The sequence below is a fragment of the Danio rerio genome, chromosome 11 (assembly GCF_052040795.2).
Source record: "Danio rerio strain M-AB ecotype USA chromosome 11, GRCz13ab, whole genome shotgun sequence".
In the NCBI taxonomy this organism is placed as follows: Eukaryota; Metazoa; Chordata; class Actinopteri; order Cypriniformes; family Danionidae; genus Danio; species Danio rerio.
In genome coordinates this window covers 37,755,492-38,043,849 of record NC_141031.1, presented here as the reverse complement: position 1 = coordinate 38,043,849, position 288,358 = coordinate 37,755,492, and the positions used below count along the sequence as shown (strand labels likewise).

General features: G+C 35.7%; 4 protein-coding genes and 6 long non-coding RNA genes across 17 annotated transcripts; 3 read left to right on the top strand and 7 right to left on the bottom strand.

Moving 5' to 3' along the window:
* Nucleotides 1-6,989: 6,989 nt before the first annotated feature.
* On the bottom strand, nucleotides 6,990-13,624 carry LOC148679637 (uncharacterized). The gene is made up of 4 exons (XM_088651137.1): nucleotides 12,087-13,624; nucleotides 9,695-12,025; nucleotides 7,853-9,307; nucleotides 6,990-7,755 (listed from the first exon to the last, which is right to left on the bottom strand). The coding sequence occupies exons 1-2, from the start codon at nucleotides 12,094-12,096 to the stop codon at nucleotides 10,836-10,838; spliced, it is 1,200 nt and encodes a 399-aa protein (XP_088507263.1). The 5' UTR covers nucleotides 12,097-13,624; the 3' UTR covers nucleotides 6,990-7,755; nucleotides 7,853-9,307; nucleotides 9,695-10,835.
* LOC147841847 (uncharacterized) lies at nucleotides 10,621-18,255 on the bottom strand. Its single transcript, XM_087272935.2, has 6 exons — nucleotides 17,573-18,255; nucleotides 15,957-16,881; nucleotides 14,406-15,543; nucleotides 12,436-13,396; nucleotides 11,871-12,147; nucleotides 10,621-11,365 (listed from the first exon to the last, which is right to left on the bottom strand). Coding segments are annotated over exons 2-3 (960 nt in total). The 5' UTR covers nucleotides 15,958-16,881; nucleotides 17,573-18,255; the 3' UTR covers nucleotides 10,621-11,365; nucleotides 11,871-12,147; nucleotides 12,436-13,396; nucleotides 14,406-14,584.
* Nucleotides 18,256-99,184: 80,929 nt separating this feature from the next.
* inka1a (inka box actin regulator 1a) lies at nucleotides 99,185-107,753 on the bottom strand. 5 transcript variants are annotated; one of them, XM_087272807.1, is made up of 5 exons: nucleotides 107,455-107,753; nucleotides 106,149-106,345; nucleotides 105,157-105,428; nucleotides 104,965-105,018; nucleotides 99,185-100,909 (listed from the first exon to the last, which is right to left on the bottom strand). In XM_087272807.1, the coding sequence occupies exons 3-5, from the start codon at nucleotides 105,313-105,315 to the stop codon at nucleotides 99,986-99,988; spliced, it is 1,137 nt and encodes a 378-aa protein (XP_087128933.1). In that variant the 5' UTR covers nucleotides 105,316-105,428; nucleotides 106,149-106,345; nucleotides 107,455-107,753; the 3' UTR covers nucleotides 99,185-99,985.
* A 3,325-nt stretch (nucleotides 107,754-111,078) lies between these two features.
* Nucleotides 111,079-115,210, top strand: LOC147841846 (uncharacterized). The gene is made up of 2 exons (XR_015502848.1): nucleotides 111,079-114,134; nucleotides 114,452-115,210. It is a non-coding gene; the product is annotated as an uncharacterized LOC147841846 (long non-coding RNA).
* gnai2a (guanine nucleotide binding protein (G protein), alpha inhibiting activity polypeptide 2a) lies at nucleotides 114,501-242,875 on the bottom strand. Its single transcript, NM_001001818.2, is given in 9 exon segments — nucleotides 114,501-115,468; nucleotides 118,449-118,666; nucleotides 122,008-122,161; nucleotides 122,699-122,828; nucleotides 127,694-127,822; nucleotides 140,388-140,548; nucleotides 149,847-149,988; nucleotides 153,930-153,972; nucleotides 242,234-242,875. Coding segments are annotated over 8 exon segments (1,068 nt in total). The 5' UTR covers nucleotides 242,352-242,875; the 3' UTR covers nucleotides 114,501-115,468; nucleotides 118,449-118,475.
* Nucleotides 168,072-173,649, top strand: LOC147841845 (uncharacterized). The gene is made up of 3 exons (XR_015502844.1): nucleotides 168,072-169,681; nucleotides 171,505-172,269; nucleotides 173,071-173,649. It is a non-coding gene; the product is annotated as an uncharacterized LOC147841845 (long non-coding RNA).
* Nucleotides 221,061-222,834, bottom strand: LOC147841844 (uncharacterized). The gene is made up of 3 exons (XR_015502831.1): nucleotides 222,707-222,834; nucleotides 222,519-222,595; nucleotides 221,061-221,197 (listed from the first exon to the last, which is right to left on the bottom strand). It is a non-coding gene; the product is annotated as an uncharacterized LOC147841844 (long non-coding RNA).
* On the bottom strand, nucleotides 222,975-225,715 carry LOC147841843 (uncharacterized). Its single transcript, XR_015502836.2, has 3 exons — nucleotides 225,667-225,715; nucleotides 224,372-224,405; nucleotides 222,975-223,004 (listed from the first exon to the last, which is right to left on the bottom strand). It is a non-coding gene; the product is annotated as an uncharacterized LOC147841843 (long non-coding RNA).
* LOC141376643 (uncharacterized) lies at nucleotides 226,017-230,387 on the top strand. 4 transcript variants are annotated; one of them, XR_015502843.1, is made up of 3 exons: nucleotides 226,017-226,515; nucleotides 226,793-227,306; nucleotides 228,884-230,387. It is a non-coding gene; the product is annotated as an uncharacterized LOC141376643 (long non-coding RNA). The 4 variants fall into 4 exon arrangements; XR_015502841.1 differs by having other exon boundaries at nucleotides 226,765-227,579; nucleotides 227,917-230,262; XR_015502840.1 differs by having other exon boundaries at nucleotides 226,793-227,579; nucleotides 227,885-229,653.
* A 32,938-nt stretch (nucleotides 242,876-275,813) lies between the features above and the next one.
* Nucleotides 275,814-278,175, bottom strand: LOC147841842 (uncharacterized). Its single transcript, XR_015502832.1, has 5 exons — nucleotides 278,050-278,175; nucleotides 277,685-277,740; nucleotides 277,095-277,154; nucleotides 276,191-276,305; nucleotides 275,814-275,926 (listed from the first exon to the last, which is right to left on the bottom strand). It is a non-coding gene; the product is annotated as an uncharacterized LOC147841842 (long non-coding RNA).
* Between the last annotated feature and the right edge of the window lie 10,183 nt (nucleotides 278,176-288,358).

Here is a 288,358-nt window from a genome sequence, read left to right as displayed (position 1 = left end):
ATTCACTGATGTTGATCCTGGACCATCAAGAGAAAAATTCACTGATGTTGATATTGGACCATCAAGAGTAAAATTCACTGATGTTGATCCTGGACCATCAAGAGTCAAATCCACCGATGTTGATCCTGGACCATCAAGAGTAATATTCACTAATGTTGATCCTGGACCATCAAGACTCAAATTCACTGATGTTGATCCTGGACCATCAAGAGTAAAAATCACTGATGTTGATCCTGGACCATCAAGAGTAAAATTCATTGATGTTGATCCTGGACCATCAAGAGTAAAATTCACCGATGTTGATCCTGGACCATCAAGAGTAAAATTCACCGATGTTGATCCTGGACCATCAAGAGTAAAATTCACTAATGTTGATCCTGGACCATCAAGAGTAAAATTCACTGATGTTGATCCTGGACCATCAAGAGTAAAATTCACTGATGTTGATCCTGGACCATCAAGAGTAAAAATCACTGATGTTGATCCTGGACCATGAAGAGTAAAATTCACTGATGTTGATCCTGGACCATTAAGAGTAAAATTCACTGATGTTGATCCTGGACCATCAAGAGTAAAATTTCCTGATGTTGATCCTGGACCATTAGGAGTAAAATTCACTGATGTTGATCCTGGACCATTAAGGGTAAAATTTACTGATGTTGATCCTGGACCATCAAGATTCAAATTCACTGATGTTGATCCCGGACAATTAGGAGTAAAATTCACTGATGTTGATCCTGGACCATCAAGATTCAAATTTACTGATGTTGATCCTGGACCATCAAGATTTAAATTCACTGATGTTGATCCTGGACCATCAAGATTCAAATTTACTGATGTTGATCCTGGACCATCAAGAGTAAAATTCACTGATGTTGATCCTGGACCATCAAGATTCAAATTCACTGATGTTGATCCCGGACCATTAGGAGTAAAATTCACTGATGTTGATCCTGGACCATCAAGATTCAAATTTACTGATGTTGATCCTGGACCATCAAGATTTAAATTCACTGATATTGATCCTGGACCATCAAGAATCAAATTTACTGATGTTGATCCTGGACCATCAAGATTTAAATTCACTGATGTTGATCCTGGACCATCAAGAATTAAATTCACCGATGTTGATCCTGGACCATCAATAATAAAATTCAATGATGTTGATCCTGGACCATCAAGAGTAAAATCCACCGATGTTGATCCTGGACCATCAAGAGTAAAAATCACTGATGCTGATCCTGGACCATCAAGAGTAAAAATTACTGATGTTGATCCTGGACCATCAAGAGTAAAACCCACTGATGTTGATCCTGGACCATCAAGAGTAAAATTCACTGATGTTGATCCTGGACCATCAAGAGTAAAATTCACTGATGTTGATCCTTGACCATCAAGAGTAAAATTCACTGATGTTGATCCTGGACCATCAAGAGTAAAATTCACTGATGTTGATCCTGGACCATCAAGAGTAAAATTCACTGATGTTGATCCTGGACCACCAAGAGTAAAATTTACTGATGTTGATCCTTGACCATCAAGAGTAAAATTCACTGATGTTGATCTTGGACCATCAAGAGTAAAATTTACTGATGTTGATCCTGGACCATTAGGAGTAAAATTCACTGATGTTGATCCTGGACCATCAAGATTCAAATTTACTGATGTTGATCCTGGACCATCAAAAATAAAATTCACCGATGTTGATCCTGGACCATCAAGATTCAAATTCACTAATGTTGATCCTGGACCAAGTTCAAAGATGTTGACCCTGGACCATCAAGAGTAAAATTCACTGATGTTGATCCTGGACCATCAAGAGTAAAATTCACTGATGTTGATCCTGGACCATTAGGAGAAAAATTCACTGATGTTGATCCTGGACCATTAAGGGTAAAATGTACTGATGTTGATCCTGGACCATCAAGAGTAAAATTCACTGATGTTGATCCTGGACCATCAAGATTCAAATTCACTGATGTTGATCCTGGACCATCAAGATTCAAATTTACTTATGTTGATCCTGGACCATCAAGAGTAAAATCCACCGATGTTGATCCTGGACCATCAAGAGTAAAAATCACTGATGCTGATCCTGGACCATCAAGAGTAAAAATCACTGATGTTGATCCTGGACCATCAAGAGTAAAATCCACCGATGTTGATCCTGGACCATCAAGAGTAAAATTCACTGATGTTGATCCTGGACCATCAAGAGTAAAATTTACTGATGTTGATCCTGGACCATCAAGAGTAAAATTTACTGATGTTGATCCTGGACCATCAAGAGTAAAATTCACGGATGTTGATCCTGGACCATCAAGAGTAAAATCAAGTGTGCCGCAAGCCTACGTTCGAGTGAAGGTTTCGGCCGTTAGATCGCCCCCTGGGGGCTGGCTGCAGTACAAGTCATAAAGCCCGCCTCCTCCGTGTTAATGAAGGAGACTTGAGCCCAAATAAAAAAAAATATTACACTTGCAATAAAATGTCCCGAAAGATAGTCGTGGTCGATTAAGGCACTGGTTATTGTGCTGAAATAGGTGCAGATCTTCATTTATGTAAACAGTTTGTTTTTAGCAGTAATTTAATGCTGGGCGTGTCATCGTGATTGTTAGCTGTGATTGACAGTTTCTCAAAGCGCGGCGTCTGAGCTTCGGCAGGAGACTGAAGTAGACTGAAATGTTATTATTCGATTTCTGTGTTATTTTACCATGACAAAATGAGTTCAGCAGTAAACTATAGTTTCTGACATACATGATCCTGGTGGAACACTGTTTATTCGCTAAGTTCAGGGCTTTTTTCGGGCTTTATTAGTTTGCTGATACACGCCTAGCCACCCAAATAGCAAAACACAGTTCCGGCTAGATTCTCGCCTGCCGGAGACTTATCTCTTAGAGCTCAGACTGACTAATGTTACCTCTGCTGGACCTACTCCGGATGCCTGGACTCACTGCCCGATTCCAGTCCGAGTCAATCGAGCCAGATGCGGCGGCCGAGCGAGCCGGTGCTGCCGCATGCGAGCCGGAATCAGCCCGCGACGCCGCGAGTAAGTTATGCGCTGCAGCCCGGAGCTGGCGCGATTAAATATATAAAACCCTCATATTTGTTAACGTTATTACATCCATTTGTGTTGATATGACAGCAAACGCATGCTGAGAAGTTCGGGGGGCGTAGTTGATTTTACATAAAGCGTTTGATTGGAAGCTCGACTCTGCTCATTTTCGCGGCTCCTCCTCTGGCTCCATCAGACAATCCTTCTGCGCATGTCTGGCTCCAATTTCAGCAGTCTTTTGCGACAGTTTGTGCCCGTCAAGCAGGCGTTTTGCCCTCAAGGCGTTCAATGGGAAAAAGGGCTGTCGCGTCGTCCATATTTTTTACAGTCATTGAGTAAAATTTACTGATGTTGATCCTGGACCATTAGGAGTAAAATTCACTGATGTTGATCCTGGACCATCAAGATTCAAATTTACTGATGTTGATCCTGGACCATCAAGAGTCAAATCCACCGATGTTGATCCTGGACCATCAAGAGTAAAATTCACGGATGTTGATCCTGGACCATCAAGAGTAAAATTTACTGATGTTGATCCTGGACCATTAGGAGTAAAATTCACTGATGTTGATCCTGGACCATCAAGATTCAAATTTACTGATGTTGATCCTGGACCATCAAGATTCAAATTCACTAATGTTGATCCTGGACCATCAAGAGTAAAATTCACTGATGTTGATCCTGGACCATCAAGAGTCAAATCCACCGATGTTGATCCTGGACCATCAAGAGTAATATTCACTAATGTTGATCCTGGACCATCAAGACTCAAATTCACTGATGTTGATCCTGGACCATCAAGAGTAAAAATCACTGATGTTGATCCTGGACCATCAAGAGTAAAATTCACCGATGTTGATCCTGGACCATCAAGAGTAAAATTCACTGATGTTGATCCTGGACCATCAAGAGTAAAATTCACCGATGTTGATCCTGGACCATCAAGAGTAAAATTCACTGATGTTGATCCTGGACCATCAAGAGTAAAATTCACCGATGTTGATCCTGGACCATCAAGAGTAAAATTCACTAATGTTGATCCTGGACCATCAAGAGTAAAATTCACTGATGTTGATCCTGGACCATCAAGATTCAAATTCACTGATGTTGATCCCGGACCATTAGCAGTAAAATTCACTGATGTTGATCCTGGACCATCAAGATTCAAATTTACTGATGTTGATCCTGGACCATCAAGATTTAAATTCACTGATATTGATCCTGGACCATCAAGAATCAAATTTACTGATGTTGATCCTGGACCATCAAGATTTAAATTCACTGATGTTGATCCTGGACCATCAAGATTTAAATTCACCGATGTTGATCCTGGACCATCAATAATAAAATTCAATGATGTTGATCCTGGACCATCAAGAGTAAAATCCACCGATGTTGATCCTGGACCATCAAGAGTAAAAATCACTGATGCTGATCCTGGACCATCAAGAGTAAAAATTACTGATGTTGATCCTGGACCATCAAGAGTAAAACCCACTGATGTTGATCCTGGACCATCAAGAGTAAAATTCACTGATGTTGATCCTGGACCATCAAGAGTAAAATTCACTGATGTTGATCCTTGACCATCAAGAGTAAAATTCACTGATGTTGATCCTGGACCATCAAGAGTAAAATTCACTGATGTTGATCCTGGACCATCAAGAGTAAAATTCACTGATGTTGATCCTGGACCACCAAGAGTAAAATTTACTGATGTTGATCCTTGACCATCAAGAGTAAAATTCACTGATGTTGATCTTGGACCATCAAGAGTAAAATTTACTGATGTTGATCCTGGACCATTAGGAGTAAAATTCACTGATGTTGATCCTGGACCATCAAGATTCAAATTTACTGATGTTGATCCTGGACCATCAAAAATAAAATTCACCGATGTTGATCCTGGACCATCAAGATTCAAATTCACTAATGTTGATCCTGGACCAAGTTCAAAGATGTTGACCCTGGACCATCAAGAGTAAAATTCACTGATGTTGATCCTGGACCATCAAGAGTAAAATTCACTGATGTTGATCCTGGACCATTAGGAGAAAAATTCACTGATGTTGATCCTGGACCATTAAGGGTAAAATGTACTGATGTTGATCCTGGACCATCAAGAGTAAAATTCACTGATGTTGATCCTGGACCATCAAGATTCAAATTCACTGATGTTGATCCTGGACCATCAAGATTCAAATTTACTTATGTTGATCCTGGACCATCAAGAGTAAAATCCACCGATGTTGATCCTGGACCATCAAGAGTAAAAATCACTGATGCTGATCCTGGACCATCAAGAGTAAAAATCACTGATGTTGATCCTGGACCATCAAGAGTAAAATCCACCGATGTTGATCCTTGACCATCAAGAGTAAAATTCACTGATGTTGATCCTGGACCATCAAGAGTAAAATTCACTGATGTTGATCCTGGACCATCAAGAGTAAAATTTACTGATGTTGATCCTGGACCATCAAGAGTAAAATTCACGGATGTTGATCCTGGACCATCAAGAGTAAAATTTACTGATGTTGATCCTGGACCATTAGGAGTAAAATTCACTGATGTTGATCCTGGACCATCAAGATTCAAATTTACTGATGTTGATCCTGGACCATCAAGAGTCAAATCCACCGATGTTGATCCTGGACCATCAAGAGTAAAATTCACGGATGTTGATCCTGGACCATCAAGAGTAAAATTTACTGATGTTGATCCTGGACCATTAGGAGTAAAATTCACTGATGTTGATCCTGGACCATCAAGATTCAAATTTACTGATGTTGATCCTGGACCATCAAGATTCAAATTCACTAATGTTGATCCTGGACCATCAAGAGTAAAATTCACTGATGTTGATCCTGGACCATCAAGAGTCAAATCCACCGATGTTGATCCTGGACCATCAAGAGTAATATTCACTAATGTTGATCCTGGACCATCAAGACTCAAATTCACTGATGTTGATCCTGGACCATCAAGAGTAAAAATCACTGATGTTGATCCTGGACCATCAAGAGTAAAATTCACCGATGTTGATCCTGGACCATCAAGAGTAAAATTCACCGATGTTGATCCTGGACCATCAAGAGTAAAATTCACTGATGTTGATCCTGGACCATCAAGAGTAAAATTCACCGATGTTGATCCTGGACCATCAAGAGTAAAATTCACTGATGTTGATCCTGGACCATCAAGAGTAAAATTCACCGATGTTGATCCTGGACCATCAAGAGTAAAATTCACTGATGTTGATCCTGGACCATCAAGAGTAAAATTCACCGATGTTGATCCTGGACCATCAAGAGTAAAATTCACTAATGTTGATCCTGGACCATCAAGAGTAAAATTCACTGATGTTGATCCGGGACCATCAAGAGTAAAATTCACTGATGTTGATCCTGGACTATTAAGAGTAAAATTCACTGATGTTGATCCTGGACCATCAAGAGTAAAATTTACTGATGTTGATCCTGGACCATTAGGAGTAAAATTCACTGATGTTGATCCTGGACCATTAAGGGTAAAATGTACTGATGTTGATCCTGGACCATCAAGAGTAAAATTCACTGATGTTGATCCTGGACCATCAATAGTAAAATTCACTGATGTTGATCCTGGACCATCAAGATTCAAATTTACTGATGTTGATCCTGGACCATCAAGATTTAAATTCACTGATGTTGATCCTGGACCATCAAGATTCAAATTTACTGATGTTGATCCTGGACCATCAAGAGTAAAATCCACCAATGTTGATCCTGGACCATCAAGAGTAAAAATCACTGATGCTGATCCTGGACCATCAAGAGTAAAATCCACCGATGTTGATCCTGGACCATCAAGAGTAAAATCCACCGATGTTGATCCTGGACCATCAAGATTCAAATTTATTGATGTTGATCCTGGACCATCAATAATAAAATTCACCGATGTTGATCCTGGACCATCAAGATTCAAATTCACTGATGTTGATCCTGGACCATCAAGATTCAAATTTACTGATGTTGATCCTGGACCATCAAGATTTAAATTCACTGATGTTGATCCTGGACCATCAAGATTCAAATTTACTGATGTTGATCCTGGACCATCAAGATTTAAATTCACTGATGTTGATCCTGGACCATCAAGATTCAAATTCACAGATGTTGATCCTGGACCATAAATAATAAAATTCAATGATGTTGATCCTGGACCATCAAGAGTAAAATCCACCGATGTTGATCCTGGACCATCAAGAGGAAAAATCAATGATGCTGATGCTGGACCATCAAGAGTAAAAATCACTGATGTTGATCCTGGACCATCAAGAGTAAAATCCACCGATGTTGATCCTGGACCATCAAGAGTAAAAATCACTGATGCTGATCCTGGACCATCAAGAGTAAAAATCACTGATGTTGATCCTGGACCATCAAGAGTAAAATCCATCGATGTTGATCCTGGACCATCAAGAGTAAAATTCACTGATGTTGATCCTGGACCATCAAGAGTAAAATTCACTGATGTTGATCCTGGACCATCAAGAGTAAAATTTACTGATGTTGATCCTGGACCATCAAGAGTAAAATTCACTGATGTTGATCCTGGACCATCAAGAGTAAAATTTACTGATGTTGATCCTGGACCATTAGGAGTAAAATTCACTGATGTTGATCCTGGACCATCAAGATTCAAATTTACTGATGTTGATCCTGGAACATCAATAATAAAATTCACCGATGTTGATCCTGGACCATCAAGATTCAAATTCACTAATGTTGATCCTGGACCAAGTTCAAAGATGTTGACCCTGGACCATCAAGAGTAAAATTCACTGATGTTGATCCTGGACCATCAAGATTCAAATTCACTGATGTTGATCCGGGAGCGTTAGGAGTAAAATTCACTGATGTTGATCCTGGACCATCAAGATTCAAATTTACTGATGTTGATCCTGTACCATCAAGATATAAATTCACTGATGTGGATCCTGGACCATCAAGATTTAAATTCACTGATGTTGATCCTAGACCATCAAGAGTAAAATCCACCGATGTTGATCCTGGACCATCAAGAGTAAAAATCACTGATGTTGATCCTGGACCATCAAGACTAAAAATCACTGATGTTGATCCTGGACCATCAAGAGTAAAATACACCGATGTTGATCCTGGACCATCAAGAGTAAAATTCACTTATGTTGATCCTGGACCATCAAGTGTAAAATTTACTGATGTTGATCCTGGACCATCAAGAGTAAAATTTACTGATGTTGATCCTGGACCATCAATAGTAAAATTCACTGATGTTGATCCTGGACCATCAAGATTCAAATTTACTGATGTTGATCCTGGACCATCAATAATAAAATTCACCGATGTTGATCCTGGACCATCAAGATTCAAATTCACTAATGTTGATCCTGTACCAAGTTCAAAGATGTTGACCCTGGACCATCAAGAGTAAAATTCACTGATGTTGATCCTGGACCATCAAGAGTAAAATTCACTGATGTTGATCCTGGACCATTATGAGTAAAATTCACTGATGTTGATCCTGGACCATCAAGATTCAAATTTACTGATGTTGATCCTGGACCATGAAGAGTAAAATTCACTGATGTTGATCCTGGACCATTAAGAGTAAAATTCACTGATGTTGATCCTGGACCATCAAGAGTAAAATTTACTGATGTTGATCCTGGACCATTAGGAGTAAAATTCACTGATGTTGATCCTGGACCATCAAGAGTAAAATTCACTGATGTTGATCCTGGACCATCAAGATTCAAATTCACTGATGTTGATCCCGGACCATTAGGAGTAAAATTCACTGATGTTGATCCTGGACCATCAAGATTCAAATTTACTGATGTTGATCCTGGACCATCAAGATTTAAATTCACTGATGTTGATCCTGGACCATCAAGATTCAAATTTACTGATGTTGATCCTGGACCATCAAGAGTAAAATTCACTTATGTTGATCCTGGACCATCAAGAGTAAAATTCACTTATGTTGATCCTGGACCATCAAGTGTAAAATTTACTGATGTTGATCCTGGACCATCAAGAGTAAAATTCACTGATGTTGATCCTGAACCATCAAGAGTAAAATTTACTGATGTTGATCCTGGACCATCAATAGTAAAATTCACTGATGTTGATCCTGGACCATCAAGATTCAAATTTACTGATGTTGATCCTGGACCATCAATAATAAAATTCACCGATGTTGATCCTGGACCATCAAGATTCAAATTCACTAATGTTGATCCTGTACCAAGTTCAAAGATGTTGACCCTGGACCATCAAGAGTAAAATTCACTGATGTTGATCCTGGACCATCAAGAGTAAAATTCACTGATGTTGATCCTGGACCATCAAGAGTAAAATCAACCGATGTTGATCCTGGACCATTATGAGTAAAATTCACTGATGTTGATCCTGGACCACCAAGATGCAAATTTACTGATGTTGATCCTGGACCATGAAGAGTAAAATTCACTGATGTTGATCCTGGACCATTAAGAGTAAAATTCACTGATGTTGATCCTGGACCATCAAGAGTAAAATTTACTGATGTTGATCCTGGACCATTAGGAGTAAAATTCACTGATGTTGATCCTGGACCATCAAGATTCAAAGTCACTGATGTTGATCCCGGACCATTAGGAGTAAAATTCACTGATGTTGATCCTGGACCATCAAGAGTAAAATTCACTGATGTTGATCTTGGACCATCAAGAGTAAAATTTACTGATGTTGATCCTGGACCATTAGAAGTAAAATTCACTGATGTTGATCCTGGACCATCAAGAGTAAAATTCACTGATGTTGATCCTGGACCATCAAGAGTAAAATTTACTGATGTTGATCCTGGACCATCAAGAGTAAAATTCACTGATGTTGATCTTGGACCATCAAGAGTAAAATTTACTGATGTTGATCCTGGACCATTAGAAGTAAAATTCATCGATGTTGATCCTGGACCATCAAGATTCAAATTCACTAATGTTGATCCTGGACCAAGTTCAAAGATGTTGACCCTGGACCATCAAGAGTAAAATTCACTGATGTTGATCCTGGACCATCAAGAGTAAAATTCACTGATGTTGATCCTGGACCATTAGGAGAAAAATTCACTGATGTTGATCCTGGACCATCAAGATTCAAATTTACTGATGTTGATCCTGGACCATCAAGAGTAAAATTCACTGATGTTGATCCTGGACCATCAAGATTCAAATTCACTGATGTTGATCCTGGACCATCAAGATTCAAATTTACTGATGTTGATCCTGGACCATCAAGATTTAAATTCACTGATGTTGATCCAGGACCATCAAGATTCAAATTTACTTATGTTGATCCTGGACCATCAAGATTTAAAATCACTGATGTTGATCCTGGACCATCAAGATTTAAATTCACTGATTTTGATCCTGGACCATCAAGATTTAAATTCACAGATGTTGATCCTGGACCATCAATAATAAAATTCAATGATGTTGATCCAGGAACATCAAGAGTAAAATCCACCGATGTTGATCCTGGACCATCAAGAGTAAAAATCACTGATGCTGATCCTGGACCATCAAGAGTGAAATTCACTGATGTTGATCCTGGACCATCAAGAGTAAAATTCACTGATGTTGATCCTAGATCATCAAGAGTAAAATTTACTGATGTTGATCCTGGACCATTAGGAGTAAAATTCACTGATGTTGATCCTGGACCATCAAGATTCAAATTTACTGATGTTGATCCTGGACCATCAAGATTCAAATTCACTAATGTTGATCCTGGATCAAGTTCAATGATGTTGACCCTGGACCATCAAGAGTAAAATTCACTGATGTTGATCCTGGACCATCAAGAGTAAAATTCACTGATGTTGATCCTGGACCATCAAGAGTAAAATTCACTGATGTTGATCCTGGACCATCAAGAGTAAAATTCACTGATGTTGATCCTGGACCATCAAGAGTCAAATCCACCGATGTTGATCCTGGACCTTCAAGAGTAATATTCACTAATGTTGATCCTGGACCATCAAGACTCAAATTCACTGATGTTGATCCTGGACCATCAAGAGTAAAAATCACTGATGTTGATCCTGGACCATCAAGAGTAAAATTCACCGATGTTGATCCTGGACCATCAAGAGTAAAATTCACTGATGTTGATCCTGGACCATCAAGAGTAAAATTCACCGATGTTGATCCTGGACCATCAAGAGTAAAATTCACTAATGTTGATCCTGGACCATCAAGAGTAAAATTCACTGATGTTGATCCTGGACCATCAAGAGTAAAATTCACTGATGTTAATCCTGGACCATCAAGAGTAAAAATCACTGATGTTGATCCTGGACCATGAAGAGTAAAATTCACTGATGTTGATCCTGGACCATTAAGAGTAAAATTCACTGATGTTGATCCTGGACCATCAAGGTTCAAATACACTGATGTTGATCCCGGACCATTAGGAGTAAAATTCACTGATGTTGATCCTGGACTATCAAGATTCAAATTTACTGATGTTGATCCTGGACCATCAAGATTTAAATTCACTGATGTTGATCCTGGACCATCAAGATTCAATTTTACTGATGTTGATCCTGGACCATCAAGATTTAAATTCACTGATGTTGATCCTGGACCATCAAGATTTAAATTCACCGATGTTGATCCTGGACCATCAATAATAAAATTCAATGATGTTGATCCTGGACCATCAAGAGTAAAATCCACCGATGTTGATCCTGGACCATCAAGAGTAAAAATCACTGATGCTGATCCTGGACCATCAAGAGTAAAATCCACTGATGTTGATCCTGGACCATCAAGAGTAAAATTCACTGATGTTGATCCTGGACCATCAAGAGTAAAATTCACTGATGTTGATCCTGGACCATCAAGAGTAAAATTTACTGATGTTGATCCTGGACCATCAAGAGTAAAATTCACTGATGTTGATCCTGGACCATCAAGATTCAAATTCACTAATGTTGATCCTGGACCAAGTTCAAAGATGTTGACCCTGGACCATCAAGAGTAAAATTCACTGATGTTGATCCTGGACCATCAAGAGTAAAATTCACTGATGTTGATCCTGGACCATTAGGAGAAAAATTCACTGATATTGATCCTGGACCATTAAGGGTAAAATGTATTGATGTTGATCCTGGACCATCAAGATTCAAATTCACTGATGTTGATCCTGGACCATCAAGATTCAAATTTACTGATGTTGATCCTGGACCATCAAGATTTAAATTCACTGATGTTGATCCAGGACCATCAAGATTCAAATTTACTGATGTTGATCCTGGACCATCAAGATTTAAATCACTGATGTTGATCCTGGACCATCAAGATTTAAATTCACAGATGTTGATCCTGGACCATCAATAATAAAATTCAATGATGTTGATCCTGGACCATCAAGAGTAAAATCCACCGATGTTGATCCTGGACCATCAAGAGTAAAAATCACTGATGCTGATCCTGGACCATCAAGAGTAAAAATCACTGATGCTGATCCTGGACCATCAAGAGTAAAAATCACTGATGTTGATCCTGGACCATCAAGAGTAAAATTCACTGATGTTGATCCTGGACCATCAAGATTCAAATTCACTAATGTTGATCCTGGATCAAGTTCAAAGATGTTGATCCTGGACCATCAAGAGTAAAATTCACTGATGTTGATCCTGGACCATCAAGAGTCAAATCCACCGATGTTGATCCTGGACCATCAAGAGTAAAATTCACTAATGTTGATCCTGGACCATCAAGAGTAAAAACCACTGATGTTGATCCTGGACCATCAAGAGTAAAATTCACCGATGTTGATCCTGGACCATCAAGAGTAAAATTCACTGATGTTGATCCTGGACCATCAAGAGTAAAATTCACCGATGTTGATCCTGGACCATCAAGAGTAAAATTCACTAATGTTGATCCTGGACCATCAAGAGTAAAATTCACTGATGTTGATCCTGGACCATCAAGAGTAAAATTCACTGATGTTGATATTGGACCATCAAGAGTAAAATTCACTGATGTTGATCCTGGACCATCAAGAGTAAAATTTACTGATGTTGATCCTGGACCATCAAGAGTAAAAATCACTGATGTTGATCCTGGACCATCAAGAGTAAAATTCACTGATGTTGATCCTGGACCATTAAGAGTAAAATTCACTGATGTTGATCCTGGACCATCAAGAGTAAAATTTACTGATGTTGATCCTGGACCATTAGGAGTAAAATTCACTGATGTTGATCCTGGACCATTAAGGGTAAAATGTACTGATGTTGATCCTGGACCATCAAGAGTAAAATTCACTGATGTTGATCCTGGACCATCAATATTCAAATTCACTGATGTTGATCCTGGACCATTAGGAGTAAAATTCACTGATGTTGATCCTGGACCTTCAAGATTTAAATTCACTGATGTTGATCCTGGACCATCAATATTCAAATTCACTGATGTTGATCCTGGACCATTAGGAGTAAAATTCACTGATGTTGATCCTGGACCATCAAGATTTAAATTCACTGATGTTGATCCTGGACCATCAAGATTCAAATTTACTGATGTTGATCCTAGCCCATCAAGATTTAAATTCACTGATGTTGATCCTGGACCATCAAGATTCAAATTTACTGATGTTGATCCTGGACCATCAAGATTTAAATTCACTGATGTTGATCCTGGACCATCAAGATTCAAATTTACTGATGTTGATTCTGGACCATCAAGATTTAAATTGACCAATGTTGATCCTGGACCATCAATAATAAAATTAAATGATGTTGATCCTGGACCATCAAGAGTAAAATCCACCGATGTTGATCCTGGACCATCAAGAGTAAAATTCACTGATGTTGATCCTGGACCATCAAGAGTAAAATTTACTGATGTTGATCCTGGACCATCAAGAGTAAAATCAACCGATGTTGATCCTGGACCATTATGAGTAAAATTCACTGATGTTGATCCTGGACCATCAAGATTCAAATTTACTGATGTTGATTCTGGACCATCAATAATAAAATCCACCGATGTTGATCCTAGACCATCAAGAGTAAAAATCACTGATGTTGATCCTGGACCATCAAGACTAAAAATCACTGATGTTGATACTGGACCATCAAGAAAAAAATCCACCGATGTTGATCCTGGACCATCAAGAGTAAAATTAGCTTATGTTGATCCTGGACCATCAAGAGTAAAATCAACCGATGTTGATCCTGGACCATTATGAGTAAAATTCACTGATGTTGATCCTGGACCATCAAGATTCAAATTTACTGATGTTGATTCTGGACAATCAAGAGTAAAATTCACTGATGTTGATCCTGGACCATCAAGAGTAAAATTCACTGATGTTGATCCTGGACCATAAGGAGTAAAATTCACTGATGTTGATCCTGGACCATCAAGATTCAAATTTACTGATGTTGATTCTGGACCATCAATAATAAAATTCACAGATGTTGATCCTGGACCATCAAGATTCAAATTCACTAATGTTGATCCTGGACCAAGTTCAAAGATGTTGACCCTGGACCATCAAGAGTAAAATTCACTGATTTTGATCCTGGACCATCAAGAGTAAAATTCACTGATGTTGATCCTGGACCATCAAGAGTAAAATTTAGTGATGTTGATCCTGGACCATCAAGAGTAAAATTCACTGATGTTGATCCTGGACCATCAAGAGTAAAAATCACTGATGTTGATCCTGGACCATCAAGAGTAAAATTAACTGATGTTGATCCTGGACCATTAAGAGTAAAATCCACTGATGTTGATCCTGGACCATCAAGAGTAAAATTCACTGATGTTGATCCTGGACCATTAGGAGTAAAATTCACTGATGTTGATCCTGGACCATTAAGGGTAAAATGTACTGATGTTGATCCTGGACCATCAAGAGTAAAATTCACTGATGTTGATCCTGGACCATCAAGATTCAAATTCACTGATGTTGATCCTGGACCATTAGGAGTAAAATTCACTGATGTTGATCCTGGACCATCAAGATTCAAATTTACTGATGTTGATCCTGGACCATCAAAATTTAAATTCACTGATGTTGATCCTGGACCATCAAGATTGAAATTCACTGATGTTGATCCTGGACCATCAATAATAAAATTCAATGTTGATCCTGGACCATCAAGAGTAAAATCCACCGATGTTGATCCTGGACCATCAAGAGTAAAAATCACTGATGCTAATCCTGGACCATCAAGAGTAAAAATCACTGATGTTGATCCTGGAACATCAAGAGTAAAATCCACCGATGTTGATCCTGGACCATCAAGAGTAAAATTCACTGATGTTGATCCTGGACCATCAAGAGTAAAATTCACTGATGTTGATCCTGGACCATCAAGAGTAAAATTTACTGATGTTGATCCTTGACCATCAAGAGTAAAACTTACTGATGTTGATCCTGGACCATTAGGAGTAAAATTCACTGATGTTGATCCTGGACCATCAAGATTCAAATTTACTTATGTTGATCCTGGACCAAGTTCAAAGATGTTGACCCTGGACCATCAAGAGTAAAATTCACTGATGTTGATCCTGGACCATCAAGAGTAAAATTCACTGATGTTGATCCTGGACCATCAAGATTCAAATTCACAAATGTTGATCCTGGACCAAGTTCAAAGATGTTGACCCTGGACCATCAAGAGTAAAATTCACTGATGTTGATCCTGGACCATCAAGAGTAAAATTCACTGATGTTGATCCTGGACCATTAGGAGAAAAATTCACTGATGTTGATCCTGGACCATTAAGGGTAAAATGTACTGACGTTGATCCTGGACCATCAAGAGTAAAATTCACTGATGTTGATCCTGGACCATCAAGATTAAAATTCACTGATGTTGATCCTGGACCATCAAGATTCAAATTTACTGATGTTGATCCTGGACCATCAAGATTCAAATTTACTGATGTTGATCCTGGACCATCAAGATTTAAATTCACAGATGTTGATCCTGGACCACCAAGATTTAAATTCACTGATGTTGATCCTGGACCATCAAGATTCAAATTTACTGATGTTGTTCCTGGACCATCAAGATTTAAATTCACTGATGTTGATCCTGGACCATCAAGATTTAAATTCACTGATTTTGATCCTGGACCATCAAGATTTAAATTCAGAGATGTTGATCCTGGACCATCAATAATAAAATTCAATGATGTTGATCCTGGACCATCAAGAGTAAAATCCACCGATGTTGATCCTGGACCATCAAGAGGAAAAATCACTGATGCTGATCCTGGACCATCAAGAGTAAAAATCACTGATGTTGATCCTGGACCATCAAGAGTAAAATCCACCGATGTTGATCCTGGATCATCAAGAGTAAAATTCACTTATGTTGATCCTGGACCATCAAGAGTAAAGTTCACTGATGTTGATCCTGGACCATCAAGAGTAAAATTTACTGATGTTGATCCTGGACAATCAAGAGTAAAATTCACTGATGTTGATCCTGGACCATCAAGATTTAAAATCACTGATGTTGATCCTGGACCATCAAGAGTAAAATTCACGGATGTTGATCCTGGACCATTAGGAGTAAAATTCACTGATGTTGATCCTGGACCATCAAGATTCAAATTCACTAATGTTGATCCTGGACCAAGTTCAAAGATGTTGACCCTGGACCATCAAGAGTAAAATTCACTGATGTTGACCCTGGACCATCAAGAGTAAAAATCAGTGATGTTGATCCTGGACCATCAAGAGTAAAATCCACCGATGTTGATCCTGGACCATCAAGAGTAAAATTCACTGATGTTGATCCTGGACCATCAAGATTCAAATTCAATGATGTTGATCCTGGACCATCAAGAGTAAAAATCACTGATGTTGATCCTGGACCATCAAGATTCAAATTCACTAATGTTGATCCTGGACCAAGTTCAATGATGTTGACCCTGGACCATCAAGAGTAAAATCCACCGATGTTGATCATAGACCATCAAGAGTAAAATTCACTGATGTTGATCCTGGACCATCAAGAGTAAAATTTACTGATGTTGATCCTGGACCATCAAGAGTAAAATTCACTGATGTTGATCCTGGACCATCAAGAGTAAAACTTATTGATGTTGATCCTGGACCATTAGGAGTAAAATTCACTGATGTTGATCCGGGACCATCAAGATTCAAATTTACTTATGTTGATCCTGGACCAAGTTCAAAGATGTTGACCCTGGACCATCAAGAGTAAAATTCACTGATGTTGATCCTGGACCATCAAGAGTAAAATTCACTGATGTTGATCCTGGACCATCAAGATTCAAATTCACAAATGTTGATCCTGGACCAAGTTCAAAGATGTTGACCCTGGACCATCAAGAGTAAAATTCACTGATGTTGATCCTGGACCATCAAGAGTAAAATTCACTGATGTTGATCCTGGACCATTAGGAGAAAAATTCACTGATGTTGATCCTGGACCATTAAGGGTAAAATGTACTGACGTTGATCCTGGACCATCAAGAGTAAAATTCACTGATGTTGATCCTGGACCATCAAGATTAAAATTCACTGATGTTGATCCTGGACCATCAAGATTCAAATTTACTGATGTTGATCCTGGACCATCAAGATTCAAATTTACTGATGTTGATCCTGGACCATCAAGATTTAAATTCACAGATGTTGATCCTGGACCACCAAGATTTAAATTCACTGATGTTGATCCTGGACCATCAAGATTCAAATTTACTGATGTTGTTCCTGGACCATCAAGATTTAAATTCACTGATGTTGATCCTGGACCATCAAGATTTAAATTCACTGATTTTGATCCTGGACCATCAAGATTTAAATTCAGAGATGTTGATCCTGGACCATCAATAATAAAATTCAATGATGTTGATCCTGGACCATCAAGAGTAAAATCCACCGATGTTGATCCTGGACCATCAAGAGGAAAAATCACTGATGCTGATCCTGGACCATCAAGAGTAAAAATCACTGATGTTGATCCTGGACCATCAAGAGTAAAATCCACCGATGTTGATCCTGGATCATCAAGAGTAAAATTCACTTATGTTGATCCTGGACCATCAAGAGTAAAGTTCACTGATGTTGATCCTGGACCATCAAGAGTAAAATTTACTGATGTTGATCCTGGACAATCAAGAGTAAAATTCACTGATGTTGATCCTGGACCATCAAGATTTAAAATCACTGATGTTGATCCTGGACCATCAAGAGTAAAATTCACGGATGTTGATCCTGGACCATTAGGAGTAAAATTCACTGATGTTGATCCTGGACCATCAAGATTCAAATTCACTAATGTTGATCCTGGACCAAGTTCAAAGATGTTGACCCTGGACCATCAAGAGTAAAATTCACTGATGTTGACCCTGGACCATCAAGAGTAAAAATCAGTGATGTTGATCCTGGACCATCAAGAGTAAAATCCACCGATGTTGATCCTGGACCATCAAGAGTAAAATTCACTGATGTTGATCCTGGACCATCAAGATTCAAATTCAATGATGTTGATCCTGGACCATCAAGAGTAAAAATCACTGATGTTGATCCTGGACCATCAAGATTCAAATTCACTAATGTTGATCCTGGACCAAGTTCAATGATGTTGACCCTGGACCATCAAGAGTAAAATCCACCGATGTTGATCATAGACCATCAAGAGTAAAATTCACTGATGTTGATCCTGGACCATCAAGAGTAAAATTTACTGATGTTGATCCTGGACCATCAAGAGTAAAATTCACTGATGTTGATCCTGGACCATCAAGAGTAAAACTTATTGATGTTGATCCTGGACCATTAGGAGTAAAATTCACTGATGTTGATCCGGGACCATCAAGATTCAAATTTACTTATGTTGATCCTGGACCAAGTTCAAAGATGTTGACCCTGGACCATCAAGAGTAAAATTCACTGATGTTGATCCTGGACCATCAAGAGTAAAATTCACTGATGTTGATCCTGGACCATCAAGATTCAAATTCACAAATGTTGATCCTGGACCAAGTTCAAAGATGTTGACCCTGGACCATCAAGAGTAAAATTCACTGATGTTGATCCTGGACCATCAAGAGTAAAATTCACTGATGTTGATCCTGGACCATTAGGAGAAAAATTCACTGATGTTGATCCTGGACCATTAAGGGTAAAATGTACTGACGTTGATCCTGGACCATCAAGAGTAAAATTCACTGATGTTGATCCTGGACCATCAAGATTAAAATTCACTGATGTTGATCCTGGACCATCAAGATTCAAATTTACTGATGTTGATCCTGGACCATCAAGATTCAAATTTACTGATGTTGATCCTGGACCATCAAGATTTAAATTCACAGATGTTGATCCTAGACCACCAAGATTTAAATTCACTGATGTTGATCCTGGACCATCAAGATTCAAATTTACTGATGTTGTTCCTGGACCATCAAGATTTAAATTCACTGATGTTGATCCTGGACCATCAAGATTTAAATTCACTGATTTTGATCCTGGACCATCAAGATTTAAATTCAGAGATGTTGATCCTGGACCATCAATAATAAAATTCAATGATGTTGATCCTGGACCATCAAGAGTAAAATCCACCGATGTTGATCCTGGACCATCAAGAGGAAAAATCACTGATGCTGATCCTGGACCATCAAGAGTAAAAATCACTGATGTTGATCCTGGACCATCAAGAGTAAAATCCACCGATGTTGATCCTAAATCATCAAGAGTAAAATTCACTTATGTTGATCCTGGACCATCAAGAGTAAAGTTCACTGATGTTGATCCTGGACCATCAAGAGTAAAATTTACTGATGTTGATCCTGGACAATCAAGAGTAAAATTCACTGATGTTGATCCTGGACCATCAAGATTCAAATTTACTGATGTTGATCCTGGACCATCAAGATTTAAAATCACTGATGTTGATCCCGGACCATCAAGAGTAAAATTCACGGATGTTGATCCTGGACCATTAGGAGTAAAATTCACTGATGTTGATCCTGGACCATCAAGATTCAAATTCACTAATGTTGATCCTGGACCAAGTTCAAAGATGTTGACCCTGGACCATCAAGAGTAAAATTCACTGATGTTGACCCTGGACCATCAAGAGTAAAAATCAGTGATGTTGATCCTGGACCATCAAGAGTAAAATCCACCGATGTTGATCCTGGACCATCAAGAGTAAAATTCACTGATGTTGATCCTGGACCATCAAGATTCAAATTCAATGATGTTGATCCTGGACCATCAAGAGTAAAAATCACTGATGTTGATCCTGGACCATCAAGATTCAAATTCACTAATGTTGATCCTGGACCAAGTTCAATGATGTTGACCCTGGACCATCAAGAGTAAAATCCACCGATGTTGATCATAGACCATCAAGAGTAAAATTTACTGATGTTGATCCTGGACCATCAAGAGTAAAATTCACTGATGTTGATCCTGGATCATCAAGAGTAAAATCTACCGATGTTGATCCTGGACCATCAAGAGTAAAATTCACCGATGTTGATTCTGGACCATCAAGAGTAAAATTCACTGATGTTGATCCTGGACCATTAGGATTAAAATTAACTGATGTTGATCCTGGACCATCAAGAGTAAAATTCACTGATGTTTATCCAGGACCATCAAGAGTGAAATTCACTGATGTTGATCCTGGACCATCAAGAGTAAAATCTACCGATGTTGATCCTGGACCATCAAGAGTAAAAATCACTGATGTTGATCTTGGACCATCAAGAGTAAAATTCCCTGATGTTGATCCTGGACCAACAAGAGTAAAAATCACCGATGTTGATCCTGGACCATCAAGTTTAAAATCCACCGATGTTGATCCTGGACCATCAAGATTCAAATTCACTGATGTTGATCCTAGATCATCAAGAATAAAATTCACTGATGTTAACCATGGACCATAAAGAGTAAAATTCACTGATGTTGATCCTGGACCATCAAGATTCAAATTCACTTATGTTGATCCTGGACCATCAAGATTTAAATTCACTGATGTTGATCCTGTACCATCAAGATTAAAATTCACAGATGTTGATCCTGGATCATCAAGATTCAAATTCACTGATGTTGATCCTGGACCATCAAGAATAAAATTCACTTATGTTGATCCTGGATCATCAAGATTAAAATTTACTGATGTTGATCCTGGATCATCAAGGTTTAAATACACTGATGTTGATCCTGGACCATCAAGAGTAAAATTAACTTATGTTGATCCTGGACCATCAAGAGTAAAATTCAGTGAAGTTGATCCTGGACCATCAAGAGTAAAGTTCACTGATGTTGATCCTGGACCATTAAGGTTCAAAATCACTGATGTTTATCCAGGACCATCAAGAGTAAAATTCACTTATGTTGATCCTGGACCATCAATAATAAAATTCACTTATGTTGATCCTGGACCATCAAGAGTAAAATTTACTGATGTTGATCCTGGAACATTAAGAATAAAATTCACTGATGTTGATCCTGGACCATCAAGGGTAAAATTCAATGATGTTGACCCTGGACCATCAAGAGTAAAAATTCACTAATGTTGATCCTGGAACATTAAGAGTAAAATTCACTGATGTTGATCCTGGACCATCAAGGGTAAAATTCAATGATGTTGACCCTGGACCATCAAGAGTAAAATTTACTGATGTTGATCCTGGACCATCAAGAGTAAAATTCACCGATGTTGATCCTGGACCATCAAGAGTAAAAATTACTGATGTTGATCCTGGACTATCAAGAGTAAAATTCACTGATGTCGATCCTGGACCATCAAGAGTAAAAATCACTGATGTTGACCCTGGACCATCATGAGTAAAATTCACTGATGTTGATCCTGGACCATCAAGGGTAAAATTCACTGATGTTGATCCTGGACTATCAAGAGTAAAATTCACCGATGTTGATCCTGGACCATCAAGAGTAAAATTCACTGATGTTGATCCTGGACCATTAAGAGTAAAATGTACTGATGTTGATCCTGGACCATCAAGATTCATATTTACTGATGTTGATCCTGGACCATCAAGAGTAAAATTTACTGATGTTGATCCTGGACCGTCAATAATAAAATTCACTGACGTTGATCCTGGACCATCAAGATTCAAATTCACTAAAGTTGATCCTGGACCAAGTTCAAAGATGTTGACCCTGGACCATCAAGAGTAAAATTCACTGATGTTGACCCTGGACCATCAAGAGTAAAATTCACTGATGTTGATCCTGGACCATCAAGAGTAAAATCCACCAATGTTGATCCTGGACCATCAAGAGTAAAAATCACTGATGTTGATCCTGGACCATCAAGAGGAAAATCCACCGATGTTGATCCTGGACCATCAAGAGTAAAATCCACCGATGTTGATCCTGGACCATCAAGAGTAAAATTCACTGATGTTGATCCTGGACCATCAAGAGTAAAATCCACCGATGTTGATCCTGGACCATCAATAATAAAAAACACTGATGTTTATCCTGGACCATCAAGATTCAAATATACTAATGTTGATTCTGGACCAAGTTCAAAGATGTTGACCCTGGACCATCAAGAGTAAAATTCACTGATGTTGAACCTGAACCATCAAGAGTAAAATTCACTAATGTTGATCCTGGACCATCAAGAGTAAAATTCACTGATGTTGATCCTTGACCATCAAGAGTAAAATTCACTGATGTTGATTCTGGACCATCAAGAGTAAAATTCACTGATGTTGATCCTGGACCATCAAGAGTAAAATTTACTGATGTTGATCCTGGACCATCAAGAGTAAAATTCACTGATGTCGATCCTGGACCATCAAGAGTAAAAATCACTGATGTTGACCCTGGACCATCATGAGTAAAATTCACTGATGTTGATCCTGGACCATCAAGAGTAAAATTCACTGATGTTGATTCTGGACCATCAAGGGTAAAATTCACTGATGTTGATCCTGGACCATCAAGAGTAAAATTCACCGATGTTGATCCTGGACCATCAAGAGTAAAATTCACTGATGTTGATCCTGGACCATTAAGAGTAAAATGTACTGATGTTGATCCTGGACCATCAAGATTCAAATTCACTGATGTTGATCCTGGACCATCAAGAGTAAAATTCACTGATGTTGATCCTGGACCATCAAGAGTAAAATTCACTGATGTTGATCCTGGACCATCAAGAGTAAAATCCACCAATGTTGATCCTGGACCATCAAGAGTAAAAATCACTGATGTTGATCCTGGACCATCAAGAGGAAAATCCACCGATGTTGATCCTGGACCATCAAGAGTAAAATCCACCGATGTTGATCCTGGACCATCAATAATAAAAAACACTGATGTTGATCCTGGACCATCAAGATTCAAATATACTAATGTTGATCCTGGACCAAGTTCAAAGATGTTGACCCTGGACCATCAAGAGTAAAATTCACTGATGTTGAACCTGGACAATCAATAGTAAAAATCACTGATGTTGATCCAGGACCATCAAGAGTAAAATTCACCGATGTTAATCCTGGACCATCAAGAGTAAAATTCACTGATGTTGATCCTGGACCATCAAGAGTAAAATTCACTGATGTTGATCCTGGACCATCAAGAGTAAAATCCACCAATGTTGATCCTGGACCATCAAGAGTAAAATTCACTGGTGTTGATCCTGGACCATCAAGAGTAAAATCCACCGATGTTGATCCTGGACCATCAATAATAAAAAACACTGATGTTGATCCTGGACCATCAAGAGTAAAATTCACTGATGTTGATTCTGGACCATCAAGAGTAAAATTTACTGATGTTGATCCTGGACCATCAAGAGTAAAGTTCACTGATATTGATCCTGGACCATCAAGAGTAAAAATCACTGATGTTGACCCTGGACCATCAAGAGTAAAATTCACTGATGTTGATCCTGGACCATCAAGAGTAAAATTCACTGATGTTGATTCTGGACCATCAAGGGAAAAATTCACTGATGTTGATCCTGGACCATCAAGGGTAAAATTCACTGATGTTGATCCTGGACCATTAAGAGTAAAATGTACTGATGTTGATCCTGGACCATCAAGATTCAAATTCACTGATGTTGATCCTGGACCATTAGGAGTAAAATTTACTGATGTTGATACTGGACCATCAAGATTCAAATTTACTGATGTTGATCCTGGACCATCAATAATAAAATTCACTGATGTTGATCCTGGACCATCAAGATTCAAATTCACTAAAGTTGATCCTGGACCAAGTTCAAAGATGTTGACCCTGGACCATCAAGAGTAAAATTCACTGATGTTGATCCTGGACCATCAAGATTCAAATTCACTGATGTTGATCCTGGATCATCAAGATTAAAATTCACTGATGTTGACCCTGGACTATCAAGAGTAAAATTCACTGATGTTGATCCTAGCCCATCAAGAGTGAAATTCACTGATGTTGATCCTGGACCATCAAGAGTAAAATCCACTGATGTTGATCCTGGACCATCAAGAGTAAAAACCACTGATGTTGATCCTGGACCATCAAGAGTAAAATTCACTGATGTTGATCCTGTACCAACAAGAGTAAAAATCACCGATGTTGATCCTGGACCATCAAGTTTAAAATCCACCGATGTTGATCCTGTATCATCAAGATACAAATTCACTGATGTTGATCCTGGATCATCAAGATTAAAATTTACTGATGTTGACCCTGGACCATCAAGAGTAAAATTCACTGATGTTGATCCTGGACCATCAAGATTCAAATTCACTGATGTGGATCCTGGACCAGGAAGATTCAAATTCACTAATGTTGATCCTGGACCAAGTTCAATGATGTTGACCCTGGACCATCAAGAGTAAAATCCACCGATGTTGATCATGGACCATCAAGAGTAAAATTTACTGATGTTGATCCTGGACCATCAAGAGTAAAATTCACTGATGTTGATCCTGGACCATCAAGAGTAAAATTCACTGATGTTGATCCTGGACCATCAAGATTTAAATTCACTGATGTTGATCCTGGACCATCAAGAGTAAAATTCACTGATGTTGATCCAGGACCATCAAGAGTAAAATCCACCGATGTTGATCCTGGACCATCAAGATTCAAATTCACTGATGTTGATCCTGGACCATCAAGAATAAAATTCACAGATGTTGATCCTGGACCATCAAGATTCAAATTCACTGATGTTGATCCTGGACCATCAAGAGTAAAATTCACCGATGTTGATCCTGGACCATCAAGATTCAAATTCACTGATGTTGATCCTGGACCATCAAGAATAAAATTCACTGATGTTGATCCTGGATCATCAAGGTTTAAATACACTGATGTTGATCCTGGACCATCAAGAGTTAAATTCCTAGATGTTGATCCTGGACCATCAAGAGTAAAATTCACTGATGTTGATCCTGTACCATCAAGAGTAAAATTCACAGATGTTGATCCTGGACCATCAAGGTTCATAATCAATGATGTTTTTCCTGGACCATCAAGGTTCAAAATCACAGATGTTGATCCAGGACCAACAAGAGTAAAATTCACAGATAATGATCCTGGACCATCAAGATTTAAATTCACTGATGTTGATCCTGTACCATCAAGAGTAAAATTCACAGATGTTGATCCTGGATCATCAAGATTCAAATTCACTGATGTTGATCCTGGACCATCAAGAATAAAATTAAAAGATGTTGATCCTGGACCATCAAGTTTAAACTCCACCGATGTTGATCCTGGACCATCAAGATTCAAATTCACTGATGTTAATCCTGGATCATCAAGATTAAAATTTACTGATGTTGATCCTGGATCATCAAGGTTTAAATACACTGATGTTGATCCTGGACCATCAAGAGTAAAATTCACTTATGTTGATCTTGGACCATCAAGAGTAAAATTCACTTATGTTGATCCTGGACCATCAAAAGTAAAATGCACTTATCTTAATCTTGGACCATCAAGAGTAAAAATCACTGATGTTGATCCTGGACCATCAAAATTAAAATTTACTGATGTTGATCCTGGACCATCAAGATTCAAATTCACTGATGTTGATCCTGGATCATCAAGGTTTAAATACACTGATATTGATCCTGGACCATCAAAAGTAAAATTCACTGATGTTGATCCTGGACCATGAAGATTAAAATTAACAGATGTTGATCCTGGACCATCAAGATTCAAACTCACTGATGTTGATCCTGGACCATCAACAGTAAAATTCACAGATGTTGATCCTGGACCATCAAGATTCAAATTCACTGATGTTGATTCTGGACCATCAAGAGTAAAATTCACTGATGTTGATCCTGGACCATCAAGGTTTAAATACACTGATGTCGATCCTGGACCATCAAGAGTAAAATTCACTTATGTTGATCCTGGACCATCAAGATTAAAATTTACTGATGTTGATCCTGGACCATCAAAAGAAAAATTCACTGATGTTGATCCTGGACCATCAAGATTAAAATTTACTGATGTTGATCCTGGACCATCAAGAATAAAATCCACCGATGTTGATCCTAGACTATCAAGAGTAAAATTCCCAGATGTTGATCCTGGACCATCAAAAGTAAAGTTTACTGATGTTGATCCTGGACCATCAAGAGTAAAAATCACCAATGTTGATCCTGGACCATCAAGAGTAAAATCCACCAATGTTGATCCTGGACCATCGAGAGTAAAAATCACTGATGTTGATCCTGGACCATCAAGAGTAAAATTCACTGATGTTGATCCTGGACCATCAAGATTCAAATACACTGATGTTGATCCTGGACCATCAAGAATAAAATTCACTGATGTTGATCCTGGAGCATCAAGATTCAAATTCCCTGATGTTGATCCTGGATCATCAAGGTTTAAATACACTGATGTTGATCCTGGACCATCAAGAGTAAAATTCACCGATCTTGATCCTGAACCATCAAGAGTAAAATTCACCGATCTTGATCCTGAACCATCAAGAGTCAAATTCACTGATGTAGATCCTGGACCATCAAGTAATATCAATTATTAGATTATCAGTTATTAGAAATGAGATATTAAAACTATTATGTTTAGAAATGTGTTGAGAAAATATTCTCTGTTAAATAGAAATTGGGGGAAAAAATAAACAGGGGGGCTAATAAATCTATATATATATATATATATATATATATATATATATATATATATATATATATATATATATATATATATATATATATATATTCTTTCCTCTGGCCATCTACCTTATGAACAGTTAAATATCCCCCAACTGTGCAATAAATATGTGCAATACTTTCTCGTACGCATTTGTACAAAGCACCGTATAACCTGTATATTTATAACAAATCTGTACATACAATTCAACGTCCAGATTACTTGACTAATTGCTTCTCTGTTTAATGCTTATCATCTTTTTTTCTTATTTATTTTGTGTTGTCACTTGTCACTTTATGTACACTGGAAGCTTCTGTATACAATATATATATATATATATATATATATATATATATATATATATATATATATATATATATATATATATATATCAAAAATGCTGGTGGTGGCTAGCAACTTTAAAATAGTCGGAAAGAGCTAAAGCTATTATATGGCTTCAGGTAACTTGAAATATATAGTGCAAATGTTGGACTATTGGTCACCAAACTTTTCTTTGGGAAAAGCACAACATATCAACAACATATACTCTTTCGAGTTCCACGGAAGAAATAAAAACCTTTTCCAAGTTAGGCCTGATATGAGGGTGAGTAAATGATAACAGAAGCTCAAATATGACTAAAAATTTAATAAATAAAATGGTCACACACACATTTGGTTTTTGTTCCGGAAAAGCACAACATAAACTACTAATCTACTCTTTTGTGTTCCACAGAAGAAATAAATTGGCCTGATATGAGAGTGAGTAAATAATAACAGAAGCTCAGATATAATTCAAATTAAAGTCAATCTGGGCCTCTCACGAACAACAAACCATTTCCCTTAAACGCCAGAGCTGTTTTGTAAGCTAAAGTTCATGGTCAATCACAAGTCCGTGTTTGCTATTAAAAGATATTTCTCATCTGCCATTTCATTAAGTACTTCTAAACGTTCTTTGTGACATGAATTCAACAAGGTAAGGGTTAGGGCTAGGGTTAGGAAGCATCTTTCAGACATTTTAGTCCGTGTTTTGCAGGTTTGTAATTTTCTTTTCTTTTATGTCAAAAACTTTGTATTTTGATTAGCAATCTCAGCATTAAAGTGATGATAAAACATGAGTAAAGGAAGATACGATAAAATTGCTATTTTGTTTAAAAACAGAGGCTCGGTTATTTATTTAGCTATAAAATATGATCATATATTTATAGGTAAAAATATAGAGAGGAAGGTCAAATTTAAGGGAAAATAATAACAAATTCTGGTGGTGGCTGGCAACTTAAAAGAAACAGTGGTGGGGAAAGAGTTAAAGCTATTGAATGGCTTCAGGAAACTTGAAATATAAAGTGTAAAGTTGGACTTTTTGTCACCACATGCTTCATTTTAATTTTGGAAGCAGAACATATCCAACTAATCTACTCTTATGTGTTTCATGGAAGAAAGAAATAATGCTTTCCAAGTTTGGCCTGATATGAGGGTGAGTAAATGATAACAGAAGCTCAGATTTAATTTAAAGCTGAACTGAATGACACAAGGTGAAAGTGTGTTTGACGCTCTGATAAAAATGCTTTGATGAGGATCAGCTCTAGAATCAGTTATCGGTTAAACTTGTCAAAATCTCAGAGCTGCTTGTTGAAGTGATCATGAGGTGGGGAGTAACTCAAGTGGCTGCCGTCACCTCTGGCCCCTGTGGACAATTGTAACCCTTTTCTGTGACCCCTGGTGACCCTTGAACCTGCAGCCGTCGCTTTGACCGACACTCATCTGGGATGAATTACAGCATGTTCAGGCTTTACTTTAAGCCTGTAATAATCAGAGCAGGAAATCTGAGGATAATATCTAAGATAATTTTACAGTCTCTAACGTTTTTCAAATGATGACTGTTTCAAATTATGGCAGGCACTTATTGTTTAGAGAGTGTCTTTTTTTTTTTTTTTTTTTAGTGAAAAATAATTTCAAAGAATATTCCATATCCACAGCAAAAAAAAAATAAAAAAATGAGGGAGAAACATTTGGTTTTATGTTTTTGTTTTATGTTTTTTTGTTAAAAATAATGTTATGCATGATAATTTAATATGACATTAGTATAACAAGAATATGTTGATTATTTTCTCTTTATATTTATATTTGTAATGTTGCTGTGGAAAGAGTTTGCAAAGTAATTGATGATCTGGTGAAAGTGAAATGTTAATTCTGTAACAACGGGGAGTGACACCAACAACAGAAGTTTGGATCCACATGCAGGTTTATTAGAATCGTCAGACAAGCAGTGGTCAATACAGGGGCAACCAGACGTATGAGGGCAATCCAGAGTCAAAGTCAAATTAACAGGCAAATGGTCAGAGGCAGGCATCAAACAGAAATAAATAAATCAGCAAGGCAAGGATCAAAACACGGCAAAGTCAGACAAAGAAAACGTGTTGTAATGTCACTGTGACAGATAACAAGACTCAGCCCTGAGGGTTTCACAGTAAGCTGTTTATATGGGTGTGTAATCAGTACATGAGCAGCATCCACTGTATGTATGCAATCAGTCAGGAATTGGAACTGGTTGTGTGCGTGGAGCATGACTGGTTATGTAGTCCATTTAGAAGCAGATTTGTAGTTCATGTGGATGTGAGTGTTTACCAGCGACCTCTGGTGGTTTGATCGCTGGTAAACATGACAAATTCTTACATTATATGTTCAGTAACTATTTACAATAAGGTTGTATTCGCTAATGTTATTTAGTGTATTTACTAACATAAACAGACAATGAACAGTACCTTGTATAATTTAAAAAATGTAGTTGAGACCTGAATGACTTATTAAAATATGTTCAAGTAACAGTGTTTCCTCTAGGATTTTTTCCAGCTGTGGCAGCAGGCCTTTTACTCAAATCTACCAACTACCTATGGCTTTATTTCAGTGACAAATGGAGAAATGTCGTGAGTGCACTATTACAAGTCGAGATCGCATTTATGTAATACAAGCATGTAAATGTCTTTGCCTGCGCGCCGATTTCCTCTGCTTGTGCATAAAACTTCTTGCGCCCCCTCAAATATATGCTGCTCAAGCGCAGATCTTCTTGTGCGCTCTCAAATAAACACTGCTGAAGTGGGATTTAGTGCATTTATTTAACGAGTATGTCTCCAAGATTTATTAGATTTGCTAGGAATATTTATGAATTTCTCCAATAGACCTACAGAGCGGTATTAATGCGTCCTAAGGTAAAGTGAAACGGCTATTAACTCCTGCAAGATGAAGTCATTGTATGCAGAACACTAGACCTTTATCTATAAATACAGCAAAAATATGGAACCTGTGTTAATTTTAACTGAAAGCTATGTCGCGTTTGCTAGCCTCACGCATCACGCACTGGTCAGTCAGTCAGTCAGCATGTCACCAGGGTTAAACAAATGACGCACAGCCTTACTACGATTACAGAAAAGATTGCGCTGTAATAATTCACTTACCTTTTAATGTGTTTTGGTGCGATTATAACCCGCCAATAAAAAACAACAACAACAATGACTGAATGTTTCGAATGATAAGCTGTAATGTAGCCATGGCAGGATGAATTTTGGTGTGGCGCCCCACCATGAAAGAATGAACGTAGCGAAAACAATGTAACATAAAAGCATTTGGTGTCAGGTTTGAGGACATTAAATTAGGCTTATTTGGTACAATAGCATAATGGATATCCATACAGTATTGTTTGTTAACATATCCTGTGACATTTGCACCTGCAAAAACAGTGCAAGGTTAAACGCAACCCAGGGTTATTATGGACACGTACCCAGGTGTACATTTTTTGGGACAGCAAAATACATAACTGGAGGTACGTCTCCTCATTTTTTGAAAAAAAAAAATGTTTTGTTTTTGCAAATCCACCAGAGGTCGCTGTGTACACTTTTTAAAGATCTCAGATTTCTCTTGCACGTCCTCTTCTAGCATAAATCCACCAGAGGGCGCAATATACACTTCGGCCAACCAGGCCAGCTTGCTGTCGACTGATGCACTCCCTTTCCTAAACCCAAATGATAATGCTTTCTAAAGTAATCTAGAAATAGAAAAGCCATTACGACTACGTGATTTCACAACATTTTCAGGTTGTTTTTTTTTTTTTTCATCTCATTTTATTTTCCTTTTGTTTTACCTGGTTTCTAGAACCGTTTTTCGCTACAGTTAGACGTACCTATGGCTAAATAATTCATGCTCTTCAAAAAATGTTGACAAGGACATGTATCCACAATAAGTCTGTGTTGGTTAAACATGTGTGCATAAACTTTTGGCATTTGTGTGTCTCATTGTTGCAGAAAGGCTTGAATAAACTACAAAAATACATCAAAAACCTTACTTTTAACCTTAGTTTTGACTCTGATTCATTCATGTCTGTCTTTGTCACTGACTGCTGTTTATCTGACATGAAGAAGCAGGAGAAACAAACTCACATTTGGGAATGGTGGGAGGGGAGAACCAGCTCATTTACATTTAAAGGCACAGGAAACAAAAACAGCTACAATTTCCTCTGACCCCAAACATCACATATTCACAAAGACATAATAAATGATCTGATGGGAATTTTAAGCTGAAACCTTACAGACACATTCTGGAGACACCAAAGACTTATCTTATACCTTGTAAAAGGGGTAAAATATGAGCCCTTTAATATTTGATAATATTTAAAAAAAACTGACACCTCGCATTTTCAATAAACTTTACTCATTGTTTATAGTTTAATGGAAGTTACTTCATTCAAAGCATCAAGGGACAAATAGGAAAAAGGTCAATATATGATGGATTTGTGTGCAGGATATGATGAGATGAGCGAGTACTACAGCTCTTATTGGGGTGAAGGAGTGTTTTTGATAGAGAGGAGAGGCAGAGATTATATTAGCTTTCATGTGAAGGTCGTGCTGATAGTGTAATCCTCTCTATTGTGCTCTCATAAAGCAGTCCTGTTTCTGTCTAAAAAACATTCAATATGGATTTTAAGCAATACCGAAGGAAACATATTGTTCAGGAAGAAAAGTATTGTTAGATCTACATATGAAACAAAATTTTTTTTCTGTTACACACAGTGTTAAAAATAACAGTATATCAATAAAATATATATAATAAATAAATATTGTAAAAATATATTAATAAAATTACAAGCACATTATTCATTCATTCATTTTCTTGTCGGCTTATTCCCTTTATTAATCCGGGGTCGCCACAGCGGAATGAACCGCCAACTGCGGGGGAAACAGGAACACCTGGAGGAAACCCACGCAAAGACAGGGAGAACATGCAAACTCCACACAGAAACAGCCGAGTTTCGAACCAGCGACCCAGCGACCTTCTTGCTGTGAGGCGACAGCACTACCTACTGCGCCACTGCCTCGCCACAGGCACATTAAATGACAGTAATTTTCCATCGTTTAATAATAGTATTTATATTATACACAAGATTTTCAGTATTTTCTTGAGCTAGTTTCTTACGCTTTACATAAATATTGTGGAAAGTTATGTAAAAAACACAAAAGTATAAATTTTGAACAGTGCTTTAATTTAATGAATCGGATGTAAGTGCAAAGAATGTTTAAATAATTTTTCAACAATCTGCAAAGCTGAATGAAAAATCAAACATGATAGTCAGATATAGCGGGGAAAATGAGTATTGAACACGTCATCTTGTTTTGTGGTAATAATAATTCTAAAGAAGCTGTTGACATGGGATTAAACCAGATTTTGATAAAAACCCAAACAATACAAAAACAAAAAAATAAAACAAAACAAAAACCTAAAAACTTTGTTGTGTGTAATAACAGAGGACACAAGGAGAAAGTGCTGAACTACTGAAATATGCTTAATACTTTATACCAAAAGCTTTTTTGGTGATGGCAGTTTAAAGATGAATTGCTCAGGTGTGAGTTTTTTACAGACCTCAACAGAGTGTAAAAATCTTGATGGTTCTGTGGGTCTCGTCAAATCTGATCTTTATTTTGTATTTTCTATTGCAGTGGTTCTCAATTTTTTTTCATCAAGTACCACCTCAGAAAAAAATTATCTCTCCAAGTACCACCAAAAAGAGCAGTATTGAAATACAGTAGTATAGTAGGCCCAGTAAAGCAGCTAAAACTCTGCACAGTTAAAAAATGTGGCAAATTACCTCAGAAATATAAGCTATATGTCATATATTGCATACTATATACATCATTTTTGATCAATTTTGAAATATATGTAGCATGTACATGCCATATTTCATTCCTCCGCATACCACTAGAAGGAAGCCCGCGTATCACTAGTGGTACACGTACCACAGTTTGAGAACCACTGTTCTATTGGATTCAAGTCAGGGGATTGTCTGGCCATTCTACAGCTTGATTTTGTTTCTCTGAAAGCATTTGAGAGTTTCCTTGGCTGTTTTAGATCATTAGCTTGCAGAAATGTCCACTCTGGTTTCATCTTCATCATCCTGCTAAGTAGATGTTGGACTGAAGAAGCTAATATTAATTTACAATGAGGAAGGACAGAGAGATGCTGAAGAACTACTGAGAGATTTCAGCTGCTGCCTGGGCTTTCACAGCCTTTCCACACCTCCCTTACCTTTTCCCTTTGTCATTTCATTGTATTACACAGAACTTCATTTGTAAATTAATTAGATTTGTTTTCTTTGCATGAACAGATTTGGTTGCTCTCAACATCTGGTGAAAATTTCAAGTGAATAGCACCTTTAGAAATATGTTTACTGAGGAAAATTGTGACGTGTCCCATACTTATTTTTTCAGCTTCAATACGTTTATGTTGGAAATTTCATTTTGAGGTATAATGTACTTAATGCAGTGCAATAAAATATATATATATATATGAACTTTTACAGTCATCTCAAATTAAATAAGTCAAACTGACTAAAAATGTTGTTAAAAGAGTTAAACATTGCATAACATTTTGTTAACACCGGATTAATTTTTTAAAAATAAGTTACAGTAACATTTGTTGTCACGGCCTTTTGTCATATCATTTTACAGTATGATTTCATTGAAATAAAATAATTACAAAATAAAGCAAATAATCATGCTTCAATGAGTGTGCTAAAGTGCTGGATTTGAATACACATTTTTTTTAAATCACACAACCTTAAATATTAAGTCTCATAAATAGGACTTTAAATGAAAGAAAAAACACCCACTTCTCAGGTCTCAGGTAAGACTTCAATTTAAGGGCCAGATGGGGGTTTGGTCTGCGTCTGCCCCTGTATTCAGTTACCTATAGGCGCTTCCTTTGTGTGAGTCTGGTGTACCTGAGCTACTATACAGATGGCAGAACTGAAGCATAACAAGTGACCATACGTTTCATTTAAAGCTAAATAACCTCACAACAACCGGCAATCTTCTAATGTAACCAATCGGACAGCTAATGCTTGTGCTTCTACATTCAGAGTGAAGTTCAACCCTGCTGACGATGCAAAATGCTGCATTTCACAATCTGTTTACAAAACCCAAAACCTAAAATCTTGGCAACTTGTAAATGGTCATAGCGGTGTGTGTTAGACTAATGAGGCATAGAGAAACAGGGCATTTGGCACCATGCTGGAACACACTAATTAGGTTCTCAGATTACAAGTGAGTTACTGGATCTGCACCAGTGACCTTCGCTAACATGCACACATACAAACATACACGAACATAGGACTTTCTGCTGTTTTTTTGTTGGTCATAAATACACATCCATGCACACTAGTACATATATACACAAGTGGCATCCTGCACATGCATATTTAATGATTAAAAAAAAAAACACAACGCTGCAGCTGCTATTTTATATCTCCAAACACTTTGAGTGCAGGGTGTGTGAGTGTGATGCTGAGATTACACAGCCCTTGGCCCAGAACCACATATGCAGAGGAGTCAGGAGTTTTAGACAGAACTATAGCCATAAAAAAAAATTATATATATATATATATATATATATATATATATATATATATATATATATATATATATATATATATATATATATATATATTTTTTTTTTTATTTATTTAAATATAGCTTATTTATAAATATATAAACAGCCCATTAAATATGTTTGCATATTAAAATATGCATAAATTGCATAAATAAAAATATGCATATTAAAATATGATTCGTATTAAAATTGATTCAGAAACACCTATAATAATAATAATAATAATAATAATAATAATACTATTATTGTCAATCATTAACAATTATCATTAATAAAAACTTATCATTCATTAATAATAATGTAAAATGATTTTACTAACAGTTATTTACTTATAATATAATAAATATAATAAAATATAAAACATAATAAATATAGTATTTGTTTAATTATATAAACACTTATTTATATAAACTATATAACTTATATAATTATATAAACTATAATTGACTGATTAATTTATACATATTTATGTAATATACATAAACACATTAATATTAATATGTATTTTTTTTTTGTGAGGGTCAAATTAAAGCTTTTCATTATTAGTGTTAGAAGACCAGAAATAAACAAAAGAGTGTAAGTCTTAATTAAAAAGTCAGTGCAAATCTGTAGGAGCTAAATATTTTAAAGACTTGTCAACAGACTTAAAGTCAGCATTAAATCAAAATTTACTCTTCTCATTTTTGTGTTTTTTTTTCCCTTCATTTTTTTGTACAAACTAATTTGTCCTCATAATCTTTAATGAGATATCATAGTGATTACCAGCTCGAACACTTTTCTTCACTTGATCACATGGAATGCCTTTAGGGCGGGGCTATCAGGCTTTTAGGGGGAGCTATTGATAGGTTGTTGCTAGATCAGATACGGTTGCGGCCGGAAGTTAAAGAGAATTATTTATATTATTTATTAACTTTCCCATTAATATTTTTTAAACATCTACCCCCACCCCAACCCCAAACCAACTATCACAGTAATGTAAAAACAGTAGTTGTAGTATTATTTATAAATTACCCAATACATTTTATTTTCTTAACATCTACCCCAACCCCAATCTTAAACCCAACCATCACAGCACTGTAAAAATATTTATTACAGCGTCACAAAAATGATGCTATATTGATGTGCGTATCTGCGGCTGTATCCTACTTATCCCTATTGGTCCTTTATGGGAGAACTATCAGAGCTTCAAGGCAGGCTATCAAGCCTGAGCTATCACTCATTTATGGCCAATATATTGGTCCTTTAAGGCGGGTCTATAAGTCCATTGGGGCAGGGCTATCACTCGTTTAGGGCGGAGCTATCAGTCTTTAACGTCTGGACTTTAAGAGTTTAGGGTGAGGCTGCGGCTCAGTTGGCGTTTCTGTGTGGAGTTTGCATGTTCTTCCTGCCTTCGCGCGGGTTTCCTCCGGGTGCTCCGGGTTCACCCACAGTCCAAAGACATGTGGTACAGGTGAATTGGGTAGGCTAAATTGTCCGTAGTGTGTGAGTGTGTGTGAATGTGTGTGTGGATGTTTCCCAGAGATGGGTTATGGCTGGAAGGGGATCCGCTGCGGTAAAACTTGCTGGATAAGTTGCCGGTTCATTTCGCTGTGGCGACCCCAGATCAATAAAGGGACTAAGCTGACAAGAAAATGAATGAATATAAGAACTTAAAGGGTCACGAAACACCAAAACACATTTTTTGAGTTGTTGACAGTTGTTTATGTGTCCCACACTGCTAAAAACACTATTAGGACACCTATATTTCACTAAAAAGTGTAAATTGATTGTTTTTGCGTTATTTCAAGCAAATTCGTACTTCCGGTTTGAAATAAATTTTTTAAGCTGCGTCACGGCCATGACATAATAGCGTTGTATTCCAGCGTGCAGACTGGACATCTGTGCCAGAGTGAGTCTTATTACGTCTTACAGTGTGTTGCATTAATGCATGAGTAAGGCTTGGTTCAAACCAATCAGCGCGCTCTATTGTGCAACTTCATTAATATTCATTACTGTCAGAGTGTAGACGGCAAAGACGCCACGTTGTGTTGGCAAAACAAGCGTGAAGTGTTGCTTTTATAGTTTGCTGCAGTTAAGTTTCGTTTTCATTTTCTCTCTGTGAGAGCTCAGAGTCACGTGTGGATTAACAGTGTACGCCACGCGCGACAACAATAACTTACGTGTCTAAGGAGGATTATTGTTTACCTGAGAGCTGTTCTCATCTGCAAATGCTGAGATCCAGATTCGCTTTAGTCTCCTCTAAATAAAGACGCGGCTCTAGTTGCTGGTGATTGTACTGTCTCTACAGATTTGGTAAGTGAGCGATCAGTGCTCTTTGTTTATTCAGTTCGTATTTTATTCGTATCAAACAAACTATTGCAGCACTAACAGTTACAACCAAATTATAACCTCGTGTTGGATTTTGTGACCGGAATAACACACGCGGCTTTCTGACGCTACCTGCCGTGTGTATCTATTTTTCCGGGAAATGCTGAGTTTTTTTTCTCTCATTCGCCGTGCAGTATCAAACATTGCATGAAAAATACACGCTTAGAGCAGCGCCTCGAATCAAATATCACGTTTGTCGGGAGGGACATTAATGAATTCCCTGAATGAAAGAGCCAAACTGCAGTTAAAGTCCACCATTTAATAATTTGGCAAATAATTCGACTACAGATGTCCATGTAAACACAGTCACATTGTCCGCTGTGGGTGTGTGTTTTGACTCTGAAATTCAGCGCGCCCAAATAGACACTCCCATACCAAGCCTCTTTTCTTCCTCCGACACTCCCCCCTAAACAGAGCTGGACACGCCCACTTTTCTGACTTTTTCCAAAGTAGAAGTGTGAAAACACACTGCTGAAACGAGGGGGTTTCATGGCCCTTTAAGGACGGGACTCAGTCATTTAAGGCAGGGATATTAGTCCGGGTCTCATTTCTGCCCTGCCCTTCAGTGGTTTGAACAAACATAATATGATTCCTTTTGTAAAACAGTAATGATTTATATTATTCCTAAATTTCCCATAAATTGTATTTTATTAACGTTTACCCCCTCCCCAACAGTCACAGTAACATGAAAACAGTAGATGTACCGAGTATTTTTTATGTTATCTATTAAATGACCCAATAAATTAAATTTTTTAACATCTACTCCTACCCTAACCGTAAACACAACAATCAAAGTAATGTAAAATTATTAATTATTGTTACACAATGTCACAAAAATGATGCTATATTGATGTGCGTATCCACAGTTGTATCCTATTTAGACTTAGCCAATTCATTCTTTAGGGCGGGGCTATCAATTCATTTGGGGTGGAGCTATCACTGGTTTATGACAGAGATATAGGTCTTTTAGGGTAGGTCTATCACTCCGTTGGGGCGGGACAATCACTCATTTAGGGTGGAGCTATCTGTATTTTACATCGGGGCTTTAGGAGCCTTAGAACAGGGCTATCAGACATTTAGGGCAGGGCAGTCAGAGCTTCAAGGCAGGCTATCAATCCTTTGGGATGGAGCTATCACTCATTTATGGCAGAGATATCGGTCCTTTAGGGCGGGTCTATCAGTCTGTTGAGGCAGGTCTATCAGTCTGTTGAGGCAGGGCTATCACTCAATTAGGGCGGAGCTATCTGTATTTATATCGGGGCTTTAAGAGCCTTAGGACAGGGCTGTCTGTCATTGAGGGCAGGGCTATCAGAGCTTTGAGGTGGAGCTATAAACCCTTTGGAGTAAGGCAATCACTCATTTACGACGAAGACATCGGTCCTTTAGGGCGGGCCTGTCGTTCGTTGAGGTCAGGTTATTCCTCAGTTAGGGCGGAGCTTGTTTCTGTCCTGCCCTCGATGGGACGCAATGGTTCAAACAAATATGATATGATTCCTTTTGCAAAATTGGGCTACTCGTTCTCATTATAATTAGCCAAATGAAACAATCCTGCACCAGAGTGAGAGGTAAAATCTACATTCAAATCTTCCTACATTTTGTTAGCCATCCTTTCCAATCAGTTGCCAATCCAATCAGTTGCCAAAGGATGAAATCAAGCACCATCCTACATAGTTTTGTCACTTGTCACAGAAATATTTTTCAATTGGATGTACGTCACAATAGGAAAAGAAAGGACATCTTAATCCCGTTTCATGCTGACTTTAAATCCGATTTTCTATTTCTCTTTTTCCCTTTTAAAGATCTGCACCAAAAAGGTAAGTACAATTTAAGTTAGTTTACATTTGTATGTGTATAATGTGTATACAATTCAATAAATATATTTAAATGTGCACACACATACTGATTGAGCCAGAAACCCTTCAATAACATTTCTAACATTTCCTCCTCCAGAGCCTGGCAAACTCTATTGTGTTTGCATCATTGACCGTTTCTATTGACTCACTAATAGCCATCATGCTGGGTTAAAGCATGCAGTCTGAATGTTTACAGGCATGTTAACAGTGCCAGACATATAAAAGAAGCTAATCATGGTGCAGGAGGAGTACTTACTTACTGTTCAGAAATAAAAGAAGAGGCCATCAATCAGGTGTTTGACCTCTTGTTAATAACAGAGAAAAATAATGACAACAAGGCTTTATGTTGAGAACAGTACAACCCATTATTGAAAAGATGTGGTCAAATAATGATGGGCAACTGGGTAATGATGCACAAGCTTAGGGACTGAAACGAGGGAAATTTGATTGTCAATCTAACACAAGCACATGTTTACCTAATGAACAATGGCTCCATTTCAATATAAGACAAGTAGATGAGTTGTTTACTGTATGAGACACTGTGATATCAGACAACAGTAACAGTATAAACAGAGCACAAGCACGAGACATTACTGGACACAATAAAGCGCATGACCTATTATACAGAGGACACTGAGCGACTCATTTAACAAATACCAATGTATACACATTAACAGACCATACACAAAAGCATCATTAGGACTGACAGCTCTAGAACTGAATAAACTTATATTATGCAAAGAGTTAGTTCAGGTTGGTAAGTCATCAACATTTTATCTTATTCATTAATTTTCCTTCAGCTTAGTCCCTTCATTCATCAGTGGTCGCCATAGCGGAATGAACCGCCAACTTATCCAGCAAATGTTTTACACAGTAGATGCCCTTCTAGCAGCAACCGAGCACTGGAAAAACATTCAAACACACTCATTCACACACATACACTACGGACAATTTAGTTTATTCAGTTCACCTATAGCACGTGTCTTTGGACTGTGGGGCATACTGGAGCACCCAGAGGAAACCCATGCCAACGTGAGGAGAACATTCAAACCTCACACAGAAATGCCAACTGGCAAAACCAGGACTTGAACCAGCAATCTTCTTGCTGTGAGGCGACAGGTCTAACCACTGAGCCACCGTATTGCCCCATTTTATCTTCTTTCTTCTTGTTCTTTTTCTTTTTCTTCTTATTATTATTATGCTGGAGGTTTAAGTGTTTTTTTACTGTTTATTACTTTATTGATTTGCTTTTATAATTTTTATTCAAATAATACAATAATAAAATGGGATCAAGTGTATTGGTTTTACATAAAGCTTTTTTTCCCCCACAGTCCAAAGACATGCGGTACAGGTGAATTGGGTAGGCTAAATTGTCTGTAGTGTATGAGTGTGTGTGTGAATGTGTGTGTGGATGTTTCCCTGAGATGGGTTGCTGGAAGGGCATCCGCTGCGTAAAAACTTGCTAGATGAGTTGGCGGTTCATTCCGCTGTAGCGACCCCAGATTAATAAAGGGACTAAGCCGACAAGAAAATGAATGAATATTGTTATATAAATGTAATGTGAGTGTAACAAATAGAGAAAAAACTAGGTGCTGCAATAAAATTGTCTATTGTGAGCTAAATAAATTAGAAAGACAGACAGAATGAAAGACCAACAGAAAGAAAAGTGAAAACAAAAATTAATGTAATTAAATAAGTTTAATAATTTATTAAAAATATAAATAAAAGAAAAGAAAACTAAAAATAAAATAGAAAAGAATATGAAGAAAATTGGTGAAAAATGTTTTTACAAATGCAAAAAAAGTAAACATAAAGCCTTTATTATTTCACATATAACACTAGGGCTGCACAATATATTGTTTCAGCATCGATATCACAATGTGGTCATTCGTAATAGTCACATTGCAGAATATGCAATGTTGAGTTTCTATTATAATTTTTCATTTGCTTGTGTTTTTAAGCCTGTAATTATATAATGACTTTAAAAGCATTCAGGTAAAATAAAATTTTTACCATTTGTGACCCTAAGTATGATTAATTTCATTGATTTATTTTTATTTTTGTCATTCAGTTACTGTATTTGAATTCTGTTAGACTCAGAAGGCGATAACACACTTTATTCCAATTGTATTTTTTTCTTGATTGTATTTATAAATAGTTATGCATGAAAATACTCACAACATGTGCAAATACCGAAATGCTCTGCAAACAGCACAGACCACAACGAAAATGTGTTGGGGGACCCCAAAAAGTTGATATATTGTTTATTAGATTTTATGGAGATGCAATCGATCAAACATTATAAATTCTTTCCTACTACAGATATTAAGTCATCAGGTGAAATTAAATTCATATCACAATATATATCGCAAAATAAAAAAATATTACAAGGTTAGATTTTTCCAATGTCGTGCAGCTCTATATAACCCTGTACAAAAACAGTAGAAACCTTTAATAACTATTAATTAAGCGCAAATATTCACACTGTTGGCAAACAGGAAACAACCTAAATGGCTAAATCTCTTCTGAACCCACATGTGTTGTTGTGGTGTTTGAGCTCGGTTTCTTAGTTTCTTATCTCATAGCTCCTCCAGGAAAACTCCATGCCATCAAACACATCTGCTTTTCCAATCACTATCCTTCCTGCATATTTATCAAATAGGTCTGGAGATCTGGAATGAGCACAACGTTTGGAGTTTCCTGTGAAAGTGGAAACCCCTAAACTCATGTGCAGATATTTGTCTTTAGTTTTCAGATATGCACCTTTCTATGACCTTCACCAGATCCACAAAAAGGACCCGAAAAAGGCTGTGCTGTTCATGCCAGGCCCGTAGTTGGCGATGTCACTTTGTAACAATAAACACTTGCACCTTTCAGCACATGACCCCTAAAATAACAATGCCATTGACTTACAGTACCCTAGAGGTGGTTATAAATATACAAACATTGCACACAACAGCACACACATACACACCTATAGGCCAATATCAACCCAAGCTCATTCTGGAAACGTAGCCCCGCGGACGTTTCTGGAGACCGCGATTTCGCGGCGGGATCCGAAAACGCGGTCGAAATCGAAGATGAGGGCTTTTGCTTTTTTTTTTTTTTCGATCCGGCGGCTATTCGCGCGAGAACAGCGCGGGCGCAAACGCCGCGCGCTCCTCTCGCGGATCCGCGAAAACAAAAAAACGCTCGAATACGTACCTCCCGGGACGTAAATCACGGTCCGCAGAAACGTCCGCGGGGCTACGTTTCCACAATGAGCCCGGGTTGGCCAATATAAACCGCAAGCATATCGACAAGACAAAGATGTTGCAGTTTATAATCCATACAACTTTTTTATAAGTAATTATTAATTTGTTCAATTTTAAGCTTAACCTCACCTAATATGATAGCTGAGCATAATGTTTGAAGCCCATTCTCGGTTTAATTTGGAGACCACAACTATATTTATTGTTAATGTATGTGACTGTGATAAAAATGTTTCAACATTGTGCCGCAAAAAACAATATGCAGCAACTGACATGATTGCGGTGACGTTAATCTAAAGTAATCACCCCAGGGTAACTATCCAATGGAAAAAGTTTTTATTATTGCACATATTATTGCATATGTTTTTTTTTTTAACCTAACTACTATTTTTTTATTTTGCTAATTATGGGTAACATATAGTTATTCTAGTATACTTTCATTTAAAAAAAGTATTTTAGTAAATCACTAAGCGACCTACACGCACTACTGTGCGCCCCTCAAGGGGTCCCGACCTTAACTTTGGGAACTACTGCTGCAGTCCATCATAATCATACCTGTCAACCCTCCCATTTATGCCAGGATTCTTCTGTGTTTTACCATTATATCCCACTATCATCCCAGTCAAATATTTCCCCATATTTCTCCTGTATTTTATTGAAAAGTGTCTCAAAAATCTCAAACGAATTGAAAAAAGGCAAAAGTGGACACTTCTGGATTTGGGTGTGTTTTAAAACAGACTAATACACTTAATAATATGTTAACATGACCGTCCTAAAGTGTTTTATTTGAAACACGAAAAACTTTGTTTCTGCTGATTCTAAAAAGTGACAGCTCTGATATCAAACATAACAGTGGATCAAAATCAGCGATTCACTGCTCTTCACAAAAGAGCTATAGTAAGTTTAATCAGTATTAAACACAGAATTAAAGATTTTATGACTTGATTTAATTTCTGTAGAGGCTATTGAAATTAATAGGCTAAACCTTTATTTTCAATTTCCAAATGTCTGATATGTATTCTGTCATTTAAAGCTAATTTACCTACTTACCCATCTGTGTAATGGTTTCAACTGGGCTTACATACAGTTGAAGTTAGAATTATTAGCCCCCCTGAATTATTAGCACCCCTGTTTATTTTTAATCATGTGGTTTCGGACTCGATCGGAACGGACGTTACCTCCCGATCAGGAGTTAAATATGTGTATGCAGATGCAGACTATCAGGTTTAGTAATAAATCATAATATGTTATGTACTGACGTCATTTATTTCATATGCGTTATGTCGCGGTAGAATACAATGGCGAGGGAGGAAACCGTGAGAAGTTAAAAATGCAAAACTGCGCAATTCACTGCGTGTTTGCTGGACAGTCATTCACTGACACAGTAGAAGCCCCTATTTCCAATAGTATCTGGATGCACACAATGCACTCAAATGGAGTAACGTCACTGTGACGGGTAGGGTTAGGGGTGGGGTTAGGTGAGCCCATTAAAAAGCATTGGATGCAGCCCAGATTGCACTGCACCAGGTCTGCATCCAGACCCCTCTCCCTATTTCACTCTTGTGGAGAAAATGAAAGTAAACTCCATGGCTGCATCCAAAACCGCCCACAACTCAGTAGGTACTGCATTTGAATTTTTATTCACTGTGTTAAATACTGAGTAAACTTACAACAGTTATGTGTCTTCACACAGAAACAGCAACGTGTGCGGCATGACATCCCTTTATTGCAGAGACGATATTAGTTAAATGCCGGCAAATTAGAACATGGAAGCAGCTTAAAGCAGAAAGTGTGAGTATGTCTACAGTCTGGAGGTATTATAAAGTTGATGACGACAACATTTCTATAGAAAACTGAGATGCCTGCTGGGTATTTTAAGTTGAGGTGCTGTTTGGTTTTATATTAGAATTTTTTATATATATATTTACTGTTGCACTAAAGGTCGAAAGTGAAGAATTGATGTTATTTATTACTTGATTGTTCAAGCTACCTCAAAGAAGTGCTCTGTTTGTTAACAGAGTTGTTGAAAGTAAAAATAAAGGGATTTAAATAAAAAAATAAGCAACATCCAGGATCTGTGTCTTCACCCGTCTTTATTGTTTTTTATGTATTACAGAAGTATTGGATCAGGTTTTGATATTGGCAAATACTCAAAATCAAATGGCTCGGACTCGAGGGCAAAAAAAACCTGATCGGGACTTCCCTACTTTATATACAATTAAACTGCTCTGAATGAACAGGGGGGGTTGCGTATTCTGTGTTTTTATATTCCAATGCTGACAGGTATCCCACCATTATGTTTGGCTTGTGAACTAAAGACATCCTACCATCATTTTCAAATGTATCTTTGGGATTCAGATACAAAAGATAAAAAGGTTTCATTTTTGCTGAATGTGTCTTTGTGTGGACGGGGCCTTAAGTCATTTTGGATTAAAGCATCTGCAAATGATTGAATGTAAATGAATAGCTCAAATGCACAAAAAGAAAACTGTCATGCGAATGCCCCCAAGTCTAGTGTCAGGTCAGCTCCACATGTTGCTGACGGGTGTCAGATTTTTCAGGTGACCCGTGAAGGCGGGCGACTGTGGTTTCACCCCAGGCCTCAGCGGCTCTAATGGGGCATCCTGTGGGGAAACTGACCTCAAGAACGCAGGAGAAGCAGTTTTCAGAGCTCCTGCAGCAGACAGGGAGGCTTTGTTGGGGCTTTTGAAAGTGAAGGGCCATTTCCTGCCTTCACAGGAAGAAGTCATATTGAAAACAGATTTGTCGGTGCCTGTGATCCAGACCTCAGTGCTAATCGCTAAAGCGGGATAGAGAGAAGACAGGGGAGGACGGGCAGGTTTTGAAGCTCATCCGCTTCACTTCACTTCAGCTTTTATCTGTTAGATTTAATGATGTCAAAGATTAATAGATGATTGATTATTTGTTGAATGATCCTTTAAATCAATACACCTGACTGATGGTGGATATAGTATGAACATCATACATGTTTTTGAGGAGTTTGTCCTCCCAACAACTACCGCATATATGAAGAAAACATGAAGTGAACACATGAGTTTGTTACAAACTCTCTACTATGCTTAAACAGAACGGAAAATTAGAAAACTACTATGCTGTGTGTTGAGTTTTGTTGTATGTATGTGTTGAGTTGTGTTTTGGGTGTTGTGTGTTGTTGTGTAATGCTGTGCAATTGTGTGTTGAGTTGTGCTTTTGTGGAATGTTGTGTGTTGAGTGTTTTTGTCTGTTGTGTGGTGTGTGTTATGTGGTGCTGTGCATTGTGTTTGTGAAATGGATTAGCATATCATCTAACCCAACTGGTGAATTTAGCTCATGAACATGAAATATATGAATATCACATGCGAGGAACATTAAGACAGATAAAGTGGACGAACCACTTTAATACATCATGGACATTCACAGTCTGCACAATATCCAAAGCATATGTAGGAAGAAAATAGCAAGAAATTAGAGCATTATAACTCAGGTAGCAAAGATTTCTGGCATAAATCAAAACATTATTCAGGCACTGGCATAAAGCATGTGGGCCAAACATGGCCCGGTTTTGGCAGAGGTGGCACCGCCATTTAAGCGGCACACAAGACTTGGGTCAGATGTCAAATGTAGTATGTGGCCCAGATGTTAAAAACGGATATATGGGCTACAAAAGTTTGACCTATCCTCACCCACATTTAAAATACATTAAAATTATTTTTGAGTTAAGAAAAAAAATTCTACCAATCAGCTCGCCTCGAGAAAAAGCACACCCTTAGGCTAACTTAAAGCACAATGTTTCACGGGTTTAGCAATTGCATTGCAGTCGTTACACGCCAACATATCTGGCCCACTTCAGGCCTAGTTATGGGTTATTAACTTGCCTGAGACTTGGCCCAGATATGGTCCATCCCAGCAGACACACAACATCATAAGACGTTAACATTAGGTTAGATTTAGGTTGATAGCATCTGAGGACAGTGCTATTTTGACATCCAATAACGACGTCAAATATTGATATTTGGTTGATTTTAGGTTGTGCTGGCAAGTGACCAAAATTCAACATCGAGCCAACATCTTAAACTAACGCCATATTGACAGCAAATGCTGACAATTATTTGTCAGATATGGCAACCAAAATCCAATGTCTGATAGACTTCATAGTGGTAGCATCCACATAAAGTCAAGCTATAACATCCTTAGACACTGATATTTGGTTGTTTTTAGGTTGCTTTGGAAAGTAACCAAAATGCGACATCTGTCTGACGTTGCACATTGACGTAGGTCTGACAATGGTTTTAAATGCAACATCCCAGGACATTGGGGTACAACATCAATCTGACTGCTTTTAACAATAATTGTCATTCGTATAATTGACATAAATATCATTTATTGCATTTAACAATTAAATTATCTTAATTAATCAATAGTTGATTCCTTTTAGCTTTATTTTGCAGTAAAGAAAAAACTTTTGCTTTGTGTCAGGATGCTAGTGTTTGAACTGGAAGAGACTTATTTAAGTTTGTTGATGTACTCCCAACTGAAATGGAATATTAAGTAGGGGGTGGGGGTTTATTTTTGCATATCATTACCTCATGGTTAAGAATATTGTGGCTGAAGCGTCAAACTGATGTCAGTAGAGAAAGACCACCAGTCCAAATGTAAAGCAAATGGTCAGATTTAATTGACGATTACCAAAACAAACTTTTTTTTTCAGTGGATTAACTTGCACAGATTATTTTTTTCACTTTAAGAATAATAATAATGTGAGCTAGCAAAATAAACATTGTACATTTTGTCTTTAAACGGCGATCTAGCGTGGATTTGTGGAAACTGACATCCCTACTTAGAAAGATCAACTCCATATCTTTCTTCTTCCGTCGGCTCCCGTTTCAGCACAAGGTTTTCAAATATAAACACAAAAGGAGAGTCAAATATGGGAGACGCTGTGCAGGCTGAGTCTCATCAGCTCAGGCAAACGTAAATAATATGGGCAGAATCAGAGAAAGCCTCAGAGGTGGGAGTGAAGCTATGAAAGCCTCCAGTGAACGCAGCCAGCCATCTATTGGGTATATATAAAACTGTCAAAGCAGAGCCAACTGACCCTGGCCTCAACCCAAACATCCCCATCCCGCTGCGCCGGAGGACGCCTCAAACTTCAAGCACCGTAAAAATACAGCTGATTATGTTCAGATGAAGTGTGTGTGTGCGTGTGCGTGTGTGTTTTTCTGTGGTTACATTAGCGGAGGATTGTTATAGTTGTATGCTGACCAGCAGGATCTATGGCTTGACTGTGTAACTGGCGATGAGGATCTGATTTATGATGTGTTATTGGGAATGGGATTTTTGTTTGTGGAGAATGATATTTATTTGGATTGATATTTTGTAATGATTTTTTAGATTTAGATTTGGATGAATGCTTCTAATTGATTCAGATATTTGATAGGTTTTTAACTAGTTGGTATACGCAGTAAAAACAGACAAAAAGAAAACATTAAGAACCATGGTGCTATGAGTAAATCTAATTAATTGAATTAAAATAGATCAAATAAGCAGGAATTGTTGTGCAAACGAAAAATCTCCTCATCCACCACAAGTGTGCAGAATCCACCTGGATGATGCAACGGCAGCCTTATAGCTCCAGACCACACACTAGCTGATTGGTGGAGAGGTGACAGAGTTATGAAGCCAATTATGATATGGAGATGGTTAGGAGGCCATGATGGACAGAGGCTAGTCTTTTACGAAGGACATTCTTGCACTTTTAACGATCACAGAGAGTTTAATGTTTCATCCAAAAGACGACCGTCACTAAGTTTAGAGTCCCCATCAATATACTGGGGTGTTAGGACCCACACGGACCGCAGGTTGAGCGTCCCATGCTGGCCTCACTAACACCCCTTCCGGCAGCAACCTAGCTTTCCCATGTGGTCAGGCTTCAGTGGGTGAGAGTGTTGTGAGAGTTGCAGAGAGCTAGCTGCCTTATTTAATTTTAAATAATTAAAATAAAATAAAAATTATTAAAATAAAAAAAGAAAACTGTATAATACTTTTATACTACTAGGACATAGGATTAAATAAATAAATAAATAGCTAAAGAAAATAAATGAAGAAGTCTAAATAAGTAAAAGAAAAAAGAAAAAGAAGTAAAAAGTGTAATAATTTAATTTAATATATAGGACAAATGGTTAAAATAAACAAATAAATAGTGGTAAAATAGCAAGAGAAAATAAAATAAAACAAAATAAATAATTAAAAGAATAAAATAAAAGTAAAACAATTAAAAGGAAAGCAAACTGTGTGTAGTACTAATTTAATTTAATATAAAGGACTAATAATTTAAATAAATAAAGTGGTTAAATAGCAAGAGAAAATATTAAAATATCTAAATAATTAAAACAATTTAAAGTGAAAAAATTAAAAATAAAACTGTAATAAAAATTGTATTTAATATATAGAACAAATGGTTAAAATAAATAAATAATTTAAAAAAATAAAAATAAATAAAAATAAATAAATAGAGGTAAAATAGCAAGAAAAAAATTAAATATAAAAACATAAATAAATAAGATAAAAAATAAAAGTAAAAAAAATTAAATAGAAGAAAATATATATAAATATAATTTGTAATAAATACAAATAAAAACCAATTCAATCAGCAGCACCAGTCTACCTGCAACCATCTGAATGCAATCCACAAGTGTTCCCTATGGGAGCTGTAAAGGTTGTCATGGAGATGACCTCAGGGGTCAGAGGAAGTGTGCCAGAGCGCCAGACCCCCCACACTGAAGCGAGACCCCAGCCGTCCCATCCACATAACTGCTACGCCTTGTTGATCTTTTCCCTTTTCTAAGAATGCGGCAGGTCTACATGGGAGGCTAGCAGAGATTTCAATGCAAACACAATTTCACTCCTAAAAGAGTGGTGACCAGGGAAGATTTCAGGTCATTCCAGAAGCCTCGCTGGTATTTATAACATCACGAGTATTACAGCATTAAATGTGAACATGTTCTGGGTTAAAATCAACACCATCTTCCTTTCATTGTGTTTCATAAATACTGCATGTTAAAAGGAAAACGTCACCATGCATGAACTAGCAAGTGAATATTAGAGTTATTTTTGAAATCCTCTGCTAGCATGGATGAAAATCACTTCTTTGTTTCTTTTTATAAACAGGATCCACAAAAATACATTGCTGATGTAGTAGATAAAATAGTTTACTTTATGCATCCACCAACTACTATAAAAATTTAATCATAAAAAGGGTAAATGCTTGATATCATTTGAATTGGTATTTTTATTTAAAGGGCACCTATGATGAAAATCCTCCTTTGTAAGCTGTTTGGACAGGACTGTGTGCAGGTATAGTGTGTGCACTGACATATTGGGGTGATATAAAGACAACAAGTTTCTTTTTTTAATTTCTTAATGTTAAAATAGGATCTAAATTCCTCCCATTTTGAGGCCCACTGCAACGCGATGTAGGAGTGCGGTTTCCCTGCCCACCCATTTGATTGACAGCCGCCTATTAACATGTCTCCGTAGAAAAGCGTATAATCATATCAACAAGACAGGATGTGCACAAAGCAACTGGGATTAAAAGATCTGTTCAGCTCTCTGTGATCATCATTCATCATAAAATGTAATCAAGAATGAGTTTTACAAGTTTAACATGTTTTTAAACCAGTGTATATCTGTAATGAGTTACAGCGATTTTGCCGTCTTCATCACCACAGCCGCATATCAGAATAATTATTAAAGAAGACACTTCAATCCCGATTTGTGGACGTTAAATTAGGTTTATTTTGTACATTAACATAACGGATATCCATACAGTATTGGATATTAAACTGAATCCTGTCACATTTGCTGAGCAAAAACAGTGTAAAGTTAAATGTGCATGCTGTGTGTGTGTCTGTGTGTGCGTGAGTGCATGAACTTTGTAACGACAGTGTGTGTAACTCATTGCAACAAGACTTGAATTAACTCTACAACAAATACATCAAATAATCATTGGGAAAGTTCTTACTGCAGTATTTCTCACAAATGTTATGTGAGATCTGCTTCCTTCATGTCTGTCACTGTGCTTATCTGACGCAGCCGAGGCGGAGATTAAGGCACACTCTGACGGGCAAGTGGGAAAGGTGGTTGAGGAGAAATAGCATTAAAGGGGTGAACTTAATTGTTTTATGTTCAATTCACATAAATTTGTTACGTTAACTTAATTGATTTGTGTTGGGATAACGCTGGGACAACAGCGTTTTTTACAGTGTACATGCTAACTTATGAAAAATCAATATGAAAGCAACTAAACAAAGAATGTTTTGATCCACAGAGCTCTGACTCTTTTCAAACATTCAAGTTTTCCATACACTTATTTGTGCAATTCTTGGCTTTTGTTGAACAAATGTTAACAGTTTTAAGGTATCTGGAAAAGCTGAAAGTTGTCCATGGAAAGATTTGTCATCGTTGAATGATTTTTACTGTGGAATCACCCTGCAGTAACTTGCGGAGGTGCAATTACCTTAAATATGACAAATGGGCCAAAATTTATGTTTTAATTTCCTTTCCGAGCCATTCGAAAACACTTTACATAACTGTGACTGTGAAAACATCAAGACGCAGTACACAGTCTTTAAAGGACCTCTGAAGTGTCTTAAAATGGCCAGCTTTGATTGATGTGTGGTGTACTGACACTGAAACATGAAGAAGGCAGGGCATCAAGTGACTTAAAATCATATGAAGATCCAATTGTGTCCTTGTTACAAGACTTCTGGAGCAGAGCAGACTGTGTGTGTTTTACTTTGGCAGTTTGCATGACAATAATGCAAAACAAGACTCCGTTAACACAAATGAAAGCATATTAACTATCTGAATCTTCTATCTTCTATATGGTTCACCATGTGAAAATTCTCTAATATTTATCCATATTGGCAGAATTTAGACTGCAAGTTTTGAATGTCGATGTTTTGCAGCACTTATAGATAACATTAACGACTTATAGAGCATTTACAGGTATATTAAGACTAACATATTAATACTAACAACAAAATAACTTACATGTTGATTTCAGAGGTTTTGTAACGTTGTAAAGATTTCAGAGGTCATGCAACATTTTGACTACTTTCTTTTTCACTATAACCCCAGCACATTAGATGTTCAAGGCTAATATTCTCCTTGTTTATCTATGGAAGTTAACTCCACTCTGTTTGGCCTTTATTGCTGCTGTATTTTGTTTCACCTCCTCAAATTTTCCTCCGGCTCAGAGCCTTTTATTTTCTTTGAGCAGTTTCTTCTGCGCCAGTGCATGTCAGAGCCGGCGGTCTTCAAAGCTTTTTGTTTTCTTGGCGGTGAGGTAAGCCCTTCACTTTACCTGGGCAGGTGCTGGCAGCCAGTGGAGCTTTTCTACAGAGCCAGCAGGTGGGCTGAGGGTGCGCCGTGGCGGGCAGATGTTAGTCTATGGGGAGGCTCTGACTTAAATGAGCAATTTCCACACAAACACAGCAGCCAACGTGTCCCATATAAAAACATAAGGCCTGTGATCAACCACGCAAACACTATCATTTCAAAACTACAACTATCAATAGATTAAAGAAAATATTAAAGTTATTTTTTGGTTAGCTGATCCTTTATATATAAAGCATAAAAAATAATAATATATATAATATGGTATTTATTTCTAGATTATTTAAATTATATTCTTCATACTAAGAGAACACACACATATACACAGTCATTAATTTATTTTTTTTCGGCTTAGTCCCTTATTTATGAGGGGTCGCCACAGTGGAATAGGATTTATGTCGAGCCAGTGTTGTTCCCATACTGATAAACTTGCGGTGACCTGTTATTGTGAGTTTTTTTTCCATTTTATATGGTTCCTTTCACAGCATCAATGTTGTAATGTCATTAAAATGAAATCAGTTATATAGACTTTAGCATTTATTTGGTTGCTCAAGCGTAAAACGAGACAAAAAGCTGTTTACTTAAAAGCAGAATCGGCGGGCTAACGCAGAAGCTCAGTTGAATATACTGGGGTAAAATACATGCTCATATTATAAAGACATGGCGGGGGAAAATGTAATGTAATGCAGTGCTTCTTGTACAATCTGAGACCTACTTTATATCGGATATCACTCAGCCAGTGGAAATCGCTGATTTCTAAAGAAAACAGACCTTAAACATGCTGATTTTGCAATGGCATTCAGTTCAGTGGAACCGCTTAACCCAGGTTACTGGCAAATTAAAAGTCCTATTAGCATAATTCGACATATACCCCATGAACCGCCTACTGCAGCTGCAAACCAGTACTGGAAAACACCCATACACTCTCGCATTCACACTATGGCCAATTTAGTTCATAAAATTTACTTATAGCGCATGTCTTTGGACTGTTGGGGAAACCGGAGCCCCCCTAGGAAACCCATGCCAACACGGGGAGAACATGCAAACTCCACACAGAAACACCAACTGGCACAGCCAGGACTTGAACCAGCAGCCTTCTTGATGTGAGGCCACAGTGCTGCGCCTCTATACTCTATAAATTATAATATTAGGAATATAGTTTAAATTTGTCTATGTTGTGTGCAGTTTATTTGAAAGCATTTAAATTGTAAAATCGTTTTAGTTTTTAAATCATTATAATTTTGTGCATAATTAAAAATTTTGTAATATATTGTTTCCAGTATAATTAAGGAATGTTCAATATAAAATATGTTTTTATTTTTATTTTTAATGAAATATGTTAAATTTTACATCTAGACAATTACAAATAGAACTTTTTGGTAATTTATTAAAAGGTAATTAACTGGACAAATCACTAAACTGTTTGGTCATATATATTTCTTTAGCTACAATACAATACAATACCATGTTTATTTGTATAGTACATTTAACACAACTGCAGTTGACCAAAGTGCTGCACAGAATATAAAAAACAGACACGTCAACTAATCTGTGAACAATATATAAATAGGAACAATAAAACAAACACTGCAAAGGGAGAAGATTTATTAAAATAAAGAACTGTTTAACACAAGTAAAAAAAAAGGAATAATTGTAATTATAATTGGAATAATGTGTAATATTTACATACAATGATTGTATGTAAAAGGATAAAAGAAAAACCTCCTTATAGAGGATTTATTTAGATATTGAAATGGATTTAAATTCATTCATTCATTCATTTTCTTTTCGGCTTAGTCCCTTTATTAATCTGGGGTCGCCACAGCGGAATGAACCGCCAACTTATCCTGCATACGCTTTACGCAGCGAATGCCCTTCCATACACACTCAATTACTTTCATGCACTAGGGACAATTTACCCTACCCAATTGATCTGTACAGTATGTCTTTGGACTGTGGGGGAAACCAGAGCACCCGGAGGAAACCCACGCTAACAAGGGGAGAACATGCAAACTCCACACAGTAACGCCAACTGACCCTGCTAAGGCTCGAACCAGCGACTTTCTTGCTGTGAGGCGACATCACTACCTACTGCGCCACCGTGCGCCTGAATTTAAATAATAGAATCTATTTAATCTAATTATAATTTAATTTTATATACACACACACACACACACACACACACACACACAGAGCTGAAGACAGAATTATTAGCCCCCCCTTTGATTTTTTTTTTCTTTTTTAAATATTTCCCAAATTATGTTTTTCTACTTCTGGAGAAAGTCTTATTTGTTTTATTTTGGCTAGAATAAAAGCAGTTTATAATTTTTTTAAAGCCGTTTTAAGGTCAAAATTATTAGCCCCTTTAAGCTGTATATATTTTTCGATAGTCTACAGAACAAACCATCGTTATACAATAACTTGCCTGATTACCTTACCCTGCCTAGTTAATTTAACTAACCTAGTTAAGCTTTTAAATGTCACTTTAAGCTGTATAGAAATGTCTTGAAAAACATCAAGTAAAATATTATTTACTGTCATCACGGCAAAGATAAAATAACTCAGTTTTTTTAGTTTTGTTGTAAAAACTATTATGTTTAGAAATATGTTGAAAACATCTTCTCTCCGCTAAATTAAAATTAAGTCAGGGGGGGCTAATAATTCAGATTTTAACTGTATATACATAAACCGCCAACTCATCCAACATATGTTTTACAGAGCGAATGCTCTTTTAGTTTATTCAATTCACCTATAGCGAATGTCTTTGGACTGTGGGGGAAACCAGAACACTAAGAGAAAACCCACAGGAGCATGGGCAGAAAATAAAAAGTCCACACAGATATTCCAACTGACCCAGCCAGAAGTAAACCAGCGACCTTCTTGCTGTGAGGCAACAGTGCCAACCACTGAGCCACCGTGTTGTCCATATGTATAATACAGTGTATATGTATTGTACAAACATATATTTAAATATATTTAATATAATAACATATTTCTTTTTTTATATATATATTTTATACATTTTCCTTGAGCATGCATCCTAAAAAGAAACCCTCTGTATTCCAGGCTTTTAATTTTTCTAACAAAAGCTAAAAAACATACTACTGAAACTTCTCGTAAATATTGCAACCCAGATTCATTCTAAAAACGTACCTCTACATACTTTTTTGGAGAGCACCAAATACGTCACAGGAGGTATGTTTTTGCAGTTTTTGTTTTCATGATCCACCAGAGGCTACTGTGTACGCTTTTTGAAATCTTAAATATCTCTTGCGAGTGCCATTTGCGCCTGCTGTTCTCACGTAAATCCACCAGAGGACGCTGTCGACTGACTGACATATCGACAGACCCAACCAATAGTGTTTTCAAAAGCACTGATTTACCCGCTCACCCACTTTCCTAAACCCAACTGACAGTTTTCAAAAGCAATTGAGAAAAAGAAAAGCCCTCGCCTGATTTTTACCACATTTTCAGATTTTACCACATTCTCACCCTGTTATTTACTTGTTTATTTTATTTTTTGGCTTTTATTTTGTCTTACCCGCTTTCTCAAACCATTCTTCGCCGGACTTGAACCCTGTCATTGTGGTCAACTCCTCTCTGCTTCTCAAGTCCACCGACATACATGGTGAGCTACGAGGTAATCTAACTGTTTATGATTAGCTGAGAAAAATGCATTAAATACGTTATTGGTGTTGCAAAAAATGCAGTACAGTATGACTAGCTGCTGTGCTTCGCTGTGCAGTCAATCAGGGGCCGCACCTCTCGGTCCCACACTGAAAATGCATGCGGTTGTGTCACTGAAAACGCCCATGAAATCAAGAAAAGAAAGATCTATTTGAGTGTCACGCACATCCTGGGCTGAAATTACGGGGTGAGTTCACTCGCACTCAATCTGGATGTGCTCAGCGGAGCCGCATCACACCGGGACGCTCTGCAGTTTTGGCAACAGCAGCAGGGCTGTTTCTGTAACAGGCTGCTGGAAGCACAGGCCGCAGTACATCATCCTGCTCCTCAGATTTTGCCTATATTTGTACACCAAGTGATCCAGAGAATAAACAGGCGCTTTGACAGAGTTCAAAGAGGCAATTTCTGTTGGAATGGCTTGTGACAAAGTGTTAAAGCAGGAGGGGGAACAGCTCACAGCATACGAAAACAATCTCTGCTTTCAGTCGCTTGAGTTGGCTACTAATAAGCATAAATGTGAATCTGTAACATTCGTTAAAGACTATCTGCTGACACTTTCCCATTAAAACTGACAGCGGCGCTACAGTAAAACTACAGTTACTGTTGTTTGAATAAAATGAACATGGAAAAAAGACTTAAAGCACAATAAATAGAGTGATCAAATGATAGATTGGTGGGTATAATGACGGACAGAGCAATATAGACAATATACAATAGGGGAAATAAGTATTGAACATGTCGCGTTTTTTGCTGGGAATAATATTTCTAAAGAAGCAGTTGACATGGAATCAAACCAGATTTTGGTAAAAAAAAAAAAAAAAACAACAACTAAACAAAACAATACAAACATAAAAATTAAACATCAGGAGAAAGTCCTGAACTGCTGAAACTTATATTAAAACTTGACATTAAAAGGCTTTTTTTGGTGATGGCAGCTTAAAAACACCTCTCATATGGACAATAAAGTCACATAGATTGCTCAGGTGTGCTTTTTGATTTTAACAGTGTAAAAATCTTGATGGTTCTGTGGGTCTCGTCTATGAAATCTGATCTTTATTTTGTATTTTCTAATGGATTCAAGTCAGGTGATTGGCTGGGGCATTCAACAGCTTGATTTTCTTTCTCTGAAAGCATTTGAGGGCGAGGCAGTGGCGCAGTAGGTAGTGCTGTCGCCTCACAGCAAGGTCGCTGGGTCGCTGGTTCGAACCGTTTCTGGGTGGAGTTTGCATGTTCTCCCTACCTCTCCGGTTTCCCTCACAGTCCAAAGATGTGGTACAGGTGAATTGGGTAGGCTAAATTGTCCATAGTGTGTGTGTGTGTGTGTGTGTGTGTGTGTGTGTGTGTGTGTGTGTGTGTGTGTGTGTGTGTGTGTGTGTGTGTGTGTGTGTGTGTGTGTGTGTGTGTGTGTGTGTGTGTGTGTGTGTGGGTGTGAGTGTGAATGTGTGTGTGAATATTTCCCAGAGATGGGTTGAGGCTGGAAGGGCATCCGCTGTGTAAAAACTTTCAGGATAAGTTGGTGGTTCATTCTGCTGTGGCGACCCTGGATTAATAAAGGGACTAAGCTGACAAGAAAATGAATGAATGAATGAATGAAAGCATTTGAGAGTTTCCTAGGCTGTTTTGGATCATTTTCTTGCTGAAATGTCTACCCTGGATTTATCTTCATCAGCCTGATAATGTAGATGCTGGACTGAAGCAGTGAATATTAATTTACAATGAAGGTTGCTAAAGAACTACTGAGAGATTTCAGCTGCTGTCTGGGCTTTCACTGCCTTTCTAAACCTTCCTTTCTTCATGTGTTCACCACTTTTTTCAGTGTCATTTCATTTTTATTATGTATAACTTCATTTGCAAACCAACTGGTTTTGTTTTCTTTGCATATATGCATTTCTTTGGTTGTTTCCAACACCTGGTGAAAATTTCAAGTCAACAGCTCCTTTAGAAACATGCTTTCTGAGAAAAATGGTGACGTTTTCAATACTTACTTCACCCACTGTAACTGGAATGATAGATAGAATTACGGAATGCTGAAGAGAATGCGCAGTGGCGCAGTGGTAGCACGTTCGCCTCACAGCAAGAAGGTCGCTGGGTTGCTGGTTCGAATCTCGGCTCAGTTGCCGTTTCGGTGTGGAGTTTGCATGTTCACCCATGCCTTTGCGTGGGTGCTCCGGTTTCCCCCACAGTCTTACCACCACATGTGGTACAGGTGAATTGGGTTGGCTAAATTGTCCTTAGTGTATGGGAGTGTGTGTGAATGTGTGTGGATGTTTCCCAGAGATGGGTTGCGGCTGGTAGGGCATCTGCTGCGTAAAAAACTTGCTGGATAAGCTGACAGTTCATTCAGCTGTGGCGACCCCGGATTAATAAAGGGACTAAGCCGACAAGAAAATGAATGAATGAATGAAGCAAGAGAATGATGGTATGAGTGATAAATAAAATGAAAGAACATTTGCCAGAATTAAAAAAAAAACATAAATAAACAAATGGAACAAAGATTAAAATTTCAGGCTGCATTAGAAATTGCATACTAATATACATAATAGTGTGTTAAAAACAGTGTGCGAGACGAGTAGTATGTCAGAACTCACAGTATTGGAAAAACAGTAGGCCAGAAGTGTCAAAAGGACCTACTACTTCTGGTAAGATTCTGAAGTGCGCATCCAATGACACTACTACAATACCCCATGATGCCACACGAGATAATTCTTAAATAAGAGTGAGGCAATGCAACTAATTAATGGATAATGGCAGATGCAGTATGTCTGAATTCAATTCATACTACTCACATTCATACTATACGGAGCATACTTTTCAAGTTGTGTAGTAAATTTTAATTTAAATGTAGTACATGCTCAAATAGGCAACATGGGCTCATTCTGAAAACGTAGACCTATATTTAATTCTAGAGATCACAAATATGTAGACAGAAGTAAGTATTGCTGCATTTCGTCTTTAAAACAAACACTACGAGGCAGTATGATGCCTTTCCTTTCATGCTAACCAGCTGACCGCTTACCTCTGCATTTTTTTGGAAACTGTCGGTTGAGGAAAGTGGCTGAAAAAGGGGAAGATTGAAAATGGAAAAGAATGATTGAAGAATGATTGAGAATGATTGTAGTAAAAACTGAACAATAGAATGATTAATAAATCCATAAAATTAGAGATATGATAAATCAATACTAACATATAGCAAATTTTAGAAAATTGTTAGAAAGTTTTATTACAAAGTTATAATTGCAATATAGGGTCTCATTTTAAGGGAATATACTACTATACTACAGAAAACATGGTATGTGTGTGTGTGTGTGTGTATTGGGCAAGTGGCTGTAATTAAGTGGCCTAAAACCCTGAGAGAGTCAAAATTGAGACCTTTCTTCTGCTTCTCTTTCTTTTCACAACATTCTGATCTAAGGCTCTAATCAAGACATATACATCCACACACACACACACACACACACACACACACACACACACACACACACACACACACACACACACACACACACACACGCACACGCACACGCACACAAACACACACACAGACTACTAAATCCCTCAAATAAAACTAACAGATCTAATTTTGTTAATCCATTTCAAAATATAAAATTCACAATAAAATGAACAACATGAGTGCAAGGGTAGAGATTGAAAGCATGTGAAGATTTCAATCTCTTCTCCTCAGCGGTCTGATTGTTATTTCTATAGTCTAATTGGTGGTTTTTGCTTTGAATGGGTTGTGAGGTTCATGTGGCTGTGTGTGTGTGTGTGTGTGTGTGTGTGTGTGTGTGTGTGTGTGTGTGTGTGTGTGTGTGTGTGTGTGTGTGTGTGTGTGTGTGTGCGTGTTGGACCTCATTATGGGATACTGACAGTCTTGCTGGAGGTCCAGATGGCTGAAAGCAGCTCACTAAACTTCAGAGCCATGCAAATGATCTCCTATAGAGTCAGAACAGGAGACCACATCACACTGCCGGTCTAATCCTGAGATGCGGACGCTCACTTCAGAGCAAAATACACAAACACATCATTATTTCTGCTCGCTTTCAAAGAAACATCTAATGAAGACAAAGGCTTCAAGTGATTTCTGTTTGTATGTGTTTAAAATAAATCTAAAACATCATCTTTGGATGAACATGACCTTTCAAAGATTTGGAAGATTTGTTTTGCATTCTTTCGTAGGGATGCATTAAAGGGTTAGTTCACCCAAAAATGAAAATTAATTTCTCACCCTCATTTCATTTTTAATCTTCAGAACACAGATTAGGATATTTTAGATCAAATCGTAGAGCTCTCATTCTCCATTATGATCCCAAGAAGTTTACATTTAAAAAAAACATTGTCAAAACTTTCAATTTGACTTCAGTTGTTCAACTACAATCATACAAAGCTCCAAGAACAGATTTGTGCACCACAAATCTGTAAATACAACCGTCTGCTAACGTCTTCTGCATCAGGACAGGGTCTGTGGTACTCTAGTCGTGAACATTGTATTAACCGTAGTAAACACGCAGCCTGATCTGATGCAGAAGACATTGGATGAGGATGACAGATTTCTTTGTATTTCCTCTCAAATATCTTCATTTGCATTCTGATAAAAAATGAAGTTCTCTGGCGTGAGGGTGAGTAAATAATAACAGAATTTTCATTTTTGGGTAAACTAACCCTCTAAATTAGAGATGCCCAAACTAGGTTACCAAACATGGTTACCTTTAGCCCACCATCCCTTCTGAAAAGAGAGGGATGTGTCAAATTTGATGTAACCCTTTGTTTGTTTGTTTGTTTGTTTGTTTTATTGTTAAAAGCAAACTAATAATAAATGTTTCAATCAAATGGTGTAAATTAATCTGATCTGTCACTGTCACTGTTCAATCCAATGGAGTTTGATTTTAACATGGCGCTGAGAAAGCAGCTGTCCAATATACTTCCAAAAATTTGATATTCATAAATTAGAATTTATAATTTTGTTTATATACTTATAAAAAAAGATTATATTTATCATCATGAATTTTCACTTATTTTATTACTTATTTATTTGAAGTATTTACTTAATAAATAAATATTTTTATTTATTTACTTCATCAATTAATAAAATAATGTCCTAAACAGCAAATCTGCATGCTCAAATGATTACTGAATGATCATGTGGCTAAAAACTAAAGTGATATTTCTGAAAAATCACATTAATAAATGACATTAAAAACATTTCAATAATTTTGAAAGTCATATTTCACAACATTACTGTTTATATGTTTGATCAGAAACATTTAACTATGATGAGCACAAGAGACTCACGATTTGACTAATTACTTGAAACCTTCCTTCTTTTTTGAAAAAGCATACGTCTGTGTGTACACATACACACTCACATGGAGTAGACAGGGTGGTGTGTGGTCAGGTGTAAGACTTGCACAGTTTAGACGTAACTGGATATGAGGACAGCAGTGGAGGTGGAACACACAAGGGATTTTGGGCAAATTGGTGCGGTGATTGCACTTAACCCAGCAGGGAATAACTGAGGTTTAGCTGGCCAGCTCAGATTTACAGCTCTTCTCTTACTCAAGGTGAACGAGACACAAGAAACAATACTGTCAGCATTACCACCCAGAAAAACAGAGCAACGTCAATAAACATTTAATTTATTTATGTGAGAGTTACTAAAATAATCCAACACATTACACATAAATACAATTTACATAATCACACAAACAAACGCATGAATGCACTTAATAAAGAACATTCTAAAACCTTTTATAAAAAGCTGAGAAAAGGATTACTATATATTAAAATGGATAGTTCACCCAAAAATGAAAGTTACCTCATCATTTACTCTCTCGTGTGGTTTAAAACCTTTTAGAGTTTCTTTTTCTGTTAAACATTAAGATATTTCTGCTGAAAAATGCTGAAAAGTTGCTGGAACCCATTGACTTCCATAATAGGAAAAAATATTATAGACGTTAATAGGTCTCAGCAACCAGCATTCTTCAAAATATCTTGTGTTCCAACTCAAGTTTTGAACAAGGGATCGGTGAGTAAATGATAACAGAGTTTCCATTTTTAGTGAACTATCACTTAAGGTTTTTAAATAATCATAAATCTTTAGATATTCTAGATTTGAGGAGAGAAACAATGCAGTGAAGCGGCTCCTACTCGGTTTACTTATTGAAATGCATCCACCCTGTAATTACCATCTCTTCAGCACAGCCTACACTGACCGTCAGACTAAGCCAAGATTCAAAACAGCTGGTGCTTTTCTGTTCAGTCTGACCCAGCAGACTAGAGGTAAATGCAAAAAAATAAATTAAGATGACATCTGCTGTGTCCCAAAGGGGAGAATCATTATTCAAAAGCAGTTTCTCTGTCTGTCACTGTGTCACAGTTCAATCCAATGGAGTTTGATGTTAGCATGATGCTTAGAAAGCAGCCGTCCGATATAACAAATAAGTCAGTTTTAGATTATATTTATAGTGAAGAATGTTAATGAATTTATTTAATCGTTTTATTAAAGATAAACCATTTTATTGTTTTTATTTTATTTTATTTCATTGTAATAATAGTACAATGCAATTTGTTTGGGAGCTCTCAGAGACCAGCAGCAATAAGAAATACAAGAATGGACAAAAAGCTAAACAAAAAGTGCACTACTCACTCGCTATTCTTCGGCTTAGTCCCTGATTTATCAGATACGGACGCTCACTTCAGAGCAAAATACACAAACACATCATTATTTCTGCTTGCTTTCAAAGAAACATCTGATGAAGACAAATGCGTCAAGTGATTTCTGTTTATTTGTGTTTAAAATAAATCTAAAATATAATCCTTGAATGCAGACGACCTTTCAAAATGTTGAAGTCAGTAAGATTTGTCTTGCATCCTTTTGTAGGGATGCATTAAAGGGTTAGTTCACCCAAATATTTCAATTCTCTTATTAATTACTCACCCTCATTTCATTTTAATCTTCTGAATACAATTTAAGGTATTTTGGATTCAATTCGAGAGCTCTCATCCTCCATAGACAATTATCCACTATTCTTTTGCTTAGTCCCTGATTAATCAGGGCTCGCCACAGTGGAATGTACTGCCAATATGTGCATTAAACTGTAAAAACTAGTTCAGGTTTAAAAGTGTTTATTTTAAATAAAAATGCTGTAATCGAGAGCATTTTTCTATAAACTAACAAAAAAAAAGTGACCAATTGTCATTTTCTGACCAAAATAATGACTAAATTACAAAAAAAATAGGAAAAAAGTTACCACTCATTTATAGAATAAAACATATAATAACATTTTTACTTTAGACCGATAGAAATAAACAGGGATTGACATTAACTTTTTTGATCATCATCAGCCACTTGACTAGTGTCATTACTAACCACTCGCCATTTTCACTACTCACGCTTTTGTTGCTGGAAAAATATATTTTATATGCATAAATCTGACTTTGACATTCTAAAATGACTTGAATTAAATTATGTGTTATGTCCACATGCCTTATCGTTCATTTCACTTTTTGTTTGTGTTATGTATGAGCCTGCAAATGGGTTTTGTCGCATTGCAATTAGTTTATATTTCACATTACTTTTCAGGGCTCAAAATTAAGGATTCAAAACATCTCTGACCACACCAAAAATAAATAAATAATGATTTCTTAGCCACAAATTTTAAATAATGTGTCAAAACAAGCAAAATAGCAGTATACATGTACTTGTTAATTCAACAACAAAACTTTTCTTAAAAAAAAAAAAACACATTTAAAAATGACATTAATAACATATTAAGAACTATTTGGGGGTGGGTGAGGGGGAGGGGGGGGGGGGGGGGCGTCTCCTCACCACAGCCAGTGTGCCACTTGGATGATGCGACGGGCCACAGGACAATGGCGCCAGTGCGCTCACCACACACCAGCTGTTGGTGGAGTGGAGAGATAGTGATAGAGCCAATTCAGTGAATGGGGATGATTGGGAGGCCATGATCGCAAAAGCCGATTGAGGGACTTTGGCCAGTACACCGGGGTTATACCCCTGCTCTTAACGAGAAGTGCCATGGGATTTTTAATGACCACAAAGAGTCAGGACCTCGGTTTAACGTCTCATCCGAAAGACGGCACCCACTGTTTAGTGTTTAGCCTTCAATTTACTGGGGCATTAGGACTCACACAAACCACAGGTTAAGCGCCCCCTGCTGGCCTCTCTAAAACTACTACCAACAGCAACCTAGTTTTCCCATTTGGTCTCCCATCCAGGTACTGGCCAGGCTTAGCCCTGCTTAGCTTTAGTAAGTAACCGGTCTTGGGCTGCAGGATGATATGTCTGTGGCATATCTAAAATATGCACAGTAATCTGTCCTGGCTAAAGATCCCATATCACCAGTTAACTACACATAAAGAGGGAGTCTATCTCATATTAAAGCAGTGTTATTGTAAAAATGTTAATTAAATCATATTATTAAAAATAACTGTAAGCTATAGAAAGCAGGTACGAAACATACAATGTGTGATTATGAAAGGATAATCATGGTTAATGATAGCCCTTTTAATAATCTGTGTAAAGAATAATTAAAGTAAAAGCAGCGACCGTGGCTTCTTACAAAAGATCAGGCACGTGCACAAATGTGGCTCAACTTGTGCAGTGCACATGCCCTTTAAGTCTTGGATTGACAGTGCCCTTCCAAAATGATCTGAAGTGAACTTTTGTCACACCATTTATGTTATGGAGCACATAACCTTAAAACTAACACACTGATACAACATCTAGAAAAATTTATTTGAATTTCTCTAAAAATTTAACAGCAGACTTTCATTCATTCATTTTCCTTCGGCTTAGTCCCTTATTTACAACTATTCCAGCATATGTTTTACGCAACGGATGCCCAACCAACTGCAACTCATCACTGGGAAAACAGCATTTCTTTCATTTCTGGGTAACCTACTGCTACATCAGTATCCTAATAATCTTGTTTAAATTGTTCATAATGCATTCTGGGATTATTTTCTTGACAAAGCAGACTATTGCACCAGCATTGAAAACAAAAACCAATATCACTATTGCTAAAGCTGTATTCGAAATGAAAGATGTATCGTAGGTATTCGTTTCAATGCACATCTCGACCCACCCTACAAAAACCAGACTGGGGGCCCTGTGTTACGCCCCAGGTCAAAGGTCAAAAGTGAGTCCCGTTTCCTGTGGCCTGTAACATCAAAACGTCTTTATTATTCAGATCTGTCATCAGAATGACTAAAAACGGCTCCAATCCGCAGACCGTTAGAGACCATCGTCTACCAGATGTTCATAAAAAGACACAAACAGGAAAAAACGACAACAATCGAGAAAACTCAAAGCAGACACGAGCGATTATTTGTGTGTTGATGTAATGCTGGAATAAATAAAGCACAACGTGACATACATTAACGCCAGAATTGACAAAAAATGTTTTAGCCTTGGCCATCAAAGCCCTTCTGTTCACAGGAGAACATTAAAAAAGACAGGAAAAGAATGGAAAAACAGAGGGAAAATGCTATCCGCATGACCGCAGTTTAAATGCTAATGTGTTTAATGGGAGACAAGAGTGGCTATTTTGTGCACAACATCCTTCTTGCAGCACGTTTAAAGAGCGCTAGCATGGACGGATGCCTTGAGGGCTTGGTTTGGGTAATGCCACTTTGTGTGACTTCTCAGCATGCCACATTAAAGACTTGCTCCTTTTCTTTTAAAGAGACTCTTTTTCATCTTTAATCATGGCCAATGGCTGTCCAGATGCTTCATAAAAATGTGTGTTAGGAAGTGGAGTACAGAGATAACGATCTGCCACTTATTTGATCACGTTGATGAGGGACACTCACGACGATGTTTTGTGCTCATCTCTAGATAACACTGGTGTACAATTCCTATTTTCATCTAATTCTTTATTTCTAAAGCGCTTTTTACAGTGTAGACTGTGTCAAAGCAGCATAGATTAAGTTCTAGTAAGTTGAAACTGCTACAGTCCAGTTTTCACAGTTGAACTTCAGTTTAGTTCAGTGTAAGGTACAGTAAATGTCACTACTGAAAGCCCAAACACTAAATACTGAAGAGAAATTCCCCTGATCTGTTGTTTTGACTTTGTCATTTCATTTTTTTACAGTGTGTACTAGAGCTGCACAATAAATCAAAAAAAGATTGCAATCTCAATTCGAACCCCTAAACGATTTTAATCCAGCATTTCTACAATTCTGCCAATCATATTTTCAAGTTCAGGAGAGAAGCAAAGGCAGCCGCACAAGTCTTTACATTGTTTTACATACATTGTTCAGCATTATGAACACCAATGGTGTTAAAATGGTGTTGAAAGAGTCACATACTGTATTTATAAGGTATAATTTACCCAAAAATGCCATTTCTGACTTCATGTTATGATGTATTCGCGGCCGCGAAATCACACGTGACGTGAGCTGACCGTCAGCTGTTACCACAGAGAGGCGCGCGTCTTTAAATGAAGTCTACTTTAGTGAACAGAACCTGCATAGCCTGATATCTCAAGAAAACTTAAGTACTTCATGTTTTGCGTATTTTACGAATTTGTACGAGTTCAGTTGTAGAAATTGTACCTAACCTCACCCCTAAACCCAACCGTTATTGGGGGATGAACACATCTTAATAAATTTTACGAATTAGATCGTACAAATTCATACGAATTAGCCACTAAATCAAAAAGTTACGAATTGGCGTGAGATTGTGTTGGAATAACAGGCAATAATGTTGTAAATAATATTTAGTTGGTTGCACCGAGCGATCATTTGGGAGCCGCGCGGGAAGTATGAACCCAAAAGCGAGTACATCATTTAAATCACATTATAGAGTTAAGATTACGACAAGCACTTGATATGTTTTTTTTTCTTTCTTAGCAAACACAGAGTGTTGACCATGAGAGTAAATGTTTAACAGTGTCAGTATAACTACTCTATATAATGTTGAATATCATGCAAGAGGGAATTTGATGATGACAAAATGTCTGATTTCACCAGTAGAAAAAAAAGTATCTGATAATGTTGTCAATGACAGATTGCAGGCATATGTCTCAAACATAATAAATATAATTTAACATCAGAATTATGAATATTTGTATTCTGATGTCATCACTTGACTGTGCATTAGTGACCAGGGCCAATAATGTCTGTTCAAATCCACCATTCCAAGTCTTTTCAAAATTTAGCTCTGTAACCAACAGCAGACTTACACATACTATTATTAAAGTTTTTACCGAATGTTTGATTAATAACAATAATAATAGCCTACTCATATTTACCTTTATTTTACATCTACAGAATCGTGGGAATATCGTGATCTTTATTTTAAGCAAAAATATCACGATTCTCATTTTAGCCAGAATCGTGCAGCTCTAGTGTGTACTATAAAGTTTTCTCTCTGGTGAATGTCAAGTGATGTAGTGGTGTTGTCTATTAAGTGTTCATGTGTTCAGGAGGTGTGGTTTTGATTTCCATAATGAGATGTAGGCTTTCAATGCTATCAGGCTAACGTTAGCATTTTCCAAGCTCTCCTATTGCACCTTTACGTAAACTGAATTTTTTATATGATTTATATGAATTTATTTATATGATTTATTTGAAATTTATATGGGCTGAATTCAAACAAACAAATTAAATTTAGTAATGTTCAACTTATTTTGTTTGTTTGAATTCAACCCAGTAGCGACACGGTGGCTTAGTGGTTAACACTGTCGCCTCACAACAAGAAGGTCACAGGTTCGAGTCCCGGCTGGGTCAGCTGGCATTTCTTTGGGGAGTTTGTATGTTCTCCCCATATTCGTGTGGGTTTCACCTACAGTACAAAGACATGCAGTACATGTGAATTGAATAAACTAAATTGGCTGTGATGTATACATGTGAATAAGTATGTATGGATGGCTCCGAGTACTGGGCTGCAGCTGGAAGGGCATCCAGTGTATAAAACCTATGCTGGTTAAGTTGGTGGTTAATATCGCTGTGTTGACTGCTGATGAATAAAGGGACTAAGCCAAACGAAAATGAATAAATGAATTCAGCCCATATAAACTGTTTGCAACCACATTCCTTAAAAAAAAAAGTAAATCTTTTTTTCTTCAGTTCACTTAAAAGGTGCAATAGGAGAGCTTGGAACAGGGGTGTTCAACCCTGTTCCTGTAGATCTACCTTCCTGCAGAGTTTAGCTCCAACTCTGAGCTAACGCAACTAAACCAACAAAATAGGATCTGAAGGAGCACATGGTAATTAAAGACAGGTGGGTTTGATCAAGTTCTGCAGGAAGGTAGATCTCCAGGAACAGGGTTGAGCATCCCTGGCCTGGAAAATGCTACTGTTAGCCTGACAGCATTGAAACAGCATTCAAACCTATCCAAAACATCTAAAACCATGCTATTTTCTGTCTAAACCGCACTCATTAATGTGCAATTTTTTTTTTTTTTTTGCATGAACATGGTGTGTAGAAATGTGCAAAAACATGTGCAATGTGGAAGAAAACAGATTTTCTCTTGATCCTACACCTTCCACAGAATGTTATTAACACATTCAAACTAATTAATTTAGTAATTGCGCTAAAAACATAAAGAGATTTTCAGCCAGCATCACAAAAACCGGTCTGTATAATGGAACATTTTCCTAGAGATGGGTTGCGGCTGAAAGGGCATCCGCTGCGTAAAAACTTTCTGGATAAGTTGGCGGTTCATTCCGCTGTGGCGACCCCGGATTAATAAAGGGACTAAGCCAACAAGAAAATGAATGAATGAATGAATAATGGAACATTTACACAATGTTAAATATGACCACACTTTGAAATAAATATAATTCTGTAATTCTGTTAGGTATTATTTATGGAAAGTTTTTTTTGTTTGCCACTGGATGTAAAATACATTTTTCCGGACAGGCTGTGATTGAAAACAGAACCACAAAATTCACCAAAAAAATCACAATCAATTTGAAATGCCACTTCAATTCAGTTTTACAGCAGTGAAATCAAACGCTCATTCACTTGGCTACTTTATGCCAAAAACAAACTTATGAGTAATGAGTTCAGGTGCTGATATAACCTGAAAACAAACATTTATACTTCTAATGCCTGATTCTTCTCATTTAAACTGAACACATTCCTGAATAAAATTTCAGTTTTTTTATTTGGGTCAGTCCAGCCAAAAAGGTCAATTAAGTCATTAATCAATTACCCTCATGTTATTTCCAAAGTTCAATCTTCTGTAAACACAGAATATGAAAGGAAACATTTAGCAAAATGTTGACGTGGCTCATACATATATTACACTACAAAAAATATAATCAAAAATGTTCTTAGATTGAGTACAAATATATAAACATACTCGAGGTTCATTTAGTGTCTTGTTTTCGGAATAAGAAAATCATGAAAATAAAGCTGGTTTGTGCTTAAAATGCCAGTTATGAAATATATTAAGAAACATATAAGAATATTTTTTCTTGTTTCAAGCACACACTTGAAAATAAGACCTATTATTATTTCACCAGACAGTTTATGAGAAAGAAAATAATACCGTAAATACAAAATAAACACTATAAATAGATATAGATATACAAATCATGCCCTAAAAAATCACGCACTTACACTATTCACCAAACAAGAAATTATTAGGAAAGCATAATTATACAATAAATAAGTGTATAATTCATAAGGTGAAATACAGTACAGTGCTCAGCAGACGAGTACACATATTGAAAATGAGTATTTCTCAGTGAATATATATATTATGCATATATATTGGTGCATTTGAACAAAACTTTAATTGGATATATTTATTAAAATAATATTTTAGTCACCGAACATCTTTAGAGATGGAAAGATCAAACAATAAATTCATGCAAAATAGTGGAAAAACAATTACAACAAAGATAACAATTATAACAAAGACAATGATATATATATAAAATTTTAACAACATTGTATATATATTTTTGTTACTTCTGATTTTCGCTTTTTTTTTATTTGTAAGTTTAATATTTTTCTCTAATATAAAATTAGGCTACTAATTTTTGAACCATTATTTTAAGTCATTTAGATAGATTAGCTCTAGATTTTAGTATATGCACAAATATAATATTGTAAAGCTTCTTATAGAAATTATTAATTTAAATGAGCGATTTGAGAGGGGGGTGTACTCATATGTGTTGAGAACTGTCAGCCTGATCTTATGAAAAAAAACATAAGTATTTTACGTTTTGTCAGTTTAGTCGCTAATTCAGACGAATTAGTACAAGTTCAGTTATATGAAAATGTAAGATTTTAAAAAAGAAGCCATGACACCCAACCCCGCCCCTAAATTATTGTATAATGATGGTTTGTTCTGTAGACTATTGAAAAAAATATATAGCTTAAAGAGGATAATAATTTTGTCCCTAAAATGATGCTTAAAAATTAAAAACTGCTTTTATTCTAGCCAAAATATAACAAATAAGACTTTCTCCAGAAGAAAAAATACTATCAGACATACTGTGAAAATTTCCTTGCTGTTAAACATCATTTGGAAAATATTTAAAAATAAAATTAAAAAATAAAGGGGAGCTAATAATTCTGACTTTAACTGTACATAAGATAACACTAAAATAATAATACCACAATCAATAGGATATAAATAAGTAATTATTAAATTATTAATAAGTATTAAAATATAGGTGTCTGCTTTAATTTTAGAAAAGGACTCAAGATGTTTTGGAACTTTTCTGGGTTGTGTTTAATTGTGAAGTGAATCTTTTTTATTCTAAGAGCAGGTAAAAAAAAATCAAACCCATCCCCGATGGGGAACTCAAGACTTAAAAAGAAAAATACATTATAAAAATGGTTAACATGGACCAAAATACTTGGAATAACTTTTTAGTTCACAGAAAATTACTGATATTACTAAAATATTTACCTGCACTACAGCTCTCAAATTGCACATATTTAAATATGCCACATAAAAAATCCTCCCAGATTTGTTGTCAGCGATGGCATTGTAAGATAATGTAAAAAAGGTCGTTTTGGATACAATAATCTCCTAAAAAAATTAAACCTAAAAATTTAAAATTAAGCGTTAAACAGTGCAGCTCGGGCTTAATCAATAATATAGCAAGAAAGAAACTGAACTGACAACAATTAGACACTACATACACTAAAGTCCATGCATTGCTAAACATATCTGCTGAATGAACAAAAGATTATTAAAAAAGAAGCAAATACACTTGTCCCGTCTTGTTTAAGACACTGTGGAACAAGTATTAACAGGTATGGCCGAATCTTATCAACACCTCCAGCACACACCTGTAATTGTCTATGGCACTGAACAGCCTACCGGTGTCAGCAAATAAATTCAGGCTGATAACAAGTCACGTGAGGTCTTTGAAATCCAGGTTTCTCTCAAAAAGTCGTCTCACTATTGCACAAATCAGCTAGATATGGCTCTGTAGCTTCTTTAATGATTCTTTTTTGCAGTCCAAGTGTTTATAACAACAGTAGCGCAGTATACAAATCAAACCTATCGACTTGTGGAATCAATTATGTCTGAAGCACAAATAGTGCAGGATAAATTATGTCAAAATTGTCATGGTTTAGAGAAAGTTTTTATGGATATTACTTGTGAATAAGAATGAGTAACACATTAATCAAAATGGCAGAGCGACAAATTTCCTAAAATCCAAGCCAAGAATCTATCAGTCAACGTTGCTTTAATCAGCATTTCCTCATGCATTGTTTGACCTGAATGAGATTTCTCAGGAAAGCGAAAGTTACAGTACCACACAGCAGAAACGAAAACATCTCAATTCACTAATTGTGATCTTAAATACACCTTTAAGCAAAACCGAACAACACTTGATGCTTGTAGCTGTTAAACATTAGAAGAAATGCTTTATCACGTGTGCGATTGACAACTTGTGGAACGTGTTATTGGGTTTACTTTTAAATCATAAAAATCAACAACCGCAAAGCGAGATCTGCATACTAGTGGATTCATGTCAGAGGTGAAGATGGTCAACTAACTGCTAGCAAATATTTTGGTTGTTGCCACATCTTAGCTGGAGCAGGATTTCTGTGAAAATTCCCATGCCCTGTTAAACAAACAAATATTTAAAAAAGAAAAACAAAATCAAAGGGGGGCTAATAATTCTGACTTCAACTGTATATATAAAAGATTATAGCGTTCAAAATACCGTCTTATACAATTATTTCTAACATTATGTCTGGTGTTGCATTTAAACATATCACAAGAACTGCTGAAGAAAGTCATCTGAGTAAAGGGCAGAGTGAAGCTCAGGGCAGTGTGTGTGCGTTATCCAGCGGTCAGTTTTGGCTCTCAGCAGGGGCAGTGCAGGGTCAGATCAGTGGTCAGGGTAATTAGGCAGACAGTGGTCAGTCTGTGCTGTCAGATGTTTGGAGCTATTGATGTCGTCTGCCCTACGGCTGCCCACGAGTCAAGTAAAGAGAAGGCCAGCATGGCTATCACTGACTTTTTTTTTAACCCGTCCTGGATCCTAATAAAAGCACCCCAGTGTCTTCACTGCTACAACAAGGGTAAACTCTGGCTTTCATTGAGAAATACTGGTGCAAAGGGCATCAGTATTTTTATGCTAGGGTTTTTATGCTATCAGTATTTTTATGGTAGGTTTTATTTTTATGCAAGGGTATTTCAATTGTCATAAAAACATGACATTTTAAAGATATGCCATGATATTTTTGGACAGAATGGATGTCAATGTAGGGATAGGGATAATACAGTATGTTGACTTCTTGTGAATAAACAGTTGATCACTTCAAGAATTGACAACATGTCTACTAACATGTTCATCACTGTACATTTGTTTTGTAGTCAGATATATTTAAAAAATACAAAGTATGTTGAAATAACAGATAAACAGAGAAATTGGTCTCCAGAAATAGTAACTGACATAGATGTAAAAGTAAAAATGAATCCCTGAGTACGTTTACATGGACACCAATAATCTAATTGTAATACGATTAAGACAATTCTCTGAGTAAGAGAAAGAGTCTACCTTGTAAACAGTAATTTTTGATTAATTTAATCTGATTAAGGTCATAATCGAACTAAACAGAAATTGAATTAAGACATGTGGAGCATTATTATAGTGCAGTATAGACATGTAAACACCTTAATCAAACTATTACCGCTGTGGAGGATTTTCACCACATTCTGTGACAGGATAGTTTATACACACGGCTGTTTAATACTATTCTCTGCACCTACCGAGTCAGTAAACGACCACAGACACCTGCATTGGTATCAAACTCCATTAAAACAATACTTTTCCAGCAGTTCATATTTGCATCTAATATCGAGGAGCATGCATGAAATGTTCCCAAATGAAAGTGAAAGTGCCAAACAGCTAAAGAACAACAAATTACAAACGAAACACCCGAAATTGCACCGGAAATGAAACTTTGGAGGAAACGTGGATAGCGTGGTGACGCAATGACGTTAATCTAATTATGTGATATAGCACTTAAAACGGGATCATTCAAAAAGCAACTCATGTAAATACCTTAAGCATATTATTGTCTTATTCAGATTAAGGCAAATAATTCAAATACTGATATAAATGCTGATATATACTGATAGGACTGATATATAAACGTAGTTAATGATAAATAAGATATAATAAATGCAAGGTTATAGCATTTCAGGCTCTCTAAACTACTTTAGCGTGATTACTATCATATACTAAAAAATACTTAACTTTACACATAAGACAGGCAAAACAAGTACTGTACTTATAATATGCTAAAATATTGTAGCTGACTACAAAATGAATGTTCAGTGATGAACATGTTAGTAGACATGCTGTCAATTCATAAAGCCATCAACTGTTTCTTCACAAGAAGTTTCTGTGCATGTATGTTTCTATTTGAGTGTGCAACTATATGCATTATTTTTAAGATATTGTGCATAATACAGACAAATTTGAAACCATTAAAATAAGTGTACTTTTGCTAATTAATATTCTGATTGCTTTCTGCTTGTTCATTTGAATCAAGTCAGACATATCATTCTCTTTAATTCATACCACCTCAGTAATCACCAAAAGAAAAAACTTGACTGATTTACTGTGTAAAAATATCATGTCATATCAGCTTTCTCTTTTTAATTTAGCCAAGCAACCAGAAACAAAACAAAGCAACCATTAAAATCCCTCAAATCGTAGCAACTGCATGAAAAAAAAAAAGAAATACAGCTGTGAGTTGTGAAGCCATTCACTTTTTTTACTCTGGGAAATGCAACAATATTCATATTGCGACACCTATAGTTAATAGTGGGATTTTCTGTATTCTAATTTTAGAAACGTTTTCCTCCCTTTTTTCACGCATTTCTGGTTCGGCAAGTGAATCCACAACAGTCAATTCCCACGATCCTTTGTGCCCTGTAGCGGCACTGCCACTGTCACTGACACGCTGACTCATCTTAAACGCTCAGTCCGTTACACCGGTAAAATCATGAAAAAGTCATAACGTGACTGCACTCAGGTGTGACATTGCCCTTGTAGACTGCTTTAAGATAACCAGGTTTGTGTGCTAATTATGGGTCTAGAATGTCACATGAGGTCTACATGACAAGAATACACCTTGAAAGGTTGAAGAAAGGATCAATGCAGGTATCTATAGGACTATAGAACACTAAATAAAAGATTAAATCACTTTACAATAATAATGAGATCAAATGGTGCTCTGTTAGATAGTCAAATGATGCACTGTTAGATAAGAGCAACACAAACAAGACAACAACACACATGACTGCCTGAGGAGATTGTGAATGTGTGATTCTCATTCCTTCAATCAGTTTCAACTGGTTTCTTTTTATTGCATTAAGAGACTTTAACAGGGAAATGACCAATGAAAGAAGATTGAATAACAGGGGATTCTTTCATTTTTGCAGTGAGGGCATTTGGAACTGTTATTATTTTAGCTGGGTATTTTACATTAATGATTTTTTGTTGTATTTAATAAACTAGATTTGGAATAGTTCAATATTGATGGGAGTAGTTAAATGTAATGATGCCCATATCATTAATCGGCTCTTACCAAACCTGCTGCTCCTACCGTTTGATTTTCCGTTTGTTCTGACTTAACCAGCAGTACTTGAAATGCTGGCCAATGTGACTCACATCATTTATAACAAAATAATAAGCAATTCAATTTGTGTGAGAAAAACAGCTTTGTGCTATACATGGGATTAAGGTTGGTGAAATTGGGCAATTTTAATACTTTGATGGTCAACAAAGTTTACAATCACAAACAGAAGATTTTTGCTTTGTTCCAAAACCTAGTAAGTGTACTACCTGGACTGCATAACAAGTGTGCTGCCACTACTAAGGCCATTGCTTCTAATATTACTTTTTTGGCCAAATTATAAAAAAAAAGTGAAAAAAACAATCATAAAATGACTAGCTCTAACTTTAATTGTACTAACGACAATTATTAATAGTATTATTAATAATATTCATTAATAAGAGGATTTGAATTTTTGGGTGAATTAACTTTAAAAATAATAACAATTTTTGTTCTCAAGTTGCCTAAGAAGACAAGCTATGTGTGTGTGGTACATGTGTGCAGTTTAATGTTTAACTGAGTTGGCAGGTCAGTTTCTCATGTGTGTGTATTATGGTTTGACAGGCAAGCTTGAGGTGTAGGAGCATGCGCCACACACGCACACTATCTATCCTTCTCACCCTCTAAACTCACAGAGAATAAACATTACAGAACAAATTATTACTCACACACACACACACAGAGAGAGAGAGAGAGAGAGAGAGAGAGATAGAGAGAGGGAGAGAGAGAGAGAGAGAGAGAGAGAGAGAGAGAGAGAGAGAACGTCTAGTTCATTCATTCATTTTCCTTCAGCTTATTCTCTATTTCAGAGGTCGGCACAGCAGAATGAACCGTCAACTATTCCGGCACATGTTTTACGCAATGGATGCCCTTACAGCTGCAAGCTATTTCTGAAGAACACCCATTCTCACTCATTAACACACACTCTCATACACTACAGCCAATTTATTTAATTCACCTATAGTGCATGTCTTTGGACTGTGGGGGAAAACAGAGCACCCAGAGGAAACCCAAGACGACACGAGGGGAACATGCAAACTCCTAACAGAATTGCCAACTGGCCCAGCCAAAACCCGAACCAGCGACCTTCTTGCTGTGAGCCAAGAACGCCAAATTGTCATATTGTAAATACCATGAAATATCCATATTCTCACTCACTCACTACCTTTTTGACTTAGTCCCTAATTTATCAGCGGTCACCACAGTGGAATGAACTGTCAATTACTCTGGCATATGTTTTAGATAGCAGATGTCCTTCCAGCCACAAATCAGAACTACTCATACACTCTTTTATTTACACACTCCGATACAATACAGCCAATTTAGTTTAGTCAATTCACCTATACTGCACATCTTTGGACTGTGGGGGAAATCCAGTCTCTCATGTCTAATTTTCAAAGCACAAATAAAACGAAAAAGAAAAGCATAAATAAATAGCGTAAACCTTTTAAATGCTAAATATGTTAAGTGCAAAAATTCTGGAACTAAAACAGGGATGAATGCTTTGGTTGTGAAAAACAGCATTATCCACAGCAAAGTTATACAGTTAGCACAGCTGCCATGTGACCCTTCACAAGACCCTCTGTTTCTGCATCTCTCTCTCTCTATGCTCCTTCTTCTCTCTGGGCCACGAGACTGCCCGCTGACTTCCTCTTCGGCCACTGCCGCCTGTCCAGACGAGCAGACAGCTCTTATACAAGCGCTATTGAGCTTAACCCAAAGAGAGCATCAATACAGTATTACATCATCGCTCAGGCTTAGGAATGATCTTCCGCTTAATGAGAATGCTCCAGCGATGGTGTTGAGCAAGGGCATAATTCAAACCGTCATTTCTGGTTTGGTGGTAGTATTTTTAAAGCTCAGGCAGCAACAGGCACAAAAAAAAAAAATACTGGTTGTAAATATATATAAGGAGCAAATACAGATGCATGCATATAAGGAGATCATTTAAAGAATGTTTTGGATTCAGTGACCACAGACAATTATGTGTTTTATATTTTTATATATATATATTATCATTTTTATGTTAACCGAGCAAATATCAGTATTTTTTTAGTAAATTCACTTTATAAAAATTATGTTCTTACATCCAGTTTTCTAATTTGTAGCACAAATATCTAAAATTGTTAAATCACAAAGCCTTTGAGACAAGAAGAAAAAAAAAAAAAAAAAAAAAAAATATATATATATATATATATATATATATATATATATATATATATATAAAAATATATATATATATATATATATATACATATATATATATATACATATATATATATATATATATATATATATATATATATATATATATATATATATATATATATATATATATATATATATATACATATATATATATTTTTTTTTTGCTTTTTATTTTTTTTTTTTGCTTTTTCAAATATTTTGCAAATTATGTTTAACAGAGCAAAAACAAATTCACACTATTTACTATAATATTTTTTCTTCTGGAGAAAGTATTTTTTGTTTTATTTTGGCAAGAATAAAACCTGTTTAAAATTATTTTAAGGTCAAAATTATTAGCCCCTTTAAGGATTTTAAATTTTTTTTTGATTGTCAACAGAAAAAAAACATTGTTATAGAATGATTTGCCTAATTACCCTAACTTGCCTAATTAACTTAGTCAAGCCTTCAAATTGCACTTTAAAATTAATACTAGTATCTTGAAAAATATCTAGTAAAATATTATGTACTGTCATCATGGCAAAGATATAATAGAAAAATAATAGAAAGTTACATTTAAAAATACTAGCCAATGGGGTAGATATAAGATTATTTAACTTATGTTCATGGCATTTTAGTGTAAGATACTGTGGACACAACTTGAATATTAAATATCTGCACACATTAGACTTTATAAGGTTTATGCATCCTTCTGTTATGAGCTTCTGTTAGTTTGTTGTTTTTCAATTTAAGCGAAGCAACTCTAAGATGAAGTGAACAATCTTGAGAATGAAAGGTTCCAACCTCTGAAATAAAGCGTGAAAGAGGAGAACTGATCCAGGGAGTTCAAGAATCGTTATTGGTTGGCTAAATTGAAGATCAATACAAATTTGAAAATCTATTTTTTGTAACCCAGTACAATTCTGTACAGTAGGAATGTGGTCTAATGCACACCTTAACCCTCTGGGTTCTGAGGAGATTTTGAGGTCCCTAAGATGTTTGACATGTCCTGACATTTGTGCTTATTTCAGCTACTTATTACATAGTATTGTTCATTCATTCATTTTCATTTAAGCTTAGTCATTTTATTAATCTGGGGTTGCCACAGTAGAATGAACTGCCAACTTATCCAGCATATGGTTTACGCAGCGAAAGTCTTTCCAGCTGCACCCCATCACTGGGAAACACCCATACACACTCATTCATACCCAATTCACCTATAGCACATGTTTTTGGACTTGTGAGGGAAGCCGGAGCACCCAGAGACAACCCACAAAAAAAACGGGGAGAACATGCAAACTCCACACATAAACGCCAACTGACCCAGCTGAGGCTCGAACCAGCGACCTTCTTGCTGTGAGGCGAATGTGCTATCCACTGTGCCACCTAGTATTGTATTTTTTTGTGTTCAGCAGAAACTGTGCTATAATAACATGTGAGAAATATTGATGTACATGCTTGCATTTTTAGATAAAAATATATATTATGCGTGGTTAGTACGTTTTGGAGAAAAAATGTCTCAAATAAGATAAAAAAAAAACACTGAATGGGCCTGACCAAGACTTTTGAGTAAGCAGTCTTGTAGGCTAGAATATTTACTTCACAATTATGTGAAAATTATTCTTCTCTCTCATTCAAAGAACACAATACAATTATTCATAATATGCAAAGTCTATTTTGGGTCAGCATACTGTATGTGTGGGAGTGACAATGGTCATGAATAATTCACACCTGTAAAGACAAAAGACACTCCCCCACCGGCTAATGTTCACCCATCAAAGGCATTGTAAAGCAATGTCCAACTGCAAAAGCTAGCCCAAACTAAATGCATGTCGTATTACTTGCTGTATTATGACCATGTAAACACTATAAGTAAACGATGTGCACATATACAACAAGCACAAAAAAAATATATTTGAAACGGTATAAAACGTGTTTGCAAAACTGGTGTAATAAAATTCTTGTGCATTAATCCAGCATTTAAGTAGTGTAATGACAAAAGCAAATTAAACAGCAATGTAATGTGTGTTTATATAGTGCATTTATCATGTATGGCCATACACCTAAAATGCTTCACAATCATGAGGGGGTCCTCCCCACCCCACCACCAGTGTGCAGCATCTACTTTAATGATGCGACGGCAGCCACAGGACAACGTGCCAAGGCGCTCACCACACACCAGCTATAGGTGGAGTGAAGAGACAGTGATAGAGTCAATTTGGTGGATGGGGATGTTTGGGGGGCCATGATGGGTTAGGGCCAATGAAGGGAATTTGGCCAGGACACCGAGGTTACACCCCTACTCCTTATGACAAGTGCTATGGAATTTTTATAGACCACAGAGAGTCAGGACCTCGATTTAACATCTCATGCAAAAGACAGAGAGATGCAATAGACCAACAAAATAATTACAACACACAGGAAATCCAAGAAGAGTTTAGCTGGGTTTCCATGACCCTCTGCTATTGCACTTTTTGAAGTATTGCGTGAGTAACAAGTAATGGAAACGTCAAATTTAAAATAAAAAGTCCTTTAAAAAGTTTTTACATTCATTTATCAAATAACCAAACATTACTACCCATGTGACCAATCAGTCGTCTCCATTATGTTTGCCTTGTATACAGTGGGTTGCTAGGTTACCAATCCTACAGTCAGACACTCTAATTACTCGATGGAAATTCACTTAATTCATATTTACGATATTTTGTAAGATTTGCTTCATATTAGAATGAAAATCCAGCTCCCGACATACTACCGCAATCTCTCTCAGTCTCTCATTCATGCTGTAACATACTGAGTCAGTCTATTCTCTGCATCTGCACCACTTGCCGTGTCTATTCTACTGTCCGCCGCAGCGTCGCTCCGCATCAGGGTCGAGGCTCTGACCTCAGCTTCCTGTCTCCCAAAAGCCAGTCTTTATGTGGCCACACAGGCTGACATCACGCTCACCACCGGCAGCTTCTCTCTGTTCATCTGCACTTTACACCCCGCAGCCACAGAGCCCAACAGAACCAGCTTTGTGTGTGAGAGAGAGAGACAGACAGTGAGAAATCAAGAGTGTATGTGTGTCCTTATCATTATGAGTCCCATTCCAACTGTAGCAAAGCCAGAAGAACATTGACTCCTCCATTCCAAATCATTTCCTGTGTTTCAGACATCAGCCAGACTCTGAGAGAAAAAAACAGCAACCGTTCCCAAGGCATTGTGGGTCAGTAGAGGTCATGGCCAACATTGGTTGCTCATAAGACCTCTTGATTGTGTTAGATCCAGATGAATATGAATGAATGTGACCATCTAATAGCATATTATGCAAGCCGAAAGCTTAACACGTCAAGCGCTACTTGGTCTGGGTTTAATATGCTTATAATTCCTATGAACGATGAAATGAGATGAAAGATGTTATTAGGCACTTCACAGTTTTACAGGCCTTTCGATCTGTTAGATGTATTTAAAGACAGCTTTGAATGTCATTTTGTTATGTAATGTTTATAATCTGTGTAAACATTGTCACAAGCTCTGGAACTAAATTCAGCAACATTAATGCTGTTGATTTAAAAGAAATATGTTAAAGGGATAGTTCACACAAAAATGAAAATCCTGTCATCATCATTATTATTTTAATCTTCTTTCAAACCTGTTTAAGCTTCTTTTTCTACTTCAATATATCAGCTAAACAGTGCATCTGGAAAGAATCCATAGCGCTTCACTTTTTCCACATTTTTTTATGTTACAGCCTTATTCCAAAATGAATTAAATTAATTTATTTCCTTAAAACTCAAAACACAATACCTCATAATGACAATGTGAAAGAAGAGGTTTTGAAATTGTTGCAAATTTATTAAAAACAGCTGAAAAATCACATGTACAGAATTATTCACAGCCTTTGCCGTGAAGCTCTAAATTGAGCTCAGGTGCATTCTGTTTTCACTAATCATTCTTGAGATGTTTCAGCAGCTTTATTGGAGTTCACCTGCGCTCAATTCAGTTGATTGGAAATTATTTGAGGCATACGCCTGTCTATATAAGGTCCCAGGGTTGACAGTGCATGGCAAAGCACAAACCAAGCATGAAGACAAAGGAATAGTCTTGAGGCACAAGGCTGGGGAAGGTTACAGAAAAATTTCTGCAGCTCCGAAAGTTCCAATGAGCACAGTGGCATCCATCATCCATTAGTGTAAGGAACCACCAGAACTCTTCCTAGAGCTGATTGGCCATCTAAGCAGTGTAAACTGGGGAGAAGGGCCTTAGTCAGAGAGGTGATCAATGACCCAATAGTCACTCTGTCTGAGCTCCAACATTCTTCTGTGGAGAAAGAAGAACCTTATAGAAGGACGACCATCTGTGCAGCAATCCACCAATCAGGCCTGTATGGTGGAGTGGCCAGACGGAAGCCACTCCTTAGTATTGGAATTTGCCAAAAGGCCTCTGAAGGACTCTCAGACCATAAGAAACTAAATTCTCTGGTCTGATGAAACTAAAACTAAACTTTTTGGAGTGAATGTCAGACATTAAGTTTGGAGAAAACCAGACAGCGCTCATCACCAGGCTAACACCATCCCTACATTGAAGCATGGTGGAGGCAGCAGCATGCTGTGGGGATGTTTTTCAGCAGCAGGAACTGGAAGACTAGTCAGGATAAAGGGAAAGATTTATGCAGCAATGTACAGAGACATCCTGAATGAAAACCTGCTTCAGAGTGCTCTTGACCTCAGACTGGGGTGATGGTTCATCTTCCAGCAGGACAATGACCCAAAGCACACTTGCAACTATCAATGGCATGGCTTTACAACATCTCGGTAAATGTTCTTGAGTGGCCCAGCCAGAGCCGAAACCTAAATCCTATTGAACATCTCTGGAGGGATCTAAAAATGGTTGTACACCGTCGCTTACCATCCAGCCTGATAGAGCTTAAGAGGTACTGTTAAGAGGAATGGGCAAAAATTCCCAAAGACAGGTGTGCCAAGCTTGTGGCATTATATTCACAAAGACTTGAGGTTGAAATTGCTGCCAAATGTGCATCAACAAACTGTTGAAAAAGCTGATTCATAGCTATTGAGCTAAGTATACTTTACAGATGCACTGTATGTTTCTATCCAAAGATGCAAATTAGATTTATGTGCAAAACTGGGATATTGCATAAAACATTTGCAAATAAAGGACAGTTTCAATCCAGTGAGGACAAAATTGTCCCTTTGTGATAAACTGGCAGCAAATATCAAAAAAGAAAAATGGAATTGGTTATGGTAGGACAAGCCACTGTGGGGCTTTTTATATAATAACCTGTGCCTCAGAAAACAAAATATAATGAAAATGCGGTGGCTTTGGGAGGTGTAAGACACTCTTTGAGTGCATAGGCACTCAAGACAGTTCTAAAGGTAATACTGAACCACTTTGAAGATGGATTACAAAATGTATGAGCATCTTGGAATTTCTATAATGCATTTTAATGTGATAGAACCTCTTGACTGTGAGTATATTTTTGGGTGAACTATCCCTTAAAGTCATATATTTGAGAAAAAACAACAGTCCAGCCAAAAATGTGAAAGATTCTTTCAGGAATCTAAAGGCGTTTGTTTGGCTGTTCTAAACAAACGTGCATCGTTTTGGCCTGATCTTTATAGAAAAAGCATGGAGGAATGTGGAGTATTCCCTGCATGTGTCCACAGTGGCACCTTTTGCTTATTGTGGCTGTAAAGAGGCATAAACTTTCAAACAAACACAAATCTCACCTCTGACCTGAAGCACATGTGACAGCTCAGTTCTCTATTTCAGAGTTTGCCACAGTGGAATGTACCGGCAACTATTCCAGCATATGTTTTAAGCAGCGAATGCCCTTCCAGCCACAACCCAAAACTGGAAAACACCCATACACGCTCATTCACAAAAACTCATACTCATTCAATTCACTATAGCACTTCTTTGGACTGTGGGGGAGAAAACTCACCTGGCCCAGCCGGGACTCAAACCCGCAACCTTCTTGCTGTGAGGCGACAGCCCTACCCACTGAGCCACCGTGCCACCACAGATATTTTATTCAGATGTTTTCATCAACCCTATGAAAAGCATAAGGTATAAACAGGCAGAAATGTTGAGTTTGTCCACTTTCAAAGGTATTCGAAAACACAGAAACAAGGTACACTCCACACTTAAACCAAAATAGAGAAATTATAGTGAAAATTTAAAATCTCTTGTGATTTGTTTGCTTTCCCACTTGTTCTAAGCTGTGTAACGGTTTGTTCATGTAGTAACACTAGCGCGTCATGCTAAGCATTTTATGTTTAATTTTTTACTTTTTTTTTTTGAATAATTGCAAGATCACATATATAGATCTGGTTAATCTAATGGCTGAAATCAAGATTCTTCCTTACATTTCTGAAAATTATGTTACTTAGAATTACTCAGAATATAGTAAAATAATAAATCTGATACTTACTTCCATTGAAAAGACTTCAAAATTATGTTGTTTGCCATTTTATCTTCTTACACATTACCTGACAAAAGACTTGTCGCCTATATAAAGTTTTAGGAACAAAATATAATAGCTTGACTTTTAGTTGATCATTTGGTATCAGACGTGGCTTAAATGAAAGTCAAAGGCCTCTAGATTACGCTTATTTTACCAAAATAAAATATGATCATGCCTTGATTTTTAATTATTTAATTAGGACAGTAAGGTCTAACTTTACTTAGACAAAAGTGTTGTCATTTAGCAGAAATAATGTCCAGTATAGAATATAAAGTCATGGTGCAGTGGAAAAAGAATTAATATTGTGTATGACTCCCATGAGCTTGGAGGACTGCATCCATACATCTCTGCAATGACTCAAATAACTTATTAATTAAGTCATCTGGAATGGCAAAGAAAACGTTCTCGCAGGACTCCCAGAGTTCACCAAGATTCATTGGATTCATTTTCAATGCCTCCATCATCTTACCCCAGACATGCTCAATAATGTTCATGTCTGGTGACTGGGCTGGCCAATCCTGTAGCACATTGACCTTCTTTGCTTTCAGGAACTTTGGTGTGGAGGTTGAAGTACGAGAAGGAGCGCTTTCCTGCTGAAGAATTTGTCTTCTTCTGTGGTTTGTAATGTAATGGGCAGCACAAATGTCTTGATACCTCAGACTGTTGATGTTGCCGTCCACTCTGCAGATCTTTCCCATACTGAATGTAACCCCAAACCATGACTTTTTCTTTACCAAACTTGACTGATTTCTGTGAGAATCTTGGGTTAATGCGGGTTCCAATAGGTCTTCTGCAGTATTTGTGATGATTGGGATGCAGTTCAACAGATGATTCATGAGAAAAATCTACCTTTTGCCACTTTTCCAAATAGAAGTCCAGTTATGATTTGTTGCTCTTACAACTGGGATACACAACAAGACTTGTGCCAGGTAGTGTAGTGATGTACAAACATTTGACAAGAAACTACCAAACATGTAGTATTGTTCCGGTTTACATTATGCAGTTGTAAAAGTTTAGTTTTTAGATCTAATCAAAAGCAGGCAGGAACATTTATGAATGAATGAAATCCAATAAAACAAGACAAACAAACTGAACAGTGTCCAGAGGTGTGCATTTGTTTCTATCCTACTCTATTTAATTAGATGCGTCTCTGCATCCGAAGGCCAAAGTGCTCCAAGTTTTTCCCTCTTTGTTTCTCCTCTGAACCACAGCACATTCAGATCATGCCTGATACTGATTCAGCGAAGTGACTCCACAAGATTGCCTTTCTGGATTTGTAATGAGGAACACCCTGAAGGCTTCAGCTACACACACACACACACACACACACACACACACACACACACACACACACACACACACACACACACACACACACACACACACACACACACACACACACACACACACACACACACACACACACACACACACACACACACACACACACACACACACATTTCCACAGAAGAGTTGATCTTCTAAATAGCAGAGTTCACTTTCGGATAAGTTAAAGCAAATGCAGTAAGTTACAAAAATGTTTGCTCAAAAACTAACCCTAAAAAAGAAGCGATAGAAAGGAGCTGACTTCTGTTCTAATTCATCATACATCTTATCCAGTGTTATTCATTTTCTGTAAAAACAAAGGGAAAACGCTATCACTTAATTTTTGGCAACGGATGATCATCTGTCTTTACTGTGACACAACAGGAAATATAAGACACTTTATCTGCCTCAGCCACCACAGATAAGACTTTTAGCTTTAGGATTTATCAGTAATCAGTAATCACACATGACTGTATAGTAACTGACATACTGCATTACAAACAATAAATAGTATAGTATAAAACAAGGTACCACCATCAACCACTGTTTTTTTCGCACATATAGTCAACAGATAAGCTTTCCGCAACAAACACAAAGTACTACTTACGTAAGATTAGCAATGAAAGTGGTAGAAAATCTTTATGAAATCTACTTTTCAACCTGAGAAACTCCAAACTTTGTTAGAAAGGTGTATTTCCTGTTAGCTATGCGAGTCTCACAAAAGTCACCTGCACATTTACAGTTCCTAAAAAATGTTTCCGAAAGTAAGGAAACCTTGCGGGTTGCTGTAGAAAGTCAACTTGGGAAAGAAATGTGAATTCTTCATTCTAATTTGGCATTGAGGGCTTAACCCAATAAAGCGCAGCGCATTTAATTTCATTAAGTAAAAATTACTTATTGAGTAGCTGATTAATAGTTTGGGTTTGTTAATGCCCATCAGGCACAAACCAACAAAAGATGTTAATATTAGGTTAGATTTAGGTAGATTTCAGGTGACCAAAATTCAATGTCTAGCCAGCGTCTAAGGAAAAAGTACTTTTGACGGCCTATAACGTGATATTTGGATGTTTTTATGTTGTGTTGAGAAGTGACCAAAATCCAACGTCGAGCTAAGATCTCAAACCAAAGTCATATTGACGTCAAAAACTGACATTTATTCATCGGGTATGGCAACCAAAATCCAAAATCTGCTAGATGTCAAAGTGGTAACATCCACACAACGTCAAGCTGTAACATCATTAGACGTTAATATTTGGTTGATTTTAGGTTGGACATTGATGTCGACCTGACATTTGGTTCTGACATCAACCTGATTTTCATTTACGAACAAAATACAGCGTCCCTACGACATTGGGGTACAACGTCAATCTGATGTCATGTTGATGCCCTGTGCCTGCTGGGTGTAGTCAAATTAAATAAGCGAGAGATTTTCTGCAATGTTTTTAGCTACGGCAAAAACAAATCAATTCCAATACAATAGAGACAATAAGCAATTTTTATTGATCTATTATTTATTTAAAAAAAATTATTATACAACCATTTTTAAGAAGTCTTCCAGATTGAGATTGTGCCCCTCTTTTATGTTTATTCATCTATCTGACATTAGACCTATATCTATCTAGTGCTATCTAACTATATAAGCTCACTGACTTTAATGTTGTAAATAATTCGACATGCTTTGCACAGATACTATAATGTATTATCAAGAGCCACATGGCTTAAACATGTTTGTTTGTTTTTTTGAGCCATTGAACTTTTACCTTCTGGTTGACGCTACAGAGCACTGCTTACCAGAACAGCCCGAAACAGAAGCAGTTTCTTCCCTCAGGAAATCCATCTCATGAATACTTGATGATAATAATTGTGGAACAAACATCACTACTTGCTATACACTTTTTATACACATATACACTTACTAAACATCACACTTTACATGCCAATTTGCACATAACAGCTGCACATCCAACATTGTATATAGTAATATACATGTACATACACTTGTCAATTTGTATATTTGAGTTCACTACTTCTATTTTTAAAATATATTTATTATCTGTTTTTTTTGTCCAGTCTCTGTACTTCTGTTGCACTGTAGAAGCTCTGTCACGAAAACAAATTCCTTGTATGTGTGAACATACCTGGAAATAAAGCTCTTTCTGATTCTGATTTATTTTATGAAACACCAGTGCCACAGTTTCCACTAAAACGTTCTACTGAAGAAGAAAAATATCACATTGGATGGCCTAAAGGACAAAAACAACCAATGCTAATTTTCAAAATGTGAAAAATGAAATTCTCTAAACTATTTATAAAACCAGAGATTGGATGCATAGGCTTATCCTTGACGTTTCAGACGCTTTTAAAGATTTACTCTCCACTAATGTCTTTAACATTGATCATACTCTGACAATTTGGTAAGGCTGATCTGAAACAGCACACCAAACTCTTTTCCGCTCACGATTGCGAATTAAAACAAAGCAACTTTCACACAGTTAACCCCGCAGATCAACCCTGACCCAGATTTACATTCTCAAAGGTAAGAAAAATAAACCACGGATTTCGAGTATTACAACTTCATAGCCGAGTCTGTCTTAGTGTTTAACAATTTATTATTGGCCTGTGAAAGATCATGTTTGGCCAGCGGAGGAAAGCGGCCTGTGACCCTGAGGGCCATGTTTGGCCTTCCTCATGACCATGAGAACTCATGAGCAACACTGCAAAGCCTCTTGGGATTTGCCATCGCTTCATGATTTTTTCCCATGAACTTCAATGCTAGGCTACAGATGTGGCTTCAGATTCAATGGAGAAATGCAGAAAAGCTGCCCTGACATAACACAGACTACATATTGGGACTGTTATTGTAGTAAATGTGATCAGTTAAGGAGTCATACTTTATCTAAATGTCGAAATAAAAAGCCAAGAAGAGTAATTATGGCCTTTTCCAAATCCAGCAAATAAATGTTCTTTTAAGGTAGAACGGGAGGGATTGACCTCAGAGTGACAGCTTTGGTCTTCTTCTTGACTGATTCCTGTTTACCCACAATCCACTCTGTTTACCCAGAGGTCCTGCAGAGGGATGGCCATTCATCACATTCACCTGAGTTTGGAAATTGGCTGATGACTGTGTACAGCGTGGAAAATAAGTATTGAACACGTCATGTTTTTTACCTGAGAATAATGTTTTTAAAGGAGCTGTTGACATGGGATCAAACTAGATTTTGGTAAAACTGCCTATCAAAAAATATATATATAAAAAATAAATAAATAAATAAATAAATAAAATAAATAAAATAAATAAAATAAATAAAATAAATAAATTGTAATGGTTAAAAACAGTGAAATGAGTCAAGGAGAAAGTGCTGAACTACTGAAACATATTTGATACTTGATATGAAAGGCTTTTTTGACGATGGCAGCTTCAAGACACCTCTCATATGGAGAAAGAAGTCACATGCATTGCTCAGGTGTGTGGTTTTTTTAACAGACTTCAACAGAGTGTAAAAATCTTGATGGTTCTGTGGGTCTCGTCTATCAAATCTGATCTTTATTTTGTATTTTCTATTGGATTCAAGTCAGGTGATTGTCTGGGCCATTCTACAGCTTGATTTCATTCTCTGAAAGCATTTGAGAGTTTCCTCAGCTGTGTTTTGGATCATTGTCCTGCTGAAATGTCCACTCTGGTTTCATCTTCATCCTAATAATGTAGATGTTGGACTAAAACAGCTAATATTACATTTACAATAACGAAAGGTAGAGGGTTGCTGAAGAATGACTGAGAGATTTCAGCTGCTGTCTGGGCTTTCTACACCTCCCTTTCTTCATGTGTACAACTTTTTTCCCTGTGTCCTTTCATTTTACTACACATAACATAATTTGTAAAGTAATTAGATTTGTTTTCTTTGCATATATGGATTTATTTAGTTGTTCCCAACAGTCAACAGCACCTTTAGAAATTTGTTTTCTGAGAAAAATGGTGTTCAATACTTATTTTCCTCGCTGTATGAGCGCAAGACTGAAGCAGAATATTGAAAAACAATCAAAATAAAAAATCAACACCAAGCAGGTTAGTTAAAGCTTTCATAATGCTGCCGAATAAAATATTTAGCATCCAAATTGGTCTACAAAAACAAAATAAGCATACAAAATATACTATATTACCCAATACAATACTGAAACAGGCATTTATAACACTGTAAAAATGAACAGTTACCAACACGTGAATAAAACACACAGAGAATGCCTTAAAAACAGATCCTGTTCTTTAGTCTCATCGACAGATTTTGGGAATTTAAAATCATTAATAGTTGCATAATTCTACTAAATTTTTTGCCAAAGTAATAAGTGTGTTTTTACATGAAATATAGGCAGAATGCACAGATTTCCATGTCTGTTTGAGCACATTTCAGTTCCCTCCACACTGTATTACAGCTCTCTATATAATAACATAATTGCGGCATACTAGGCCTTTTTCCTTCAAAAATGTAGCCCACATCTCACTAATATGAACATACTGAAGTGTGTGTGTGTGTGCGTTTTGAAGGCTTTTATATAGAAATGTCTAATTTGAGGGAGTCCAAATGCAGTGATGTCTAATTAGCCAGTGAAGAAGAGCATGTAGAGGCAGTAATATACACATCTGGACACACACACACACACACACACACACATATACACACACACACATATACACACACACACAAAGCGCTAATGTGTGCATTAACATTTTCCTGACATTGCCAGACCATTAGCGACTGGTTGACTGACTAGTATAATAGACTGGGATCCTAATTCAGTAGGTGAACTCTGCTTTTAATGAGAGGGATGAGTACAGGAGGAAAGGCACAGAAAAGACCCACACACACACACACAATAAGAGGAGGGTTTTCTTTTGAAAAATCATAGCCAGCGCATACACACACAATACGCATTAGCTGGCGAGTCTGAACACGTTTCCTTCCGAGCTTTTAATTCACCCTATTTTGCCAGTCACGTTCTTTGGAAACGTCTAAACCTTCCTCCAAAGGGTTTGACAACATTTCTTTCGTGCATCACAACAGTTTTAAGGCTTATTTTTTATGCGAAGGAAAAAAACGCCCACGATTTCCCCTTACATTATAACAGTTAAATTAATTAGAAACACTTCCTTTTGTGTTTGCGCTTTCTTTTACTTCTCCTAATCTGTTTGATAGTTCATAATCCAGCTAATCCCAATCTAAACGGGTTATTTCAATTGTACAGGCAGGCAGACTCTTAATATGCAAAGTGTTTAATTGTTCCTGCCATTAGAGGTCAACTGCCTCATTGACACAGGCGTTAACACTTGGACATCAGCCTAAAGTGGCATGATGGTGTCAATCAGATGTTGCAGAAATGCTGTTTGCTGGGGCTGTTGGCAGGAATGTGTCACATGATCTCTTGAATGCTTGTCCCTCTCACTTAAATATACATATTATATAGTATACATATACAGATATATTTACAATATACCTCACAATACAGAGAATATTGTGAGATATGTTGTCTTAAGTGCCCACATTTTAATCATTCGTGTTCAGTGTGTTGAAGCACATTTTCAAGTATCGCATGAGAAGCGAAATGTAGGTACCCTTGAGGAGGATTTTGGACGTGTGCAGAGAAGGGTTAATGTGAATAATGTGAGATGGAAATGCATTTGCGGTGACTTAGTGCTCAGCTTAAATGAGTACACTCCATTTTGAAAAAGAATATTTTTATCCATTTCTCAGTGAATATAGGTCATACGCATTGGTGCATTTGTACAAAACACATTTATTAAATGGATAGATTTATTAAAATAATATTTTAGTCATTGAACATATGTAGAAATAGAAAGATAATGCAATTAAATTAATGACAAACATTACAAACTACAAAATTTCAACTAAATTTTATAAATTTTTTGTTTCTCTTGAATTTTGCTTTTAATTTAATATTTTTTTGATTTTTTTTTAAAAATTTTGAGTCGTTATCGTAAGTTATTTTGTTAGATCAGCTCCAGATTTGGCTTTAGTACTGACTAATCTAATGTATATGCACAAATATATTGTTGTAAAGCTTCCTATAGAAAATATTCATTTAATTGAGAGTTAGGTGAGTGGTGTACTTAAATATTAGATTAGATTAGATTAGATTAGATTCAACTTTATTGTCATTACACATGTACAAGTACAATGCAACGAAATGCAGTTTAGGTCTAACCAGCAGTGCAATAGCAGCAAGTGCAGGATACAGGAATAAGTTATAAAGTGCAGTTATAGAAAACTATGGTGATATTTACAGATGGATGTTCTATCAAAATTATATACAGGTTGGATAAGCTATGAGCAGATTTACAATATATAAATATATGTGCAGGTTGCTATTAATAATCAGTAGTGTGCAGATAGATAAACATGATTACAAGTGTATACAAGTGTATATGTTTAGCACTGTAGCCAATATTACACCCACGTGACCAATCAGATGTCTTCATTATGCTTGCCTTATTGGTTACTAAGTCATTTTCCAAGCCAGGCTCATTCTAATTACAGACCCCAATTTACATTTCTGGAGAGCGTCATTTACGTCCCAGGAGTTACGTTTTTTTTGCAGATTTTGTTTTTGCGAATCCACCAGAGGCTGCTATGTATGCTTTTTCAGATCTCAAATTTCTCTCTCGAGTGCCATTCGCACCTGCTGTTCTCGCGTAAATCTACCAGAAGCCGCTGTTGCTTTCTGGAACCGTTCATTGCCGGACTCGAACCCCGTCATCATGGTCAACTCCTCTCTGCGTCTAAAACTTGCCAGCGTACATGGTGAGCCACTGGAGAAACTGATAACACTCCGTCCATACGGAGGTAAGCGTTCAGCTTGTAAGCTTGAAAAGGAACAGCGTCAAACAACCCCGTAGTGTTCGGTTTAAAGACGAAATGCAACCATACGCACTTCTGGCTACATAATTCACGATCTTCACAAATTTATATAGGGCTACATTTTCAGAATCAGCCTATATTGTCATTTTTAATTAAATATATTATTTTTAATATACTTCAAGTTAAAATATGAAGCACATTATTGTAATTTGCACTCAAATATTACTTCAGAAAGCAGATTGTCTCATGTACTGTAATGTAAAATATCATCATTTATGTGATGTAATTTAGATGTAAAATGTATTATTGTGTAAGTATTTATAAGGGCCAAAATGAGATTTCTGGTCTCAACTAATGAATGTAATACAGATTTACATTTATTTTTTCATGTATTGTTATTAATTATTTATTTATCCATTAGGTTTTACTCATTTCTCAGCAAGAATCTTTTATAAAGAAGTACTACATATATACAGTCTTGTAGTCAATCACAGGTGTGAGAGCAACAAATAATAACTTGACTTCAAGTTTATTATTTGGAAAAGTGGCAGAAGGTAGAATTTTCCAGATGAATCATCTGTTTAACTGCATCCAGATCATCACAAATACAGTAGAAGACCTACTGCAACCCACATGGACCCAAGATTCTCACAGAAATCAGTCATGTTTGATGAAGGAAAAATCATGATCATTCAGTATGGGGGCGTGCGAGAGATCGGCAGAGAGGATGACAACATCAACAGCCTGACGTATCAAGACATTTGTGCTGCCCATTACATTACAAACCACAGGAGAGGGCAAATTTTTCAGCAGGATAGCGCTCCTCCTCATACTTCAGCCTCCACATTAAGGTTCCTGAAAGCAGAGAAAGTCAAGGTGCTCCAGGATCGTCCAACCCACTTACCAGACATAAACATTATTGAGCATGTCTGGGGTAAGATGAAGGAGAAGGCATTGAAGATGCATCCAAAGAATCTTGATGAAGTTGCAAGAACACTTTCTTTACCATTCCAAATGACTTTATTAATTAAAGTTATTTGAGTCATTGCAGAGATGTATGGATGCAGTCCTCCAAGCTCATGGGAGTCATATAATATATAACATATAAATTACTAATACATAAGCTAATATTTGGACTGTTATAGATGTTAAAGGTTTGCTCCAGATTTGTGTTCAGTACTGACTAAAGTAATGTATATGCACAAATATAAAATGGTAAAGCTTAAAAATATAAAAAGTTCATATAAAAAGATCTGTGAGTGGTGTAGTCTATATGTTTTTATATATTCTGATCAGTACAGGTTGGAATGAACATGTTGTTTTCTTTTTACATAAAAATTTTCACCTAAAACATTATTTCACACATATTTTAATATTTTTTTTTAATCACAAGAGTTATTTGAAACTTTAGACACTTTAATTGCTTTTGATTGCGATAATACTTTAATGTGAAATAATGGCCATAATGTTTTGGCGTTTAACTGTATAATGCAAAGGATTATGGGTAGGACGACAGGCAGCCATCAGTGATTACACTATAGTAAACACACATTGACAATGGCAGACATGTGCTGTTGTTTAAATGTATGTGCGCAGGAACTGGGAGTTTTTCATCAGTGTTTGCCTACACAGACAGAGGTGCTGATTCTGTCTCTGTGTGTCTGCTCTGAGTTCAAATGACATCTGGCCTCTTACACACTTATCCGTTTACTTCAATTAACACACACTTACACTCTGTAAAACCTAGCACACATTCGATGCTTGCTTTTGCTCTAGAGCTTTTAAACACAGGTAAACATGGAGCTTTCCACACATGTGAGGAATCTTAAAGAACTAACATTTCACATTTTAGCATTTACAGCTAAATAAACAGCCCAGGCTCGTTGGAAATATGTGCCTCAGCCTCATAAAGTAAAATGCGTGGCTCTGAGTATGTTTTGTTGCAAGTTTATAAAGACAAATACAGTAGAGAGTGCTTTGTACTAGGCATGGGCCGGTCTAAAATTCTGACCGTATGATGGTTAAAAATATCACGATTTCAAGGTATTATGGCAGGGCTATTCAATTAGTTTGTTATGGGGGCCGGTTTACGAAAAGCATCCCAAACAAAGAGCCGGAGAGATATGACCTGCTATATAAGTGATGACACAACAACATATAAGAGCCCATATGCTGTATTTTTCCTTAAGACACCCACGTTGGCTGTTTCTACATTAAAATATGAATATATTGAATTTTGAAATTACATAACATCACTGCATTGTACAGTAGACTTTAAAAAAAATACAAACATTCAAATGTATTTCAGAGCACAACAAAAGTAGGCTTCTTCTACATTCAGACACATTCACATGTAATGTTTTGAGCTGCATAACAATTATGGATGAACTATTACAGATTTTGGTTTTATGATTATAAAGTCTGATGAATAATCATGATTTCACAGTAATCACGTCTAATGTAAATTTAAGCTTTATATTGGGTAAGTACATACTGCTATTTAGATTGTTGTTGCCATCTGCGTTCATACATACATAATCATATTAACAATAATTTGTCTAACATATGTTTTATGTAAAAGATGTTATCTGTTTCGTGCACCCGGAAAGACGCAGGCGCATTGCTCTGCTTGTGCACGCATATTGTCATATATTCTTACATTAGAAATAACAAACTTGCAAGCAGAAAAGGCGTAATATAGGAACGGCCACTGCTATTAATCTGGTGTGTGTGTGTATTAGCCTTGGTGTACATACTTGGAACTTTAAACTAGCACACAGTTGGCAACTTGGCATAACTTTGTTAAATTGCAGCAGTTTCGTTTCGTTCCATGCAAGAGAAATGTGGCGTAGAGAAGCCTTTACGATTAATTAACTGTGACGAATTAAAGCGCAGTTAATAGTGAACATGCAAATGTACCACTTGAATGTTTTCGGCTGCCCGCACCACTCGCTTATGGTGACTCACGCTCTGCGCAGCCTCGGCAGCTCGTGCTGTATTGAACAGACGCACGTCACTTCATAACTATAGCACCCATTTTGCTAAATTACACTATAGCGCCCATTTTGTCTTGGTCACACTACTTAGAGGGCCGAAATAAATTGCCTTGGGGGTCGGGTTCGGCCCGTGGGTCACCAATTGAATAGTCCTGTACTATGGTATTGTGATTACTGCTCTAAAATATGTTATTTTTTAAACGTCTGGGTAAAAAAAAAAAACTTTTTCCCCCTTTGAACACTATGCATTTTATATTACGAAACATTTAAAATATATTGGCAAAGTAAACATGTCAGGCTAAATAATCCAAATAAATAATTCTTTTAAAAACAAAGATTTCTTTACAACTTTAAAAAGGCATCTTTGGAGATCTTTCGCAGTCGCGGCTGCATGAATTCACAACGTTTTTAGTCTGTTATTTCTATTTTTTTATTTTTTGCTTTTGTTTTACCTGGTTGTTTTACCTGGTTTCTGGAGTCGAACCCCGTCGTCGTGATCACCTCAGCTCTGCATTCCAAGTCCATCAGCGTACACAGCGAGCTACTGAGCAAACCGCTAACACTGGAAAAGGCGTCCATATGAAGGTAAGAGGTCAGCTGGAACAGCTAAAAGGAACAGAAGCCAAGTGTTTATTTTAAAGTCAAAATGCAGCCATACGTACCTTTAGCTACATAATTTGCGCTCTCCAGAAATGTAGACATGGGTACGTATCAACAATAAGCCTGTGTTAGCGGTTTCAATTACAGTTTGGTCTGAGGCCAATTTGAGATCGTGGTTTGATATGTTCACCAACAGCTTAACTGCTGTTGCGCTGAAATTTTTCAATCAAGATTTGAGAAACTTTCCTGCATGAATCTAGTGATGCAATCAGTGCAACAACTTGTGAAATCACCTCAGGAATCTGTCAAAACTGCTTTTTTTGTTTAGTTTTATTATTAAGGCACCTTGTGAGCAAAATTATCAGAAATTTCAGAAAACAAGGGTAACGAACAGGTCATGTGTTAATGACTTCAAACTCCAGTAACTGTAGATGGTTCTCCAATTTTAATCTACACTAAATACAGTTGCTTTTTTGATGGAGAGACTTACAAAGAAAGTTTTTCTGGTGCTATTATTTGAATAATTCTGCACTTATCTTGAAGTCACATTGTCCGAATCATCTCCAAGCAGTGAGGCACGAGGCTCCTGGATATTTTTAAAACTTCTGACAAGACGCACACTGACTGTTATTCCTCAAAGCTTTAAGTGCAATCCCCTGTTTCCACTTGTACACCGGCAACTCTGTCCATCTGTTCCATGTAACCTCAATGGAAAAAGAAAAAGCTTTAAATATAGTTTTTTTTATTAGCACAGTAACTTAAGACTGTTTAGGGATAAGCCTGATTTCACTGGTGCAATAATTCACTTCACTTTTTCCCAAGACCAAGATAAACAAGACACTGAGTATTTCCCTCTCTCGCCTTACAGAATGCTCTTGTTTGGCTGATCCAAAGACAGTTTTGATATAAGTTGTAACACTAGAAGCATGAACATATGAAGCTGTTATCCCATATAGACATTTGATACATGGAAAATATGCAGATTTCATCCACTGTAAAAAATGCTGGGTTCCACACAACCTGTTTGGGTTGGAGAAATATGGAGGAATTAAAGTTAACTTATTAGTTTTTACACATTTAAGTGGATTAAACATAAAACAATTAAGGCTGCTTACATACATGTTTTTCCAACCTTTAGAATTTCTACGTACATCTATATTCAAATTTATATAAGGTCATATATGAACACATATAAAATAGGGAAGTCCTGATACAAAACAATGTAAATATCGCTTGACGTGAAGTAAATAAACCAGTAGAGATGTGCCGTTGTTGATAGTGTCAGCATGTATGCACCATAACTTAGTATGAAGAGCATGTTAAATCTTAAAGGGACTTTGCTAGCAAGCAGTGTTGTGATCAAGTGGGCTTTGCACGCTGCTGGATAGAATAGCAGTGACAGACTTTAGAGCGCAACGGACTGCTTATATCAGAGATTTTTAACGCAGTCCGATATAGTTATTTTGGACTGATATCAGACCTACTTCCGATATCAATATCGGATCGGGACATCCCTAATATACAAGATTAAAGCTAATATACAGTGGGTACGGAAAGTATTTGGACCCCCTTATATTTTTAGCTGTTCCCTTAGCACACAGCTAAAATAACGATAGAGTGGCTTCACAATAACTCTGTGACTGTTTTTGAATGGTCCAGCCAGAGCCCTGACTTAAACCCAATTGAGCATCTCTGGACATCGCTGTCCACCAACGTTTACCATCCAACCTGACAGAACTGGAGAGGATCTGCAAGGAGGAATGGCAGAGGATCACAAAATCCAGGAGTGAAAAACTTCTTGCATCTTTCCCAAAAACACTCATGGCTGTATTAGATCAAAAGGATGCTTCAACTAAATACTGAGCAAAGGGTGTAAATACTTAAGACCATGTGATATTTCAGTTTTTCTTTTTTAATAAATCTGCGAAAATGTCAACAATTCTGTTTTTCTTTACTCAGATGATTTTAGCAAATGGTTGCATTATAACAAAGAGTGAAAGATTTAAGGGAGTCTAAATACTTTCCTGACCAACTGTATATTTTATCTATGTGAAATCCAAATATGATCTTGTATGTCATATATTTAATTTGCTTATATTGCCATATATCAAATTTGTAAGTGGGATGCATTAGTCATTAACTCCTGCTATTATTTCGCTAATCTCGATTCATTAATTCTGACGTTATACTATGAGAACTACTTTCACTGTGTGTGTGTGTTTGGTTTAATGACTTTGTGGTCACCATCTGTGACTGCAAGTCTTTCAAACAAAGCAAAAATGATTAATAAGTCTTTAAAAGCAGACGACTTGCGGAGCTGCTGGGTGCATTAGTCTGATAACTGAGCCACTGTAAAGCCTAATGAAGCTAAAGTCAACGTTTTCAGCTTCTAACCAGCTGCTGTGAATTTTTCCCTATGCGGTCGTAAAGGGACGCGAGCAGGGTTACCTCATTTAACACAAGCTGCCAGGGCCACCTGAGATATTTGTGTTGATACAGCCTCAACTAAAGAGCTTTTTGCTCAACTCTTTTTTTCCTCTCCAGAGACGCCTAAAAGCTAGAACTTGTAGTCCAAGGAACACAACGTTCCTGACCGCTGCTGTAAGCTGATAAAAATAATGTCAGCTGTTTATAATAACTGAAACTGGTTAAAGGATAAAACTGTGTGCAGACATAGCACACTCCACAACGAACACACAATGCATTTTAAAAATGTACAATAGAAATATCCTTTGATATATTTTAAAATACAATTAATCCTGAGATGTATCAAATATATACATAAAATAAAATATACACAGTTAAAGGGGTAACTGTATATATCCTATTCTGGATCTGGCCAACTGTTGTGAAGGGTGTTTTCTTCACGAGGGAAAGAATTCTTCTGTCGTCCACCACAGTTGTGTCCGTGCTCTTCCGGGTCTTTTGTTTTTGCTGAGGTCACTGGTGCACTCTTCCTTTTTAAAAATGTTGCAAACAGTTGTTTTGGCCACACCTAATGTTTATGCTTTCTCTCTGATAGGTTTGTTTTGTTTTTTTCAGCCCAATGATGGCTTCCTTGACTGACAGTGACAGTTCTTTGGATCTCATCTTGAGAGCTGACAGTAACAGATTCCAAATGCAAATAGCACACTTGAAATGAACTCTGGACCTTTTATCAGCTCATTGTAATTGGGATAATGAGGGAATAACACACTTCTGGCCATGGAACAGCTTAGAAGTCAATTGTACAATTACTTTTGGACCCTTAACAAGTGGGAGGCACATTTCCAAACTGTTAGAATTCCTGCACTGTTCACCTGATTTGTATGAAAATACCCTCAAATTAAAGCTGACAGTCTGCATTTAAAACACATAGCTTCATTTCATTTGTGTTGGTGTATAGAGCCAAATGTTAGAATTGTGTTGAAGTCCAAATATTTATGGGCCTTTTTTTGTCACATGATCCTGCAGAAATCATTCAATTTGTTGATTTTCTGCTCAAAAAACATTTGTTATTACTATTAATGCAAAAAGAGTAGTAATGCTTAATGTTTTTTTAGGAATGTGTACTTTTAGAGAATGTGTGTGTGTGTGTGTTTACATATAAACATATGTACATATACATATTTACAGATTGTCTTTGATCTCACTGAATCCATAGTTTAGAAATTATAAGTCACATATTAATGTCTAAAGTCACAAGCTTGATAACATACATTCATGGAGTTGTTATCAGAAAAGAAACACCTTCAGGGTGATTTAAGGGTCATTGACATTATATCTAGGCTCGGTTAAGCCTGTCTGGGTTTATTTTGTGATAATGACTAGCTGAGAGAGCGTTATCCCTTCATTTAATTAAAGCTTAATTTTAGCTACATTAGTCTCATTCTGAGCTTTGTGTCCTTCATTAAGATGCATTAGTCCACCACCAAAAGCCAAGCAACAAACAACTTGAATTGTAACTTGGATTTTTAACATTTTATTTTTGTGCATTTTACACAGCATCATAATCAGATCTCTTCATGAAAAATATAATTAGTCTCTAATGCACTGTAAAAGATACCTGTTAAATAACAGATTCTGCATTTTGTGATTCAGAGGTGTTTTCTGTTTATTTATGGCGGTGAATTGCATTATGGGATGTTTTTCTCTACTCAGTCCACTTTTGATGATGAAAATTTAACTCTGCGGTTTTAACAGAGTGACTTTTTTTTTTACCTTTTAGTAGTTTGAGACATAATATTTTTAAAGAAATAATATACAGGAGAACCAAGTTAACACAACTAAGAACCAAGGTAAAATAACAGAAAATGTACTGGCAGTTATTAACAGGCTTTTTGACCCTACTTTATAACACCAACCCTGATGATATAATACTTCAAACTAGGGTTGGGCGATGTTGACCAATTTGGCATAGTACAATGTCTAATGTGAAACATTGAGATGAACGATGGCATCGTCGTCGTAGGCAGTGCTGAATTAATTATTTATGAATAATTAATTTATTCAGAATGAAATATCACGCTTAACAACTATCAGCGATGGCATTGTCTCGCGACCCAACCCTACTTCAAACTATTAAAAATGTCAACTTTTCTACATCAAAAGCTTTTAGAGGAAAGGTCAAGCTCCAATAATGCAATTCAAAAGCCCAAATAAGTACAAAAAAAACACGAATCGCAAATCACGAAAAACTGTCAATACAGAGATATTTGTTTCAGTGTGGAGGTTGTGTCCATTCAGTCTTTAATGACCCAACTGAAGTCATATGTATCCAATAATGTCATTACAGACGATGGGTGTTCTGCTCCCAGACTTCATGAGTGCCGAAAACTGGTAGTAATCTGTGTCCAGTTCATTCAGACCTGTGTGGGATTTATAGAAGAACGGCATTTTGTGCTGTACATCGATTTGGCATGAGAGTCGTTTGGTGGGCACGATGGATTTGCTCAACTTTGTGACATCTGATGACTTCCTTCGCCCGTCGGCACTCCTGGAAAACCCGGCTATCCTCCGTTTGACGTTTACCAAGAAGTCTTTAGCAAAACTGCGCCCAGAACTGTGCTTTAGTTCAGTCTGTTCTGGACATTCTGGCAAGTCCATCCAGTTGTGAATGAGATCTGCAAAGCTGTTGTCTCCCAAAACAAGCGGCTGCCGGTTTCGTCCGCGAGTGAGCAGTGATGTAGTCCAGTCCTCGGGGTCACTTGCGGTCTCGAACGACGTCCAACTTTCCAAGCAAGCATCGGAGGTGGATTTAGGACGTACTCGGGAGTTGGAGAGCTGGTTAGTGCGGAGACATGCAGTGGAGGATACACGAATGTTTTTAGTGCGTCGTAACACAACTCCTTCATCCTGCCAGGAGGCCTCAGAGTATCCTGAATCGAACTCCAGACTGCGCTCGCTGCTCGGGGAGCTGACTGCTGATGGGTCGCTCGCAGACTCTTCTTCCTCCAGAGAGCTTGACAAACAGCAGGCAGAGTCATAACTACTGGCCTCGCTGGCGTCGCTGATCCTCAAACGGGCCCGTCGTTCTCTCTGGGCGATCAGTTGTTTGCAAGCACGCAGTCTGACTGGGGGTCCAACAGGGGGCGCCACACAACTCCGCCTCAAATGCTTCAGATCCTGCAGTGAGCGCATCATATAGCGCATCTGGTCCCGCAGACAGTCACCCGATTCCTGCAGACACAACTGGAAAGAGAAAGAAAAACTGTTAGATTATGCGGTGAAAAAAAAAAACAATTACAGCTTGTTCAAACTACTTATTCAAAATGAGCAGAATCAACTCAATTCTTAAGCTTGTTTTGGAGCAACTTAATTGTTTTATGTTCAATCTACTTTAACTAAGTTAACTTAATGCATTTTCTAGAAACAACATGAAGAAATAGTGTGGGACCCAACATTTTTTACTGTGTGCTGGGTAAATTTAATGAAATAGGCTCTTAACTTTAAAATTAAAGTCTTAGTGAGTGTTGGGTAAGTTACTTCCTAAAATAAATTATTTACAAATTACGCCATTAAAATGGTATTTAACTAAAGTTTTCACTGTGTCTGAAAGTAACTCACTTAATAAATTAAATTAAAATTGAACTTGAACTAAAATTAAAAACAACTTAAAATTTGACGCCTAAATGCACTACATATAAATCTCAATGCTACATATAAATCTATATATTTACTATGTCACATATAAATCTACATACTACATGTAAATCTTAAAAAAATCAATGTCACTGCTGCATAAACAGTAGAAATGACACTTTTAATTCTTTAAATCTGAGCCAAACAACCAAAACACACAACATTTCAAAGCAGCGACACAATATTTCATTCATTCCTTCCGTTTAATCCCTTTGTTAATCTGGGGTCGCCACAGCGGAATTAACCACCAACTTATCCTGCAAATGTTTTTTGCAGCGGATGCCCTTCCAGCTGCAACCCAGTACTGGGAAACATCCATACACACTCATTCACACACATACACTATGGCCAATTTAGCTTATTTAATTCACCTGTACCGCCTGTCTTTGGACTGTGGGGGAAACCCAGAGCATCCAGAGGAAACCCACGTGAACACAGGGAAAACATGCAAACTCCACACAGAAAAGCCAACTGACCCAGCAGGGACTAAAACCAGTGTCCTTCTTGCTGTGGATGACAGTGCTAACCACTGAGTCACCATGCCGCAAACACAATATTTTTTATGCATACCATATATTTGCATGAATTTCTGACTTTCTGTTCATAGTTACACAAGCATGTTCAATCTACTTGATAAACGAATTACTCTGATTTTCCTAATTGATTAACCCAGAACTGTTGAATTTATGAATAGTATTTAAACAATTACATCATGAGTAACTGTAATTAAATTGCCTGAAAATAAAAAGTAGCTCCTTACTTTAATTTTCTGCATAAAATTATTGTAAATACAGTAACTAGTTACTTTAAAATATTTACACTAAACACTGGACTTAGTATCTATAGATAACTGAGTTTTTATTTATTTTATAAATGATGTTTTTTGCAAATGAAGTGAAATAAAGTACTGGTCAAAAGATTGGGGTCAAACGTTTTAAAATAAGCTTTTCTTACTCCCCAAAGCTGCATTTATTTAATCAGAAATACAGTACAAATTGTAAAATTGTGAAATGTTATTGCCCTATAAAATAACTGTTCAAAAGCAGCTTATAATTTAATTTAACCATTTATTTCAGAGATTTTAATGATGACTTACCCGCTCCATTCTTTAGTCACATGATCCTTGAGAAATCACTCTAATAATAATTATTATAATTATTATTGTTATTATTATTATTATAATCAATGGTATTAGTAAGAAAAGCAGTATTGACTGGATTCATAATTTGATTTGAAACTACATAAAATTAGAAAGCAGTTATTTAAATTTTTTTTTAATTTAATGTTTTTTTTTACATTTAATAAATCAACAATAATTTTCTTTAAAAAAGTAAAGAATAAAAAATACGGTCCCCAAACTTTTGACCGGAAGTGTTAGTGTCAAATAAGTGTCTTTTTTTTCAAATGAGGATTTATGCTTCATCTGAAAAAGTTCATTTTCATTGATGTATGGTTTGTTAGGATAGGACAACATTTGGCTGAGGTATAAATGTTGGAAAATCTGGAATCTGATGCTTCAAACAATCTAAATACTGTAAAGATTGTCTTAATGAAGTGCACAGCAGGCACATTACTAATCAATCTTTTAGTTTTGTTTTTTTTACATTTACAAAACACATTCATGGAATATGATCTTTCCTTAATATTTAATGATTTTTTGCATACAAAACAACTGATAATTTTGACCCATACATTGTCTTTTGGGCTATTACCAAAAATACACCCATGCAACATGAGACCTGTAGTATGTACATACAATATGCATTTATATAATAGGATACAATTTGGATGTACACGGTTTGCATATATACAGTATATCCTTCTTTATTTATTCATGCTAAAATTTGACTTCATTTTCGTTCAATTTATGATAACTTGTTATTAATATTTAAATAAAACATCTTGTCTCAAATTTGGGTCACACTCCCTTTGATTTTGTTTTCCTCGTATTGACTAATCGTGCTCCTTAGACAGGCTTGGACCTGCAGGAGCTCTGTTAGAGAGGGCATGGCTCTATTTGTCTGGAGGAGCTGAAAAACCACTCTAATCTATGCAGAGGGCGACCCAACAACTGATGAATGCACATTATGTGGACACACTCACGCCCAGCTATCAGAAAGGATGGATGACTACCACCTTCACATCTAAAATCTGTTAGAATAAACCTGTTAGTAGCCACACCTGGAAAACATCTTTTCAAAAGAGCAATTACCACACCTTCAATCCATACTGTCAGACACATGTACGAAAACATACAAATCATAATCAAGTAACGGAAGGGTGATCTCTTACTCACTTGAAATAGACAAAGTGACTCATTTTTTTGCAAGGAAGCTTCTTAGACTGAGGACTGAACTGAACTCAGTATCAAATAGTCAAGAAAATGGGGAAAATGTGACCTCATGAGTCTGTTTTAAATGGTTCACTACAGACTTAGTTCCAGTTCCAAACACAACGAACACATTACTGCAACACACAATGTTTTAGTAGTACGTAATTGAGAAATTAACCAAAAAGCTGAAGATGTGGATCAATTCTAATAGCAAATTTGGCACAATAATACAAACTATACCAACATTGTAAGTGTTAACACCAAAGTCTTCCCACCTTTTGAAGCTTTTCTAACTTTCTAATCAATAAACACCTTAATGATTAGTATTTTCTGAATCTAAACACACCAGAATAAAGCCACAAAGGCATGCACACAACAGAGTGTTGGTATTATTTCAATGCACAGATTGCCGCGAGGTGCAGATGTCATTCCATATGCTGAAATTTCAACAACGGACAATTCTTTACTGCAACTAATCCGTTGCAACAGATTAAACATACAGTGATGCCCAATCAGTGGAGCTTTATCTATTTAAATTAAATACAACTCACGATCTCACTATCTATCCATCCATCTATCAAACTGAGTGCGTTTAATATCAGTGATGCCAAATGTAAAAAGCAATACCACATTTAGGACGACAATCGTGCAACTATCTATCTAAGTATCTATTTTACTATCTATTTATCTATCTATCTATCTATCTATCTATCTATCTATCTATCTATCTATCTATCTATCTATCTATCTATCTATCTGTCTGTCTATCTATCTATATTAAGCATGAGCTACTTTTCCTTTTTAGGCTAAAGATTTATATAAAAATATTAAAATACTTAATGTATATATTTAAATAATATCCATCTATCTATCTAAGCATGAGCTACTTTTCCATCTTACGCACTTAAAGACTTCTTCACTGCAACTAATCCTTGGCAACAGATTCGTACAGTGATGCCCAAAAACTCCCAAAAACTCTGGAGAGGTGATATTTTGGACAAATGCCTACCATTATTCACAAACAATGACAAGAATCAGAGATGCCAAGTGTAAAAGGCAATATCAAATATATAATGACAGTTGTGTAATCCATCTATCTCTCTAAGCATGAGCTACATTTCTATCTTTCACACATAAATATTTCTTCACTGCAAATAATCCTTTGCAACTGAATACACATACAGTGACGCCCAATCAGTGCAGCTTTACCAATTTTAATTAAATACAAAGTCCCAAAAAATGTGGAGAGGTGATATTTTAGAGAAATGCTTACCATTATTCTTAATAATGACAGTCCAGAAATGAAGTCCAGCAGTTTTAGATACTCCTGAAAAAGAAATGAATGCTTTATTAGTCATAAAACACAGTAAACTAATACAATCAATTTAAAAATTAATTTATTAGATGCAAGGAACTATTAGCAGATAAACAAAACAAGCTCCTCAGATGGAGAATCAAGACTTACATTTGCTGGAAAGCCCCTCAAAAAAAGCAAAATCCTTCTGTACAATCCTGTGCAGATGTGGCTCTTGTGACTCAAACTCCAGATCCTGAGCCCCTCTGTGCAGCCCAGCGCATATGTGCTACTCCAGCATGCGCGTCTCCGCCAATCGCAGAACAGCATCCCTGCGCTCTCCAATCAAATCATCTCAGCGAGAGCCAATCACGGCTCGCATGAAATCTGAGCGCTCATTTCCTTCCTCTATCAAATTTTTGAGTGATGCCAAGTGCAAAAGACTGTATCAAATGTATAACGACAATTATCTATCTATCTATCTATCTATCTATCTATCTATCTATCTATCTATCTATCTATCTATCTATCTATCTATCTATCTATCTATCTATCTATCTATCTATCTATCTAAGTATGAGCGACTTCCATTCTATGCTAAGGATATGTTTAAAAATACTGAAATAGTTAAAGAACGTATATAATTAAATAACTTTATTACTTAAAATATTTCAATAGTTGTATTATTTTTATTATTAGTGTTTTTTTTTCATGCGTTGAATTGTTTGCATGTTGGTACGAATGTTAAGTATCAAACATTCTCTAAACAAATAAACAAAAGCAGACCAATAAATAGCATGGTTTTGCTACATTAACCATAGTTTAATGATGATATTTGAAGCAAAACTATGTTTATGCAAATAGTAATCAATGGATTGTGCAAACAAACATGTTACTACGTTTTAACTATACAGTAAAAACGTAGTTCGTTTTTCGTGAGGGTTTAACCGTGTGTAATGCAAATATGACCACAAAGAACTTGTTATTTGATCCCTTGTTATTTATTTTACAGTAAAAAAGTCATATTTAAGCTCAAATATGTGGATATTACGACATTAAGCAGCTGGTTCCCTCAGGAAAAGAAAAATCGACTAGGGCGTCTTTTACTATCTTTGATTCTTAAATATCTTAAAAAGCACACATTGACAGATTTATTCACCTACCTTATTATCAGCATCCACGAAAACTTATTTATACGACATTAGGAAGAATCAGTCAAAATCACAGCGTGTTGAGCAGCGTCATCTGGCGGTCGGAGAAAACGCAGCAGAGTCCATCTTTTTTTTTTTTAGCAAATCGATTCTTTAAAACTATTACACATGACACGACGATTGCTGCATTGCTGGACCACAATCATTAACTTTCAACCCATATAATATTTTGAAAATCCCCATAAAATTGTCCCATTTTCATAGGCAAATGTTATTAACTTGGTCCCTCATATTTAAACACAATTTTACACCTCATTCATATATAATTTGGAATAACAAGAACATCTTGTATAAAAACAAATCTATATTCTTCAATAACTGGTTTAAAAATGATATAATTTATGTGTCTCAACTTTTCAACGATAGGGGTTTACTTTGTAACTACTCTGAATTTTTAGTTAAGCACGGGATACCCGTAAGCCCAAAAGACTTCGCTATTGTTGCTGATGCTATTCCACAAGGTGTTTTTATGCTTTTTAAAGGACTTTCATTTCCAATTACTTTTCATTCAGCGGACCTTTGGAAAACATTTATTGGTAAAAACTACCTTTCTTTATCTAAATCAAAATGCAATAAGAAAATAAGAGCCCTGTTTCAGGAAGATTTTGTTACTGTGCCTTATGTAATGTCATATTGGAATGGTTTTGTGAATGATATTTCCTGGAAGAAAGTTTGGACATTACCCCACAAATTTTTTATAACAAACAAAATAAGAGAAGTTACCTTTAAACTGATTCATAGATGCTATCCAGACAAGTGTAATCTTAAAAGACTTAAGAATGATATTAACACCAACTGTTCATTTTGCTTAGTGAATCCTGAGACGTCTGTTCATTTATTTTGGACTTGCCCTCATTCAATGTCATTTTGGTGTGATGTTCTTGATTTTATAAAAGTTTATGTGAAGGCAGATTTTGAATTTACATATAAGAATGTTATCTTTGGTTTCCATGATTGTGAAAAGGAAAATAATACCTATTTCATGAACCTTGTTTTTTTGTTGGCCAAATTTCAAATTCACAAGAGCAAGTTTTGCAAGTGTAAACCTTTTTTCCCTAAATTTAAAATTGAAATGAAAATGTATTTTGAGTGTATTGAAGGATCAACCAACTTAAAAGCAATACGTACGAGGACTTTGATTAAGGACTTGGCACTTATCTTGGACTAAATGACTAAAACCCCTGGATTGTTGCTGTTTGATTCATGACATTTGTTGTTATTGTTTTTCAAGCATTCAATAAAAAAAAAAAAAAATTACTTTCAACCCATAAATGATATAGCACAAGGCACAATCAGTCAGAGTCAAAGCGTGTTGATCAGCGCTCTCTGGCGGTCGGAGAAAACGCTGCAGAGTCAAATAATGTTAACGAATCGATTCTTTTGAACTTAAAAACATGACACGATTATTTCATAACTGGACCGCAATAATAACTTTAACGCCATAATGGTATAGCACACGACACAAATAGATAAAAATATATTTAGAAAAGACACATTCTTAACTAATGCAATGAAATTCCCAAAAGGTCTCCACGTGGAGCTGATCACGACAAACTCAAGGTGTTTATTGTTTTTAGAGTTAAATCTACCCATTAATCATCCGCACCCCCATTCTTTATTATTCTTCCACCCTCATCTATGACACATTAGGTAAGATTAGAGGTGTTTGGACGATCAAACTCGCACAAAAACACGAGTGTGCAGTAGCTGATTCTTTTGTGATGCTAAAGCTCAAATGTGCCAATCCGATTTACATGTAGGAAAAGTGTGAGCTGTTACTGTACCTGCTTATTGTGTTGACTGATGGCCACTTCAAGTAATCTTCCTCAAGTGTTAAACCTTAATGCATGCAGGTAAAGTGGAAAGCACTTGTCTGATCTGTGAACCGGGCATGCCTTCAAGGTTTATCGCCTTCTTGTCTTTAAGAAGCAGAACATAACACATACTTCAATTGTCTGATCATGTGCAGGATAACAGCAATCTACAATTAATCTGCGGTTCATCTAAAGAATCAAGTGAACTAGATACATAAACTAATTCATATTCACATGTTTGTAGTAATTCACACTTATCAACATGTGTGAAAAACAAACCAAATCTCAAAGTAGGCCACACCAAAAATCTATTTCAAAAAGTTCATCTAAACCTTTCAGCATTAAAGAGAAAATACAGAGTCAATGTTATATTTATCTAATTTTATTTCTCTGTCGCTTTGGTGTTTTTATTTTTTGTTGATCCTTATTTTTTGGTTAATATTAATCAATACCATGAGTTTTCGAATATGCACGTCTCAAATATATTTAAAAAGCTACCAATAATATCTAAAAAACAACGATTATTATTTTTTAAAGAAATATATAATGTGTACAATCAATGAAATAGTTAAACTGTATTTTTATAAAGCACTGGCCACAGAAACTATATGAGGATATATGCACATATATGAAACTTTTATGCAGTATATATGCACATATTTGATAATATATATGCTGCATATATGCCACATATAGGCAGAATTGAGGTGCATATGTGCATATACAGGCCAAATAGGTCTCCTGTATTGCTTTTTCATATCCACATATACATGATATGTCTTCTATATTGCTCATATCTCACTTTGGCAATAGCCATACATGATGCCTTGCCTAGGTCATTTTTACTATCAAGGCAATAACTACCCAGACAGCAGAGTGGGATTAATTCACTGTTGATAGTCTATCAGAATCATTATTTTTGGTTGAGGTTTAATATTCAGCATTGAATTAAATTATGAATCCACATTATTAGTTCAATTAATTCCCATTGTTGTAAATACTTACATCGAACCGGTTGATAATGTACACATTTCTTAACACTGAAAATTTTACACTGAATTAATGTTGATATTTTGTTCATTTACTATTGTTGAAAATACTAACATTGAATATTTGTTGATAATTCAACTATTTTACAAGGTTTGAAAATACTTACATTAAATAAACACTGATAATTTCCCCATTTCCCAACACTGAAGATAATGCCATTTAATCAACATTGATAATTAAATCATTTTGCTATTGTTGAAAACACTGATATTAAAAAAATGTTGATAATTTACCCATTTCCCAACATTAAAAATACTAACAGTGAATCAATGCTGATAATTCAACAATTTGACTTGGTTGAAAATACTTACATTAAATAACTTGATAATTTATTCATTTCCCAGCATTGAAAATACTCGCATTGCATCAAAATTGATAATTTATTATTTTTTAAAATACTTCAAATACAATTGCTTTTACGTATACATGCATAATATTATTGTCAGAAAAATCTGAGCACAAATTAAGCTGTTATCTGGTAAAAGCCTATGCTAATACACAGCCCTAGTCAAGCCCTAGACAATCTGATTTCTTTTTTAGAAATAATATATTTTATTCTTACGTTTTTTTACAAGTTTATTAACTTTTCTACATTAAATATTATATTATTTTAGAATTTATTAATACACGTTTTAGAAAATATCCTGAATATCAGTGCAACAAAATACATACATTTCCAGATTTTAAAAAACTAAAAGTTATTTTGCTTTTGTCAACCGTCCCTGAAGCTGCAAATGCATAAATTGAACACACAGCCCGTAGCATGTGTAAAAAGAGACCTTGGGAATCTTTTCAACAACCTAACAGACTGATTTTTGATCTGATTATGTTATAATACACACGTTAGCAGCTCATTATTAATAACTACCTGAGCAAGAAAAAAACATTTAAATAGCATTTCTTAATTCCTAATGTTGCTATAGTTCTTGACTATGTCGCTTTTTTCCCAACACAACCCATAATTTCTAAAATATCAATCCAAATGGTCGATTTATAGTAAAAGTACTGGAATTACTATACAAAATCTGAAAATATGAAGTGTAAAACTTATTTATTTAAAAACATAAGCAAAATAAAACATTTTATATACAAAATCACCTTTATTTTTTCTGTCTAAATCAACCTTATGTTTTCCTGTTTGTTTGTTTTTACAAACAATAAAATAAAAATTAAATGTAATAATCCAACAGTATTATGTTTGTTTGATTTCTTTATAAACCAACAATGCTTTGTGTGTTAATTATTACTTAAAGCAGTCATTCTTAAAATTACTTTCATCTTTTAAAACAGTCAAAATATGGTCAACCATTTGGTAGAGCAGGCAGTAAAAGGGTTTATGAGATAGTTTACCCCAAAATTAAAATCCCAGACCTTTATGGGTTTCTTTTTTTTCTTTTTCTTTTTTGTCTTCAAAACAAGATATTTTGGAAATACTGAAATCCATATAGCAAGGTGTGTATATATATATGGAAAATATTGGCTACCAGTTTTTAGCATTTTCTAAATATCTTCTTTTGTTTTGAGCCGAAAAAGAAAGTCGAACTTTTTTACACAATTTGAGGATTTTTGTTTTGTTGAGCGTGTACTGTATCTTTAAATATGCTATCAGAAATTCCGCAGTGCATTTCAATATAAGCAATTGTTGAGGTATTTGGCAAGATGCAGATTTACACTGATGAATGACTTTCTATTAGAACTAATTGATTATTATGAAACGCATGTTGAAATAACGAACAAAAGTGAAAATCGTGCTGTGCTGATGATCTTGAAACACCTCAGAGGATCTGTCTCCATCTAGTGACTGAAAAGTAAGAGGATGCTGTCATCAGAACAGGCTATCTGCGGTTACACAAAATAACTCGAGTGAAGTTTTACACAACCCCGAACTCGAAATTATGCATTTCCTAATTATGAACAACAAAATGGCGAGTCAGAAAAACATCTGTGGCGGTCATGTGGTAACAGGTACAAGTAGCTACAAATGGTGTGACTGTGTGAATAAGCAGGTAGACCTACTAGAAAAAAAGGTAGATGTTTATATTCAATGACTAACAACAAACATATATAAAAAAGTATAATAACAAAAATATAAAAAAAAACAACAAAAGCTATTACCAACCTATAGGCCTAGAATATATATATCAACACAATCATAACAAAGTGAGTTCGCTATAAACCATAAAAAAAATCTTTATCCATATATTATTGATGAAAGAAATTGCACACCTTAAGCTCTAGGATCAAATCCTCACATAAAGAATAAATGGTTACTAGGGCCATAGTCATTTATAAAACGCAAGTGTTCTTGAAGCTTAAGTTTATCATACGAGTATGGAGGTCGGAGGACTGCATCCAAAGTCATCTGGAATGGCAAACAAAGTTCTTGCAGGACTCCCAGAGTTCATCAAGATTCTTTGGATTCATCTTTAATGCCTCCTCCTTTATCTTATCCCAGACACGCTCAATAATGTTCATGTCTGGTGACTGAGCTGACCAATCCTGGAGCACCTTGACCTTCTTTGCTTTCAGGAACTTTGATGTGGAGGCTGAAGTATGAGAAGGAGCGCTATCCTGCTGAAGAATTTGTCTTCTTCTGTGGATGGTAATGTAATGGCAGCACAAACATCTTAATACCTCAGTGATGTTGCCATCCACTCTTCAGATCTCTCGCACACCCCCAAACTGAATGTAACCCCAAACTATGATTTTTCCTTCACCAAACTTGACAGATTTCTGTGAGAGTCTTGGGTCCATGTGTGTTCCAGTAGGTCTTCTGCAGTATTTGTAATGATCGGGATGCAGTTCAACAGATGATTCATCAGGAAAATCGACCATCTGCCACTTTTCCAAATGATCAACTAGAAGTCAAGTTATTTGTTGCTCTTAGAACTGGGATCCACAACAAGACTTGTGTCAGGTAGTGTGGTTTCAAAAAAAAAAAAAAGTATAAGTAGAGAACATTAAAAACGTAATACATTTGTTCATCTCTCAAATTCAGACTTATGAGTCGCAAACGATACCATATTGATTAATAAAAACTGAAAATTTGATGGAAAAATTACACTACCAAGGGAGCTCTAAGAGGCAGTGGTCAAAGTTTTAGAACTTGCTTTTGGGACATGGGATGTCACCTGACAGATCTTATTTTATAGAAAGCTGAAAACCAGTAACCATTGACTTCCATAGTTGGTAAAACAAACACCGTGGAAGTCAATGGTTACTGATTTTCAGCTTTCTACAATATATACAGAGCATTTAACAGAATAAAAAACAGGTAATTGAATGGTAAATGATAGTTTTGGGGGTGATGCAGTGGTGCAGTAGGTAGTGCTGTCGCCTCACAACAAGAAGTTCGCTGGTTCGAGCCTCGGCTGGGTCAGTTGGCGTTTCTATGTGGAGTTTGCATGCTCTCCCTGCGTTCACATGTTTTTTTCTGAGTGCTCCGGTTTACCCCACAGTCCAAAGACATGCAGTACAGGTGAATTGGGTAGGCTAAATTGTCCGTAGTGTATGAGTGTGTGTGTGTGGATGTTTCCCGGGGATGGGTTGCGGCTAGAAGGGCATCCGCTCCATAAAAAAAAAACGTGCTGGATAAGTTGGCGGTTCATTCCACTGTGGCAACCCCGGATTAATAAAGGGACTAAGCCGACAAGAAAATGAATAAATAATAGTTTTGGGTACACCACTAGGTTAATGTAGTGAATGGAGTAATTTCTCAAAGCAGCCACTAGATGTCAGCCTGACCAAAGCCAACAATTAAAAAGAGTTAATGGCGAGACTCTCAAAACACTTATTTAGCTAAGCTACTACAGTAAATCCTGTTTTTTTCATCGTTCAGATGTTTTGAAGCTCAGAACTCAGGTCAAATCACAGTATGTGCGAGAGAGACAATTTCAAAAAGAAATCACTTATCATTTTGAGAAGCATATGTCCTGAACATGCTGTTTAATTAACCTGAGCTGATTTTCTGATGTCTTTCCACTCTAACAGGATGAAGTTACTCATTTCATTCTACCTCATCATCCTGCAATCTGATCTCAGAAAAGAGATGAATCTTAATGATCTTTAATAATTAAGTACGTTAATGTTCTTACAGATGTCTCCCGGTAATGGATGGGCAAAATCAGCTACAGCACATTATTCTAAAATTAGAAAAATATTCCAGTGGATGCCCTACAGCAGATCTGTAAATGTGTGTTTAATTTCTGCAGATTGGATTTTAAATTAATTATTCAGCCAACGATGTGAACTTGATAACCTTTAAAATGTAGATATTCATTTTCCTTCAGTCTACTCCCTTTATTTATCAGGGGTCACCACAGCAGAATGAACCGCCAACTTAGCCAGCATATGTTTTATGCAGCAGATGCCCATCAGGATGCAACCCAGTACTGGAAAACACCCATACACTCACATTCACACTCATACACTACGGCTAATTTAGCTTATTCAATTAATCTATAGCACATGTCTTTGGACTGTGGGGGAAAGCGGAGCACCCAGGAAACCCACGCACAAACAAGGAGAATCTGCAAACTCCACACAGAAATGCCAATTGATCCAGCCAGCCAGCAACCTTTTTGCTGTGGGGGTGACAGTGCTAAACACTGAGCCACTGCGCCGCCTAACATCCCTTTCCCCAGACAATTCCTCCAGCTCCTCCGGGGGGGATCCCAAGGCGTTCCTATGCCAGCCGAGAGACATAGTCCCTCCAGCATGTCCTAGGTCTTCCCTGATGCCTCCTACTGGTGGGACATGCCTAGAACACCTCCCTAGGTACACATCCAGGAGGCAACCAGAAACAGATGCCCGAGCCATCTCAGCTGACTTCTCTCGATGTGGAGGAGTAGCGACTCTACTCCGAGCTCCTCCCGGGTGACAGAGCTCCTCCTCACTCCTTGACATGGGGCGTCAACGCTTTCCATTCATTCGAAGGGGTGACGTCAGGCATTGCTGAACAGCATTGTGGATCCCGCTTCAGTGGCAATGCTCACTGCAGAAGTTGGGAGTTTCTCAACTTTTTAAGTGCCAATGGAAGCGTCAGCCAATCAGACAGCTCAGACAGTAGCCCTCAGTCAAGCATTGACGCTGAAGACCTGTGTGAATGCAGGGTAAGGGTGCGTCCCGCCACCCTGCGACGAAAACTGATTTTGGCCACTATCCGAGATCTTGTCCTTTCAGTCATGACCCAAAGCTCATGACCATAGGTGAGAGTAGGAATGTAGATTGAAGGGTATATCGAAAACTTCATCTTTCAGCTCAGCTCCTTCTTTACCACAACTGACCAATACATTGACCGCTGCACCAATCCGCCTGTCAATCTCATGTTCCATCCTTCTCTCACTCATGAACAAAACCCCAAGAGACTTGAATTCCTCCACCAGTGGTAAGGACTTTGTAGACATGAAAAATAAAATAAAATAAAACACAAGTGGCACGGTTTCATCTAGTGAATGAACTTTTATTTAAATTAAATCATTATATAGGACTTTTAAAAGAATTTTTGAAGAATCTTTACCAAAAACAGAAAGAAAACAAACAAACAAACAAACAAAAAAAAAAAACTACCCTTTTTCTTAATTAGATTTCCATTATTAATCACTATTTATTTCTTACATGGTGTGAAAATTCTGGAGGAGAAACGTTTACGTACAGTAGGACAACTCGGGGAGAAAGCAAAGTCCATTGTAAACGGAAGTCAAGGCACAAACAGAATGCTAGAAAGAGGAATCGGGAAGATAGAAGAGAAGAAAATAAAAAGATTGTTAGATACTGTTACGTACATACTTTAAATATCAGTTACGTTTTAGCAGTTTATTCCCCATTTGTGAAGCTTTTTTTGTGCTTTTTCATATTTTTTTTGTTCTTTTTGTATTTTTTTGTATTTAATTTTAAAAGGAATGTTATGCTGATGTGAACTGATTACTTGTATTGATATATTTGCTATCTTATCATGCAGGACGGCTTTCCGTTTTGCTATCAACGAGGACGTCATGTAAACATCATAAAAAAGCATGTTCCTTTTTTCCGATCATACTCTATATCCAATGCCTGCAGCTTCTTTAAAAAAATAAGCATTACGCAATTAAAACTTGAATAAAATTTGCACATCAGATTCCCTAGAGTAAAATGAAGCATCGTATAAAAAAACAAACATTTTTTTCGCCTCTGATATTACTCGAACAAAAAAAGGAGAGGAAAAAATGTGGAGAATGGACACAGTTGGTGATTTGTGGTCATTACCCAAGGAATTAATAATACAGGTATTAAATGTGGAACTCAATGGAGGAACGGTGTCTGGACAGAGGCTGAAATAGTTGAAATTGTGTTGTGCTCCTCGGAGCTCTCAGTTGTCGTGTGGAAGCAGGAGTCTCTACTTCCTCTGCTCATCAAAACTGTTCAAGTAATCTGAAAGAGGAAGACAAATACAGTATAAAAGGCTTAGCAAGCAAAGACGCTGTGGTTGTTGTGTATCATACTTTATGAATGTATTTTTATTGTATTCCAAAGCAACTATTGAAATGCGATAAACATCAGACATGCACAACACACTTAGTCTGGTGTAAATACGTGCAGTGCATTTTACTCTCAGTAACAAAATAAACATACAATTAAAATATTTGCACAATCTCTGCAATTCATCACTTCAGTCATGCCATGTTTATGCGTTCTGTGCTTGGTAAGCCTATTTAATCATTCATGAATGGAATTATTACAGGGTATATACAGGAATCCTAAAGATAATTTCAATAACTTTAAGACTTTTTAAAGACTTTCTTAGACTATTTTAAGAGCTTATCGCCTCCTTCTAACCTCGTTGTTGAGTAACAGTTGTAGTTAAATAAATCAATGGAGCAAAACCATGCAACAGAACTCAGATAAGCTCCGAAGAAACAAATCTTGAAAGAATAAATTACATGGTTGTTTTCAGTGACAGGTTTCAGCCACTGTTTAAACTTGTCTTTCTCCAACCAAGAGTACGCAAACTCACATTTTCCCATTTTGCCGTCTGTTTTGTTACATGTGGAGAGCATCACATCGCCTTCCTGCGTTTGTCGCAAATTACATGACATCACCCGGATAAAGGAGTTTGGCCGGAAGCTCCCCGGTCCAAACCAGTCATATGGATGGAGCATACCGTTATTAATATTAGGAGGAAAATAAATACATTTATGCTTTTTTGGAGTCAAACACTTTGGAAAACGCTTGAACAAAATTTTAGACCTCGTAAAAATGCAATTAAGACTTTTTAATACCCTTTAAGGGCATTCATTTTCTCATAATTGATTGATCAACTTTTAATACTTTTTAAGACCCTGCGGACCCTGTTTAAGTGCACTCAATAAAAAAAAAAGCAATTTTATTCTGCAATTAATTATGTTAAAAAACACATTTTGTATTGGGGATGATATTAGTAATTACAACCATTTACTTTCATAGTTTTATTAAAAAGCTATAATTTAATAGGCTTCAAAAGTGATTTACTTTTATATGAACCCATTATAAAATGTTCCATTTCATTAGATTTTGTTGTTTATGACTGAAGACAAGAAAGGCTTTTTAAAAAAAATAATAATAACAATAATCATAATAATAAAATAGAATATTTAAACCATCACAAAAACAAAGTTAATGTATTTTTAAAGGAAAATTATTTCAAAATCAAAATCAAAGGAAGGTTATTAATAAAATGGAGTTGTTGTATGGCATTTAAAAGTTGTAAAAGCACTTAAAAATATATTAATGAATGAATGAATGATTGATTGAAATGTTTCTATTGCTTTGTGGAGCTGGCGATGACGAATGTATGACCACATGCCAAAGTAGTCCAGGAAAGGATCTAATAATTGCATGTAACATAAATAGTGAAATTAAACATTTTGCATACATTAAACAGGAAAAAAAGTAAGAAATAATTGCATTACTTTTAAAGCTTCAGATATGACAATTTAACTTAGGGGCTGATCACACCGAATGCTTTTTGCATTGAGAGGTGCTCTTTTTAAATGATTTACTAATGGCCACAAGCGTTTTGCGCGCTGTATATGCCAAGTTCAGACTGCATGATTTTCAAAGTAGTCATGTCATGGATGTTTTCACACTGCATGACTATCTTAGCGGTCTGTCAGTGCTGTGTTTACACTGTAGGATGGATCAGCGACAGGAGAGTTCACACTGCATGACTTTAAAATAGGAAGAATCACAGACAACTTTGTCCAAACTACATCTCACAACCAAACAAACGTGACATGGAAACAACACGAGGTCATGTGATATATCTTTCGTTATTAACTACATAATGGAAAAAGGCTTTAGCTTTAGGAACTTGTGTTGCTCACCTAGCTTTTGAAAAGAATCAGCAATCTCTCAACTTTTTTTTTACTTTTTCAACTGATAATGATATTATTCAGATGACACGTCTGACAAAGTGCTCCTGTCAAATGTCCACTAGTATTCCCTCATTTTCTTGGTTCAAATAAACTGAAAATGAGCGCTTATAACTACTCCCCCAGCCTCCCACTGGCCTGAAGGTACCTATGCTAATGAATGCTGCTCTCTCATTGGCTGTAGGTGATCGCCGATGTTATTTTAAATCAGAACACATTTCACACAGCATGAATTGAATCGCAGACAGCTCTAGATATTTAGCATGCCAAATGTCTCACAGGCGTCTGCGATAAATCGGCGATCCTCTCATATCGCGTCCTTGATAGTTCATACCATGTGATTGTCACTAACTTGAACGAGCACCAATTTGCCTGTGATTTCAGGCATTTGTCTGCCATTTCTCAAAACCTGTCGTAGAGTCAAAATCAGGGCTAAAATCCAGCAATCTGACTCGCGTTTTAACCGCCTGCAAGCCGTGGCGTGCTTGCAGATGAAAAACAGTCAATACTGAACTGAAAAAACACATCGTGTCAGTTGAGTCTTTTTTATTCTCCAATCAAATGAAAGCAGAGGCGGGGTTTCCATAGAGGTGACAGCAGTGTTTGTGTTATCAAGACGACTACAGAGACTTTTGATGATAGAGGAGAGACTAGTGTTAACTGTTTTGAGTTATTCGGGGCTGTTTGCAAATCTTGAATATCACAATAATATTAAATAATAAAATTATACCAACATCATTAGCAACACTCGTGCGTAATACACAGCTGATTCAGTCATTGGCTGGCAACATAAAAAGTGCAAACAAAAAGGTATTGTCAACAAAAAGGCATTGCGGTGCACCTTGCATTTTTAGAAACGTAAAAGCACGTTCGATGTGATCCGATACTTAAACGGCAACAAACTTATACACTATAATGTGACTCATCCATGCTTATTTATTTCTCTCTTCCAACACTGAAATTGGTCAATTCGTGCATCATATTTCAGCATCACTAGTTACCTCATCTCATCCTTTCGCTCGTGTGGTCTAGAAGAGCCCACAGTCCTTCAGGTTGTTTTTGATGATGACGTCGGTCACGGCGTCGAACACAAACTGCACGTTCTTGGTGTCCGTCGCACAGGTGAAGTGAGGGTAAATCTCCTTGGTTTCTTTCTTCTTGTTCAGGTCTTCAAACTTGGTGCGGATGTACTCGGAGGCCTCTTCGTAGTTGTCTTCGCCTTGTTGAGAAAAGGAAACACAAAGCACAATGAGAAAACTGTAGAGCAGAATCAAAAAAGAAAATAAGTGACAGGGAGCTGCAACCCTTTAACTTCCACTAATTTTTGATTTGGATAAAGGCACAGTATGTGATTTTCACCACTAGAGGGCATGTGTTCACAACAAACAAAGGCATGTTTGAGTGCTTTTGGTGTTTCCCTGTTTTCTGTACAACGAAACTAAAATTCGAGGGTGTGTGACATCGTTAGCAAGGTGAAACAGCACATGCTCCGTCTCACTCACTCTCTGGATTTCAAACATTCTTCAAAATATTTGAGATGATGTAAACACATTGAGTATAAAACACTGTTCTAGCAGTTTTTGGAAATTTTTATAACAAAATCTTTCATTTTGTCCTGTTAAATTCTGTTCAATTTAAGGCTGCACGATATTGGTCAAAAACTGACATTGCGATATTTAGTTTGTGGAATATATATATATATATATATATATATATATATATATATATATATATATATATATATATATATATTAGTGTTGTCAAACTTAACACGTTAACGTATGCAATTAATTTGAAATAATTAAAGCGTAAAAAAAATGAACGCAATTAACGCAGTTTTTGTTTTTTTTCTGTTGTGGCCAGGGGCAGACCGGGCAGTTTCCTGCTGGGCCAACGTACTTTTTGGGCCGGGCTGATCATCTTCTTATGATCTGATCAGCCCATAAAACACTTAGCAGACTGTCATGTTTTTCTGCCTAAGTGATTGACGCTCCTGTGAGCTGTCACGCTCTGAAAGTAAGATGTTTCTTTTCCGGACAGAGTGGCGCATGTGACATAATCTGCAGCCCATTGGTTCTTTTCTTTATTGACATTGGGCTGACCCAATCACAAACTTCCATGTTGGGCTCTGTGTAACGTAGGTGTGTATTTGTCAAAATATCGAGAGTCACACCTGTTTCTTACGCAGGGGTCTGCGATATTAATATATAATTTCACAAGATGACTTATAACTATTTGGAATAAATTCCTGATTTTATATAGATTAGGCTTACTTGATAGAGTAGTATCTGCATAAAATGCAATACAATTCAATAGATACAAAATTATTTCATGGTTTTCTGTGGAATCTAACAGTATCAAGGTACAGAAAGTCAATAATAATAATAATAATAATATTAATAATAATAATAATAATAGGCGAAGCAGTGGCGCTGTGTGGAGTTTGCATGTTCTCCCTGCGTTCGCGTGGGTTTCCTCCTGGTGCTCCGGTTTCCCCCACAGTCCAAGGACATGTGGTACAGGTGAATTAGGTAAGCTAAATTGTCCGTAGTGTATGAGTGTGTGTGAATGAGTGTTTGCGGATGTTTCCCAGTGATGGTTTGGGGCTGGAAGGGCATCCGCTGCGTAAAAATGTGCTGGATAAGTTGGCGGTTCATTCCGCTGTGGCAACCCCAGATTAATAAAGGGACTAAACAGACAAGAAAATGAATGAATGAATGAATAATAACAATAATAATTAAAATAACACTGCATTATTGGAGACTCTTCACTGTATAAATAATTAAATACAATTATTTAGGTTGATATACTTTTATAACCGCTTGGATTAAGTTTTCTTAAATCTTACACAGTCATAGGAAATAAAAACACACACAAACGAAACATTTTCAATATATTTTAGGGTTAAACTTTGCAATGACCCCAAAAATCACAGGTTCTGACCTGTGGTGCTCATCAACTATAATCCCAACTTGACACTGCTGATCCTGATGTGACTACTGCAGAATCACACATTGCGATATCGATGCTGAAACGATATATTGTGCAGCCTTACACTAATCTAAGTAAATTTAGTGTTTTTTTTATTATAATCAATGGACAAAGAGACAACCAAGCAGTTACATTGAGTGTTAAAAGTTTAAAAATGGAAAAACTAAATCCAAAAACAGCATTTTAAAACTGATCTTCACTTGGCTGTTAAAATGACATTGATTGATATCAGAGAAGATGTTGTTCTGTGTTAGATGTCATAAAATCAACCCTTGAAACTAGTTGGAAAAACTTGTTGGGTCTAGTCTGTTTATCGCATCTAAGATATGCACACATCAAAGACAGCTTTCATCACTCATCAGCACTGGAATGGATTATGAAAAGTAGGCAATGTAATTAATATTATATTAAGCAGGGCTGCATGATATTGGAAAAATCTAACACTGCGATATATTCTATTCTGCAATTTATATTGCAATATGAATACAATTGCCTTTGATGTGTTACACCATTTAGAAAGAATTTACCACTTTAGATTGATTGGGATGGTTCTGTAGAGGAGTGCAAATAAATAAAACATAAAAAAACAAGCAACTAAGGCCTATATGATTTTAAAACCCTCAAACAGTCACAGGCTTAAAAAAAAACACTAGCAAAACGATCAATTACAATCCACACTCAACATTGCAAATATTTACGATGTGACTATTGCCAATGTTCACATTGCGATATCAATGCGGAAGTGATATATTGTTCAGCCCTTTTTAGTGTTGTTTTACTGTAACCCCTATGATGGATATATCTCAGAAAGCAGATTTCAGGGTCTCATTTCAACTGTTTCACTTCTTTATACTTTTTTTTTTTAGAATTATTATATACCATATGTTTAATGTTATTTATTATTTAATGCACTAAAAAAATCATGTTCACCATCTTGGATGGCCTAGGTTTATGAACTACATTAATTAGCATTTTTTAAAATCCAACTTATTCATTCATTCTCTTTCGACTTAGTCCCTTTATTAATCAGGGGTTGCCACAGCAGAATGAACCGCCAACTTAACCACCAACTTATCCAGCATATGTTTTACACAGTGGATGCCCTTCCAGCTGCAACCCATTCATACACACACATACACTACGATCAATTCGCGTATATCGCATGTCTTCGGACTGTGGGGGAAACCGGAGCACCCAGAGGAAAGGAAACCCACGCGAACACGGGGACAACATGCAAACTCCACACAGAAATGTCAACTGACCCAGCCGGGACTCAAACCAGCGACCTTCTTGCTGTGAGGCGACAGTGCTAACCACTGAGCCACTGTGTTGGCCCGAAATCCAACTCATAATCCTAATACTATAATATACGTAATACTATCCATAATGGATTTAACTACACAAAACCCCAGGTACAATTATTTAGACACTAAAAAGGACAACATTGATTTCTTTTTGTCTTTAATGCACAGGTAAAGATTTATTGAGCTGGAGCACTTCAAAGCACTCTTGAAGCATTTGCGCACTTGAATTAGCTGGTTTATTGGGTAGCTGGCTGTTTTATAGTACCTGGATACTCGGGAAAGCAGATGATCAAGGAGCTGCGTGTGATTTTCTGCTCAAACAGATCCTTCTTGTTGAGGAAGAGGATGATGGAGGTCTCTGTGAACCACTTGTTGTTGCAGATGCTGTCGAAGAGCTTCATGCTCTCGTGCATTCGATTCTGTAATGAAATGAAGAGATGTTAGAATAATTTCTGAAGGATTATGTGACACTGAAGACCGGAGTAATGATGTCAAAAAATCAGCTTTATAAAATATATTTAAACAGAATTATGAGCTAAACTGAGTGGTACACATAAGGTGTGGTATGGTGCGGTTTGGTAAGAGTCACTTTTACCAGATGTGTGTCTCCACTGCCAATTGGTATTAATGGTACAGTTTTGGTAGGCGTGAAGTACAACAGAAAGTTGCAGAGGACGTCATTCTCGCTTGAAGTTCACATATCTTATGAGAAGCACTTCTTAAAAGTGAAATCTCTTGCACTTCAGATGGCCTCATAAACATAACAGGACACACAGCAGATTCTGTTCATCTACTCAGCTTTGTGGCTGCTTATCAAGATGACAACAAGGTTTGTTTGAGCTGGTTGGGATACAGTACAATTCACTTTTTGGTACCTTTTGACAGTGGAACTGGTCATAAAAGCGCACCAAACCATACCGTACCACTCAGTAGAGACGGCTATAAGAGTCTCTCACCATTTCCTCATCCTCAGCCAGTACCAAGTCATATGCACTCATGGCCACACAGAAGATAATGGCTGTCACTCCTTCAAAACAGTGGATCCACTTCTTTCTCTCTGAACGCTGACCGCCGACATCAAACATCCTATAGAAAGACAGTAAACGTGTAAATGTTCAGCATTATAACGAACACACCTATAGGTGTATCAAGTACAACTGAAAATATCAATTACACCTTGAAATACCCCAAATAAGAGAAAATTTTATTTCTTTAGTTTGATATAATAGGAAAAATAATTCAACCTGGTCCCACTTTATATTAAGTGTCCTTAATTAATATGTACTTACACAGGAACTAATAGTTTGTTACAATGTACTTATTGTGTAAACACATGTATTTATTGTGTACTTATGCTTGATTTAATACCTGTATGTTATTACATTGGTAATTAACTTCTGTAATTACATTTGTAAATACACTGCTGACCATTCCCTACACCTTAACCCCCCCTTAAACCTACCCATACCACCAAACCTGTGCATAACCCAACCCCTATCCCAACTCAAGACCACCACAAGTGTTCTCAAATACATTATGAACACAGTAAGTACATTGTATTTATTTTTTTGATGCAACTACATAGTAGTTAAGGACACTTAATATAAAGTGGGACCTTCAACCTAATATAAAATACCATCTTAGGGAATGTTTAGACAACTAAGCTACAATCTGGTTAGTTAGCAACAAATAACAATGGCATTAAAATGTGCATGTTTTGGAAAACTGTTAGTGTTTTTTCTGTGTAAAACCTTATAACCATAATCAAACAAAGCTGATCCAACAAATCAAGACTATTAGAGACTATTAAACTGGTGCAGAGCTGTGGCCCTCCAGTAATTGAGTTTGAGACCATTGATCTATATGCATGTGCAAGTATTTGACAATTAAAACAACAATGGCTGACTACTACTAAAGCGACTACTGGCCTGACATGCAGAACAAAGGATTGTTAATAGAGACACACTGAATATTTGGCAGAAAATGCCATTTTAGGTTTTCAGCCATTAGAGAAAAACAGCCTAAAATATAAGATGAAAAAAAAGGTTATGCTGCGTCGCCATGAACAGCAGTGTTCAGCACGCTGGTTTCACTCTCCCTCCAGTTATAGGCCTCCAGAGCAGGGGTGCCAACTTTAATATAGCCCAATATTCTGCTCGATGAACGTCATTCATCTACGCGTAAACTTATCTATTAGGGGTGTCAAAATGTATTGTTTCTTCTGTGCACTGTGATGCAGACAATTCAGTATGGGTTCAGTTATAGATCATAACCGGTTATTATGTACTGACTTCACTTATCTCACAGGGCTCGAAATTGCATCCATTTTAAATCGCATATGGGCCAGAAATTTAATTTATGTGACCTCATAATATATTTTGGGAGCATTTATGCGACTGCATGTAATGGTTGTAGTGTAAAAAAAATACAAAATAAATAAATAGGTGTTCAACGCCACTATTTTGGGTTGTATTAGCTGTCAATCCCTCAAGGCTTTGAGCTGTAAGATGACAGGGAGCTTTTGTGACCACGGGAAATGCAAACGGCTGAAGTTTGTGGAAGACGCAATGAAAAGTTCACAGGTTTGCAAACCCACCTAAAGTTACAAATTATGGTGCAGATGAAAGAGATCATGTGACAAATGTTGATCCACCAGTCGAGATCGAGTGTTTTCGGATAGAGGGCTGAAGGACTCGAAGTGGATCAGCTCTATAATGGCCCGAGTCTCCATGCGTTGCATTCAATGCGTGTTCATCGCAAATGGCCGATAAATGTAAAATCTAACACTGTATACGTTATCAGTAAAGAAGCTCGCCTTTACTAAGTTTAAACTGAAACTGCGGTGGTCACTGTGAGAATCTTGCTCCGCCCTGCTTGGGCAGGCTTTAACCCGCCTGCTTTTTTCACAAACTTAGAAAAATGTAAATCAGCACAAACTAAAACCAAAACATTCAAAGAGTGGTAGAAGTGAGATTTTTCATTCCTTCATTTATTCGTTCTTTCTTGAGATGCATATAATTTTTCTATCTACTTACTGATGACTGCTTTGCAGCTTTCAGCGTTGAATCGAATGATTTATTTTAATCTTTTGTTTATGTTTTGTAGCTAAAATAGAATGTTGTAATGTAATGTTTAAATTGAAATGCATATATTTTACAGTAGATAACTTACATTCAAGCACATTTAAGGCAGCATGATAATAAGAAATGTAATTCATTGTTATTATTGTCATCATCATAATCCTTTATATTTGAATTAAATATAATTTTTTTTAAATAAGTAGACATTAATTTAGGAATTATTGCGCAAACATCAGTAAGTCATCTCAGGATTAGTTAGTTAGTCATTTCTGGTTTTTGCTAGTCCTGATTCATTTTGTTTTTAAATACTAATAATCCGTTAATATACACTTAGCAGTGGTCCGCATTCATTTTTGGGGGGTAATCCTAAATTTTTTTCTGGTGCTTCTAAATTTTTGAAGTTGGGAGCACCAGTGCTACCAAGAAAAAAGTTTATTTTGAGGCCTGTCTCACATGCACTATATTGCGGTAGCTTACTATGGTGAGAGAGGTGAGCCCGAGTAATTAAAACACTTACAGCAGAAGCCCTTTTTCACTGTTATAGAGAAAATGAAAGTAAATTCCACTTCTAAATCATTTACTGTGGCCCTTTCACCTGCTGGTGGGACGTTTCCTCTCTTCTTGGCTTTTACAGCGATACTTAAAGTCAGACATGACCATGTAAGCAGAGCAGCATTTCTCCACTGCGTCCATCATGGTCAGCTCTGATTGCCGCTGCCATTTATCAGTGTCACTCATCGGTAAACGGGCCAGTGCATGAGAGTCAATCGCAGCCCTTTCTGTTGAACGCGTGACCAATCATAAGGGTGTAAGAACTCCCTCGACAAGGCTCAGAAAGTGAGCGGGATATTTACATTTGTTTATTTGCTATAAATGCTCATATTGTTCTGTGCTTGTCCTTGAGTTATTAAAGGTACATTTCATATATCTGACTGTATTACAGGACAAAATTGTATTACAAATAATATAGAAATGTAAATATATTTATAAATGTTAATACAAGAATTGTGGTGCTGTGAAGTAAACTATCAAACTGTGTATGGAAAGCATCGTCAATGCACCGTGATGCACTGAGATATCAAACTGAACCGAATCAATGGCATGATAATTATAACCGAACTTAACCGTGAGACCAGTGTAGGTTTACAGCTCTATTATCTATGCATGTATTACAAAAGCTTAAAAAAGTCTGCTCAAATAATGTCCAACAGGCCATTTCTATGTGGTATACTTGTTTCTTCTGTTTTCAATAGCACTATTTTTCTGAATCAATATAACTTAAATAATAAGTTAAATTTAAAAAGTAATTTTGACTTTGGCTTTCAGGCAAATATAAATAAATGAAAACATAAACATAAATAAACAAAAACAGAACAAATGTAAATAAAATAAAAACAGAACAAATATAAATAATAAATAAAAACAGAATGAATATAAAATAAATAAATAAATAAATAAATAAATAAATGAAAACAAATAAAAACAGAACAAATAAATAAAATAAAAACAGAATGAATAAATTTAATTTAATTTAATTCGAGCAAGTGCATACATTTTTTTTTTCTTTTGTTTTGGCATAATATTTTAACTTCAGTGCATCCCTAATTATTAGCCATTATCACTGGAAAAAAATAACAGCCAAAGTAGACTTATATCTCTAAAGGGTAAGCTTTCTAAGGATATTATCATTTAAAATAAAATGAATAATTTAAGAAATACATGAAGCTAATAACATATATTGGAAACCGAAACAAACAAACAAACAAATAAATAAATAAATACATATTTTCTGTTTTTTATATGTTTTACTCTGTTTTTGTAAATCCATCCTGCTTCAGCAATCCCCATCACTTAAAGTGGCGAATGACAAATCTGCAGTGCACACTTTACATCATTTACATAATGCACACTCTGCAATAATAAAACAGTTTTTGTACATTGGTGTGGATGCTAATATAGTTACCTCTATAGTTCTCATTCTTGCTGTGAATGAGCCTTAAGAAAGGAAAAAGTCAAACTAATTAGAAATAACCTAAGAGCAAGTAAACAATGATTTCAGGTCACATCTAGCTTTCCACAAACCATATTTTTCCAGCGTTTCCTGGTTGGAAATTTATGGGGAAAACTGCATTTGCAGAGTCAGCGTTCTTAGCGAAACACCCCTTTCTCTTCTTTAGGTGTGGACATTCATGTGTGTCACTGGCATTTGTTGACATTTGAGTCTGCGCTTTGTTTCTATGGTAATGGAGGGCTTGAAAGCAGGATGGATGAGATGGGGAGGGAGGATGGAGGAGATGAAACTTCCTGTCTATGGCAGGAGTCATTCATTTCTGCCTGTCAAACACTATAACAGCACAGACCTGGAAAAGACGTCACTGGCATTTCTAGGAATTTCTGCAATCATGTTCCTCTCATGTGGCATTTCCCTTTCTACACACACACACACACACACACACGGTACATGATATGATTTACGAGACATTAAATAAAGTAATAGAGCTTATTGGACAGCTGGCTCATGTTTGATCTTTTGAAAGGTTGGCCTGACATTTCTTCTGTAGATTAAAGCAGACACATTCAAAGAGAATCATTCCAGGCTTGACGCATCCCATAAACTGAGCAAACAAACACAGGTTTGAGATAAATTACTCCCAAAACCTAAAGCCAGAAACATGTGGATGGCATGGAATTAATTCATTCATTCCACTGAGAGTTAACGAGGGTGTTGGTGGAAAATGGCTGTTAGATTGGGCAGATGAGATGTTTGAAGTGTAAATGTTTGTGAACATGCATGTTAAAAACAGCTACAAGAGGGTGCAAATAATAAAATCTCAGTTCAAATCAGTGAAATAAGGACAGGGGCTTTCTCACTTGAAGTGTAGGTCTTTGAAGGTGAAATGTGTCTCTACGATGCCAGTGGTTTTCACTCTGGTCCTCAGGACATCCTGCTGGGTTGGGATGTAATCGGCTTTGGCTATCCTCTCCATGTCATTCAGATAGCTGCAAAACACAAAGAAGATGGTACAAAACATTAGCTTTAAAAATAACTGTTTGGGATCTGTTATAACCACTGTGCTTAGTATAATTATTAATATTTTTATTATTAATATTAATAACTATGCACACACACACGTTCAGTATGTTAAATATTAAATTGAAACGTAAAAATTCAAAATGTCTTTAAAATATAAAAGGACAAAAGACAATGCTTGAAACCAAAATTAACAAATCTAAATAAAACGAAAATGGAACAAATAATTAAAATAAAAACAGAACAAATATAAATAAATAAAACCAACACATAAAGTAAATAAATAAATGAAAAAAAACAAAACGATTATAAACAAAAACAGAATGAATATAAATAAAATAAAAACTGAACAAATATATAAACAAAAACAGAACAAAAATAAATATAATGAAAACAGAACAAATATAAATAAAATAAAAACAGAACAAATATAAATAAATAAAAACAGAACAAATATAAATAAAATAAAAACAGAACAAATATAAATAAATAAAAACAGAACAAATATAAATAAAATAAAAACAGAACAAATATAAATAAATAAAAACAGAACAAATATAAATAAAATAAAAACAGAACAAATATAAATAAAATAAAAACAGAACAAATATAAATCAAAATAAATAAATAAAATAGAACAAATGTAAATAAAATAAAACCAGAACAAACATAATTAAAATAAAAACAGAACAAATATAAATAAAATAAGAACTAAGCAAACATAATTAAATAAAAACAGAATGAATATAAATAAAATAAAAAGAGCACAAATATAAATAAAATAAAAACAGAACAAATATAAATAAATAAATAAAAACAAATATAAATAAATAAAGAACAAATATAAATAACATAAAAACAGAACAAATATAAATAAATAAACAAAAACAAATATAAATAAATAAAAACAGAACAAATCTAAATAAATAAATAATAAAAAAATTAAAAAATTAAAACAAATATAAATAAATAAAAAACAACAAATATAAATAAAATAAAAACAGAACAAATATAAATAAAATATGAACTGAACAAACATAATTAAATAAAAACAGAACGAATATAAATAAAATAAAAAGAGCACAAATATAAATAAATTAAAAACAGAACAAATATAAATAAATAAATAAAAACAAATATAAATAAATAAAGAACAAATATAAATAAAATAAAAACAGAACAAATATAAATAAATAAATAAAAAAAAAACAAATATAAATAAATAAAAACAGAACAGATCTAAACAAATAAATAATTAAATAAATAAAAACAAATATGAATAAATAAAAAAGAACAAATACAAATAAAATAAAATAAAAACAGAACAAATATAAATAAATAAATAAATGAATAATAAAATAAAAACAAAACAAATATAAATAAAATAAAATATTTAACGCACTTTAATATAACATGTCGTTTTCTACTCATGATATAAAGAGTGTTTAATCAAACTTTTAAAATAAACTTCCTTCTTAATAATTAGAAATAATTGTTATTTATATTTGAACTCAGACACTTATTTTAAAATATATAAGCATAATTTACATTAACAAACTTTTTCTTTTAAAATTTAAGCACGTTTAAAAAAATAAGTCCCGACCCTCACTATATTAAACATTCAATTACAAGATGTAAAAAATTATGGCACAATTAAGCAACAATTTAGACAAATACTGTACGATCCAAAGTACAGTAGACTTCTGTGACTAAACTGTGTCGGCAGTGTTGGCGTGAAACAAGCCTTTTAAACGATGTTCTTATGCAAAACACAGCATGTGCAATCGTCTAATCAAATTTCTAAACAGAGGAACAGACGAACCGCCTTGTGACAGTGACGATGCAGATCCTCATTCAGTTGCCAATCAAACGCTGGCAGAAACACTTGGATGAGCTGCGTAGGCAAGAACTCCTGCCAGCAGCACTGAATGTTATTGCTCCACCTAATGCTGTACTACGACTCAGACTACTAACTGTACAATTTCATAACAAGCCAAGAGTCCACATTTTCAACACTGCACCACAAGAGAATAAGGCTACAACGCTGCATAATGTAGTTTCTACCAGGTTGTTTAACATTTATCCTTCCTGAGAGCGGTCTCAGTATTGCCTGAATCCCAGCAGATGCTGCAATTCACAAGCCTAAAACAATCAAGCACAGCCTAAATCAAATTGAAATGTGCCGATAATCCCTCTTCACAAAGCATGGCTTAGAGCTGCCTTTGTAGCCCTTACCTAGCACTAAATGTTTAGTTTTGAGATTTACAAGAGTGTTTTCTTGAAGACTCATCAAGCTTTACACTTCCACACATTACTTTTGCTCTGATTTATGCCTTTATGGTGCAGTAATTTGTGCTGTACAGACTGTTTGGAAAGAGATAAGGGATAGAGCAGATTCAAGTCACTCCATAACAATGATAAATTAAGAATTCTACTTGGTGAAGTGCCCACTGCCTCTTTAGTAGTTTATTATATTTATAAATGCCACAAACTAAGCAAATACTGTATATACATGCATGTATTTAGTTGTTTTATTGTAGGTATTCTGTTTATATTTCTTATTTGCAACCACCTAGCAACACCTTAGCAACCACCTAGCAACCACTCAGGACACCCTAGCAACCGCCTAGCAACCACTCAGGACACCCTAGCAGCCACCTAGCAACCACTTAGGGCACCCTAGCACTGTCGCTAGCATGATGTTAACACGATTAGCATCATGTTAGCATCATGCTAGCAACTCGATTAGCATGTTGCTAGCATGATGCTAACACGATTAGCATCATGCTAGCTACATGCTAATCATGTTAGCATGATGCTAGCAACTCGATTAGCATGTTGCTAGCATAATGCTAACACGATTAGCATCATGCTAGCTACATGCTAATAATGTTAACACGATGCTAGCAACTCGATTAGCATGTTGTTCTATTGCCCAGTTTAGTACCATTTTGTACCCCATCGATTTGCCACGCAAACCCCATTCACATTTCCTTTAGGAAATGTACAATTCTATTTACTTTTATTATTATTTTCAATGCCAATGAATTTAACTGAACAGAATTTAATTGTGAGCGAGAGAAAAGAGAGAGAATTGAAAACTGTATTACAACTGTTTGCATAAAACCCCTTAAATTAATTTAACATTTACCTTTTAATAACACACAAAAACAACCAAACACCAAAGTGTTATTACCCTTTTACCATGCCTACATAAGTTGAGAAAAAAAAAGGAACTTTCAACAACCCCAGAGAACAAAGCCTCAATTTTGACACCATTTCATTTCAAAAGTGACACAATCACACATGAAACTTTAAAAATAACAATCGGGAACATTAAATATTAAACATAAACACCAAATCAAATATTCTGGATTTGACTAAACTTAAAAACATAACGTTAATTCCTTTATCTAAACCTTGTTTTTACTGATTTATAGCCAATTCATTTTTATCGATTATAAAATTCGAACAGACAGGTATTTTTTTCCTAATAGATTTGATACCAACGGTAATTACATCTATAAAAGAGAGCGCATGCGCGTGACGGAGAAACTATTATTAAAATTATAACTATTTCAATATTTTATATTATGCGTACTGTATTTATTTCCTTTAAGGTTATTATTGTTATTATTACAACAACACACCATTCACAACTAAAGTTCTTACTAAACTAAATTATTTTGCCTTATTAAAATCATTGAGTTATGCACGTGCAAGAGAGAAACTATAAATAAAATTATTATTTTATTGTTTTATAGTATGTGTACTGCATATAATTATTTCATTTTTTATTATTAATATTGTTATTATTAAAACAACGATAAACCATTCACAACATAAGAAATGTTTACTAAACTAAATTAATTCAAGTGGTGCTCACTGCAGAGCCATTTGAGCAGAGCTGAGCTCAAGTTAGGGGGAGCTTGAGCTTTCGCTCCTCCTTTCTTGCACTTCTTCTACGAGTGATGTCACTGGGGGTAGGGTTAGGGGTGGGGTTGGTGTACGCATTAAAACAGCTTATAGAAGGAGGAGCGAGAGCTTATGCTCCCCCTCGCTGGAGCTCAACTCTGCTCAAATGGCTCTGCAGTGAGCACCGTCTCAATTAATTTGCCTTATTTAAAATAAATTATGTTCACAAGAGAAACTATTATTAAAACTTAATTATTTTATTATTTTATAGAATGTGTACTGCATTTAATTTATTTATTTTTAATATTTTTATTGTTATTACAACAACAATACACAATTCACAACATAGGAAATGCTGATTTTAAGCTTTATTTAAATTATCAAATTCTATTAAATCGTTTTTAAAGATATTATTTTTATTCATATTTATTTCTGTCATTTATTATGGTGGCTTGAAAAGCCAACATACTGTTATCTCACTTAAACTTATTATTATTCTGCTTCTTTCTTCTGAGACTAATTTTAAAGTCTATCTCCTCCTAACCCTTTCAAGCTTCATACCTCAAACTTTCGTCAAACCTTCAAACTGGTCTGACTCGGGTTGCTATATCTTTTCCGACTGATCCGACTTTCGGTTTTCCGAAAAACGACCCGGAAAATTCCCAAAATTCCCATTGACTTAACATTGGGTCAAACTTTGTGACCTCATAACTCTGCATTAGACTGTCCTACAGACTTCTAACTGGGCTCATTTAACTCAGTCTAGCCAGCAGCCAATAACTGATGACCTTTAAACTTACTAGCCACTCCCTAGCAACCACTTTTGGCACCCTAGCAACTGTCCCATAGACTTCCATTGTAAAAGACTGCCATTGACTTAACATTGAGTCAACCTTTGTGAGCTCATAACTCTGCATCAGACTGTCCTACAGACTAGAGTCAGGCCCCATTCAACTCAGTCTAGTCAGCAGCCAATCACTGATGACCTTTAGACTTACTAGCCACTCCCTAGCAACCACTTATGGCACCCTAGCAACTGTCCCGTAGACTTCCATTCAAAAGACTCTCATTGACTTAACATGGGATCAAACTTTGTGAGCTCATAACTTTGCATCAGACTGTCATACAGACTAATGGCTGAGCTCATTTAACTCAGTCTACCAAACTGCCAATAACTGATGAGCTTTTAACTTTCTAGCCACACCCCTAACTACCACATACTGCACCCTAGCAACTGTCCCGTAGACTTCCATTACAAAAGACTCTCATTGACTTAACATGGGATCAAACTTTGTAAGCTCATAACTCTGCATCTGACTGTCATAAAGACTAATGGCTGAGCTCATTTAACTCAGTCTAGCCAGCAGCCAATCACTGATGGCCTTTTAACTTTCTAGCCACACCCCTAACTACCACATACTGCACCCTAGCAACTGTCCTATAGAATGTAATTAGCTGTGCTATCAAATGCTTATAATTCTAACATGCTAATGACATGCCAATCATGCTAGCAACATGCTACTCATATGCTAATCATGCTAATGACATGTTAACTCATACTGGAAACATGCTAATGACATGCTAATTTGTACTAGAATCATGCTAGTAACATGCTAATTCAAACTAGACTCATGTTAATAACTGGCCTACATGCATATCTTTGCATAGCAGTGTCCTATTGACTTGGGGGATGGCTCATCTGACTCAGACAACCAATGAGCATCTCAATATGATAATGAAGCTCACAAGCCACGCCCCCAAATTGATTCCATAGACTTCCATTAAAATAGGCCAAGATGCATATCTTTGCATAGCAGTGTCATAGAGACATGGGGGTTGGTTCATTCGACTAAGACAACCAACCACATTCAAGTTCACTCTGTAACCTCGCCCATAGCAACAAAACAGAGTACCCTAGCAACCATTCATCAACAGCTATATCTCAGCATCAGAACATCGTAGAGACTTGGAGATTGGCTCGTTTGACTCATGCTAGCAAACGGAACTTCCTATATGCTACACATGCTAGCAGTGACTAGCTACATGCTAATATTGACTAGCCCAGTACTGTAACTTGCTAGAAATGCTTACTAAGTATAAATGTTTTATCAATCATGTATGTGAGGCTTGCCTAGTAACCAACCAGGGTACCCTAGCAACTGCCTAGCAACCACCCAAATTACCCTAGCAACCGCCTAGCAACCACCTAGCAACGGCCTAGTAATGCCTTAGTAAGGGCCTAGCGACCACTCAGGACACCCTAGCAACCGCCTAGCAACGCCTTAGCAACCACTCAGAATACCTTAGCAACCACCTAGCAACACCTTAGCAACCACCTAGCAACCACTTGGGACACCTTAGCAACCGCCTAGCAACACCTTAGCAACCACCTAGCAACCACTCAGAACACCCTAGCAACTGCCTAGCAACGCCTTAGCAACCACCTAGCAACCACTCAGGACACCCTAGCAACCACCTAGCAACACCTTAGCAACCACCTAGCAACCACTCAAGACACCCTAGCAACCACCTAGCAACGCCTTAGTAACCACTCAGAACACCCTAGCAACCATCTAGCAACTACTTAGGACACCTTAGCAACCACCTAGCAACACCTTAGCAACCACCTAGCAACCACTCAGAACACCCTAGCAACCGCCTAGCAACACCTTAGCAACTACCTAGCAACCACTTAGGACACCCTAGCAACCCCCTAGCAACACCTTAGCAACCACCTAGCAACCACTTAGGACACCCTAGCAACCGCCTAGCAACACCTTAGCAACCACCTAGCAACACCTTAGCAACCACCTAGCAACCACTCAGGACACCTTAGCAACCACCTAGCAACACCTTAGCAACCACCTAGCAACCACTCAGAACACCCTAGCAACCGCCTAGAAACACCTTAGCAACCACCTAGCAACCACTCAGGACACCCTAGCAACCACCTAGCAACACCTTAGCAACCACTCAGAATACCCTAGCAACCACCTAGCAACCACTTAGGACACCTTAGCAACCACCTAGCAACACCTTAGCAACCACTCAGAACACCCTAGCAACCGCCTAGCAACACCTTAGCAACCACCTAGCAACCACTCAGAATACCCTAGTGACCACCTTGCAACACCTTAGTAACCACTTAGCAACTAGTCAGAACACCTTAGCAACTGCCTAGCACCACCTTAGCAACCACCTAGCAACCACTCAAAACACCCTAGCAACCGTCTAGCAACACCCTAGCAACCACCTAGCAACTAGTCAGACCACCTTAGCAACTGCCTTGCACCACCTTAGCAACCACCTAGCAACCACTTAAAACACCCTAGCAACCGCCTAGTAAAATGCTAATTCATGCTAGAATCATGCTAACAACATGCTAATTCATGCTAGAATCATGCTAGTAACATGCTAATTTATGCTAGATTTATGCTAACAACATGCTAATTCATGCTAGAATCATGCTAGTAACATGCTAATTCATGCTAGAATCATGCTAACAACATGCTAATTCATGTAAGAATCATGCTACTAACATGCTAATTCATGCTAGAATTATCCTAGTAGCATGCTAATTCATGTTAGAATCATGCTAGTAACATGCTAATTCAACCACTTCAAACTTTCAGATTCGGCTTTTCAAGCCACCATAAAGTTTGTCCTCAAACTTTAATATCTAGTTTAAATAACTGTATATTATTAATTAATCTGCATATATTTTTATTAATCTGATGATGTTAATATTTTACATATTTTATACCTATCTAAATGTCTATGCTTTGGCAAGACTGTCCAAATGTCTTCCTACCCCTTACTAAAGCTCTGATTATTTACTTTGGTCCCACTTTATATTAAGTATTAATTAATATGTTCTTAAACAAGAACTAATAGTTTGTTACAATGTACTTATTGTGTAAATACATGTATTTACTGTGTACTTATGCTTGATTAAAAACATGTATGTAATTACATCTGTAATTAACTTTTGTAATTACATTCGTAAATATGCTGTTAACCATCCCTTACACCTCAACCCCCCCTTAAACCTACCCATGCCACCAAACCTGTCCATAACGCAACCTCTATCCCAACTAAAAAGCACTACAAGTGTTCTCAAATACATTAGAAACACAGTAAATACATTGTATTTTTTTTCATGCAAGTACATAGTAGTTAAGGGCACTTAATATAAAGTGGGACCTTTACTTTTACTCTATCCGAAATAAAACAAATAAGACTATCCAAAAGAGAAAAATATGATAAGACATACTGTGAAAATTTCCTTGCTCTGTTAAAATCATTTAGGAAATATTTTAAGAAAGAAGGGATGGGCTAATAACTCTGACTTCAACTGTATGTATTTGTTAATTTCTTTTATATACATGTATTTTTTGAACTTTGTTTATTGTTATGGCTTTAGCAACATTGTGCATTATTCACAGTCATGCCAATAAAGCTCTAAATTCAAGAGAAAGAGAGAGAGAGAGATTAATGACCACCTGCTATCATTTAAGGTTTGGGGAATTAAAGTCATGTCTCTGATAAACAGAGCTAGACTTTATTAGAGCCAAGAGTACAGTTTAATACTGCAGCTGATCTGTAATAAGAACAATATGCCACAGCTAGAGCTTAGTACAGTGGCTGTTCAGAAGAAATATGAAAAATAAAGCATCTAAATGTACATACTGTTCACTGATTTCAGCTCTAGTATTGCTTGTTGTATAGCAGTACTCATTGGTTTTTGTGACAGGATCTGTGCAGACAGACAGACAAAGATCTTTTCTTGGATGCATTGGATGTTTGTCTTGTTTCTCCCTGGAACAGGAGCTGTGCTTTATGTCTGGCTGTGGTTTAGAGGATGGGAAGATCTCATGAAAATGAGCCAAAAATATGTTCCAATTCTAAGCCCCTCAGTTGCAGTACAAACGTAATGCTACAGCGTACATTGATTTTCTGGATTAACAGACGAGTGCAATGAAGATATGAAGGATTACTGAATCAGGTTTGCATAAAAATACTTCAATAGTTTTTTACAAAAGACCACCCTAAACCCATGCAAACACCTTTGTGAGGATTTCAATCACGATAAATCACAAACTAATGCATCATATTTTACTAGTTATTTTGTAAGATACTTGTATCAGTGTTAATTAGGCAAGTGATGCTGCATACGTAGTAAAAAACATCATTGGACAACAGTGATTTGTACTGTAGCCAATTGAAAAAAAATTTTTAAGGAGGCTAATAGCTAATAATAATAATAATAATACAGACCTTTAAAAAAGGATTTTCCAAGTGATATTTAAAGCAAGAAAACTTTCAAAGTATTTCATGTCAGTGACTTAAATTAAATACTGGGTTTTGGGGGGGGGGGGGGAATCTAGGTTCTAATTATCTTCATTTTATTTAAATATAAAGCATATTAAGTAGACTGTTAGGGTTGGGGTTGTGGTTAGTGTAAGTTGACATGTACTTGCAAAATTTCTTATAGTCAGGTAAATGTCTGTTGAAGGAGCAGCATCATCAGATATTAAGAAGACAGTCTACTAATACTCAATTGAAAAGTAACTGGCATGCAGTTGCAATGCAACTTTTAGTCAACAAATTGTGTAATAGGGATCATCAAAATAAAGTGTTGCTGCACATAAATATGACAGAGCAAAAATAAAATTGAAACAAACTGTGCTTTATGGGTTTTCTGGGCAGTCTAACAGTATTCAAATACAAAAATTGAACAATCAAACATAAAATAACATTGTCATCACTGTAAAAACTATTTTTATATCAATATAATATTTAATAATATCTTTAAAAAATAAATCTAATCCTCTGATGGTACTTGCACAAATTGCGATATCGATGCTAAAACGATTTATTGTTCAGCTCTAAAATCTAGCCAAGAAATCGAGAAAGTTGTCTCTTAATTTCTTTTCACATCCATATATTTATATTCATATTTACTGAATCGACAAACATCACAGTTTTAACTATAATATATATATAGTACTGATGGGAAAAAAAAGTTGCCTGCATCTCTCATGTGCTAAAAATAATAGACTGCATCTCTCTACAAGGAGGTTTTGCTATTCTTTTCTGATGTAGACGTTTTAGTGTGTGTTCAGAGGGTGGGGAAGGAGTGGCTGCTTCTGTAAAAACCGCACTTCTCTCCACCCACTCATACGCACAGGCTGTAAACAGTCTCCATTTACATCTGCAGAACCTAGCAAACACAACTAAATATTATGAAAACTAAGATTAGCGCTCCCTCTATCCCTCCACATCCCCTTTTCCCACCAACAAATTACATCATCACTCATTCCCTAATTCAAGGCCAAATCGACCGTGATCCCCGTGAGGGAACGCTCCGCCTGCCCCTGATTGATTCCTAGTGTATTCAGCTTGGGAAAATTCATGGAAATCCTGACCTAGGCCAACCCTCCATTTAATAGCAATTGGTTTCTCAACGGACCGTTAACTGTTAAGAGTTTCTGCTCGCTTTGACGCATCGATCTGATCCAGCCCGCTCTCATCGCACATTTTAATCTGTCTTTTTATCCCTTCTGAATTTAAAAAGGTGCTACCGGGTAGGTTTCAGATTTTGTTCATTTAGAGAGATGCTTGTGGGTGGTTCAATAAATAGACATGCATTTTGCATTTGAAAAATTTAAGGGGGAAAATAATACTTATTAAAAGAAACAATTTTTTCTGTCTTTTGTTGAAAAACATTTTAATATTTCAGTCATTATCAAACACATCACTTCCTTTGTTCACTTTTCATGGGAAAAAAATTTCAGGGTTGCCTTAATTTGTTCTTATGAAAAGCCAAAAACCAAACTTTGCCAAAGGTAAATATACTTGCGATGGGTAATTTCCGAATTTGTTAAATATTATTCTAAAATAACTAGACATTACTTTATATTATAGCTTCTCCAAGTCCGGACTACGGTTCGGATCCTGATCACAAGGGTATTCAATCCATATATATTAGTGGTTTGCCACATTTACATTGTATTTAATGTGTTTAAACGCAAATGCCATTTTATTAAAATAAAAATAAATAGTGTTGACTTGTGATGCATGTTATGGATGTTTATTAAAAACAAGTTATTTAATATCAATTGTTCCGGACATTTGACCTAAATAAAAATTCATTTTTGGAGTTTTTAAAGTAGATAATGAGAGCTCCTGCTTTATATGAACTAATACAACATCATTTTACAAGGAACTTACAGTAAAAACTAAATCTCTCTCATTTATGACAGAACAGAGTTACACAAGTTTTTGCCTTGATTTGCCCACCGATGTCATCTGCATAGTCTATCCGTTGAGACATTATTTTCATTTTTAAAAAATCTGATTCATTTATAACATTTAATTGAAACATGCTTTTTTTAAGCTTAGCAATAAAACAAAAAGAAAAAGGTTACTTCAAGGTAGAATTGACATTCTCTTTTAAATGCATTCGCCCCAACCCTCCCCATCATTCTCAATCTCTTCTCAGATGGGATGGTGGGCCTAATCATAGCTTACAATGGGCCAACTTTGTCCTACGGGCCCTACTTTGGGCATCTCTGCTTTAGATTTTTATTTGTTAGCTCTGTTATGTTAGTACATTTTAAACTATTTCGCCAAATAATCCTACATGCTAGAATAAATGCTAAGAGAACATGGCACTGATAATAAATCATGATTTAAAGAGAATTAAACAACCCTCTGTGTAATCAGTGATAAATTCTGTTACTTTTCATGTGGTATTAGTTTTAACATTTAACCAAAAACTTACAAAAGTTTTAATTTTCATAATTTATTGTTTGATTACACATCAATACACGAAGGAAAATAACTAATGGACTAATTCGGACCAAAAGAAATTGTGATTGTCAGCTAAAAAAGGACCTTCTTTGCAGAAAAAAATATTGTTACAGCCTGATAAATGACAATGGCTGAAAAAATATTATTAAAATAATTTAAAATATAACTGTTTTTAAAAAGCTAAAAGAAATAATGACTTTGGACAATAAATACGCCTGCATGTGTAGAATCCCCTTTAAATTGGTTGGTATTTATAGTGAAGCAGTTTTTGTTTCTACATAAAACCTTTGAATGTTTACGTTAATATAATCATCAGAACTACCCACCCTGTTCCATCTGTAAATGAATGCTTATCGTCTGATAGCCGGAATGTTAAAGGTTATGATATGGGCCTATCATAAAAATTGATTGGTCGTATGGCTGGGAGATATGGCAAAAAAGTAATCTCAATAAATATTTTCCATATTGAACAATGATGATATCCATTTTAATACAAGTTTATTAACGCTTTCAGATTTAAGGGTACCTCAACAATGACTAAAGCCACAAAAATTAGAGCGTCCATTAAATGGCATAATGTATTCGGCTGAAATTTTCTTTGGAAAAAAATTCGGTGCACCTCTATTATTAACACACTTTTAGATTGCAATTGATGCACATTTCTGCTGTGTGATTGGCTCTTAGATCAATATAGAGTAAAAAGTCCAGAGCTTACTACTGTTATTGACAAATTTTTTATCGCGCTTCGATATAATAATGTTTATTGGCTCATCTCTAATTGGTCGGTATTTTGGGAGAACTTACTATGCAGCGGAGTCGTTGAGTTGGTATTCTCTGGCACGGGTGAAGCAGTTCTGTACTCCTCTATCAGCCCACAGTCTGCAGATGACATTGGCCAGCTCGTCTGGAAGGATACCCTGCTCTTCTGCTGTCCCAGACAGGGCAAACAACTGACGGGCATCATCCTAGAAGACAAGCAAGTAAACAGAAATACACTTAAAAAATAATGCACATTAAAGTGCACGTGAAATCAAACTAAGCATATGATTTTGTTAGCTCACATTGCTAGTTACAATTCATCTGGGCATGTTATTACAAGAAAAGAAAATTGCCCTTGTAATCTTTAATTGAAATCTGAAAATGAACTTCCTGTTAGTTTGCAGTTAAATTCTTAGATTAGGTTTGTCTGGGGGTTGGGAGTGGCTATCATATTTAACCACGCCCCTTCAATGGTCAATTTTGACAAAAAAACAGAAATGGTGAGGAGGTGGTGTCTGTTAGCTCTCCTGGTGCATTTCACCCCATCTTTCTGAATAAAATGCCTACTTTACTACATCCAATCAGCTTGCAGTAAAAAACAAGCCACGCCTACTGTTTTCTCATTTAATATTCCATTTCTCTAGGAAGTGCATCACAAAATATATATATATATATAAAAAAAAACTAAATACTGGTGGATTTAGGGTCTGAAAAACGTCAATCTTCTAAAATACATTTAATTGAATCGCTTTCGTAGTGTCAACTCTCATATGGTGGAATGCATACAACCAGCATCAAAACACCACATCAAAACAAGGTGTTTATGCATTGCTGTGCAATAAGAAAAGCAGCTATGCATTTAACAAACCGATGAACAGATGCACTGAAAAATAATAACACACTGATAAACAGAAAGTAGCTTTTTTATTATGCACTATATGGAAAAGAATCAGGAATGCAAGGCAGGTTTATTAAGCCTGACCATATTTAATAACTGTGAAAAATCTGCATTTTAAACATATTACCTCAAAGCAGCTGGTAAGTGACTTAGCAGAACTCACTGCACATTAATCACTGCTTAATTAATTAATTAATTATTTTTTTTAATTAAATGGAAGATGTTGATGGTCAAAATTGAAGGTGTTTTTCTAGGTGGTTTTAAAGGAGAGAATATAACATATATTTTCATTTTTCTTTTAGAGTTGTCTATAACATATTTTAACAACTTTTATTGCCTCAATGTTTTTATTATTATTTGTAATTTAAAAAAATAAAGAAAACTTTCTTGCATTCAGAGGATTAAAATGATTGGTAACACTTTAAATGAATGGTCCATTAGTTAATGTATTTACTTACATAAGCAAACAATTAGTAACATTTATTACATGCATTACATTATTTAAGTTAAATCGTGTTAGTTCATGCTAACTCGCAGTGCATTGATTAATGTCAAAAAGCACAACTTTTTAATAATTTGTTAATAAATGCTGAACAAGACTATTCATACTTAATGTTAGTAAATGCATTAACAATAACTAATGGACCATTATTCTAAAGTGTTACCAAATTATCTTATCAAAAACTGAAAACTCAAAAGACTCCCTAAATCATCTTATTGCATTATGCAAATTATGTTAATGACACATTTTTGCATGCTTCATTATTGAAATTAAAGGAATTATAACACAGCATACAGTTCACGTACACACAAATAAAATTTTCTATAGAACATAATATTATATTTGTGCATATACATTAGATTAGTCAATACTGAAGCAAAATCTAAAGCTAATCTTACAAAATAATGTATGATAACGATCCAGATATTAGTAAGTATACAAAAGTATAGTTTAGAGGAAAATATTAAATACATTTTTAGGACAATAATTATGGAGTCAATCTAGGGCCATATATACTTTCAAAATAAAATAAAGTTTTGCAAACGAAAAAATAAAGTATTAAGCCAAAATAAATAAATGCAAATCTCCAAAAAGTGAAAATTGACCCATCCAGTCAATTGCAATGCTCATTTCGATTAGCTTTTTAGTCAACTGTAAGTTTGCGATGCTGTTTTCACTTTGCAGTTTACAGCCTGAAAGTAGTTCACACCCAAGTACCCTCCTAACTTCGCCCCCTTGTCAAATCAGGAACACAAAGTGAAACATTCAGAAACGTGAAGTGCAAAGTTTAACAGCATGGCAAACTTTCGATTGAATATATGCAAATATTCAAGTTTTTATTTTTATTTTTTGCACTGCTTGATTTTTATTTGCAGTTCCTTTTATGTTTGCAAATGTAATTTATATTTCTCAAAACTTAATTTTCCTTTTGCAGTTCTTTTTTTTTTTGAGCAAAACTTTCTTTTATTTTGCAAGTATATGTGGCCCTAGATTGACTCCATAAATGATAATCATTTTAATAATAACTTTGAAATAAAAATAAAGTTGACAAAAAATTTATAAAAAAAAAAAACTACAATACTTGTAAAAAATTAGTTTTTGCAATAAATTGTTTGACTTTAAATGTATTATTATCTGTTCAGTGACCAAACTATTATGTAATGAATCAAACTGTTTAATAAAACATGTTCACATGCATCAAAATACATTACCTATATTCACTGAGAAATGAATACAAATATTTATTTGGGGCATACTCATTTACGTCTAGTTTATTTATAAACTACTACTGTAGCTTTTTAATTGCTTTTAGCATTAGCCTTTAACTATTATTTACCTTTTTTTTACATAAGTGACAATTCTTCCCAATTTCCAATAAAAGCAATAAAATGATCAACTACTCTGACAAAAAGCATTACCGGCTATTATTTGCATTTCCTAGGCATCTATAATCATGAAGACAGACTGGCTGCGTGGTGGCATTTTGTGAGGAGGGAGAGTCTTCATCATCTTGCTGTGTGTGCACGTGCATATGTGTGCTTTTGGTATGTGAAGTTTCTTGATGATCCAGAGATTTATTTGCCAAGCAGGTCAAAAGTGCAGTACACAAGCAGAAGCTATGCGTCCCCCGAGAGAGAGAGAAAAAACAGAACTCGTTTCCTGACTGTATCTCTCCTCCTGATTTTACCATCACATCTCAGACTCAACAGTCTCGATCCATTTAAAGCATCTGTCCGTCCGTCTCCCACACGTTTCTACAAAAATAACCGTCTACCTAAATATAAGTTTCTCCACCCAGAGCGCATATTGCAGGAATGAAGCGTGAAGCCAAAACCATCCCACCGCGGGGCTGAACTGGGTCACAGGAAGTCATGCCTGGGGGGCGAAACATGGGAACGGTGAGCAGAAATGACGGGCTCGGAGACATTCAACACGCTCGACCCTGCTCTTCTAGAGGGCGCGATGAATTCTTAACCCTTGTGTGCTGTTAGGGGTGTTTTTATCCATTCTAAGGGTGATTTTGAGGCGTGATTTGACCACAACTTTCTCGGTGTTTCAGCAAATAGATTGATTTTGGGTGACGAATCTTAATTTGACATATTTTGGGAAAATGCTTCGAAAAGTTTCAAGAATTCAACAATATACTCAAGGCCAGGGGTTTTTCAACTGGATTGGCCATGGGACCCACATTTTTAAATGTTTATCAACCCGCGACCTAAATTTTTAGGAACTATAATATAATTTTAGGAATTATAATTCATTAGTATTTATTTATTAACATACACAAGTAGTGACAGATAAATCATAAGAAAATCTTCAAGACTTAGAAATAAACAATATTCTATTATTGTCATTTTAAAAAAATGTATTAAATTATAGAAATTTACAAAGTAAAAATGACAAATGTTTGGTTTCTAATAGTGCTTTTGTGAGAGCACGTTACTACATATGACACATTGATGTTTTAAGCCTTTTTTGTCATCAATATATGTAAATCTATTCTTTACATATTCAGGATTGTACTTGCACTTCGACATATTTGTTGCTATAATTAAATAAAATTTCACATGTCAAACGGTACGGTTGTCGCTCGCGCATTACAAAATAAAAGTCTTACATAAACAAAATAGGTTTAAAATTACACATTTGTTGTTATTTTGACCACACACTTTGCGACCCACTGAAAATGTCCCCGCGACACACCAGTTGAGAAACACTGCTCTAGGAAAATTGACTACCCTATAGTTATGTTCGAGGCTGTTTTTGCAACATTGACTTCCATTATAATAACTTCTTTTTTTTTTTTTTCAAACACATTACACAATAATTCATTCTTGACAGTAGGTAGTTTACCCTGTTAAAAAATAAATAAAAGAATAGTAAACATAGCACACTATAATCTGCTGTTTTACTCCATGGAACTCCATATAAAAGTCAGAAACTATTTTTGCACAGGTTTATCTAAAGGGTTAATGCTGCCAACTGATGAACAGTAAAAATACACATTTTACCTCTACCCATGCATGATTATATGATGTCATGGCTTTGTAATCAACAAAATGCGGTTATAATGGAAATTAATGGTGGAAATGGAATTTTCTCATCCACTCTGGGGTGACTTTAAGGTTTAATTTGGCCACAACAGTCACTGTGCTTTACCAAATGAAATAATATATGGTGACAAATCTTATTTCGACACATATTTTGGGAAAAGCTTTGAAATTTAAAAATTTTTAATTTTATTAAAAAATTCTATACACTCTGGGCAAATTTACTACCCTTTTGTTATGGTCGAGGCTGTTTTTGCCCTATTGACTTCCATTATAACCACATTTTTATTTGTAAAAGCCATGACACCAAATAATCATGCGTTGTAGATTGTTGGTGGTTTTCCCTGCTAAAATAACATACAAAATAAGCAGCTCAGCTCTCAGAACATATTGAACGTAGTAAGTTTATTTAAGCACGCACACTATAATTTGCTGTTTTACTCCATAGAACTCCAAATAAAAGCCAGAAACTGTTTGTGCACAGACCTATCTAAAGGGTTAATGCTGCCAACTGATGATCAACAGTAAAAACTACGAATTTGACCTTTTTTCCAACAGAGAAAACCACCAACAATCAAGAATTATTTGGTGTCATGGTTTTGCAAGCAAAAAATGTGGTCATAATGGCAGTCAATAAGACAAAAACAGGCACAAACAAAACAAAAGGGTAGTCATTTTGATCAGTACACAAGAGTTAATTATATTAAACAGATCCTTAATTTTGAATTTGGCCATTTATATGAATTTGTTTCTGTTGAACATGGCTTTGCAATCAAAAAATGTGATTGTAATAAAAGTTAATGGGACGAAAAAAAAGCCACGAACATAGCAAAAGGTGAATTTGACGATACAAAAGGATTAAATATATTAAACAGATCCTTGAATTTGTTTTTGGCCATTCATATGAATTTGTTTTTGCTAAACATGGCTTTGCAGTCAGAAAATGTGGTTATAATGGAAGTCAATGGGGCAAAAACAGTGTACTGCTGTAAGATTACACTTCGTAAAAGTTAAACAGCTCAGTGTTTTGCAATTCAATATTCAATAAACTTGAAAATTCAAGGAATATCTGTTTTGAAACAGGAATACTGTGAGACAGGAATACTTTAAGTCCTTTTAATAGTTGGTGGAAAAAAGGCTGTAGATATGAATAGAAGATAGTTATAGGCCTTTTAAAAGATTTACAGCCTCAGGAGTGAAGAAAGAGGGGGGGAAATAAGGAGTTACAGCGATCAGTCCCATGGGATGTTGATTTCCACGTGTCTAAAGCACACACTGCACAAACTGTGACATATGGCTAACACATGCACTCTCATATGGTTTAAAGATATGCTTGCTGATGCTCCACTTCCTGTCTTACGCTCAGCGTTGGGCGCACAGTGTTTCTAATTAAAGAGCCAATAAAACATGGGGATGGTCGAAATTTTTGAGGACCATTTACATATTTCGATTTTTATCTCTCTTTTAAAAAATCAATTATAGATAACATCTCAACTGCCTGTCATTACTGATATCTGCAAATAGTATGGCTGCACCAAATGGGGAAAAATCTAATTATGATTCTTTTGATTAGAAGAAAAAATGCATTTGTAATTTGTAAAAATGTATTCCAGGTTTATTGTGCTTGCGTGAACGTGTTCACAATTAGGCTCAAATCAATAATTTTAGCTACATATCAATATTAATAATAATAATAAAAATAATAATAATAATGATGATGATGATGATGATGATGGTGATAACAACAACATCAACTATCATTATTAACTATATTATTGATTTAAGCCTAATTTTGCCTAATTGAGACTAACTGATATTATTGATTTGAACATAAATGAGCCTAACATCACCATCATTAATATTTTTATTATTACTATGAATAATAACAATATTAACAATATAAAATGAAATACTAAATAATATCAATAATATTAGTTAATATTAATAATATTATAACAAATGAGAAAGACATTTTAAACAACTGTACTGTAAAAAAGTATTTTATAAAATAGTTTTTTAAAAATCATGACAGTAAAACAGTAAATAAATTTAAATCGAAAGTTTGTAATAATAATAATAATAATAATAATAATAATAATAGTAATAATATCAAATTATTATTATTATTATATAAATATTATGATGATTTTTATTATTGCTAATATTATTATGTAGTTGGTAATAATATATTTATTACTTTAATAGTTATTAGATTATTATTATTTACAATATTATACATAATATAATAATAATAATAATAATAATAATAATAATAATAATAATAATGAAGATGAAATAATAATTATTAAAATAATAATATTAATGATATTAATAATAACAATAATATTTATACTAATGATGATGATATAATAGTAATTATTATTATTAAAATAACAACATCGATGATAAAGATATAATAATAATAAATATAATTAAAATAATGATAATAATATTAATAATAATAATAATTATTATTATTATCATTATTATTATTATTATTATTATTATTATTATTAGTAGTAGTAGTAGTAGTAGTAGTAGTATCACTACCACCAACTACTTTCAATTGATTTTTTGACAGTTTTACAGTTTTGATTTTTATAAATAACTATTTTAACAATAATTCCGTTTTACAGTGTGGTTTTTTAACATTTCTTAAGTTTTCATTTACATTGACCCCTCTTCATGGTAATTTGAAACAACACCTGATATTTTTTAACCCAGCCCTACAATAAAACAGTAACCCTAATTATGGCTTAAACTTTTTGATAAATTGTTTTCAATGCATGCAAATCATTCATTAAAGAAGTATAAAGCTGATTCAGGACAACTAATTTGAGAAAATTGTATGAAAATTGTGTGAAAACATGTACATCAATGATCAACAAATGAATTTCAGCTTTCACAAGGTTGATGCGTTTCCAAATTCAGCCCTTGAACTCACGTTAAATGGCTCAGAAATCTAACTGTATGCAGTCTATTAGACTAGCTAAATAACCCAGGATTTCCTCAACACGCACTAGTTAACTACTTATCCAGACGACCCACTGACTTCCCAGTCATCGGTTGAGCACATCTCTCATCAAACATGCCACGAACGAGAAAGCAAGCAAGAGCGAGACACACTTGAGGAATGTCTCCAACAGATCTCTCTCTCACTAATTAAATGTGATGGAGAGATGTTGTTAGCCTCTCTAACAGCACTTTGCAGCTCAATTCCCTAAGCGGAGACACAATCATCCATCTCTCCCTTCACCCGCCTAATTAAACCATACACTGCTGCTACACACCAAAAATAAAGGCTCTGTTTCCTTTTAAAAGAGCCATATTCTTGTCTTCTGCTGCTTTTTAAAAAGATATTAGGACTTTTAATAACACGTCTCTTTCAAGACTCCTATGTCCAACTTGTTTCCATTTAGACAGCGTTAACCCTATAGATTGTCAATGACTGTAAATTGTGGTGTGACGTAATATATGGCGAGTGTAAATCAGTGCTGACAGAGATGGAGTGTATCTCTCCAGAGCATCAGGTGGATCAGATGCACTGAACATACTGCTGCCCTTCAGGCTGTTCTCTTTAGATCTGCGCTAGCAAGCTAACACTCTTACTTCCTTATTCTCTTTCTTTCCCTTGCTTTAAGCTTCATCTGTCCTCATGAAAGTCTTGAAGATAAGTTCATAGAGAGAATAAAAAGCTGAATAAAACATTTGCTGCGTTATGAGGGATCTGTAGTCCTTTACAGGAAGAATAGACAATGGATTACTAATAGGACTTTTACTTTGTATTTTTCTCGAATTTAAAAGATGATGCTCTCCAATGCGCTTCTTTTCTATTTTTTTCAATGTAGAGATGAACTTAATGAACGTGTGTGGCCGTGTCTCGTGACTTGAAGAGCTGGGGTTTTTTAGATGCCACACGAAGTTAAAAGAACTTCAACTTTCACATGCAGTGTTGCTCATTACTGTCAGTTCCATAGCAGTGGACCAATCAGAAGAGCTCAGAGGTGGGGCAACCATTACAAGTATGTGTTTACAGGCGCTCTGAGGTTGTGTCCAGATACGCTAACGGTTTATGCTGTGCTTTTTTTTAGCAAACCATTCTGAACCATTGCGTGTAGTTTTTTTTTTTTTTTTAGAAGTATAAGCGTGTCCGGAGTGAATGAGTCAACAGTAGGCCTGGGGCGGTATCCAAATTTTGATACCATCAAACCTCCTCCCTATTTTACCCCGGTATCCGGTATTACCGTGCACAATTACAAATATGACGTAAGGCTCAGACAGCATCACTAAACTGTTGGCTAGTGCCTAAACCATTCAGAAACTGAATACCATATATGCAACCTTAGGATCGCGGTCACCTGTTTGTCTTGTTTGTATTCTTCTGCGCCGGACGCTCTCACGCACGCACACACAGAGAGAAAGAGAGAGAGAACCAAGCGACGCACAGGATTGCTCTCTCTGTCTCTCATTCACACACACACACACACGTGCACATATAGGGCTCAACCTGTGCGGTGCACATGCCCTTTTTAGTGTAGGATAAAAAGTGCCTTTCCAAACTGATCTGAAGTGCCCTCGCGACAACCACCCCCCGCTCTTCATTTCGTCTCAACCAACACCCCCCACACCCCGCTCTTGAGTTCGCGACAACACCCCCCCCAACCCCCCTTCACCACATTTAATTTATATTTAAATGTACATCATCACTTTTTAATCATCACTTCAAAAATTACACAATTTCAGCTTTAAAGAGGCTGTGGTTTTCCAAATTCAGCTCTTTACCATGAAAATGCATCTGCTTGGTGTCTATAGAGAACATGACCCTGAACTAGTTTAATTTTACAGAGTTTTTACTATCACGCATTTTTCAACAGTAGCAAGAAAACTAATCAGACTGCATGCTGACAGTCAAAAAACTGGCTGTAGAGCAGGATCATGTGACTCTGGAGGGCCTCTGAGATAATCTGAGAGTGTATGTGTGTGTGTGTGTGTGTGTGTTACTGTACAGTGGATGTGTGTGATTTATTTGCTGAGGGAATGCAGTGTGTACTCACCGCTCTTGCGCTGTCCTCATATTCGATCTTGAGGCTGGTCATGGCTTTAACGATGGCCATGATGGACTGGATGGTGTTACTGAAGACCACAGCTCGATACTGCTTGCACTCTTCCTCTGAGTAGCCGTCCTCATGGATAATCCTGCAGAATAGACACACAAATGTTCAATTGATCAGTGTTGTATGAAATATTTAGCGGCGTGCATTAAAATTTTATTTGAATTGTTTTAATGTGAGATTGTCCATGTGTGCATTTATTTTATTGCTTTAATTTCTTTAACTATTGAAACAATTTGTGTTTTTTATTTAGTTATTTAAAATATTATATTTATTAAATGTATTGCTAGATTTCTACAACTATTTCTATGACTTCATTAAAGTAACAAAAAAATCCTAATAGTTGTTATTATTTTGAACTTTCTACTGAATAATTCCAAGATTTCTGAGAAAAAAAAAAAAAATACGTTTCAATAAAAATATTTTTAGTGTTTTAATTGTTGTAATTGGAAATATTTAATGAGCGCCAAATTATTGTTTTATTTTTTATGATTGATATAAATGGCTGTTTTTATTTAGTTATTAAAAATATTATATTTAATGGCTATACTTCTAAAAATATTTGTACGGCTTTATTACAATAACAAAAAAAAACAAAAGCAATAATTGCTTTTTTTTTTTTTTAAGAACTTTCTATATTTCCGAGTTTGCAGAAAAAAAATTTAATAAATAAATCTGTTTTTATGAAAACATTTTCAGTGTCTTCATTGTTGTGATTAAAAATAACTATTGTGTTCCAAATTATTATTTTTTTTTTAGTTTTAATTTTTTAGTTTTTTAAGTTATATTTATTATTATATTTACTGCTGTATTTCAAAAAACATTTGTATGAATTTTACAGTAACTAAAATTCACTTTTATTTTAAACTTTCTATATTTCCAAGATTTTAGAGAAAAATAACTAAATAAATCAGTTTCTATAAAATATTTTCAATGTTTTCATTGTTGTGATTAGAAATATTTCATGAGCTCCAAATTATTTTTTATTTTTTTACATAATTGAAATAAATTGTTGTTTATTTAGTTATTAAATTCATCAAAAATATTATATTCAATATTAGATTTATTGATTTATTTCTAAAAAAAATTGCACGTATTTATTAAAAAACTTAATTTATTTTATTTTGAACTTCATATAACTCCCAAGATTTCAGAAAGAAGAAAAAAAAATCTGAAAAATATAAAAAATTATTTTGAACTATCAAGATTTCCAATAATTCAGAAAAAAATAAATAACCAAACCAAATAAATCTGCTTCTATAACAATATTTTCAGTGTCTTCATTGTTGTGATAAGAAATATTTCATAAATGACCTTCAAATTATTATTTGTTGTTATTTTAAAATAATTATATTAAATTGCTGTTTTAAATTAGTTAAAGTATTTAATTAAAGCATTATTAAAGTATTAAAGTATTATTGCTATATTTAAAAAAATGATTATTGAAATATGTAATATATGTAATATAATATGAGTTTATAATATAATATAATGAGTTTATAATATAATATAATATAGTTTATTTTAAAATGTTATATTTAATGAGCTCCAAATCACAATATTTAAAAGATTTTCAGGCTTTGAATAATGAATAGCTGCAGAAAAATCTTCTCTGCAGCTGCAGAAATAACAAATTTAACAAAAAACCTTTGATTTATATTTTTAAGTTTTATATTATGCTTATATTACTGTGTTTGTTAAAATAAATACAGCAATTATGACCTGACCTTTGAAAATAAATAAAAATCTTCCCAAGCACAAACGACAAACGGTAGCAATTTTTCATGTTGCAAATAAATACATATCATGTCAATCACATTCAATATTGCTAAATATTAAGTAAAGCAAATATAAACACAAATAAATAATACAACTGAGAACAAAGTCAGATTGGCACCAAAGAAAGAGCTGACATTAGATATTTGCTCAAAGCCTGCCAGAAGTATCCAGTTGTAATAAAAAATGTATTAATATCTCCAGGCTTTTGCAGTGGATGAAAAGTAGCCACTGAATTGATTTGAAGTGCTGATGTGAATTGTCCTGTGGATCTTGTCTGCCTGCAAATCTATAGAGATTTCTTTTTAATAATAATATTGTCAGCTCTGGCTCCTGCGGATGTGAGAGGGAACCTTTTTCAATCTGGTAAAAAGCCAAGAAACCAAAGACACTCAGAAAATGTAGACTACTGTCTCTAATATAGGTACAAATATTTTCTAGAACAATTATTCAACAACATAATTAAATTACAAAATGAGTGCTGTGATTGTGCCCCAGATCAAAGCGTGTGGAAGCTTTTAGTAATGAGATAGTAAGTCATCTCAGATATGTAGTAAACACTTTTCCATCAGAGTGATTAGTGTGTAAAAGTGCTTTGGGAAACAGAGGCGTAGGGGAAGCAGCAGAGGTCAAGGTCAGATAAACAGTATTAACTGCTGCCAGAGGCCGAAACACACACACAGACAGACAAAGCTGTTTAAGTCAGTGTGTATGAGAAGACATGCACATGTATAGAATTTATCAGTGTTAAGGCCACAATTATTTAGGTATGGTTCTCATTCAGATAGGACTTTGACTGAATATTAAAATAGATTAGTGTCACAAATTTCTAATTTCTTCTTATTATTATTATTGTTGTTATTATTATTATTATTATTACAGTTACTAAACAAAATCAGCTCAACTGCCAGTTGTCCTTTGAAATGAGTGACTGAACCTGTCAAAATGAACAGTTTGACTGAAATGAATGCCTCCGAGCACTAATCTAGAGATGGAGCTCTGCGCTTTGTTTATGAGCACCGTTAAGTTCATTAATCAGTAGGGGTGTCACGATTTCGATTTTTAATCGATCGAAATTTATGCTCAATTTCGATTATCGAATCAAAAAATAGAATCGTCGATGCTGCCACGCCCCCATGTCACGTCAGCTTGGCTTGCCAAGCGGGAAAAAACAGGCTTGTTGAAGTGCTTGTTAAACAGCAGAAGCAGGAGACCCGTCGACAGAGCTTAAACCCTCTCCTCTTTCAATGAAGTCGCCGGTGTGTAAGCATTTTGGATTTCCAGTGAGTTATGTTGACAACGTTCGTGTTGTCGACAAAAAAAACACAGTTTTGCAAGCTCTGCTATGTACGTATTACGTACGGTTCGTCCGATAGACAACACCGGCATCGCGATACTCCGCCCGCCCTCGTTGCAAATCCGCTCGCGAAAAGAGCACACTCAGGCCCTGTTTACACTGTCTTTGTTTTTAAATGGCATATTAGAACGACAACGATTTGACATCCACAGTGGCGTGTAGCATTTCTGAGCAGAGCAGCCCTCCTTCCTCTCTACCTCTAACACACACACACACACAGACACAGACGCACACACACAGCCATGGGGTCGAGACCACGGGTTCAGGCAGTCAGAGGATCAGTAGACTGCTTCAATCTTTCACTCACTTGTACTTAGTCATTTTAGCGCACACCTCAGATACTGTTGGCTGGTTCCTGTTGGTTGTGCGTCTTTTTTACCGACGCCATTATAACGACACAGATCACTGCCTATTTACGAGTCCCGCAGAAAAAGTGATTGACAGGTGGTAATTATGTGTGTCTTTTGCCTTTATTCATTTACTGTATAATTTGTTTATTAGTAAAACAAAGACCACGCAGGTCAGGTAGTTTAAACGGTAGGCTACAAATAATTAATTGGTCATTAATTAATTAATTATTCATAATCGAAAATCGAATCGTGCCTTTAGAATCGAAAATGTAATCGAATCGAGGATTTGGAAGATCGTGACACCCTTATTAATCAGTGAAGGCACCAAAAAAACAAAACAAAAAAAAAAACACTCCCAACATGCCATATAAACAGATTAGTATGTGTGAGCAAGGGCGAAATTTTCCTTTTTAACATGATTTTCATTGCAGCTTTGCAGCTGTTCCCTCTCATAACATCAACACCAGCGTCAACAGCTGGTATTCAGAAACACATCTTAAAGAAAGTCAAAGAATCTGAAGAGAGAAAACATCATTCACTCACTTCATCTGTTTTACGATGGTGCTCTTCCCCGATTCTCCAGCACCTGCGACAAAACAAACAAAACAAACAGGGTTAAAAAACGACACTCATGCGCACGCTTCATCTTCAGACAGGAAAGCAAGAGCAAGAGTGTCTAGTCAGAGTATTAGCACTAATGCCCAACACGCTAATGTGTGTGTGAGTGTTAAAGTACAGTATGCATATGTGTGTGTGTGTGTGTGTGTGTAGCATTTATTTCCAGTAACTCAAGTCTTGCTGACTTAGCTGTCGATCTCCAGCATTCCGCTCTCTCCCAGACCTGGTGTTTATCAAGTTTGGCCTTTAATGGAGATGTCTGAGTGCTTCACAAACAGGAAACGGGGCCTTATCAGGGTAATTTCCACAGGCTTGTGGGGGCACGCTACACATCTGACATCTAATCCCCTCATTTCATCATTACATAAACACACAAAACATAACGGCCGCCGTACTATACGATCAACAAGCTCCCACGAGCACCATCTAGCATCTCAAAAACAAGCATGCACACGTCATTTTGATGCATCTGATGAGGAGACGCATTTGCACTACAGGCAAAGAGTTTGTGTCAGCTGTTAAAGCTTTTTCAACTTTGATAATGCACAATACATTCTTGAGGATCAAATCATCATATTAGAAAGATTATAAGATTGTGACATCACAGACTGAATAGTTTTAAAAAAAACAGAGCATTTCTATCATAGAAACAAACAACATATTAAAACAGGCAATATTTATTATAAGCGTGAAATTTTTACAATTTTGCAGTTACAGTGTACAATATAAGAGTGGTTTTCTCCGGGTAGGCATGGGCCGGTATAGAATTCTGACAGTATGATAACCTTGGATAAAAATATTATGGTTTCAACATTTTGCGGTATTGTGATTACTGCTCTAATATATAATTTTTAATTGTCTGGGTAAAAAAAAAAAAAATCTTTTTTTTCCCTTTTGAAAACAATATATTTTATTTTGAGAAACTATTTTGAAACAGAAAATAGAAAATATAATAAAAAAAGAAAATATTTTGGAATAGTAAATGTGTCAGGCTAAATGAATTATTGACTTCTGCTGTGTTCATTTGTTACAAAAACTGATTTTTTTACCATTTATAACAGCTTATTTTCTGCTATTGTCTTAAAAAACAAACAAACAAAAAAAATCTTACACATACCTTAGGAATGCTATTGTAGAAAATTTTGACGGGTTTAAAACATTGACTTTTCCAAACCGTGGTATACCTTGAAAACGGTTATAGTCCCATGCCTACCTCAGGGTGCTCCGGTTTCCCCCACAGTCAAAAGACATGTGCTGTAGCTGAATTGGGTATGATAAATTGCCTGTAGTGTATGTGTGTATGCCCTGCTCCTCCAGACTGGGGGTTGAGCATTGGGCAAACAACTCACCTCATAAAAACTAGATGTTACGAAACACCAATATGGTGCGGCTAAATATCAACTTCAATATAAATGGCCCTGGGAGTAAGTATAGTGAGCATTTGGATGAAATCTTACAAAAGCAAGGCAAATATAAACAAAGCACAAGAAAGAAATAAGAAATCCTTGCCTTCTCTGCATTACTGACCAGACAACTGATTCTTCTCAGGTGGAAAAAAGCAAACCCACCAACCCACAAACACTGGATATTAGAAGTGTTAGCACAACTTTAACTCGAGCACCTTAAATACACCTTCAAAGTATCTACAAAAAATATTTTTCATGAGGTTTGGCAGCCTTATATCCAGAGGTTACTATATCCTAAGAGACAGTTTACTCCCAGTGTGAGAGTGTTTATAGCTATATGTACAGTGTTAATATGTTGTTCAATATGTGTTGTGGGAAAATTAAACACTATTGAAGATCAGTAAAAATATCTGAATAATAATTAATGCAACAAAAAGTCAAAATGGTACAAAAAGAAAAAGCTGACATTTGATTTAAGCTCAAAAACTCACACAAATATCAAGATGTAACAATGTTTGTGTCACATGATTTGCCACATTGAGATGCCACTGGCTTTCAGTCTGGCATTCTTACACAGCTCTAAACACACACACATTACGCTGCAAACTGAGTGGAAAATGATGCTACGCTGCCCTCAAACTCCACTGAAATTGGATTTGAAGATGCAGAAAGAGGTTAGTGTAAAGCAAGGTAAATATGCATGATAGTGTGTTAATTGATGTCCCTCTGAGTTCAACATCGTAGTGTTGGCACACCTGTCAACGTGCCGAACTTTCACACCCACTTGATCTACGCCAAGAGACAACTTCACACTTGAGCAGCTGCTAGCAACACTTAAAACATGCTAAATCACTTCACCCACATCTTAAGTAGACTGCAGCCGTCTGCCATGCATCGGTTTGTGGTTTTCATTTGTGCTACTACTGCATGGTTAGAAGATCAGCATTAAGCAAACGCCTTTTGATTTGCTTTTTTTCTCCATGTTTACACATTTTCTCCTTTTTATTTCTTTAGATTTAGTTTGAATGGCGGCATTCGTTAAAAATTTAACAATGTCAAACTTCACAACATTTTTCAATAAGATCAGACTCAATGTTTTTGTTATTAAATGTTCCTTTTACACCCCCCCCCCCCCTTTTTTTTTTCTTTTTTTTTAAAAGATTTTTTGATGGCGCAATTAGTTAAAAATTCAACAATTTTAAATTACATTTTTCCACTAAGTTCTGATGCAATGTTTTTGCCTTTAAATGTTTTTAAATGGTTAATGTTTATTAATTTCTTTTCCATTTTTTCATCATTTTTTATATATCTTTTTTAATTTTATAACTGTACCTTTACTGAATGAGCACTGTGTTATCTCCAATAAATCGCTCCATTATGTCTTTCCTTTCTTTCATTCGTTTATAATCTGTTTTACCACATTTTAATCTGTTTTTACTTATTATTTGTTTTCATTTTCTTACACTTGTCTCTTTTATTCCTGTTTATGTAAAGCACATTGAATTGCCACTGTGTATGAAATGTGCTATAGAAATAAACTTGCCTTGCCTATATATAATTTAATGGCATTAGTTAAAAATTCAACAATTTTAAACTTCATAACATTTTCAATAAGATCAGATTTAAGGTTTTTGTTTTCAAATGTTTATAATACGTTTAATGTTTATAATATAATGTTATTATTCAAAAAAAGGTACTGATTCATACTTCATACTTTTTTATTTTTCTTACATTTTACGGGTGATTAAAAGACAGACGTTTCGGCACAAAGCCTTCCTCAGTGTGTAATATAGTATAATATAATGTTAACATTTATTTCTTTTCCATTTTACACATTTTCCCATTTTAATTATATATTTTTTAAAGAGTTTTTTTTAATGGCGGCATTGGTTAAAAATGCAACAATTTCAAACTTCAAAACATTATTCAATAAATCTGATTCAAGGTTTTTGTCTTTACATGTCTAATTAATGTATATTTACCATTTTATTGGTTTTTCCATTTTACACATTCTCATTTATATTTTTTATATTTTTTAAATTGGCAGCATTAGTTAAATATTCAATTTTAAACTTCATAAGATTTTTCAATATGATCGGATTCAATGCTTTTGTTTTAAAATGTTTTGAGGTTTAAAATTTTAAATATGTTATGTATTATATTATATGTATTATGTATAATATGTATTATTATATATAATACAGTTTTAAATGCTGTTATAACTTAAAACACAGAATAAAAAATAAGATTTTTCAAATGTATGCTTGAGTATGTGTTTATGAAACTTTAGCTCTACATTACAACAAACAAGAATTTTCCATGAAAAAGAATAATAATTCAAGTCACAGTTCATACAAAATTAAAGAGCTGGCGCATTTAACCTTTTAATGCCCAATGTGTTTTTTACATGCATTTATTTCTCTTTGCTATTTGGGCTTATTGGAACCTAATTAGAATAAAAAGCCAAGTATCATCCTTTTATATCATGTACTTTTAGAGAAAAAAATGATGTCCTTATATGTGGACTCGTAGTCCGAATTTACATAAAACACTTTTTCCCAGACTATATATATATATATATATATATATATATATATATATATATATATATATATTTTTTTTTTTTTTTTTAACACGTTTAGAATATCAGAGTTAAAAACAACTTTTTTCCCCCATTTTAGACAGTTAAAAATAGTGTTTGAGACATTTTATATGCTGCAAAACAGTTGCAGTGTGACACTGTATGTCTGTAACAAAATATAAACCATTCAAAGTATTTTAAATAGCCACTTAAGAGCTAAAATGTGCTGTCCACATATGTGGCCACTAAGCCCTAGGAGGTTAAAGCAACCTTTTAACTAAACTTAAGTTGTTGCTTGTAATAAAAAACACATTATTTTGTATTGATATTATCCTAACTCATAGGGCATTACTCACATTTCTAAAAAAAAAAAAAAATTCCTAAGATATTTGATGAGTATATTCATAAGTAAATTATCAAACAGCCACAAAAAAACGCAAGCAGTGTGAACTGATATTGTTTTCAATCCCTGAGAGGACAGACAGGAGACAGGATGGCCTGATGGGAAAATAAATGACTGTATGACTCAACACATCTATTGTGTTTAAGCGCTCATGCATCTAGCTGTGCACCTGCAGGATGTATGTTGTCCGACAAAATGGCAGCACTTCCACAGAATGTGTTTTAAATTGTAACAAAAGAAGAGCATGAGCAGCACTCAAACAAACAGTAAAGCTGTGTGAGGGATTAGCAGTAAAATTCGCTCTTAAAGAAACAGAAATGAAGAACCCTGAAGCTAGCTACTTCTCTCTGATTTACCCAATTACAGTTATAGATCCTCCACCAGGACTCAGACCTGATATTCATGTCCCTTCTCTCTCACAAAACTAATTTTATACATTAGCAGCAATTCCACCTGGACGGCAGACAGCTTCTTCCTGTACCTAAAACCATTTATTACACTATGGCCTGTATTTTCAGCACACTACCAATTAAACCCGACCTGATTTCATTTTGTGAGCTCATGTCTAAAGCAACATGCACATTTTGACAGGATTATCTGCTGTAAGGAAAAAAAATCTATTAAACTTATTTATTAATTTATTGGTAACACTTTACAATAAGGTTGTATTACATTTACATTTACATTTAGTCATTTAGCAGACGCTTTTATCCAAAGCGACTTACAAATGAGGACAAGGAAGCAATTTACACAACTAAGAGCAACAATGAATAAGTGCTATAGGCAAGTTTCAGGTTTGTAAAGTCTTTTAATTAATAAGTCTAATATTAGTATTTTTTTTTTTTTTTGGGTACAGTTAGTGTGATATTCAGAGAGGCAATTGCAGATTAGGAAGTGAAGTGGAGACTAGTTCATGCATTTACTGTAACATGAACAAACAAACAATACATTTATTACAGTATTCATACTAGTTCATGATAACTCCCAGTACATTAATAGCACCAAGCATGAATTTGGATTTTAATAATACATTAATAAATGTTGAACTATGATTAATAAATGCTGTACAAGTATTGTTCATACTTAGTTCATGTTAGTAAACAGATTCACAGGGCACTTTATTCCAGCTGCTCGTTAACTTAAATTTATAATCAGCCAATCACATGGCAGCAACTCGACACATTTATGCATGTAGACATGGTCAAGACAATCCGCTGCAGTTCAAATTGAGCATCAGAATGGGGAAGAAAGGTAATTTAAGTGACTTTGAATATGACATGGTTGTTGGTGCCAGATGGGCAGGTCTAAATATTTCAGAAACTGCTAATCTGCTTGGATTTTCATGCAGAACCATCTCTAGGGTTTACAGAGAATGGTCTAAAAAAGAGGACATATCAAGTGAGCGGCAGTTCTATGAGTGCAAATGCCTTGTTAATGTCAGAGGAGAATGGCAAGACTAGTTCCAGCTGATCAAAAGGCAACAGTAAAGGTATGCAGAAGAGCATTTCTGAATGCAAAACACATCCAACATTGAGACGGATGGGCTACAGCAGCAGAGGACCACATCGAGTGCCACTCCTGTCAGCTAAGAACAGGAAACTGAGGCTACAATTCACAGAGGCTCACCAAAATTGGACAATAGAAGATTGGAAAAACGTTGCCTGATCTGAAGAGTCTCGATTTTCTGCTGCAACATTTGGATGGTAGGGTCAGAACTTGGAGTCAACATCATGAAACCATGGAACCATAATCCCTTGTATCAACGGTTCAGGCTGTTGTTGGTGGTGTAATGGTGTGGGGGATATTTTCTTGGCACATTTTGGGCCCATTAGTACCATTGTGTCCACACCACATCCTACACGAGTACTGTTGCTGACCACATCCCATCATGACCACAGTGTACCCACCTTCTGATGGCTACTTCCACCAGGATAACACGCCATGTCATAAAGAGCGAATCATCTTTGACTGGTGTCTTGAACATGACATTGAGTTCACTGTTTTCAAATGGCCTTCACAGTCACCAGATCTAAATCCAATAGAGCACATTTGGGATGTGGTGGAACAGGAGAATCACATCTTGAATGTGCAGCCAACAAATCTGCAGCAACTGTGTGATGCTTTTTTTGTCAATATGGACCAATATCTCTGAGGAATAATATAACTAAATTACTAAATGACTACCAGTTTTATGAGAAATTATGTAAAGCAATTCAAACTGCAATCAAAAACTGCAACAGAATCTGGATATTAGGATGTGTGCCAAAGGCCTGGTATCAGGTGTTGTTTTGCTGTCTGAAACGCTCATCACACGCTTGTGGTGCCTCAGATCTGAGGTCAGGTGTGGGTGTGTGAATGACAGCATGGGCCACGCTAATGAGAGGTGCACCAATAATACAGTAGAGCTCAGGTGTGCACTGCTGATCTGAGGCCAGCGTGTCAGGCTGAGGTTCGAGTCTTTGTGGTCATTATGGTCTGAGGCACACAGGTTTACAATGGAGACAGAAATAATTCGGCTTTTCTTGCTGCAGCTGCGACCCAGGTTAGCACATCTGTCTCCTCCTGTTTCTCATCCACTTGGTCTTATTTTCAGCTTGGCCTTCAGTGAACCAGTTTTACAGTCTCTTGATTATGTTACGACATTATAAGCAAGTCATTTACTCAGAGTTGGGTTGGGTGTAAACTGACAATCTCAATTCTGAATGGAAAATTGTCAATTTAAAGTAATTTACTAGAGGTTCTTACAGTTTTATTTTCTGCATTTTTAAAAGTATTGTACAGTGATCCTTCACTATAACGCTATGTTCCCTGCCGTTTTCATGGCCTGACAGTTTCGTGGATTTTTTTTCATGCAATTTGACATGCTTTTTTCTCATGCATTGTGTTCTGCGTCCTGATTAGCACACGGTGTTCCGCGTCCTGACTGGCGGTAAACAATTCTCAATCAATCTCTGTGCGGTGTCTCCTTTACACTACATAATTCGTTCAGCTTGCCAAATTTACATAAATCTGTGATCGCTAGCAGTGTGAATCTGAAGTGCTGTACTGTGCGTTTGCAAGTTTTCTCCCCAAAATCTTGACAAAACGTACTGCACCGTCAAAGGCACCCACAGTAGCACCCAAAAAGGGATAGGAAGATGCTAGCCATCGCACAAAGCTAATGAGAGGTGCACCAAGTAGTTCTAAATGATCTCACATTTAAAATGCTATGTATTGTGGATAATATTAGTGGTTAGAGTACAGTTCTACACTTTAATTTCTAATGTAAACTGTACACCATGTGGTAACTTTTGGCATACTCTTTTCAATGTAGATGGTTTGGAACATACCAATTCTATTGTTGGATACGATTTAAGACAGATAGCATGTGTATCGGGATGCAGCAAATTACTTTTCATTACTGGATGAATCTGCATTTTTGAACGAGTCTCTTAAAACAATCAATGACAGTGTCGCCATCTATTGGCATAACAATGTAATTGCTCACCCTTCCTTTAAAGCACCAAGTTGCTTTCAATCAGTGGTTAATTGATATCAAAAACATCAGCATTCATATCCCAAATATAAACTGCTCAAAGTTTGTAAGAAAAATAATTATAATACTGTTTGAAAAGACAAAAACAACTGAAGTGGTTTCGATCTATTGTAGCAAGTCAAACACAGTCTTCAATGTACTTCTGAGATAGTTAAAGATTTAAAAAACATTTGCTAAATGCAATAATTCAGAATAAAGATTGTGTGTGTTTGAATTGATATTGTATTTTTTTTTTACTGATAATCACACAGCTCTATTTATTTAATTAAAAGCCAGTGATCACGTGTAAGTGATCTGATCACATCTGAGCAGTTCTTCATTTCATTCTTCCTCTGGGTTTTTTGTATTCTTTGCAGCAGCAGACAGATTTGACCACAGCTCTCCAGCCTTTAGTAGAGCCGTTGCTAAGCATTAGCTCCTTTCTGCTCCAATTCTGGGAATCTCCAGGCCTTCGCAAGCAGAGCGTGATCTCTCCGAGTGTTCACTTAATAAATTCATCTTCTTCTCCTCTTTCTGCTGCTCTAAAGGTTGACTAACAAGCTGATCCAAATGGAGTCTTTAGACACAGCCCATTCAACAAACACACCTGTCTATATGCCTAAAAAATAATAAATAAAAAAAAAAAAAAATACCAAAAAAATAAAATAAAATCAACATCAACATCAGGACAGTTTATATGATTTTAAATTCAACATTTATATCATAGTGAAAAAAGAAAAGAAAATAATTCAGGGTCTTTTAACAAATGGCATTTAGGGTGATGCTGATAAATTAAACTAAATTAAAAGAAATGTAAAGAAAAATAAAATAATATTTGAAATTACATCAAAATACAATACAAAAAAAGTTATTTTTAGGCGTATAATATGCAGCTAAAGGTTATGAACAGCGTTGGCCACGTTCCTTTAAAAAGAGTAATTAGTTATAGTTACTACTACTCAAACCGTAACTGAGTTATATAATAATAAGAGTAACTAATTACCAGGGAAAGTAACTATTGCGTTACTTAAAAAATAAAATCAGATTTGTCAAATGACTGTAAAATACATATAAAAAATTGTACACTAATCTATACTATTTTAATGTTGTTGTAAGACAATGTGAGAGACAACCATCAAATTAAACATATGATTATGAATATTAACATTACTATAGTTGCACAAAACATAATAGATTTGTTTAGAACTAAATATTTTCTGCACAGACCACAACTCACAAGACTTGCCAAAAAACAAGTTTAAACATAAATTATTTTTCTTAAGAAAATGTACCAAAAAATGAACAAATAATAATAATAATACATAATCTCTTTGTGTATGATTACTATATGTCACATCATGATATATATGGTTCATACAGTACAGAATGCGTTTAGCTTGCCAAATTTAAATAAATCTTTGATCGTTAATAGTGTGATTCTGAAGTGCTGTACTGTATGTTTGCAAATTTTCTCCCCACACTGTTAACAAAACATTCTGCACCATCAAAGGCACCTGCGGTAGCACCCAAAGAAGAGAGGGAAAAAAAAAAAAGTTTAACTTCAGGACATGCTAAAGGAAGGTAGAAGTTACGCATCTGTAGAGCACTATTACAATGCAAACAGATGATTTTGATCTTTGGTTTCATTCTATTATACTGGAGTTATTTTTCTACGAAGTTTTGAGCTTTAAGAGTGTTTAACTTTGAGAGAAAAGTGTGAAAATCTTAATGCCTGTCTGAGAAAAGTGTAAAAAGTGTGTAGTGAGGGGTTTTACAGCCTTAAAACATCCATAATAATTGTGAAAAATAAAGCGAACTACTTCAGCTATTGTGGGTTATTTTTAAAACAAAACTCCCGTGAACAACGAGGGACCACAGTATATATATAGTGTGTTCTTAATTACAGTAACGTATATTGTCAGTAATGGCAATAAAATAAAAATAAAATAATGGCGTAATTAGGCATGGGAACGATTATCATTTTTTGAAGTTATACCGCGGTTTGAAAGTCAAGGCTTCAAAACCACCAAAATTTTCTACTATACCGTTCCTATGGTATATGTAAGATTTTTATTTACATTTTGTTACATTGTTATTTACAACAGTTAAAAAGAACATCTTTTTGAGCAGTAATCACAATAAAATCGTGAAACATTGATATTTTTATTCAAGGTTATCATCCCATCAGAATCTTATACCGGCACATGCTTAGTTGTAATGGGGGAAATAGTAATTAATTTCCTTTAATTAAATATTAATCGATTTTGTAACGCCGTCTATTCATAGTGCTGTTATTCTAATCACTGGTTATGAAGAAGTTTACAAACCTCAGAAGTCATAAGAAGAGGAAATAAAGCATAATGCTTTTGAAATAAGTATACTTTGTAGTTAAAGGGTTATGTTTAAGTAAACAATAATAACAATAATAAAAAGAAAAGATATATATCATGGGGCAAAAGGCTATGTAAGATAAAATAAAACAAATCATCAAATTATGCAGCCCTGGTGAGCATAAGAGGCTTCCTGTCCCCTGAAACGTCCTTCTACTCCTAAACTTTTCACAGATAGAGTACTCAAAAACCAAATAATTAATAAGATTAAGTAAGCAATGGTTTAACAAGTGCTGAATATCCTCGCAGTCCCTCTTGGGTCATTTGAAATATTCCGCGGCCACTAAAACAACAGCTAGATAATGAATCGGCAATGACAGAGCTGTTCTGAGATCAGTCAAACACTTCTGGAGCATCTCCTCCTGATCGATGCCCACAGATGGGTGAGCTTGATTGTTTTTATGCCCTCGTTTCGATCTAGTAAATGGATAAAACTGTCAGCCGTTTATTGGGCTGTCTAAAAAATGTACGTGTCTGCTTATTTATAGCTTTAATTTTTTTCCTTCACCCCCCAGGGTTAAATCGATAACGTTTAGAAATGTTGTTTTGAACACGAGTGAGACGAAAGTCTGAATGTGTCTAACATTTGTTTGGTGGTTTCACAACTATTGCACACTTGTAATACCAGAAACATCAACACGCGCCTTGCTTTGGTGACATAGTGAGAAGTTTGTGTGTTCAGTAAATAAGCTTTTTATTGGTCTGTGGGCGAGACACCTTCAAAACCATGACAATAAACAGAGACTGTGTGCACGTCTATGTTTGCTTGCACCTGCTGGCTGACTGTAATGCACACAAACTGTTCAAAAACCTTCTGAGCTACTTGCAATGAAATTATTTTAATAAAGTTTGATGATAACTGATAATGGATGAAAAAGTACCTAGGGCTGCACAATATGTCTTTTACAATGTGATCATTCACAATAGTCACATCGCAAAATATGCAATGTTAAGTTTGTATTATAAATAATTGTTTTTTACATTTGTTTTTTTTTATATTTAATTTTGGATAATGATTTTAGAAGCATTCATACATAAAGTACCATTTGTAACAATAATAATAACACATGTTATTATTCAATTATTTTACCTGAATACTATTGGAAAACGATAAAACTCTGTTCACTTAAATTGCATCTTCTTCTTATCTTCTTACTGTAGTTATAGATTGCTTATTAGATTTTATGAAGATTACACAGCAGAATAATCCAAATCAATCTAACGTTATAAATTCTTTCCAGATAGAGATATTAAGTCATCAGTTAAAATTGTTTTCATATCGCATTATATAATGCAGAATAAAAGCATTTCGCAATTAGGGCTGCACGATATTGGAAAAATCAGACATTAGAATATTCAGTTTTTCTGCAATGTGATATGTAATGCGATATGAATACAATTTCACCAAATGGTTTGAATAGCTCTATTTGGATTTTTGGGGTTGATTTGAGTGAATTTCTAAGGATGTGAATCATGTATATATAATAACAAACATATTGCTAACAACATTAATTACAATAGAGCAATGAAAAATGTAAAATAAACTGTGCTTAATGGTTAATTGTTAATGGTTAATGGTTAAGCTGGAGAGTAGAAAAGTATTTGGGTATTTAAAATTCAATTATGAAATAAAATGAAAATAACACTGTATAGACTTCATTGTATTAATTCAGTACAATAATTTCTCTTTAAGTTTACATTTGTACCCAAATGCTTTAAAATATCTTGAAATCCCTTTAAAACAGATGCAAATGATGAAGTTTCACTTTGTTATGGTTACACGCGATATCAATGCTGAATCAAAATATTGTGCAGGCCTGATGGCAATCTTACATATTTCCTATATTGTGCAGCCGTACCTTTTAAAAGTCTGGGATAAATCGTTTTTTTGTCAGCAAGGAAAGATTAAATTGATCAAATGTGAAAGTAAAGACTTGCCTCACAGCAAAAAACATGTAAAATAATAGCTTTTTTACACTATGGAATAAAAATAATAAAAATATTAATAATAACTCAATTACTAATATAATTAGTAACTATACCGATGAAACTGTATTTTTTTGACCGAACACCATTGTCAATATCAATAAAGAAAACGTTCGGTATGAAGTTTCGATATGAAGCACTATAGTTTTATTAAAATGTGACTGCTGAGCATGCACCTTGGAAGGAATGTCAATAAGCTTAGGGTTATTTCCAATCAAGTCACACGGCTTGCACACACAAATGGGGAGTAAGGAGCAAATGGTGTGCAATAAAGATGATTGGTTACTTTACTTGAAAACTCAAATTTGATTCTTATAATGAGTTTTGTTTAATGAGTTTGAGGTTTACTGTATCATTATTATTGACATCTTACAGATGTTAATCTATCTTAAAGTCTGCTTTCTGTTTAGCTTTTTTTAAAGTTTGCTTTTTGGTCACCGTTTACACTTTACTGTTGCACACACTTTGTAACAATTTATTAAGTTTAAGAGTCTCTTTAATACTTGTTTATTCTATTATAAAGACATGAGATTTTTGTTTTTGCTTTTGACTATAAAAACCATTTGCCTTGGTAATGCTGGAAAATTCAGATAAAGTGATTAAAAATCATTATATTCTTAAATGGATTTTTTAAAAATAATTATCGATACCGAATGATATGAAACATTGTATTATTATAATTTTGTTGCTGTATCGCCCTAATGCATGCATGGTAGACTCTTAGTGATAATATACCCACTGAGAATGAAAAAAAGAAAAAGAAAAACAAACTGAATTCAGCACAAAATGTCTTTAAATACATATTTAAACAAACCATTTTCAACTTTCATCTTACAAGTTAAAAACCAAAAAGAAGCAAGAAAAAAAACAGCTTAAATTGTGTTATAATTGCCTTCTGAAAAAATTTGGGCTAAAAAAAAAAAAAAACATAAAAAAAAAAATCACATTAACATGTACTTAAATCCCATCCACACATTCTCCTCCAGAACATCTCACACGTGTGCGCAAGTGTATGTGTGACGCAATACATTTGAAAACGCAGAACAGAACAAAAGATTCCTTCCTTGTCCGGCTGCTGAGATGCCAAAGAGTGTTACATGGCCACTGTGCCAGAGTCCTCCATTTCTTACAGTTTTCATCCAGAGAGGGAAACCCATGCCAGTCCCATCCGCCTGGGGCAATCCAGCTCCCTATAGTCCTTATGGAGCTACAAATGGACCATGTGTGTGTGTGTGTGTGTGTGTGTGTTGGAGGGGGTGGAGAGAGAAGCACAAAGAGGCCAGTGTCAGCGTGTCTCTGGTTGTGTGGACAGCAATGCCACTGTTTACCATCATTTAGGTCACAACATTTACAGCTGACCAGCCTCTCTCTCTCTCTCTCACACAGACACAAATAATATATATAATATATAATATATAACAAATAATATAATATATATATAAAGATATAGCCTATAACACATCAGGCCTACGTCACCATCGCAAAACTCTTCATCCAAACAGAAGGACAGAATATATAAGGGCCCTTGCATGGGTCTGCTGCACTATTAGGCTGATTGTGATTGGCATCAAGCAGAGCTGCGTCCACAGCTACGTCAATCATTTTGGGCCCTTTTAAAAGGAACAGGTCACGAAAAACTAACATTTACAGTGTCTAATTTCTAATTCAGGCCATCTGTGTATTTTTCAGTGGTACCCAACCCCTAGGCTGCGGACCGGTACCAGTCTGCGGATCATCTAGTACCGTGCCACACAAGAAATCATTTTTTTATTTCCGCTTTATTTGTTATCGGAGTCTGAACAATCTTTTATTTCAAAAAAATATTTTATTAGTTCCGTCATTTAAACCCCAAAATTTTACCCACAAGCTAAATAAAGGGCCGTTCACGTTTCGCGTCTTTTCTGCAAGCAAGTTCATTATTTTCAAAGAAGGCATGCATATTGACGAGCAAGTCCCACTTTTCAGAATGCAGCGAGTGTCACAGCGTAACAAGAACTAAACAATCAGCTTCATACTTTGTATGGAATATAATACCATAATAATATTGTCAAACCTTGACCGGTCCACAGTGATAAAAAGGTTAGGGATCACTGCCTTAGAGGATATTGCATATTAATACCTTAAGGCTGGTTTATACTTCTGCGTTGAGTGATCGTCATGACCCGCGGTTAATGCCTTTTGTGTAGCCGTGCATTTATACTTCTGCATGTTGTCTGTGTTGCTTCGAAAAACACTTCCAAAACGCTAGCTGGCAGTAGGCTATATAATGTTCCTCTGTGTCGAGTTTCTTTGCGGTTGTTTTGTTTTTATTGAACCCTACTTTAATGTACAAGTAGCTAAAACTCTTTCAGAGGCGGAAACAAAGCTTGTGCAACACACAGTTGCAACATGTAGTTACAATTTAAGAAGGGTGCACAAAGGCTATGCCAGACCATACGTGTGCACTTGACGCAGAAGTATAAATCAGCTTTTAATCTGCACATTTCCAACCACAGTGCCACTACAGCAGCCACTATTTAGGTTAACTCACAGTATCAGTTTGAGATTTACAATGTCTGTGCCAGAAAAAAAAAATTACAATTAATCTTTTGATGGAGTCTCTATAACTCCAGACACATGAGCTACTGAGGACATGGTGGATCAATGTTATTTTTGAGTGAAATGCGCTGAAGAACGTCTGTAAGTGTTATTTATTTGGGCAAAATATGGACTAGTTCCCCTGGTTCAAGCCCCGGCTGGGCCAGTTGGGATTTCTGTGTGGAGTTTGCATGTTTTCCCAGTGTTGTCATAGGTTTCCCCTAGTCCAAAGCCATGCGCTATAAGTGAATTGGATGAACTAAATTGGCCGTAGTATATGAGTGTTAATGTGAGTGTGTGGATGTTTCCCAGTACTGGGTTGCAGCTGAAAGGGCATCCGCTGTGTAAAACATATACTGGATAAGTTGGCAGTTTTTTCCGCTGTGGCGACCCCTGAATGAGGGACTAAGCTGAATGGACTAGTTCAGTGTTTCTCAACCACGTTCCTGGAGGAACACCAACACTGCATCTTTTAGAAGTCTCCTTTGTCTGTCACACCCATTAAAGGCCTTTCAGTCTCTGCAGATCAACTGGTGATCTGAATCAGGTTTGTTTGGTTAAAAAGACATGTGCAGAGCTGGTGGTCCTCCAGGAACGTGGTTAAGAAACACTGGACTAGTCCACCAACAAGGATCAATTCAACCCTGACGGATAAGTCAGTATCAGCTCTAAAACAAGAACGTTACTCAGAATATAATTTGAGAATGCTTTCACACGTCCTTTATGAAATGCTTAGAAAAACATGTTGTATAGATAATGTCGCTGATGTCAGTATTCACAAAGACAGCACCAGTGCAGAATTTAGTGTATTGTATAGTCAGTAGGCTTGGGCGGTATCCAAATTTTGATACCGTCAAACCGCCTCCATATTTTACCCCGGTTTCCGGTATTACCGGCGTAATAAAAAAATTATGACGTAAGGCTCAGACAGCGTCACCAAACTGTTGGCTTGAGCCTAAACCATTCAGAAACTGAATACCTTATATGCAACCTTAGGCTCGGGGTCAGAGAGAGAGAGAGAGAGAGAGAGAGAGAGAGAGAGAGAGAGAGAGAGAGAGAGAGAGAGAGAGAGAGAGAGAGAGAGAGAGAGAGAGAGAGAGAGAGAGAGAGAGAGAGAGAGAGAGAGAGAGAGAGACGCACAGCACCTCTCTCTCTCTCTCTCTCACACACACACACACATACACACACAAACACATCTCTCCCGCGACTTATTCAGAAATTTACTCCTACACCATAAAAAATCTGGCCGGCTCCCGCGGTACTGCAGCGGGAATGCAGAGCTGTAATCGGGCAATAAAAATTATACCCGATAGGTCCCGAGTCCGACAGGTACAGTTTGATTGACAGCTTTATACAGCGCGAACCCGTTCACAGCCCGACATTATTCATTATTCATGCACACAGCTCTAATGCATTTTTTCAAGAATGAGTCATTTATATGTTTTAACAGCATTTATTCGTAACAAACGTAGACTAGGCTATATGCCACTTGAAAGTTGGAACAAAGAAATAAAGTCCTCTGTAACATCGTAACATATCAGCACTCTATAGGTCTAGGTACATGCACTTAGCCTTTAAATTGGCCAACACACAAATGAAAAAAAAATCTTTCTTAACAAATCAAATTAAAATAAACTCTAAATGATGACGGGTATTTTGGCAATAACGAAAATAAGATAAAGGCTCTGCAAGGTTTGTTTCTCAACTTCTCTTCACAATCTGGCATTAAGGCGGCGGTGAAGCTGAATATTAAAAGAATAATGCCACCATTAGTCTGTATACTCTGTCTACATTATGATTATATGGTTTAATTAATATTTATTTATAATTGAAAAACCCTTTACTCACCAAGATTAGGCTACGTGTGTTTGTGGAGGAACATTTAAATCCACTGGCTTTAGCGCAGTCCTGCGCTCACGGGGTCCAGCAGCTGAACACCCTTTCCTGCGGCTACAGGTCGAGATACAGAGTTCTGATCTGGCTGATTTTGCAAGTTTTGGGTTGCATTGTTTGTTCATCTTCTACCAGTTAGGAACATCCATTTAATTTTCCATGACGGCAGTTTCACTGTAGCGAGAGGCTTCGTCTTTTTACCTGTCAGCTTGCGGTTTAGGGCTCTACCGTAATACGCAGTGTATGAGCGACCGCGAAATACCTGCGGCTGGAATGCGCTCTTTCTGAGCTAGTGACTGGCTTGACCGCCGTAATAATTCGCTTTTTTTACTACTTCATCATCATTTGTTTCACCTTTGCAGGGATGGATTTTAATGCAGGGATTTTGATTTTTTCGGGTCTCGCCGGGTTTGGGCAAAGATCTTCAGCTCTAATGCAGACCTCTCGTTCATATTAACCACGTCTCCCTTCTGTTCAGTCGAAACTCCCAAACTGCAGGACACTTTGAAGCGCGACACGTCACGTCACCTCTCCCTGTCCCTCTCCCTCTCCCCCTCCCTCTCCCTCTTCATCTCTCTCTCTCTCCTCCACAGTCCCGTGATGACAACCACACACACGTTTTTGTAGCCATTAAATAAAGGATATTTAATATTTTATGACGGTATAACGGTATTGAAACTGACACCGTTGCTATTTTTAGATCCCGCGGTATACCATAATACCGAAATACCGCCAAAGCCTAATAGTCAGGTGACAAATTTATATGCGTTTAACATAGGAGAATTGTACTAATATTTATTTGTGAAAACTAGCACATCAGAACACAGCAGTAACATTCTAAAAAATAAATGAGGCCAACTTTACTCTAAAAGCAGGTACAAATATTGACCACTATTTTAATCTGAAACTTCAGACACATTCTGAAGACCACATTTATTTGGCATCTAATGAAAAGTGATATTAAATGTACGGCTGAATGTTGGTCAAAGTGCTGTGTCACATTGTAGATCGACAATAAATGAACAGGCAATCAGGCTGTTTTCAGAGATAATGCTTCAATAATTCAGTGTGGTTGTTTCTTTGTTCCTAGCCTGCGGTCTTGTCTTGGCTAGCTTGGCCTGCGGCCACTGGTCTAGTTTGGTTTGGTATGGTGTGGTGTGGTGTGACAGGCTGTTCAGATGGTCTCCTGCTTAAATATTCCAATAGATTTTTTCTACAGGCTTTTGTCCGAGCATGACTTCCTGCAGTTCTGTGTTCTGTTTTGAAGAGAGACACTCCTGTGGAAGTGCTGTCAAAACCACAGGAACAAGGAAGCAAAGCATATGATGTCTCTTAAATGCTTATATGACCGCAAAACTCATTAATATTCGCACTTTGTAAATCTCATGACCAGATCTTTTCAAAAACAAATAATAAATTCAAGTGTATTTGTGTAGTGCTTTTCACAATCATCATTGTTACACATAGATATATACACTAGATATTGCATAGGGACCCTGAGCATTCGTCAATAGCGCCGCCACATTGGTACAGTGCTCCCAGGACAAATGTCATTCAACCGCACTAGTCAAGACAGTGTTATTACGTGAAGATGCGGGACTTTAGCGCTGTCTACGGGTGTAGTAACGAGCAAACAAAGAAAACAAAGCACAAAGGCAGAACATTTCATAGGTAATATTATGTTTTTTTCTGTTTTTGTATGTTCTGAACTTTTGTGCTAATCAGGTAACGTTATTGAGGATAACAGTCACTTACTGCATTCACCATACGGCAAAGCAGCTCCAACTCGCACTAAACACTTGGCTTATGCTAATTTTGTTGAATAAAATCAGCAAACAATGCAAAAGAAATATGACAACGAGATGCTGCGATGCCAGAAACTTGTATTATTGTCGGCTAACGTTAGTGAAAGAGTCGTTCGGGGGATTCATTCACAAAAGAATCGCTCTCTCCGTCAGTATGAGAAGTGAAAGCAGAAGAGGAGGTGTGTTTCAGGACACGGATTAGATTAAATTTAACAGGGAGGGTGAATAGTACATTTCTGTATACATACACAAAATCTTTTTGTCAGGAATGCCCGTGTGGTCACTGATCCATCAATGTAGAAAAGTGATGTAAAATTATAATTTTCGTAATTAAAAAAAAATTACATACTAACATCCAGGAAAACTCCCGATCACAGATATATGTGTATATGTGTATATCTCTGGCTTTGCATGGCCACAGTCCTCCACTGTACCTTGGTCCCGCATTAATTTCAAAGGAGCGCTACCCTGTAGCAAGATGGCGGCGCTATTGACGCATTCCGTCCAATAGACAACAATAGGCCAGGCGACATCTAGTGTATATATCTATGATTGTTATAAAGCAGATTTACAAAAGTTGCACATTACAATAAAATTCGGAATGGTTAAGGTTATTAGTTAAAGGTTATTAGTTACCAAAATTTATTAGTTACTAATAACTAACTAACTAGTAACTAATAGCTTTTAACAGTTAAAGTTATTATATATAAACTTAGTAAACCTGCAGTTATATTGTATATGGGTGAAAAAATATATATTTTTGTTATGGACGGTCATGAAAAAAAATAAAAAACTGCCAGATGTTCTTTAAAAAAAAACATACTCCTATAATTTCTCACTGTCAACATAAACTTTATTTACCCTTGATGGCAAAGAGCCCTAATTTAATTTATGTGTTATGAAGCAACATCTAAACCTGATGTAATCACAAACACTGACCCGACCCTGTGGGGTGAGATGATGCAACTTTAGTGTTTTATCCTGTAACAGTTAAGGTTAAATGTGGGTGGGGAGGAAGCAGGTCTTAGATCAGGGAATAAGGGAACATAGGGTCTGAGCAGAAAGCATTTCCTTAAAATCCCATGAGGACATATAGAGAGGAGAAGATGCTGCTAAGGGTTCCTCCTTCCTCTAGCACTTCCATGTCTGTGGTCAAAAAGACCCAATACAAAGGAGGTCCAAACTCCAAATAATTCCCCAAAAATGATTTAAATCCTCCCTAGAGAAATAATTTTAGCATTGAAATTTATTACACATAAAATTACTGTTTAACTAAAACCTAAAGCCCATAAAAAACAGCCTTCAAATGAAATCAATTATTAACTGAAATAAAATAAGCTTCTATCAGCTAGCTGCCAAGGCAACTTTTCACATTTAATTTTATTTAAATAAAATTAAACAGAAAAATATCCTAGACAATTTAAATTATAATATTCATTATTATAATAATTTTATTATAAATATTTTTAATAATTAAAAAAGTATTATTATTATTATTATTATTATTATTATTATTATTATTATTATTATTATTATTATTATTATTATTATTACTTCTACATTCAAACTTACCAAAAATGATTAACACAAATCTGGGAGAAATAATAATAATAATAATAATATTATTATTATTATTATTATTAATAATAATAATGATAAATTAAATAATTATTATTACTAATATTATTGTTAAAAATTAAAATGTATTATTATTATTATTATTATTATTATTATTACTACATTTCAACTTAACTTACCAAAAATTACAATAACAAAATCGGGAGAAAAATATAATCACTGTTTTAATTATTAGTAGTTACTACTATTACTACTACTACTTCTACTACTACTACTACCACCACATTTTCACTTACCAAAAATAGCCAAACCTAGAAAATTAAATGTATCTTTATACATTTTTTTTATAATTATAATTTTTATTATTATTATTGTTAATAATTGAAACGTATTGTTATTATTATTTTTACTATTAATACTGCATTTCAACTTAACTTACTAAAATGACAAAAACACAAAATTGAAAAATAATAATAACAATAATAATATTAATAAAGATCAATTAAATTATAATAATAATTTTTATAATATTATTGTTAACAATTTAAATGTATTATTATTATTACTACCACTACTACTACTTCTACTACTACTACTACTACTACTACAGTACAATATCACAAACCTGGGAGCAAAAAATAATAATAAAGATAAAATTATTATGATTATTATTTATTATTAATAATATTACTATTGTTATTATTACATTTCAACTTAACTTACCAAAAATGGCAATAATACAAAACTAGAAAAAATAAATAAAGACAAATCAAATTATAATATTAGTTATTATTAATATTTATTATTAATAATATTATTGTAATTAATAATTTACATATATTATTATTATTATTATTATTATTAATATTATTATTATATTCCAACTTAAATTAGCAATCAAACAAATGACATTTTAGCCCATTTTAGTGTCCACAAAGTCCCAGCCCACCTCTCCTCAGCAAACCACATGACTAGTGGAATTATGTCCAAAGCTAAAACAATGCAGGACGAGTTATCTGCCAAAGCTCAAGGAAAGTTCGAGGTTTGTTCAAAACAATTTGTTAGGAATGCAGTAATAAAGGGAAGACAATAAATAAGAGCCAAATCAATAAGTCCTCAGGCAGTGTCTAGCAATAGCTTCGAAAGGTATGAGAGAAAAGTGCATGTAAAGGTGCAGTACAAGTACCATGTTGTGAGGTAAACAACATTTGATTACGAAGCATGAGGGTCATTCTCATGACCTGTATCCATGTGTCCACTCACCACACGCACACTTCGGGAAACCTGCATCACATGTGACCTTGAAGGATAAATAAAAAGGAAGAACTGAAAATTGAGATTATTCTCCAGCTACAACATCTGCCAGCCCATGAGAAGTTTAATTAGAAAACCGCAGTGTCATCTACTGACTCTAACAGGTCCATGGAGAGGTGTGTTGATGTAAATAAAGTGATTAGTTAGAAGTTATGCACAGAGTAATATCTATTAAACACCTGCCTTTGGGCCCTCATGAATACGATTGAGTGTGTACGTGTGTTTGGCTGGGCAAAGCATGACACAGGTCTCATTAATATAGGTAGGCAGCAGAAGGACGGAGCATTATGTGTGTATTATAAAGTCTCTTGGCAGACAGCATATCTCCCATGAGCTCTCCAATCTAACTCATCTGAAGAAACCCTCTCAACACACAAAAACGCATCAGGCACATCTGAAAGCTTTATATCCCTCAGCGCCAAGAAAAACTCAACGACAATGAGACTCCATAACAAACGAAAACACAATGTTCTCCTCCCATTTTTGATGGCTATAGGACAAAAATCTCAAATCATTTAATGATTGTTTTATGCATATTGCTGAAAAAAAAAAAGAAAAAAAAAAGAAAAATACAAGTTGACTGGCCATGTAGTGGTTTGTTTTGACTGTTCCAAACTTGCACAAAACAGAATTGCAGCCATTTTCCAACATGTTATTTGAGTGGAAATGTCGCAAAGTGTGTAAACCGGACATTAACCACAGAAAGAGATGATTAAAATGAAAAAAAATACTTTACAACAATAAGCATATCATCACAGCTAAATGCTGTAGCTAATATTATGGCCCTTTTCCCCTCATTGATACGGTTGAGTATGCGTTTCCACTGTCAAAGTGTACCAAAAAGAAACCGTAAAAATACCATTTTTTGGGTACCCTTTCGAAAGAGTATCTAGCATAACAAAGGGTACCAAAAGGCGAAGCTAGACCCCAACTGAAATATATTGGTTTACAGAGAAATGTCACTAGCACATGTACAAGCCAAAAGAATGAAAACAAAGGAAGCGCTATTATTAAATAGACAGCCAAGACATTACACAGTAATAATATATACATATAATAACAAGCCATGGTCGACACGAGCTTAAACAAACCTTGTCGTCATCTTGATGCCAAAAAGAAAGCCAAAAAGAAAAGCAGAATCTGCAGTGTGTCCTATTTACGAGGCCGAAGTGGTTTCACTTTCTCTAGAGATGTGCATGTGCTTGCTGCACGTCTAACATTACATATTTGAAACAACAAACTTTTTGAGCTGATGATAATAATGTTCTTGTGATTATTGAAATAATTCTGACATCCTGAATTGAAGCGTTTGAATTACTGAAGCGCTTCTGAGATCTCGGACAAATGCAAGAGTGACATATATCTGATAGCTCTTTATATTTAGAAGCTGATAACTAATATATAGGGAGATAAATACCTGAACCTGATTACAAGAATATAGTCTCAAAATACATTGTGTAGCTAAATTAGTTTAAAACCACAGGAAACATCTAAAGCTTTTTTTTATTTATATAATTTATAAATGACAAAATTATTGATAAGATAATTTATACATTTTTAAGACCTCTTTCTTTATAGTGCAAATCTTTTTTTGTCCTCCTTCAAAACCAGCAGTACCCAAACTTTCTTATGAAGGGTCAAAAACTAAACTTGATTGAGGCTATGGGCTGAAGGTAAATACAGTTATCATTGGTAATTTCCTAATTCGTTTTATATTTAAAAATCACTAGAAAACATTGCTGTATATTAATTAATACAGTATTTTTTCACATTTTATAATTAATTTACTACAGCAAAAACAATCTCATTTATAACAGAATGGAGCTACACTAGTTCTTGCCTTGATTTGCTCGCCAGTGTCTTTCGCATAGTCCTCTTTCGCATAATTCTTTTGTATCTTCAGAATATGGTTGGCCGAGGGCCAATAGACAACACCATGCTGAGCTGGCATCGCCAATCATCCACCCTGCCACAAACTCGATCGCGAAAAATACACACTTAGGCACTGTTTACACTAATGCATCTTAGTTTTAAAATGACATTTTAGAATGAAAATGATCCACATCCACACCGTTTTTTACCTAGCATTTCTGAACAGTCTAGATCGTGTCTCACTATAGTTGTTAAATGTAATATTTAATTGATCTTGTCTCTATCTTGTCTCTAACGACTCTGGCCTTGTGAATCTATCAGGTAGCGTGTCACAGCATCAGTACACTGCTTCAGTCTTTCACTTTCACACTTGTACTTAGTAATTTTAGTGAAAACCTCAGATACTGTTGGCTGGGCACCTTTTTTAACCGACCAACCTCCCAAGTGATTGACAGGTGGTAATTTATGTGCAACTTAAATTTATTTATTTATGATTTGTTTATGGGTCAAACAAAGACCATGCGGGTCAGGTAGTTGAAACGGTAGGCTGCAAATAATTAATTAGTTATGAATTAATTCATTATTCATAAATAATTGATTCACCTCCTCCTTTGGCGACGATGCAATTGTCCATCGCGATGTTTCACATCTGACATCGTACAAAGCCAAATTGGTCGACATCGCTCAACCCAACTTCAGAACTTTAACAAACAATTTAATAAAACCTATTTGTGTTGTATTTATTTTCATTGTACTCCCTGTTCGACTTTAGCGAATGCAACATTACCATTCTTGAGTCATTTAAAGTGTTGTCACAAACTACATGGCGAGGTATGCATCTTAAATCAACTCGCATTATTCCTGAGAGTTTTACTGCAGGTTACAAGGCAAACACGGTAAAAGTGTAAATGTTTACTATATTCCTTTATTTGTTTTTCATGTCCTTCATAATGTTGTGTGTAAAGCAGTTGGATTGCCTCTGTTTATGTTTCATTTTTAGTCTTCCATATCAAAAATAAAGCTCACGGACATCAGTTCTTCAGAAGTGTGGACTGCTTATTGACCAGCAAGAAATTTCATCAATCATGAATCTATACAAGTTAATGTAACTAAAATAAAGGCTCTTCTATAGTGATAAATAAGAGGTTTTAATCCATTTCGATTAAGTGAACAGAATTTGAAAATAATAAATTAAAAAAAATCTTTGGTTGTCATTTTATATGATCAACCGGTCTGTACTGTTAAAAGTCTGGGTCAGGCTACACATTGCTGTCATCCTTTATCGGTTTGGCAGCCATGCAAACTGCACTGCTGTTTGTGCTGATCAATACATAAACGACAGTAAAAGGTTTAAGCCTGCAACCCGTGCACTGGCAGAGGGGTCAGATGGAGTTAATGGGTAAAGAGTCAGATCAAGGTAGAAGGCATGACTTTTAAAGGAAAATTTGCTCACTTTTCTTTATTGAGAAGATAATTTAAAGAAAGCTGAAAACCTGTTACCAATGACTTCTATTTTTTTTTTTTTTTGCGCTATTGAAGTCAGGTTACAGGTTTCTAATGTTTTTCAAAATGTTTTTTGTGTTTAGCAGATGAAAAACTTAAGTAACAGTGAACTTAAGTAGTAGTAGTAGTTGTTGTAGTTCCAGTAGTAGTAGCAGTCGTTGTTGTAACAGAAACAGTAGTAGTTTCTGTAGTAGTAGTTGTTATTAGGGATGCTCCGATCGATCGGCCAATAATCACATTTCACGACTCGATCGGTTCTTGCTGATATGCACATGAGATGATCGCAAGTGCTACATCCACAGTGCTACAACACGTGAACAATGTTTCTAAATTGCTTTGTCAGTAATTTTTCTAACCATTTTTTTTCTGTCCGTTATCAATTTACATGAAAATTATTCATTAAAGTAAGGCAAGATCTCATACATAGAGGGAAAACTTAAGGCATCAGAGTCTGTACTGTGTATCGACTGATCACATTGACAAGGAATCTGTACTCTGTATCAGCTGCAAAAATCCTGATCGGAGCATCTCTAGTTGTTATCCCTACAGTATTTGTTGGTATTATAGTACTATTATCAGTTTTATTGTCATTTTTATTGTCATTCATTATGAGGCTGATTTATACTTCTGGGTGCCAGCCTTGCGTGTAGTTGTGCATTTATAACTCTGCATGCTGTTTGTGTTACTCTTCAATAACACTTCTGAAACGCAGTAGGTTTTTACGTTCCTCTGTGTCGAGTTTCTTTGCGGATGTTTTGTTTTTTCTGAAATCTACAAGTAGCTAAAACTTGCTCATTCAGAGACAGAAACCGGCAGACATGCAAAAACTTCAATCATAAGGTAAACACAAAACAAATGTTTCCATCTGGAGCTCCTCTACGAGGCTTTACACTTGTAAACACTCGGGTTTGCAGCTCTCAGTACCGCCCACGCTCGTAACCACTACCAAAACAACCAATCACAGAGCTTGCGCTTTGTAATTACATTGTTTGAGAGGTGCAAGTCAGCGTCAGGGCTATGTGCCGGACCATACGTATGCACTTGACGCAGAAGTATAAATCTGCTTTTACTATCATTACATTACTATGATTGTTGCCATTCCACTCCACTGAGGGGTTTTGTCTATCTATGTTTAATTATATCTATGTTATTCATATTTTTTTATTATATTTTTGACCTATAATAATCTGCTTTCTACTGTTATGCATGTTGTGCATTTTATTTTCTCTTATTTACTTGTGTACTTTGTCCTGTGGACCCAGTTAACTTTACATGTGCACACACACAGACACACTCGTCTCTGTTCTTTGTTCTTCTTACTTCCCTTTGCATGTGATCCCATGTAATTTGTGCATCTCTTTGCATAATATTAATAATAATAATAAACAAGCTAAGGGTGAGTAAATGATAACTTTCATACATAAGTCTCTATAGCAAGTACACAGATCTCAATTTCGAATGTAATTCTTAAAACCGCGTTGCTTTTGAAAAGCAGCCTATTCGATATTTCATCAAGACTCTTGAGATTTACAGTCCAAGGAAGGATGAATGAGCGTAGATAAACGCAGATGCGTGGGGGGAATCTGAGCGTTCAGCACAATCTTGCTGCAGATCTAACAAAGCAGAACCAGGCGATGGGCCAGTTTGAGAGCATTCATGCATTTATTGAAGAGAGAGAGACAGTGAGAGAACAGTATGTGCACAAGCTGATGTTTTAAGCATCTAAAAAATCAATTAACCATCTGAACTCTTAACTGAGGTGGCTGTTTCCTCCATCAGAGATCACACTGGCACACAGGATAAGAAGTTTGCTTTGATTAACTACACAAACAGGACATTCTGATTCCACAGATGGGGAAAAAACAACAACAAATGAATGCGAGCATGAGACAATATAGCTATATACAATGATACACCTATATAGTATATACACAATAGAACAGAGCAATTATAGACGTAGACATACACACTCAGACGCTTGTATGAGTCAAGAAAGAAATGGATTTGAAAAGACACTTAACACGCTTCCTGCCACTTAAACTGCTATTGTTTTAGAAGAGGGAAACCCGACATCCACTTCACAACATAAAGAAGCCCAAACAAAGAGTGATGTGAAAACCTGTACAGCTGGACTTCCTTCTGTAGACAACAGAGTTCCTCTGACATTAGCGGTGTTGTATGCAAATAATAGTACATGAAAATAAGACATAATAATGATGTGTAATAACACTAAAAATATTCTTAACAAAATAATTACAAGGTTAAAATATAGAATACGCAGATGGCATGCATGGATGTTTTTTTATCTAAGAATTAATTAAAAATAATAATTAAAAAAATGACTATTCAGTAAAAGTACATTAAACAGTTCAATAGTGATAGAAATGTGCATTATTACAAGCCAAATTTAATTACAAACAAATATTCCCAGTCTTTAAAATATAAAAAAGTAGGATAGCCTCAGCCTCCACATCAAAGTTCCAGAAAGCAAAAAAGGTCAATGTGCTTCAGGACTGGCCAGCCTAGTCACCAGACATGAACATTATTGAGGCATTGAAGATGAATCCAAAGACTCTTGATGAACTCTGGGAGTCCTGCAAAAATGCCTTCTTTACCATTCCAGATGACTTTATTAATATGGTCATGCAGAGATGTATGGATGCTGTCGTCTAAGCTGACGGGAGTCATACACAATATCAATTTTTTTTCCACTGCACCATAACTTTATATTCTATACTGTACATTATTTCTGTTAAGAGACAAGAATTTTGTTCAAGCAAAGTCAGACCTTACTGTCCTAATTAAATAATATAAAACAAAATCATTAAGACATGATCATGTTTTATTTTGGTAAAATAAGTGTAACTAGACGCCTTTGCATTTCATATAAGCCACTTCTGATACCAAATGATCAACTAAAAGCAAAGTTATTATTTGTAGTTCATAAAACTTGGATAGGCGACAAGACTTTTGTCAGGTTGTGTATATCAGGTATTGAATACTGGAATAATAACAATAATGCTGATTTTCTGGTTTGAACTTAATGTATTTCAAATAAATGTAGCCTTCATGAGAAGAGACTTGTTCCAAATATAAATAAATAATTAAAAAAATGAATAAATAAATAAAGTATTTATATAGTATTTATGCTATTAGAATATTATCTTTCTAAATCCAGATTTTCAATATGTAGTGAACTGTAGTTTTACTACTGGCTTTTCAAAGACATAATATTTAATGATATTCAGAAAGATGATTTGTAAGACTGCCAACTCCAATTCTGAAACTGTAAAAACAAAACTAAAATCCAGTGTTTTGACGTTCATCATATCGTGACTCAACCTCATTGTGTATTATGGAATCTGAGGTGATTCCCAGAGTTGAGTATGTCATGGAACAAACGCTATACTCGCCTAAGTTTTTGACTAGGCCACCAAAGGCTGCAATAAAAGCACTACAAATGCATTATGCATACCTCCATTAGTGAGTTGGCTTCCTGAACACACACACATAAATTATGGATAATGTCGACAAATCATAAGTAAGAAAAAAAAAAAAAAAACGAGCGAGCGAGAGACGAGAGGAGAATAAGAAACAGAATTAAAGAAAGAGAAATTGTTTTTCATTTTGGGTAATCCTGCTGGTACTGCAGGGATATTTTCCTGATTTCCCATTTGAACTGCACTTGTGTGTCCAATTCAAGAATAGAGATGCAAAAAACAGATTTAAGAAATTAGTTCTGCATTTTTAAGGGTAGGACATTTTTATAAACAGACTACTATAATAATACTAATAATATAAAAACAGTAATAGAGAAACAATAATAGTGCCGCACAATATATTGTCTCAGCATCGATATCATACTGTGTGAATCTGCAATTTCAAGGATCTGCCAAGTTGTCAAGTTGGGATTATAATTAATCAGAAAACAGATTATTACTTAGATGTGTTTTTTAAGGCCCATGACTATGATTTAAAGCGTATTTAAACCATTTGGGAACAAGAAGATATCAAGTTTGCCACTTAAAAATAATTAATTGCGTTTAATTATTTGTACAATCAATACATTATGGTGTGTTTTTTTTTTATTTAATTATTGAATTTACCTCAATACTGCCAGACTCCACCGAAAGCCATAAAACGCTGTTTATTTCATATTTATCTTTGTTCTATTGTTTTCATCTGTGCTTGAATTGATTTTATTTAGTATATATTGGATTATTTGTATGGTGAGTACCGGAAGCAAGCTAGCAATACATTCCCCAAGAAAATCATCCGAATAAATGTAAATTTATGAATTCAGAAACAATTAAGAAACAGTTACTCAAGTCATATTGAGATATAAGATTCATATCTTTAAATATATATATAAATATAAATCACAGAAAAACAAAATATTAAAATGTCAGTTTTTTCCCCAATGTCGTGGAATATGTTGTTGATGAGCACATTTATTTTAAAACAAAACTATTCTACTATACCAACAAATAGAATATAATAAATACTATTATTAGCAAATACATACAAATTATATAATAGTATGTTTCAATAAACACTTATTACAGTCAACACCAAAAATATATAAATAAATATTATTATTAATAGTATTCAACTAAAATTTTGATGGTCCCTTTAACACATTTTGTTAAACTATACTAGAGTTTTACACTATATTAGAGTTTTAGTAAACTGTAAGGTTGGGGTTAAGGTTAGCCCAAGTTGACTTAGTTGCAAAGTTTCTTATAGTCAGTTGAATGTCTGCTGGTCGAGCAGTGTCAGCAGATAATGAGTAAACCAGGGGTGTCCAAACTCGGTCCTGGAGGGCCAGTGTTCTGCATATTTATTTCCAACCCAAATGAAACACACCTGAACCAGCTAATTAAGCTCTTTCTAGGTATACTAGATCTCCAGGCGGGTGTGTTGGAGGAAGTTGGAGCTAAACTATGCAGGACTAAGCCCTCCAGCACTGAGTTTGGACACCCCTGGAGTAAACAGTCTACTAACTAACTGAGAATGAGCTGCCATGTAGATGCACTTATCACTTATAGTCATCGAAATGTGCCATCAAAATGAGGTAATACCAATAAAACATACATTTAGTTTTATTTTACAGTTCATGTTTGAATTAAAAGCTCTTTTTGTGTGCGTTTCTTCACCACTTGACCATCAAGACGCAGCTACCGAATATCCACAACAGGCTCTTTTAGAGCAGATCTAATCTCTGGACTATTTAATAGATATCTATTGTACTAGACACAGCAAAATGTGACAATATCAGATATTTCTTTCGAAATTCTGATAACACAGTTGAGTTAATCCTAGATTTTATTGGACAGCCACATCTGTGAAGTATCCAGCCTTCTAAACTCTCTGACAGCCTCATGTTTGATTCCTCCTCTAGGCATAGAGAAGAGCTTAATAAAACCACGTCACCACCCCATGCCAGGCAATGCATTACTAAAATATCATTAACACTTGGCAGGGGGGCACAGATATGCCCTTCAAAGATGAACAGCAGACAGAGCAATCACTACAAACCTTAAAACTGCTTTAGCTCAAACAGACAAAGAATGTTATCTTTCTAAATAAAGGCTCCATCCACAAAGAGCCAGACACTTGCACTACATGACAAAGCGACAAAAGGACAATTTCACATTAAAAGTCTAGCACGCCAGACTCTGCTATTGTACAGTTTTGGCAGAGGCAAGGAAAAAAGCAACCAAGGCAGTGTGTTAACAGATGCCTGTTCATATACACACACTTGCGCACTAGACGTTGCACACAAGCGTCATGCCAGATAACTAATTCTGGCAGAAAGGCCTACTATCAAAAGATGAAGTCTGTCTGGCGCTCCAGGTTGCCTTAAAGCCCAAAGAGAAGAAAAAGGAGAAAGGCTCCAGACAAACCAATGATCCCGTTCAGAGCCAACCTTATTCAAAAGTGACATTCAACTGAAGCCGCCCCAAAGCCAACCTGGTAGCTTTCATCATATCAAACGACGCCCGACAAATGACCCCCTGATCATCATCATCCAGAGGCGGTAGAGGAGAAATTAGTCACTGTAAACTCTAACCTCTGGACCACTTTGATATCTAGATGCAAAAACACCTACTCAAAGTGATACTTTTTTCGGCATGAATATATGAAAGAATGTAATCTCAAGCTGCATTCACACTATGAGCGACTTGCAGTGACAAGTGAACATTCATTTTGACAAAGAGTGAGAGACTTCCGGCGACCTCCATCTAAATGATTTACAGCAACTGTTGCCGATAAAGTACACTGTAAAAAGTATCTGTTATTGGGGGCAACTGGGATGTTGTAAAATGTAAAATAACGGTCATTAAATTACAGAAAGTTACAGTAAAATAACGGCCGTTAAATTACAGAAATTTACAGTAAAATTACAGATGTTAAATTACAAAAATTTACAGTAAAATAACAAACAATAAATTACAGAAATTTGCAGTAGAATAGCAACCGTTAAATTACAGAAATTTACAGTAAAATAGCAACTGTTAAATTACAGAATTTTACCATAAAATAACAAAACGTTAAATTACAGAAATTTACAGTAAAATTACAGACGTTAAATTACAGAAATTTACATTAAAATAATGGACATTAAATTACAGAAATTTGCAGTAAAATAGCAACTATTAAATTACAGAATTTTACCGTAAAATAAACGTTAAATTAAAGAAATTTACAGTAAAATATACTTTAAATTAGACAAACTTACAGTAAAATAACAGACGTAAATTAAATAAATTTACTGCAAAATAACGGACGATAAATTACAGAAATGTCCTTATATTTAAATTTCCGTAATTTAACAACTGTTTTAGTCAATTTCTGTCATTTAACAGTGTTTATTCTACCTTTTTTTTTTTAAAACGCAAAGTAACAGATTTTTTTTACATAGTGGGTGTATCGAGCGATGCGACAAAGTTGAAAATCTTTCAACTTTATACCAATTTAGAGTGACGTTCTTGAGCAACAGTTAACATGAGCACAAGTTAAGCTCACATGACCCTCTCACAGCTCGTGCAGACGCCCGTTGTATTCTTCGTGCTGTAGACCTACATAGACCTGCGTTTGCAGCTGATAAATAACTGCGAAGACAGAGAACACTTTTTTCTTTATCATCTTTGTAATTAAGCATTTTATATAATAATTCCAATTATATTTGGTTTTCTCTGAATGTTTATTTTTAGCAGCACGTAAACTCATTTGATCTCTGTGAATATCACCATAAACGTGATCACTCCCTAACGGTTTCAATCGCCACCCAGAGCGACAGGCAGCTACAAAGTCACTGCTTGTGTGAATGAGGCAACAGCTTTGCTTTCCTTTCTTTTATTTAGGGGTGAAATAAGGTTTAAATTAGCAGACCAACTTCCTGATGTTACTTTCACTACAATATGTAAATGTGTGCTGCGTGTCAAAACATATATAAATAAAAATGCAGCAGTGAGAAAAAGAAGACAATTTGAAGAAAGCTGGAAGCCTGCAACCACACAGATCAATGCTTACAGGTTTCTTCAAAATGTCTTCTTTAGAATTAAGAAAACTTACAAAGATTTGGAAGCACTGGAGAAATCTTAAATATTTGGGTGAACGATCCCATCTGATAATTGCAATGTAAATTTTGGCATGAGCTCTGTAATGTGAAGTCCCATTAATTTATTTAGAAGCTGCTGATATATAGATAAAGAAAGATAAATACAAATCTTTTTTATACATGATTATATATTTACTGATTACAAAAACTGTCACAAAAAAAACTAAGAAAACTAACCAAATAAAAAGGACCTTTTAAAATAAACAATATACAAATTCCACATATTTAACAAAATATTAAATCAGTGTCACTTTTAATTTGAATGAAAAAGCTCTTCAGGGTTTATATTTTGACTGAACTAACTAACTAACTAACTAACTAACTAACTAACTAACTAACTAACTAACGAACAAACACATATAAGCACCTAACTAAAACTAACACCTAAAAACGTAATTTTTGGCATTTTTTTATGACATTAGTTTTTAACAGTTCTTTGATTTTGGTTTAAGTAAGTTGGTTCTTAATAGTGACCTACATTTCACAGCGGGTATGTTAAAGAGAATCTAAAAGAATTCAACACCACTCAAAACAAACATACAAATATCCACAATCTTTAAACGTAAAGAAAACACTGCTCTTTTCCGTTTGAAACAAGGAGCAAGCGAAGTGGAAATCTCTGCTTTTCATCTCTTCAAATGAAATCGGAGTTCAAAAGAAATCTGTGGCTCAAGGCTGATGATCTCCAGACCCTGAGATCAGGCTGAGGCTTGTCAGAGGTTAGATACAGATGGATGGAGGCCAGCCGCGCACAAGGCCTGGGCACTGTAGAGAAACACATTTAATCCCCTTAAGAGAAAAACTGTCATACAGCTAGAACATCCCAAAGGCCAAATGCTGACAAACTTCTTATTGCTGCATATTAGACTATGAAATTGAGCTAATACTCGGTTTCTTCCAACATGTTTTTTACATATAAGCCTGTCACAATATCTATTTTTTTGTTGTATGATATATATTGCACCAAAATATATTGCGATAAACCTTATTATTATAATTTAAAGACATTTTATATAATTTAAAGGCATGTTATGCCACTCATTATATAATGCTAGGATGACATTATAATATCAGCACAATGCAAGTACACAAAGAACAAATAATATTTTAATTTTAAGAATATTTCATTTAATTAGTCGTTTTAATCTGTCGTTGGCATCAGAATGTGAAAACGTATATCCTAAACAAATAAATAATAATAAATGTTAACAAAAAAAGTGCAAGGTAAAAAGTAACCGAGGCTGCGATATCTGCAACCAGATCTATTTTCAATTGCCAGACACCCACATGAAAATATACTATAGCAATGTAACAAAGGCTAGCTATCAAAGTGCTAGGCAGGTAAACCTCACTCCTCTGACCTCAAAAGGTGCTCTAGCGACAGACGCTAGGGGCCATGGTCTTTAGCCTCCTTGTTAAACCAACCGACTCACATGCAAAGAATCTCCGGTTCAATCCCAGTTCAGCGCAGGTTGGGTACAACAGGAAAGGTGGGTTACACATTGGGAGCTCATCCTGTATGGTAGTGAGATTTAGAGAGGTGAGTGTAACTGAGGCCAGCTAACGAAGTGCTATGCAGGTAAACTTCACCCCTCTTACCTTAAAAGTTGCTCTATCTTTAGCCTCCTTGTTAGAGCAACCGACTCCCATACCAAGAATCACCGGTTCAATCCCAGCTCAGACCAGGTTGAGTGCAGTAGGATCAGTGGGTTACAGTAATTTATTGTAAAATACTATAGTGGTTTTTAACCATACTGACACTAACACTTCTAACAGAGATAGAGGTTGTGCAATCAGTTTAAATGTTTCTAGAATAGTTTATGGGCGAGAATGTACGGCCGATATATATTGCATCACCAAAAATGATTGAGGTCATGTTCATGTGCTGTGCGATAAGTCGATATATTGATTATTGTGACAGGCTATGCAAATTTGACAAATCTTTTTTTAAAAAGTGCCAACAACACATTTTATCCTCATTCACCTATGCTTATTAACACCACTGCCTTTCTTCCATTAAGGTCAACAGCTACAGAAACTAGGTAATTTAAACTAAGCAGAATGGTGGTAAAATAATGTGTGAAAGCAGGGAAACAGATTAAAGTCTAATGAAAGATAATGAGAAAAAGGTTAAGGCCTGCTTTGGAGGAAGTGTGTATTTGTCTCATTTAAAGGTGAGATTAACTCCAAAGTGGTGAGGAGAGTCTTGCTTGATCTATTTTAATCATGAGCAGAAACAGTAATATAAAACTTACACTGTTGGGTGGAAAATGTTAATGCATCTATAAATATACAGTTAAATAAAGGGCCGTCATACCAAAACAAAACATACGACCAAGTCTCTCTTTTTTTTTTTTTTTTTTTTTACAAATGTGAATTTCAGTGAAAATTAGAAGCCTTTGTGACTAATCTGTTAATGAAATGAATAATAAATGATGATAAATGACAAGGAACTAAGAATGACTTTCTCAGGAAATCACTTGGAAGTAACATGAATCATGCAAAACTCAATTTCCTCTGCAGTGTTGTAATGTTGTGAAATTGTTCCACAGTCGGTCTGGATAGGAATTGAAGGAATTGTCTGTTTGTGCCAAACTAATTCATTAAATTAAAATGTCATTAAAACTATCAAAGCATAAAAATCATACAATTATTTTAATAATAACTATTGATGCTTCCTTAAATACCACAAAACAACTGCATAGATTTTTTTCTTTCACATCTAACATCAAGCTCCAACCTTGGAGTGTAAAGACTCATCAATTAATTTAATTAGTCTGTTTAGCCAAAGTTAATGACTTGTAATTTTCCTTCAGTTGCTTTTGAACTTCAAACATTAAGTCTTCCTACAAGAATACGTCCCATCTTATAATGCAACAATGTTGAACATGAACGTAAACATATGAACAGTACAAAAATCAGAGGAGCTCAATCTGTATGCTGCCCGTGCTCTAAATCAGTCACTCCCTTAAAAGGCAGCTGCTCATGTAGGCCATCTGCCAACTCGCTTTCTGGTTATCAGCATCAGCCACTGAAACATCCATATCAGTTAAGTCACTTGCTGCAATTTCAGACACCCTGATTTGAATGCAATGCAACTATGAGCGATTTAAAAAACTCCAGCACCTGTTATCGGCCTCATATGATTTATTATTTATGCATCATTTAAACAGCCAGCTCAGCACTGACAGATGAGCTATGCATTACGTCCTGTCCTCCTTTTGAAAGCATTCTGCCAAGCAGGCCGTGCTAATGACTCCTGCGTCACACTACAGATTGAAAAGACAATGATTTTGGGAACATGCCTGCCCCCTCTCGGGGTCTACACTCGATGGGAACTAAGAAGAGAAATGTTGGCATCTTAAAGAGCCTCAAGCTAAGTTCTCAAAACAGCCTACTCTGCAACATCCCGAGTTTGCTGCCTTACAGTAATACGTAACGTGTGACAAACAAGCAAACATTGGTGCGTAAATAAATCTTAATCGTTCTCGTCATTCAAGTTTTTGAATGACGAGAATTTGCTTGTTGCTTGGTGAGAATGGCAAATGAATAATGATGCTTTACAAGACTCCAAGAGATTCTCTGGAAGAATATGAGTCAGGACTTCAACAGGATGTTATGTTTACATTAGTGCTGCATTGTGTGAATTGTGATAAAATTTACGTAAAATAACAATGTTAAACTCTGGATTTTTTTACCTTTTTATTTTTATTAATCTAAGAGCCAACCACACAGCAGAAATGTGCAATATTGGCAATTTAAAAGTGTGTTGATATTAGAGATGCACCAAATTTTCGGCCACAGAAAGTTTATTGGCCGAAACTGTTATTTATTTATTTATTTATTTATTTATTTATTTATTTATTGCAACATCATAAGATTTACACAAAAATACTACTTGATAAAAACTAATACATATTACAATAAAAAGTCACTTAAACAAATAAAACAAATAAATAAAATTCACACAAAAAATATTCAAACTTAAATATGATTTTTCAGTTCAATTCTTGATAAATAATTTAAGATTCTTCCTGGTTGTACCTTTTTTAAAAATCGTCCATCAAAGTACTCTTTAAGTAGAGTAGTTGAATGATAAAAATAAAAATAATTCAATAAAGTTATTCATAGTTAAGGTCACAAATGGTACAATTCCTTATGCCTGAATGCTTTTAAAGGCATCGAAAACACATGAAAATGATAAATTATAATACAAACTCAACATTGCATATACCTTGCGATGTGTCTATTGCGAATAATCGCATTGCGATATCGATGCCGAAACGATATATTGAGCAGCCCTAATTTACACTGCCACTATATAGCTATGGTTCCATCTAAGGCTGCACAATATCATTAACTCCAGCATCAAAATTTCATGATCTGCAATGCTGAACTGGTATTGGCCACATTTAAAAACACTTGTGATTTGTGGAGCCACTTCAACTTTTTACCATAAAGTTACCAGCATGTTTATTATTTAAGCGTGATTGTAAGGCCTGGGACTGTGTGAGCATTTCAAGTCAGCTTAAACAGAAGTATTCAGGCATATCAAATAACATTTCCAACTTTAAGAGAGATTAATTGTATTTGTGTGTCTATATGAGGAGAACTACAGTGTTATTTTACATTTTTTTATTAAATGTGTGTATCTGAACATTGCTAGTCTTCCAGAAAGTCATAAAGCACTAAGTATTTTCTTCGTACAGCATCATTGCCCTACTCTATAGTGTTTGTGATTGGTTTATTATGTAGATGCATTTCCTTACAAAATCATTCCAGTGTATCTAAAGTTCTGATTTCTTTCCAAATAGACCTATTCATTTCACCTAGTGAAATTTTACTTCGTATCGCAATATATATCGGCAGTTTTTTTTCCAATATTGTGCAGCCCTAGTTCCATCCACCTATTTCTATGCATAGTTTGCACTAAAAAATGCTTAATGGAAGCAGAAAGATGCACATAACGTCGCATAAATTTATGGATATATGGATTTATCTGATAAAAAGTGCATACAATACAAATGGAAACACACTTACCAAGATTCCAGATTCCAGCATGCACATCAAAAAGAGTCATGTGAATTCATTTTAACTGGTGCTTTTCAAGATGATTTTGTTCTCCTTTACTCATTGGATGGAAATGGTGCTTAATTCGCAAAATAATATTTATGCAAAAATCCATTTTTGTGCGTCTTTGAATGACAACATAGCTACCAAAAACCTCCAGTCAAATAATGTAAAAATGCACAGGAAATGTAAAGAGAGAACAGGAAGAAAGAGGTGTGATTACAGTTAAATATTTATACAAGGTCTAAAGGTTTTGCGCAAGACCTGCAGAGTTCATTAATTACTTGTGGCATACATCATTTCAATAACTTTGAAATATAGACGAGGCTTTGGCTCAGATGCCATATCACATGGCATCTTATACACTATATACCTTTCTAAAAGATTAAAAGTATAGCTAAAAGGCTTATGATATTCAATCCGCCTTATAAGTTATGACCAGGCGTAACCTGTGGGTGACCCAACAGTGAAAATCCAACTGAAAGACCTTATCTCCCAGCGGCTCTGAAAGTTGTTGTTTGGCCTGTGTTCAGAAGCCAAGAGCACTGACAGATCAGGATCCTTATCCATCATAGAGCCCCTCGGGCCATGAAGGGAGCGTGATAAGACGCCCCTGAAGAACTGGTATATTAGTTCCATCTCGGATTAGGGCTGCTCTTGAGAAACCTGATTTAGACCAGGAGTGAGACAATATAGCTTCTGAAACTACCAAGCTGTGTCTGGGGGGGAAAGAGAGAGATTTGAACAGCTACAAATTGGAAAGAAATTCTCTCAATTGTCCTGAGCCAAAGCTGGATTACAGCATCACATAGTCACTGTGGGGCAGAACTCGAATGTGCAGAGCAGGCTGGGAAAGCAAGAAATTTATAGTACCGCGGAGAGTTTATTTTGTCTATCCAACAGTGAGATAAAGCAGGAAAGGCTAAATACAATCAATCAATAATAGAGCACTTGAAAAGGACAGTGTTTCAATTCAGGCTTGAGGGCACAATAACATTAGAATGGCTTAAAATTCTCTCTCAACAAAACGGAACATGAGATTTATATTAGTTACACAAATATGTTGGTCAAATTGTTATTTTAACAGCATACTAAAACTAAATGCAATGAAAACATTTAATGAAAAAAATATGAATTTTATATAATTTTAAAGCACCCTGATTGAGGTTTGTAATATTTCAGATACACGACAGGGCTCGAAAATAACTTTTTTACTTGGTAGCACCGGAAAAAATTTAGGAGCACCCACCAAAAATGATTAAGCACCGCTACAAATTGTATTTTAAGGGATTTATTGTATTTTAAAACAACATCAATTACGACTAACAAAAACCAGAAACAACTATAACTAATGCTGTGATGACATTGATATTTGTGTGCAATAATTCCAAACTGAATGTCGAATAATTATAAAATATTAATGATAATGAAATTGACAATAATAGTAACAATGAATTACATTTGTCATCTTGATGCTGCCTTGAATGTGCTTGAATGCAAGTTATCTGCTATAAAAAGTCTGTTACTTTATGAAAAACAAATGTATAGTTTGCATCAAACAAAAATGAAGCATTGCGGTAAGAAATATTTATTTTGTACTGCTGTTTATATATGCATGTCAGTTTAATAAATAATATTTCTGCTTCAAAACAAACAAAAGATTATAATAAATAATTAAATTCAAGGCTGAAAGCTGCAAAACATTCATCAGTAACTAAATAAAAATATATATATATATACCTCAAGAAAGAATAGACAAAAGAAATTAAGTAAGAAAGAAGTAAGTCTCACTTCTATCACTCTTTAAAAGTTTTGGTTTCAGTTTGCGTCAATTTAAATGTTCAGTCTGAGCTGATTTTCATATTTCTGTGTTAGTGAAAAGCAGGCGAGTCAGCCGACCCAACATAAGAGCAGGTTGAGCAGGATTCTTGCGATGACCACCGGCGCAATACCGCTGTTTGTTATGAGCCGCGGTTTCAGTGTAAACTTAGGCGAGCTTCTTTGGCGATGATATGTACAGTATTAGATTTGACTTTTAGCGGACATTTGCGCTGAACACGCAGTGAACGCAACGCATCAAGATTCAAGCGCTTTCTCCGAAAAGCACGTATACTCGATTGATCTCAGCTAGCGGATCAATATTCACCACGCCATAATCGCTCTTATCTGCGCCTCAACTTTAGGTGGGGTTTGCAAACCTGCGTGCTTTAAGTTTTCACTCTTCAGCCGTTTGCATTTCCCGTGGTCATAAAAGCTCCTTCCCTGTCATCTGACAGCAGAATACCTTGAGTGATTGACGGCTTATATAAACCAATATAGCGGCAGGGAAGAGCGATTCAGCACGTTTTTAGAAAAAAATTAAAACAGGTCACACTACAACCATTATCTGCAGTCGCACTAATGCTCCCAGATATATTATGAGGTTGCATAGATACATTTTCGGGCGCATATGCGACCAAAATGGTCGCAATTTCGAGCCCTGCACGATGTATAAAAACTTGAAATGCATTACAACTGTACATATCTGCACTATTTTGTTCAGCATGTTCAAAACTAAAGTAAACTAAAATGTGATTGGAGCCTAAAATAAAATGTATGGTTCCCATCTGTGATTGAGCAATTCTGTGTCATTTATATTACATTTATACATTTAATTATCCAATAAACACTGAGTTTCTCTTTCCACTATGAGTGATTGATTAATATATGGCATGTCCAGCGCTTAAAAAGTAGAAATCACTTGCCGTATAAAACTGAAGTAAAGAGAATCATATCACAGTAAAACACTGAATCTTCAAAATTACAGTATTTCCTGTAGAAAAATCTACAACAGGCCATTAAACCAAAAAGAGATTTGGCATCCCATTTACTCTGATCTTAAAACAGTTTCACACAATCCCTGTGTTCTCGCTACTCTGAAGCAAAAGGACGTAACTGACCTCAGATCAGTGGTGGGAACGTTTAGCAGCACCTGCCGAATGGATTGGTGGAGAGGCCAGGCAGTACGCAACAGGAATACGGAGCGATTTCCCCCCGCTGTGCTAACAGAGATGGCATTGTTTGAGACAACCTTCCCCTGAACCTCACACAGCCCTCAACCCTCTTTTTCTTTGCTCTTCTTTTGTTTAATTGGTTTCCTTTCGAGGCTTCTCCATCTCTCTCAAATGCAGCTGACGATTGCCACAATTTGGACTGTTGAGAAACGTGGAAGATGGATAGATGGATGGATAGAATAGGAGTTGCGAAAATCACTTACCCACAGAACTGTTTGTACAAATGAGCAAATCCATGCAAATGTCAACCTTTCCAAAAAAACATTTCAGTTTTTAGTGTAGGCTTGTATTTTACAGTACGGTCTGTCAGTAATTTCACATCTGTCATATACATAACAGAGATGCATCACATCCATAACTAGAGGTGTAACGGATCATGGTTGATCTGTGATTCCTATAAATCACAACCCACAGTTCGGAAACACACGTGACTCGCGGATTAATATTTTTTTTTACTGGTAGAATCATCCTAAATTTGTACATTTCCTAGAGAGCATTTAGGCTTTCCTGTAAAATATAATGATGATGGAAGAAGTTGTGGTAAGTTATTCGAGATGTGTTGGGTTTCTTAGATGTTTTCTGTCAATACTTGTTTAGCCTGCATTATTGCATTCAGTGTAAGCTGCATGATTAATCATTAATAGATCACGATCTCAACACCCACGCAACACACTATAAACGATGGTGATTTGCATGTTTATTAATCCTAAGAGACTCAGTCTTTAGTCTTTTGAATTAGTCATGAAGTAACAAACAGTAAAATAACACAAAAGCACTGGCATAACAGTTTATAGTTTAGATAAAACAACTGATGTCTATGGTAAAGGGTTAGAGTTCAAAAATAAAAGTTGTAGGCAGCAATTACATTATTTAACCCATAGGTGGCGACAAGTCATCAAAAAATATGTCGCTGAATAATTCTACAAAAGCGATCATGTAGCAATGAAACATGAAGTTTTATGAGTGAATAACTGAAACATATATTGAAAATAAATAAAATAAAATAGACTAAACATACATTTAAATATACATTTTACACTAAATATACACTAAATATACATTTAGCGTCATCAGAAACAGTAGTAGTAACAGTAAATTTTTCACAGTACTGAATATTTTGATATTTATTTTATTTAGCTGATTATTTCTTCATTTTATTTTTAATAAAATTACAGGTTCTGAGTTCTGTTTGTTAAAACCAAGTGTCTTGCAGTACTGTTTTTGTAATAAAGGTAAAGCAAATCACATTTGTCTCCTGCCCTTTTTGCCCGATTCGAAAAATGTTTCGATCCGTGACCTAAAAACTATCATGTGATCCGAACCTTGAGATTTGTGATCTGTTACACCACTATCCAGGACCAAGATTTTTCCTCATAAATAAAAAAAATTAATAAAAATGTTTTTTTTTTTTTTTGTCCTTTAGTGAGCCAACTAATATCCTTTTGATTAGCATCGTTTCTTTTGGGTTGTGCAGTTTCATTCACAGAATTTCTACAAAGTATGTTGCGCACTGTAAACTCGCATATCTTTTTGGTCACATCCATAACGCATGTTTATTTTGCTTATTTAAGCTATAAAAATTGTTAAGTTTACAGATTGATATTTTTCTGATCTCGTAACTCGGCGGTTATTTCTTTAGGAAAATATTAAAAAAAGGTTTCAATATAATGTTAACATATACTTTCTCTGTCCATTTATGTTTTGAATTTTTACTGCAAATGTCACATCCATAACGCTGGAATTGCACATATATAATCTCTCAAGTTAACCTCTTTTTCCTGCTATCTATTCTAGAAAAAAGGTCATGGTTGACATAAAAAGATGAAGTAGCTTATTGTTGCAAATTGTCTTAAATTGGGTTTAAAATAAAACACAGCTGTAAACTGTGTCACACACAAGCTAATAATAATATAAGGAATGCATCTGGGAGGGATTCTAAGGTTGTGTTTCTTGCGCACTGAAATAACAGCTTGCAATAAAGTGCAAAGTGGTTGAAAACTCTGAACACAACACTGCTTGAAGTATGAAACAGTTTCACCTCACTGAATGTGCTAACAGCTGGCCACAGTCAACACTTGAGTGAATGGTTGCATTATTGCGAACTCTTTTCCCAGCACTCTATGCTCCCTCTCTTTTTCACTGGCCTAAACAAGCCTGTTTGCTTTTAAAACAAGCGTCACAGCAGTCTCACGGAAACAAACACCACAGCTAGGCCTAGAGTCATATGTGAACAAAAACAATTGCACTGCATTTTAAAATGTCCACCAAAAGCCAAATTACTAAAGTTTGAATCACTTATCTAAATTTTGTGCAACACTTGTCCAGCTGTGACCAAGTTGTGCAACCAAAGTTTGCCCCAACAAACCTCGATGTAGCATAGATTACTTGAGTCGCAGTGTTACTGTATGAGAAAGACGCCCTGTGTGTTAAATACAATGTACACAATGATTGGAGATTACAGATACGTTCTCACAGTCTGTGGCAGTTACTGCAGTCAACGATCATTATCGATGGCCTCTTTCGTTGTGAAAACACAACTACAGGCTTTTGTCTGAGGGCACAACAAACAGAAGATCGGATTCGGTCATTGAATATATGCAAGTTAAATCTCTGACATGAAATGTGAGTGATGGAGGATTGTTGAGAAAAAAACAAACTGAAGTGATGAACACTGTATTAAAAAGAAAAGTCGATTTGTATTGAATGAATGTCCACAACAAGAATAGGTGCATTTTAACGTGGCAATCGATGAAGATGAAGGGAAGTTGAGAACGCAAAAATGTGACAAAAACAATAGTCGTTGAAAGCCTATCTTGTGTTTTGCCTCAAAGTTTCAAGATTAAAAAATAAATTCAAGAGTTCACACTTAGATATTGTTCGACAAATGTTAGTAGGTTTGGCATGCTGTCAATAGAGCATGTAAGGGGAGTACGAGGTCAAGTGGTTCTCGAGAGCTCGCCGTGGTAAAGGAGGAAAGGAGGAGAAGAAGTGGATGGTAGGTTTCTTCGGAAAACGAAGGTAAGGGAGTAGTTCTAGCTAGGCTACTTATAGTGAGTTTGGATTAATCTGACTAACTATTGAGTGTAGATGGGTGACCAGCTGCAGTCAATCATATTACATGCTCCTCTCGAAATTAGTTTGTAAAACTTCACTTTATAACTCACGAAAAATATTAATTCTGACATTATTTTTATTTAAATATTATTTGAAGTCATTTTGTTCCAATCAATTACAACTTTCCATCTTCTGTGCAACAGAAAATATGTTTTAAAAGGTTATTTTTTATTATAGAATTATTTTTCACCATGCAAGTCAATGAGTTCCAAAAATACACAAGATCAGTGTTGTTTCTAAATTAAAACTGTTAAATTATTACAACTCTTGATTTCATTAACCGTAATGAACTATAAATGTTATTAAAATATGAATATTTACTTCAATACCAAACATAAATACTAAAACCAAATGAACTGACAATTTAATTAATTGAAATACTGGGTTTCTGCAGGTTTTACCAAGACAAATTTAAGACATTTGAAGACCTTTTTAAGATCATTATGAAGGAAATTTCAAACTTTTACTGGGCAAAACGCTTAGGATATTTCTAATGGCCATAGAATATTTAATTAAAATTAAAATTCAGTAATTTTAAATATTGTGTCAAAACATAGCTATATACGAGTTATACATGAGTTTATTTATATTAACATAACTTGTCATTAAAAAAAGACAAGTTTTAAAGACTATAATAAAACTAAATTTTTGCATGAATACATGAAGAATTTTTAAACAAATGTTATTGTAAGGATCCAAGGAAGATAATTAAGCCATATCGGTAAATGGGGTTCATCTACTTTACTTTTGATAAACTTTTCTTCTAGATGGAGTTTTGGTTGTAGTGATTGGGTAGTTTTACAACTCCACTTGAAGATGTTGAGGATGAATCTACTGATGTTGAGAAAGAGGCTACTGATATTTTTGTTATTTTGCAGTGTTACATCAATTTATAGAGAAACATTTTGCCTTCGTTCCGAAATGCAGAGAAAATGTTGATGATAAATTATTTATTATGAGTATTCTTGCTAAAGACAAATACTTTGGACTTTATTTAGAGCAGTATAGTATTTGATGTAGGCTGTGTAATGCGCTTTTAGATCTTCAACAGTATTGTTGTGGTCTTTGTATTAGTGTAGATTATTTACTGTACAGTGAGTGAACAACTTTTTGCTTGTTATCTAAATAGTTTTTTTACTGTTTTAAATGACTGCAATATACTTTGTATTTTTATTTCTTGGCATATTAAATAGTGAGTTGTAATGATTTTTTTACATTTCCAAATAAAAATAGGCACCTGTAAACCAAAATATTTTATTTATACATGCAGTCACTGAAGGATCAAAATGGCTGGGTCAGCACCCTGAAAATCCTATATAACAAGGTACATTTTTGTATCTTCAGTGTCTATAATATTGTTCCTTGGAGGTACAAAATTGTTCCTTAAATGGTACAAATAAAAAGGTAAAGAAAAAAAATACCTTTAAATAGAGGTACAAAATTGTACCCATAAGGGTACCACCCCAGTTACAGGCCACTTCAATTTCCTACCTTTATTTCTGAGAGTACACAAAGGAAAATTAAGACCTGTTTTAAATGTATTTAAGACATACAACACAATATTTCAGTGAAGGCCTAAATTTTAGTTTTTAAAATGTAAGAAATTAAGACAAAGACACCTTGTAAAAACACCTTCTCCATTTTTCAAATGAAATAAATCACTCAAGCTTGGATTGAAGCAACATAAACACACAGTTGGTAAATCTAAGTGGATATAAGGGCAAGAGGAAAAGCTGCACGCTGCTGAAGTTGAAAAAAAAAATACTACAGAAGAAATATTTACATTTTTAAAAAAGGGAAGTAAGGAAAGTTAGGTGTATGCAAATTCTTCTCCTCGCAGACCTCAAATGCCTCTTAACAGGAAATTGGCATCAATGACAAAAGAGTCCTTTGCGTTGTCTTTTTTTCTGTCGTGAGGGTCAGCTACAGACACAATAACCTTTACAGAGTCATACACTGTGACCAGCAAAGCACTTCTAAATGCCACCCACTCCGTCTTCGCAGAGCCCTCCTCAACCACTCACATATTTATTCATTAGTTTGGATGAAACAAGCGAAAAGCTCAATGAGCAGATGCCAATTTCCAGAAGTCCCAGTGGTAAATAAATCAGATAGAGACCAGTTGATGATGCACAAACAGTGACTTTTACATCTTAAAATGCTTCAATTAGGCCTGTGCATAACGAAGAGTAAAATCATGTCACAGCACATCAGCAATAATTGTTTCTGCAGGAAGAGGACGGAGAATTAAAACCAAGGTTCTTTGCGAGTTAAAAATTATTTACAGGCAGGAAATAATTAAATCTCTAATACAGTATATTGTGCCATGATCACAGAAATCTAGCCTTAAAAGATCACAGGAAAACATTTATTATCACCCGAACTACAATTCTGCCACTGAACTGCACTACATTTCCCATCAGGCACCTCATACACACACCAGTTCCAGATCTCCACAGAATACTTGCGCACCACTGTAGCTCATGTAGACACATTAGTACAGTGGTCACCAAACTTGTTCCTGGAGGGCCGGTGTCCTGATTTTAGCTCCAGCCCTAATCAAACACACCTGAACAAGCTAATCAAGCTCTTGCTTGGTGTACTTGAAACATCAAGGCAGGTGTGTTAAAGCAAGTTGGAGCTAAACCCTGCAGGGACACCGGCCCTCCAGGACCAAGATTGGTGACCACTGCATTAGTAGGACTATATATATACACACCTCACATTTTCACACACATTGTTGAGTCTTGGTAGCATTATGGAAGCTTTCTTTTTTGTGTAGTCTTGCCGTGCCTTTCGACCCTCGCCTTGTTTGTTGTTTATGCTGTTTTCCGCCTGTGAGGATTGCTTCACCTGCGACCCCGATTACTACTTTTGGATTGCCCTGAAGTTTCCCGAGTGTTTATCTGTGTTTTTTTAATAAAGATGCTGCATTTGGACCCTCAACTCCATTATACCCTGACTTAATGTAACAATATGGTATTAAAATTCAGTGCAAACAACTGATTTTTTTCAGTTTCCAGCTCAATTAAGTACTCCAGACTATTTGAGAATTTTATAGAAATTTATAGAATATTTAAGAGAAATGGCACCACATTCACCAATTCTATGGTGGCAACAGCCTCTTGTATGGTAAAATTATTTAGTTGAAAATAAGGGAAATATTTTAATTTACTTTTACCTTCCTACTAACATATCCAAGATAAAATAGAAATTAAAAACTATAAGCCTTACATTCCCACGTCCTTTTTATCATAATTTTTCTTTATTGTGTCAAAATATGACTTTTCAAATCCTGAATCTTCACAAAACTCTTGCCCAACTAAAAGCACATCCCGTCAACGACGTGCAACACAGATTTATAAAAAAGCTAAAACTCCAACCTTGCACATTTCATTACCGCTTTTCAGGGTGAAGGATGGCGTCACATCTTTGCGATATTGTTCCTCAAAATAAAAAAAGTGAGATTTGTATAGTTTTGAGTGTTGGTTTGGTTTTAAATAGTTTGGAAAGCAGCACAGCCCTATTATGCAATAAATTAGATTGTGTTTGAAAGACAGAAGACAAATTTCCACTGGGTATAAACTAAAAGAAGGAATGATCTATCCAGTGTGAGCCAACAGAGTTCTCTGAAAGAAAAGGGGAAAATACTGTGCATGTGGTTTGCTGTCTGTTATTCATTCATCATAGTTGATGCTTGTGGAGAGCTATTTGCTTTGGATCACTGCTAGGGTGAAACTGTGTCACTACTCAAACATGCTTCCTGTCTAACAGGAAGCTAGTGTGAGAGCTCCACCCCAACCTTTCCTGCTCTATATGCCAGCTAGCTTAACACAAAATATCCGTCATACATTGGAGTTAAGCTCGAGATAACTGTAAAGAGGGTCACCTCTGCACCTTATTGCAGCATGTTTTATTGCCCTGACTCAACAGTGAACTTGAGCATGGGCCATCATGGCTGTTTTAGAATGCAATAAGCCCACATCTCAAGTCAACTCACTTCAGAGAAGCGGGTGCTTTAGGCAGAGCGCCAGGACAAATGTAGACTGCAACCTTTAGACAACCTTAAGCAAAAATATTGAGCAACTTGAGACTTGTGCGTGACGGAAAACTGAAGGACAAAATGTGAAGAGGACGAGGAGAAACAGACATTTGACTTTCCATTGTTTCAATGAGTTTCAGGCAAGGCGTCTGGTTTTCTGTAATTCATATAAACAAGGCAATGCTGAAAATAAAGCACTCTTCAACCCTCCGCTGCAAGAATGCTCTAAACGCTACAGGCAAACACATTTACGGTTTTGTCAGAGTTTCTTGCAAAGGGACTTTTAAGAACTTGAATGAATTGCAAATACTTCATAACAGTTGAACTTGCATATTCATTAAATATGAATAGATACATTCATTTTTAAACCGACCAGGACAAAGTGATTTCATTTATATTCAACATGCTTTCTAACTTGTAAAATGTTGTGATTTAAAGGGTCAAGAAACACCAAAAAACATTTTGTTAAGATGTTGACAGTCATATATGTGTCCCACACTGCTAAAAACACTATTAGAACACATTTATTTCACTAAAAAGAGAAAATTGTTTTGTTTTTTTGTTATTTCGAGCAAATTTGTTCTTCCGGTTTGAAAAGAAATTAAAGCAACGCCCCGGCCTTGTGTAAATTTTAGAGTTTTCAGCATTAATTCATAAGAAAGACTTGGTTCGAACCAATCAGCGCACACTATTGTGAATGAGGTGCAGCTTCATTAATACGCATTATTCAGCTTCGAAGACTGTTTTTACTTGTTACAGTGTTCAGAGAGACGCCACGTTGTGTTGGAAACCGTAATTAAATCAAGTAGAATAAGAATTGTGGGTCATCAGTGTTTTGTTTATAAATGTGCCACAACGAAGTTTTTGGTTCCGTTTTCCTATAATGAGAGCACGATCACATGTGGACATGTGTGGACTACAGTGGTCTGCTAACATGCGACAAAAATATGTTTGTAAGGAACATTTTATACGCAAGACTTTTCGCATCTAGTAATCGAGAATCCGTAATCTGGTAATAGAGTCTCTGTATCTACAGAGAAATGTGGAGGTTTTTTTCTCCCATTAATGCATGCGGTATCAAAAATTCCATTAAAACAACACTCTTCTAGCAGTTCCTTGCATCCAATACCTCGCTTGTCACTGAGGGCATGCCTGAAATATTCCTGAATGAAAGTGAACTTGCCAAACACCAGTTAATTACATGAAACTTCAAAGGAAAAGTGGATAGCACAGTGACGCAATGACGTTGATCGAATTATGTGCTATAACATGTAAAACGGATGATGAAAGGAACATTTAAACTCGTGTAAACACCTTAATGATTATTTTGTTTTATTCAGATTAAGGCAAATAATTTGATTTCTGATGTCTATGTAAACATAGCCGCTGTCGATCTCCCCTGCGTCTGTGCTTGTGTTGCTGCTGTGAAAATCAGGTGTAGTGCATGTAATGAAACTCTCTCTTTTCATGCAAACTCTTTCGCCACTCGCCACTCTCACCTAAACAAAGCTGGAAACACCCACTTTCCTGACTTTTTTCTAATTAGAGGTGTGAAAACACAGTGCTGGGATGGGGGGGGGGGGGGTGTGTTCATTGTTCATGGCCATTTAAATAAAAGCTCCATAAACTGAAATTTGTATTTAAAGAGAGGCATTTAATAATTCTGAAAATGTCCAACTTACCTCTTTAGCATTTTTTTAATTGCACCCCTAGTCTATAATTTAAATATAAAAGAAAAAGCATGTACATGCATGTAACATCATAAAAACTTCATTAACAGGTAAAATGTGACAGGACATGTGGTATCTCAGTGACCTAAGGGATGAGGAAAATGATGAAAGCAGAATTCATTTGCTCTAGAGCTTCCCATTAACATCCTTAAAATATTCACGTCAAAACTTAAAGAAGATAATGACTTAGCAGGCTGACGTAAAAGAAAGAGAGATCATAAGCCGTGCTTTCTGAATCACAGGCATGTTTTATTAGCATAAGCAATCTTGTTTAAATTTTCAGCTGCTAATTAATTTTATTTAATGGAAGTTCTGCGCCAACAGGCCCTTAAAGACAGCTTTCCTGTAACCGTATCCATGGTTACAAAAGCTAAGGCAAGGAAAACTCATTTCAGGAGGGAGTTCTGTGGGTCCGAGGTGTGAGGCTCTGTGTGTGCGTGTGTGTGGCAGACTGAAATTCCAGCCTTCAAAGGGAAAGACTAAAAGGAGCTTAAGGGAAAAAGAACATCACTAACCTCAGAGTTGTTCAGGGTGGCAAAGTTGTATAAGGGTCTCAACTAAATTATAGTAATACAGACACAACCAAAATAAATGTGTGTAGGAAACAGAAGAGAAAGCAGCTGGCTTATACACTCCATAGACTGCAATAGTACAGTCTGATTTCTTTTGTTCCCTTAATCCTAGATTAACATTTGCCATTTATACTGTAGTTACAGTAAAAACATTTTGTTTTAAAAGCTTTAAGCCAAAAATATGGATGCATCAATATGGATTTTTTGACCGATATCGATAACCATTAACTCTTATGATTTGGAGGCCGATAACCGATATATCACAAATATTTATATTTCAAAATGTTTTATTTGTACACAGTACACGATTGATTTTATTTTTAAAACTTCATAAAAGTTTGATTGATCTTATTTACATTTACATTTAGTCATTTAGCAGACGCTTTTATCCAAAGCGACTTACAAATGAGGACAAGGAAGCAATTTACACAACTATAATATAATATATAAAATATAGGCAAGTTTCAGGTGTGTAAAGTCTAAGAAGGAAAGCATTAGTAATTTTTTTTTTGTGTGTGTAGTTAGTTGAGGAGTCAGAGAGATAGTTGCATATTAGTAAGGAAAGTGGAGACTAAATAGTTGAGTTTAGTTGCTTTTTGAAGACAGCGAGTGACTCTGCCATTCTGATGCAGTTAGGGAGTTCATTCCACCAACTGAGCAGATTGAGCGCGAGCGTTCGGGAAAGCGTTGTCTTCCCTCTTTGGGATGGAACCACGAGGCGACGTTCATTCACAGAACGCAAGTTTCTGGAGGGCCTATAGATCTGCAGAAGTGACAGCAGATAAGAAGGGACGCAGCCAGAAATCGCTTTGTAAGCAAACATCAGTGCTTTAAATTTGATGCGAGCAGCAACTGGCAGCCAGTGCAAATGAATGAGTAGCGGAGTGATATGTGCTCTTTTAGGGTCATTAAAGACCACTCTTGCTGCTGCATTCATCTTATAAACTGAATAGCCTACGCAAAGCAAACAAAGCAATAAATTCAAGATTGCAAGGTGATTATAGACACATTTACGATTTCATATTAATCAACATGCCAAAAATAAATTTCCTTTTCTTCGCATAGCAAATTTAACATTCAACTTGGCTTGCATAAACATAATTTCTTAAATAACAAAATGGGAATTAACAAACAAATCAAATAAATATTTTAAATAAAATGAAAATGTAAGGACGACAAACGAAAACCAGCTCAAATGTTCTTGAATAAAATGTGTTACTATAATGTACATATGTACAAATATGCAAATGTCCGAAAAAGCTTTTTGAGAGGCGTTTTGACAGTTCAGAGCCACAGTACAAGCAAAAAGCTAAACACAGACAGAAAATGATGTGTAACATTTGGTGTTAGATTCTTTTGAACATATGCTACTTGTCAATTAGACAACGTTTTTATGTTCGTTCTTGCTGTCAATTGTGTGAAAAATGATTGAAGAAATGTTTATGATAAACCGCTGTAAGATTCAGACTGAGTCAGATTTGCCCTTGAAGTAAGATTTTGATACAACACCTGAGCATTGAGCACTGATGACTTTATGACAAAGTGCATAATATTTGAAGGAACAAACAATGTGAGGAAAGCTCTGTTACAGTGCACTGGACAAGTCTGAACAAGTTCGACTTGCGCATGCAGTTCTGTACAATTACTTAATCTATTGGCTTAATTTTGATATCTGACCAAAAACGATAACATTAAAAACAGCATTTATCAGCCGATAACAAAATGGTCAACAATTTATCGTGCATCCCTAGCCACAAACCAAATCAACTACAAGGTGGATACATTTTCATTTGTAGTAAAAGTTATTTGATAATAAGACATAATGTGCAAGACTCCAATTCCACTGAGGAGTGTGCACAATATTAAAAACAAAAAACTATAGATTTAAGATATAAATAATGTGTATATACACAAACAGTTAGAATTATTAGCCCCCTTTTGATTTTTTTTTTCTCTTTTAAATATTTCCCAAATGATGTTTAACAGAGCAAGGAAATTTTCACAGTATGTTTGACAATTTTTTTTTCTTCTGGAGAAAGTCTTATTTGTTTAATTTAGGATAGAATAAAAGCAGTTATTAATTTTTTAAAACCATTTTTGGGACAAAATTATTAACCCCTTTAAGCTAATTTTTTTTATCGATAATCTACAGAGCAAACCATCGTTATACAATAACTTGCCTAATTACCCTAACCTGCCTAGTTAACCTTATTAACCTAGTTAAGCCTTTTAATGTCACTTTAAGCTGTATAGAAGTGTCTTAAAAATATCAAGTATAAATATTATATACTGTCAACATGGCAAAGATAAAATAAATCAGTTTTTAGAAAGAAGTTTGTAAAACTATTATGCTTAGAAATGTGCTGAAACAATCTTCCCTCCATTAAACAGAAATTGGGGAAAAAAATAAACAGGGGCGCTAATAATTCAGAAGCGCTAATAATTTAGGGGGGCTAATAATTCTGACTTCAACTGTATGTATGTATTCGCAATACTTAAGTAGCTTGTTGTTCTTTTCATTATTTAAGTAGTTAAGTACGCAGTCTTACACCTTTGACAAACTGATACCTTTAAGAAAAGGATAAAGCATTGATTAACAGCCTTACAGCATGTTCGTTATTATAAAGATAGACAATTATAACTTGAAAAATAAAAACTCTTTCATCTTCAGGAACTTGACTAGAACACTCCAGCTGTGTTGAGCTTTGCACTATGATTATTTGATTGTCATTTATGGGAATGCTACTTGTATGTGCAATTATGTGTGGGAATTCTGGGAAAGCAAATAGGGCACTGGGTCACGTTAATGGCTGGATTTTGGCACTCAAGTGTTTTGTGTGTGCATGTAGCTGGAATCACAACACTTTAACCTTGAATATCTCAGGTTTCCAGTGCTCGTGCCGACTATAAAATGGTTCTTTTATTCCAGAGAGCCCAACAAGCTTTCCCTGTGGAACATATACAGTCTCCTCTTACGTGCTTTGTGTAATCACATGGTTTTCTTGCTCTTGTGCACTATTTCCTGCATTTCTTTATTGTTTAAAGAACCTTTGCACTCATGGCTTGGGATCCAATGAATGCAAGGTCTTAAAGAAATACAGTGTTTTTGTTCACCCAAAAATGAAATTCCTGTGCTAATTTATCGACTGAATAAAAGAAAGTGCCACAGAAAGTTAAACTTACAACAACTACAAAGAAATGCAATTTTGTAAATTAATTAAACGTGCCATTTTTGAGTAGAAAAAATGAAAATCGCAGTTTCCCCTAAAACAAACTCAACAAACTTTGTTTTTTTTGGCAGTATAGCATAATTTCTAATAGGGCTGTGCGCTTGATTGAAATTGAATCGCAATCGTGATTTAAAACGTTGCAATTAGCTAATTGCAAGAGGCTGTGATATGAAATATGTATTTAATTTTCAGCGCCAAGAGCAAATGCTTGCACAGCGTGCGTGTGTGACAGTCTTATTAGGCAATTGAGTTTGCACTCTTTCGTTCTGCTCAAACAGAATTGCGCAACCGAACTATACGGAGCGCACACAAAAAAAATAAATAAAAAATAAATAAATAAATAAATAAATAAAAATAATAATAATAAAAAAAAATCGGGAAAGAGCGGACTAGTGGGATGATTGCATCTGCCAATTCAGAAGCATTAATAGACTAATTAATATAAAAAAAGAAAAACAGAACATCGGTAATATAGGAATATTTTGGTTTTAAAGTAAAAAAAAAAAGTTGAATGTTTGATAACTTCATGTGTATTTCACATGCATTCAGAGAGTGGCTGACTGTAATTTAATATACTATAAAATATCATTTTGTCACTTCATTTTATAGGACAGTTTTATATAGATGCATTAAATGCAGAATTTTTAAGCAGTGTACCGATTTAAATGCTTCTAAGTGGATATTACGTCTTTCAATGTGACTATACGCATGACTTTACAGAGAGCTTACACGGTTGCTTTAAGAACATGTTAACAAATTTAGTTTCAAACTAGCTAGTAGTTACAAAGCCCCTAGTGTTGACTTTACCTTCCAGTTTAAGAAAGGACTTACGAACAGCTGGTGCAGCCCTACTCAGGTGATAACTTATGCCATAACACACTACTTTAATGCAGAGACCAAAAAACTCATCTTATTTTAGCCATTTTGGTGTACCACAGCTGTGTTTTAACGTCGTGATATTTTGTGTAGTATCTGGGATAATTATTTTGTTTTAGATAATATAAGCTACAGAAAGGTTCTTATTAGCCACGCTAGTTTGCCGAGTGTTCTGTATTTTTATAATAATTATTATTTTGTTTGTATAACAAGCTACACTATCTCCCTAATTCGAGTTCAACTTGTTTACAGAAAGGTAAGGCCATTTAATTTGTTTTTGCCGTTTGCTCTAGAGAAAAATTTGTGTTTCATTTATGAATATTTAAAAACAAATTTGAATAAATGTTTAAGTAAATTAATATCTCTTCAGTTCCTTTCTTTAACTAATACACGCTGCATTTTAGCATTAAGAAGCTACAGAATATTAAGCTGAAGCTTGACTATAAAATTTAAAAATCGCAAATAAAAAATTGCAATATCTGTCAATAAAATAGCAATATTTTCCCCAAATCACACAGCCCTAATTTCTAATTTCAATGGGGGGATTTTTTACACCAAAACTAAATTACTATTATAAAAGATTTTGCTATAGATGAGCTTCACTTACTGTAAAGTACGCAACCGTGTGATTGTGGCTCTCTGATATCAGTAAACATGACGCACTGTTTGTTGCCGCTGAATCATAGTGTTAAAAAACCCAGATAAGTTTATATATGCTTCTATAACCAATCTTCCTCCCTTCACACCAATTTCTACACTCTCTTAGACACATGTACCTCTCGCTGCCCTAGAGCTCTCACCATCAGGCAACTGTGTATCCTGCCATTATTGATCACAGAGTCCCATCTCCTGCTACTGGAGTGGTGTGAAACACACCTGCCCCGAGCTAATGATTAGCCCAGCGGTGGTGGAACAGCCCTGTCACAGACTGTTCAAAGGTACAGCAGAACTAAGCGGCCCTATCCATAGAAAAGCCTTTATGAACAAGGTCATAAATTCATAGTCATGTGTGATAGAATGTCAGATCGCATTCACTCAAGCTGAAGAGCAAACAAAAACATTAAAATGTTAAGGCTGAGGAGTCACTGCGAAGTTGAGGTAGTCAGAAAAGACTTGAGAACAACTTGAAGGAGAAGCTCTCTGCTGAATTACCTTTCACTCACTTTCTCTCTCATTATGTGGGTGGATCTTTGAGGACTGCAGCCGTATTCCTCTCTCTCTCTGAGGGTTTTCACAGTCTACTCACGTTATGCTGGCCCACAAAGAGTCTTTCTGTGGCAGGGCACAAAACTACAGGCCTGCGGAGCACGACATAATTACAAATCACAAAGCCCTCAGTACTGCAGGCCAGCCCCAGCTGCATTCTGCACCCTTTCCAACCCCAAACACACTCTCTCGCCATTCCCCTCTAAACTTGCGGAAATCCCTCCCATTTTCTCTTTTACTACACATTTCCTCCACCTAGTAAAAACTAGGTCTCACTATCTTTCGAAATCATGCAACAAGGGTTTCAAGGATCTGTTAGTTCAAATGCTGATTGCACATTTCAACACTTTAGTTTGTTTGCTTATTCTGGGCCTGACTATACAGGTCTCTTTTTTTATTATAACATTTGACTCTTGACTCTCTGCCTACACTGTAAAGAAAAATCCTTGCCACCCTAATTTATTTAGACGAAATTAAATTAACTTTTCTAGTCATCTCAACTTATATCAATCAAACAAACTAAAAATAGTAAGTCAAACCTTGCACAACTGGAAACAATTTAGTTGAAATGTACTTCACTTATTTTAATAAGTTAAAGTAACAAAAACATTTGTAGTCATGACTTTTTGTCATTTTATTTTTAACAGTGTAAGGTTGCACAGTCCCTTGGGTTATGAATAATTGAGCTTGACTCTACCCAAAAATAAATCATCCTAAAACCAAACTGGCAGTGGTGCCATTAGCCTAGTGGTTAGTGTGTCAGCATATAGCACACCAAGGTGCTCACAGCAGCCAGAGTTCGATTCCTGATCGAGATCTTTGCCCCATCTCTGCTTCCCACACTTTCCTGTCTGTAAAATCTCTACTGTTCTATGCCAATAAAGGTGAAAACTCTTAAAAACAAACAAACAAAAAAAACTGGAGTGTTTCTCTAGAAAATAAATCTAAATTAATGCGTTTTACTCTGGAAGTGTACAGGCTTAAAACATTATTGACTATGTTTACACCTGTAATTATGATAGTCCTCTTGAGACTGCATTGCCAAAAAAACTAATCTTAATGCCAAATGTAAAGACATCCTTTGATACTACGGGCTAAAATGAGTCAGAATTGACATAATTCAGTTTGGTTATTATGGATGCAACAAATTATGTCCACTGAAAACTCTCTTTTGAAATCAGCATTTTGAACCAAAAGACTAAAATGGCCAAAAATATGAGCCAAAAAAAAGGTTATGCTGCCCAGCAATCTTTAGCATGTTAGTCTCCTTCTCACTTCAGCTGTATGAAGGGAAGCAGCTTTTACACTGGATGCGAAAAGCAATGCGCTATGAATACCATTAATATAATTGTGCCATTCTAAGGCCAGTTTGTTGCAGAATCAACCAAAGTGCAAAAAAAGCCAATTGTGCCACGGTCAAAATTCAAAATATTCAATTTCATTGACTTGTGTTTTTTTAAGTTAAATTTAAAAAGTATTACAAAATTATATTATGTAATAAAATAAGAAATTATCATTGCAAACCATTTTCAGCTTTGGTTTTTGATCAAGTGCATCCAGACATTTTGTTTGGCCTAGAATTTTCATTTTGGTGCATCCTCAATTGATTTTTCAGCAGGAATGAGCTGCTTATACAGTGAAACATTGTCATAAATTGTAAAAAAAAAAAAATAGAGGAAATGAGCAACGCTAAATTAAATATCACAATTCTCCACCATGCCACTCTCTCAAATCAATCTCTAGCATGAAACACACTTGAGTCCATGCTCTATTGCGTCATCCCAAACGTTCTAGCTTTTGCAAATCAATCCCCTGCCTGAGTCATTAAAGTACTTAGGAAGTGCCATCTTTATCATCCTTCCACATGCTGTCTAATCAAACATCGAGGGATTTTCTCTGTGTTGAGATGAAGGTCTTACTTAATCCACCTTCTAACCGTTCTCTCAGCAGCAGGCTGATGACAACCACGGCTGTCCAAGATAAGAGGGCAAAGAATCAGACGCCATACAAGCACACCATCCAACTCCTACGCACAAACTGGAAAAAAAACAATCAAACCAATACGTTTTCTTGTGAATGGACCATCAGATCTTCTTGCCTTGGGACTTAGGACTGCTGCTGCTCCAGCCACACATCTTGGATAAAAGCAGGAAGTTGAAAGCAGGAAGTGGTGTAACTGTGAAACAAATAAGCTACTCTGCTGCAACTTCTAATTTAAACACTGACTGTATTGGAAAAGACAATGTCGATGAAGAGACTCTCAACACTTTCCGAAAGATGGTGAAGAGGCCTGGGGTGTGATTGCAAGACAAGTCTTCGAACAGTGTTTCCCCTAATAAAATAGCTGCCTGTTTCCTCCTGCCCAGGGCTAAAACGTGTTTTAATGCCAAGTAATACTAACAGGTATATCATGAAAGATGCAGGATAATCGTGGGAAGAGATTACTCTATTCCAACATTTCAAAATGACATGCCAGGACAGATATACACAAGCAAACACTTTCAACCTAGACACATGTTGTACACTTCATTACACACTCAATGCTTAATTGCCCCTGCTTTGGCACACAGCGGCTGTTAAAGCAGCATTCAAACTCATCCGAGAGTGCTTTCAAAAGATTCAGACAGTCTTTCAATCGTTTAGGTGCTAGACCTTCAACATTCATTGCACATGCTTAGAGCTGAATCATGACAGCTGCATTACCATTATTGAGTATGTTTTTCAAAATCCACCAACATAATCAAAGTGAATTATGCGAGCAACAATGGTGACTAGATGTATTTGTTTACTAAAGAAAATGAGTGATCATTCCCTGTGCAAAACAATGAAGGTTATTAAACTCAATAAAGCTCAATAAACAAAAAACAAAATAAAAATTAAATATTCATCACTTACAATAAAATAAACATTAACCAAAATTATATACAATCACCGGCCACTTGATTAGGTACACCTGTCCAAACTGCTCGTTAATGCAAATTTCTAATCAGCCAATCACATGGCAGCAACTGAATGTATTTAGGCATGTAGACATGTCAAGACAATCCGCTGCAGTTCAAAACGATGTGAACGAAGTGACTTTGAATGTGACATGGTTGTTGGTGCCAGACGGGCTGTTCTGAGTATTTCAGAAACTGCAGATCAGAGGAGAATGGGCAAACTGGTTCGAGCTGATAGAAAGGCAACAGTAACTCAAATAACCACTCGTTTCAACCGAGGAATGCTCAAGATCATCTCTGAATGCACAACACATCCAACCTTGAGGCGGATGGGCTACAGCAGTAGAAGACCACACCGGATGCCACTCCTGTCAGCTAAGAACAGGAAACTGAGACTGCAATTGGCACAGGCTCACCAAAATCGGACAATAGAATATAGGAAAATCACTGCCTGGTTAGATGAGTCTCGATTTCTGCTGCCACATTGTGGATGGTAGGGTCAGAATTTGGCGTCAGCAACATAAAAGCATGGATTCATCCAGCCTTGTTTCAACGGTTCAGGCTGGCGGATGTGATGCAATTGTGTGAGGGATATTTTCTTGGGACATTTTGGGCCTATTAGTGCCAATTGAGCATCGTGTCAACACCACAGCCTACCTGAGTATAATTGCTGTCCATGTCCATCCCTTTATGACCACAGTGTACCCATCTTCTGATGGCTACTTCCAGCAGGATAACGCGCCATGTCATAGAGCATGAATCATCTCAGACTGGTTTCTTGAACATGACAATGAGTTCACTGTACTCAAATGGCCTCCATAGTCACCAGACCTCAATCCAATAGAGCACGTTTGGGATGTGGTGGAAAAGGAGATTTGCATCATAAATGTAAAGCTGACAAATCTGCAGCAACTATATGATGCTTTCATGTCAATATGAGCCAAAATCTCTGATGAATATATTCAGTCGCTTGTTTAATCTATGCCATGATAAATTAAGGCAGTTCTGAATGCAAAAGAGGGTCCAGCCCGGTACTAGTAAGGTGTACCTAATAAAGTGGCCGGTGAGTATATGTATATTGATGAAACTAAAATATTAAATCTTAAAGTGAAAATGGTAAATATAAAAAAAAAACTAAACTGCTACAACACAAGGGTGGTTGCTTACTAGTCCGAGAACACAAGCATACACCCATTTAATTCCCAAGATACAAGTTAAGTCCATCCTCCGAAGCATATCTATGAGATGTTTTGCTTAGTTTCATCATTTCCCAGCAATGCAAAACTTTCCAATAGGCCATATCAGAGGAATCATTCAAGTTCAAAGCACAAGCAGTTTGGCTTAAGCAATACTTTAATTTGGACAAATTACTAACCCCAAATACGAGCAAGAGCAATAGCGATGTTTAATTACCAACAATAAAGCTCAAAGAGTTTATAGCTAATGTTATTTGCCAATGACTAGCTCAGATACATCTCTGATAGTCACATGAGTGTTTGGGAAAGTCCAGAAAAGGTCAAGAGTGTTTATGATTTACAACAGACACAAGAAAAGCTTGAACATATGTAGGAAGAACTGCGTGTTATTGGAAGAATCTCACAATATTGCAATGTTTAGTTTTTCAGCAAAATATATTTGGCCAGATGGCTTAAGTAGCTCCATTTGGAAAGAGTTTAAGTTTATTTTAAATTGATTGTAATCATTTTGTAGGGAAGTGAATCATACATAATGTAGAGTAAACAAATGTCAAGCATGGATGGATGATACAACAGAGAAAGATACAAAATAAAAAAAACTTTTTGGTTTTCTGGGGAGTCTAACAGTATTCAGGTACATAAATGAAATAATCAAATATAAAATAATAATAAACAGTCTTCGTTATACACAATTCAATCAAATTCATCTTTAATCAAGTTACAGAAAGTGCAATGCATTGTGGCTGAATGCTTTACATTCTCTTGAAACATTCACACAGTCACAGGGCTTTAAACACATGTGGATGATTAAACTTTTACTTCTGGTTAAAGGTACTGCAGACCCTGCAAATCGTATAAGTTTTGATCTGTGACTACTAATCGAAACATTGCTTATCCAGCGATGTGACAATTGCAATATTGATGCTAAAACGACATTTTTTGCAGCTTAATTTGTAGATGATCATAAAGACTAGGAGTGCAGTGGGGTGCCTGTGAGTGTTTGTAACAGCTCTATAGGGCATTTCTGGGCGCCATGCCATGCCCTGTCCGGCTCTACCTTATCAGCTACAGTACTCCCAGCTTTTATGAAAGTTTTCCAGAAGTGCATTTAATCCTGCAACACAACAGATCTACGTGAACGGTACATCAGCGGAGCTCTGTCAAAGGCGACAATCAAAGTTACGATTACAGCTGTGCCAGAAAGAACACTAATCTTGGCATTATCTCTACCACTGACACTTTTTCTATATGCGTGTTCTGATTCAAGAAGCATGATGGAAGTGAAACGTTTGCACATGCAAAACAGACTGCTCATGACAGGCTCGTAATAAAAGTTTAAGCACTTCCTCTTTTCTTGACTAGTTACAAAACCATCACGCTATACTACAGCGAGAATATATGACTCTACAGTTTAAACAAAGCTGTAGTTTCAACTGTAAATGCCAGTTTCTGAGATCAATCTCATATATGTGAGTTTTAACACTACTAGTGATTACCATGAGATGTAGAAGTGGACAAAAGTTAACCCAGACACAAACGAGAGACAGACAGAAACCAATACAGTTTCCTTCTCTTTTGTAGAAACGCTAATGTATTTGGCAGACTTTCAATGACAATCACATGGCAAGCCATGACATTTGCATCACAAGGTTTATTAAATTGTAAAGTACCAAGCAATATCTAGCTCAAATAGATCAACTTTATTCCACTGTAAAGCACAGACGGGATAATCTGAACAGAATGATGTTGTCAGCAAATATGACTCTGACATCCGGTCTCCTGCACTTTACCACTTTGTATGCAACGCAGAAATGAAATATTTATCGCCTCTGACGGTGAAGCCTGATCTTAAGGAAGAGAATGACGCTTGAGTCTTGACATCAGAGCGGATGTTCTTGCTGCACTAATGGGCATGTGATGTGCTTGAAAACTGACAGAACAGAGAAGTGAGCTCAACTTTGAGATCTTCAGAACAGAGGTCTGACAAGAAAACCAACTTCCTGATAACATTTCTGCTTTCACTCAAATCAAAGAACTTTTGGACTGAAATACTAATAAACTGGGTACACCAAGCCTTTTAAAAATGTCTCTGACTTTTATGAGACCATGTTTATTTAAACAAGAATCATTTGACAGTATTATGCTCTATTGAATGACCATAATAAATACCAGAAATGCAATTTCATTGTGAAATCTTTATACCTTGCCACAATTCTTCAAACCCATAATAGCAGTTATCCGATTTTGTGATTCATGCTTTTATTTATGCTTTTAAATTGCATTATGAGATGTTGATCTTTCTTCTAAAAACTTTAAAAATGAAAAGTTCAAAAAATAACATTTGCTAATATTAAATAGTTTAAAATGATATATTGTCTGGGTTTGTGTTTTTATACTACAGTTCAGAATACTTATAATAAACTGCCAGTACACTACCTAACAAAAGTCTCGTCATGGATCACAGTTGTATGAGCAACAAATATTAACTTCTAGTTGATCATTTGGAAAAGTGGCAGAAGAAGGTTGATTTTTCTGATGAATCTTCAGTTAAACTGCATCCCAATCATCACAAATACTGCAGAAGAATTATTGGAACCTGCATAGAGCCAAGATTCTCACAGAAATCAGTCAAGTTTGGTAAAGAAAAAGTCATGGTTTGGGGTTACATTCAGTATGGTGGTTACAGAGAGATCTGCAGAGTGGATGGCAACATCAACAGCCTGAGGTATCAAGACATTTGTGTTGCCTATTACATACCAAAACACAGGAGAGGACAAATTATTCAGCAGGACAGCACTCTTTATACTTCAGCCTCAACACCAAAGTTCCTGAAAGCAAAGGTCAAGGTGCTTCGAGATTGGCCATCCCAGTCACCAGAAATTAACATTATTAAGCATATTTGGGGTAAGATGGAGGCATTAAAGATGAATCCAAAGAATCATGGTGAACTCTGGAAGTCCTGCATAAACTCTTTCTGTGCCATTCCAGATGACTTCAATAATAAGTTATTTGAGTCATTGCGGAGATGTATGGATGCAGTCCTCCAAGCTCATGGGAGTCATACACAATATTAATTCTTTATCCAATGAACCATGACTTTATATTCTATACTGTACATTATTTCTGTTAAGTGACAAGACTTTTGTCTAAGTAAAGTCAGACCTTACTGTCCTAATTAAAAAATTAAAATCAAGGCATGATCATCTTTTACTTTGGTCAAAAGCATAATCCAGAGGCCTTTGCCTTTCATATAAGCCACTTCTTGTACCAAATGATCAACTTGAAGTCAAGTTATTATTTGTTGTTCCAAAAACTTAGACAGGTGACAAGACTTTTGTCAGGTAGTGTATATTTTCTGTTATTTTTCCAGACTTATTTGATTTATTATATGAATTTTCAACATAAAGTCAAGAGAGGGTCCCATAACGCAATTCACAACCTTAATTAAAGGAAAAGAAAATACATACTGTTAATTAATAGATATTTTTTAACAGTGTAGTTTTCCCACATTTAAAACAAATCAAATGCAGTATGATCATTTTTTTCCAGGACAGAGGAAGTAGGTTTTTTTTAACAAATTCATCTGCTATGCTAAATGAAATTAGAACTAGAACATTAAAAGCAAACAATTTTCTTCCATTTGAAATGTTTTCCATGTATATTAAATACAATTTATAATATTTATTTTATACAGAAATCAAAATATGTCGTATTTGACCTTTAAAGCAACACAGCAATTTGAAAATTGATGATTAGATTAATTTAACAGAAAATTACCAAGCTATGGCTGTTGCTGGTCATGTCTAGATAAGGTAGTTAAGCGAGTGTTAATCAATATAAGAAGATGATGCTGTGGATTGGCTTCAAATTGTGACTCTTTTACACAAAACGGAGGCAACTTATAAGGAAACGCTTTACAATTTGCCCTGAATGAGTGTAAAACGTACAACAGGATGGGAGTGTTAGCTTCCTGTAGCATATGAACAAAAGGGAGAGCACCAACCTCAGTCTCAGCACTGACTTAGACAAGCCAAAAGAGGAAGTGGTTTGGAGGGCAGAGCAGGAAATGACATCATTCATCAGCTTTTTAAAACAAGCGTTGAGAGACAGCAAACAGCTTCTGTGGCTGAGATCACCATATAAACTCTTTATACGGCCTTCTAGATGACCAGGGATCTGGGTGAATATAAACATCAACTTTGCAATGTCACCAAAAATAGCAAACTTGAAGGCCTGGGTTACTCTTAGTGGCCATTATGTGGCCGTACACAAGCTCCAGACTCTCCATGATAATTAAAATCAATGCGACTTGAAGAGCTGAATTGACCAAATGAGAGGAAAAGAGCCAAGTGAGACACACAAGCACAAGTTGTGCCTGTTGAGCAGCCATTAAACCAAAAGTGAAAGGAAGACATTATTCCAATTAGAGCTGAACATCAGCAATGAGGACAGGATTGAATGTGCAAAAGAAATCAGGCTCAGCATGGCCACTTGGACCTCAAAGACAGAATACTAAAGCCCACATAAGTAGGGATGTGCAAAAGTGCATCATTTCATAATAGACGAATGGTGGTTTGTCGTCAGTCAAAATAAGCCTGGTGTTATTATTTTAAAAAAAAACAGATCAGTTATGTATTTAAGGAGCGATTACATCGACAAAATGTACAAAAATGAGTCAACAGAAATGTTGACTAGTCAAGAATTCAATCCAGAGCGTATGCTAATGCAGGAATGAGCTAGAGCATTCATTGAAGACTACTGTGCAAGTGTTTTCCCTAATGAACGTCTCGCTTTTGTGCATGGCTCTGTACAAACAGATGCAAAGATTAGTGGGCCAGCGCGGGCGAGCAAATAGGCTGAAAAGGAAATGGGAGTTTCTGTGTTTTTCATTTGCACTCCCTCCACCCTGCACCTCCGAGACCGAGCATGCTGATCTTTCTTCTCCCAAGCGGCTGGCACCATTTCTTCATGCCCCACAGTCCTGAGAACAAAGACCTGCCAGTGCTGCTTCACTTCGCTGTCTCACTCTCTTGTTAACTGTCAAGGAAGGAGTCTAGATGAACAAATCCATTGCTTGCATAAAATGAGAGGAATCTGTGGCTAGTTGTATGATGCAATCAACTGAACTATTCCTGACAAGGTTGCATGTATGGGATAAATATGTTGATGTTGACATAACGTGGAAATTGGCAGAAAGGCAAACATCAAATTGTCTCATACTTTGCCATTTCAATCCAGTATTAGTGATGAGATAACAGTCTGCCTGATAAAAATCACTGGTATTAGATTAACTCCTTTGAAGTTATATTGAATTAAATTTTGTTCTCTCAAGAAATTGAAACAGTCTTGTGATTTTACAGTCTGACTTTCAGAAAATATTATTTTTATGCCTTTTCTAGTTTTGATTGTTTGTTTTGTGACCAAGGTGTTTTTTGTCTTTATATCGTTTGTCTCTAGAAAAAGCCATTGTTTGTCCTTTCTTGTTTTGGGTGTATGTATATATATATATATATATATATATATATATATATATATATATATATATATATATATATATATATATATATATATAATCTTAAAGCCATGAAAAAGAAAATATAGCAACATCAGTTGTACTTTTGATTGTAGGTTTTGTGACGAAGATGTTTTTTTTTTTTTGCTTTTTTATTGTCATCAGTTTGTCTTCAGAAAGAGCCAATGTTTGTTCTTTCTTGTTCTGTATGTGTATGTGTATGTGTGTGTATATATATATATATATATATATATATATATATATATATATATATATATATATATATATATATATATATATATATATATATATGTGTTAAAGCAATAAAAAAAATAGCAACATCAGGTATAAGGGAAAACTGATTTAAGTCATCATTAAATAATGCAATGCATTTCTGTATAAGGATATAGTCATACACTGTAAATTCTAACATGTTCAGTTTACTTAAAAAAAGTTTGGAAACCGATTGCCTTATTTTTGCAATATAAACTTACAAGGAAATCTTAAGTTAAGTTTAATTATTGCCTTGAAGTAAGAAAACTAAAACTTATAAAGTAAACTAACTGTTAAAAATTATGTAAGTTTAATAGAAAATTCTAGTTAACATACTTGTCATTATTTAGTAATCTTACTTAGGGTTTTATAGTAAGATTACTTTAATAACTTTATTTAACTAATACTGTTCTACCATGTTCAGTTAACATCTTGAATGCTAGTAGTCTCAACATTGTTTTAATCCACCATTTTAAGTAATGTCAACTAAAGAAACTACGTGCAATCGGTTTCCACATTTTCTTCAATTAAACTGAACATAAAATATGTAGTTCAACCTACAAGTAATGACATTATACAGGTCTTAAATGTAAACATTTTATTTGACAAAATTAGCAGAATTTCACAATACACTTGTGATATTTTAGTATCACAATACACTTGTACACAATACAGTTTTGTAAAAACCTGTTGTAAAGTGCTGTAATATACTGTAAACAGCAATACAGACAAAAAATATAATAAACATGTTCAACCCTAAAACACAAGTTTTCGAAAAGGTTTGAAAATCTATCAAAAAAAACTTTAAATACTTGACACTTGGAAAAAAGATACTTGAATTAGTGTAATTAAACATGCCATTGCACCAGCACCTTAAACATGGCAGCATATAGACACTCACAGAGGAACAGATATTAAGCTTTAAAGCTAATTTGTTAGACTGTGTGGTTTAGATTTTCCTACAGAAAATATCACATTAGTGTGGTCAAAAGTATTGAGTTTGGTATCAATCAATACTGAAATATTAAAAATATCCATTTTCCACCAGCATTTGAGTGCTACTGAGCTCGTTCTTAAACACCATTGATTGGCCACTGTGTTCACATGCTCAACAGAAATGACTGTGATTGGCTGTGACTGTCATAGGTTTACTATTTTTCACTGAGTCCAAACAAAGTTACACAGACACTGAAGTGTTTCAAAGCCATGTCGATAGCTGATTTGTTTAGAAGCTAATAAGCTATCTGGTGATTAATCGACTGATCGACAGTGCTTTGAAGTTATCCAGTGTCTTTGTATCTTTGCACCTGGTGAACAGTGGTGAAGTGTGGTAAAAATAATGACCTTCAAAGCCAATCAGTCATATCTACTGAGCATGTGAACACAATGGCCAATCAGTTCTTGCAATGTTAGTGGGAAATGGATGGACTTTTTTTTTATTTATTTCAGTACCGATTGGTACCAAACTCAATACTTTTGACAACCCTATAAATCACAATACACTTTTTTGGTAAAAAAAAAAAAAAGTGTTTTAAACACCAAAATGCTGCAGTCCTAAATGTAACACTGCAAACAGCAACATGTTAAAAAGCAACACTTTGTAATTAAACATGCCATTATACCTGAACCTTTAAACAAAGCACAGCAGTATATAGGCACTCGCCGAATAAAACACATTACGCTTCCCTCCCAGCAAAAGCAACACACGTTGAACAAATTCAAATGCATTGCTCAAAGTCTTTGGGTAGTCCGAATTCAGTGTGTAAATCAAAGCAGAAAAAGAGACATACTGCATGTGGCAAAGTCCATAACCACTTTTCCTTCCAGTATAAAGGCCCACATTGCATCCATAATGAGGTTCTTTAGACATCTTCACACACGACAGTCAGCAAGCCAACATCTTCTGCACTGAAGTCCGACTCTACAATTACATCCTATGAATAGAGAAAGAAAAATAAGTAAAGTTTGATATTCTAAATGGCACTAATAAAGCTTGTAGTGGCCAGGAGACCAAAAGCAGAGGTGAAAAAAATACAATTCCTTGTGCTTAATTTAGTAACACTTTAGTAGGAACCAATTACCCTATTAACTAGTTGCTTATTAGCATGACTATTTGTGTTTATAGTACATTTTACATTCAAATGCTTCTTATAAGAAGGCCTTGCTATGGTGCTCCTTCTTCAATGTAGACCAACACGATGGATTTGCCTGTACTGCTTCTACTAGGCTTGTCATGATAGTGGAATTTATTACCAATCCATATAGTAATTTTAAAAACATCCATTTCCTGCTAACATTTGAGCATTGTTGAGTGTCATTTCTGTTAAGCATGTGAACAGAATGGCAAAACAGTGCTGTTTAAAAAATGTGCTCAAAAGTGCTTAAAATGTTAGCAGGAAATTTGCTGCTTAAAATTGCAGCAGAGATTGGTACTAAATTCCAGTATCTTGAACATGATACTATTCTAAAGGAACAATAAATTTTTTTAATTAAAGAAACACTGTAATGTAATAAAACAAACTGCAGTAAAAGTACTTTTAAAACATTTTCAAGAAATTAAATGCAAATGTGTGAGAGACCAATTGGTGCTACATAATCAATATAAATATTTTGTAGGGAAAACTTAATAAATTGGGAACCGATTCATGAATGCATTTGGTTTTGCTAGATTAAAGCAGTGAGTCAAGTTTGCATTATTTAGCACACTTTTTAAAAATGTATTAATAACTATTTTTTAATAAGAAAATTGATGTTTTAGTATGGCTTTTAGAACAAGGGTGCAGCCATCTACAATCCCACAGCAGGTGACTTCACAGGGTTGGTTATAATACGGAGCATCTTTGACTTTGTGGCTTTTAACACTATCTTTTTACATCTTAATCCAGCAGGTTCTTTCAACTGAAATTATATTTCTCTCAACATATTACATAGGTATTACACTTATTAAGATATTTTTTCAAGCTAATCTTCCTCCTTTTCAAAACAAGTGTGTTTAAAAATTAAAGAAATGCATTCATTACTTCACTGGCCTATGAAGCTAACTGACCCTGTGACGGCACAAGCTGCTGTATTTGCAACATAGCAATGCTCTTGCTCCAAAGGCCATAATATAACATCCCTCTTACTTTCAAATACTTACATTAAATGCATTTTTTTTATTTTTATAAAATTGAAAATTTTTATTAATAAGTGAAGTAAACTGGAATGACTGCTTTATTTCCAGTCTAAGAAAGCAGAAACAATAATACTACTTACAAAACACATCCTGAAAATTTCTTTAGACTCATCCCTCTAAAGGACTGAAAGACCCCGGAGAACTGCTGCCAGATGACCTTGAAAAATTAAAGACAGGTAGACATGCATTATAGCCCAATGAAAACATCAAATGCAATTTATTGCAATCAAATGCAAATTATGATTCAAAGATGATGTCACAAAAATACCTTTGAATTAACATGTTGAAAATTTCTTCTAGTTTTCTTCTGCAATTTTCTCCTGTTTTTTTTTATTTTATTTCAATCAAACGAGCAGTGTGTGTCCAATGCAGCGTAGAACTTGGATCTCACATTTCTTCCTGATATTCGATTGAATTCTGCAAAGATCCAATCAAAACATTATTAGTCATTAATAACATTCAAAAACACAAATTCACAAAATCACACAAAGTTTTGAAAAGAAAACAAACCTTCTGCAGAACTTGCATCAGCTGGTGTTTCTTCTATGACTTCCTTCTGGATGTCACTGTTGTGCACAAAAACGTAAAGTGTTATTGAAATGGCTAAGCGAAATTCTAAAACAATAAACAGAAATCAGAAACACATGCAATGATACAATGCAATGCCATTTAGCAACAGATGTTACACTTTAACATGACATAGTTAAATTTTCTTGAATAATAAAAGCTGCCAAATACTCCCGGCGCCTGTCATCAAAAGCATGAGCTATACTTGTCACCAAACAGTAATAAACACAACCCCCGATTAAATATAATCATGGCATTGTTGCTGGTGTGCCTTACTTTTATGCGCATTAAAAGTGGAATAAATATTTGTCTCAATTGATGTCTTTAAAAGGACACTGAACTTTCTGACTAGGGTTGCACGGTTTACCGGTACTATGGTAGTATCGTGATACTATGGCTCCAAGATACTGGCGGTGCCACTGTAGTTTGTAAACGGTAGTATTGTCATTAACAGTCTGCCTACAATACATAATGCTGCATGTGAAAAAGTCACTAAAATACTTACACGATTCAGCAACAATAGATTATTGTATTTTAATAGTCTATGGAGCCTTCTAAGGTTGTAAAACTGTAGAATTTGCGCCTTTTATAGTAGCCTATTGCATATTTTGTGATGGTTCATTTTGAATCGGAATTTGTTTATTTCTGTTCCTGTCAATATGATATAATAGCTACAACAACCGTGACAATCTATTAAAAAGAATGACTCATAAAGTGAAATTTTGAATTACTTTGGATTCTTATCCGATAATAAGTGTGAAAAATGTATGATAGATGAAAAACCCAAAATAGCAACAGGAAACAATTTTTGACCACTTCATATAGCCTAGGTTTGTTGGAAAAATGCTCTTTTCTTTATGTATCTTTATTTTAATGTATTTTTTTTTTTGCTGGAATGAATACATTTTAGGTGAAGAGATGTGCAAATACTTTTTTCAACAATAAGGGAATTATTTAAATTCAAGTAGGCCTATAATAACATATACAATATATTATTTCTGACATTTTTCTTTATTTCATGGATTTAAGTTATGAATTACAGTATTGCAATACTACTTGGTATCACCATACTTCAGCTGGTATAGTATTGTAACATAAATTAATGGTATCACAACACAACAACCCTATTTCTAACTAGTCCTCAGATGATTATTCAAATGGACAAAATATTCGGACTATTCTTGATCATGCAGTTCTTTGCTGAGAATTTTGTTAAATGTACTTTTAATGCATTAAACGATTTAAAATTACCCTGACACTCAGTAAGGAGACAAGGTAACGTTAATAGAACAATTCATGAATATGTTCTATGGCTTGTGCGGTATTGTTCAAAAAGTTGTCTTTGATGTGTAAGTGCAAAACTTACATTTCCACTGCATATCAGCTCACAAACTGGTAGTCTGAAATAAAAAATAAATAAAGGGTATAATGATATTACAAACCAAATATGCCACTCACAATACTCTAATGGTGTGCTACATTTTAAATAACCTTGTAATTGTTCAAATTTATTTGCCCTAAATTGTTAAAAATTAGTGAAACCTTCTTTAAAAATGCAAACTAACAGGTTTCTTCTTTACAGAAAGTTTGCTTATAACAAAGGCTTGTTGATGCCTTTGTGTGATATTGAGCAAACAAAGGGATGTTTCTGTGCTTGGTTGTACGAGTTATACAACTTCATCATTAACGTTATCCATCACACATATTCAGTCGCGTCTGGTCAGATTTATTTGTCATTACAGCAATACAAAACACTCAATAACGTAACGGCAACACTGGAATAAACCTTCAAAACGGCATAAAGAAAAGACAAATAGCATATAAAACAAATAAATGAGTTAATTAAATATCTCTCGCATTTTCATAAGTTTAACTTTAAGTTTCATAGGGATTGTTAGCATAAGCACACTTTAGCATCATGTGTAAATATGTATCTGCCTCATACAGTGACACGAATCGTAATCGCATCGAAATCCTAAATTACCTACGACACTCACGGGTCCATTTTGAGCTGAAACTGCTTTATAATGTTCTAAAAGCCTCGGCGGGTTAAAACTGCTGCTGCCCCGGCGATCATGGAGAAAAAAACGACTGGTCTGGTCATGAGCCGCTCGCTGACGCCGGACCGAATCACAGCTGATCTCCTCACCTGCTTCCTGCAGGTGATCTCATAAAAGTAAATCTTAAAAAAAAACACGCATATTTTCGTCACAACAAGCGCCACTAAAGTTCAGCGATAACTAACGTTACTGTATTTGTAATGCGGGTAAATAGGTTTCGTTTTCTTTTTTAAAAATGTAGACCTACAGCTATGTGTTAACATCTATTTGAACGGATCATTGCGCGCGCTCTTGCTCTCTCAGTGCATCATTTAAAATGGCGCGGCCCGCTCTTTTAGAGCATAATGCCCACTTTACAAATTACTACTAACTTTACAAATTATTAATAGTTATTAAAAAGGACTAAGCAGCTAAAAATAGCTTATCTAGTAAAGTAGACAGTATTGCAAATAACGTGCAGTGGTCAAAACGTTTAGTCACAACATCATGGGCTATTAATTAGTTCACAAAACAGCAAACAATTTCACAAAGTGCAGGAAATAAACAGATTACTGATACTATACAAATAAAATCAAAGTAGTAATTAAAACGAAAAGTTTACCTTGATTTACAGCAGTACATCTTCTCAATATGAAATCCTGTCCTTCAATGGCGGTGCTGGGTGGCAGTTGGTTGTGACTCGGGATGGGGGATGGGAAATCACCACCCAGTACGCATGCGTAACAGCATGGCTTAGCCCTTATAAGCAATTTTACTCAAATTACATTAGTTATGGGAACTTTATACCTTACTATGTCAGCAACACTAATGCATTTCTAGTAAACTCAACAATTAGCTTAAAATTAAGTAAACACACTAGAACTTTGATAGTAAGGAATACTATTCGCATTTACAGTGTATGCAGCCAACTCAAGGTCACCTTAGATTAGTATATTTTTTCTTTTCTTTTTTGGTGCTGTAAGAAATAAATAAAGGAGAAAGCTAAAATATTACATGTCATAGATGTTTATTTACATATTAACTGACAGTTTTTTTTGTAAAGGGGTGGTCCAGCGTGTGTTTTTAAGGCTTGGTTGTGTTTATAAGATGCAAATCAATGTGTGCTCATGCTTCACTTGAAGAAAATCATGCTATTTTTTCATACATCTTACTTTGATTATATACAGCTACTCCGCTAACATGAATACGACTGTCATCTTTCCTAGTTCCTTGAAAAGCCGCCCTCAAGAGGCTCGGATTGGTCAGCTAACATAATGAGCTGTGATTCGCAGATTGGCTCCACATTACGCCCCAACAAGCACACGCGTTTGCGTTGTGTAAACAGTTAGTCAGAGCAGCTGTTAGCAGAGTTAGCAGCCTGAATCAGACAGAAATATAAAGAGCACACAGCTGAACATTCCGCCTGTTCTCTAAAATAAAATCTGACAAGCCGTCACCTTAGAATTATAAGGTTCTATCTGACATTTTTGTCAAAATTGAGTTATTGGCATATATTTATAAAATGACAACTTATTATAGGATGTTATGTAATGGGTTTTACATTATGGGATGTGTTTTTTTTAATAACTTGTTTACATTTTAAGACTTTATTTAAAAAAACAAATGTTACAGACATACTGTTTGCTATATGGAATGCAAAAACTTTGAAGCTCAATATCTCAATGTCATTCAGAACGCAGATAGAACCTTATAATTCCAGGGTGACTTTTACATATATTACGAATAAGCATTTGTAAGTAATATAAAACGTTGTCATATCTTTTGCAAGTTTGAATTGAGATGTACAACGCACAGAAAGCGCTGTGTGTGTCGCAAGGTGAATGCACATAACCGAAAGCAAAAATATGAAGTGATAATCATAGTGGACTACCCCTTTAAAGGGAGGTCAGCATTTTTCATTGTACAGGGGGCAAAAATGACATTAGAAAGATGGCTGCATCATTATTTTATTTTAACAGAAATTGGTAGATCTATTAGCAAAATATGTTGTATTGAGCAACTCTGGAATGGGAAAAGGTACTCAACACAAAGTTTGCATATACCTATGACAAGTGTTGGGCACGTTCCTTTAAAAGAGTAATTAGTTATTGTTACTAGCTATTACTACTATTCTCAGAAATAGTAACAGAGATAGATAATTATAAAAGTAACTAATTATCAGGAAAAGTAACTATTGTTTTATGGTAATATTGTTGTTGGACAACGTAAGAGACAATGGCAGCATGTCCTCAACTATATATAGTAGGGATGTAACGGTATTGTAAATACCGTCATACCGCAATATTAATTTTTTTCGATATTACCGAAGTCGCATGACTCGGTAAAACTATAGGTCTTCTGAGAAAATTTGCTCAGGCGAATGAAGCGAACGGGAGGTAGCAAAAACTACAATACCCATCAGCCCATGCTTGACCATCATCCCTTGCGGTCTGTTGTCGCTACAGATCCAGAAATGCGGAAATGGAGTGTGCTGCTAGAAGCGGGGATGAAAAGAGCTGGAAAACTCTATAGCAGGTCGCACACCAGAAGCGCCGCTCGGCGCCGCGACACGGCGCGTACATGACAGATTAAAGTATCGCACACCAGACGCGCACATTCGAATGATATTTAACATGAAACTAATCAGATGGCGCTCTGTGGCGCGGCTGAAAAATGAACTGCGTCCTGAGCCGTCGCTGGGCGCCGCCGACAGCCGCCGACTTGCGGCGCCGGTGTGTGTATCCTGATAGGAACCTATGATTAGAATTCTAAAATACGTGGCGCTGCGCGGCGCGCCGCCGAGCGTCGCTTCTGGTGTGCGACCTGCTTTACACGCACAGTTCAGTCCTGCATTATCTCCGTGTAAGTTCAGACTTCGCAAGTTTGATCAAGGCTGCAGTCTCTTCTTCTCAGTTTGATATGGAAAAGCAGATTATACCGAGGACACGGGTAAATCTTCAAAGGGAACAGTGTACTTTATAACTTCATTCACATCACCCTGGCTTCGTTGTTTCACTTTCTCAACAATAAAATGTAAACATGATTTAAGGAACTGCCTATTTTCATTTTAATATTAGCAACTTAGACAGCAGAAATGTTGAGGCGTCGTGCTGCATAAGATGAGCGTCATCTTCACTGTGTGGATATTTATAACAAAACGGAGCCGATAACAACTGCCTCCTTTCAATTTCAGTGAAAATACGAAACACAGCCTCTCTTTTGCTGAGTATCAGTTTTAAGAATCGATAATGGCCATTTTAAAAGTATAACATACAATAAGTTTATACATTATAGGAAATAAAGGCAAGCGATCAGTCAATATACAGAATGTACGTGGTTACATTAATCATTAACTTATCTTTGCGCTCAGCCAAAACACGTTACCTGAGAACAAGTAATAGATTCCAATGACCAAAGTCAGGGAATATGTCGTTAGATAAAGACAACAAGATAAATGAAATATCCCGTTTAATAAATAGTGAGATTAGATCCAGCGGGAGATGCTTGATGAGAAGTCCGACTAGCAGAGCTCTCATCTGGGTAGATGGGCTGAGTGTGATTAAATGTTGAATGTGATGAGTTTTCAACAATACTAATTTGAAACTTTATTTTTTTACATGGTTTAATATTTTTTTGTTATTAAAATTGAAGTTCCTGTTTCAAAGCTTACATATAGATGGCTAATTTGTATGTCATTGACACTTTTGGCACTTTTTTGGAGTATTTTCATAAGTTTTGTTTTTTCCTGTAAATGATTCAATAAATACCGTACCGTGACATTCATACCGAGGTATTACCGTACCGTGAAATTCTGATACCGTTACATCCCTAATATATAGATATTATTTATGTTTAATAATGTCTGAGTTATAGGTATTTGCCATGGAGAATAATTTTTTTTTTGTTTTGCTTTGACGTTGTGGCTTCGCCTCCTCCTTTGGCAGCAGAACTCACGTTACCACCTGCGTAGCCACTAATTTTGTGGCGGCATGTGATGACGTGAGGTGCTTTATTAGATTAGAATTACATGTCATCGACGCAGAGAGACTCTTTTTTTTCCTAGGCATATGTTGCACGATACATAATCATTCTCGCCTTTCACCTCAACAAGGAAAAAGTAGTGCTTATATTCAATAATAGCAATTACAGTAACAGTAACGGTGTTGTAACAGGTGAAACAGTAATTCATTTGATTACTTGTTACTAAAAAAGTATTGCTGTTAGTAACGCCATTTATTTATAGTGCCGTTAATAAGTTAGAATATGGCTTTAAATGTATATTTAACAAGTAATCTCATTTCATGCCGACTTAAACAGCAATGCAGATAAAGCACATACATGCATAAAAGCACACACAATCCATAAGAATCAACCAAGCTCGTCTTTCTCTAAAGATGATTTTCATTTCTGCCCAAGGAGACATCTGCCATTATAGCAATCCACCAATGGAGAAGATTCTGCCCACAAGGGATATGTGCGGCCCACCATAGTTTTACACATCCTGACCCCAATGCTCAATGAATTAAGGAAGCTGGATATATACGATGAGATGCAATCTGTCGGCCGTTTCCTGAGGTAAAACAGTCAATGTAAACCCACTAAAGAGGTGACCTTTCACCTTCCTGATGACGTAAGAGGTTATGAACTTCTGTTCAGCGCTTTTCAGCATCCTCTGGCAGAGCATCAAGATGAAGCTTTTTCAGTCATGGCAGTTTACAATAGCTGCACGTCGCTGGTTCTTATGGGTCAGATTGAAGTAAACAAAGAGAGTTCTCTCTCTCTCTCTCTCTCTCCCTCTCTCCCTCTCCTCGCAGGCGGTTCAGCAGACGCTCACCGATGCATTCATGCAGACGTTCATCTACAGAATGGCAGACTCACGTTGCTCTGTTTCCATCTTACATAGAGCTGCACAATTAGGCATGGGATGATAACCGGTTTCAAGGTTTACCGTGGTTTGGAAAAGTCATGGTTTTAAAACCACTCAAATTTGCTGTTATACCATTCCTATGGTATATATACGCTTTTATGACCATTTTAATTAGTTTTTAAGGCAACAGTATCTCCAGAATAAAAGGAGCGTCCATATCAAAAGCTACTGGTCAGCCCACGATTAAGCAAACATTTGAGAAACAAACCGCTTATACACCATCATCTAAACATGCTATAGACCTAAACAGTGCAGCGGCTTATTTATATGCAAAGAAAAGAAAGATATCTAAAGATGCCTTTATAAGTTGTAGAGAAATCGGTGTTTTTGAAAACAATAAAGGTGGCAGAAGTCAATGATTTATTTGAATTATTTAGGCTGACATGTTTTTCGTTCCAAAATATTGTAAATGTTTCTTAAAATAAAATATATTGTGTTCAGTCGTGGAAAAAGTTGTTGTTTTTTTACCCAGACATTTAAAAAAGAACTTATTTTAGAGCAGTAATCACAATGCAGTGTTATTTTTATCCAGGTTTATCATAAATTAATCATTTAAAAATCTCAATTCAAACTTGTATGTGATCTTAATTCTAACTGATTTGCATTGGTTTATTTATCCCTCAACAGTCACAGCAGTCCATTGTAATCTGTGTTTAACCCAGAGAGAGCAGTCATCATAAAATGGATGAATCTGCTTCAGTCTTTAGTGGTTTCAACCAGTAGATTATTACTTCAGTCAGAAACATTCAGAAAACCACAAAAGTACTTGGAAACCGTTGATAGTTCAGATTACAAACATTGATGTTTACCAATCAAAATCATAGACATGTCAATGAAAGATTAAAGCAATTATATTTATGCCAACAGGTCGTGGACTAGCAACAATTAAAAACATATGTCTCACAGTAGGGTTAGGCAGTTTGACAGTATACAGGGTGTGAAAAGTGGGAGAAGAGGGTTACATTGGCAATCCAACACAATGGGCAACACACATTTTATAAGTGGTCATAAACTTGTAAATAACTCATGAAAGAATAAAGTTATGTTAAAACAAATTTCTTGTGGAATTCCCAATAAGTTTGATGTGTCAAATGACCCTCTTCCTATTCCAAAAAACAAAAGAAGGATCCAAGACAGCCGACTTCAAAATGCCCACCATGGTCACCACCCATCTTGAAAAGTTTGTCCCCTTACATACTAATGCGTTACAACCAGGGGGTTAATATCACCAAACATTCCCATTTTATAAAGGTGTATCCATATAAATGGCCCACCCTGTATATTGTTACCTCAGAATAACATGCAGGGTTCAACGCTAAGGATTTTTTATACGGGTCTGATCGGGCCATTAGTTGAGATTTTTACTTGCCCTGCCAAAATTTTCACTGGCCCCACCAAAAAAACTAAAAAGTTAATAGCTATTTCTTAGCCACATATTTTAAATAGTGGCAAAATTATGCCTGTGAATCTAGAATTTAAACATTTTAAATATGTTAATAAATGTATGATGAGCAAAATTCAAGATTTTATGCAAATGAAAGAGCAGTATGAAAAATGTGCTGGTATTTTAATTCAATTCTAAATAATTTTGATAAAAATGGCTTGCCAAACTGACAACTCTATTTTTTTTATTTTTTTTTTTTTCAGTTTCTTAAATTTGTATCCATGTAATTGTCTGCTTCTAAGACTTTAGAAACATACGTTTTCTTTTAGCCTCATTGTTTAATTTTGCCACCATGTTGCCATCTTTTCGCTGTACTTTTTGTTGCCAGGTTACAAAAAAAAAAAACATACTCATTGTTACTGGCTGATAGGGGCCAGTAACAATCCTGTCTACTGTCCCGAGTGTCTTTCACGCTGGCCCCGGGCCACTGGGCAGTCCTTATTGTTGAGCCCTGACATGTATACCATAAAATATATTTTTTATTCCATGAATACCACGAAATGTGGCTGTTTTACGTAAATAAGAACTGTTACTGTTTATATTTTGTATTTTTGAAGGAAAAAAAATGATTTGATATTTCCTTAAAGTGTTTACATAATTATTATATATTATTTTCCTGTTACTTATTTAGGATAAAGTTAATAAATTTAAGAAATGTTTAATCATAATAATAAGGTCTACATAAACAATGTTACATAAAATTGTGAAATTTGACAGAGTGGAATTTGTTGTTCATCTAAAGTCATATTTTACTTAATATATTTATAAGGTTGAAAATAAAATACAAAATAATCAAATAAGATCAAGTCTCAAATATTCAAGTTTATTTATTACATTTCCTGGAATAACTACCTATATAAAAACTATTTTGTGAAAAATATCGTTACTCTGAAAAAAACTCTCATGTCAAATAACATTTTGGTCATACTGGCTTGACCTATGTCCCAGAATATTTTGTTTAAAAAATGTATCAAAAAATGTCCAGTAATGTATTGTGAACTCTTTGAGTGGATTTAAACTTAGATTTGATTATATATTCAAGTCATTTAACAATGTAATATTTTGCAGCAATTAACCTTTGCAAACTTCCTTTTATTATTGTGTTAAGTTGTATTTAGTGATCCTTTAAAACCCTCAAAATGACTTTAAACAAAATCGTACAGCTCTATTACAGCTCCAACTTCCTGCATTAAACAGAAAGTAAAATATGCTGCACACTCATCAGCTTTTTTAATGTCAGCAAAGCAGCAAAGAGCAGACCTGAACATTGTCAACAGCACCTCACACCACACAAACAGATGGCCAGGCCAGTGTCCGTGATCCAAGCCCTAATATCCGGGGCACCTCACACATCTACGCCAACATTCTCATTGGTCTTACAGCAGTGTGGCAGAGCACTGTGTTCTCACTCAGAGGTGACCAAAGCAAAGCAAAGCAAGCTCTGGTCTCGGTGCAAAATGGAGCCAGATGGACATTATTATCCGGCAGTTTCCACTTCTCAAGCCCTATAAGGCAAGCTGCTAAAGACCAAATAGCAAATACAATGCCTTTAATCAAATCAGTTTTGAGGAGAGCAGAGAAGGTCAGAAAGAAAATCCCAGAAGGATTGGCGAGAGTCTTCTTGTCTGCAGAATTCGTCATTATCATCAACGCTATTGTTTTCTGTCATGAATGTGGAAAGAATGTGTCTGGTTTTATGGGCGTGAGGGAATAAAATCTGAACACATACAAGATACAAGCACACAATGGGCTTGATCGATATCAATTTCTCATAAAAAAAAAAAGTTGAAGAAAGAAGTTGTCGTTGTTTATGGACCTGCATTTCTTTGGTGATCATATTTAATCAAATAAAGCATCAAGTTGGTTCACTGGGTTTGACGTCAATACGCTTGAGTTAATTCAAATAAGGATGTTTGATACCGATGCTATTTTATATAACAGAATGGAGGTACTGATGTCAAAATTGCTGCTGTATTGGATTGAGACTCGAGAGCCGTGAAAAGGAAGTTTCAGTGAATATATTTCATTTTAGACTGATCCTACAAAGCTATACTCTGACTTTAAAACACTTTCAATAAAGCAAACGATACACATAAGCTACTTAAATGGTGGTTTTGGTCATTTGGAGTTTTTAAAACACTCAAAAATCTGCTTTATGAAATGTGTGTTGTTAACTCAAAATGTACTGAAAGTTAACTACTTATTTGAAAAGAGTTTTGAACTCTGTGTTAAAGGTAATGAGTTAATGAAATACCTCATTACTTCAACTTAGATGGAGTTCACAGTACTCATCTAGATTCGTTTAACTTAAATGGTTTGTTGCAATCAGTTTCCTGAAACGGTTTTAGTTGCCTTAACTTACTGAATTTTACAGTACTCAGTTGGTTTGAGTTCTCTTCATTTATTGGGTTTTACTGTGCTCAACTTGCTTCGTTTAGTCAATAAGTTCATAGTACTCATTAGGATTAGTTTTTGAATTTAAAGGGTTTGTTGCATACGGTTTCCTCAAATAGTTTGAGTTATCTTAACTTGTTGGGTTTTACAGTATATGTGTAAAGAAAAACAGGGCAATTTGCTAAACATCTCCTTTAGAGCTTCAGAAAAAAAGAAATATGAGTTTATAACGATACAAAGCCGAGACAGATTTTTATTGTGGAGACCTATTAATTTAAGAAATTGAAAAATCAATCTTAAAAGGAGTTTAATGCTTTGTAAAATCCCACAAAGTATTTAAGTGATTTTCCTAAAGCGACAAAGAGTATTAACCACTATAGGCCTCAGTAATTTAGTGGCTGAGATGAATGAAATTGATACAAACACAAAAACAGTTTGAAACAGATTGAGGCAGATTGGATTACTAATCAACTCATTCAATGATGCCAAGAAAATACAGTGGGAAATCCACTTTAAACTGGGAAAAAAATTTTGAATAAGGGTTTGTAACTGGAAAAAAAATTGTGATTAGTATTTTGGTTTGATATTTGCACTCATAATTTGGTGGGAGTGTTAATGACTTGGATGTGTTGTTATTTTTTAACTGTCCACAATATCTTTATATTGATTTTATTTTATATACATTTTTCCTCTCTCTTAGTTGTGTGTATATTTTGATATTTAGGGTATTTAATTTAATTTGTGTTACAGAAGTATTTATTTTGATTTGATTACTATAACGGACATAAACGGATCACACATGGTCAAGTTGTCCCAGCTGTGTGGTCTGCAACAGCCTAAAGGTTTAGCTTCTGGTTTAATTGGAGAACACTTCATATATAATGTGTTTGTTGTATTGAGTTTGCTCTGTAAATTGAATTTGGGTGATGTCTGTTTATTTGTATATGGCTTTCATGCTTGTTTCACGGTTTGCTTATATTGTTTTTCTTTGTATACAGAGCTCTTAGGGTGCAATATTGCAGAGACCTGTGTGAATGCTGCACTCAAATAAATTATGGGAAAACACCAGTAAAAAGGTTGATGCTTTGTACCTACAATGTAGTTGATCACAGTATCTTAGTTCACATGAATAATTTCTGTTCATTACTTACTCTATATATTTGGTAACCAAAAGCATGACTAAAAAGTTAAACCATGCATGACCTACTGTACATAAAATACAAATCAAAACTTATGAATTCAACTTCAGTTCAACTTAAAACCCAACAAGCAACCAACAGGAATTCCATAGCCTTTATAAATGGTTTAATATTTCACTGACCCAGTGTCCTAGGTTCACAAGTTCAACTATGGTCAACCTGGTCATCTGACCACAATGGATACTTTTGACCTCTCGTCAGTTTACAGAAAGGTTTATTTTGAGAGCAAAAATAAATATAAAAGCAGACATGTGTGGGAGCAAAAACTGAGCAATAGAGATTCAATGAGTGTTCTGACCTTGCTTTGAGGAAATAGTTAAGAACATTGTGACGGATCATTGAGCTTGCTTTTGAGGACAGATGCAGTTTGATTTCATCAGTCTGAAAACCACTGTTCACCAGAGCATACAAACTGACAAGAAGGACATCGAAAGGCCATTTTTCACATTAGTTTAATGATCAACTACTTCCAAAGCCAAAATTAACAAGAGCACAGCAGAAAGTTGGCCAAATATTAGAAATGGCTTGTCTTGCATCTCAGTTTACCAAGCATTGAGAGCATTTTTAAACAAAATATCATTGATGAAAGTATCTTAAGATGTTTCTGTTTTTAATCTCACCAGATCTACTAAAACTACTAGTTTTTTTTTTTTTATTAACCTCTAATCACTCTATAAGTAGAACAGAGAAGAGATCTGCTTTAAGACATAATTAAAGCCTGAAAGCAAATGCTACACACTCCAACGTTACTATGAGGTAATATACTTATTCTAAAAGAACCCAAAATCCCCCTCAAACCTTGTCTTTTGCCCGAGTAGAAAAGGATGGCTGAGACATTCTTTGCCCCATTACTAAAAGCCAAATAAAAAGCATATGCAGACTTGTCAGCTGCAATAAGAGATCCCATGCACACACACATCCCTATCCACACACAACCTGCTATTACCTCAGACTATAATCATATAGTGTAGCCCTCGAAATGTAGATTATAAATATACACCACCTAACAAATCAACTCATTTTTGCAACTATATATAGCATAACCTTTCAGGGTCCGATGCTTATAACCTGCTTCTACACCCATGTCAGCTTTAACGGAATGTTCAGCTTTTTCCACTAGCGATCAACAGGAAAGGCAAATAATGTGTGTAAATGCAAAGCATGATTTCCATGTGGTGAAGGACAATTACGGCCATGCTGACAAGAGACAGTAACACTGCACTAGTTTCAGTCATCTCTGCAGCCCAAAAAGGACTTAATGGGTTTTTGTGTCGGCTTGTTTGTTCTAGGGCCTTTTGCCAAATGCCTGTCGGCATTTATCCGTCGGTACAGTAAGAGTGTGAAAAAAAAAAATGGCACAGAGGAGGAGCGATGTTCTGTGAGTTATTCTCGCTCTATTTATCACCATCAACGCTATTAAGCCCGATGGCTAAAGCGAAGAGGCAAAAACATGGATCAGTTCAACAGGTTCTGTCAAACCTGTTAAATGAGTTCAGAGTAACAGATGCATTTACATGTCTGGCAATATTTGCAATTGAATCATCAAGAAAAAAAATATCTGGCTGCAAAACAAAAAAAAGTATTTACCAATTTATTTTAAAAAAGAACTAATATTGTTTCAATATGACTTTGTATATGTTTAAATAACCCAGTAATGATACGATTACAAGTACAGTCATGCTGCAAGCAAACATCTAGAGGTGTTGAGACTTGTTCATGCATCCAGGGTTATGAGTATAAAAGCACAAAAGAATATTTCCCATTGCCAGTAAAGACAGAAAACAAAGGCAGTCAGATCAATCCAGGACTAGAATAAATAAACAAGAGCAATGCGCTGGAATTTACTGTGGAAGACTTAATTTGAACAAAGTTCAGTAAACCTAAAGGGTAAGCCCAGCTATTAGGAGGAATAAAAACAAAGGAAAAGCAGCACTCTTATCATTAAAATTATTTCAGAAGGACAATAAAGAGAAGTAGGGTGAAAGAGCCTCAAACGTACTCTTCATTCAGAGTTCTGGGAGCCTGGAAATACAACTTTTCCCAACATTTGCCTCAAGCTAAAAATAGTTTATCGTCCATATAAACCAGGCAACACTCCCCTCTAAACCAAACGTTTGAGTTTGGAAAGAGCAGAGGAGTGAAAGACAGATTGACACATTAGCCTTTGAGAGACTTCTCCAAATCATAGGTCTTTTCCTGGCCTAAATAGTAGTTTTGGAACTAAAGATCTAATCATTTTGAGAGATTTTGCTTTTTTTTTGGATATTGCCTTAGTATGTAAAACTCAGCTAAATGTTGTAACTTCCCACTTTAAAAGTAATGAGTTCCTTGTCAAATGTGCGTCATTTAAACCTCCTCAGACAGTGACTCAAATCCCTAACCTAGTGTTTACTCTCGCCGTCTGCTATTAAAGCACAGTCCTCTGAGACCTAGAATTAAATGTATTAACTGACGGGGGAAACATCATTAGGATTGTTCACTGTTACTTAACTGAGACAGGTGTTCTGTGGACTGACAAGACAAATGACTCATTAGAAAACATAGAATTAGGGTCAAAATTTGATCTTGAAATGAATTGACGGGGTACAGTGGGCTCTATGCACAGCTAGAGTTTTTCAGCCAATGAAGAACTTACAAGGAAAGGTTTACGTGACTATTTTCAATTTCATAAGATTCTTTTTACAGCATCAATGTTTTAATGTAATTAAACTACAGTCAGTTAAATAGACTTAAGCATCCATTTAGTTGTTCGAGCATAAAAAGAGATGAAATACAGGCGCCATCATTAGCTGCAGGCTAGTGCAGAAACTCTATTGAAAATACTGAGATAAAATTAAATTCCATATTTTAAAGACATGGCAAGGAAACATGGAATTTAAAGCAGTGCTTCTTGTTTAGTCTGATACCTACTTCATATCAAATATCTATCAGGCAGTGAAGATAGCTGTTTTTTTTTTTTAAGAAATCAGATCTTAAACACAGCGATTTTGTATAGGATGACAATTCACTGGAAGCACTAGGGCTGGCTGACTGAAATTGAAAGTATGTGTGCATATACCCCGCCCTGATGTTACAAACATTTGTGGTGTTTCTAAGCACAGTTTTAATGAACATTTACAAATTCACAGTGGTTAGAACAAACATGGTTTCTTCTTAATATGCCAAATGAACAAAAAAAGATCATGCACCTTAGCAAATTAAGGAAGTTTGTATAAAGTGAAATCTAGATCTTCCATTCTATGTATTCCAACATGAGAAGACGTGTTCCTACATTCATGGCAAAACAGTAGCAGCTTCTCAAACTGCATATATCAAACTGTATGGGAAGACTCAACAAATGGTAACAATAAACATTTACAAAGCGCTGCAATACTTTCTAAAATCAAGACTGCAATATATAAGGGTGCCATGATATTATATTTATATTCAGCATTATATAGGCTACAGTAGTTACACTGATGCCTTAAACACTTATTTTCATCCACATGCATTGCCGTAATCATAACTCTAAAATGCGCTATGATTATTTAAATAAAGTACGCACTTTCGGTTTCAAGTTTACTGCCAAATGCGGCTCATAACATGGCTGTCGGGACCTTGAGAATAAAAAAACAAACATGCAAATGACATTTCCCGCGCGGCTCCCATACGATCGATCTGTGCAACAAGCTGAACGTTATTTACAACTTTATTACCTGTTATTCTAGGGAGGTTCTGTTTAGTAAAGTAGACATCATTGGGGGGCTTGTGTGCATCCTTTCCGTAGCAAACAGCTCACGTATCAGCTCACGTATGATTTTGTGGCTATAAATACGTCATTACAATACAACAAAAATTACATTTTTTGGGTGATTTATACCTTATAAATTCAGTATGTGACACTTTTAACACCATTAAGAGGTGTCCATGTTGCTGAGCAACATATATAAAACAATGCAAAGACGACGGCCTTTACGCTTCCCTCCTGACCTTAAAAATATAATTGGCTAAATCATAAAAGCTGTGTATAGGGTCGAATTGAGACCTCAATTTTTTTTCGAACAATCGTGCAGCTCTAATTCACAATGGCACAATAATACACTAAAAAAATATACGCAGACTGCAAAATGTGGTTTAATTGCTCTAGTGAATGGTGGATTTAATATTTTGAAGATTCCTTAGAGTTCACTTTGACCCCTGCTTGAAATCCAACCTACTGGTGCTTAAAGAACAACATCATAAAAGATAACACTCAGTTTTGTTTGACATACGAAATGTGAAGGATGTGAAAGTAGACAAAATGACTGAACAAATCCAAAACCTGCTGAGCACAACATTGTCTTCCTCACATCTGTTTTTTAAAGTCTACTCAGTGGTCGCCAAAGCAATTTTCTGAGTTCATAAAGTAAAACTCAAAAGGCTTTAGAACTCCCTGCAAAAAAAAAAAAAGCTGCGCATCAAGTATTTCATTTCCCAGCAAGAGTTCTTTAACAAACATGCAAGGAAGTACACTACACAAGCCCTGCCAAAAATGTACTTTCGACACTTTCTTTGGCTCAGGGTGCATGTTCCAGGCTTCTGTTTGGGCTCTAAGCCTTCCGAAAACATTCCCCCTAAAAGAATTCCTGCATTTCTGTCAAAACACAGCTCTGACCAGGCCAAAGTGCATGCTGAGTGTGAGTGTGTGTGGCCACGCTGCACCACAAGGGATGTTGAGAGCGATCACAGGCACTGTCAAAACATTCCCTCAACCTCTCCCCTCAGAGTCACACTGAAATAGCCCCTTTCCACATCTAGGCACTTCTGCTCCTCCGTGATTGGGAAAGTTCTCCAAATTCACCACTGCCAGCAAAAAGTCAGACCATTTATTACACAACCAAGTCAGCTGGTTTCTCGGGACTTATTCTCGGGTGATTTATCAATAGATGATTTAGAGCAGATATTGAAGACAAACCAACATGTGGACGGCATACATTCAGAAGGCTGGTGCCATGGTGGAGTATATGGGGGGTTGGTGATGGGTCTATCCAGCCACCTCAGTCCAAATGAATGTGAAAGAAGTAATAATCACAATGATGGAAAAGACTGTTTAAAACGGGCTTTCTTGCATTAATGCTAGCCTTGCATATCATTTGAAGGCTTGCAGTCATTTTGATTGGAACATTTCATTCTTTAATTGGTTATGTAGATCATAATGTGTCAAAAAATAATGCACATCTTTGGAGTTCGCTAATGGTGTTCAATTGTTTTTCACCAGTTGCAGTCCAGGCTGGCCACAATAAGTGTGTTTTTAGTCTGCCACTCGCATTGGCATAGCACCATTATAGCTATTTGACAGGGGTGGTGTTGGTATCTTAACTGTATTAATAGCAAACCCTATGAATGTGGTCATGTTTCCATGTTCTACACACTGTAATATGCTCAATGGCTTTTAGTTGCATAGCTGTAGTAATAGCAGCATTTGTTTATTTATGAATGCAACACTTATAGTTTAATTGTGGAGGCTTGCATTATGCCATCACCACACTTGGTTTCTCAGAAGCCCCATCTTAAGTACTGCACTGGCACCAGCTCTGATCCTTCAGTATTATAAAGCAACCTATGATGCAGTGAATTGAATGATAGAGAACACATAATAATGTATATTAGTTTTGGGTCACTTATAAAATTTAGAAAGTCTGATTCAATTTCTGAAAGTCTAAATGAAAATGATTACAATAACAAAATGAGTTGGTGTGTCATTAGTGAAACAATAATACTAACATGTTGAGTGTCACAAATGTCTTCACATCTATGACGCACACGTTAGTAACTTAGTTCAGCTAGAAGCACCTTAAAGAGATAGTTTAGCCCAGTAATGTCCAAAGTCGGTCCTGGAGAGGTGGTGTCCTGCAGATTTTAGCTCCCACTTACCTCAACACACCTGAATGGATGTTTCTAGAAAGCCAAGTAAGAGCTTGGTTAGCTAGCACATGTGTGTCTGATTGGGGTTGGAACTAAACTTTGCAGGACACTGGCCCTCTAGGACCGCGTTTGGGCACCCCTGGTTTAGCCAAAAATGTAAATTCTGTAATTTAGGCTACTCCTCACTGGTTCCGACCCTTTTTGAGTTCAATTCACCTGTTAAACACAAAAGACGATATTTTAAAGAAAGCTTTAAACCTAAAACCATTGACTTCAATAGTAGGCTATTTGTTTTTTCTAATTATGAAAGTTAATGGTTACAGTTTTATAGCTTTCTTCAAAATATCTTGGTTTGTGTTTAACAATTCAATTTGATTTCAATTTGTCTTTAATTCTGTGTGTGTCAAAGCAGCTTAACATAGAAGTTCTAGCAAAACAGAATAAAAAAAAAAAATCACAAATCTTTGGAACCACTTGAGGGTGAGTAATTACCAAATACATTTTCATTTTTTGGTGAACTATCCCTTTAATGTGAGCTCAACTTCGCCTTTATAACAAATGTTAACAAATGATATACAGGTGACGCTTACAGCAAATAAGGTTGCTGGTTAGAGCCTCGGCTGGGTCAGTTGGCGTTTCTGTGTGGAGTTTCCCCCACAGTCAAGACACATGCGGTATAGGTGAATTGGATGGGCTAAATTGTCTGTAGTGTATGAGTGTGAATGAGTATGTTTCCCAGAGATGGGTTGCAGCTGGAAGGGCAAACGCTGCATAAAACATATGCTAGATAAGTTGGCGGTTCATTCTGCTGCGGCAATTCCAGATTAATAAAGGGACAAAGCCGAAAAGAAAATGAATGAACGAAAAATTTTTACATGCTACAACAGGGGTGTCCAAACTCGATTCTGGAGGGCCACTGTCCAGGAGACCTTAGCTGCAACCCTAATCAACCACACCTAAACCAACTGATTAAGGTCTTACTAGATATACTTCAACCTTTTTGGCAGATGTGTTGAAGCAAGTTGAAGCTAAACTCAGAAGCACACCAGCCCTCTTGGACCGAGTTTGGACATCCCTGTACTATAATAAAAGAAAAAAAAGAAATACAAGTACCTGAAACTAAATAACTAAGCAAGTTAACACTTTTTTTTATTGTTGTTGACCTTTTCTTAACATCCGTTGACTGTTTCTCGAGAGCCACACCTGAGGAAACCTGACACACTTTGCCAACAAAACACTTAAAATAAACTTTTCTTGACCCAAATTGACACTTTCAGACGTGACAAAGTGTTTATACGTGTGCTATGATGTACAGACCGGTTATCCGGGATTCGTTACTCACCCAATAACAGCAGTTTCACTTCCTTGGCGGCTTTCTCCCCGTCCTCGCGCAGATTTCTGTCAATCATTTTGGACCGCTCCAACGCGGCTTTATCTTCCTGGCTCACGGTACAGCCCATGGTTCCGAATGCGCGCTTCAGGGCGACGGATTTATGAGTATAGATTTAAGAGAAAAAATGAAAAGGTATTACCCTTTTAAAGCGAGAGGAGACCTTAAAATAGTCTTCCGTGAGTAACTTCCTCTTTTGGCTTTGAAAAAACCCGACTGTCGCAAGTCCAAGAAAAGGAAATGTCCTTAAGACACAAGTAGCTCCAAAACCGTTGTTTTTACGCGTCGGAAAATTTTCAGCAAACCGTATGAGGTTTGGGGCAAATCTGAACTGATATATTTAAATGAAATTTGAACAACACCTGGAATCTGTTGACGTTTAACGTTAAGGCTCCCGAGAGAAACCAAGTAACCAGACGCTGGAGTTTTACATCACGCGAATGGGGAGGGAAAAACTTACATCCACAAATACAAAAAGTTTGCCCCAAAAAAGTTTAGATCAACCCCCTTGTGCTCAGGTATGAAAAAGCAAGACGATCGGTGAAACGTGCTGCGCCTGGAAACGTGAATGAATCCGAAAATGCAACAAAAAATGTCCGTTGTGCTCCTCGGTTAGTCCTTTCGGTGGTCGCCGAGGATTTAAAGAGCACGCGCCCAGTTAGAAAGCAAACGCTGAGTGGTTTCTGATTTCTGTGAGTGTTTTCACAGCCGCCACACCCCAGTCTGCTCCGAGAAGTTGCTCTCTCTGCCACACACACATACATACACACAGTTCAGAACTGTTGGGCTCCTCGCGCACTGCCAGCCAGCCCCTCTGATACGCCCACCGCGGGTACTCATGGGAAATGAAGTTTGCACGAACCAATAAATTTGCATTCAAACGAACTTAAATAACAAAATAACTGATAATTATTCACCGTGTGACTCTACTTACTATGTCTTATTTTATATTGTAATTCAGTATTTATGATATAATATGATATATAAATATCACGTTATTATATAAATATCACGTTATTATATAAATATCACGTTTTGGCGACATGGTGGCTCAGTGGTCAAGAAGGTTGATGGTTCGAGTCCCGACTGGGTCAGTTGGCATTTCTGCGTGATGTTTGCATGTTCTCCTCGTTTTAATTGCAGATTGAATTTAATTGAGTGTATTGTATAAGTGTGTAAGTATGTGTGGATGTGTGTGGATTATATGTTAATTTCTGTTTGTTGATGTGTATGTTGTACACCTTTTATTTTATTTTCCCTTTATACGCCTTTTTATTATTTATTTTTGTACTCTTTTATTTATTTATCTTTGATTTATGTAGGCCTGTTTATTAATTTGTTTATTTTATCCACAATTTTTTTCATAAAGTTTAATAAAAGTAATAAAAAAACTCTCCTTTCTTTTTTTATTATTATGGATGAAAGTAGGGGCGACACAGGGGCTCAGTGGTTAGCGCTTTTGCCTCACAGCAAGAAGGTTGCTGGTTACAAAGACATGCGCTATAGGTGAATTGAATAAATTGGCCATAGTGAATGAGTGTGTGTATATGGATATTTCCCAGTATCCACTGTGTAAAATATATGCTGGATAAGTTGGAGGTTCATTCCGCTGTGGCAACCCCTAATAAATAAGGGACTAAGCCTAAGAAAAATGAATGTATGGATAAATGTATAAACAAAAATAACATAGAGCAGATAAACAAAAACACTTGACCCTCAGGAATAAATCTGCTGGAAAGATCCAAAAGAGGATCAAAAACTATTTTAATGAAAAGTTCAAATAACAAAATCAAAAGTTCAAATAACTAAATATTTGTCATCTGAAAAACATTTTAAGAAAAAAAAAATGTTTTCACCATAAAGAATATTTTGTAAAATGAAACGTTTTTATGGATGCTAAAGGGATTATAAAGCCAAAAATGAAGCTGAAAACAGTTAACCAAAACAAGTGGAAGACAATGGTTGCTGGTTTTCAGCCTTCTTTAAAATATCTTCTTTTGTGTTAAAAAACTGGTTTGGAACATTCATTCATTTTCCTTGGCCTAGTCTGATTTATCAGAGGTCACCACAGCAGAATGAACAGCCAACTATTCCAGCAAATGTTTTACACAGCAGATGCCCTTCTGGTCACAAGCCAGTACTGGTTTGAGCCAGGATTCGAACCAGCAACCATCTTGCTGTGAGGCTAACCACTGAGCCACTGGGTTTGGAAGATCTCAAGGGTGAATATTTGATGACAGAATATTGGTTGACATTTTGGCTGAACTATCCCTTTAGAGGTTCTTCATAAAACCATCAATGACAATAAAAAAGCTTTATGTGTGGTAGCAGTAACAAACATTTTAGCAAATCTACATGATGTTTCACCTGGAATAAAACAGCACATAAGGCACACATAGAGGAAAACTTTTCATCAGTGGTATCCCTGAATAGTTTATTATATTATTTCTAATTATTTCTGTCCCTTTTCTTGTTTCATTGTTCAACTTTAAAGTCATCTGAAGAACATCTAAAATATTAAATAGCTTATTATATTTATATTTTATGAAGTAAATTATTAATTATTACCATTAATTAATTACACAGAGAGCGTTGGTATTTAAATGTAAACGTAAAGTATATATTAAGACATAAATGACGTATGCGTGAAGTAGTACAGCTGACTTGTTTTGTTATTATTCAATGATGACAGATGACATTCTTCAGAGAGAGCCTGTTAGAAATCTCTTTTGTTGAGGCAATGTCAATATTGACGCTCTGATTTCAGCACTTGTTCTGTATGGTATGTGCTCAGGCTGGACATGAAACATTGTTTAATTAAATGCTTGTAGTACGATTTACGTGTATCTATCGTTTGGCTAAAGCAAACAGCATTAATCAGAGAGCAGAGCTGTGTGTGTGTGTTTTATAGCGCCCTCGTGTGTCTAAAACTATAATTCACACAGTAGGTTTTAGGCGAAATCTTTAATCATCTACACTCTAAAAACGCTGGGCCATTTTAATCCACGTTGAATATTTTTCCCAAATGAATTTAAATTACAGGCCTATTTTTAAACCCAACGGATAAGCTTGTTCATATTTGGTAAAAACAACACAACGTTTGAGTGTTAAAGAGTGTAAAATCAAAAGTAATTTCCAAATAGCTTAATTTAACTGTTAAATAAATAAAATGGCTTATCTCTGTGCTAATGATGAAAATCAGACCCACTAACCTCAGATGCAAATCCGTTGACGAGTTTCAGTTTCTCGCAGGGCAATGAAACTCCCATAACATTGTAAACATTTCTCTCTTTCTGCCTGAAAGAAGTTTAATACAAGTTCTTGAATAAGGATGGACACTTTTCATCTTGTTTATATACACTATAAACAGCAGCTACCCTAATTATTCTCTTTATTCTCCATTTCCACCTGGGGATACTCATCCCGAGATCCTTAGATTATGCGGAGTCACTGATTGGACCCAAGACAAGCGACGAGATGATCCCAAGGTGTCCATATCCGGGACCAGGCCGTATCCTGAGCTGCTGCAGCTGCGCTGTTGGTCATGGGGGAGTGGAGAGCATGAGACTGATTCCAGTGACGCTCCAGGGACAGACGAGTCTTCGCTGAGGCCAGCTTCCAGCCTCCACTGCTGAGACTGAAGCTCTTCACAAGACTTTGGCCAGCGGAGAAATTAAAATGGTCGTGCCGAACTGAGTCTGGTTCTCTCAAGGTTTTTTTTCTTCACTCTCCTATTGGTGAATTTTTTATCCTCTCCGCTGTCGCCACTGGCTTGCATGGTTCAGGATCTGAAAAGCTACTCAACGATGAATTTTCTCTTCAGTGTTTGGACTCTCAATAATGACTTCAAACCACACTGAACTGAGCTAAACTGAACTGAACTTAAACACTAAAAACTGAACTACCCTGTTCCAGTTACTATGACCATTTATGTGAAGCTGCTTTGACACAATCTACATTGTAAAAGCGCTATACAAATAAAGCTGAATTGAATTGAATTACTAATATAGGAAAGTGCTTATAAAGTGTTAGAAGGACGTCAAATCAATATGCATGTTTGACCTGTTTTTTGATGCCAACATTAACATTATTTTGATATAATTTTGACATCAAGGTGCCTGCTGGGTTGGTTCAAATAATTTGTCACACAGTTAGTGTGAACATTTTCAAAGAACTGCTCCTTCTAGGCAAGATTCGGTTTTGACGTATAAATATAAAGGAAAGAGCAGTGCTCATGGTGGAAGATAAGATCTGCAGGTTTGGACGTCATTTATTCTTTCAGACTTCTTTGCCCTTGAAAAGAACACCTTTTTTGTCACATTTTGTTTGTTAAATGTTATTTGTGCTGTTGCAGGGTTAATTGAATTCAATGCAACACAAATTAAGAGAAATAAAAATGTTTTGATATCAATCTTGAAATGGAGTTGATATAAGATATAGTCTCTCAGAGAAAGACTCTTTCCAGATATTAGAGTCATTGCAGAGATGTATGGATGCAGTCCTCCAAGCTCATGGAAGTCATACACAATATTAATTCTGTATTCACTGCACCATGACTTTATATTCTATACTGTACATTATTTCTGTTAAGTGACAAGACTTTTGTCAAAGCAAAGTCAGACATTACTGTCCTAATTAAAAAATTAAAAATCAAGGCATGATCATAATCTATAATAGTAAAATAAGCGTAATCTAGAGACCTTTGCCTTTCATATAAGCCACTTCTGATACTAAAAGATCAACTAGAAGTCAAGCTAGTATCTTGTTCCTAAAGCTTGGATAGACGACAAGACTTTGTCAGGTACAGTTAGTACAGGTACTGTAGTGTTTAGTAATTTAGTATTTAACTTAAATTTTTGTTATAATGTAGGGGAGCGCGGGCAGTAACTCAGGGTTAAATGTAACACGGAGTTTCAAGGTATTCACTCAGTGTTAACCATGGCATGCTTCCAAGGTTTTCACCAGAGTGTCAGCAGACGTCAATTATTGAAAAAAAATTGGCGAAATTTGCATGAGAAACACAGGAGAAAGCATTTTTGCAGCATAAAAGTATTTTTATTAAGCTCTCAAAGCCCTTTCAGCATATAGATTCGGGCCGTAATCGCTGTAATTCCACCCTAGCCACTCATGACATGCACATACTGTATGTTTTGGTCTTGTATAAAGCTTGATTACTTTTGGAACACTATTTTTAAAACTTTATCTGTTTTTTAGGTATATATATATCTTCCCTTGCAAACTGATTGCCGTTTTTGGAATTTTGCTACGTCATATAATCTTACAAAAATACAATCTGACTGCATAGCTTTTATTGTGCTCCTGGCCTAACGACTAATATTGCTTCGGTGGAGGGATCAGAAACCTCCAACCCCAACACAGTGGATCCGTGATGTCCTCTTCTTTGTAAAGTTGGGAAAAATTAGACTGTCTAGAAATTCATATAAACAGTTTAAGAAAATTTGGTAGCCATTTAGGATATATATCCAAGAACATGTTATATTGTCAACTACAGTCCTTGTTCCAGCAAATTGATTTTTTCGTTCCTAAGTGCAAAGTAGAGTGGATTGTGTGCTTCAGATTGTACAATTGTAGTTTTTGTTAATCCACATTATTATTTACCTTTTTATTTGTTGGTGTGTTTTTTTATTTTGTTTGCTTGTTTTTTCCTCATTGTATGTGCTTAAGTTGATATTATCTATACTTTTTGAAAAAAGAAGAAGTATTTTTTATTATACTCAATATTTTTTTTATTTAAAAAAATCTGTGAAACTATGTTAGTAAAGTCTTTTATTGTGGTGATTACCGTCTTCTAGGCTAAAAGATGGAACAATTTTGAAAGATGTAAGAAGCACACAGTGACTGCTAGCCAATTTTGAGGAAAACACGACACAGCAGGGTTAAATGTAACAGGGTGTTACAATTAAGCCAACACTGTTGGACATCAATTCAAGAGTTCACACTTAACTGATGATTGGTAATAAGCTAGTTTGGCATGCTGTCCCGGGAGAGAGCCCCGTGCCTTAAAAAATCCTCGAGCCCGGAGCTCCCTTCCGTTGCAGGGCGAGAGGGGAGTTTGACTCGGGTAGATCTCGAGGACCCCCCCCCGCTGCGTATGGATTGCTAAGGTGATGTGTTGCTGACAGAATTGAATTTGGTGCTAATTTGGTTTAGTCAATTTACTTAGTCTCATGTTTTTGGGGGTGTGGGAGGAAACCAGAGGACCCGGGGAAAACCCACGCAAGCACGGGGAGAACATGAACTCCGCACGAAAAATGCTGACCGGTTGGGTGGATACCCGAGTCGAAGGCATTTTTTGCTGTGAGGCCGCAGTGCTAGCCACTGGGCCGCCGTGCTGCCCTGTAGAAAAGAAGAGGAGAAGGGGTGGAAGGGGGGATTCTATAGATACTATAGGTAAGGTGTTTGGTTATTTATACTGGGTTAGGAATAGCCTGATTTGTGTTCATTCATTAGCTTGACTCGGGGCCAGCCGTGTCAATCATAAGCACGTGATCCTCTCGAAATTAGTTTATGAATAAACTTCACTTAAACCAAGAAAATAATGTTTGAATTTTAAGTGTAAGGTTGAGAACTTTTTAAATATAATTTTTTAAATAGAAAACATTGTTTTAATAGAAAACAAATATTTGATTGCTGATAATGCAATAAAATGCACTGTATATTAATGGATAAATGGACAATAATGCGAATAGATTCAAATGTGTTGATCCAATAAACAAATAAATACATAAACACACTGTGCTATGTAGATTAAAAAAAGAAATGAGCCAACTACTGAGGAAATATAGCTACAATTTAAAGTAAAGTGAATTCAAATTAATTGTGTGAAATCTGCATGTGCTACAACTAACCCCCAGTCTGTTACAACTTGCCCCGCAGGTGGGGTAAATAGTAACATTTTTACTTCTGGCACACTGCACAGAAACCATAGGTCCGGCGATCACACAACCAGTGCTCATTTGTAGGAGAGGCTTGTTTGTTGTTGGTAAAAAAAGCTATGGTTTGTCTAACTCCATTACTTTGTTCATTATTTGACCAAAACCAAAAAGTGTTACTTCGTGCCCCGCTCTCCCCTACCTGCTAAAATACCACTGTTTTGCCATGTTTCTATCAAAATTGTGAACATTTTAATAACATTATTATTGCTATCCCCTTGATCCCTTGCTTAGCGAGAAAGACTGAAACGGAATCAATAATGAATACTATTCATTCTTTGTTTTATTTGAACATTGTTTACAGTACAATAACTGCCAGCAATGTACTTGATACTGAGAATAAAGAAAATAAAGACATAAACTGGCTTTTTAAAAAGCATTTCTTTTAAAAATTATTACGTTTTAATCATCAGACTAAACATCATCTGACTATTTACAATATACAAACTATAGATGTGCTTAATATAATATAAAGGGTTTACATTTATGTACATTATTTATAAATGCTGCCATGTTAAGTAATGAACTCATAGAAACTGTTACAAAACAGATGACACTTTCATTACATCACAAGGAACACATCACGCTGACTGGACACAAGTACACAGCTGCTAAAAACACAAAGAAATGCTTTCCCCCCCACCTTTTTTACCAGTGAAAACGCGCAGATTGGAAGATCATACAATCTGCATGTGCTTTAAAAAGCCCAGAAAGTTACAATGCTGGGGACGGAAGCACGGCATTATGGGGAAAAATCATGTTTTTCAGGGCAGTTTCTGCTGTGCCATTGCTAATGCTCAAATCGCAGCACTCATAGATTGTACTTTTATAAAGGGTATGTTCATCACTCATGCTAAAGATTTCTAGCTTTTGCTATATATATGATAGTAAGTTAAAAAGGATCTTATTGGTTAACTACCTTCATCGTTAAATCAGTTTATGCAGCAGAGCAGATGCATCAGACAGGAGTCAAATACTCAAAAGGAAATCATCAGCGAAATCAACATCACGATCCTTCTACATGACATTTCACCCCAAAATCAAAAGAAAGAAATGATCAGGTGACATTTTTCTATTATAAAAGATAATAATCATATAGATCTAATGGATCTAGTAAAAAAATAAAAATTATATCTATAATAATAATTGATTCTTTTACTTTTACATTTTTTTTCCTATGGGAAGATTTTGATTATGTTCACCAAGGCTGCATTCAATTGTTCAAATAAACAGAACATATCGATTATTTATAATATATTGGCAGATTTAAGATGACTAGACATTTTTAATTGATATATTTGCTTTAGGAGTTTATTTAATAAATATATTGATTAAAAAAGAGCATTTATTTGAAGCAGAAATCAACTATAATGTCTTTACTGACACTTTTGAACAATTTATTTAATACATATTGTTATCCATAGCAATGTATGTGTGTGTTTGTGTGCGCACATATAAACGACTATGGAGAAAAAATGTTTGTAATTACAAATAAAAATATTGTCTTGCATGCACTCTCTCTCTGTATATATATATATATATATATATATATATATATATATATATATATATATATATATATATTGTATATATATATATATATATATATATATATATATATATATATATATATATATATATATATATATATATACATAAACACACACACACAACAGCTCTGTCTGGTTCTTGAATCTAATTGGCTAATGAGATATTAAGGTAATATCATCACTCGAACACCCTTGTGTATTACCTTGCCCACACGAATGGCGAGCAAAGAACTGCTGTTTGACAAATATTGCAGCTGTTGGACAACATAATGTACTTTTGAGGCTTTTTAGGCAAGGATGTAGTGGTTTAGAATGTAACTATGCAGTTCATTTATAAGGACATTGCCTATTTTAAATATTCATAATTTTGAAGATACAGTACGCAGTTGATGTTCCAACACAAGGTGGTGACAGAGACTGTATGATAGGGAGAGAGAAACTGCATTTTTTCCTCAGCATACGCTTCAAACTAAAGCAGAACAAATCATTATAAATCAGGTGACATTTTAAGTCGATATTTCTCTTTTGTATGTTGTAGTGCTGTATTTATACCAAAGTAATCTGGTAGTGTTTGGTGTGTGTTTAGTTTTTTTTAGGGTTAACTGTTGTGAAATTCTGATTGCAACAGAGAAATACTGGGAAATCTCTGTAGACTAATGGCATTTCATGCAGTTCAGCCTTATAATCTTAAAATGTGATCAAAATCACCCGTTTTGTCATCACTTTAGACATTACGCTAGAGAATCATAGCTCTAAAATGACGTTGGTGAATGATCAACAGTTTCTGCTGTTTTGAGGTCAGCTGCAGATGTGAAGGAATGGCGGAAGAAAGTAGTTCCTCTTACAAAAGTGTTTTTGAGACTCAGTGTTTGATTTTCTTTTTCGTACACACAATTATGCCGTCAAGCTGTTGTATAAACGCAATGGCAGTGCAAGATATGGCTGTATATTGTCACTGATGGGGCACTAAGGCACTCGGCTGCCTCTCACCACTGCTGATATGCCATATACACATTTATGTAACTATAGTTGCTATGGTTACTATTATTCTTTGGGGGAAGCGCATACATTTTAAACTGTGATCAAAACTGACTGGAACTAGCCGTGCGTTTTAACAAATGTATTTGTGTCTGATTTTGGAGTGAAATGCTCAAGTTCAATATTCAATAATCATCTAAAGCCATTATTTAAGGACATATACTGGCAATTCTTCGACAACTGGCACATATTTAGTTCTCAGGCATGTGAAAACACATCAACACATGGGACACTTTTGTGCTTGAGAAACCACATTGGTGTGTGTGAGGCTTTACACCACAACAGAAAACATCTCACCATCACCAGAATGCACAATTAAACGATTCTTTACCAAAACCAAACGGACAATGATCTCAATGCCTTACTTCAATGATGCACTTCATCAATTACACACACACACACACACACACATACACACATACACACACATAATTAATCAGTAAATCATCCATTTCTATATGTATTCTGTATAACACCAAAGAAGGAAATTCGATTAACCTATCTGGCCTCGATAAACAGCTATGCGTTTTAACAAACCCCAAACAGGAAGTTTAAATTGTAATATTCAATATATTATAATGCCTTGATGCAGCACCAGGGACGTTTAAAACACTGAGATATTGAGATATGGAATTAATCTGATACTGGTTCACAGATATGATGATTTATTTATTCGATGGGTGGCTGGTCTATCCATTAAACATTAATTAAACAGACAAATGAATAAAAAAAAGTACCACAATTTAAATGCACATCTCATTTAGACATCTTACAGTCCATTACAGTACATTCACTGACTGAAGTATTATTTCTCCATAAGCGAGAAGAGGAGAAAACGCGCACATTCACACACACATACACAGACATACGCACAATAAAACACCACAGTGTTACCACTTAGATCATTATGGGCCAGTAAGTGCTTGATTTATAGTGTTTTAGGATGACGTGTTTCCATTACAAAGATTAAAATATTCATGTACCATGTTAGACATATTACTTTTTTGTTTCTTCTCTCAACAATATACAGTTAGTAGTACACAGGCTTTGTTCATATATCTGTCTACAAAATATATTCATCTATGATTATGTAAGAAGTCGGTCTCTACATTGGAAGTTGTGCTTCAACTGAAAGTGCTACAGTTTAAGGTTTCAATATTCGCAGACCGATCGCCATTATATCCATCTACTTAAAGGTTAATGCTCTTACTTTAAAGTGCCCCTATTATGCTTTTCTTTTTTTGATTTTATCTTTCATGTAGTGTGAAAGATAAAGCTTCATAAGTGAAAGTGTAGGGCACAGGTGTCAAACTCAGTTCCAAAAAGCTCTGCACAGTTTAGTTCCAACCCTAATTAAACACACCTGATCAAACTAATTGAGTCCTTCAGGCTTGTTTGAAACCTACAGGTAAGTGTGTTGGAGCAGATTTGGAACTAAACTATGCAGGGCTTCGGCCCTCCAGGAATTAAGTTTGGCACCCCTGTTGTAGGATAAATTGAGTTTCTGTTGTTGAAAAGAAAAAAACAAAATGAGTTGTCAGTTTAATAAACCTATGTAAGATTTTAACAAATTGACATAACGCTACAGTATGATCTGAAAACAGTGTCTACTTTGACTCTCGAATAGCTGAGCTAGTGTATTCAACACATTCATAAATGAGAACTCTGGATAGAACTGATATGGTAAAACCAACGACATTGTTAAGCTGGGTTCACACCAGACATGAAGCACTGTATCACTCGCTCTAGATCAGTGTTTCTCAACCACGTTCCTGGAGGACCACCAACACTGCATGGTTTGGAGGTCTCCTTTCTTTGTTACACCCATATCAGGTCTTTCAGTCTCTGCTAATGAGCTGATGATCTGAATCAGGTGTGATTGGTTGAGAAGACCTGGACAATGTGCAGAGCTGGTGGTCCTCCAGGAATGTGGTTGAGAAACACTGCTCTGGATGACTTGCAGGATGTTTTTTTGCTTTACGACAAATTTCAAAGTACAATTTTTTTAAATTTGTGTGAAAAATGCGATTGAGGCGAATTCCATGAGTTCATGGCAAATGCATCACATTCCACATCATTCGAGGAGCTGAAATTCTGAAATTTTCTGAATGCACGTGACCCGTGGATCAATAACTTTTCAATAACTTATATGCTAATCCAACATTTATAAAAATTGCAGAAAGATCGTCTCCCACGTCATAAAAGCATTTTGGCTTGCTTGTAAAATATAATTATGACGGAAAAAGTTGTTGTGGGATCTACTTACAAAACTTTCTTAGGTCATTAATTAAAAGTGTTTTCTGCCACTATTTGTCTAGCCTGCATTAGCAGCCTGCAATAGCTGCAGGATTAAACATTAACCGATCGGGATCTCAATTCAAACCCGCGCAACATGAATGATAAAGAATAATGATTTACATATGTTTATTAATCCTTCTAAGCGCTGAATTCAAATCTGCCATTTTTAAACCGTCTGCTAATTATTTGATGTGATCTGAGATCTGAGATCTGCTGCTGCTTTCAGTATTATGACAATAAATGTCACAAAAAATGGTATTTAGACTAACATTGGTAGCATTTAACACTGAATAAAGCACAGAATCTGTACCTGAGGTGATCATTACTCTAGTAATATATCCAGTTGTTTTGGCTGCGGTTTCTAAAATAAAAATTTTGCGCGTCGCCATTGCTTAGGACAAAAACGCCTTTTAACATTAAAAAAAAAACTTTTATAGCATGTCACTGCGCCACATGTAGTTAGGAGACTGTGTTATTCTATGTGTTTCTATGACAGTCTATGACCGGGACAGTAAATTTGAGATAGTTTTCTCTCAATTTCACAGTTATTTACTGCAAATAAGACCAGTAAAATACCATATACAATCTTTACAGTTCACTACTGCAATATGTACTGTGTTGTAGGTAAATTGAAAACATTTACATTAACTTACTGCATATTAGGAATTTACAGTATTTTATTGTAATCAAAGTAATCAAGTAATAATAATGAGATTCATTAATTTTCCTTCGGTTTAGTCTCTTTATTGATCAGGGGTCACCACAGCAGAATGAACCGCAAACTTATGCATGTTTTACACAGCGGGTGCCCTTTCAGCCGCAACTCTTAGGAAACATCCATTCAGTCATTCACACACATACACCACGGCCAATTTAGTTTATTCTATTCACCTATAGCGCATGTCTTTGGGGGAAACTGGAGCACCCAGAGGAAACCCACACGAACACGGGGAGAGCATGCTAACTCCACATAGAAATGCCAACTGGCCAAGCCGGGGCTCGAACCAGTGACCTTCGTGCTGTGAGGCTACAGTTCTAACCACTGAGCCACCGTGTTGCCCTCAAAAATGAGATGGTAATGAAAAAATGATCAATTAACATGAACTTAACTAATCACAAAATGTCTTTAAAATAGATTGATGAATTAAAATGACCTTTGTAAATCATTTAAAATGGATATAGTAATAATAAATAACGAAAATACTGTTGTACATGATTTTGTCGCTTTTTTGGCATTTATTAAATGTAATAGTAAATACTGAAAATAAAGTTCTTTTACTGCTAGTGTAAAATGTATTAATAATACATTACAGTAAATGTACTGTAAACATTGCCATTCAGTAAAGTTAAAATGTGGTACAGGGCATTTTACCATAAAAAGAAGTTTTGGTAAGGCTATTTTACTGTAAAATTAAATTGCTATAGGGCCCTGTTCCTGTACAACACATTTACAGGTAAGTTACTGTAAAGGGGAAGTTGCGATAACTTGCTGGCAACAGTAAATAAAGCAAAATGCAATAAAATGTTTAACAGTGTGGAGGGATTTAAAAAGCAGGTCCTTGAATGAACAATTTCAAACACTGCAATAAAAAGAACTGAAGTATATTAAGGGAAGTAGTGAAATAAAGCTACAGAAAGTAGTAAAAGTAGTGTGTTTTTCTTGGATGAATGTAAACCTCTCAAATAGACAATTGTAGAGTAAAATAAGAAAAAGTAAGTAGCATAATGGGGCACTTTATGATTTCAATGACTCAGGAACCGATCTGCGAAATGATCCATCTTTGTGGGTTAATGGTCTCCTTTCTAGCAAAGCATACTTAACACCTATCAGCTTTCCATAACTTTGCCCTGTAACTACATATTATTTGTTTCTCCGATCAAGGAGAAGACCCTGTGAATGTTCATTTATTTGGTTTTCTCTGCATATAAGTGCAGAGAGTGTTTCAAAATCAGTCAGCAGGACTCATGGGGTCATTACAAACTGACCCTATGGTAAACTGTGCTTTTCCATTCTGTGCTTTTCCATAGACTCCGATGTGCCTTTTATCTAGAGCAGTGGTTCTCAAACTGTGGTACGTGTATCACTAGTGGTACGCGGATGAATCAAATATGTCATATGTCCATGCTACATATGTTTAAATAAATGATAAAAAATGATTTATATATGAATATGATGACATAAAGTCTTTATTTTTGAGGTCCAGGCAACATTTCCAGGTGCTGATAAACCAGGAGTTTTTTCGATTTTTAACTTTTTTCACAAGAGTAGCCTATCATTTTTAACTTTTAAAAGCACATTTTTATTTAAATGTTCTTAATAATAGGAACTGTATGCCTAATTTTTGAACTGTACAGCGTTTTAGCTGGTTTACTGGACCTGATACGCTACTGTATATCAATACTGCTCATTATAATGGTACTTGCAAAGACAACTTTTTTCTGAATTGGTACTTGATGAAAAACGTTTGAGAACCACTGATCTAGAGTAATCCTGTCACCTTCAAGGATGCCATTTTAGTTGAATAGTCACAAATATTGTAAAGAGATGTGATAGATAATCTGAACACCAGATGAATCTATATATCTATATATATCATTTATGTGTATGTTCGTATTCCAGCTAATATACGTATCTCTTAATATTATAGAAAGGATGAAGATTATAAATCCATATAAAAGTGTGACATGTACATCAGCGGCACTGTATGTACAATTTGCATACGTTTAAAATTGTGTAATAGACTGCAGCCTAATCAAGTCTGGATTCTGGGTCTCAACGGCTTTCAATGTCAGATATATCTCACAGCTATTGCACAGAAGTATTGCTATATCTATGGATGAGATATGATGAAATAAACACCTTAATAAACACCACCAATCCTCCCATCGGAACTGAGCACTTACTGTCATTTAAATCTCCTATGAATGTGGCCAAAGGTGAAAGGTCATAATATGAAGGGACAGATGGGAGGCTGGCTTCAGATGATGAGTCTGTTTGGTTAGAATGCAGAATCCCTTTTGCTTGTGAGCCCTGCGGACTGCATGTGCTGTTACTATGGCACATACTGACTATCATGGACTTATATTCACCCCACATATTACAGCAAAATATTTCCATACATTTTTATAGATTTCCTTTTTTATTTTAATCGGGTGGTCTTTTAATGGAGTTAATGCCAGCCTGAGATGGGGCAATCCCCCATTTACAGCACATGCAGGTCACAAGGCCAAATAATGCATTGGTTGAATGCAACTAAATCTAGAAATCTGTTACTAATCTTGAGATTATGCATCCTGCCCAACTACAGACCCAAAAATAATGATATAAAAGCATAAAGCATTGAAGAGCGGGGTCTAATGACCACTGCTTGCTTTGCTGCTCCCTGATGTCCAATCGATGATGATGAAGCTCAGGCTCATAATCATAAATAGCACTCCTATCAAGGCGAAACAAACAGCCTGTAAAAGAAGAGAAGAGACAGGATTATTAACACTGATACCAAAGTCATTAATGAAATATGTATGAAAATGAAATATGAAATATGGCGCGATTTGTTGCTATTTTCAGACCAGTGCAACCCTAATTGTCATGTTTTGCGCCACATTGTTTAAATAGAAAATCCTTTTGCGCAACTTTGGGGACTCATGGGTGTGCTGGTCTAAAATGAATATGAAATTACATGTGAAATTTAAAGGATTAAAATGTTAATAAATAGTTTTGAAAGAAATCTTTGTGCTTAACTAAGGAAATTAAATATGTAGACTAATGGATGACTTCAGTGGAGTGAATTTCCACCGTTTTCTTACTCCATGAAAGTAAAGGATTAAAGTAAAGAGTAAAAGTAAAGAGAAAGTAAAGAGGCTGAATGGAGGAGGCTCATTCTTTTCCTCGCACTGCAGATGACCTGTTTAAATGTTCTCTTGCTAGTGAAGTGTTCAGCTTATCCACTGACAATGGGTCCTATCATACACCCGTGTATCATACACCTATACAGACATGTTTGCTCTGATGTGTTGCTGTTTTCAGATCAGCGCAACCGTAATTTTTCTGTTTACCGCCATGATTAAATAGCAAATCCATTGGCATTATGGGAGTCATGGGTGTTCCGGTCTTGAAAAGAGGTATTTTAAGGCACATTGTTGGCGTCACTTGTGCGCCTCACTTACACATTGCTTAATACACACAGGATGCACAGCAATACGCAAATATCTTAAAAAATGAAAAAGAATTAAAGAAATAAAATATAAATATAAAAACCCCTGCCTCAATGCCTTTATGTCGGGGGGCTTTATTCACGACAACTTACTTGGGTATAATGTTATTAGCATTATTAGTATTATTTATTATATGCATTTTTACATTTGTTTGATTAAAAATAAGTTTAGATTTGTCCACCTGTCAGGTTTGAGACCATATGGGAAAAAGCATGTGTGTTTGGATATAACTCAGTTTTTGACCACACTTCGTTATTATTGTTTATTTGTTAGTTTGCAGGAAATTAGAACTGAATTTAGAAATAGTTTTAAAACAAATCTTTGCGCTTAACAAACTAAATTAATTATGCAGCCTAATGGATGTTTTCAGTGGAGTGTACAAGACCATTTCCTTATCCTCGAAAGAGAGAAAGAGAAAGTAAAGGCTGATTGGAGGAGGCTCATTTTTTATCCTCATGCTGCAGATGGTCTGTTTAACTGTTTACTCGCTTGGGGAGCGTTCAGTTTTTACACTTTCAAAGTCCACCATGTAAATAGCAAACTGCTTCTTAAAGGGAATGGGAGATGAGACTCTGATTGGTTTATTCTTAAAACACACCTATAACTCATTAAAAGAATAAGCACAACCCTGTTAGACCATGCGCCACGGCACAGAGAATATTTTTTCATTCTTAAAATAGCAAAAGGGGATTTGGACACGCGCTTAATACTTTTGCGACATGCGCTTTAGACTTTTAATTAGATATTAAAATAAAGCCCTAGATGTATTTAAATGGAAAAAAGGCAAACTTTAAGATGATTTCTTATTGCTTTGTGCATTTCAAATGATAGCAGATTAAAGCACATTTTACAATAAAACAAAATATATACAAAAAGTATATATACTGTATATAAAATATTTTATAATTTATAAAAGTGTATAAATACTTGTTTTTTTAACAAAGAAATAAACGAAATGCTACAAAATTTAGACATTTTTCTTAATTTTTTTTGCATTGTGACATTTCCATGTGCATGACCTAGTTTTTGTATTATTATTATTATTTTTAATATTATTATTATTATTTAATATTACTACTATTATACAAATTTGCATAAATTAAATATTTGACATTTGCATTCTTTAAATTGTACTTTACAAATGTATTGTTTTTTTTTTTATCAATTTTATTTAAATGTTTAAAAAATAAAGTAAAAAAATTGGCTCATTCTCAAGAAAAAAAAATCCCACAATGCAAAAATGGCTTTTAATATTAGGTTCTACTGATTTAAGGCTTAATTATAACCTCAACATTTCTCGGCAGTTTTTGTGCGATTCATAAACAGAATGACTATATATGTTTAGGTTTCACCCCTACTCCAGATTCTTGCAGTTTGGCCAACTGGAGCGCTCCAGTTTACAACAGTTGTTGTGGAGCACACCAAAAGATTACCCGAGGGATTTCTGAAGCTCTTAGCATGATTAGTTTTCAGAGAAGTCTCAATCTAATAGTGTGAACGTATTGAAAGCATTCACATTCCTAAAAGAGGCAGGAAACTATATCTCACTGCAGATGAATGGGAAGAAACCAAATACGCTATGTGCCTAAGTACTTACAATGATTTTTGGCGTTGATCGCATGGGTTCTTCTTCCTTTGGAACAATGCGGATATAAAACACAGCCGGAAATATAAAGATGAGGCATGGCGCGGATGTGGCACCTGCGGAAAAACAAACACATATAGACACTTACTTAACGTAAACTTAAACCTGACTAACATCCCCCCTTAGGACTAACTCAGCTAAAGTGGTTCAAGTTACATAAGCCAAGATAATAAAGAGATTTCTCAGGTTTTTGGGTGGTCGGCTTGTAAAAGAACAATGGTGTTTGTTCTTCTCACACGAGGTGGAGAAACAATGTTATCGAGGTAACTGTGGGACCATAATGGGACTGTGTTGATAATTATATACACATTCCAGAGGCGATTAATAATGCTGGATTTATGCACGACTGGTGCTGTATTATAGTATGAGACTTTAAAGCATGTGGATATAAAAGCGACTGAGAGGTCCTTGAGGTTTCCATGGCGATACGTGAGGACACTGCTCTCACACTCACACGTTTCAGACTAATGAAACTTCAAAAGAAAGAACCAGGAAAAAAAAAAACATTGGGCCTTTTTCACTAGGGATACACATCACAACTCATTTCATAAATGCTTAAATGGAAATTTTGCAACCAACTAGTCGACTAGCCTAATGAAACTCCAGACAGTCAAAAAAACATGTGTAAATTAAATTTAAATAACAGCGAGCTCTTCCTAATTAATTCAGCTGCAAGGGCTCTTCTATTATTAGTATTCCCATTTAAGCTAGGCTCTGATTAGTTTCGTTATTTGGGAGTAACAGTAACAAGAAAATATGTAGATATTTTCAAGCATAATTTTATTCCAATTCTGGATCAAATGAAACACAATCTAGCTAGGTGGACAACTCTTCTGTTATCGTTTGTAGGCAGAAATAATACTATAAAAATGTATATTTTGCCTAAATTTCTTATTTTAAAACATTCCAGTGTTTATACTTAAATCTTTTTTAAGACTTTAGATTGAATATGTTCAGAATTTATTTGGAATGGAGGCCCAGTGTGGATTCAGAAATTATTTCTCCAGCAACCCAAAAGATTAGGTGGATTTACTTTTCCCAATATTTTGTTTTATTGCTGGGCATCAAACATTCAAAGCATCTTATATTGGAGCCAGTCCCATTATGATCTTTGCCAATGGGTTCCAGCATGGACTGTAGCATAATGTGACTCTTGTAGCAGAGTTCTTTACATTCTTTGCTATGCTCATCATTGTCTGTTTAATATTCTTATAAAAGTATATTATAGAAGTCTCCAAGGGTGCTATCTCTAACATATATAAAACAATTTTCTCCATCAATATAATGTCAGATTCTTTATCTTTGTCTAAAATTAAATTAGACTGGCAATCAGATGGTAACCATGTTTTTTCAGATGATGAATGGTCAAAAGTTCTTCATCGTGTACATCCTACTTCCATCTGTGCTCGCCATTCACTGATACAGTTTAAACTATTACACAGAATTTATTGGACAAAAGTTAAACTATCTAAAATAAACCCAGACATTTATCCTATTTGTGACAGATGCCGACAAGCTCCAGCTACTCTCTACCATACCTTTTGGCTTTGTCCAGAGTTAATCTCTTTTTGGACATCAATCTTTAAATCAATCTCTGATATTTTTCTTCTAAAAATTTAACCGTGTCCTTAAGTGGCACTGCTTGGACTCAATCCTACAAATGTATTGCTGTCATCTTCTCAGTAAAATGTATTAGCCTTTTGCTTAATATTTGCTAAGAGAATTACTATTGAAATGGAAAAAACCTTCTCCGTCACACTACTTCCATTAGATGTATGACCTGTTGCAGTTCATTCAAATAGAGAAAATTAGATATACAATTAATGGCAAAACAGAGGATTCCTATACAGCTTGGTAACCCTTTCTGTTTTAATTAAAAAAAAAAGCTTTTTTGTATTTAAAACAAATAGCTTTATATATCCCGTCTTGCATATCTAACCCTGTCTATACCTGTTTTTTTTTCTTCTTCTTCTTTTCCTCTCGTTTTTGAATGATACAAACTCATCTAAGAGTGTATTAGGAAAATAAATTGTGTGATATTTTACATTCAACTGTATTGGCTTACTTAGGTGTCAATTGTTAATTTATTATTATTATTTGTATGTGTATGTATGTATTTTTGTAATTGTTTGGTTTGTTTGTTGCTTTTGTTGTTGTTGTTTACTTTATTTTCATCTCAATATGGTTCAGAGAGTAAGAAATGTGTTTGAATACCACTCAGTATTTCTTTCCTCGACATCTTGAAAATCATGCATTATGATTTTTCTTTCCCTCACTTGTAATACCTCTCTAATTGTCAATAAAAAGAGTTGAAAAAAAAACATGTGTAAACAAACTATTTACAAACAGACTTACAAAGTCTCTGAATAAAACATGCTGCTGAAAAATAGAGTATATGCATGCAAGATGCATGGACTGCCTCATAATTACATTTAAAGGCACAATATGTAAAATTTTGCTCATTAAAATATCCAAAAATTAAACTAACATTATGCCTCATGTTTTGCAAAATGTTTAAATTCAGTCATTATGGCATCATAAGCCCTTGATTTTCAAGGTTTTGATTTATATAAAACAGGGAAACACCAAAGACGTTTTACTATGCCATCCGATTTGAATGTTATCACTCGATTGAATAACTATTATCAGAGGTTGTCAGCTGATAGATATGGTGCAGTAGAGGCCTTCTGCACCTACTAGTAGGCTCAGAAGGCTAAATCATCCATCTACTTGGATAATCAGCTATAGATCACATACGACTGCGGCCGGAAGTTAACGAGGATTATTTATATTACTTATTAAATTTGCCATTAATTGTATTTTATTAACATCTACCCCTACCCCAACCCTAAACCCAACCGTTATAGTAATGTAAAAACAGATGTGGATCTGGAGCTTCTCTATTACTATAGCCGTTTAACCATGTGGATGGATGATAACAGTCTTCTGAGCCTACTAGTAACTAATATCAGCTGATATCCACTGATAACGTCCAATCAATGGAATGACAACATTAAAATAAGGTGAATATGTTGTGTGTTTTATTAGACTGCACAGAGGAGCATTATAACAGAATCCTAAAATGTATTTAGTCTAATAAAACAGCGCTGCTTCTTCTCCACATGATCACGAACCGAATAAAACACCTCACACTACCATATTAATAAGTGTTGAACACTTTAGCTTATACATCAACATGATTTCTGCAGGTTTTCCACAGTATATAGTTAAGACAACAACTGCCAACAATTCCACACTCGGTCAGAGAGTCACCAAACTATGCTTTTGTTTGTTGTGAATGCACGCCGTCTAGTGGTGAAAATGACATATTGTCCCTTTAAAGATTATAAACACAAAGGCCTGCCCACAACAAGAATAGTAACTATAAAGATAACTATATATTGGTTTTGTTTTCCACATCAATACATAATAACTTTCTATTTATTTTAAGTGTGTTGCAGTTTAGTTGTTTTGTCACTTCAAATCAGTGTTTCCCAACCATGTTACTGGAGGCACACCAACAGTACATATTTTAAAAGTCTCTCTTATCTGACCTATTCATTTTAGGCTTTGTGTGTCTTCTAATGTTTTGATGAGTTGATTCAGGTGTGTTTGAGTAGGAAGAGCTTGAAAATGTGTATTGTTAATGTGCCTTTTGGAACAAGGTTGGGAAATGCTGCTTTAAATCACCCTCTAGTGGCAGAAATTACATACTGAGCCTTTAAGCATTCACGTTTTCAGCATTAGCCAATACAGACATATTAACTACTGAATGAATAGAAGCTTGGAGTAAACAGGAATGTGTTTCATTTCATCTATTTGTGATTTAGTTACATTTTAATGGTGTAAATCAGGCCAAAATTCTAAATCAAAGAGCAATACAAAACCTACCAATGATCCCGAAGATGCCCAGGATGTTTGGGGCGAAGATGACCAGTAAGTTGATGAGGGTGAGGAGGGTCACAGCTATGGCAATGTGACGTGGCCACCAGAAGGTTTTATTCGGGAAGAACAACTGCTGAATCGCTCTCCTTACCTGCGAAAAGACAATCAGATCATATTTACATCTAATGCTGTCTTCTCTCTGCACTGCATAGGGGCAGTGTTATATTGTAAAGATTACATAGTAAAAAAACGATGACAGAAAGTTATGACAACACATATTTTTATGTTCCTTTAACTTAATTGAATAAGTAGTTTCAACTCAATTTTAAAAGTATACAAAGTTTATTTTAATATGTTTAGTCAGTTTGACTGATGTAAGTTGAGATGACTAGAAACATTCATTTCATTCCTTTCCATTTTCCTTAGTCCCTTTATTCATCTGGGGTTGCCACAGCGGAAAAATGTTTTATGCAGCGGATGCCCTTCCAGCTGCAACCCAGTACTGGAAAACACCCATTCACTCTCACATTCACACACACACTCATACAATACGGCCAATTATAGGTATCCAATTCACCTATAGTGCATATTTTTCAACTGTGGGGGAAACCAGTGCAGGAATCCCACACGAAAAATCTATCAGGAGAAATGCAGCATAAATACGATCCACATCATATTATTTAAACTTTGTTTTGTCGGCTTGCAAAACTCACTGTGTGCGAAACCTCTACATAAAAGACTGTTACGTTGGTTTCACATCGCATGAGCGGTGCGGCAATTTTTTCGGTGTGCATGTTCACAACCAAGCCGGCAGCAGAGCAGTATGTCAGCGTTAAGCTAGAGCGGTGCGTGAGTTTTTTTTTTGTGCACATGCTCAGTTTGCTTTTTGATTAAACTACATTGCTTTCATTAGCTCTGGTTTGGTTGCACATAGAGAATAACGTCTTAATGTAGCTAAATACACTTGCAAAGGCAATCGTATCTCAAAGCATTTACTGGGGCACTGGCGATTTTTACTGGGGCAGTAAATTGGGTCTAGCGACGCCTCTGAAAAGCGCTATAGAAATAAAGATGAATTGAATTTTATTGAATACTTACAGGAAAGAGAACTATGGGCACGGTAAGTGTGACGGCAGTCAGCACAGCCAGACGAACACACAGGATGAGTGTGTCGTACGGGTCGATTCGACTGTAGGTGTGCAACAGCTCGGCTTCTACCTTATCTACACACAAACAAACAAAAAATAAACAAAATTAAAAACATTTATTCCTTTATATCAGTTCTCAAACTTTTTTCAGGTGACAGACTGAAAAAGCAACCTAAACACACCCAATGTTAACTAATATTTAATTCAATATTTCTTTAAAAAAAAACTGTTTCGATCAGGGGTCACCAATCTTGGTCCTGGAGGGCCGGTGTCCCTGCAGGGTTTAGCTCCAACTTGCCTCAACACACCTGCCTGGATGTTTCAAGTATATCTAGTAAGACCTTGATTAGTTTGTTCAGGTGTGTTTGATTAGGGTTGGAGCTAAAATCTGCAGAACACCGGCCCTCCAGGAACAAGTTTGGTGACCCCTGGTTTAGATGGTGTACATAAAAGAGATGATTGCTGTCTAGCACAGTGGTTCTCAAAGTGGGGGTCAGGGACCAAAAATCTATTTATTTTTATTAAACCATAAGAATTACCATATTTTATCCATAACCTACTGAAAAGACAAAATAGTCATTTATAGTTACTATGTACGACAGTATATAGTTACCATAGTAGCTTATAGTTAGTTCTATTAAACTGCGACCCCTGGGGTAACTACATTATATTAAAGACACAGCGAGAGCGTCAGATGCAGCAGATTGATTTTGTAATACCAGGTTAAACTTTCTGGCACATTTACAGCACTGACATGCATAAAAAAAAATAAACAAACGAAGAATAGACTTGGATCTATTGGTGTGTGCGCACCATTGCATGCAAGGTTTCTGTATTTATAAACACCTCAGAGGATATTGGGGGTCGAGAGTCACTTGCATTGTTATTTTGGGGGTCGCAGGCTGAAAAGTTTGGGAACCCCTGGTCTAGCAAATGAATTTAAGATTTTCAGTCCCCTTAAGCAATATTTTTTCCTCTACAGAACAAACCATCATTATACAATAACTTGCCTAATTACCTTAACCTGCCTAGTTAACCTGATTAACCTACTGTAGTTAAGACTTTAAATAGCACTTTTAGCTGAATACTAGTAGCTTGAAACATATCTTATCAAATATTATTTACTTTAATCATGGCAAAGATAACGAAAGATTCATTATTAGAAATTATTTTTTTTTAAATATGATGTTTAGAAATGTGTTGGAGAAGTCTTCTCTCTGGTAATCAGAACTTAGAGAAAAATCTAAAAGAATTAAAATGAATAATTTTGTATTTATTTCTTATTAAATAATGAGATTTTTGCAAGCATAAATGACGTCTCTTAAAAGTATTGAAATATCATTACTTCCAACCTTCTATTATTAGTAAATCAACTCAAAAATCAACCGTATTTCATCACTGACCACATTGAGACAACAGCATGTCTCTTTTATTTCATTAATGCACAATGGCCACTAGAGGGAGTGCTAGCACAACTTAAACATGACCAATAATTCACCAATATGTACAACAGATGATTAGATCTGTGACATCAGCAAGCATTTGCAGACAGCTGAGCAGCTCTCAATCTGTTCTTATACCTCACACAGCGTCAAAAACCATAAATAAACACTCTATACTGTCTCTTTTTCCCACTGTCGGCACTCTGACATCTAATCTTGAATGACCACTCAGCACATCTATCTTGACAGGGTCTCAGCACTTCTTTCTCCTTTACTAAACCTCCTCCGCTTTCTCCATCTCAGCTGAGTCACACTGCTGTCTCCTAATGGTGTGTTAAAGAGTAGCCCTGGATGACCAAATGACCTTCAGTGATTGAGGAAACGTCCCAGCCTGCTATATCGAGGACTGTAATGTATTATAATTGCTCTTTAAAGCAAGAAACTGTAGGTGAATGCACTATATTCACTACCGGTCAAAAGTATGGGGTGAGTGGGATTTTAAATGTTTTAAAATAAGCTTATCCCGCTCACCAAGGCTGCATTTATTTAATCAGAAATGCAGTACAAATTGTAAAATTGTGAAATGTTATTGCACTATAAAATAACTGTCCTAAATCATGTTTATCATTTAATTTAATCATTTATTCCAGTGATTTTAATGATGCATTTTCAGTTTAAGTACTTCAGTCTTCAGTCACATGATCCTTTAGAAATCACTCTAATATTAGTTATTATTATTATTATTATATTATTATTATTATTATTAATGGTATAGTAATAAAAGCAATAATGACTGGAGTAATCATTTCATTTGAAACTGCATACAATAATAAAGCAGTTATTTAAAATTGTAATTAATATTTAACAATTTTTTTATTTTCACATTTGCATTAAAAGGATCATTTAAAAAAATGACCCCAAACTTTTGACTGGTAGCGTATACTATATATACAGTGCTCAGCATATATAGGTACACCCCTCACAAATCTTGTTTGAATTCATATTTTCTAAAGAATGATTTACGATAATCTATCTTTGCATTTACATTAGATTAGTCAGTAGTGAAGCCAAATCTGGAGCTAGTCTAACAAAATAACTTACAATAATGGTCTAAAAATTAATAGCACAAATTTATATGTTGGAGAAAATTATTAAATATATATACATTTTTATAGTAAAAATCAAGAAAACGAAAAATACATGACATTTTGTAGGTTGTAATTTTTTGCAATATTTCGCATGAATTTAAATGTATTATCTTTTTATTTCTAAAGATGTTCGGTGACTAAAATATGATTTTAATAAGTATATCTGTTTAATAAATCTGTTTAGTTTAATTGCACCAAAATATATGACCTATATTCACTGAGAAATGCATAAAAATATTCATTTTTAAAATGAGGTGTACTTATTTATGCTGAGAACTGTATATAATAGGTATCATCATACTTACCCAGTTGTTTTTTTAATGAGATGCTTTCGAAAATGTTTAAATATGTAAAAAAAATGTAATTAAATATGCACTGACATGCATTTCTAACACAAAAATCGGAATGTTAGACAATTTTTTCACTTATTAAAGCACAATCTTTTCTCTTTTTTTTTGTTCCTTCATGCATTCATTTCCCTTCGGTTTAGTCCTTTATTTTTCAGGGGTTACAGCAGCGAAATGAACCGCCAACTATTCCGGAATATGTTTTGTGCAGCTGATGCCCTTCTAGCCACAACCCAGTACTGGAAACACTCATACACTCTCAAATTCACACACACACACACACACACACACACACACACACACACACACACACACACACACACACACACACACACACACACACACACACACACACACACTCATACACTATGGTCAATTTATTCATTCATCCATTTTCCTTCAGCTTAGTCCCTTTTATTCATCAGGGGTCACCACAGCGGAATGAACCGCCAACTTATCCAGCATATATTTTACACAGCGGATGCCCTTCCAGCTACAACCCAGTACTGGGAAACATCCACTCATTCACACACATACACTACAGCCAATTAAGCTTATTCCAGGGAACACCTGGAGAAAACCCACGTGAACACGGGGAGAACATGCAGACTCCACAGAGAAACATCAATTGGCCCAGCGGGGACTCTAACCAGCGACCTTCTTGCTGTGAGTTGACAGTGCTAACCACCGAGCCACCGTGCCACCCAATACTACAAACAGTAGAATAAAACTTTGCAACTCGGTTCATACTCGTTATGAACATAAATATAATTCTAAAAAAGACCTTCAGAATACAGATATGAATAAAACTGTGAAGTTTGGTTGCATGCAAGGGAAACAAATATATATATAAAAGTTTTATATTTCAAATTTACAGACACAAATTTAATTCCTATGACAAAAGTATCACTTAGAAGTCTATTTTTGGATCTTTCCATGACATTAGACTGAAAAAAAAAACAGGCTAAAAAGCACGACTTGCTTGACTTATTCTGTATTAGCCATACAGACACATCCAAAAGCAGACTCTGAATGTTTTCTTTGGCCTACAATGCATGAGACAGTCTGTCTTCTGCCATCATTAATAAAATGAAACATGTAACGTTTAAATACTTGGAGATTTGATGCCTATTCATTGGCACAATATCTGCATTTCAATCGGTATTTTTAGAGGCTGACCACCACATTAGACATGTTTTTGTACATCTGCAACCTATTATATTTTTAGTACACAATAATGACCATTTTAAGATCCTTTCCTTTCTGGTACTTGTAGCTCTTTTTCAACACCGTAACCCTTCATGCCTGAAAACATACAGCTTTGTAAATGAATTTCTATGGGGAAAAAGTCTCTAGTGCTGATGAGATTACACTAACCAAATGCCACTACAATCTAATATTGCACTATTGTTGTTAAAATGTGAATGATGAAAAAGTATAATGCTAATAGGCCTCACCAATAAAGGTCAGATATCCAAACAGAGCAGCCAGCAAGTACATAACGTACATGACACCAATGGAGATGTTGGAGACGTGCTGCATCTTTGTCTTTGTGGGGCTGAAATGAGAGAATATAAAGATGTGACAAAACAAAATGGTAGATTAATGCACACTCAAGCTCAACATGTCGGTTTACTGTACAGTATACAGTTTAGTCAAGAAACAAGTCTGTCTCCTCTAAAAGTCACTGATGTAGTCATAAGGCATGAATCATAATCATACTAATTGTCAGTGTTGGAATTTATAGTCTATGTTAAACAAAACTTGAACAAATGTCAAGGAATATCAAGTTTCAGGAAATACATTTGTATTAAAAAGTTATGCTCATGATTATTTACTTACTCCTAGGGTTGTTTATATCGAAGTTGATATTTAGCTGCACCATATTGGTGTTTCGTAACATTTCATTTTTACGAGGTGGGTTGATCAACTTCGCTCAACGCTCAACCTCCAACCTGAAGAACCAGGACATACACACATACACTACGGACAATTTAGCTTACCCAATTCACTAATAGCACATGTCTTTGGACTTGTGGGGGAAACCGGAGCACCTGGAAGAAACCCACACAAACACGGGGAGAACATGCAAACTCCACACAGAAATGAGCCAACTGACCCAGCCGAGGCTCGAACCAGCGACATTCTTGTTGTGAGGCGCTACCCACTGCGCCCCCGTGTCGCCCCCTGATGGTCATTCACATTTTAAAAATAAAAATACAGTAAAATAAAAAAAAAACTTACAAAAATGTGTTTTAAAATGTAATTCATTCCTGTGATGACAATGCTGTTTGTTGTGACTAATCGTAAATAATTATTATCCTTCAGAAATTCTTCTAATATGTTTATTTGGTGCTGAATTTTGTTTAGTTATTTATCTGTATTTATTCAAATAAATATTGAAAACAATAGTACTGCTTAATATTTTCATGGAAACGTCCATATATTTTGTTTCCCCAAGATTTATTTAAAATTAGACAGTTTAAAAGATTACATTTTATTTGAAACCTACACACAGATCAGATTATTGCATACTTAATAAAACTGCAAATCAATAATGATTAAGTGTTATGCAGTGGCGCAGTAGGTAGTGCTGTTGCCTCACAGCAAGAAGATCGCTGGTTTGAGCCTCGGCTGAGTCAGTTGGCATTTCTGTGTGAAGTTTGCATGTTCTCCCCGTGTTGGCATGGGTTTCCTCCGGGTGCTCGGGTTTCCCCCACAGTCCAAAGACATGCGGTACAGGTCAATTGGGTAAGATTAAATTGTCCGTAGTGTATGAGTTTGTATAGGTGTTTGCCAGTGATGAGTTGCAGCTGGAAGGGCATCCCCTGTGTAAAACATGTGCTGGATAAGTTGGTAAGTTAGTGGTTCATTCCGCTGTAGGGACCCCAGATTAATAAAGGGACCAAGACGAAAAGAAAATGAATGAATGAAAAATTATTGAATTCTTTATAAATTTAGTTTGGAAAGTTTGTGCAACATTTATTTTTATTTTATTTATTTAATTTAAAGTAATGTAATTTAATTAAATTTAATTAAATTTAAATTAATTATATATATATATATATATATATATATATATATATATATATATATATATATATATATATATATATATATATATATTATTCTTTTCTTTATTTTTCTTCTCTTTTCCTTTATTTATTTAATGTTTTTTTTATTTTTTTTATTTAAATACATGTTTCCTGAGCAGATTATTGCATAATTAATCAAATTCATAATTTCAATAAAATTATCAAATTCTTTAAAAATTAGTTTGGGAAGCTTGTGCAAATTACCTTATTTTATTTTAAATGTTTTTTTATTAAATTTTTTCCAGCTCACATTTTGCAAACTTAATAAAATTAATAAATAGAATAAAATGATTTTATTTTAATTTAATTAATTTAATTTTTTAAAATTATATTTTAGTTCGTATTTTGTAGCACACTTAATAAAATGAATAAATTGAATAAAATGATCAAATTCTTTAAACATTTAGTTTGGAAAGCTTTTGCAACATTATTATTGCACAATTAATTTAATTTAATTTAATTACATAAATTTTGTTTTGTTTTTTCCAGATCCGGATTATTGCATGCTTAATAAAATTAACAAAATGATCAAGTTCTACAAATATTTAGTTTGGAAAGCTTGTGCAACTTTAAAAATAAAATAAAATAAAATAAAATAAAATAAAATAAAATAAAATAAAATAAAATAAAATAAAATTTTAGATTAGTTTAGTTTAATTTTAGATTAGTTTAGTTTAGTTTACTTTAAAAGCTAACATGAAAATTTCCCAGCTTACTTGACATTACTTGAAGTATTTTAACAGAAGAGACAGAAAACACTTGAGCTTAACTTGTAATGAAGCCATAACATTCCCTTAATGCCTATTCATAACTATGCTAAATCCAGACTGGTTAAAGCACAGTTCTCTGTACAGTGAAGCAGATGGGCCGTCGCACAACAGCATCCATATGCACAATCTGACTCATCTCTGATTCCAGACCTGTGAAAGAACCTGCCACCTACTTGCGCAGCTCGGTGTAAATTGGCAGCACCTCGGGGTGGCACACGAACGCAAATGCCAGGATGGGAACAGTGTAGGCCGTCTAAAAACACACACATAGCAGACCACGTCACGTCGTCATGGATACAACAGCGGCAACCAGAAACCCCAAACCCCACACTTTAAAGGCCATTAAAACTGTAGCACATTACACAGAGCTAATTGTAGCTGTGATTAAGACAGAGTTGGATGGAGCTCAGGCCTGGGCTTTTTTTGAAATGCCGGTTCTGTGCACATGGAGATGGACTTTTAACACTCCTGACTACAGACTTTCACACTAATCTCTGACAGTAGGGAGCATATGTGGGAAAACTGCAAATGGCAGTGTGAGAGTTGCTACTTATAAATGCAGAAGGATGTGCTTATGCTAATATATGGTCATAGACTGCAAAAAATGGGTATCTATTCATGTAATGGATGGATGAATTTATTAAATGGGTGGATGGATAGATTGACTTATTGTTGGATAGATGGATGGATGGATGGATGGATGGATGGATAAATGTATTAATAGACAGGTGGATGGATGGATGATGGATAGATAGACATTTTAATATGTGGATAGACGAATTTATTAATAGGTGGGTGGATGGATGGATGGATGGATGAATGAGTGAATGGATGATGAATGGATATATTAATATGTGGATGGATGGATTTATCAATAGGTGGATGGATGGATGGATGGATGGATGGATGGATGGATGGATTAATATGTGGATGGATGGATTTATTAAGGTGGATGGATGGATAGATTAATATGTGGATGGAAGGATTTATTAATAGGTAAATGTATGGATGATAGATCAACAAATTTATAGGTGGATCGGTGGATGATGAATGGATTTAATAATAGGTGGATGTATGGATGTATGATGGATAGATATATTAATATATGGATGAATGGATGGATTTATTAATAGGTGGATGGATGGATGGATAGATAGATGTATTTATGAATGGATTTATTGATGAATGGATTTATTGATATGTGGATGGATGGTTGGATGGATTGATGGAAGGATTTATTGTTATGTGGATGGCTTGATGGATGGATGATGGATGGATGGATGGATGGATTGATGGATGAAATGAATGGATGGATAGATAGATGGATGGATTAATTGATAGGTGGAAAATGAATGAATGAATGAATGAATGAATGAATTGATGGATTGATTGATAGGTGGGTGGATAGATGGACTGATTGATAGATTTACTGATAGGTGGGTGGATGGATATATGGATGGATTTATTAATAGCTGGATAGATGGAAGGATTTATTGATAGGTTGGTAGATGAATGGAAGGATGGATGAATGGATGGGTGGATGGCTGGACAAAAGAACGGATGGATGGATGGATGGATGGATAAATAAATGGATTGATTTATTGACAGGGGTGGATGGATGGATGGATGGATGGATGGATGGATAGATAAATAAATGGATTGATTTATTGACAGGGGTGGATGGATGGATGGATGGATGGATAATTATTTATGGGTGGGTGGATGGATTTATTGATAGGTGGATAGATAAACAAATAGATGAAAGGATGGGTGGATGAATGGATGTTCTGCCTAATATTTTTTTGGAAAGTAATATATTTTGCAAGTATTCTTTTATTAATAGAATATTTCAAAAAAGAACATGGCCTTGTTTAACAGAACTGTACATTTATTTAAAAGATATCTGAAATGACATAATGGTGAATAAATGATCAAAATCAAATCTATTCATTATTTTTGAAGCAGTTCATAATTTCCTTTTGAAAAAAAAGCATAAAAATGAAAAACAAAAGCCAATTTGTCAAATGTTTTCCACAAACCACTCTGTAATAATGCTTCAAGAGATAGTTCACTAAAAAATTAACAAGTTCCTCATCATTTATTATATTATATTTATTATATTATAAATCCATTATAAGGCTTAAAGTCTTATATTGCATGAATCAGAAGAAAGTCACAGCATGATTTCAGCATATCGGCACTGTGAGTTTCTAAATGACACACAAACATGCGCACACACACCTGTGAGTTGAGGTTGAAGAGGCGTGGGGTGCAGGCAGGGTCTCCCTCAGGCGTGATTTCCACTCCACCAGGGTCAGCAGCAACACTTGTGTTAAAGCCCAGCACTGTCCTGTTATGAGAAAAGTCTTCAAAAGGACATTTCACCTGAAACTTCTTATAGATTACCTGGAGGGAGACGAGAAAAGATTGATAGTCTTTCAGTAGTTGCATTTACCTACACTGTAAACGATTTCTTGTTAAATTAACAGTAAGTTACTGGCAACAATTATCCAGTAGCTGCTGTATTTCATAAAACAGTAACATTACTGTAATACTAATTACTTTAGTATTACATTTACTGTAAAATGTAATACATCATTTTACTGTTGTTGATTTTTACTGTAACACTAATTACAGTAGTGGTGCACATACTGCAAAACTGAAAACAGTATTTTATTGTACATTTTTACCATGAAGAACTACGGTATTTTAACGTTACTTTCATTATTACTGTATAGTATTTTACAGTTATTAAATGTTATTTTATTGTATTTAATAGTGCTAATTTATAATGGGTAAAAAATGTTAAAAAATTGCACAAGTGTTATTTTAACTGTTCAAGACGTACAAGAAAAATAAAGAAACTGAAACTTTAACTTCACAATAAACGTTTATTGTGTAAACCATGCTAAAACAGTAGCAGTAATTCAATATAACAGAGCAACAGAACACTAATAAACAATTGATCATTAGAACCAGTCAACAATTAATGCATCAAAAATTATTACAATTTTAAAAACAGGTAAAAATACTGCTACAAGACAGGAAATGATGAAGGCAAAATGATGTGGAAAGGGACAGTAAAAAAGGGCAGCAGCATGATGATGATCCTGCAAAAATGACAAGCAAAATCAATCACTGAAGTAAAAACTAATCATGCCTCAAATTATTTAATTAATTCAGAAACTAAACACTGCACTGCTGTTCACTGCACTGCTAGTCAAGTGTCCACACAGATGTGTAAAAAATAAAGTCTCATCTTAACTTAATGTCCGACTCTGTATAGTTCGAATATCTGATTCCATGATCACACTACTAGTGCTTCCACGGATTTAAGAGGGGTAAACACAGTTCATTCTGACTTTAAAAGGCTACATATTTAAAATAAAATAAATAAAATAATCTAATTTAACGTGACTAATGTTAATCAAATACTTTTAGGCTTTTAACACGTATAAATCCATTTCTAACTTACAGACAAGATTATGTTAGAGAACATGAAAGCTGTGCGTGATTTTTTTTAAATAATGCTAATGATAAGTTACTGATATTTGGTTTGCATCAAACAAAGTAATCACTAAGCATTCATTTTTGGCAAAATCTGCAGAGAGGCTCAGCGACACGAGGAAATGTGTTAAAGTTGAATAGAGAACTAAACAGCAGTCTAGCCTACTTCATGAAATATTTGTGGTAATATTCTGCTGTCAATTCGTATTACTGTATTTCAATATGCAGCAGTGATGGCATGTCAGCGAGACAAATAAACATTTTATCGAGTTATTTCATACAATTTTTTTTTTTTTTTTTATACGAACACCTCTCCAATGACATTTCCTCAAACTAAATCATCATGACGTTACTGTGCACAGCATCAGTAAAACGTTGAGAATAATTTAAATACTTAATTTTTTAAAACAGTCACTGCTGATTACAAACTAACATTAAAGCTAAGCTTACAGAAATCCTATATGAATGACAATATAAAGATGTATTACTCACTGATGTCAAAGCACTTCCAGGTCATTAGAGATGTAGACACGACAGAATATGTGCTATCAAATGAGCTCTTGTGCAGCCTTTGTTGGACATCCAGGTAGTATGTTCACCCACACTGTAAGAAACAAAAACAGAAACAATTTATTAAAATGTGAGGGATAGTAAACATGTTTGGTCTACAGAGAGAAGAAAATGTTTACTTTAAGCATTGATCCTAATGAATCTATTTCTGAACTACATTTAACCTTATCACGGAAACAGCATTTTTGAGCTTTTAGACCAGGGGTGCTCAACCTTGTTTGCTTTAAATTAGAATTAAAACAATAAATCTCTATGTCAAATAAAATACTTCAGATCTAAATAAAGCAGGTGATTTTACCTGAAGGTTCCTTCCCTCCAGTTAGTTTGGCTGCAAATCCCTCCACATCTGTGCTTTATTCAGTTCTTGTCTTAAGAGTAACTGGTGTCGCATTCCAGGTCCATCACAATCTTGGCTAGAAGGACAATATGACAAAAGACAAGACACATGTAAATAAAAGTCCAGGAATAAAATATTTAAAAGGAATAGTTTACTATTTTGCCACTATTTACTCCACGTGTTTTAAACTAGTTTGAATTTCTGTTAAACACTAAAGCAGATATTTTGAAGAATGTTAGTAACCAGTAACTATTGACTTCCATATTTGAACCAAATTTCTTTAAAAAATACGAGTTTGTGTTCAACGGAACAAAATAAATATATAACTATTTTTAAACAAGTGGAGGATGCCAAAGATGCTATTATTTTCATTTTTGGGTGAACTGTCCCTTCAATTCAAGTGTCAAGCAATAGTCATAAAAACTGATGTGTCGCTTGAGGAAAACAATTGAACAAGCAGAATCATTATGCCATTGTATTCAGTGATTCTCTTTTACATTTTCCCACTATAAAACGATAGCTTCAACATGCAATCCATGTTAAGACAAAAATGAATAGCATTAAATAACATATTGAACTAAACTTACAGTTTCCAGGCTGTTTAAAAAAAAAAAAACACATACGCGCAGTAAAATTGCTAATAAACACAAAGACAACAGTTATAGAAAAAAATGTTTGTCTAATATTTACTCAGCACTTGGTAGGCAAATAGCATAGCCGTGGCTGTTTTAACACCAGATTTTTTTTTTATCTAAGGAACTCCTGGAAGAAGAAAAAGAGGTTGTACATGAAACTCCTCACAACAAATCTGTGAACAACTTGACATTTAAAAATCTAATCAAAATGAGGAAGACATCAACATTACCTTGAACAATCAAGTGAGGAGTTATTGGTAGCATCAGTTTTTCAACATCAATTATTGTAGCTGAAAAACAGATAAATATAATAAGAGTAAAATAAGACTTAACATTAATTAATCTAAATCTATGGTACAACCATACCAATCTGTATGGGGTTAAAATACATTTGTACACAAATCATTCCCTGACCCCATCAATTTATCTTAGAATAGGATGTGTGTGTATATATATATATATATATATATATATATATATATATATATAGTGATAATGACTTTGGCTTATATCTGTGTATTCAGAACGTACACTCACCTCAGGTACACCTGAACACCAAAATTTAAATGTACAATTAATGACACACTATACATCAAGCTCATTAACATTATTGAGAAATATACAATTAATATGTATTTTGTTAATATTAACGTTAGCTTAAAATAATTCAACTGCATTTAATTTTCAGCTCCATTTAATAAAACAGTTAAGACTCATTTCATTATGAGTTTAGTTTAAATAACTAACTTACAGTTGAAAAATTTTACCATAATGATAGCTTAGTCAAAATGACCAACGTTATGTAAAGACCAGAGCTTACCTTAACGGTAAACGTTTAACTTTTCATGGTGACTTCGCCTTCATCTCAGTGTTGTGCTGAAATAGAGAATTCATTAATGCAGTTACAATAAGTTAAAGTTATGTTTTTTTTCAGGTAACTTAACGTATGGTCAAAAACTCACTCAAGATAAACTCACTGTATCTAATACCTCGCAAACACTACAATGACCGCCTGGCGTCTGTTATTTCTTGTTTAAAATACCATTTGTTAACGGATAGCGTGACATAACATAAGAACCTACAACTAATGTCACTTGGTTAATTCTTTTAAATCACACACACAATACACAGAAATACATTCAAAACAATCCTTTAACGGACAGAATTTCACTTTAAAACACTTACCGAGGATGAATTCGCTGGATGAAAGACGACAGGTGAATTTCAAATTAGGAGAGCCGTTGCCTGCATGTCGAGTCGTGTCCGTTCGGTTCTATGAATCGGCTCCTTAGTGAACAGTAAAGAATCGAATCCGCCTAAAACCGATTCCTTTTTGTATATGATTCATTACTATTTCGTTATACTGCTTGGCCACACGCATTTATACACTAATTATACACTAATTGCATATTGCTGAATGTGTTTGTGAACACGAGTGATCAAATAATTCCTGAGCAAACGGTTCAATTCGGTTCAACACGATTCAGAGTCGCTCGAGTGCTGAACCGAACCAGTGCAAACGTGATATTGATTACAATATAGTAACATTGTTTTTTATTCACTTTACCAGCGAAATTATTACATATATCTGACCTTGACAATAAGAATAAAGTTTGTTTGAAGTGTTTTGAGAATTAATATTTTTATTTTTTTTCTCCCAGAATTCATTTCACATCAACAAGCAAATGGTAATGGCGGATGAGAAAGCCCAGCTAATATTATAAATATTGCGTTTAATGTGTCACGAAATGAAATTTTAACAGTGTTTCATGCGAGAATGTAGTTCTTACAAACTCAAATCTGTGGTTTATTTATAGATATCATGTGTAAATTTTAAGCGTGCTTTGCCGATAGCGGAGATTCTGACCTCCAGGGTGTCCATCATCACTCATGTATCCGGCGAAACGAGGTTATAATCGGCTAGACATGTGAGACTTGCCCCGGTCTTAGATGACTCTATAATGAATGTGTTATGAAATTTAGTTTTAACCGTTTTTCATGCGGGAATGTAGTTGTTTTAAACTCAAGTCTGTGGTTTATTTATAGAGATGGTGCGTATTTTAAAATATTGTTTTGAAAATGCGGAGATGTGACCTCCATGGTGACGGGTGCCCAATCAGGAATCCGTCTAAAGCAGGCTGGTCATTCTGACATTTAAGCTGACTTTGGTTTCATGAATCAATTACTTTTGTTCCAGTTTACGTTTTGGTTAAGCACAAAGTTATGTTGATTAAAAATGATTTAATATTTTCATGTTAACCTTAGAAAATTAAGGTGCAGTACACCCAAAAATGGAAAACCAGGGGACAGTTTTATGCACTGAACAGTCTGAAGAAACTGGTTAGTTTATTTTTCTTCACAAAATACTTTGTCAAAAAATAAAATAAACATAATAATAATATAAAGTGTGTGTAGAGTTTTTCATGGTCATTTGCAGTACTGTATTTAGATGCACAGTAACTGATTTTTTCCCAAAATTCATAGTAAAATCTGCAGTAGCATACTGTTAATCATGTTCACAGTATGGAAATGTTGAGAATACATTATCATGCTGTGAAAACAGCAATATATACAGTAACACACTGTGCACAGCTTATACAGTAAACAACTGTTGAGAAATGCAGTATAATACCGTGAAAACAACAGAAATCGTTTACAGTGTAGTAATGACACTTTAAGGATTCAAATCATCAGTTAACTATTTTTTTAACTATTCTAATTTGTATTTAATATTTTTCTATAACATATAAATTTGAGTGTACTAGTTTTTGGACCATTATCGTAAGTTTTTTGTTAGATAAGCTCCAGATTTGGCTTTGGTACTGATTATTCTAATGTATATGGACTAGGGTTGGGCATCTAAGCTATAATGCCGATCCGATACGCATCTCGATACAAAGAATACGATCCGATATATTAGCGATACATTTATGACATATTGCGATGCGACACGATACGATTCACACCCATATCACGATACGATGCGATATTTAAGCACTAACTAATTAAATCAAGTTTATGAGATTATGTAAAAGAGGATGCTGTGCCATTGAATGAGTTTGATTGATTATTTATTAACCAAGCAAAACCAAGACGTTTTTTACAAACTGGCTTTTCTCTCAGAGCCAGAGTGTCAGTTTACAGTAGAGGGCCATTTTAGAACATATAGCACATATTATTTAAGTATTTTCAAGATAAACAGAATGTATAAGTGCAATATATATTAAAATATATATATTTGCACTCTTTCAACATAAAGGTTGAGCATTGCACAACAAGAATTGTGATTTAACTTTTCAACTATGAAAACAAGTTTTACAAAGATATATTTTGCCACTGATTATTCAAAACTTAAGGTGGTGAACTAGCAGTGTTATGCTGCGTTGAAACATCACTGTCACTGTAAACAACAGGCTAATAAAAATATAACAAACCAGCAATCTTCTTGCTGTGAGGTGGTCAAACTACCCACTGTGCCACCGTGACACCCATTATTTTTATCATTATTATTATTAATATTATTATTATTATTATTATAATTAAATAAAAATTAACAGGAGGAGGTGTTTAAACCCGCCTAGTGCGGCAGTATAGAGAGGGCGGCGTCCGCAACACCCAGTTATATCCGCGCATAGGGTGGCAGAATAGAGGTCCGCGACACCCGCGCGTCCTCAGTTATATCCGCGCATAGGGTGGCAGAATAGAGGTCCGCGACACCCGCGGGTCCTCAGTTATATCCGCGCATAGGGTGGCAGAATAGAGGTCCGCGACACCCGCTCGTCCTCAGTTATATCCGCGCATAGGGCGGCAGAATAGAGGTCCGCGACACCCGCTCGTCCTCAGTTATATCCGCGCATAGGGCGGCAGAATAGAGGTCCGCGACACCCGCGCGTCCTCAGTTATATCCGCGCATAGGGCGGCAGAATAGAGGTCCACGACACCCGCGCATCCTCAGTTATATCCGCGCATAGGGCGGCAGAATAGAGGTCCGCGACACCCGCGCGTCCTCAGTTATATCCGCGCATAAGGCGGCAGAATAGAGGTCCGCGACACGTCACTTCATTTTCATAACCGGTCACTTTCGTTTTCACATTGGGGTTGAGGGCGGCGTGATCGTCCTCTGCCTAGAGCAGCAGTTCAGCTTGCTCCGGCCCTGCAGATGAACAATGCAATAACATCCGTTATTGGCATAGAGCGCACAAAACTTTTGCGCATGGAAAAAAAAAACTTGCAATGCTTTTCTCACCACTTTTGGAGCTGGTAGCTACAGTTCAAGCAGTGCGAAAGCCGGTGATGTAGGAACACTGGAAGATGCTTTCACAACAACACCGTGGCGCCGCTTCAAGTGAGATTTCAGATTAGTCGCGGCACATTTTGCAAATTGCATCTGTCCTGTCAAGTCCTTAAATCCATAATGTTGCCATACTTTAGATTTAAAACTCAGTGGGGAATAAAATGTTTGTTTTGCTTCTCGCGCTTTCTGAGGGCGCACCACTAGCTTCATCCGCACACCTGATACAGTTGTAGTGTAAGTGTACACATCCGCAAATCCGTTGCTAAGGCTTACTTTATGTAGGTCGATTAAATTATGCGCCAAAAACAGGTTGACAACACTTGTTAATAAATAAAAAATACATTCTATATTAAAAATATAAGCTGTATCTCGGAAAAACCGATGCATCTCGCAAAAACCGATGCATCTCGATTTGCTTCCAAAATTTCATTCATCCTCTGCTGCTCATCAGATGCACTCGCATCGTGCACGCGCATGACCGCGTATCAATACATATCGATTAATCTTCCCATCCCTAATATGGACAAATATACTATTGTATAGCTTCCTACTTAAAATATGAATTTAAAAGAGAGATTTGTGAGTGGTGTACTTATATATGTTGAGCACTGTATATTGACTGCTGCAACATCCAGTGTACTCTCAACCGCTTAACTCTTTCGGATTTTGATTGTAATTTAATAATATGCAAGTTATGTGAAGCTGCTTTGGATTTATTGTGATTGATTATAATAAATTGTGAATAATTCTTGTGAAAAGCACTAAACAAATAAACTTGAATTGAATTATGATCAAAAAGTCTCTGAAAAAGCTACACTATAAAACTCTAAACCTTTAATAATCAAATTGATGGTTTATATATTTTTTTATAATTCTAAAGACGACGACCTTCATATTTGTTTTTTCCCTGTGTAACCTGTACAGATTTGTTTTATAAAATAAGCATAAGAATAACTCTATGGGCCCTATCATACAGGCGCGACGCAATTGTTGTTTGCTAGTTTCAGCTCGACGCAAGAGTCATTTTGACGTTTTGCACCACGCTGTTTCAATAGCAAATGCATTTGCGCTCATATGTGCTCCCACAGGCGTTCTGGTCTAAAAAAGCAGGCGTGTTGAGGTGCATTGCTGGCGCGTTGCTATTTTGAGAAACTAGAATAGACTGTTTAATAGACCAGCTTAGAGGAGGTCTAAAGTCCAGCGCAGAGCGCGTTAGTTGTGCGCCTCGCTTAAACATTGCTTAATACACACAGGACGTACAGCAATACGCAAATATATTTACAAATGAAAAAAATTAAAGAATTAACATATTCCAAAAATAATGTTTTCTAGCCTACATAATTATAAAAACCAACGCCACCATGCCTTCTTCATCTCAGAGGCCTTTTCAGTTTATTCATGACAAATTACTTTTGTATATTATTATTATCAGTATTATTTAATATATGCATATTTATATTTGTTTTATTAAAACAAGCTTAGATTTGTCCACCTGTCAGGTTTTAGACAATATGGGGCATAGCATGTGTATTTGAAAATAACTCGGTTGTTTGACCACACTTCGTTATTGCTGTTTATTTTTTCGTTTGCTGGAAATTAGAACTGAATTTAGAAATAGTTTTGAAACAAATATTTGCACTTAAAAAACTAAATTAATTATGTATAGGCTAATAGACGTCTGTGCTTACAACACGTTTCCCTATCCACAAGTGTGACAGTGAAAGTAAAGAATGAGGAGGCTCATCTCTCATTCTTGCGTTGTAGATGCTCTGTTTAACTGTTTTCTCACTAGTGAAATGCTCAGTTTTTCCAGTTACAAAGTCCGTCATGTAAATAGCAAATGCGCTATGGCGTGACGCAACTGACTCTTAAAGGGAATGGGAGATGAGACTCTGATTGGTTTATTCTCAAAACACACCTAGAAGTCATTAAGAGAATAAGCTCAACCCTGTTTGACTATGTGCCGTGGCGCAAAGCGGATTTTTCCATCCTTAAAATAGTAAAAGTGGATTCTGACACGCCCTCATTGCGCCCTGCACTTTGAACTTTGCACATGAATCGTCAAAATAGACCCCTATAAGTCAAGTTTTATAACACTTCCTAGGGTCTTGTCTTTTAAAACATAATTATATGCAAATGTATGATGTTTTTGTCATATACAAAATATAAATAAAATATAATGGAGTTACATAATATTTTTTAACCATATTCTGCTTAATAAGCCATAAAAGCGTGACATATCAATTATTGTTAAAAAAAGGTTTATATATGTCTAAAGATTTTTTTAAAAGCTACAATTTAAAGGGTTATAATGGTTAAAACGTAACTATGCTTGTTTACATGCAAATGTAGGCTGTAATCTGTGGATTTATGTCATTTTTTAATATCACAAATCAGATCATGATTGACTTGATGGTGTTTTCGCATTTTAAAATCTACATTAACATATTTTTCATACAGCTTTGTAACATTTTACTATGGCTTATGATTTAGTAAGGTTTCTTATGACATTGTAGATGCACATATGTAATATTATGCATCTGGGTCACATGACTAGTCGAGTGAGCTCCATCACCATTGTGTCTTTTCATTTGGTGTTTGCTTCAGTCCCAGCAGGAATGAACATTGAGAAGAAAAGATGAACACTGAGCAGTGTTACCGTATTCAGACAGGACCACGGCATGAAGACTAGACGGTTTCATAAATCCAGCATGAAGATGTGGCACAGCACATGCTTGCATGAGGACAGAGAGAGCGAGAGCCGTGTGCACAGATTAAAGCTCCTCTCCAAAACTAGGTCAGTGAGGTGCACCAAACACAACCCCATGCACTGCAAAATCACTCGACACTCACACACAACACCACACACTCATCCAAAACACAAGCACATCCCGAAATCCCCCGGCTTACTAGCAGATTTATAAACTGCTAATTGGAACCGTATCAAGATTAAATATTAATTTTCACGCTCTCAGCGCATTATTCTGAAGACATTTCGAAAAGCAGAGTATAGTGCTTCATGATGGGAATACTAAGCAGCACATGGCAGCCGAATGAAACATTGAGATAAAAAGGAAAATCTGTCATTGTTTACTCTCTCATACAGCGCTAAATCTGTAGGATGTCTTCAGTGGAACACAAAATAATAGATATTGCTGCAACATTGCATGAGCAAGAGGGCTTTTGCTTGCAGTTGATCATTTAGAGTGACTTAGATTTTAGACACAGTATACTGACAGCAACAAGTGTCATTATTACCTTTTATTAATGTTTTTGTTAGCTAAGATAAAACTAACAGAATACAATACAATACAATACAATAAAAATTATAAACTAAATAAAAAACATAGACATATAAAGACATCATGATTCTGTTTGTATATGTTTCATATACAAAATAATATTTGTTATTTGTTCAAACTACTAATTTAAAATGAGCTGAAACAACACAGTTTTTTTTGTTTTGTTTTTTTGGAGGACAACTTAATTGTTTTCTGTTCAATCCACTTCAATTAGCAAACACTAATAAGTGAACTTAATTCCTTCATGTTGCCCCACCCAACAGAAATCAATGGTCAACAGAAATCAACAGAAATGCTGGGTTCCACAATATTCTGCCATGTTGTCCCAACATAAATCAATTAAGATAACTTAATCAAACTTAATTTAAGTGCATTTAACATAAAACAAATAAGCTGTACAAAAAAAAATGTATGAACTGTATTTTTAAAAAGTCATTTGAACAAGCAGAAAAAAAAAAAATTGAACCCAGGCTCATTCTGAAGACATGCCGTTATATACATTTCTGGAGAGCGGCAAATAAGTCCCAGGAGCAAAAAATTTTCTGCAGTGTTTGTGCCATTCGCACCTGCTGTTCTCTTGTAAATCCACTAGAGGCCGCTGTCGACTGACTGACTGAATGACTGACTAACCGAATGACTGACCCACCCTCCTCCTTTCCTAAACCTAACCAATAGTGTTTTCAAAAGCACCGTTTGACCAGCACACCCACTTCCCTGAACCCAAGCAACAGTTTTAAACATGTTATTCATATGTTTATTTTTTTGGCCTCTGTTTTTGTCTTACCTGCTTTCTGGAACCGTTCTTCGTTGGACTTGAACCTCGTCATCATGGACAACTCCTCTCTGTGTCTCAAGTCAGCCGACATACATCACAAGCTACTGGACACAATGGTAACAGCGCGAAAGCCGTTCATACGGAGGTAAGCAGTCAGCTGGTAGCTCGAAAAGGAACCGCATTATACCACACCGTAGCGTTCATGTTAAAGATGAAATGCAGCCATACGTACTTCTGGCTACATAATTCGCGATCTCCAGAAATGTATATAGGGCTACGTTTTCAGGATGAGCCTATGTTGCATTTTTTTGAGTGCATAAGGGTAAGCTAATTATGATGTTTTTTATAAAGTAATTCCGCTAACAAGGTCAACAAACATACCGAAACAAGGAAGAAGACCATACAACTGAGAGAGAAGCCGCTGGTGTAGCCCAGGTACCCTGAAACACAGTGTGATGAGCTTATTACATTTTAAAGAGAGGTAAAAGAGAAGTTGAACAAGAAGTGAGTGTAATTAGATAAAAGATTCAAAAGTTTGATCAAACTTACCGAGTTGCTTCATTAAAGCCAGAGGCAAGATGATAGTGCACGACACAAAGACTACCAGGTAATTGCCATTTAAATACCACTCCCTGCCAAACACATAACAGAAGGAAAGAATTACAACATATATTAAAAAATCTACATTTGATAGCAAATAGTAAGGTTGGCAATAAGATAAAAAGCAGATGAATATTATAACAAAACATACTTTAGGTAACACATTACAGTAAGATGTTTTTACTTTTAGCTTTAACAAGCATAAACTAATACATTTTTAAAGCATTTATTAACTGTTGGTAAATGTTTACTGATTTCCTATATGATAATGAGCATGAATAAATGCTTTTAAAATGTTTGCATCTCAGTAATCGCACTGACAAATTAGTTGTAAACAAAAAAAAAATCTCTTGAATTCACCAATCCGCTGCTGTGTATGCTTTTTGAGATCTCAAATTTCTCACTTGAGTGCCATTCGCGGCTGCTGTACATGCAAAAATCCACCAGAGGCTGACTGACTGACCGATCGACTGACCCACCCTCCTCCTTCCTTAAACCCAACCAATAGTGTTTTCAAAAGCACAAAAGGACCAGTGCCCACCCACTTCCCAAAACCCAACCGAAAGTTTTAAAAATCAATCCAGAAAAAAAAAAGCCCTTGCCTGATTTTTTTAACCACGTTTTCTGATTTTACCTTATTCTCACCCTGTTATTTACTTGTTTAGTTTAGTTTTTTTGGCTGATTTTGAAACTAAATTCACAACAAGTCACATTCAAAGCATTATTTAACAATTAGGTTAAGGTAATACCTTATTTTAAGGTAAAATGTTTAATGGGATTATTACTATTAATACATTTAATCACTAAAACACTGCACCATTGCTGTTGTAGACATTTAATAAATTAATGCTGTGTGCTACGGTGATCAAGCTTAAACACCCATTTAATAGCAAATAAATTGCATGGCTTCAAGTAGCTTACTGCTATAGAAATATTGACCCATTAACATTTCCCTCGTGCATATGGATCAGTGGTTCTCTAAATGTAATGCACTTTAAATCCATAACAGCACAATAAACAGTGCATCCTGTAAATCACATTACCGGACAGCACCAAGACATGCTGATTATCGTGATGTGTGATCAAATAATGGTTATTTACATCCAGACTCTTGTGCTCTGTCTATGAGAGGCCATTTTAGAGAGCAAATCCTCTCCTTCTCCCATCCTAAAGCTGCTAATCTTGTTATTCTGCCCCCCATTAAGACTAAAAACATGGTGACAAAGACTGAGAGACTTATTCGGGACGGCCTGTACCCTGCTAGGAAATTCAGCTTGATGTGAGACAATAGAGCAACTCCATCAGGCCAAAGAAGTTCAGCGAAGTGTGAATTTTACGAAGATCAAACATTGAAATTGAGATAAACTGTACCAGGTACTTTGAGAGCTGTCATTTGAAAATATTTTTAGTAGGTCAAGCTGAACTGAAGGTGATGGTGCTTAACTCTAGTACTGGTTGGCTCAGGATCTCTCTCTCTCTCTCCTTGTGTGTGTAATGTTCACAGAATTTTCAAATGAGCAGTAATGCAAGTCAGTGATTGTAAGGCTTGCCAATTCTTGCCTAAACACTGAGTTTCTTAGTCTCAGTGAGTTACTTCTGCACCCCCCAATGTCTAGTCTGGATGAGGACATGTCTGGACGCAGGATGAATGGGCACATTTACAGGCCCATTCTTAACCAACTTTCTTACTAAACAGATTTTAAAAAATAAATAAATACTGTGCGCAAGTTGTGCCATTGCCAAAAATAAAAAGACACAGGAGCTTTCAAATGCAATGTTTTTTGTCTTTTGTCTGCATTTTTTTTCTTTTACAAAAAAAAACAACTTTTGTTGTTGTTGTTGCAATCTGTAACTAAAATATCAAATTACTGAGAAATCTTTATTCCCTTGATTTTGGATTTAAAGGTCACTACATGAAAACCTCCAGGAAGTTTCAGAAACTGTAACTTTCTCAATAGTTTTAAAAAAAGCTTATGTTGAGGCCAATCTGCCAAAACAACAAGATGTGGAATGAACCACTTTATTGTGCGGCTAAAATCTACCTCCACAGCAGAAGATCAATCTACATCACTGCATATTGTTGTTTAGCCCCGCCCTCTAATTCACACTGTATAAAAAATGAGAGGCTAACACAGGTTTACGAAGAAACCAAACAATAAAAATGTTGGAAAAATTGCAAAAAAAGTGTCAAAACAATGTCTTCCTTCAGCAGTGTTGCACCACACAAGTGTAAATGTTTTATTAGGTTCAAAATTGCTGTCAAATTACAAATACACTCATTTTTTTAATTGTTCAAACTACTTAATTAAAATGAGCTGAAACAACACAATTCTTGAGATTTCATTAGGACAAGTTAATCTTTGTTTGTTCAATCCACATAAATTAACCCTGCATTTTTACAGTGTAGTTTGATACTGACTATTTAACATTTTAACCTACATCACTGCAGTGTCGATCTAGGAAGGATGCATGCTGTCATATATCATATACATGCATTGGTAAACACACAGTCAAATCTTAGAA

Excerpts from the sequence above, each read along its gene's own strand:
- inka1a (XM_087272807.1), bottom strand. The coding sequence starts at position 105,315 with ATGCTGTTCTGCGATTGGCGGAGACGCGCATGCTGGAGTAGCACATAT. Across the intron at positions 105,019-105,156 it reads TGAGGGGCTTTCCAGCAAAT|GAGTATCTAAAACTGCTGGA; the intron begins GTAAGTCTTGAT and ends TTTCTTTTTCAG. Across the intron at positions 100,910-104,964 it reads TGTCATTATTAAGAATAATG|TTGTGTCTGCAGGAATCGGG; the intron begins GTAAGCATTTCT and ends TTCTCTTTCCAG.